This window comes from Triturus cristatus, chromosome 11 (genome assembly GCF_964204655.1).
Source record: "Triturus cristatus chromosome 11, aTriCri1.1, whole genome shotgun sequence".
Classification (NCBI taxonomy): domain Eukaryota; kingdom Metazoa; phylum Chordata; class Amphibia; order Caudata; family Salamandridae; genus Triturus; species Triturus cristatus.
In genome coordinates this window covers 492511568-492799925 of record NC_140594.1, presented here as the reverse complement: position 1 = coordinate 492799925, position 288358 = coordinate 492511568, and the positions used below count along the sequence as shown (strand labels likewise).

The 288358-nt window shown below is 46.1% G+C and overlaps 1 protein-coding gene and 1 pseudogene across 1 annotated transcript; both read right to left on the bottom strand.

Annotated features, from left to right (window-relative positions):
- Window positions 1-58093: 58093 nt before the first annotated feature.
- On the bottom strand, window positions 58094-249209 carry LOC146784464 (golgin subfamily A member 7). The gene is made up of 6 exons (XM_085633223.1): window positions 249061-249209; window positions 226559-226684; window positions 162922-163074; window positions 110504-110605; window positions 109373-109439; window positions 58094-59024 (listed from the first exon to the last, which is right to left on the bottom strand). Exons 2-5 carry the CDS (start codon window positions 226664-226666, stop codon window positions 109392-109394), a joined length of 411 nt encoding a protein of 136 aa, XP_085489349.1. The 5' UTR covers window positions 226667-226684; window positions 249061-249209; the 3' UTR covers window positions 58094-59024; window positions 109373-109391.
- Window positions 187015-192459, bottom strand: LOC146784465 (GATA-binding factor 6-B-like; annotated as a pseudogene).
- Window positions 249210-288358: the final 39149 nt, after the last annotated feature.

The following is a 288358-nucleotide window of genomic DNA, read 5'->3' as shown; positions in this document are numbered from 1 at the left end:
CCTCCCCAAAGTGGTCGAGCAGCATAAATTTTTAAAATTATAAGATCTTACAGCCGCCAATATCTCTGACTTCTGAGTCCTCACACAGCTTATGGCCGGGGTATCCCAAAGATGGGGCAAACCAACTTGGTACAGGGAAGTCTTTATATGGAGTAGCCATGGTATTTTCTTGTAATTTAGCTGTCTCCAAACTGCAATAAATTCCCCTCTAAAAGTTGCAAGTTCGGGGACGGACCATAGCCTTCTCCAGAAGAGTAATGGTCGTACAGCCGCCAGGTCACTAACGGATTCTAGATCCATATCCAAACGCAGTGGTGTTAGAGGGGTGCTCTGGGGAAGACCAACCACACCACGCATAAAAGCATGTTCTACCTTCTGCAAGTTGGATGGGTTTGTATGGCCCCACAGTTCAGCAGCATACAAGGCCGCTGACCTCACCTGTATTTTGTAAATTTCAAGTACAGGAGTAACTGGTTTAAATATGGAGATTCTATGTGATCTTCCAATTCCTCCCGCTATCTGCGAAAGCCTCAGGGAGGATTTAGCTACATGGGCATCCCACACAAAGTGCTCAGTCAGCGTGACTCCCAGATAAATAAAGGTCTTAACTCTTTCTAGGGGGACACCAGCTAGTGCAGGGTTCGGGCGGGTGTGCCTCGGGGGATTGAAGATCATAAACTTAGTTTTCCCCAGATTGATCTCTGTTGGACAGGCCACATAAAGGGCTTGCTCCCTCCCCGCATGACAGGGCCCGAGCCCCGGCCCTCCAGGTGTTACCCACAGAAGCAACCCGCACCCCGTCTCATACGGGACTCCTGCCCCCGGACATCTCTGTATCATGGGGCCGAACCACTACCGGCTCCCTCGCCCGGCCCGGCCGCCATCTTGGACACTGCACCACGAGGCCGCGTGGCCTCAGCTTGACCCTAACCCTGGGCCTGGCCAGGCCCCGACATCCCAGCACCACCATCCACCCAGGAGGTGAACGGACCACTTGGCAGGTCAATGGGAGAAAGAAGTGTCGATGGCTCTCCCCCGCCAGGTGCCGATCGCCCCCCAGCTCCCCCGGGCGCTGGCTCCACCCCCCTGCTGGGTGTCTGGACTCCCTCATCCCGGACCTCCCAAACTACAAGTGCGAGGGTCCGGACATCAAAGGGCGCCAGACCTATAACTGGGGCAGCTCCAGAGCAGGAAGGCAGTTGTATCCTGGAGTCGAGAGACACCGTGAAGAACTCATCCTTGACGGACTACTGGCGCTGCCGTAGCCCTGCCTTGCGAACTATCGTCCTGCCTGCTGGCGCTGCCGCATCCCTCTGCATCCTTCATCCTCGTCGGGACCTGCTGGCGCTGTCGCGGACCGTTGTAACTACCACCTTCACCGGGACCTGCTGGCGCCGCCGCGGACCGTCACTACCTACGATCATCTCGGGACCTGCCGGTGCTGCCGCGGCCCGTCCATCTAGAACGCCGAGCTCGAGGATTGTGAGCTATCCATCATATCATCGCATCTACCAGATTGGTAACATGACTGTCCCGCTACCCCCTTTCCCAACCAAGAGACTAGAATCGAGGGGACCCCTGAGTCCTGACCTCCTTGTACAATTCTATCGTACCGAAAGATTGCTTATAAAGAACGTTAAACCTTATCTTCGTGTGGTGTACATCTGTGGGGGGGAAGTTACTCGTCTGTACGATCGCTGGAGACGGCTCTCCCCGGAGACCTCTCCCCTTGTCCTCGGCCGACCCTCCCGTTCCGTCTAACATTGGTGGCCAGCGGCGCGATCCGAATCAACGCGTAATCGTACAGAGAGTAGCTCACCCCACGACGAAACCACAATGACAACCAAAGAGAGCGGATCCACCGAGAAATTCCAGATGGAGAAATTGGAAGAGTACAGCCATCGTGAGTTGAAACAATTCTGCATTGAACTAGGCATTGCTACCACCGGTCTGAGTACCAAAGACGATTTCAAGCACGCCATTGAGTCGTGGGCAGAAACCGGGGCCGCCAGACCCCCGGACCAAAACATTGCAGCATCAGAGAGGAACACCACGGCTCCCGAGGAGCGAAGAACGGGTCTCTCGCAGGAAGAGATCCAAGAGAGAGAAAAAAGCAGACTACATGAGTTAGAAATGGCACGGCTCAAAATGGACGGTGAACTAAAATTAGCCGAACAAAAACTGAACCTAGAACATCTGCGGCTCCGAGAAGAACGGGAAGAAAAACAGAGGCAGAGAGAGCTCGAAGAAAAGAGATTAGCGTACGAACACGAGCGCAAACTGGCAGAAATAGACCTACGGAAGCAGAACAAAGAACTGGGGGTGCCCGAGCAACTGCGCACCCCAGGAGCGACAGAAAAGAAAGTCCACATCCTCAAGGATGTCGTTCAAGAGTATTTCCGAGATGACGACATACAACAGTGGTTCAAGGCCTACGAGATCGCCATGACCTCCCACCGGATCGATCGAAGTGACTGGGGAGCCGGTCTATGGGGGAGGTTCGTCAATGAAGGCCGCGATGCCCTGTTACAGCTCCCAGACCATCTGATGACATCCTACGACCACATAAAGGCTGCCCTCCTCACCCGATATGGGCTCACACCCGAAATGTACCGCCAGAGGTTCCGAGACTGCACCCGGATCCCGGGTACAACTTGGGTGGAATATGTAAACTATTTCAGCCGAGCCTTCGAGGGTTGGATCAAGAGAAGCCACGTAACGACCTACGAGCAACTTTTTAATCTCATGGTGTGGGAGCACCTCTCTAACAACTGCTTCGTCGAGCTCCGGCAGCACCTCCTCGACAGTAAATTGACTGACCCACGGCAGCTCGCCGCCGAAGCTGACTGGTGGGAAAGCACCCGAGTAGGCCGGAGGGGGCCGCACGAACAGAACCGGAACAACCAAGGTCAGCACCGTCCCCGAGGAGGAGGAGGAGGCCAGGGACGAGGAAGAGACACCGTCCCGGCCGCCCCCGCTGCCAGCACCCTGCCCCCGGCCAGCCGGGGCAACCCCCCGATGCGCCCGGGGTTCCGAGCCAATGTCACGTGTCACCGATGCCAGCGAGTCGGCCACTACGCCAATGACCCGAACTGCCCACAGAACCAAACTCCGAGACCCTGCCAGGTAGCTGCCGCCGCCCTGGGGGGAGAACAAATCTCCGAAGAACAGGAAGAATGCGAACAAGAACAACAAGAGTGGGAACCGGCCGCCATAATTCTAGCGTGCCTAGGGGGAAGAGACATGGTCCCGCGGGCTCCCCTACCCGCCAACACCAGAAAATATAGTCAGTGGGTGAACATTAATGGACGCAGGGCCGAAGCACTACGTGACACGGGGGCCAGTGTGACGGCCGTCCGCTGTCACCTGGTGACCCCAGAACAGATCCTGCCGAACATTCTCTGCCCCGTCCGTTCAGCCGACAATTCGGAGAGTCTATGTCGGATGGCCTGCGTCCCCTTCGAATGGGGAGGAGTCTCCGGCATGTTGAAGGTGACGGTCCGAGATGATGCCCCCGTGGACTGTCTCCTGGGGAATGATCTTGAGAGTTCCCCGTGGGCCGCCGTAGAAAGAAGAGAGCACCTGGGGATGTTGGGCCTCCCGGACTGGGCGTGCGTAACCACCCGGTCCATGGCCGCCCGTGCCATCCCCCGACCAGAAGAACCAGAATGGCCAGCCCCTCCTCCCCCGATCGCTCCAGTAGAGGACACCGACCATACCGACCCCCCAGAGCAAACCCCGGAAGGGCTCGCTCAGCCCCAGGACCTTCCCGACCTGGTTCAGTGGCGTCAAGAAGGGGGGCCCACCCAGGAACAGTTCCGTCAAGAGCAGAAGACCTGTCCCTCCCTCGAGGGACTCCGCCAGCAAGCCCTTGCCCAGAGCGCAGGGGACACCACCGGAGCCCATTGGATCTATTGGGGCAACGACCTGTTGTACAGTGAACAGAGAATCGCGGAGTTGGGGGCCAGTCGAGTGCTGGTGGTGCCCCTCCGTTTTAGAGACTTCTTGTTAAATTTGGCCCACGATGTCCCTCTGGCTGGACACCTGGGCCAGGACAAAACCTACAGTCGCCTGGTGACCCACTTTTTCTGGCCAAAGATGAGAAACGACGTCCTCAACCACTGCCGGTCCTGCCCCACGTGCCAGGCCAGCGGGAAGAGCGGCCGCAAACTTAAAGCACCTCTGCAACCCTTCCCAGTTGTCACCACCCCGTTCGAGAGGGTGGGAATAGACATTGTGGGGCCCCTGGACCCCCGTACAGCACAAGGACATCGGTTCATCCTGGTACTGGTGGATCACGCCACCCGCTACCCCGAGGCTGTTCCCCTGCGAACTGTAACAGCCCCGGTGGTCGGCCGGGCCTTAATGGGGATCTTCTCCCGGGTGGGCTTCCCCCGAGAAGTCATCAGCGACAGAGGCACAAACTTTATTTCAAAATATATGAAGTCCCTCTGGCAACAGTGCGGGGTCACCTACCGATTCACGACCCCCTATCACCCTCAAGGAAACGGACTAGTCGAGCGGTTCAACCGCACACTCAAGGGAATGATTGGGGGGTTGGAAGAGCCCCTAAGTCGCCAGTGGGATGTGCTACTTCCGTGCCTCCTCTTCGCATATCGAGAAGTCCCCCAGAAGTCCCTCGGCTTCTGCTTTTTCGAACTCTTGTACGGACACCCGGTGCGAGGGCCCCTCAGCCTAGTCAAAGAAGGTTGGGAGATGGCCCCCCTAAAGACCCCTCCAGACATCTTCAAGTACCTCCTGACCCTACGCAATCAGACCAGGCGATTCAGAGAAATGGCGAAAGCGAACCTTGAGGCCAGTCAGGAGGACATGAAAAAATGGTACGATCAAAATGCCTCCTCCATCGAATTCGAACCTGGCCAACAAGTGTGGGTGATGTCCCCCACCGAACCATGTGCCTTGCAGGACAAGTGGACGGGGCCCTTCAAAGTGGTCGAGCGCAAGAGCCCCGTCACCTATCTCATCGATATGGAATCTCCACGGAACCCCCTCCGGGTCCTCCACGCCAACAGACTCAAACCCCACTTTGTGCGCTCGGAGCTCAGCCTCCTGATGGCTACAGACAGTGGAGCGGAAGAAGACTCCGAGCCTCTCCCTGATCTCCTAAAGACTCGTGAGAAAGATGGTTCCATGGACGGGGTCCGACTCTCAGATGCCCTCACCCCGGAACAGCGCCAAGGCTGCCGGGACCTCCTGCTGCAGTTTGCGACCCTGTTTTCCCTCACCCCAGGGGTCACCCCCTGGTGCTTGCACGACGTGGACACTGGGGACAGTCCCCCTATCAGACATCGGGCGTACCGCGTACCAGATCGGGTACGGGCCTGCATCCAAGAGGAGGTGTCAAAGATGCTCACGCTCGGGGTCATCGAGCCCTCGGACAGCCCCTGGGCCAGCCCGGTCGTGCTGGTCCCCAAAGCTGCTGCCCCCGGCATCACTCCTGAGCTCCGATTCTGCGTCTACTATCGGGGCTTGAATGCTGTCACCAGAACCGACGCTCATCCCATCCCCCGAGCGGATGAACTGATCGACCGCATGGGGGCTGCCCGCTACCTCAGCATCTTCGACCTGACAGCGGGCTACTGGCAGATCGGTCTCACACCCCGGGCTCAAGAACGATCCGCCTTTTCCACCCCCGATGGCCACTACCACTTCAAAGTCATGCCATTCGGCATGAAGAATACCCCAGCTACTTTTCAGCGACTGGTGAACCAGGTCTTGGCGGGACTCGAGGAGTTCAGCGCCGCCTACCTGGACGATATCGCTGTGTACAGCCGCCACTGGTCCGACCACCTCCACCACCTCCGAGAGGTCCTGCAGGCCCTCCAACGGGCCGGCCTCACAATCAAGGCCAGCAAGTGCCAAATTGGTCAGGGGTCCGTGACCTATCTCGGACACCAGGTGGGAAGTGGTCTGGTGACCCCTCTCCAACTCAAGATCGCTGCCATCCAGTCCTGGCAGCCTCCAGTCACGCAGACCGAGGTCCGAGCCTTCTTGGGGCTCACCGGCTACTACCGGCGGTTCGTGAGGGACTATGGCAGCATTGTGGGGCCCCTCACGGAACTCACATCCAAAAACCACCCGAAGAAGGTCAACTGGACCCCAGACTGTCAAGCGGCCTTCGAGAAGCTGAAGGCTGCCATGTGCACTGCCCCTGTGCTCCAGGCCCCCGACTACAGTCGGGAATTCATCGTACAAACAGATGCCTCCGACCATGGCATCGGGGCGGTCCTCTCCCAGTTGAACTCCGAGGGACTTGACCAACCAGTGGCCTTCATCAGCAGACGCCTCCTGGCCCGAGAACAGCGCTGGAGCACCATCGAGAGGGAGGCCTTCGCAGTGGTGTGGGCCCTCAAAAAGCTCTGGCCCTATCTCTTCGGTACCCGCTTCCGGGTGCAAACAGATCATCGGCCCCTGCAGTGGCTAATGCAGATGCGGGGGTAAAACCCCAAACTATTGCGTTGGTCCATCTCCCTGCAGGGGATGGACTTCACTGTGGAACATCGACCTGGCCAAAACCACGCCAACGCGGATGGCCTGTCACGCTTTTTCCGCCTCGACGAGGAGAGTCCCCAAGAGGATGGGTGACTCTCCCCGCCTTCAGCTGGGGGGGACGCATGTTGGACAGGCCACATAAAGGGCTTGCTCCCTCCCCGCATGACAGGGCCCGAGCCCCGGCCCTCCAGGTGTTACCCACAGAAGCAACCCGCACCCCGTCTCATACGGGACTCCTGCCCCTGGACATCTCTGTATCATGGGGCCGAACCACTACCGGCTCCCTCGCCCGGCCCGGCCGCCATCTTGGACACTGCACCACGAGGCCGCGTGGCCTCAGCTCGACCCTAACCCTGGGCCTGGCCAGGCCCCGACATCCCGGCACCACCATCCACCCAGGAGGTGAACGGACCACTTGGCAGGTCAATGGGAGAAAGAAGTGTCGATGGCTCTCCCCCGCCAGGTGCCGATCACCCCCCAGCTCCCCCGGGCGCTGGCTCCACCCAGAAAATATCATTCGGCCTATTAGGAAGATGTGAACACAAATAACGAGTTTATTTTGGATATTATCAATGCAAATGGATTTGGAAACATTGTTAAGCCTATTGGGAAGTTGTGAACAATTACTATTTGGATTATTATTATGTGTGCTATGTTTTATTGCATTTGCAAAATTGTGTTAGAAGGAACTAGTTTATATATTTGATCTTTATATTATATGCAATGTAAATAAGTGTATATTTTAGAAAATGTACTTCAGAAAAATAAATAATTTAATGTAGTGCAAGTATGTAATTTAGAAACTGTAGATAGGTAAACAGATAGTTGAATTTGTGTAAATATGTTCGATACATTGATTGTATTTTTCCCCCTGCTGTTATATGATGATCTACGTTGAAATCACTGTGTATGGTGAAATTCACTAGAATATGAAAACAGCAAAAGAGGGAACCTGAATATGTTATGTAATTATAAAATTATGTTAAAAACCATAACATTATATGTAATAAAAGGTTTCCTTCTTTTTTATGACAGAAAGTAATAGTAAGCCTTAAAAAGATTTTAAATTCAGTTTAAACAAAACAACTGTCAAATAGTTTCACTGAGTTTGGTATGTATTTGAATAAAGAAGGTAAGAAGAAATAATGTAGTAAACATACTAAGAGCATAGAAAACACGGATTTGCTCGGTATCAAAATCTCCTTCAAATCCTCCTGCCTCTTCCTAATGGTGGTCTATCGCCCCCCAGGGGCAACTCCGGGGTTTAGTGACCATTTTACTGAGATTATGTCGGATCTCAGTACACGGTATCAACGTCTCGTGGTGGTTGGAGATTTCAACCACCACTGGGAACTTACCCCTCGAGAACCACAGGCCAAACAGCTTGAAGTGGCCATGCTATGCATGGGACTTCATCAATTGGTGGATCGCCCAACCCACATCAAAGGTCATACCCTAGACCTGGTTTGGTCCTCTGACCCGCGGGATAGGCTTACGGATATCCAGCCCTGTGCTTGGTCGGACCATTCATTGATCTCGTGCTGGTTACCTATTGATAGTCTGCTACCACAGCTTCCTCTCAAATGGAGGAAGGTGCGGAGCTGGAAAAAAATTCAAGTAGAGAACTTGGTGAATGCTCTTCATGGGCTACCCTCCTCCAAGTTGGGGGAAGGTAATATTGATCTAGAAAGGGAATCTCTTACTAATACCTTACAGGCTGCTATGGACCAGATAGCTCCCGAACGCAAAGAAAGAATTAGATACAAAGCTAAGGGGGCTCCCTGGTATAATGAACAGCTGAGGGAAAGGAAGCAAAGCCTCCGGCAAGCGGAAACAAGGTGTCGGAAAGCTTATGATTCCACCGAGTTGGTAAAGTTTAAAGCTCTACTCATACTTTACAAAAAGGCTATCACATCAAGGAAAGCGGAGTATTATGCAGCGCGAATTAGGGAAGCGTCAAATATTCAAAAGGAGACTTTTACGATTTTAAAAGAACTTTGCAAAAAGTCGGATGCCAACTTTGAAGTAGCTCCTACTGACTGTAATGTCCTTCAGGCATTCTTCCTTCAGAAGGTAGCGGACATTCTCCTAGAGATCAAAAACACACATCTGCCCTCAAGTGCTTTGGAACTGTCCACCCCTCTACCTCCTGTAGGGATCCTTCTCACCAGTTTCCCTCAGCTAGACTTAGAGGCTCTCACACTACTGGCCAACGGCGCCAAGTCAGGCTCCCCCGGCGATCCATGCCCGCCACAGATCTTCAGAATGGCTCTACCAACCCTGGAAAGCAAGATTCTCACTCTTCTGAATAATTCCTTGGCGACCGGCCGGGTCCCTGCTAATATGAAAGAGGCCAGAGTTACTCCTCTTTTGAAAAAACCAGGGGCAGATAGGACCGTATTAAAAAACTACAGACCGATTTCTCAGCTGCCCTTCCTGGCTAAGATCATGGAGAAGCACGTTTTGAAGACCATCTCCGCATTTTTGGAAAAACATGAGCTTCTCCATGCCCGCCAGGCAGGCTTCAGAGCCAATCATAGTACGGAGCTGGTCATGCTTTCAGTCTTGGATGATCTCAGACTGATGGCTGACAAGAAAGAATCAAGCGCCCCTATACTGTTAGATCTGTCAGCGGTGTTTGACACGGTCTGTCACCAAAAACTACTTACCCGGCTAGCGGACTTGGGCATTCAAGGGCAGGTCCATAAATGGTTAGAATCCTTCCTTTTTGGAAGAACTCAGAGGATCCAATTAGCGGAGCAGGTATCAGAAAAGGGTAACATTCTATGCGGGGTCCCTCAAAGCTCCGCACTATCTCCCCTTCTCTTTAATATATACCTACAGCCTCTGGTGACCATACTAGCAAAAATGGACTGCCGGGTCTACAACTATGCGGATGATACTCAATCAATCAATCAATCAAGGCATTTATAGAGCGCGCTACTCACCCGGAGGGTCTCAAGGCGCTTGGGGGGGGGGGGTAAGGTGCCGCTACTGCTCGAACAGCGAGGTCTTGAGTTTCTTCCTGAAGGAGAGGTGGTCTTGGGTCAGGCGAAGGTCGGTCGGGAGGGTGTTCCAGGTCTTGGCGGCCAGGTAGGAGAAGGACCTTCCTCCTGTTGTCAACTCATCCTAAGGATCGACAATACAGCCCACACCCAACAGTCAGCTCGGAGCATACTCAGATTCACAGTCAACTGGATGACAGCAAACTCTTTAAAAATCAATCCAGATAAGACGGAAGTCCTTGCTATATCCACCAAAAATAACCCCTGGAGCTATCAGTTCTGGCCCCGGAGCTAGGAGCCACCCCCATACCAGCACCGGTGGTGAAAAGTCTGGGTATCAAGATCGACTCAGAGCTTTCAATGACTAAACAAGTCAACTCGGTGGTGGGGACTTGTATAGGGCTTTTGAGACTGCTGAGAAAACTGGTCCCTCTACTTTTGATTTCAACGATGAAAGCGATAGTGGCAGCTACCATTGTCTCAAAACTTGATTATGGTAATGTGCTTTACGTGGGGCTTCCCCAGAAAATTACTAATAAACTGCAGATAGTATTGAATGATGCAGCTAGGCTCATTCTTAGACTGCCTAGAAGAACGCATGCCTCTCCCCTGCTGAACGAATTGCATTGGCTGCCCATTAAGCAGAGAGCGAAGTTTAAGGGGTTGTGTATTACTCACAAAGCTCTTTATGGACACGCCCCACGGTACATAAAAGAACGCCTTCTCAAATACGTGCCAGGCACGTGCTGCACTCGGCAGAAGCAAGTCGACTGACCTGCCCACGCTTTAACACCACAGCCAAAGGGGGGAGAGCTTTTTCGACCCTTCTGCCACAACTCTGGAATCAGTTGCCTATAAACCTTCGTAAAGAACCCAGACTCTTACCATTCCGAAAAAAACTAAAAACCCTTCTCTTCATAGAAGCGTTCAATGTAGTCCCGAGGCCCTCTACCATCTAAAGATCTGGTCTGCCTCTCTGTTCATGTTTCTCTCTCTTCCAGAGCGCTAAGAGACCTGTCGGTGTGTATGCGCTATACTAAGAGTAAATTATCATAACATTTATATTGCACTGATCCATTTCTTCAAATACTACCCATGCACTGATCTATATAATTAGACACTATTCTCATACTCCAACCATCATGCACACACTATCCAAGCATTTCTCCATTCACCTAGCCAGAATCTGTGTACTTCTAATATCACCCAGAGACTACATATGTACTCATCCAAACACTCAAGTCTTCCATGCAGTCTTCCAATCATCCACACACTACTCTGTCACTCTTGCAATCACCCAGGCACTACCCTTGCACTCCTCCAGTCATCCAGGCACTATCCATTCACTCCTCCAATCACCCAGGCACTACCTATGCACTTATAAAATCACCAAGGCACTACCTATACACTCATCTAATCACTCAGGCACTGCCCATGCACTCCTTTATTCACCCGGACATTACTCCTGCATTAATGCAATCACCCAGGTATTACCCATGCACTACTTCAATCACTTAGACACTGCCCATGCAGTCATATATGTGCTCGGGCAGTTCTGCAGCATTCATTGAATCAACCAAGTACTACCCTTGCAGTCTTCCCATCATACATGCACTACTCCTGCACTCATGCAATCACCCTGCTACTACTTATGCTCTCCTCCAATTACCCAGAAACTTCCCAGGCAGTCCTACATGCAGCCAGGCACTACAGATGCACTTTTCCATGCACCCAGGCATTACACATGCACTCCTTCAATCACCCAGACATTACTCATACAATCACACAGACATTAGCCATGCACTCCTTCAATCACTCAGGCACTACCCCTGCAGTCATGCAATTACCCAGGCACTAGTTACGTACTACCTCCTGCAGTCATGCAATCATGAAGGCACTTCTTATGCACTCATGCAATAACCGAGGCACTACCCCTGCACTCCTCCAGTCATCCAGGCAATATCCTTGAACTTCTCCAATCACCCAGGCACTACCTATGCACTTATAAAATCACCAAGGCACTACCTATATACTCATCTAATCACCCAGGTACTGCCCATGCACTCATTTATTCACCCAGACATTATCCCTGCATTCATGCAATCACCCAGGCATTACCCATGCACTACTTGAATCACTCAGGCACTGTTCATACAGTCATACATGTGCTCAGGCACTTCTACAGCACTCATGCAATCAACCAAGCACTACCCTTGCAGTCTTCCAATCATCCACACAGTACTCCTGCACTCATGAAATCACCCTGCTACTACTCATGCACTCCTCCAATCACCCAGGAACTGCCCAGGCAGTCCTACATGCAGCCAGGCACTGCCCATGCACTCTTCCATTCACCTAGACATTACCCATGCACTCCATCAATCACCCAGGCATTACTTCTGCACTCATACAATTACAAAGACATTAGCCTTGAACTCCTTCAATCACTCAGGCACTACCCCTGCAGTAACGTAATCACCCAGGCACTACTTATGCACTCATGGAATAACCCAGACACTACTTTTACACTTCTCTTGTCATCCAGGTACTATACGTTCACTCATGCAATGAGTCAAGCGCTACCTATACACACATGCAATCAGGCAGGGACTACTGCAGCACTCATTCATTCCCTCAAACATTATCAATGCACTCAGGCAATACTGCTGCACTAATTCATTAACTGAGACAGTACTTATTTACTCTTACAATGACTCAGATATTACCATAACAGTCATTCATAAAACACATACAAGTTTTTCTAATTTTTACCAATTAGGCGGCTCTGAAAAGAACCATTTTTTCTTCTTTTTTTTTTTTATATTTTTATGTATTTTTAAACCCTTTTTTGCTTTTTTTGGTGTTTTATTTAAAACAAAGAATAAATAAACAGAACCAACAGTGAACATGATGAAAAAATTATGCAGTTATAAACTCATTGCACAGAAAAAAAATAACAGTGGTGATTTCTTAAAGCAAGCAGGGCAGCGTCCATTTATTGCTCACCAAAGCAGAGAATTTCCTTGCATTTTATGCAACGCTGTTCCACTCGAGCGAACTCAGTGAAGATGTTTGGTGTGGTAGAAGATGTTGAAGCACTTGACGTGCTAGGTCCAGCAGCGTTGTCATCACTTATTTGCCTCTCTAGTTCCTGTCCTAGCTGTTCCTTAGGCTAGACTCCAAGGATGCTTTTGTTTGAATATGTTTCAACATGGACGACGTTCCACAGGAATATTTTTTTTCAGATCCTCATGAGAGGAAATTTTGGAAAATAGTGCATGTAACCTTATGGGCATTTACTTTTTTTTCTCCTGGAGGAATAGAGGAAAATGCCCATACAGCACTTTCATACCTCTTCTTTACAGGTTCCTCCAGGTCTTCTTCTTCAGGGAAAGCTGTAGAGGTGCACCACCAGCTGCCATTTTAACATAACATAACATGTGTATTTGTAGAGCGCATGTATCACCCGAGGGTCTCAAGACGCTGAATAACAGATGTATATTGTTACCCAACTCAATGGTACTCATTTTATGCATTAGTCCGCTGTGCCACCACGTCCCTGAAACCTATGTTTTTTTCAGTGAATTTCAAAGGTTTTTAAAATGCTAATTTCTAATGATAACGTACCTGAAACCTGTGTTTTTTTCAGTGAATATATATATATATATATATATATATATATATATATATATATATAGTTGCCTTATTTTGCTGGACAGAATTTTCTTTTAGCAGGGTCAAGATGATATTTTAATTTGAGAAAAATAGACAGATGCGATTCTGTTACTCAATTTAACAAAAGCTCTCTACTAATCATTTTTCTTTATTTCACATCACTTATTGCAAAAATTAAATCCTGACATGGAGCCCTTTCTTCAGGAAATCTACACTTTTAAAATCCCCTCTCTTTCTCAAGAGGCTGATATCGTAAAAAGGTAAATTAATGTGCCTGAATTTGACACAGATAATTGTCCATAGAAATAGAAATTTGGTATACAAGATAATCAAAGCTTTAAATATATACAAATACGTAATACTTTAATGGGTATCAGACCTCGGATCTCTCCAGGTGGTAGAATTAATATGCTTGACTATCTATTAGGCGGGGGGATAAAAATAAAATCGGTATATAATACCCTTTTATTAAGTCTACAAGATGATATAGAAAAAATTGAAGCCTCCTGGATGTTGAAACTAGGCGATCCTGATGTCGATGTGGATAAAGCATTGCAAATGGCAGGGAAAATTTTTCGATCCACAAATTTAAAGTCACAACACTATAAAATCCTATTTAATTTATATTATACACCGGCCAAATTATATGAGTGGAATAAGAGGGATGACGATAAATGCCCAAGGTGTCTGGAGGGGCCTGCTGATCTGATACATATGTTTTATCAATGCAATAAACTAAGTACAATTCATGAAGAAATTGAAAAGTTTTGGGAGGGGCTGCTAGGCAGAAAGGTCAACCTATCCCCTACCCTAATGATAATAGGTATTGATAGCAACTTGGGTATGAAGGTGGAGGAGGAAGCCTTTGTGTTTCTATGTCTGGCTGTTCTGCGTATAATGTTAGCAGGAAGCTGGAAAGATGCCCTGGCCCCCACGTTTCAGCTTTGGTTGTCTAGACTCCTGGGGATACATAATATAGAATCTGCTTTATATATGCGGAGAGGAAGGAAGATGAGGGAGCTGGGGCTGGAAGTATGGGCTCCCCTTAAGGCGTGGAGGAATTCCCAGCGGTAAGGCAGTGGTAAGGCAGAGCTGTATTTAGATTTTAAATATTTCAAATATTTATTAATTAAATGTTTCTTAAATCTGTGTATTCTTGTATTATGTATAGAACTGGAATAGGAAAAACCTGATTTTTGTACTGTGTATTATCTATGATTAATATTGTAAGAACCTATTTATGTTAGACTTTCTATTATATAATGTATTTATTGCTATTGTACCAGGTATTTAATAAAAAACTAAAAAGAAAAAAAAAGATAATTGTCCATAGAAGTGATAGATTTTAACGACACATGGTTTCACCCATATTCATTGGCAATTTAGACTTCTATTTACAGATATCCTAAATACTTCCATTGTATAATAAAGCCACATTTTAAGTAAAATTAAAAAATTTTTAGAAGAAAACAGTTAAACTAGTAAAACATTGTTACACTTGGGCAAGTCTCTGAGAATGATTGAAGTCAAATATTGTATAAATACATTTAGCTCAAAAAGATTGATTTCCTATAAGGAGAGTTAAAATTAGATTACTTTACCTTGTCTATGAAATCCCCCAGTTTAAATACACTTTACTGTGTATGAGTGAGTGCAGCCTAATTATTGGTGTACAAACTAATCTTTTGTCACATTCAGCATTCAGGTTCTTTAACTTCACCGTTTTGTAATAATTTGGTTTGCTGGGTCTTAAGCTGTTTTATCTCTGTTCGTCATCACCAATCAGTGCCTGAATTAAATGTAGCATCAATCACACAAAACACAATGGAAGCATACTTGCAAATAGTCTAACCACTGGCAATTGCAAAGGGTAGTATTTGAACCGATTGTTTTTCACTCACTATGCCACTCTGGACACAGGCTCACCTTATGCAAAGAAGTACTGACCTGGCTCCTCATGGGAACAGTCCATTCTGAATTGCCAGCTGAGGCCTGCTCCAGAAGGGAACACAAGCACCTCCTCACTGATTTCAGCCTTGTTAGGCCTTATATATAAAGTATAGCTGTCGGGTTCTCGGCGATTGCCGTTTCCCGACATCCCACGAAGCACGCACAACACTGCCGGGATCCTCACTTCCGGGTGGAAGCTGAGCCCCGGTCTAGTTCTTCTCCTGCCACAGGCGGGTCATGGAAGCACTTCCGGGGTAAACGCCTTATCACCGCGTTTCCCGCCGGCTCTGTGCTTTGAATTCTTGTTCCGAGGCTTCAGCGACGGAGGAGCGTTTCTGGCCGCTGCCGACACGAAGGTACCTGTGGTGTTGGGGGGTTGGCGCGCAGGAGCGCTCTCGTTCTGGTACCATTGCTGGAGTGCTACAGCTGTTGCATTTGATCTGTAAAGAAGCAGCGCAGAAGCGTTGTTGAACTGTGTTCTTTGGGTGAGCAGCGCAGGAGCGCTTTACTCACATTTATTTTGATTAAGCAGCGCAGGAGCGGTTACTGAGATTGTTTTGGGGAAAGGGCGCAGGAGCGCTTTACTTGTTTATTTGGAGAGTGGCGCAGGAGCGCATTACTTGCTGTTTTGGGAAACCGCGCAGGAGCGCATTACTTGTTTGTTTTGGGAAACCGCGCAGGAGCGCATACTTGTTTATTTTGGGGAGCCGCGCAGGAGCGCAGTACTTGTTTGTGTGGCGCAGAAGCGCATTACTTGTTATTTTGAGGAGCCACGCAGGAGCGCATTACTTGTTATTTTGGGGAGCCGCGCAGGAGCGCTATCCTTTGGTTGCAGTTAGGGCTTCTGCTGAATCACTGTGTTACCTTCTGCCCGTTTGTTCGCATGACATTGAGTAGGAGAGTCTCTCTAGATTCTTGAATATTCATTGGGACAACACGGATGGCTGAAGACACATTATACAGAAGCACTGGTGAGTCCCGGCAGGAGAACAGTTGTGTGTGTTTTAGGGATATTCTGGAATAGCCTGGGGGTAGTTTACCAATCCTGTTATTGTTTGTTTTCCAGCTGCCCCGGGATACCCTGCAAGCTCCATTCCACTCACCACCGCCCTACGTCCTTAATCGGCTCCCATCCTTGTGTCCATCTCATCCCTGTTGAGTTCTCTGTCCAAGGGGGGTCAGGTTGGTACAGGGACGGGCGCTCTTGTCGTCTCTGCGGAATTGCTTCACAAGCAAAGGTAAGTCTTGTGGGGCACCCGACAGAATTCAAAGCCAGGGTTACCAGTCCTTGGGGCACTACCCCTAGTTCCAGAGTCATACAAGAAGGGCTGTTGAGGCCGCCTACCTTCACCTTTGGGGGGGCCCCCGCAGCTCCTAATCAGAGCTCTGCCATTCAAGTCGTAACACCTCATCAGGTACAACTGGCACCGCCGGAACGCTTCTACGGCGATAGTACTAAGTATGGGATATTCATCCATCAATGTCACCTACATTTCATGGCCAGAAATACGGCTTTTCCTGATGATGCCTCCAAGGTCGCCTACATATTATCATACATGGGAGGTGACGCCGCTCAGTGGTCCATTTCATTTGTAGAAAACGACGATCCCATGCTCCACCACTTGCCGACGTTCAAAGAAGCCATGCGGCGGATGTTCGCTCGCCACACCTTTGTGCAGGCCGCAGATAACGAGTTGCTTAACTTAAAACAAGGCAGCCAAGATCTCCTGCATTACATCACCCGTTTCAGCCGGCTAGTCATCGAGGCCAATTGGCCAGAGGACAAGAAGGTGTCAGTCTTCTATCGAGGATTACGTGATGACCTGAAGGATCTCATCGCACAGTTACCCAACCCGCCTGAGGAAATAGGTCCTTTCATCGACTTGGTGGTGAAGATGAATTTCCGTCTACAGGAAAGAAAGACCGAGAAAGGGAAGGGCAGTGAAAACCGTTTCTTATCCTTTGGAGAAAAAAGCGTTGAGAAAACAAAGGATGAAGCTTCCCCCCAGGGTGAAGCGTCGGAACCCATGCAGATCGGGGGCATACGAGGGCCGTTGACCGCTCACGAGCGAGAAAAGAGAAGGAAGCAGAACCAATGTCTGTATTGTGGGAAAAGCGGACACTTCGTCAGGGAGTGTCCAGTGAAACCCTCTAAATCAAGGGGCAGACGGCCGTTTGCGTTGCCCATCACAAAAGGCGATCAGATGGGAAACGAGACAACCCAGTAGACAAGGGGATCCGTCCTCTGGGTTCTTCGTATCACACTTCAGCGATCCCCGCAGTATTCGATGGCAGTCATCATGTAGGCATCGAAGTATCCTTACAGAATCAGGCGGGCAGAACCTGGATGGTAACCGCCATGCTGGATTCCGGTGCGACAGGCAGCTTCATTGACACCGGTTATTCGAGTGCCTTGGGCATACAAACCGTGGCAAAAGAACAACCCGAAGCAGTCAAGGCTGTTGATGGAACGGACTTGACCTCTGGCCCAATCAGACATCAAACCGAAAAGATGTCCATGCTTCTTGCCAACCACCATGCTGAGTCCATCAGTTTTGATGTCATTGACGCTCCGCAATTCAAGGTTATATTGGGGTTGCCGTGGTTGGTGAAGCACAATCCCCGAATCGATTGGGCGGCCAGAATAATCCACCTGGATTCGGAATACTGCTGTGAAACCTGTTATACGAGGGACAATCGTCTGGGGGCTCGCTCGGTACAGGCGAGATCACTACCCGTTGATGGCATGGGGTTGGTTTCCCACACAACCATACCAGAGGAATATCAGGATCTGGCAGAGGTGTTCGATAAAAAAGGAGCCAACACCCTACCACCACACCGGTCGTTTGACTGCCGCATAGATTTGATCCCTGGCTCCACATTGCCATGCAGCAGAATTTATTCTCTCACAGAAAAGGAGAACATCCACCTTCGATCCTATTTGGATGAGTACCTGGACAACGGGTTTATTCGCCATTCCAGGTCTCCGGTTTCCTCTCCTCTTTTCTTCGTGTCGAAGAAGGAAGGCGATCTGAGGACCTGCATAGACTTTCGGGCGATGAACGCCATCACAGTGAAAAACCGGTACCCCCTGCTGTTGATCACCAATCTACTGGATCAAGTAAAAGACGCCTCAGTATACACCAAACTCGACCTGCGGGGTGCTTACCATCTAGTCAGAGTCCGGAAGGGGGACGAATGGAAGACCGCTTTCCGGACGAAGTTCGGTCTCTTCGAATACCAGGTCATGCCTTTCGGACTCTGTAACGCCCCCGCAGCTTTCCAGTACTTCATCGACGAGGTGTTGAGGGACTTTATAGATGTCTTCTGTATCGTCTATATAGACGATATCCTGATTTATTCCCGTAACATCGCTGAACACGTGCAGCATGTGCGTTCTGTCCTCCAACAGCTAGGAAGACATCGTTTGTACGTCAAACTGGAGAAGAGCGTCTTTCATGTCACCTCTGTGGAGTTCCTGGGGCACATCATAACACCTGAAGGTATCCACATGGACAACAAAAAGGTAGAAGCCATCTTGTCTTGGCCTTCTCCGGAATCCGTAAAAGGGGTTCAGCGGTTCCTAGGCTTTGCCAACTACTACCGCAGGTTCATCACCGGCTTCTCCGCACTGGTGGCTCCCATAACACGCTTGTTGCGAAAAGGTGTGCCATTCAGGTGGGAGCAGAACGCTGAGAGGGCCTTCCAAGAACTAAAAAGACGTTTCACCATAGCCCCCGTGCTGGTGCATCCTGATACTGAGCAGCCTTTCATCGTGGAAGCAGACGCCTCGAAGGACGCTATAGGGGGCGTGTTGTCCCAACGAAGCACCGACACAGGACAACTACATCCGGTGGCTTTTTATTCCAAAAAATTACAACCAGCGGAACGCAACTACACTGTGTCTGACCGGGAGCTGCTAGCCATCAAAACGGCATTCGAGGAATGGCGCCATTTCTTGAAGGACGCCAAACACATAGTGACCATCTACACCGACCATCGGAACCTCCAGTTCCTGCGTTCAGCCCGTGCCCTCACAGCCCGACAGTTGCGATGGACCTTATTCTTTAACGAATATAACTTCGTGATCACGTTCCGACCTGGAAAGGACAACACCAAGGCCGATGCCCTCTCACGGCTGGACGACCATGACGAGCCTGCCGAAAACCCCGAGCCGGTTCCCATAATATCTGAAAAACATTTCCAGGGCGTTATAGCGTCTACAGACTTCCTAACTCAAGTAAAGAGGGACGTGAAGCGGTCTGATCCGATAGGCCTGGCCGAAGACAGCGAAGAGGTGACTCGTGTGGACGGATTGCTGTTCAAAGGGGAACGGTTGTGCTTACCTGGGGTACCTAGTCAACAAAAAGCAGTCTGTATGTGCCATGATCATGTCCTCTCCGGTCATCCTGGCTATCACAAGACACTCGAACTAATACAAAGACAGTTTTGGTGGCCAACACTGGTGTCCAACACAAGAACGCATGTAACGAACTGTACCATCTGTCTGTTAGGCAAGAACAGCTCTGAGCCGCCGGTTGTTCTGCTGCGTCCCATTCCGGTGCCACCGTTTCCCTGGCACACCGTCTCCATGGACTTCGTGGTTGACCTTCCCATCACCAAGACTGGACACACCACGGTTCTCACCATAGTCGACCACCTCTCCAAAATGGCGCACTTCGTACCCTTGTTGAAAGTGCCCACGGCGAAGGACCTGGCCCTGGTTTTCATGCACGAGGTGGTTCGCCTCCATGGCATTCCATTGGTGGTCATAACGGACAGAGGTTCGCAATTCGTATCCCGTTTCTGGAAAGAAGTATGCAGACTCCTCGAGATGGACGTGCGTTTATCCTCAGCGTACCATCCCCAGACCGATGGTCAGGCCGAGAGAACAAACCACACTATGGAGCAGTATCTCCGATGTCTGTTGCTGATGGTGGAGAAGGAATTGTCTGCGGTACTATGGTTAGCAGAATATGCGTACAACAACAGCAAGTATTCGGCCATTGGCATGTCCCCCTTCTTTTGTCTCCATGGCCGTCACCCTCGCACTTCTGCTTGGGAAGTCCCCCGGGACAGCCAGTTGCCTACAGTGCGCGCCTATCATGAGACTCTACATAGACTCTGGCAGCAGGCGCGCTTTGAGTTGGCCAAGGCGAAGGACGCCTACAAGGCGCATGCGGACGCTCACAGACAGAAGGAGCCTGAATACAGAGTGGGCGACAGAGTGTGGCTTTCTATTCGGCACCTCAATGTGCATGGTCCCAAGAAACTGCTGCCCCGTTTTGTGGGTCCCTTTGCCATCGAGAAGGTGGTTAACCCTGTGGCCATGAGGCTCTCGCTCCCATCACACATGCGGATCCACCCTGTATTCCATGTTTCCCTTCTGCGGGCGGTCCGCTCTGACAACCCAATCCCCTCTCCTCCTTCTCCTGTGGTGGTGGCGGGCCATGTTGAATATGAGGTCAGGGCCATCTTGGGGTCTCGCCGGGTGCGAGGTAAGCTTTTCTATCTGGTGGACTGGAAGGGTTACGGTCCGGACGAGCGGTCTTGGGAGCCCTTGTCCCATGTGCGCCATGCTCCCGTTCTGGTCCGTGCCTTTCATCTCAGTCACCCCCTGAGCCCTCGCCCTGCTTGCCCCTTCTGAGGTCCGGGGGGTTCGGTGGGGGGATTTCTTTTGGAGGGGGTTCTGTCGGGTTCTCGGCGATTGCCGTTTCCCGACATCCCACGAAGCACGCACAACACTGCCGGGATCCTCACTTCCGGGTGGAAGCTGAGCCCCGGTCTAGTTCTTCTCCTGCCACAGGCGGGTCATGGAAGCACTTCCGGGGTAAACGCCTTATCACCGCGTTTCCCGCCGGCTCTGTGCTTTGAATTCTTGTTCCGAGGCTTCAGCGACGGAGGAGCGTTTCTGGCCGCTGCCGACACGAAGGTACCTGTGGTGTTGGGGGGATCGCGCGCAGGAGCGCTCTCGTTCTGGTACCATTGCTGGAGTGCTACAGCTGTTGCATTTGATCTGTAAAGAAGCAGCGCAGAAGCGTTGTTGAACTGTGTTCTTTGGGTGAGCAGCGCAGGAGCGCTTTACTCACATTTATTTTGATTAAGCAGCGCAGGAGCGCTTACTGAGATTGTTTTGGGGAAAGGGCGCAGGAGCGCTTTACTTGTTTATTTGGAGAGTGGCGCAGGAGCGCATTACTTGCTGTTTTGGGAAACCGCGCAGGAGCGCATTACTTGTTTGTTTTGGGAAACCGCGCAGGAGCGCATACTTGTTTATTTTGGGGAGCCGCGCAGGAGCGCAGTACTTGTTTGTGTGGCGCAGAAGCACATTACTTGTTATTTTGAGGAGCCGCGCAGGAGCGCATTACTTGTTATTTTGGGGAGCCGCGCAGGAGCGCTATCCTTTGGTTGCAGTTAGGGCTTCTGCTGAATCACTGTGTTACCTTCTGCCCGTTTGTTCGCATGACATTGAGTAGGAGAGTCTCTCTAGATTCTTGAATATTCATTGGGACAACACGGATGGCTGAAGACACATTATACAGAAGCACTGGTGAGTCCCGGCAGGAGAACAGTTGTGTGTGTTTTAGGGATATTCTGGAATAGCCTGGGGGTAGTTTACCAATCCTGTTATTGTTTGTTTTCCAGCTGCCCCGGGATACCCTGCAAGCTCCATTCCACTCACCACCGCCCTACGTCCTTAATCGGCTCCCATCCTTGTGTCCATCTCATCCCTGTTGAGTTCTCTGTCCAAGGGGGGTCAGGTTGGTACAGGGACGGGCGCTCTTGTCGTCTCTGCGGAATTGCTTCACAAGCAAAAGTAAGTCTTGTGGGGCACCCGACAATAGCTAGGATCCTACGGCACAGTGAGCAATGGACCCACCTCTGGGCATAAACTTGCCCACTTAGGGCATTACATCAATCACACAAAAGGTGATGAAAGCAATGTTTGCAGAAAGGCTAAGCACAGGCAATCACTCAAGAAGCATTCCAATCCATGGCTTTCTGCCCACTGTGCTACTCTAGACAAAGACCTACCTCATGCAAATCTGTAGTGACCCTGCTGAAACTGCCAGAAGAGGCGCCCTCCAGAAGGGAACACAGGAAAGCCCAGACCGGTTTCAGCCATGGTAGGCCCAGACAGTGAGGTATATCTTTGATACTATAGCACAATGAGCAACAAAACTATGTCTAGACAGAGAGGAGCACAAGAGCAACATTTGCATTCCCAACATGAATTCCAATTTAGCTGTACACTGGACAGAGCACAGGCATTCCATGGCACAACTTTGGTTTCAGATTATCAAGGTGCTCAAAAATGTTACTGGGAGAAACAATTCTAAGATCTTGTTACAAAGAGAAGTGCACTAGATAAGGAAGCTGGACACAATGAACCCAAGAGGGCTTAACTACAAAATGGACATGGGATGATTTATGTGATAACATTTTCAATGATCTCATCTCATCACAACTTCAATAGGGGATAGGATTTAGCCTCACACATTTTTTTACTCACCATAGGTATACTACAGGACATAGCCATAGGTATAGGTTATAGAGTATGAAGCATGTGTTATGATTATCTGCATCATTTGAAGCACACCACATCATGGGATTCCTTCAACAAGCACACATATTTAAGATCCCATGAGTCACCAGGAAATCTTCAATGGTCATCTTGTACGTTTATGTTATTCCACTAGGGGCACACAGGTTACATTGTCACTGCTTCTTACGGAGAACGCTGGTTTTATCTTGAACCACAGATACGGAGCGCTTTGGTGCAGTTTGGGAAAGAGGATGGCAGGTGCGAGGAGACCAACTTTGTGTGTGAAAAAGGCTGCTTTATTAAAACAGGTGCACATTACATTACCATGACTTGGCAACAGCCTTACAAAACTAAAACCTCACTATACATCTGATAACGGACCCTTGGCCCCCACCCCTAGGATCCCCTCAACATGCCCCCACCCTGCCATTACCATATTAACAACATTACAATGTATTGCAATTAAAACTATAAGCACTTGTATTAAACCAACATCTCAAACCTGCCATCCTGTAGCTGCAAATAACCAAATGTCTATACTAAACCTTAAACTACCTGCCTACCCTTCCCTTGTCCCTGTTCCCAACTTCCAACGTTAATCCAAAAACATCTGCCAAGCCTTGCCAACTTTACAAAACCCCGCCAGCACCTGTTCCAAGTGACAGTACATAAACCAGAAAAACCCTGTCCATCTGTCCTAAACAAAGCTTGCCCATAATATGCTAAAAGGTAAACCAACCCAAAGAATCTCATAAAATTGGGGGATGGGAGGCAGGGGAATATCTTCTCATTAACTAAGCACCCAGCCACTAGGTCACCAAACGTAAAATGGTGGCTGGGGAACCCACAAGCCAGGATTAATACCTTGGGCTGGAATTGGGCTACACGTTGTGCAGCCCAACATTAACACAATATGGCGCCCCCCTGGGCCTGCCCTCGCCCCTCCCAAACTTCCTAGGGGCAGACCTCCTTTGCTCAGCTGCCCCCAGAACCCCATTGGGAGAGAGGGGGGGCAGACACGAGGAAACCAATTGTGTGTGTGAAAAAGGCTGCTTTATTGAAACAGGTACACATTAGAATACCACGCCTTGGCAACAGCCTTACAAAACTAAGACCTCACTATATATCTGATAACTGACCCTTGGCCCCCATTCACGCCCCTAGGATCCCCTCAACATGACCCCACCCTGCCATTACCATATTAACAACATTACAATGTATTGCAAATAAAACTATAAGCACTTGTATTCAAGCAACATCTCAAACCTGACTTCCTGTAGCTGTAAATAACCAAATGTCTATACTAAACCTTAAACTACTTACCTACCCTTCCCCTGTCCCTTTTCCCAACTTCCAACACTAATCCAAAAACTTCTGCCACCCCTGGCTAACTTTCCAAAACCCCGCCACACAGAAAGAGGGGGGGGGGGGGAACATCCACTGATCCCTATTTCTGCCCCCCTTTTGCTGCTCAGTCCCGTGCTGAGTTGCCTCTATGCCTCCGTACATTCAAACTCCTTGATAAGGCCTCGCTAACCTCTAGTAGGTACAGGTCCATGCCAATCCTAAACAAATGTACACCATTCCCTCTGAAAAATTCAACTGCATCAAAGTGCAATTCCTTAAGGGAAATCCTGCCAAAACTCAAACCCCGATAAAACCTGGCCATCTCCGTGTTCACTTTCCACCTGGCTCTGTCCACAGCACCTGAGTTAATCAAACTCCGCCACACTCTCCGGGGCACAAACTCTGTCCAAACGACAAAACAACCTGCCCACTGTTCTTTGATCAATGCCAAATCCCTCTTCATGGCCCACATCAACACCAAACCTTTTTCCTTGAACACATCATTCTCACCCAAGTGGAAAACTACAACATCAGGGAACCTACCGCCCCTCATCATACCATTTAAACAAGGAATCAACTCCCTCCAGCACATACCCCTTTTCCTTTCCATACAATTTTAAAACAACGTTCATTGAATCCCAAGTTTTATCCAAAATAGCTCTGGAGCGCTTGAACCTGGGCCCACTTTCTACAAAAATGCCCTAATGACCCAAATAATAATTTCTTCTGCCAGAGGGCCGGACACAGAACCTGAAATGAGAAAAACAGCATAAGTATCAATCATTTTTATCCACCACGCACTCAGCCTCATCATCCTTTCTCAGATATTACCTGTAACATGCAGATGACAAGCGTCCCAGACGCATGATATCCTTTTGCCTCCAACCCCTGTTATCTGCCTCTGACGCTGCCCCAATCTGAAAATAGTGGGCCCCAAAAGCTGCACCATCTATGCCCAAATGCTTCAAGGCCTTCCTAAGTACCGATAATAGCTGGAATGCCGATATTCAATCCCCATTGGCATGTCTGAAAAACAGACCTACTGTCTGTCCTGAGATAACTGACCACCGTGACGCCCATCTACAAGGGCAAGTTAAAGCAGGCTCGGTTGCTTGTAGTGTTACCCATTTCCCTATCCCTGGAGTGGCTCAACCATATTTGTACTCCGGACCTGTGTGTAATCACGTCCTGTCATAGTAAGCCCCCTCCCTGTTTATTACCTATCACCTCTGAGATCCTGAAAGCCCCGAAAAACATCCATACCATCAACGCCAAAAACAAACAAGTCTCAAAATCATCTCTGCAAATTTCCGTCAGCACCAATATCGCCTGACACAGGGTGTGCCATAAAATATATGCCTACTCTTCAGACTCTTTTGCCCCTGTTCCCTTGCCCACCCTATTAACATTATCATTCCAATCTCACCTGCTAATGGTGGATACCCCCATAACAATTTGCCCATAATGGCAATCCCTGCCAATTTCCCAGTGATGTCCAGAATAAAGTGAACAACATAATTCGCCCATTGCCTTCCTTCAGGGCACTGCAGCGCACCAGACAACATAAATTCTCTCCAACCTAGAGCATAGGCTGCCCTGGTGGATTCCACGATTGACCCTACCACCAGTTGTAGCATCCTGTGTTGCCTAAGTACCACAAATGAGGAGGCATTGGCGTTGGGGTCCTTGGCTAGCCCACGGAATCTTCCCCACTGTGAACAAGACAAAGCGTCATTCTCCACCCCAGGAATATGCACTGCCTTGAAGGCTATATCGTGTCACAAACAGCCTAACACAAAAACTCTCAATAATTTCAAGACCTGTTCATCTCTTGCCAACTGGTGATTGACTACCTCAACTACCGCCATGTTATCAACCCTGAATACCACCTTCTGGTGTGCTAGTTGTGCCCCCCATAAGGTCATGGCTACTACTAATGGGAACAATTCCAGGAATGCTATACTCCTGCCCCCATCTCCCAAGTTTGCTGGCCATTGTTCTGTATACCACTTCCCTTGCCAGAACAAGCCACAACCTGTGCTGCCTGCTGCATCTGAAAATATCTGCACATCCCACGTGAGGTCTTCCTCTCTAAAGAGTGGAATGCCTTTGAAGGATTGCAAAAAGACTTTCCACATTCTCAAATCTTCCTTCAGTCAGGCGGAGAGCCGAACATGATGATGAGGAAGCCGTTGCCCTGAAAGTGCCCGCCCCAACCTCCTATAAAAGGTCCTCCCTGCCCTCACTACTCTGCAGGTGAAGTTGAGGTGACCCAACAGTGTCTGTATTTCTTTCACTTTCACCTTGTCCCGTGTCAGCATGTTCCCTACCAAATCCAACATTTTTTCTTTCTTGTCATCTGGCAAATGTGCCTGCATTGCTTTAGAATCTATTTCAATGCCTAAATAAAAAAAGACAGTGCAGTGCTTGAGCCCATTGTCTTCTCCGAGTCACCAATTGGTGACCCGTGCGCTGTGAAAACAGCTACTGTAAAAATGTGCTAAGGCACTCAAATAGTGTGCATGATATAGAGCAGCCCATCGGCAATGCTTTGTCCACGTACCATTTTTCTTCTATATGGATACCCAGAAGTTCCCAATCATCTGGATGGACTGGCAGCAAGCAAATAGCTGATTTTACATCCCACTTTGCAATTGGTGCAGCTGCGCCCGCGGTCACTACTAGTGACATGGCCACATCAACTGATGAATACGACACCGTGGCCACTTCCTCTTCGATAAAATTGTTAACCGAAAACCCTTTAGGCCATGACAAATGCTGTATAAGTCTGTACTGCCCTACTTCCTTCTTCGGCACTACCCCAGTTGGGGAAACGATGAACTGTTTGCAGGGCCAGTCCTGGAATGGCCCCGCCATCCTCCCTTCCCTCGTGTCTTTGTCCATTTTCTCCTGAACTATCTGTTTGTGTTCTGCTGCAGATAGTAAATTGTCCGCCCATCTCCTGCATCTAGGACCTGTGTAACCTAAACGAAAAATCCCGTCTGAAACCATTCCTCAAAACGTATGCTGCTCCCTTGTCACATTCTCGCAGCCCTGCCTCCAGTATCTCCAACTTAACCGGAGTATGAGCCTTTTGCCCCAGGCCCTTGTGCTGCCTTGCCTCTCCGTGCTCCTGAGAAGAGTTGCTGCTGAACCTCTGTGCTTGCCCTCCACTGTTGTCCTCCCTGATGAAAAGTGCACCCAGCCCCATGAAAACTGCCCCGCCCTAAAGCAGTTCACCAGTGTGTGCCACCCCTCGCACTTTGAACATACGTGCGGGAATTTACCAAATTCCCATGTGCACAGCCCTTTGTTAAAATCCCCACAGGTCCCCCCCCCCTCCTCCTGGCTGACCTCTTCCTGTGCCAACCCCCCCCTCCCCGGGTGGGTTTCCCCTGAAAGGGCCGATAAACTATGGGCAGCCCACTTGCTGTAAATATCGTTTTTGCTCCTTTTGCTGCCCCCATGGTATGCTGTCACAGATCTGTATCCATCTCCCCCCATTTTGCTTCGGGGTCCCATGCCATATGCGCTCTGAATTCCTCATCGTATTGGGCCCATGCAAAACCCCCACTTGTAATTTGAGCCTTCCTGATCACATCCATATATTTAAAAAGTGCTAAGCAGCGCTCTGGGTGCTTTTCACAGTAGACGCCTGCATATATCAGAAAAGCAGCCGTCCAGTTTTCTATGGTCAGGGGAACTCTTGGCCGTTTTGCCAATTCATATTCATCTTCTTTCAATCCCTCTTTTGCCCTCACTTCCCTATGCATTAATTTGAGCATTTCAACATACTCTCCTCTCCATATGCGCTCCTTCGTTGCGAGCATTGAGTGCGCCCACAGAGGTTTTGTCACCCCCATATAAGGCAGCTTTTTAATCTTCAGCTCTTTGCCCTCTGACTTTTCTTTCTTGTCCTCTGCTGGCTCCCTGTCTCCGTACCTTTCAACTGCCTTCGAAAACTTTTCAGGTTTCCCTCCCCCTACGCCCTCTACGTCGTCTGTCCCTACCCCTACGTCTGCCACATATGTGCCTTTCCATAGCCTACCTCCACCCTCTTCCTGCCCCAACCTCCCTCCTATGCCCACTGATATCATCACTGACTTTACTTTTTGCCCAATGGCCTTACTTAGCTCCTCTGTTGCAGTCCTCCTCCCCAGTGGCCCCGTGCTCATGGATGTCCGAGGTGGCCTCCTTGTAGGCCCTGACGCCTTCTGCGCCCTTTCCGTTGATGCCTGAAACACACTAGCTGAAACATTCCTGTGACCCCCCCCCTACTAGATCGTCCTCCTCCCTTAACTCGCCTTCTTCAAGGCTTTCTTCATCAAAATATAGCACCTCTTGGCCCAGCTCCAGAGGCCATTCCTTATGCAATTCCACTTTCGAGTCCCTACTGGACCATCGTCTCCCCTCAACTGGTAGGGTCGACTGCACCCTCCGTTGCTTTTCTGGCCTCCCAACACTTTGAAAATGTCCTTCTTAGCACCAGGGATCGCCGACGGCATCAATAGCGCCATTCTGGGCTCCACCCTCCCTTCACCTCGGCACCAGCAAGCTGCTTTAAGCTCAACCGAGTCCGCTATGCTGCGCTGCTCCTTGCCCTGAAAAATAAACATCTGGCCTGGTGTGCTGGCTCCCTGTAACCTCCCTACCTGATCTAACCTGCATTTCCTGCCCTGAGGCACCATGTTTTCTGCCCCACCCTCTACCTCTCTACAATCCATGTCGCTGTCACCCCTTCCTCATTCCCACTCCATTCCAGCATAGCAGCAATGCATGCTGATGTCGAGCCCTGCACGATCCCCCCTGTGACCTGCCTTGCGGCCTCCCCTCTCCCATAGACAACTGACCTCCCTCTTACCTGGCCTGTAGCCCATCTACCCGACTGAAGAAAACCTCCCCTGGACATATATGCATCTAACTGCCCCACCCTGTCTAAACCCCTTACTTCCTCATTCCTAGAGGTAAATAGGTCCAGGTCGTCCGAAGCCCGGGGCCCCAAGCATGTTCCATTTCTATGGGGATCTCATCATCTTCCCCCTCATCAGAGCCCAGTAAATAAAAAAAAAAACTGCCCCTGACCCAAGTGCTCTGTCATTGCCCCTGCCAATTCGCCTGGGCTTGGAAATGTCCCTGCGGTGCACCCCGGGGACTATTGCCCTTGCTGGCTCCTGCCTGGTGCCTCAACACCTGAACCCCCTGCAGCACCATTTGCCTACCTCCCCTCCCGCACCAATTCCTCAACATGCTCCACAGCGCGAGCAGTAACCTGGTCTCCGCGCATTGAGGAACTCCCTGGGCCCTGCCCCTTCCCTCCCACTTTTTTACTCATTGCTGGTGCCTCTGAGCACTTCCTAAGTGCACCCATGGCCCCAGCACTGCTCTTGTCTTTCCCTGCTGCTGCCTTTTGAAGCAGCCGGGGCTTAACACTCCTCTCCCACCTCCCAGATGTCAGGCCCGGAGGATGCCCCACCCCCGCTATTCGCACCGATACCCCATGCGCTCCTCCCGCTCCTGCCTGCCTGGACACACTTGGGGCAGCTCTCCTGGTATACGAGCGGCAGCTTTTACTCACCCCGTGGTCTTTCGCCTTCTTCGGCATAGTACACGCCACGATCACAGCGGCCACTCCTGTCGATGCCAGTCTTATCGGGCACAACTAGGTTGAGGCCTTAGGGACCGCTAGGTCCAGCCGCACTGCCTCGTTCAGAAGCTGCAGTGCTTCCAAAACTAGATAGTCCTCCATTCCAAGATAGGAATAACTCTCTGCTCAATAGCCTCCTAACTTCAGCTAAATTAACACCACGAAAATCTTTTCACTAACTACGCACCCAGCCACCAGGTCACCAAGCCTAAAATGGTGGCTGGGGAACCCACAAGCCAAGATCTATGCCTTGGGCTAGAATTGGGCTACACATTGTGTAGCCCAAAATTAACACAAAAAGGCCTGCCCTCCCCCCTCCCAAACTGCCTGGGGGGTCAGAACTCCCTTTGCTCGGCTGCCCCAAACCCCCATTGTGGAGCCGAATCATTTATGTCTTAGACATCGGATAGATGATATCGAGAGCTCGCTACAGGATGTTATGTTATAACAGGACCCAGCATAGTTTGCGTGCCGCCTAGCGTATGGGGTATTAATTCAGATTTTCTGTATATTCAAATATGGTGCGTCTTGTAGGTCAGAGACCACCACAGATATATTGGTTTTGGTGCGTCGTCAGGCTCATTTATTCAGGGTCACTTCCGCTTTATGCACAGTAAAGACTGGACACGCAGGACTGAAGCTAGGCTGATGACAGCACACGGGATGACGTGTTAAGTTGGTTCATTGACTGATAGGTAAGCGCTACAAACTGTAGTTGGAATTTCCTGATGTAGCTTCGAGTGGATGCTGACATTGTGCCTGTATTACAGTTATCGTCGCAGCGGGATCGCAGCATCAAGGAAAAGGTTGGAAACTGCTGTGACAGAAGTCTGGAAAGGACGCATGGTGTGATAGTCATGCCGTGGGACGTGTTAGCATTTGGAGGTCTGCACATTAACTCAGACATGTAATTGCTTTGTCACATGTTTTCATGACTCTGAACTGATGTTTAGTTCATTTCTTATAGAATTTTGCAGATTGAGCCATTCGTTTTCTTTGCCATTGTTTTTCTTTTACATCAATTGACAGTAGTAAGTACCTTGCCAGTGTGTTTGTTGCGGGATTGGTTGCAGGCTTGGGAGTCACTTTGGCAAACCTTTCGCCATTAACATGTTTCAGACGCACGGGTGGAATTTTCCACACGTTACTGACAGTGAGCACATTCAATGCAAAGCTAGGGGTAATCTAGAGTTCTTGGGAACACCATGCCGGACTAGAGTATCTTCCATAATGTTTGGTTTGGAAACATAACAGTGTTTTTGTTCAGAAGCAGTATGTTTATTATTTGCCAGGTATCCCTGTACAATTGTGTTTTTCTTATACAGATTGGCCCCTGACGAAGAGACGTCATGTCCTGACATGCATTGGGCATAAGTCACAGTTGTAGATCAATCAAAGATCTCAAGAACGTTTTGGTTCAAAAGCATTTTTGTTTAAATGATTGCACTAATCTATTGTGTGATAGGAGTAATTGTTTTGTATTAGCATCATTTGTTGATTAATCATTAGCAAGGAATAAATATGTTATGTTTGAAATCCTTCATGAACTTGATCAAAGGTTGTTAAACAGCCAAGGTATATTATTTCAGTAATGCATACCTTGTCCAAACTGCCTTTGGGGGTTGATCTTGTTCTTGGACATAGAATTGACCACTTATAACGTTACATCAATCACACAAATGGGGCCCAAGTGATTGCCAGTGGCAGAGATTAATTTAAGCTTTCCATCCAGCACCCTGTGGGTTTTGCAGTTGACGCCCCAACTCTCAAGGGTATGCCCAAACATGCGACCTATACTTCCCGTGCTATAGAACTCAAGCTACAACCTACTGATGAGTCTCAAGTGGGGCAACACCAGTCTGGGGATGCTTGTGGTCCATGACGATCCGGGTTGGTAATGATTTGTATAAGTGGGCACTTTGCTGACAGTGGCATGGTGGGCGAAATTACTGGACTGAAATGTGCCCGAGTGATTGCCATTGGCTGACACAAATCCAAGCATTCCATCCACCACCTTCCTGCTGTTGAAGTGAATGAGGATTATTAAGTAAGAAACAGAGTTTGTAACTACTTCATGTAAAAAGATAGGAAAGGCTACGGGGATAGGAAATTAGATGGGGTGCCGTTAAAGAGTATAATCAAAGCGAATATTTAAAAAAATTCAAGTATCTTCTCTGGTCCTCCCTTCAAACCATGCCATGTTAATGGTTTCTGATTACTTTCAGTTATTCTAAGTCCTAATTTGACTGCTTTTTTATGGCTTTCACTGAAAATGGACATGGTTTAAAAAAAGGCAATGCGGACCTAGACTTGCTATCTATTGTCCTATATCCCTGCTACCGTTTCACGCCTAAATTCTGGAAAGTATTTTCAACTCTCAGAAGATACATTTATTGAATTAAACAATGTCTTGGATCCAGATCAATTAGACTTTCATGCCTCACACAGCACTGCAATTGTTTTATTTACAGTGGCTAATGACATTAAATAGACCTTATATAAAAATGGAACTGCTCCAGCAGTAGTATTAAACTAGTCTCCATGTTTTGACACTGTCTCCCATTCTGTGCTCGTAGAGCGACTCAAGGACATCCGAGTAGGATCACACCCTAAACTAGTTCATTCTGTTTCTACCTGAACGCTATCATGCAGTGTCACAAACACACTGCAATTCAGATTTTGAAAAGATTGCCTGTGGCGTCCCATATGGTTTAGCACTGAGTTCGACCTCAATCAACCTCCATGTAGCACCTTTAATTAACTCATTTCAATTCTGCTTTAAACACTGCTTTAATTCACGTATTTGAAAGTAATTTCTATTCATATGCAGATAACACAAAACTGACAGTGCAGTTAAATGTTGTTAGTAACTATGAATGCAGTAGTCCGATATTGTCTTCGTACCATTGTGCCCTGGCTGAGTAAGAATCCCTTTGGTTTTTTTTGTTGTTTAAATCTGTTTGATTGATTTTTACATTCTTGTGAAAGGTAACAATTGATTGTTTACTACAGTAAAAGTTCGGGCTATGATACATGCATAACCATTTGCAAAATTTGTTTTATATCAATTACATAATCTGTGACGTGCAAGTGGTGTGTATCCAACATCTAATACTTTGAGTAGACAGTGACAACATCTGTACACCAATCACCATCACACATTGTGCAGAGTTACAGCAAGTACAATGGAGTGCGAATGAGGCAAGTGGGCCGTTTCGCAAATTTCCTTCCAGTTAATTCACCTTGGGGTTTGTACAGATGAGATAACGAATAATGAATAACGAAAACAAAAACAGTGACCTGCCCATATAATCATATCCCCTTGTCCCTGCAAATGCCTACATCACATTTCCTTGTAATTCCAGCACCCACAATCTCCCATCTGTGGTGTTCACGCCTGCGCAGACACTTAAGTGATCCATATGTGTTCATGGAGTACCGCGGCGCATCGCTTAAGGGTATGTGCGGTTCACGTTGTCTGCTCGACCTCCACACGGTCTATTAGTTCCCCAGATCCTCCCTCCTCAACTCACTGCAGCGGGTTGTGGAAGGCATCCCAACAAGCTGCTATGGGCTCTTTACGCAGCCCCAATGTTTCTTCGCGCTTGATGGCGATGCTTTCTGTTTGGCTCATGCTAGTAATGAATGGTGCCACGCACGTGCATGGGGCGGATCCTCAGCTTTCCACCGTTTAGTTAGAAGCCGCTTAGCGACTACTATCCCCAAGTCTAGGAACCTGGACACTACCTTAGTGGCAGGGGTCCACTTAAAGTGATGCAGTAGATATACTGTCCATTCAAAGGGCAGTTCGCGGCCAGTGCAAGTGTGTAACAGCCTACTTACTGTGTGCCAGTATACATGTATTCGGGAGTAGTTCCATAGCATGTGCACCTGCTCAGCCCCTGGTTCAGCACATCTCGGGCACGTCGCATCTGTGCGGTTAAAGTAGCGATTGATCATGGCGAGTGTAAGGTAGGCTCTGTATTTGCCTAAACCTCATGTTTCTAGGTATGCGTTCCGGGCTTTTTAGTATCCGTGTCCATTCTTTCTTTTCTAGCTGTCGCCCCAGGTCTAGTTCCCATTTACGATGGAGCGGGTCGAGGCTTAATGCCGCATGGGTCCTGAGGGATGTTGCCAACCAGCGTATGAGATGTCTTCCACGTCCCATGACATGCAGATACTGTATGGTGAGATGGGGGGCTCGGTTCAGTGGCCATGTCTCACCATCTAGCTGTTAATGTGGTTATCAGCGAGCGATGTGTGAGGAATTGTCCCGGAGGGAACCCCTCGTCATCCACTAGAGACGGTTACAGTATGAGCGCTCCATCGTGGTATAGGTCCCCTAGTGTCTGGAGACCTCCCTCTAGCCAATCCGCAATTGATTGCGACGTGAGCACTGTGGGCCCGCAAGGGGACCCCTCCAGTGGTATTGCCGGCGCATAGGAAGTGACGCCTCTGGTGATGTATAGACATCTGCGGTAGCATTTGTATGCCACTGCTAGTAGCAATGGTGTTGGTGTTTTAGCCTGAGTAGCAGGGTGAAAAAGTCGGACTATTTGTTCCAACGAGTGAGGTGGATGCGAGCCAGCCGGCTATCCACTGCAGTTGAGCAGCCTGATAGTAGTGTTCAAAGCAAGGCGCAGCAAGGCCTCCTTGGGCCGTAGTTAAATATAGTTTCGGCAATGCCATTCTGTGTCGTGCATTCCCCCACAGGAAGTCCCTAACTAGTTTAGCTAGTGTGGTAAAGGATGCAGAGATATATAAAGGCAAATTGGCAAAATAATATAGGAGTCGGGGAAGGATTACCATCTTGGACAGCGCCACTCTACCTGTTACCGCCAGTGGAAGCGTGCCGCAAAAGCGCATTTGCGACCGGATTGCTGTTAAGGCTCTCCCCTGATTCTTGTTAAACAGGTCCTTCGGCTGGCGATAGATCCCGATCCCCAGGTAGAGAAATGTGCCTTCTCTCCACTGCAGTCTTTTACCAATAATAGTATAACCCGGATCTCGACCCCCCTCATGGAACGCATATATGCATGACATATCAACGTTCACTCGCAACCCAGAGATTGTGGCAAAATTCTGTAAGAGGTGTGCCAATTGATTGGGAACCCTCTCTAGATCTTTAACATAAACTAGGAGATTGTCCGCGTAGAGTTATACTTGGTGTATTGCATCACCCAGAGGTATGCCGTCTCCCAGGGTGGTGTGCATCGCCTCCGCTAGGAGCTCTATTGCGATCTCGAAAAGGGGGGGGGGACAATGAGTATCCCTGCTTGGTGCCCCTGCACACCGGTATAGCATCCGATATGTACGGCCCCATTTGCACAAGAACTGCAGCGTTTGTGTACAGTAAGTTAACCATTTGGAGATAACCTAGGTCCAGATCATACTTTAATATTGTTGCAGACAGGTAGCCCCATTCTAAAGAATCGAATGCCTTTTCCAGATCTAATATTAGGCACCCCGCCCTGGGCCATTCCTGTGTAGCATCTGTCGCCTCTTTAAAAAAACGCCTCAGGTTTAGGGAGGTGCTCCGTGCAGGCACAAAGACATTCTGGTCGGCATGAACCAGCTTGGGAACTACTGGCGTCAGTCTGTCCGCTAACCCCTTGGCAAGTATTTTATAGTCCGTATTAAGTAAGGCCAAGGGTCCATAGGAACCCAGGGCAGTGGGATCTCTATCCGGTTTTAATAGGGACACCAGATACGCCTCACGCATCGAGGGAGGAAGTTCTCACTCTTATAGAGATGCTGTGACTAGAGTGTGAAGGCTTTGCGTGAGAGACTCACGATATACCTTATAGTACTCTGTTGGCAGGCCATCCGGCCCTGGCGTTTTCCCGGATGCCATGGATCCGATTGCATCTCCAATCTCTTACAATGTGAGCGGACCATTGAGTATCTCCTGGTGTTCCCCCGAGACTGTAGGCAGTTGCACGGAGCTCAGAAACCCTTCCAATTCATAGTCCGGACAGCACCCTCTAGATTGGTATAACTGGGCGTAGTGGTCCGTCAGGGTCTTTTGTATCTTGTGCTGTGTATATAGCAGTGTCCCTTCCAGTATACGTATGGCCCCTATAGGAGCACAGTTGTTTTCCTGTCGTATCAGCCAGGCAAGCAGTCGGACAACTCGATCGGCTGATGCATGGTTGCAAGCTGTATGTGCTGTGTAATTATGGCATCTTAATCGCTCCAGTAGGTCTGCATGCAAATCCTTACCTTTCCCCTCCCCCTCGCACCCCAGTAGCTGGGTTTCTAATTTTGTGAGTGAAGTCGTCAGCTGCTTATTTATGCTCCACATGGCCCCCAGGCAGTGGCCTATGACCTCCACTTTAAAAGCCTCCCACTATGAGTGCATTGCTTGCTGTACCCTCATTTAGTTCAAAATATGTGAGGATGGCCATCCCTAGTGATGAGTGGAATTCTGGATCTTCTAACACAGACGTTTGGAGACGCCATGTGGGTATGGGGGGACTCCCAGCTGAGTTGCATCCACAGGGGATTATGATCGGAATGTGTTCGACCAAGGTATTCTATGTTCATAATTAAAGGGAGTAGTAATTGGGAACTCACTAGTCTATCAAGACTTACATGTAGGTCATGTACTGCCGAGTAATAGGAGTAGACACGTTCTGTAGGGTTAAGAGTACGCCATATTTCCAATAGCGCCCAGTTTGCGAGCCAGTCCGTAAGTGCCTGGGAATTAGACATGGCAGAAGTTTTATGGAGAGGGGGGAATGACCTATCCAGATCAATGTTGAGCACCAAATTGAAGTCTCCTCCCACCAACCAGGGGATCCCAGCATAGGGGGTCAATGTTTGTGACAGATGCGTAAGAAAGGAGGGTTGGTCCACATTTGGGGTGTATATAGAGCCTAGTAATACTGTTTGACCATTTAGCCTTCATCGTACTCGGGTGTATCTGCCCTCGGTATCGATTACAGCTTCCTCATGTGTAAATGGGACTCCTGCTCTCACCCAGATTAGTGTGCCTCTCGCATGTGCTGAGTACACAGTGCCGAATATATGTCCTCTCCAACGACTGCATAGCCTTTCCAGTTCTATTTGTGACATGTGCGTTTCCTGTAACAGGGCGATGACGACCAAATGTCTCTGGAGGTAGGAGAATATTGAGTATCATCACGTGGGTGTATACATGCCGCGTATATTCCATGTTAGTATATTAACTCGTGTCATTACAAACATGCGTAACCAGCAAGGGGATCAGGCGCAAACACTGTTATCAAACATGTGCCATATGCAAGTAACTTCGGGCTGGTCTTACGTAACCAAAACATCGATTCAACTGTTAACATCCTAACGACTGGGGCGAACTCTGCGACGATGTCCATCCAAACTGTGTGTCTAACAATGACAGGAAAGTAAGTATTCCAGTACAGTGCCTGGTGGGGATGTGCATGTAACGTGTGCTCAACTACAGCATTTTCACTCCCTTCATGTTCAATAGGTTTACCATCCGGTTGCCAGCCAGGTCGGTTCATGGGTTCGTATAAGTACAGGATATATGGGTAATGATTCATGGCAGCAGGCATGTGAGGTGTCTGTAGTTGTGCTGCATGTCTCTGGAAAGTGATTGGACAGCACGCCGTATGTACTCAGGCAGACGTCACAGCAGCACCTCCGGTGTAATGGCGCCTCACTGACTCTTAACCTGTTTAGTGGCGATCCCTTCCGATTTCCAAACTGACTAATATGTAATATGGCTGCGCTCATCTACAGGGGCGCAGACGCCGCTTGTCTCTCACTTTGGTGATTAGTTTAGGCTCTAGGGGAGACGCCGCACAGTTTGCCGTGTCAGGCCATCGTTATTCATTCACCCATTCTACGCAGCAGTGTATGCACTACGTCGAACTCTTATTGCAAGTAGTTGTGTGGATTCCGTGTGGGATACCTTCCATATTTACTAACTCATATGTGTTACCCACGCCAACAGTCCACAGTTATACACACAAACTTCATGAATAAGTCTCTACTTGCGCGAATGGTCTCTGGGATTGTTCATACTGATGGCGTTCCTTCATATGATATTATCAGCAGTCTGCAGAGTCACCACCGCGGGCCTCACTTCGTCATGATCTTCAGGCCCCGGGGACGATGAGCCACTAGCCGCAGTTGAGTCAGACGAGCACCCGTCCCTGTGTTCCCGATACTGTGCTGTTCAGAGTGCCGCAACTGTTTCTAAAACGTCCTGTCACTCCATCCTGATTCTCTCCGGCCTCGGCGCAGTCTTCACCGGTGCTGTATTTCCCTGTTTCTTGCGCCTCCCCCGCCTGCGCGTTCTCTTGCCAGTCGCCTTGACGGTGTCTGTGTCAGAAGGACGCGTTCCCTCCCACAGTCCAGACTCCTCCAGCCAGTCCCATGCCTCCGCAGGGGAGTCGAAGAAGCAAACTCCTCCTTTCGTCACCACTCTCAGCCTAGCGGGGAATAGGGCAGTTGTAGCTCTCGGAGCTGGCGCTTCACCACCGTGTAGTTGCTTCTGCATCTCTGCACCAGCGCCGTATAATCTGGGATCATAACCTGGTTTTCACCCACCTTGAGTTCCGCAAGTTTCCGAGCTTCGCGCAACACTGCGTCCCTGTAGTTCTGAAGAGAAACGGGAGCAGCCAGGGTCCTGGTGGAGGTCTTTGTGCGGGTACTCAATGCTCCCTCTCAACTGCAAACTGCACCGATAGCGTTTTTTGGGGCAGTATGTTTCGGAGCCAGTGCTCAACGTAAAGTTCCGGATTTCATCCCTCCTCTCCCTCCGGAAGGCCAACCACGCAGATATTATTGCGGCGGGAACGACCCTCCACATCTTCGACTCTATCCTCCAGCATGTGCATGCGATCAAGGATGTCCTGTAGGGCAGCGGTGTGACTCTGGGTGATAAACTTTAGTTCCGTAAGTGACTGGTTGTGCAGGTTGACTTTCTCAGCTAATTTACGGTGGCAGCGTGTAGTAAAGTAAAGTCTGAGGTGACCTTGTCTATCCTGAATTCCAGGGAAGCTCTAGTTTGCTCCAGTGCGTTACCGATCTTTTCTACTGCTGCCAGTACGGAGTCTATTTTGGCTACCAACACTGTGTTCGGCGAATCTGCTTATGCCTCTCCCCCGGTGTGCAGTGCCTATGAGCTACTCGCGCGTGCATATTGGCACGTGTGCGTCCCATCACTAGTTGTTGTGCAGTAGGCATTCACGTCCAACGGGTGCCTGTTTCACTCTACTTCACCGGACAGCGCCACGCGGCTCAAAGCATTGGTGTTTTGGTATGTTGCTGGTGGGTAACCCAGTCGTCAGGGCTTCTCCGTAAGTCCTCAGGTTATAGTGGGGGCAAAACCATGGCTCGCGCCCTAGCACGGCGCGTAAGGACCAGCACTGTTGTCACGGGCGCCTCACGCCATGTGCACCACCAACTGGGAAAATGTTCTCCTTTTTCGCTGCGCCAGGGCCACCCTTGCGGTGGTGAATTGGGCTCATGGAGGGGGGGGGGAAAATCGGTGGTTTACTGTCTCTATGCCTCCTGTAACGTCACCTGCGGCAGCCCGTATAATGGCGCTGGGGTCCCTCTCGCAAGTAGGGTGAGTGTGTGGGGGTCGGAGGGGGACATCTCCCCCACCACCAAGTGTGTGATCCTGTGTTCCTCTGTAATCTTAGCTAGTGATTCCCTTGCTGAATCCTGCTACAGGTCGGGCACAGGTAATCTTCTGCTCACACCCGTTGGTGTGCCACCCCAGGTTTTGAAGGGTGCTTACAGGAGGGCTCCCCTGGAACCGTCACTGGCCGTCCTGCAAGGGCACCCCAGGTGGCGAGGAGTGTGTATGGGGTCAAGACGCTCCTCAACGCTTGTCACTGGATGTTAGACGGTCAGCCTTGCATCGTGCACTAGGCGCAAGTCCCCCGTTATGGCCTCAGGGCTATCTTTAGGTGCTTATACAACCAGTAGCATTGGGCCTGGTCTCTCCGTTGCCCTGAATGTCTTGTTGGGGGGGGTTGGAGTTTGTGGGCTGGAATGGGTTTGTGACCACCTGTTGGAGCATCTTTAGGCCTCTTCCGTCTGCGCTGCCCACAGAGCTAATTGCCACTGAAGTCAGCTTTTCAAAGTCTCTCTGCAGGAGGGCCTCCAGCAGGGAGCATCTTGCACAGGCCACAAATACAGAGCACTCACACCGCCCTACCTGTACGTTTGCTCCAATGTCCAGTCAGGGTCGCTGTTACTCCCCGGGTTACAGCAGTGATCTGCAGCAATTGGTGACCCTTTGTAAGGCCCCAGCCTCCTCGCAGGCCGCAGCTGGGTTTTCAGGCCTGCAGGGCTACGGGCTTGTTGTGACTTTTTGGCTTCACTATAGTCTTCCCCCATTGGCACTGGCATGCAGTGCTGATCGGCGGTATGCGGAGGCGCTGCTAGAGGCCCTGGTCTCCTCCCAGGCCACAGCCGGGCTCTCCTCGTAGATGGCACCGCAGTGTGAGGGCGGCTATGCACCGCCTGAAGGGTGTCTTGTGAGGGCGGACGTATACCTCAGTGTTTCCGCCGTACTCGCCACTGCCAGGTAGTCGATGGAGAGTACTGGATCCAGCCAGGGTCCCCATTGGCAGCAGTAGGCAGTATGGAGCAGTGGTGTGCAAAGGTGCTGCCAGTGGCCCCAATCTACTTGCATGCTGCGACCGGGCTCTCCACGCAGATGGTGCCGCGGTATGAGGCAGCGACACCGGGTGCAAGGTAGGCTACGTTCTGTCTGAGGGCAGACGTATACCTTGGCATTTCCGCCGTGCTCGTCGCTGCCAGGTGGACAAGGGGGAGTACTCGGTCAATGCAGGGTCACCCCACTCCAGCTTTCGGGGAGCGATCGGTATCCCCAGATGGTCGCCAGTGTGCTGCCCCCGTTCACAAGGGCTCCGTTGTAGTGGACAGCTGTACGTTCCCATCAATGCGCACCTCTCCCAAGCGGCGGCAGCTGAGATCGGCCTGAGCAGTTACTGCCCTCGTTGCGCTGTTCCTCCACATTGCGGCTGGATGTGTAGGCCGCAGATCTCGCTGCGGCAATGATGTGTTCTGTAATCTGCTGTCAGACGGGTACAACGTCGTTTCAGGAGCCGCAACTCACTGCTCACCAGATTCCACACTTTCCAGGTATGGATGACACAGATAAAGGAGGATTTTCAGGATATTGAAGGGATTACGGCTGGAGCGTTATCAGCTCGCGTCCGCCATGTTGGCCCGCTAGCCACGCCCCCGAGTAAGAATCCCTTTGTTACTCAATATTGACAAAACATGAAGGATCCTCTTCCAAAACAAATCTTACTGGTGCATAAATTGGTAGGCAGAAGAATTGGGGCTTCCCTTGTACCACCTACATCTCCTAGGAATTTAGGTTTTATACTTCATAACAACCTTTTATTTAAAACACATTAAAAAGCCTTAACAACTTGTTTTGTATCATGAGTAGGTTGAGAAGAACAAGTTACTTATCTTCACATATGCCTTATCTGGTAGAGAAAATATCTAGCCACAGACCTTACCTTTGAATTTTCCCAGGTGTCAGACTGGATCCGGAAGCATTTTCCATGAGCAGTGTCCCTGGTGCTCTGGCAGGTGACGTCGGTCAGCTTCGCGTGGCATTGTTCGCACCTGAAGTGATGTCTGTATCCCCTATATAGGTGCCTCCTCTGCATGCTGCCATAAGTTACTGTTACAACTTTCCATGGCAGAAGTGCGGAGCTGTGAAGTGCACCAACACTGGTGTGTCCAAAACTAAGGCCCTGAAAGGTAACAGCTCTGACTCTAGTAATAGATCAGTAAGGAATCTGCGGCTAGATAGTCTCTACCAGATAAGGCGTTGTAGAAGGTAAATAACTTCTTCATCTGATAGAGACATCTAGCCGCAGATTCCTCACCTTAGAATAGATACCCAAGCAATACCATCCCTGGAAGTGGTCTGAAGGCAAATTTAAGCTAAGCAGTCCTGCAAGACTGAATAGGGGAAGTGCCTGTCCCAACGAACCCAACTGTCCAGGCAGTAATGCTTTATAGATGTGTGCAGGGATGCCCACGTTGCTGTCTGACTGACATCCAGAAATGCAACTCCACGGGCCAGCAAAGTGGTTGCAGCATTAGCTCTGGTGGAAGGAGTCAGGAGCCTGCTACTTCACTAGTCAGTAGCAGATCTTGATGCAGAGAACCACCCATTGAGAGTTGGTCTATTTCCACACCGTCTGACCTTTCTTCGCACTAACATAGATCACGAAGAGTTGGTCATCTACCTAGAACTCTCTTATGTGGTCATGGTAAAATTACAACATTCTTTTTAGGACCAGACAGAGGAGTTGCTCCTCTTTTTTAGAGGGATATGGAGCAGCGTAGAAAGTGGGCAAGGTGACAGACTGGCCCACATGAAATGGAGTTACCACTTTTGCCAGGAAAGAGGCCCTAGTGCAAAGCACCAGTTTGTCAGTCAAAACTGTTAGGAAGGGAGGCTTGGATGATCAATACTGCAGCTCACTCACCCTCCTGGCAGATGTATTTGCTACAACAAAATGCTGCTTTGATGATGAGCAGCCTGAGAGGACAATTGTGTAAAGGCTCAAAGGGAGCACACGGCATAAATGTGAGAACCAAATTAAGGTCCCACTGAGGCATAATGAAAGGGGAAGGTGGAAACAAATGTACAAAACCTTCTAGAAATCTATTTACAATGGGAGATTTAAATGATTTAAATAAGGAGGGTTAGTCAGACAGCCGCAAGAAGGGAGAAAGGGCAGAAAGATACCCTTTTAGAGTGTCAGAGCAGAGCCTTGCTGGACAAGGGTCTAAATGAAAAGCAAAATATCCAAAAGAGAGGCAGAAAGAGGACCAATAGACTTTGATGTACAATATAATACAAACTTTTTTCCATCGCTAAGAGCATACCGTCTTGGTGGAGTGATGCCTGGCTACCAGAATAACATTGCAGACTTCAGGAGGAAGGGCGAAAGCTACCAACTGCTGCCGCTCAATATCCACACAGGAAGGCGAAGAGTTGACAGGTTCGGGTGGAGGACTCTCCCCTGCTGCTGTGATAGAAGATCCTCCTGAAAGGGCAGCCTGATTGGAGGACTGATGCTCATGTTCAGAAGCTTGGGATACCAGATGTCGTGCCTGCTGTGGTCTGTAACCAGCTGCAGCGGGGAGTATAAAACTCTCGACCCCACATTAGAATGCTTTGCGTTCTAGTGTTTCAGCCCGATTCCTGCACTTCTGGCTGCTCACCTTTGCTTCCGGTTGAAGCGACAGCATCTGGTTCACCTGCTCTGCTTCGGCGTCATTGGCCTCTCTTCACCAGGGATTTTGGGTTTCCACTGTGTTGCACCATACCGTCCTTGTGTTCAGCTTCGGCTTGTTTTCCTTGGCTCCTCCTGTGTAACAAGCATTCTCCCGCTGTTCTCCAATTGCGGGAGCATCCTAGTCTGGCCTCTCCCTGTTTGGAGGAACTTGGATTGCGGGGAGGGCTTATTGGCCCATGGGACCAGTTTACCTAAAAACATAAAAAGAAAAGAAACCATACAGTTAGTGATTTATCTGTATGAAATTGGCCATGATATATGTCAACGTAGAAAATATACTTATCTTTCCATGCTCCTCCGTCTTTGAGGACCTGCCTTGTTCTTTTTGGTTGAAGCTCCAAGAAATATAAATTGCACTTATGTTAGTTGTCCTGAAGAAAGGAACCACAAGGCCAACCCAAGGCGACATAGATAGTCTGATTTCTTTTTTGAATGGCTGTTCCTAGATTAGGTAAGTGATTTATGTCCTTTTCTTTTCATATGCAAAAAAAACAGTTGATGGACAGAATGCAGACAATGTCATACATTCACCCAAGTACAGAGATCTGGGCCTAAATCCATCGTTTTTTTGCTCACCATGCCATTCCAGTTTGAACCCAGCCATATACAAATCAATCTTGACCCTGTGCCTCATGGGTACAGTCCAGCCCGAACTGCCAAGCCAGGTCCTCCCTGCACTGCAAACAAGCATCCTATCCCGGTTTCGGGGTTTCAACCCTCTTCAGCCAGGATAGCTTGATTCCAGTGGCATGGAGAGCACAGGACCCACGTCTGGGCATACCCCTACCACTCGGGGAGACAAATGTAAAAACAACAGTTGATGGACAGAATGCAGAACAATGTCATACATTCACCCCAGTACAGAGATCTGGGCCTAAATTCATCGTTTTTTTGCTCACCATTCCATTCCAGTTTGAACCCAGCCATATGCAAATCAGTCTTGACCCTGTGCCTCATGGGTACAGTTCAGCCCGAACTGCCAAGCCAGGTCCTCCCTGGACTGGAAACAAGCATCCAAGGACCGGTTTCGGGGGTTCACCCCTCTTCAGCCAGGATAGCTTGATTCCAGTGGCATGGAGAGCACGGGACCCACGTCTGGGCATACCCTTCCAACTCGGGGTGACAAATGCAAAAACAACAGTTGATGGACAGAATGCAGAACAATGTCATACATTCACCTCAGTACAGAGATCTGGGCCTAAATCCATCGTTTTTTTGCTCACCATGCCATTCCAGTTTGAACCCAGCCATATGCAAATAGGTATCGCTTTTTTTTCATTGTCATAAGAATTATTCTTTGACCATTTAAGTCAACAATAAAGTTTCTTTATACAGACATGAACCTTATATAGTACCTGGACTAGTTTTTAAAAGACGGAAGAGGGGAAAACGTTCAGGTACCTATATTACAGCTTTTGCCTTTTGTAAAATCCATTAGAAGATAAGACCCAAAACTCATTTTCTTTCTTGTTGCCTCATATAGGTATTTTCCTGTGTGCTTCACCGGATATCCAACCAGGGATCATCGTGGGACATTGTTTCTCTTTCTCTTCCCTTCCCCTCTACCCCTACTTACCTTTAGGCTTTGACGTTGTTGGGCCACATTAGTGAGTGGGAGACGGTGGGATTTATTAATCTTGCATGTTGTTCCTGCAGAAATCTAAGTAAGAGCTTGACACCAGACTCTTCGTACCTAGTCCGGAGCCACAAGGATATCTTGGGCCGGTCATTTGTGATCTTCTTGAGAACTCAGGTCAGGAGCGGTATGGGTGGAAAGGCGTAAAGGAGGTTTGAGCTCCACTTGAGACAAAAAGCGTTTGAGCGAGAGCCGCCTTGGAAACTCCTGCGTGCAAAATTGCTGATATTGCGCATTCTTGTTAGAGGCGAACATATCTAACCAAGGCTCTCCCCATTGCTGAAAGAGACCTTGTGCCACCTCCGGATAGAGATGTCATTCATCAACGACCAGGCATTGACGGCTGAGTTAGTCTGCCCTGGCATTCAGGGAACCTGCCAGATGTCGAACCATCAGGGATAGGCTCTGCTATTCAAGCCATGTCGAGAAAGGCAGGGCCCCCACCACCCTGTTTGTTGCAGTACCACATGGCAGTGGTGTTGTCCGGGAACAACTGCACTAGCCTTCCTGTGATGGAGGGTAGAAAGGTTTTCAATGCCAGAAGGGTCGTGCGGTGCTCCAGCATGTTGAAGTGGAGTCCAGATGCCGCTGTAGACCACAGTCATCTGATCTCTAGCTCTTCCAGATGGCCGCCCCATCCCAGAATGTATACAAAGGGCTGTGGGCATCATATAGTAGGTGGGAATCACACCGGTAATCAGTGAATACTGCATTCAATGCAATGACTAATTTAGTATATAGAACGTTTTTGAATTCAAACAGAAAAGGTCTGAGAAGGGTGTCGTTGATATGTATTCTCCAAATTCTCTATAATCATCAGTGTACTGTATATACGAAGTGCATGATAAGACACAGTGCTCTAGTGAGTGACAGTATATAAAACATAAATACCAGGCACTGTTTAACCAAGGCTCATCAAGCAATTTCAAAGCTTTCCATATAACACTGACTTTGATATTGGTCCTTAAATGAACATCACAAGCAGTGATTGTCACAATTTCATGATATATGCTAATATTATGTAATTAATTGTGCAAATGACATTCCATTGGAAAACCCACCCAGAACTCCAGACATTACATTAGTTAGGTTTACAGATTTAATGTTTGCTCATTTGATGACAGCAAACATTACTTTAACAAATCTGTTAAAAAATCTAACTATTTCAGTAGTTTTCATTCCGGCTGAAAGAATGTATTGATGAGGAGTTTGCACCAATACAGAGCCCTGTATGTGCCCAAAAAATATATTTAGTTTTAGTGGGTGCAAAAAGACACCAAAGAGGTGCATATATTTAAAGAACTTAATGCTGATGTTTGCGAAAAAAATTCTGGGCCAGATGTGTGCTAAATGAATTAGCTAATGCGGGTGACACTGACATTTATTTTATAATTATATAGGGTTATAATTAAAGTCCCTTTAACACAGGTAACATTGAAACTATGTTATTTTATATTTTGGGGGGGTTTGAATCTCTTTTTATTGGTAACAAGAAAATTGACAAAGTGGGGGAAAATGAAGGAGGAAACAGAGCATAACAGTAGCATACTTCCATCACAAAGCACTCACAGTAAAACAATTGAGTACCAACAATGCATTTTCCATAACTTACTTTCAGTAATCTACAATTATGAAAACCACTGTGGCTCATGAGACCCCTGGGGAAAGGGGTCGCCTACAAAGGTAGTCAAAACACCTCTTTCAGAGAATCTCGCTAACTCTCCACTTCCGCAGATGGCCCTCTGCTGCTAAGAGGGCTATCTTCTTCAGAGTAAGAGACGTAGGAACTTCAGATGTACCACAAAGTGGAAACCTTCATAAAGCAGGTCCTCACCAGTCAAATCCTTCAAAACAGAAGCAGCGGGCACTTCCTGCTTGATCCTGGAGTGCTTGACAACCTCAATAAGTTTGAGTCTTACAGCAAAGTGAATTGGGGACTGCAATCCCAAATAATCATTCAGCTTTTTCGTAATTAACACATCTTCCTTGCTTTCTAGTGTATCTGGACTTAGGGGGGTGATTATGATGGCGGAACGTGGATTCACTGCCCGTCAGATTAGGATGGTGGGTGGATCCAGGGCGCAAGCGTGGCGGGCGCAAAGACCGCCCGCCACAGGCAATTGTTCCGATTGCCTGGCGGAGCTGTCTGCATCCCTGAATTGGTGGCGGTGCCTAGCAGGCACAGTCAGCCAAATGAGGATGCAAACTTCAGCTCGAAGCCGCCATGGAAAGGCTGGCGGGGATTGGTTTCGGGGGCCCGTTGCGGGCCCCCCTTGTGTTGGGGGAGGAGTTGGTGCACTGGGGGGTACCCATGGTACCCCCCTACATTTCACTGCACTAAGTGGCAGGCACCGTGTGGTGCCTGCCACGTAGTGCAGTGAAATACTCCATATGCTTTTTTAACATCACAGCAGGTGCTGCAGTCAGCAGCGCCCGCTGCAATGTTAAGTTGCAAGATTCGACTGCCATGGTGACGGTCGCATCCTAATTTGGGGTGCAGGACAGCCGCATGCATGGCGGGCTGTCCCGATACCCACTACGATGCCGCCATCATAATGACCCCCTTCATCTGGCAATAGAAGAATATCACCTCACCTTAGACATCACACGCTGTTGCTTGAGAGACATTTCTTACCATTGGGTGGCTTTATCATCACTTATTTCCTTGCTCTTCTTTGGTCAACGCATGCCAGCTTCACTTCCTCTTTGTGCATTTGTCCCTCCCCTGGAACATGGCCTACGTACTACTGTCCTTCTACTGCTAGCGTGTTCGGAGCTACTTATTTTGTCTCGCTGAAGAACTCTATAGGAGTGCATGGGTTTGCAGGCTACTCCCTCATGTGCATCTAACCCCCTCCCACTCCCCCTTTCCTCCCAGCATGCTACTGGCCAAACCCAGTGCCCAGTCAGTGGCAACTTTCTTTTGTGGTTGCGGGTTCCCCACAGGTTAAGTAGTTCCTCTTTTTCCACTTTGCCTCAGTACCGTCCATACTCCACCACTGCTCCCCTAATTGAGGCATCACAAGAAGAGATGGCCAGAAAAGGCTCTTTGGGCACTCGAATAATGCAGGAAATGCCTCCATAAAGTTTTCACTTGGGGCCTGTGTGCTCATAATGGTCCTAAGGGCAGGCCAGGCAAGGGAGCCATTAGTTACAGCCGAAAAGAAATGCTGTAATCTTAGGCCACACAGCTAGCTCTGCTCCCACTAACATATTAATTTCAACAATGTGTACCAACTAGTATTTCAATGACCGCTGGGCTAATATTTCTTCTATAGCAAAATATTATAGGAAAGTAGATAAATAAAACACTTACATAACCTTTATATAGTAAAACAGTACAAGTGAAGTGCAATGGATGGAGTGTGGTCAAAGACATCAGGTAGTGGTAAAATGTTTATCAGACTGGAAACAAAAGGAATATTAAAAACCAAGGCCATCTTTACTTACCTCATTGAAAGCATTTTTTTGTAGTCAGCAACAGGAATGTCATTTCCAATTCAATATGGAATCTCACAAAAGTGGCAGGTAAGAGGAACAAAATCCTTGCATACACGATGTCTGATGGCAAGTGTAAACACAAAACTATTAAAATCTCCTTGCCCACAGCACTGATGCTCTCTGCTCTCCTTTGTTAGAGCCTCTATACAACTATGTTCTCCCTGTTCTCTTTAATTATCCCCAATCCCTACCAGCATCCTAACATTCTCCCACTCACTCATCTGATCCACATTTTGGTTGCAATGAGTGATGTTCTTCCACTCCCTCATACATTGCCCCTAGCGGTGAGGAGGGTTCTTACTGTTGTCTTCTTCCTCTAAAGCTGCCCCTTTACTGGCTGTAATACAGTTGCTTCTGGGTCAGTGGCGGTTTTGCACAAGAGAACTGTAGCAAAGAACAGACCTGCAATTTCCTATATTGATGATGCAATGGTCTGGCCAGTTAAAGACCACAACTGTACATGCGGTTTTCCTACTCTACTTAAATTTTACACAGAGTCTGGTTGCCTCGCTCCACCAAATGGTATATCCATGAGTAAAGCCTGAACATCTCCCCCAAAGATCCTGTAAAATGCACTCAGATAGGCACAATTACGATTGCAGCGTTCCCAGACAAAGCAATGTAGTCTGCCTTACAAGACCTTTTGGCAGAATAAAGTTAGATGTTTCATGACCATCTTTCACTTGATGATCCTTGCTTCCTCAGATCGGGCCCGTTAAATTGTTTGACACCAGCACTGCCACGTATTTAAAATTTTCGTTCTCAGATTGCATAAACGTGTGTTAAGGCACATTTCATGCACAACAGGTTCCACCATCATACGCATGCTGAATAAAGATCAAACATGGGCATCTGCATCTTACATTTTGAGCAAGGTTAAAGCATGGATGTTTTTGTAGAGACGTCCACCAAGCACAGAGTTTGGACATAAAGAGAAAAATACTCAGAACAACCATGAAAAACTCAAGTAACATCCTTGAATCTGTATCAAAAGTATAAAGGAAAGAATATCAGATACCAGTGCAGTTAGAGCTAGTACTTAGGTCAATAAAAAGCAACAACAAATTAACAAAAGAAGCAGAAGCCCAAAGTAGGTCTTAGGACTCTGCCACCGGTGCTGCAGAATACTGTTTGCCAAAAATCAGCCTACATCTTGATACAACCTCATTCCTCTTCCATCCTACACTTCCTGCCTCTGTTTCCCATTCTTGGTGGTTAATTTTCATCCCTACTTCATATCCATTCTCACTGTTTCCCTATATTTCTCTTCGCCCCTCTTTATCAGATTTATATTTTTTCTCTCAATCGTAGTCCATGACTGGTGATGCAAAAATAAGCTCTGAACTCAAAATATAAGTACTGATTCTCACCACCTGCTACCACCAACACAAACTAACCACTGGGTGTGTCCCTCATGGCGCTGCAAACATAACATCTGGTGGACTTAACCCTTGTGGAAGCTTGAGCTGCACCTGTACCAGCTTCCGCTTAAAGAGAATCATTGCTATCAAATATTTTCAGGAGTCAGTTTCACACATAAGGAAGATTCAAAGATGAGATCTGCACATTGAATAAGCCATCTTTGGCATTTAAAAAGGTGAAAAGAATCAACTGGTGAACGAATTACAGAAGAGAATTGGTTCTTCAATTTGAGGCAAAATTATGGTGAATGGAATCCAATCTACAATATATTTTTTTTAGTCACATACAGTTTCCCTTGAAGCCTTACCTTATACCCAACAACAAAGTGGAAGTACTTATTTGGATGATCTTGGAAAAGTCGCCCATGCCCTATCACAAAGCTCTCAGCCACTAGTGACAAGCAAATACAACATGGCAAAATGTGTAACTCTTGTATATACAGGAAAATGCAATATCTTGATAAGGAGAGACACAAGGGAAAAAACCATTAGCCTATCTAATAAAACTTTGCTACAAATACACATACTGTAACTTGTAATTAATAAATATTATTTTGTGGCTACGGCAGGTTGCCATTTTGTCATATTCATTTCATTTATGCATCTTAACACGTCCATAGGAGAAGCACAGTGTATGACTTTTAGTTATGATGTTTTAATGTCTTAGGGGGTATGTATTTTAGCTGATGCTCCTAATAGACATTATAGTAAATACAGAAATTATATAAAAGGACATACAATGAAATATGTAACATTTGAAGGAACGTGTTTAAATTTAAAGAATCATTGGCAAATGACATGAAAGAGTTAAAGTAGTACTTGGGACACATCAAACTATACATTTTTTTTAAGGCAATTTGAATAATGTTGCTTCCATATTAGAGTTCAGCAGTACAAAAGGGGGTGGTGTGGACGGAGCATCAGAACCAATCAAACACTCACACCCAGTCAACAGATCTGGGTTTGATCCATCACCGTTCTTTAGCCCACTCTGCCACCCCAGCTCAGACATGGCCATATGCAAATCAGTCTGACCCTGTGCCTCATGTGAACAGTCCAGCCAGAACTGCCAAGCCATGCCTTCCCTGGACCGGAAACAAGCTTCCTAGGACCGGTTTCTGGCATTTCAGCCGTCTTCAGCCAGGCTTGCTTGAATCCAGTGGCAAAGTGAGCAAGGGACTCAACGTCTGAGCATAGCCTGCCAACTTATGGCGAACAAAGCAGTACAAAAGGGGGTTGTCACCCGAGTGGGACGGGTATGCTCAGACGTGAGTCTCGTGCTCTCCATGCCGCTGGAATCAAGCTATCCTGGCTGAAGAGGGGTGAAACCCTGAAACCGGTCCTAGGATGCTTGGTTCCTGTCCAGGGAGGACCTGGCTTGGCAGTTCGGGCTGGACTGTTCCCATGAGGCACAGGGTCAAGACTGATTTGCATATGGCTGGGTTCAAAATGGAATGGCATGGTGAGCAAAAAAACGATGGATTTAGGCCCAGATCTCTGTACTGGGGTGAATGTATGACATTGTTCTGCATTCTGTCCATCAACTGTTGTTTTTGCCTTTGTCACCCCGAGTGGGACGGGTATGCTCAGACATGAGTCCCGTGCTCTCCATGCCACTGGAATCAAGCTATCCTGGCTGAAGAGGGGTGAAACCCCGAAACCGGTCCTAGGATGCTTGGTTCCTGTCCAGGGAGGACCTGGCTTGGCAGTTCGGGCTGGACTGTTCCCATGAGGCACAGGGTCAAGACTGATTTGCATATGCTGGGTTCAAACTGGAATGGCGAGCAAAAAAACGATGGATTTAGGCCCAGATCTCTGTACTGGGGTGCATGTATGACATAGTTCTGCATTCTGTCCATCAACTGTTGTTTTTGCCTCCATATTGGAGTTCAGCACGTGGAAGTGCTAGGTGAACCAAAGAGTGTGGTCAAGTGCATATTTTACATTGCATTTCATGGGCAACGAGAGTTGTAACTGAGACGTCCTAGTGATTATGCCATCTTCAAAAGTGAGCCTGCATCCACCCTCCTTTTCTCAGAACAAGTCAAAGATGGCTGGATGGAAAAACAACCATTTTGACGCAATGACAAAGAAGTGCAACTAGTGTGTTTTCATTTTACTTACAAGAAAACATTTAACTGCGATTGGAAATATCCATGGCTGAAACCTCCAAAAAAAAAAAATTGGGGGATATTCATGAGGAGTAAGGGTGTAATAAATAGTGAGTGAATGTTGTCCGCAGAGTGCAACCCATATTTGTTAAACGCACACTGCTATGAAATGGAATACTGGTCTATCACAGGGTAAGTGGTGTGTGAGCCAATCCTCTATTTAACAGAAATCAAAAGGAACATGCTTGTCTGAATTGTGTTTTCTTTACCTGAAAATATGCCACAACTTCTTGGTGGACTCCTCTGCCTTTTTCTTCTCAACATTGTTATATAGTACAGAACCTATTGTTAATTTATGCACACAGACATCATGACATTCTGTGTCGAAATTAGAATGTGGAATGCGCGTTGCATTGAAGTGGAGTTGCAACTGTGCTGAAGCAGTAGCAGGAGGTTGCGCTTTATCGCTCTCCAGTCTGCCATTTGTATACAAATCTAAATGTTATTTTAATAACATTTACTTCGCATTTGGTTTATTTCCGATTCTACAATTAGCAACAAGCGATTCCTGAGGTGTCCGCCCACTGCGGAGCTTCAAGCGGTGTTCCTACCTGGTGACATTACATTATTGAGGTTACGGTGTAACATTTGAAGTTATGGAGTTTACACTCTTAAGGTACTGTAAATTTCAAATATTACCTTGAAGATTGTGTTAGACTGTTTGCTCTGTTTGAAGATCAGCTGCGCGAGTGAACGGATGCAAGAATGAGGATTTCAAACTTGACATCAGTGGTATAATCCCTGATAAAAATTCACACGCATTTTCAGGTCTAATTCCTGACGAAAATTGACATACAGCACATTGTGGCAGCCATTTTGGTAAAGGTTTACTGTGAAGTTTGACACATATAGGGAATTCTTCCATGTTTACATGTTTTACCAGTGATGCACACACTTGTCTCACCTTATTTCTTTCGCTGTTACATGTGGGTGCTGCTTCATCAGAGGTACGCACACTTGAAGACATACTTTTGCCAAACATACACAAGAAGTTTAAACCTTCTATACTTTTGAAAGTACCCGGTAAACTTGCCCTGATTTGGAAAAAATGGTTTAAAACATTTGAAAACTATTTGGTTGCTATAGATGGTAAAGCATGCTTAGCAGAAAAAAACTTGGCGCTATTAGTTTCTTAGGGAATGCGGCCATTGAAAGTTTTGAAAATCTGCAATTTTAACACCTGAAGCGGTCTCTGCTAAATAGAACTATTCAAAGAGGCAATATGCAGGCTTGAAAAGCAATTTACAGAGGAACCAGATGTGATGATTGATCATCATAGTTTCTTTAAGAGAAAACGATTTGGGGAAAAATCTGTGGAGAAATATGTTGCTGCTTTAAGGGTGCTAGCTGCAAAATAGGAGTTTGGTCAAAATGTTGATACATATCTGCGACCAATTTGGTGTTTAATTGTCAATCTATGAAAAGTAAAAAAAAATAATGGCTTGTCGTAATCCTAATCTTTCAGAGGTGATGGATATTGCCAAGATCATTGAGAGGTCAATATTGTCATCTAACGCATTAATAGTAGATGAAGTTACCACTAATTTACTGATGTATACTGTTCAAATGAAGAGAAAACCCAAAGGAAGAGGTGGGAATAGACAGTCTCAGTTGTTTTAAGAGTGGTTGTAAATCACATATGAATAATAATCCAGGATGCCCAGGGATTTAAAAAAACAAATGCAGTAAGTGCAATAAAATGGGAAATGTTCAAAGTGTCTGCAGAAGTACAAAACTCAACAGTAGTGTTAATGTTAACACAGTTTAAGATGTGGGTGAGTTTCTTGTTAATTTAGTGCTCACATTAAACGATTCTGATTTTAACATTTATGCTACAAATTCTGGATTTAAAGCACCATTGGGATTGGTGACTATTGACATAATGGCAGATTTGGGTTCTCCCATTACCATCCTGTCCAAGGTTAGTTTTAAAGACAAATGGAATAGTGTTCAATTGAAAAAGACCGATATGAATCCAAAAGCATTTGTCAATTTTTTATATCAAGATGTTGGGATATTTTGAGGATAATCTATAGTTTCAGGGTTGCGTCATATAAATCAAGATATATGTGGCCACTAATGAAAAATATATAGTTGGAAGATATGACTGGGGGAGACTTGGTGTGATGTTATGTCCTGGAACTAATTGTCTAATTGTCTTGCAAGACATATCACTGAATCATGTTAAGGTTCAACAAACCAGTGTTGAGAAGGTGATTGAGAAGTATGGTGCGGTGTTTAATGATAAAGTTGATCAAGTGAATGGGTTCTCAAACAGGATAAAATAAAAAATGGGGCAGTTCCTGTTCAAGAGAAAGTTTGCATGTTTCCACTAGGTGTATGTTGTCATCAGCGCAAACAACATCTTGATGCATTATGTGTGGAGGGTATTATTGAGCTGGCGATTAGTTTGGAGTGGATATCTGCTGTTGTCCTAGCGTTAAAGAAGAATGGAGATTACAGCTCTGTGCTGATTTGAGTCACACATTACCAAGGATACAAGAGTTACTTGCGCCTTTTAATGGAGCCAAATATGTTTTTTGGTTCTTGATCTCAAATCAGCGTACCAACAGGGTTGTTTTGGAGGAAGGATCAAGAGACCTGACCGTATTTCTTACTCCATTTGCAGTCTATAGATTTTTTAAGTTCCTATTAGGTCTGGCATCCGCGGCCAGTGGATTTCAGAAATTAATGGATAGTTTGTTCCAGGGCTTGAGTGGCAGATAAGACTTTCAAGAAGACATCCTGATTTTTGCAAAAACACGTGAGGAGCATGATCAATTGTTGGACCAAGTTCTACAGATTATTAAAAATCGAGGAATGACAGTAAGTAAAAGTAAATTTCTTGGGAAGAAAATTGACTATTTGGGACACAGGATTACTAGTCAGGACATTCTTCCAAAAAGAGATCTGGTCAATGCCATAATAAATGGGATTAAATCATACGAGAAAAAATCATTGCGATCCTTCTTTGGTTTAGGAGAATATTACGTGAAATTCATGCAAGCCTATGAAATATTTATGGAACCTTTGTGTAAACTTTTGAGGAGAGGCAAACAATTTGTTTGGACAGAAGTATATGATGGTGCTTTTAAAAATGTGAAAACATTGATAGTTCAAGCTCCTACACTTAAAACATTTGATCCAAATGGTAAATCCTATGGAACTGTAGACGCCAGCTCAATGGGCACGGGTGCAGTTTTTATTCAAGTAGTTAATGGTAAAGAAAGCACTGCCTCTCATTTCCAGAGCTCTCACGGGTGAGAAATTACACTATAGAACTACTGCTTTTGGGCAGTGGAAAAATTGAAAGAAATCCTGTGGGGTAAACCATTTTTTCTTTTGACTGATCATACAGTCTTGGTTTATATGATGGATGGAATCAGATCTGGAAAAGCTTCTTCAAGGCAGTTTAGGCTGCCTTCTCGATTACAAGATTTTAATTTTGAAATTCAACATATTGCTAGAAGCAGAAGTGTGACAGCTGAATGTTTATCTAGATTGCCTCAAAGGAATGATGAGAGTGAGGTAGTTTTTGATCAACATGAGTGTGTAGTTGCAAATGTGGATGCAATGGATAACCGTGGAGGTACTATATCTGAATAGGAATGGTTTAAAATCTGTGAAGAGGACAAACAATTGGTGTGTGTTAAACAGTATCTTGAGAAGGGGTAGCCACCTAGTAGAAATTTAGAACCTGGTTTGCAAAGTTTTGCCCACGTAGCTAGTGAACTGAGTGTGAAGAATGGTATGTTGTTAAGACATGATCTGTTTGTGCCACCGTTGGGATTCAGACATAAATTCATTGATTTAGTTCGCCGTGGACAGCCAGATGTTACTAGTACTAAAAATTGCTCAAATAACTTTATTGGTGGCTAGGAATGGATTCGGCTGTTGATAGATTCATTAATGTCTGACAAGTCTGTGTGAATTCAGATAAACATTGGAAGGTATTTTGTGAACCCTCGAATTCACTAGAAATACCAAGTAAACCATGGGATAAAGTTCCTAATAATTTTTCTGGTCCATTTAATATATTGGGACAAACCAAGAAATTCTTGATTATGCTTACTGATTTCAAAGTAGATCTATCACATTTTTGTGTGTAGACCCACTACTGAAGAAGTAATTATATTTTGGGATTTTTTTTTTCAAATTGAAGGCATACCCAAATATTGTTGTCTGACAATGGAGTGCAATCGGTTTCCTCAAAAATATCACATTTTCTAGAAATGCGTGGTATCAAGGCTGAGAGAGGGAGGTTGTATTGTCCTAAAGCTAATGGTCAAGTTGAGAGGGCCAAAACATTTTTGAAAGAAGGTATGCAAGCTGCTTTAGCTAATAACAAGTGTTCCAGATTTCCTTAAAGAAAAACTTGGGAGTTTTCATAATAGTCAACATTCGGGTGTGTGTGTTTCTCTGTATTACTGGATGAGAGGGAGAGAAAAATCATACCTTTATAACACCTGTTGTTTGCAAGTCTACCACCATGAAAGAGGAGTTTGGTGAGGTTGTAAAAAGGGCCAGGAATAATTTGAGTGACAGGCAAGTCAGTGGTAAAGAGTATCTTGACAGAGTGAATAGAACTAAATATTAAATTGTTAAAAAAGGAGATTAGGTGAGTATTTCAAAAACCGAGTGTGGCTAACAAAGGAGTAGCTATATTTACTAAACCTGCTCAAGTTGTTTAAGTCTCAGGAAGTGCGGTTTTACTACACAAGAAGGGGTGGTGGAATAAGAGCTCTATTGCTGTTCTGAAACCAAGCCAGGACATTTTTTACAGAGAATGTGATAAAAATTCTGAGGAGTTCTTTTCAACAATGCAATTTACCTGATGGTAAAAGTTCATATACTACTGTTGGTAATGGTACTGTGTACAAGGAAACATATTTAGTTCAATCACAATGTACATAGTTGACCGTGACACATGAAGAGGTCTCCGCAGATGTTCTGAGTGAAAGTAAGGTAGAACGCCATTCAAATACAAATGTCAAGTTGCCAGAGAGGCTCAATGACTATGAGGCTGATTACGATGGCGGTGAACCTGCCACGACAGGCTGTTGGTGGCGGGTTCACCACCATCGTAAGGCCATTTTCCGCCTGCCATATTATTATGGTGGACGGTACCATGGCAGTCGTAAACTCCGACCGCCACGCATCCGACGGGCGCCTTGAGTCCCCCGGTGCGGCAGAGGGTATCCTTGACCCTGGAATGTCAGCAGTGTCTACCAGGCACCGCCCTAGTGATTACCATGGTCCATCCCCGCCAGCCTTTTCATAGCGTTTTTTATGGCAGGGAAGGACTTTGGGGACCAGTAGCGGGCCCCCCTTTCCCCCAGGCACTTTGGTTTTGGGGAACACCTATGGTGCCCCCCAACATTTCCCTGCACCATGTGGCAGGCACCGCATGGTGCCTGCTACGTAGTGCAGGGAAATGTGAAATGTGCCATTATTACATTGCCGCAATGTAAAATATGGGGAGTGCAACCACCGTAGTGGCGGTCGCATTGTAATCAGTCTTGTGGAACTGGCATCTTGTAGAGGGCGGTCCCACTTCCCGATGCGATGGCGGACAGACTGAAGACCATCCGCCATCATAATAGCCCCCTGTAATTTGAAGTACGGAGCAACTGAAGTTTTGAATAGGTATTAAATGGAGCTTTTTGTTTGCATAGGCAATTAATACTTTAACTTCATTATTGAGTTTTATTCATTTTATTTCCGCTGTAGTTTTATTTCAAATTTTTTAAAAAGGGGGGCATGTTGTATAGTAGGGAACATCCTGTTAATTTATGTGTACACAAGTCAAGACATTCTGTGTCGGAATTGGAATGTGGAATGCCATTTATATTGAAGCGGAGGTGTAACGGAGCTGAAGCAGTAGCGGGAGGTTGCGCTTTATTGCTCTCCACCAATGGGCCTTTTGGATACCAACATAAATGTTATTTTAATAACATTTACTTCGCATTTGCTTTATTTCAGTTTCTACAATTATTGTTCTCGTGAATATTTTAATTATATATTACAACACCTATACAGACAATAGAAATTCTTAGTTCTGTTAAAATGCGAAACCATTAAATAGAGACAGACAAAATCATCTTAAAGCATATGCAAAAATGAAGGTTTGTTCGGAATTGCCCAGTAATTCCAAATATGCTTCAGATTAATCTGTAAACCATCATTTCCTATGGCTCAATCTGGAGTTGCAGCAAGAAGTACCTTCCCCCGCTGCAAACATTTTCTTTGTGAGTGCTGTGATACAGCATTATGTTTTGAGCTACCAGAACATTTTAACTAAATAACGTTTAAGCAATAAATCTACAGATCCAGGCATTAAGTTTAAAATGACAGCTCTAAAATCACGCTTCAGTTTCCTATAAATTATATTTATTTATAATAAAACCAAAAAGAAAAGCGAACAGCGCATTACAGTCACATATCTTACATACAGGGGTAGGATAGACTGGGGTATTAAAATCTAACAGCTCAGCATCCATTTCGATGTGCTTTTAGTGCTTAATTGGAAAAGTAACATCCTGGAAATTCTGCAAATTATAATTTCGAAATATAAAAGTTTCAAAACAGTAAATGATTTCAGAAAACACATGCGGACTGGAAATATTGTTCAATAGATACAGTTATAATGTGTAGACGAAAAAACAGAAAACGTAATTTACATTAACACATTTCTGGTAAAAAGATACATCACAAGAAAATGCAATGTGCCATAATTTATAGTCGTGCTGCCAGATCAAATTCTGCTTCTCCTACAGACCATCAGATGCCCGGCAGACAAAAATAGGACTCTCATAGTTCAAAGGCATTGTTTGATTCTTAGAAAAATAAAGCCCCTCAAAGCGTTTAATACCAAATTCTTGAATTTCTGCTGTTTGTGGCATGTATGATTTGACAAAACCCATGGCAATGGAAAGAAGCATGCGGATGGGTAGCCTAGAGAGTACTTGCCACTGGACTGGATTTTATGCTTATTTTAGACATTCTGAAATGCACCACGAGTCCTTTAAATCACAAAGATCACATAACGTACTATATCAACTACATGATTAGCTACAGTTTCACGATCTTTGATAAGAAAAATAAATAAAATGGATGCTGGCAACGTAGATTTACTCCCCTGGCTGGAGTACAGATTTAGAAAAGTGGATTGTGTAGTACATGGCACCATGAATTTCCGCAGCAGACATAAAGGAATGATCCTATATAGGTAGGCGACCTTCTTGTGGTTAACTGCCAACCATTCATTGTTTTTGGGTCTGCCACTTATATATTTTGATTCTGCAAAAAATAGAAAAATGACAGTTTGTTACAAAAGTAAGCAGATGTGTTCCAGAGGTATCTTGCAATCTACGAAGAGAAACAGGAGAATGTGGGTAATGCTCAACCACAAGAAAATCCACGGACTTAACTGAAGCCTCATTTTGTATATCCCACTAGCCAACGTTGTCATTTGTGCTTATAATTAGTAAGTGATATCAACAGTGGTAAGGAGCTACTATATTTACTGATATTTAAACTGGAAAACTCAACTTAGTTCAGTGAGCACGAATACATTTATTGACCATACAAAATGTTTAGTGATGTTACCAATTCTTCCATGATACCAACATTTGTCACGAAAAAAGATTTATTCTGTACCTACTTCATCTCACAAACATACTTTGTTCAACGTCTTAAACAACCCTGTTCTGATTTGGTGTGCCCTAAATGAGCGATCCAACATGATTAAATAGAATGGGGCAGTTTGTATGCTTTTACTCCAAAATATTGAGATATAAAAATCTAAATTAAACATTTGTTGATTGTCCCATGCATTCACTGTAAAAACTCAGTTAATTAAGAGTTATGTTTGTGTACTTGGAAGAGAAAACGTTTGTTAAAAAATACTGCTAAAAACTTCACTTAGAAAGACATTCTATTTAATTTAATAATAATGCTTGACAAATGTCATCTTGTCTGACACCAGAAACAAGAGACCCATCCTGCATAGGATGGTGAGTAGGACAGGAGAAAATATCCTTATATGAGCACTGTTTTGATATGTACCAAGAAATCAGTATCTTTATTTTTGTGTTGTCTCAGCTTCTTCAACACATATGGAAACATAGGTACAGTCAATGCATTAAACTATAAACTTGACTATTCCATCAAAAGGGCATACACACTGGATTTGTGCTCTGTGCATCTGGATGACAAACCTTCATTTCGTAGTAGCAAATAACAATTTATTTACCTTTGCTAACACACTTTCTGGTGATAAGCTCTTCTGGTCGATACTCTAACTGCAGATTCCTCACTTTTACTCCAGCATTAGACTGGATCCATAGAGTTTTTCAGGAATGCTGCTGCGCACCTCTGTGACTCTACTGCCACGGAAGTGACGGAGCAGAGCCGCTTATAAGTGGGCCTCAGGTGTAGAGCACTCAAACAAATTGCAAGCAACAGTGAGTAAAAGTGCTAATGTAGAAGCTGACTGTAACAGTCAGGTGTCCACTTCACAGAATGGGGAGGTGGGAATGCAGTGAGAAATCCGCTGTTAGATTGAGTATCAAACATTAAACACACAAAAAGTGATGGGAGAAATGCTTGCAAATAGTCTAACCGGTGGCAATTGCTCCAGAGAGCATTTTTTATCGCAACATTCACACAAGAATTGATGGGAGGAAGCCTTGAAAACTCTCTAAGCATTGGAATGCTACCATGAGCGACTGCCAGTAGTTAAGATTTTTTGTAAGCATTCCTCCCATCAGTTGCCACACGATCTGCTTTTGATGCTGCTGATTAATTGGGATGTGAGAATTAGCATATTTTAAGTCCACAGTCCTTATGAGATTTTTCCCTCAAACATACGAATAATGTCCTGTAATGTATTTTCTAATTATATAGTCTTTCTATAATACATATTCAGGGGTTTTAAGTCCAGTATAGAGGGGTCCGTCCTTCCTGCCTCTTGATTTTATCTTATAGAAGCCCCTTCCTTATGCTTCCCTTTTGAAGAAGCAACTGAACCTCCTCTTTTAATTATGGTAGGGGCCCTGTTTGCAAAACAAAAAGATGATGGAGGGAATGCTGAACATTGTCAAACATTCATCCGCAGTCACTGATCTAGGCCTAAATCCATTGTTTTTTGCTCCACACGAAATTCCAGTTTGGATCCAGCTATATGCAAATCAATCTTGACCCTGCTCCCCATGGGATCAGTCCAGCCCTAACTGCCAGGCAAGGTCCTCTCTGGACTGGAAAACAAGCATCCTGGGACCGGTTTCACCCCTCCTCGGCCAGACTAGCTAGAATCTGGTCACCTTTTTGTGTTGCTATAGGGGACCCTCTTTCACATACTTATCGAAGTGAATGTTAAGTGATTTTTGGGGTGAAATTGTATGTAATAATCCTGCCCTCTACCTGTCAAAGGTGGGTACTCAAATTGTTGATCTTATTACTGACCATGACCTAAGAATAGCAAATGGCAACACTAAATCTGATTGTCCCCCTCGTTTACCTTTATTAGAGGCCATAGTAAATCAAGAATTGATCATATATTAGTTGATAATGACCTCTGGCCAGAATTGCAGGATATGCAAGTTATCCCCAGACCAGACAGTGACCACCAGGCATTAGGTGCATCCTTTTTTAACGACCAGATTCAGAGACACAAAACTAGAGGTGGTCCATTAACTACGCTAATCACAATTTCCAATAACATGAGAAATGTCAAAGTGGGCAGAATTGGTGGTAGGCGTAAACAAACTCTTTAATTTATGATCTGTTTGTGTCCAAACTCTCCCAGATTGACCCAACTAACATCCATATTATCAATTTCATCCCCATACACTATAAATAATTTAAAAAATGTAAATACATGCATATCCAAACAGAAAAATGTGAACCAGACTGACCTGGCCCCACCGTGCACTGGGGGCAATGAACAGCTGTACACGAGAGAACACAGGCCCAGTGATTGGTGATCATAAAGGACGTAATCAGGAAGTTAAAAGTAGTGAGCAAATAAAAGCTGCGCTAGCTATTTTCTTTGAAATATTATTTCATAAAGATAAATAATCACGACTGCTTGCCTTAGGGATGGGTGACTCGAACCGGTGAGGCGTGTGACAAGGCTGACCTGGTGGTCATGTTCTTTTCATCATACATTTCGGATGGCTGTGGCAGCTGAACTGCCCGGGCCCTCTTCGCGGCGTATGTCGTGAGCAGAGTTTCTGTGAAGTTACACCCCCACCCTGCTCATGTGGAGCTCTGAGCACGGAGATGTGTCGAGCAACCATGGCTCACGCATTGCATCATCAGCTCGTGAGGCACCGGTCCTCTGTGTGCTCCCTATGGCGGCCGAGGACGGTGCCACACCCACCTTTAATGAGTGCTCGAAGGGGTGTTCAGCGTTTGTTCTGCGAGCCGTGGTGCGGCGACAGGGCCCTGCCGTTTCTCTTTAAGATGACCCTACTATCTCCAGCTCTTCCGGCGTTATGCGAGTGTTTTACATCACAGATGTTTGTTTTGTGTATGTTTGTTTTCATTGCATTGCACTGTAATACTCAGATTTTTTTTAATGTTTTTCTGCCTTGCCGTGAGGCTAACAGAGGGAATATATTTATATTGCCCGGGAATTTGGAGAGCATTAACTTCAAAATGTTTGACGGTGTAACTTATCGCAAATAATTAAGTTGGGATAAAAATGCACTTAAAAGTTATTTGATGCCTCAATTTATTATCAGTTACTTTGCAAATGTACATTTCCTTTAGATAGATAAATGTTTCGATAACTTTTATTCCCATGTGCTGACCCTTTCCTCCACTGTCCCAACAGTGACAACACCTGCCCTTCCCCGCCTCACTTCAGAAACCTCATGGCCTACACGCCGTCTCTAGAGAGGGCTTCCGCTACAGTGTTGCACCCTCCCTCCAGGTCGGCTGCAAAGTATCTCTTTGACCCAACCAAAGGCCAGGGCCACCAATGCTTAATTTGTGCTGGTATTTTCCGGAGCTCAGAACCTTGTTCTTATTTATGGCAGACCACCACGTGCTGGTGGGGTCTGTTTTTGAGCACAGAACATCAGCAGAAAGCTTAACAATACTATTTAAATTGAAACAATATTGACACCAGCGCCTCCATGCTGTTCCTATAGCTTTGGGTGAGATTAATAGCCCAGTCCTCACATTTGTAGGAATGTGGTAGTTAGCAATGGCCCTGAGTTTTTTAGACAAAGTTTCCAGTGGTACACTCCCTCCAGATATCTTTGGTCTGCGTCAGACTATAGTGGAAGCTTCATGGTTGGGACAACCAGACAATGGAATTTCCTCTCTCTGGAACTGAAAAGAGACTGAAAAGGGAAAACTATCTGTTGACCTTCAGGAAAGCACTTAAAACGTGTTTTTTTCTCATTAACTGGCTTTTCTCTGCCTCGTAAGCATTTACCTCTGAGAGACTAGCGCCTAGACACTTCTGGGTATTGAGTGTGCTCTATAAATCTTATTTTCATCTCATTTCAATTCAGTGGTGCTGCCATTTCAGGGGGGCAATGGATTAAGAAAGCTACAGTGACCTTTTGAGAAATACCTCACGCCCCTGCACTTAGATTATTATTATTTTTTTTTTATTACAATCTAAGCACGGAGTGCAACCTCCACCGGCACTCATAATCTTACTTTGGAGTATACCATTTACCGCTGAAAGCCAATATTTCTCTCCATGTCTTCCCATACCTGGCGTGTCGCGCAGTTTGGTGCTTACTTTCCCTCCATGTTAAAGAACAGTAGATGTTTCAGCATTCAGGCTAATGTGCTGCCTAGCTAAATACATATAAGGTCCCAGAAGGTGAGACGGATTGCATTGCAAATGCTTGTTTTCTTTTCCCTTCCTGCCCTCTTTCTAGGCTTGAAGCCAAAGGCAGACTGACTGGATATTCCCAAACAAGAAAATGTTGCAAAAACCATGACTAAATAAAATATGAATTGCCAGAAGGCTGGTGGCTAAACCCAGACCTATTGGCTTTGCCAATGCCTGTTATTCTTTCCAGTGTGTCATCCTTTTATTTGAGCTAAGGGATGCTCGCCATCAAAAGGTATGTTGAGTATGTGACACTGAACTTCTGGTGGGAGTACAGAAAACCTTAGACTTGTATGTTGCCTAATGACAATTCTTGTGTTTGGCTATCAACTGACTGTCTGTTTTCTAGAGAAGATTTTAAACAAGTGTCGGAAATTATCTAACCCTTTTCGACTACTGTCATTCCTGTACCAGTTCTGTAAACTCTACAGCCCAGCCATCATATTCTGTGAAAAAATCCAAACACTGGGAGGTCAGTTTGGAAACCTTTGCCCGTAGCGCAGATGCCATGGCACAACCAGGCCAATGATTTTTGTGCTTAAAAATAGCACATACCCTGCTGTGACAATGGTGATGCGCTGGGAAAGATAATTGCACACCCTGTCCACACACGTCTGTCAACGGAGACACTGACCATCAACGAAAAACCATGAAAACTTCCAGAATTTATTTTATCTTTCTAGAGTCACTATAGTCCTCGTGTGGTTGAAATCTGTATCAGTTCCCCTAAAATAAAAAGTTGTGGCGTTGCGCTTTTTAGCTTCTCTATAACTCTGATATCTAGTGTATTGACCCGGGGTTTCCACTCAGCAAACCCTCTGACAATTTGGTCTCGTTTTTAGGTCTCGCCTGCGTAGGCTGCGCGCATGCTCAGTCTCGCTGGTGAGATTTAATGACATGAAGAATTTTCTGCAAGGGGCATTAAGCCCCGCCCCTCTTTTCCATTGGCTGGCGTCACCGTTTATGCTAAACGGTGGCCAGCCATTGGAAAAGAGCTCCTTGTGACGTATTCATTCTGCTTTTTCGGCCGTCCCATTTGGACGGCCCCACCTGCTTTGCGTTCGTCGCAAAAGGTTTCTTATCTTTATGGGGCCAAACACATGGCCCCATAAAGACAAGAAACCTTTTAGCAGGCGAGAAAGCCGAGCAAATACGTCATGGCAAGCGCTTGTTGTGTAGTGCTTCCTGTCAGATACTTAAGGATTTGTAGCACTGCAAATGGGATAATGTGGCGAGCTTTGGAAGGGTTAGATGCCGAGTCAGCACAGAGATTAAACGTGGGACCTGTATCTGGCACAACGGTTAATGCAGCAGGTGCACCAACTCACTCAGCTAACTGGACTGCCTCGTGAACGGATCCGGGGCATTACAATGTCGAACGTGCAGACTGCAACCCTATAACGTCACAGATTTGAGACCCTAACCCACACCCGTCTCCGGCAGTTACTTGTCTTGGAGGGGTGTCCAGTCCTCTCTCTCCCTGTCAGTTTGGAGGCTTGAGGTGCGTGTGGGGGGCGGGGGCCTCGGTTACTTTGTTGGACACGTGGGAGTACTCTGGTCTGGCACGTCCAGGGCGGGTGGGATCCGGCGCCCCGAGGTGTGCACAGGTGTGAGGCTGCCGCTCTCTGCCTGCCTCAGTGCCTCCTTCCAGGTCACCTACAGCCTCTGGGCAGAGGGCGGCGACACCTGTGCTGACCCCCCCCCCCTCCTCCTCTTCAAGAGGTGCCCGGTGCGCCCAAGATGGAAGCATCTCTCATCACATACGGCGACTACTGGTCCGGCCCCCAACCACAAACACCACCAAACACAGCGCTCCTTCGTGATTCTGGACAGCAAGGGGTTAAACCGACGCAGGAGGCTGAACTTTCAGGAGCAGAGTACTGGTACTTCTAGCTGAGAACCAGCACCTTCGACAGCAGAGTATCGGCACTTTTAATAGCAGAGTATTGGCGCTTCTAACAGAGTACCTGCACGTTCAGCAGAGAACCAGCACTTTCAATAGCAGAGTATCTGCACCTTCGATAGCAGAGTATCTGCACTTTTAATTGCTTAGTTTTGGCACTTCTAACAGAGTACATGCACGTTCGCTAGCAGGGTACCTGCACTTTTAATAGCAGAGTATTGGAACTTCTAACAGAGTGCCCGCACTTCCAGCATAGAACCAACACATTCAATAGCAGAGTATTTGCACTTTCGATAGAGTACTGGAACTTCTCACGGAATACCTGCACGTTCGATAGCAGGGTACTCACACTTTTAATAGCAGAGTGCTGGCACTTCTGAGTATCTGCACTTCTAGCAGAGTACCGGCTCTTCTAGCAGAGTGCCTACACTTCTAAGAGACCTGTTGTAATTTTAACAGCACAGTTCCTGCATTTCTAAGAGACATGTAGCAATGTAGTAACAATTCTCCAAGAGCTACTGTACTTCCAGTAGGAAAGGACCCGCACTTTCAATAGCAGAGTACCCACACTTCTCACACAGCTGCTGTACTTCCAGTAGGAAAGTACCCGCACTTTCAATAGCAGACTACATACACTTCTCACACAGCTGCTGTACTTTCAGTAGGAGTACCTGCACTTTCAATAGCAGAGTACCTGTACTTCTCAGACAGCTGCTGTACTTTCATGGACATTGTTTATTATTATATGGCAACCGGTCAACAACTTATCTTCCATCTACACCATGACCTCCAGGTGAAGTTGTATTATCTCCGGCTGCGGTAACCCGCTCTGATGACCATTAAAACCTTGGAGAAAATGTAAAGAAATAATAAAAACATTTAGCGCACTACCTGTCCAGGATAGACTCGTGGCACCTTGATGAGGTGTTATTACTATACAGCTTGAAGGCAACAGAGGGCTTGCGGGAACTAGGGGCCAAGAAGTCGCCACCAGTCGGAGTAAAACAATGATAATTTGGCTTCCTTTAGCACCTATGAATCTTTCCCGCAATAGTTGAACAGTTTAACAAACCAAATACATAAATAAGCAACTGAAAGATGACCAGTTAACCTTGAGGATGGTCTTCCAAAGCGCTCCAACACATACGCTAGAAACATTTTATTTGTTAAAATTTGCAGATTATGCAGCAGATAGTGGATTATGTGGCAAATGCAGCAAATCCCTAATTATGCAAACAAAAAGAAGCCATGGCTGCAGAATTGCATAGTTTGAGTGGTCCTGCCAATAGTTAAGTGTTAGATTTAGTTTTTCTAGAGCGATTAGCAGCTACTTCGAAGTGCTTCTGTGTAAGAAAGCGCAGCACAAAAAGGATAGTCTTGCAGGACAGGACTTTTTGTTAAAAATGAATGTGTCGGTCTGTAACACAACTGGTGCTCATGTAAAGCGCTCTGATACCTTTGGGTCTAGTTTGCGCTATATAAAAAACAAAAACAACAAGCATTAAAAATGCAATAGGTCTCGCCTTTCATTAAGTTAAAGCCACTTGCTTTGCTATACAATACCATTAGCAAAGCAAATGGCTTTAACTTAATAAAAGGCGAGACCTATTGCATTTTCAATGCTGGTTTTTAATCTTGTGCATGCTTTTAAACCAAACGGTAGAATGCAGAATCTGAAGCTGGCATTGTGGTCTTGCGTCGAAGCTTTGAAAATCCAGTTTGACGCCTCTCCGTCGCAATCACCAGCTAGCAATAGAAACCAGACAACTAAGTATTAAGAATAATTCTGGGATGTGCACTTCGGGAGCAGGATTCACACAGCACTCAAATTGAACACATAAATTGGGATTAAAGAAAGTAGGGATTTTCAAATAAATTTGCTCCCACCGAGACGACTTTTCCAGAAATGCACGATACCCAAACTTCACCGCAGTTGGTATATTTCCACATATTACAATTTATTACTGCATCTGTTTAAGGAGAAATGGCTAGAATGGACTGACCTTTTTTAAGACTGCATCGCAAAAGTAATACCAATACAATGGATTGTTCAGTATTTTTTGTAAAGTGCATGGGTACTAAGATGCAGAGAGGAAATATTAACTTATGAAACAAAGAAATACATTTTCAGCTTTTTGCAGAATGAAAATAGTGGCTGGTGGGGCTTTCTGCTAAATGGAGATTATTATAAAGAGGGGCAGTTTAATTTTAGAAACAAACACATTCATATTTTGACTCCCGAATTGATGATAGAATAAAAAACACTCAAAAACTATTCAACTTCAGTCAATTTCTTCACTTAAAAAAAAATAGTTCACCTCATAATCATGTGGAAGGGCAAGCAAGATCCGAAAAATGAGTGGTGAACAGCTTTGAACCTCAAAACTTAATAGCGAGTTTGTATTCAGAAGGAGGAATGGTGTAAAAAAAAAAAAAAAAAAAACGAAAATGAGAATATGTACTTTTTTTTATAAGGAACTTCATAAACTGCAAGTGGCCAATGGAAAACGCCACTCTTGGCACTGAAATGCACTATGCAACTAACACCTAGGAAAGTCTCCCGGAAATTAGCATTAGTAAAGGCCTCCAAGTTTCTCCTTTTCCATATTCCTTGCAGTGGAAGATTCCACGGCTTGCGGACTGAGTATGGATACTGCCTGAAACATTTGTAGGGCTAAAAACTTCAAGCCATGCATGTAGATCAGACAATAGTAGATGGTATCCCTGTATATGTAAATGGATACAGGATTTAAAAAAAGCTTTACTGTAAAACCAAACATGAAGAAAAGTTACATTTATTAAGAAAAAACAATAATAATTCAATTTATTTCCAATTACAAGGCCAAAGAACAATATGCAGTTCTAAAAAACACAGGCAGCATTTGGCGGCTATAGCAAGAAATATTATATTCGCCTTTCTTCAGGGCTAGAAGGCATTTGTAGCCCCTGACCCTCCTTCTTTCAGACTGATAGCATACCCTGGCTGCAGGAGATACAGCACCCTTGTGGGCTGGCCCCATCTCCGAAAAGTTGGAATAAACTAACCAAAACTTGTACTGGGTATACACGAGTCTGCTGAACTCAATCACTTGAGAATGACTTAGTACAAATAACCTGCTGAGAAGTACTGCAGTTTGAAGGCATGCCTTTCCACCAGAAAAAAACTATATGAATGCAGGCCATCCTGCCCTGGTACTTCTGAGAAAATCCAAACTATTTGCCTCATGTGAGGCGGAGGACCAACAAGATGATCTTCAGTATTCAAGTTGAATAGGCGATCAGTAGGAATTTAAATGTCATGCACAATGCTGTAGAAGCCAGTAGTGATGCACATCTGAAGATGGAAGGAAAGATGGGTGTATATACTTTCGGTTGTTATATTCTGCTTTAGGTGTCCGTATATAGGTTTTCCCGATACATGTCCTTATATAGGCACAATTCGCATTGCCCTTATATAGGCATAGGATTCCAGTCCTTATTTAGGCATTAGCCATGCTATCCAAATACAGGCATGGTCACCTACATCCGTCCACCCCAACGTCACAACGAGTGCTTAGAAAACAGACCCTTAAGCTGTTGGGAGTTTCCCTAGCCCAGGATTAATTATTTCTCCAAGAACTCATTTATTATGCATGAACTGCTATACCCTAAGGGTTCATTCATGAAGTCTTCCTCTGCCCGACTTTACATCAATGCTAACATTCCTAAGCACCTTTCAGGTATAAATATACCTCCCCTTACCATGGCAAGCCACGGCTCGGCTGCAAGACTTGATACTGCTCGCCACGGCGGCAAGCAAGGAGGAGACCTCGACTTAGAGGAGCCCGTGTCCCGGCCTGACGCACTGACAAGACGCTGTCATCCCTGCTCGCAGAGAATCCAGCTTTCAGTGTTCTGACTCCCTTCGCGGGGTGTTAGAGTTTGAGAACCGGATAGAGATGCCAACCTCTCTCATTCTTAAGGTATGGAGCGGACTAGAACCTAGAGGGACTCTTGGCATACAAACTTGGCATACAAACTATAGCATACCATACTATAGAATACAGCACCTACTTCTTACCTTGTCCTACAATTAGGTACACTGGGGTAGAACTAGTTAGAGAACGTATCGTATGAGTACTCGCATTTTTAGCCTATGTTTTTTGTGTATATGAATATATGTGTCATAGCTAAAAGAAAATGCTAGCACAGTATTATGTCTTTCTACTGTTTACGCTGTACATAATATATCTTGCATACTGTCTTATGATTGTAACAGCACATATCTCTTACACGAGAAATAAGACTGTTCAATAAATCCTTTCATTGAGACGCCCGTCTACTCTTTCTGTGTAAGCTCTGCAGAAACTAAGCATGCATGATTAGCTGAGTGAAACGGTTATCTATTGTTTCCACGATTCTGAGAGTGTTCCGATTCTAAAGGGAAACAAAGTTGTCATGTTTATGCGGTTGCCAGAAACTACTCCCTTCTTGTTTCACAAGGAGTTTCTAGTGGCCTCTGAGTTAGCTGGCACACAAAGTAATTAAGTTTAATATACTCGATAGGAGCATACTGACCTCAGTCCTATGCCAAAACTATAGAGTATATTATTGCAATGCGCACAGCCTATTAGGGAAATAGGAACTACACAACATGGCGCCCAACGGTTTGGTAAGGCAGTAATTTAACGCTAGATACTGAGGTAACTCAGTCGTGCTTTTCTCAGAGATCCCTACTCACATACTCCAAAGACGTTTGGAGTGGGTAAGGTTAAGTATCCACCAAAACTGAATAGGACAAAAATCCTATAGTAGATGTTTGGGTTGTTCAACGTTGAAGGATACAGTGTTCCAAATTCTTGTGCACCTTATCTTTGTTTCCTTGAAACTTGTTCTACATTTTCTTTTAAAAACAATGTCCAATTTTGGGGATAATGCTGAGACTGTTCCAGCCGATGACACATTACATATCATTGTAAATTCTACCGGTTTTAATGAAACCGATGAGGATGCGATTCCTATCCATCCGAATATAAGAAGAGCCATCACTCTAAAAACTTATACAACATGGCCTAACACCAAGAGGTGGTAGAGCAGTTTTCGTGATAGAGGCACACAAATCTTTTCAGCAGAGGTACTCTATTCATGGATAGTATTCCCAAAATCAAATCCAATAACAAAAGTGTTTCACTTCTTTAAAGAAGATGATCCACCTGAGGAATAGATTCCCTTCGAGGATATTGACATTCCACTCACATACCAGGAGCATGATCTCTGGTTTAAAGGTGCCCCAAAACATCACAAAAACATTACCAGGCTCGGTCCACTAGGTAGACCAGGAGCAACATGGTCGATTTTAGCCGGCTACACTCCTCATCCTGACATCGAAGAGATGTCAGACGAGGAATTACTTAATCAATTACAAGAATTAATAGAATTACACAGTTAAGCCAAAAACTGTCTGAAGGTCCTGAGAGGGACTCTATTAAACATGGTCCTACATCTTCTAAAAAGAGGTGGGAAACTAATAAACAAAATTCAAAAGAGACACGGTCTCAATTCCGAGGAAGGTCTCCTCAAAAGGAGCCCTCTGAAAGGAGGTATAACCTCAGGAACAGGGATAATTTGAGAAAACCTGACAGGTATCAGGATACTGATACACGTTCCTCTCGTACCTTTCAGATATCGTCACAGACATCCGAAAGAGGATGGTCAGATCACAAAGAAGAACACGTGAAGTCCAAAGACGATCAACACGTTCATAAAAATAAATCAAAACCTCAATTCACCAAGAAAAACGCTGCAGTTCTGAATATCAGACATGCCGAGAATACTGAGAACACAACTCAAGAACGGAGAATGGGCTCAGACAATGCTGGACAGTACAGCAGAAGTAACAATAGCTCGCCAGAACCTGAAGGAACTTCTGGAGATAGTGGACTTGAATGAGTACATAACAGTAGAGACTGTAGACACCAGGGTTAGTACTCCACAAATGTTATATGGAAATAACACTCCAGATGGAGGGAGACATACCAAGAAAAGTGAAAGCACTCTTTTGGGAGAAACTTTCAAGGGGTTAGGATATACTTCTAGCAGAACAGGACTGGCCACCAGAATTTGTCAGGGAGTACCCACATGGCGAGGACATCATTATGCCAGCCTTCTCTAACCATATTCCAATTCACTTAAAATACACTTATGCCAGGAAATGGGCAGTTGCCCAGGCCCCAGCATTATACAAAAAGGCAGCACCCAATAAAGCAAGAAGCTAAAAAACAGGTCAGGGAGATCTCAGATCAACTTGAATACCAAGGGGTGATTAAAACATGCACCTCTTCAATGAACAATCCATTGTTTCCTGTATCCATACCAGACAATACGTATCGTCTAGTTTTGGATTATAGACACTTGAACACTTGTTCTAAAACATGTGCAGTGCAAAATGCATATAGTCCAGCATTAATGAATAACCTTGTGCGTAAAAAATATAAAACCACATTAGACATTTCAAATGGTTTCTTTTGTCAAAACATAGCACCTGAAAGCAGGTACTTAACAGCTTTCTCAATAATGGGAACCCAGAGTCACTTTTGTCGACTCCCACAAGGGTTTAAGAACAGCCCGGGGTTATTCTCAGCAAGAGTAACAGAGTTATAACAAATTTATGATGATGAGGCATTGTCATATGTCGACGATATATATCTGACAGACGATGACCTAGATAGGCACTTGAACAGGGTGAGTACCATTATACTGGGCTTATAAATTCAACTTTAAAAAATCTAGAATTGCCCATCTCGATGTCCTTTTCCTAGGAGATGAGCTTTCAAGTGAAGGCAAAAGCCTAGCAGCTAACTTTTTAGAAAAGTGTGCGCTGCTCCAACCTCCAAAAACACTGACAAATTTACAGTCTATTCTAGGTTTCCTAAATTTTGGAAGAACATACATTCTAAATTACGCAGAAAGGATTAAACCCCTCTACAAATTAATCAAACCTGATTTTTCAATCAAAGATTAGACACAGGAACACACAAAAATATTGCGTTCACTCCAAGCTAACATGTTAGCAACAAATCACTTACAAACACGCGTAAATACACGCAATTTAGTGATCCGAATAATTTCGGGTCAATGCGGATTCACTTATTTAACATAAAATGAGGGTGAAAAAGTACCTTTTGCATACAAATCACATTTGTACACACAAGCAGAAATGCGCTTCACTTCAACAGAAAGCAAGCATTGGCACAGCCAATAGGTCTCGCCTTAGGGACCTTATAAGTGTTTAGCCATGCAACAGTTGCATAACTAAACACTTATAAGGTCCCAAAAGCGAGACATATTGGCCATGCCAATGCTTGTTTTAACTGCTGCAATCTATTGAAGCCTCACGAGAACATCAAAGCGGCTCTGCGGCCGTGAAGGTAAAGGTAATCACGGTAAAGCGCGACGCGCGCCCCCGCGCACGTGCACTGTAGCTCTAGGCTGGCCTGGTAGCACTTTTTGGAGCCCTCACAAAATGTCTCGCCAGACCAGCGCATGCACTGGGTCAGGCGAGACCTAAACATCTGACAGCAGTGCAAACCGTTGTAGCAAAAGAAAGAGCTCTAGCTCAGGGGAAATGCATTATTGTCGTGACTCCAGTACCAGCCTTCGAGGCGGTTACAAAAGCGAGCATTCCAAATGCAAAAGCTTTACATCCAAGATGGATACAATGGGTTAATTCTCTTGCGGCAACAGATGTTGAATATGTTTTTGATCCTGTCTTAAAAACACAAGCATTCCTACAATATGAACATGAATGTCCTCTGCCCACTGAGATTCTTCCTCTTGATCAGTACGAATGTATAATTTATACTGACGGATCAGCACAACCCACTACAAGGAGTAAGCAAGCTTACAGTGCAGCATGCGCAATCGCTAAAGGTCGCATGCGAGATGGTATCTTCAGACCTAAGGTCACTAAAACTCAATCATTAGGATATTGTACAGCTCAGCGAGCTGAACTACAAGCATTCAAACTGGCACTCGAAAATACGGATCGCGAATTCCCCATGCTTATAGTGTGCGATTCCTTTTACAGTGTTCAGTCATATAATGAATATTTACAGAATTGGCTTCAAAACTGATTCAAAGGTGCAAAAGGTGGCACAATAAAGCATAAAACGCTTTGGGAACAAGTAGTTCAGTTGCGAAACGGACTACAAAATACTCATGTGATACACACGCTGAGTCATCAACGTGATGGTGGTCACGCTGCAGGGAATTCATTGGCTGATGAAGCCGCGAAGGGGGCTGTGCAAACGGCTTCCGTAGCTGCGATCACTCGTTCAAAAATGAAAATAGACAGTGAGATATTGTTGGATGTCAATGCTTCAAGCAAAGGCAGTGGTGCAGCGTTACCAAAAAAACTTCCACTCAAGTACTCTTATGTAATTGATGCGAACAACGTTCCCTTTACTTGAATCCCTGGAGTGGGGGATAGGGTAATTCCAAACAAGGAACGTAGAGCAGCTTTGATATGAAGCACATCTTGGGCAGGGTCTGTCACATCAGGGGATCTCTAAAACAATATTAGCATTAAAAGAGATGTACTGGTAGCCTGGAATGAATACACTTATTCACATCTTCATCAATAACTGCATAGGCTGCAATAGACAGCGTTATGCAGAATGCCACCAGACTACGAAGTAGCCTGCCCAGTACAGACACCATTGTTAGACAGCATTAGACTATCTACGTACAGGCGTTCTTTTGGACAAATGCAATCCCATAAACACAAAGTCAAGGTTACTATGGATGTGGCTTTAGCGCTCGGCTGACGCTCAAACTGTTATAAAAGATTTGCGAGTCTTTATCGGCACATATGCAATTGGCACACTACATTCTGACCAGGGCCCTGCGTTTAGCTCTCGGGCTTACAAAGAAGCCATGGCCAGTTTGGGCGTAGCATTGCGGTACTCCTCTCCGTTTCATCCTGAGGGAAATTCTGTTGTGGAAAGGAAAAACCAGGACATAAAGCAGTCTATGACAGCTAGAGCATTCGGTTCGGGTGATGGGTGGGTCAAACATCTTTATGGGGTCCAAGGCTCATTAAAAAATTTGCCAAGAAGTTCTCTAGGGGGGCGGGGGGGGGGGGGGGGGGGTCACTCCATATGAGGTCCTATTTGGGACAAGAATGTGGGTTCCTGATCTCGAATGTAAAGGCACAGTGGTGGAAAATAAGCCCTTTGAAATCAAAGATCGTTTGGCTTTTTTACAGGGTCTAAATGAACCAAGATCGAAACAAAGCAACGTGTTCCTGAAGCCAACCACCACTGGGGAAAAACCAGCCGTCCCAGCAAGTCCTGTCTGGATCCTACAGCTTGGGGATCTAGTCAGAGAGAAGATTGCGGACAAGAAGGAATATGGGCCTTCTTACAGACAACCAGTACCTGTCCTAGCTATCCACGGAACAAGAACAGTACTTCTGCTGCCCCTTGCTGGAAGAAAGGAGAAAAGATTTGTGTCAATCGACCTCATCATTCCACACTATGTGGCCAATACTAAACAGTAGGCCTCGTGGACTCCAACCTAGTAGCAAACGTACTCCTCTCGCTACTATCCAAGAGGTTCAGACTGAAAGGCTCATCACCATCGAGAATTTAGCAGTAACAGATGAAGGACTGTGCAACCATGCTATGGAACTCATACCTCTTGAAACTCAAATAACAGTTAGTCCAGACACACCTGTCTACACCAATGTAACACGTGATCAACAGGTTCCAGCGATTTCAACGAATCCTGATGCAATTCCAACAATTGACCGAACTGCTTCTGGCTACTTCATTAACTTTGATCCGTTTTCCGAGGATCCAAGTGAGCCCGAAACGACGCCACCCCAAAAAACTTCCAAAGAACAAGTACAAGACTTTTTTCATTTTCTGAAAGAGACATATCTGGTTTCACCATGGATTGAACTATGGATTATTTCTGTAATATTTTCCTTTCTGCTTTGGCTAGCTTTAGTAATGACTATTAGCGTGCTTGTGCATGGCAGATATATTAATTTGGACACTGAAAGTAAACTTGAACTTACTTTTAAAGCCACACAAATCATCCCATCGTGAATCAAGAGACTTGTCAGCAGTGAACATCACAGCCGTTCCTATACAAGATGGTATTGTTTGGGACAAAACCGATTATGATATATTCGGCCCGTCTGAACTTTTGAAGATTCCATACTTATTTAAAATTGACTTTATTACCTCTAGTACCTAGTCTGATGATTGGGACATTGAGACTGTTAATAACATGATGTCTGATCTAGAAAGGTCTGCTGCATTTCCTAACAATGAAAACTTAGAGGGTTCATCAGACTACGAACAGCTTTTTTGTTATAACCACTATGGTCATCATTTCTTGCATAAATCTGCAACACCTAGAAATGTGTTTATGTTTAACCAATGGGAACATTGTCCTACACCACCAAAGGGTAGTTCAAAAACATTTGCAGATAAGTTTCCATATTTTTCAGGATACAATACATCTGATCCAGTAACATTTTTCTATAGAAATGTAAACAAAACAGGACAGAAAATGATGTTAACAAATACTAAACAGATTTATTCTGCAGCCTTTATTGCCCAACTGTCTAGACAAGGGTTTGACTTTTGGAAAGACTCAATTGACACAAAATCTGTCCGGGGTTCTAAAGATTGGCAAATGCAGGGGATGGAAGCTTTGTTTAGAGCCTTTATCATCCCACAGCAAATAATGTTTTTGAATGACTGTGCAACAAACTTCTTGCCTTGGATTAGCCAAGATCAAGGACATGAACACACCTTCTGTGCCAACACCTGCGAGTAATAGCACTTCACAGGAAGCGGTCACAGTAGACACCATACTACAACACAACAGATCAGATCCTGAATGGGAAAAATGGTTGCTCTGGCCCACAGACACAAACATCTGTCAAGAAAGATTTCTGAATAGAATACAGGGTTTTACTATCAATAGGCCAGACCCATGTTATGTTCAAAGACAGCATCCAGGGGTAGTAACAACATATAGTGTAGGTAAATTGTGCCTTGAATGGTTACAAAAATCTACACTCGAGGATGTGAAACAACACTTATCTTTACTTAAAGAAGGCGCAGACCTTAGGGCTTTCTTGCTAGGACCAAGAAAACAGCGTCAAAAAAGTTTCATATATGCCGGCATCTATGCTGCTTATAATGAAATATGGAAGGTTACACAAGCAGCAGCCGCAGAAAGAATACAAGAAATTGATCGTGTTCATTTAGAGAAATCTCTCGCTGTGGTCGACAATGGGTTAACGACTGTCATCCAGGATATATTCACTGGGCAACATTGTATCCTCTGCTATTGACATATTGAAACAAGATTTAGCCATGCTGCAACAAGGCCAATCTCAATTACGTTCTATTATGTTATTAGGCTGGACGCTACACAACTTGCGTGCAGGCTATGTGCCTTGGCGTTTCATCAACACGTCATCTCTGTTTACAGAATACAATCTCACTGATAAACAGATCGACCTGGCACAAAGGGGAGCAAAGTATACAGTGCTGAGCATTGAAAAACTGGAAAAATTGCCGTTTACGGTAGCAGAAAAACCAGCTACAGAATGGATCATTCATGGCAAAATAACTCTGCCTGTTACAACTTTCCATTTTCAGTATTGCCTCAAACAAATGCAAGCAGGAAAATATGAAAGTTTGGGTAAAGAATACATTAAGACATCCTGGGATTTACCTTACACACACACAGATGTTGGAGTGGGGGTCGTGAAGTGTTTATTAGCGGTACACACTGTGAAAATGCACTGAGCGGGTCACTCATTTGTCGGGATATTAGTTTACACGGGGCTTGTAACGGTTCTGTGGCAAACCTGTCCTGCCACCTGCAGGGTACACCAGCTGCTGTGATTAATCCAACGTTTGGCCAACTTTCGAATGGGAGTTACCTCATCTTGAATGATCAGAGTTGCTGTGGCATGTTGCCAGGAATCCCATATCTGGTAATGGTTAGTGCCAGGGTCACTTGCTGTATACAAGTATTGTTCGCCCAAATAGACACAGTCAGGGAGTCACCTTTATGGCCTTCATTGAATGTTTCTTCTGTACGATTTGATACTTTGAGCAGAATGAAAGCCATGCTTTTACAACAAAAGGTACCTTTGACCTCGGCCAAAGAAAACTATGATCTACAAATTGCAAGGACTTCGGCTGAGATACAGGCTTTAATAAGTACAAACTGCCCTATACATTTCGTAGAAATGATGGAACGTATCTTCAATATGTCTGATATGAGCGGCATTGTACATGTATTTAAGAACATATGTTCAGGACTGTTAGCACCTTTTCAGGCAGTCCTCAGAATCATTCCAAACTTCGTGCACTTGGTGTTTGGGGGTCTGCCACTAATTCTAGCACGCGTTGCAGGAATCCTATTTTTATTCCTACTACTACGCTATGGCAAGCCAATCCACCGGCATCACTCCCAGCAACTTGGAGAAAGCTCTCCTAGAACGGAAGTGTCGTGAGCGCATAGTAAAACTTTTGGGTTTACCTCGCCTACAAGAATTAAATACAACATGGTTTCTGTCATTTAGACCAATCTGACAAGATTACATCTTACCTGTTCTACGCTGCCTGCTTTGCGGTGAAGAATGTGTGCTAGACATCTGTCTAACACTCTCAGTCATGCCAACGGATATCGATATTCTGCTGGACCCGATAACGGCCCATGCTCTGTGTTGTCCCTAGAGGCTACCAATCCTGATGACAGCATTCGTTGAGATCTCAAAGACGCAACATGCTACTGCTACGAGATAGATCAACAGGCACACACGTAACATCAGAATCGAACATTGCTACTGGCGATGCTTCACATCTATGTGCAGTTAATCTTCTAAACTAGGTATTCCAACTATCACCGACATCGGTAGACGATCTTTTGTCTACAGGAGTAGAGGATTTCATGTTTTCACCAGACCCTTGCACTGACTTGATTCGGCTCACAGTGTACCAGGGATGCTATGAATTTGGCCTCCATATTTTCACAACAGGACATAAAAACTTGGAACGTGTCCTAGAATTGACTTTTCTAAAATTTAATAAAAATGGCAATTAGATTCAATCTGCTTACAGTAGAACTATTCATAGAGAACAGACTTCTTTGAACACTTCCAGGGACACATTGTCACCTTTATTCACCACAGTTTCATTTATGTACCATGACATGAAATGGCGTTTGAAATGTTCTTATATAATGTGACCCGTTTCATCTTATGTATATATTCATGATTCATTCATTTAACATCTTTTGTAAACATATGCTTGGAATGAACAACTGCTTTAATATGTACAGCACATTTGCACTTCATGTCTAGCTAAAGTTTTTTTATAACAAAGACTTATTTTAGTATGCTTTTACAAATGTTTTTAGCATCGTGTGGTACTCAATTTTAATGTTTAGCATTTTATTGTTTAGTACAATCGTTCATTCGAAAATGGAGTGGGTGTTGTATTCCGCTTTAGGTGTCCGTATATAGGTTTTCCTGATACATGTCCTTATATAGGCACAATTCGCGTTGCCCGTATATAGGCATAGGATCCCAGTCCTTATTTAGGCATTAGTCATGCTATCCAAATACAGGCATGGTCACCTACATTCGTCCACCCCAATGTCACAATGAGTTCTTAGAACACAGACACTTAAGCTGTTGGGAGTTTCCCTAGCTCAGGATTATGGATTTCTCCAAGAACTCATTAATTATGCATGAACCGCTATACCCTAAGGGTTCATTCATGACGTCTTCCTCTGCCTGACTTTAAGTCAATGCAAACATTCCTAAGCACCTTCCAGTATAAATATACCTTCCCTTACCATGGCAAGCCACGGCTCGGCTGCAAGACTTGATACTGCTCGCCACGGCGGCAAGCAAGGAGGAAACCTCGACTTAGAGGAGCCCGTGTCCTGGCCTGACCGCACTGACAAGACGCTGTCATACCTGCTGGCAGAGAATCCAGCTTTCAGTGTTCTGACTTCCTTCGAGGGGTGTTTGAGTTCGAGAACCAGATAGAGATTCCAACATCTCTCATTCTTAAGGTATGGAGCGGACTAGAACCTAGAGGGACTCTTGGCATACAAACTTGGCATACAAACTATACCATACCATACTATAGAATACAGCACCTACTTCTTACCTTATCCTACACTTAGGTACACTGGGGTAGAACTAGTTAGAGAATGCATCATATGAGTACTCGCATTTTTAGCTTATGTTATTTGTGTATATGAATATATGTGTCATAGCTAAAAGATAATGCTAGCACAGTATTATGTCTTTCTACTGTTTACGCTGTACATAATATATCTTGCATACTGTCTTATGATTGTAACAGCACATATCTCTTACACGAGAAATAAGACTGTTCAATAAATCCTTTTATTGAAACGCCAGTCTACTCTTTCTGTGTAAGCTCTGCAGAAACTAAGCATGCACGATTAGCTGAGTGAAACTTATCTACTGTTTCCACGATTCTGAGTGTTCCGATTCTAAAGGGAAACAAAGTTGTCATGTTTGTGCGGTTGCCAGAAACTACTCCCTTCTCAAGGAGATTCTAGTGGCCTCTGAGTTAGCTGGCACACAAAGTAATTAAGTTTAATATACTCAATAGGGGCATACTGACCTCAGTCCTATGCCAAAACTATAGTGTATATTATTCCAATGCGCAGAGTCAATTAGGGAAATAGGAACTACACTACATAGTGATGAGTTCCAGTGGTCTTTGAAGGGACAAATGGGTGAGCAAACTCTGGTGTTTGTGGTCTATGAAAGGGAACTGTTCTGAGGAGACTAGTCAAATTTCGCAGTGATTGCTACGCTTTGAGAGAAAAATAGCTTCTGAACTAGAAGCACAGACTACAAATCTTTCTGAGATAAAAAGAACTAGTTTTCTTCTAGTGAAGGACACAAAATCAGTTTTGAAAATAGGATTTTAAACTTTTCAATGCCGATTGCAGTTCCTCAGGAAACCATATACTTGAACTCATTATGTTTTTTTAACGAATATGCAAAGGGTTTTTACACGGAAGAGCCACGTTTTCTAAGATGTATATTATTTCAGGGAGAGCGTTCATCTTTATTACATTAAACCACTTTTGGAATGAACAAGGGTCACGTTCGAAGCACCACTTTGTCCGGATGCACAGAGAAGAAAGGGGGCTTGGAAGGAAGAGCTTGAAGCTCACTCACCCTGTGAGCAGAGGTGATGGCAACAAGGAAGGCAGTCTTTAATGTGAGGAGCCTGAAGACAGTTGTGAAGAGGCTCCAAGGCAGCGAACATAAAATAAGTTAAGACAAGGTTCAAGTCCCACTGGGGCATTATGAAAGGAGATGGTGGAAATAGAGGAGTAATGCCTTAAAGAATCTATTTACAATAGGGGACTAGAACAAAGATGGCTGATCTGGTAGCTGAAGGAAAGCAGAGATGGCTGCACGATAGCCTTTATAAGTGCCCAGTATGTACAAAAGGACCTCTGAAAGAGGGGCAGAAAGGGGATCCACAGCCTTTGCTGTGCACCATGCCACAAACGTATTCCATTGACAGACGTATACTGTATTAGTGGAGGGACACCTGGCAGTCAAGATGACATTACAGACTTCGGGTGGAAGGTCAAAAGCGGTCAACTGTCACTGCTCAATCTCCACGTAAGGAGGTGGAGGTTGGACATGTTTGGGTGAAGAACCGTACCCTGCTGCTGCGACAGAAGATCCTCTCAAAGAAGAAGCCTGAGTGGAGGATCGATGGCCATGCTCAGGAGCTCTGTGTACCAGACTCTTCGGTCGCAGTCCGGAGCCACAAGAATAACTTGGGCCCGGTCGAGCTTGATCTTCTTCAACAATCTAGGCAGAAGTGGTACAGGTGAAAAGGCGTACAGAAGGCCGCAATTCCACTCGTGACAAAAAGCGTCGCCGAGCAAGTGCACCCTTGGAAACTCCAACGAGCAGAATTAGTGACATTGCGCGTTCTCTTCGGTGGGGAACAGATCTAACCAAAGCTCTCCCTACCGCTGAAAGAGACCTTGCACCACCTCAGAGTTGACGCCATTCGTGATCTACCAGGAACCTGCCAGGTGTTAAACCACCAAGGTCATGCCCTGATGTCCCAGCCATGTCCAGAGATGAAGAGCCTCCTGACAAAGGGTCCACGACCCTACCCCGCCCTGTTTGTTGCAGTACCACATGGCGGTGGTGTTGTCCGTGAACACCTGCACCACCTTACCCTTGAGAGAGGGAAGGAATGGTTTCCGTGCCAGGCGAATCGCCCAGAGCTCCAGCAGGTTGATATGGAGCTCGGACTGCGCCGGAGCCCAGACGAATCTGATCTCCACCTCTCCCAGTTGGCTGCCCCATCCCCGGAGTGACACATCTTTCACCACTGTAAGATCTAAATGATAAAGGGAGAAGGATCTGCCTCTGACCCAAGCTTGGTTTGTTAACCACCACTGCAGTGTTGCGCAGTGCCGTCTGAGATCTGGACGTAGTCAGAAAGATTCCCCTGATGCTGTGCCCACTAGAACTTGAGGTCCCACTGCAGAGCCCGCATATGCCATCTGGCATGATCCACCAGCACAGGAAGCCATGAGACCCAGCAGCCTCAGGGTCATTCTCACCGAAATCCGGGGTAGAGGCTGAAACATCGGTATCATAGACCGAATACCCCAGACTCGCTGCTCAGGAGGATAGGCCTGAAACTGCACTGTATCCAGAACTGCCCCGATGAAAGGGAAGGAGTTAGGTGTGACTTCAGCAAGTTGACAGTGAACCCTAGCGAATGCAGGAGGTCTGCCGTGTTCTGGTGGTGGGAGACGACAGCCTGGGGTGAGCCTGCCTTCAATAGCCAGTCGTCGAGATAGGGGAAGACTGGAACCCCTGATCTGCGTAGGTGAGCTGCGACCACCGCCATCACTTTCGTGAACACCCGAGGAACACAGGTAAGGCCAAAGGGGAGCAGGGTGAACTGAAAATGCTTGTGGCCTAAGGTGAACCGCATGAAGCGTCTGTGAGCTGGCAGGACGGGAATGTAAAAATAGGCGTCCTTCAAGTCCAGCGTTACCATCCCGTCTCCAGGGTTGAGGGAAGACAGGACCCGAGCCAAGGTTAGCATCTTGAACTTCTTCCAGAGCAAGCGGTTGAGGGCCCGGAGGTCTAGAATATAGACGCAGACCTTTGTCCTTCTTGGTCATCAGAAAGTAGCGGGAGTAGCAACCACAACCTACTTCTGGTGTAGGAACCCTCTTGATAACTCTCGTCGCCAGGAGAGCTTTGACTTCCTAGTAGGGAAGTGCCAAATGATCCTCTGACATGCGATTGAAAGACGGTGGCATGGAGGGAAGGGTAGTCTCGAAGGGGAGGGAGTAGTCCCTTCGGACTATTTACAAAACCTACCAGTCCGACATGATGGTTTGCCAGTGGGGGAAGTGATGGCGGATCCTGCTGACAACTGGCGGCCCTGAAAGGTCAGACTAGGGCGGTTTGGAGACCGCTGCCAGGGGGGGGGGGGGGGGGGGGGGAGGGGAATGTAATGGTCCGCTGAAGCTGGGCAGCTTGCATGAACCGGTGGCTGGGCTGGGTCGGACGTGGTTGGAAGCCCCGTCCGTAGTCACGAAAGGGGAGAAAAGCTGACTGAGGTGGACGGAAGGATGCAGTGAGGCCCAAGGATCTGGCCACAGCTCGAGAATCCTAAAAGCGCTCCAGTGCAGAGTCTGCTTTGTGATCGAAAAGGCAACACCCATCAAGGGCATATCCAGCAAAGTTGACTGTACATCCCCTGAAAAGCCAGACGTCCTCAACCAGGTGTAGCGCCTAAGAGCTACCGACGTGGCAATTGTTCTTCCCAGTGAGTCGGGGGTATACAGTCTACAGCGAATCGTGAATTTTGCTGCGTCCCTCCCATCTGCCACTGCTTGGGAGAGAACGGCCTGGCCTCCTCCGGGCACTGAGGCAGCACTTGCACAACCGTATACCAGATGGTATGGGAGCATCGGCCCAAGAGGCGCGCGGTCTTCATGGACCACAGTGCCAAGCTGGTGGAAGAGAACATGCGCTTCCCAAGATGATCCGGCTTCTTGGATTCCCTGCCTGGGGGAGCAGAAGGGAATGAGCCCTTGGAAGACGAGGCTTGGACCACAAAGTTCTCAGGGGGAAGGGTGTTGGGTGAGGAAAACTGGGTCGCCCGGAGCCGGGCAGTGGGCAATCGTCCATTCCACCGGAGCCCCTGTGCTGGGCTTGGGCCAGGTGCCCGGAAGGATGTCAGTGAGGGCTTTGTTCAACGGCAAAAGGGGTTTGGAGGAGGTTGTCGCCGGTTGAAGCACCTCTGTCAGGAGGTTAGTCCTAACCGCCACTGAAGGGAGGTCCAGGGCCAGTACCACGGCTGCCCTTAGCACCACCACAGTGTAAGACACTTCCTCCTCCATAGCGACGGTAGGGGGAGAAAGCATGCCATGGTCTGGAGAAGTGTCCAGACATCGTACACCACCCAGGTCCTCTCTCCATTCTGGCTCTTCAAGCTGGTCTGCTAAAGGGTCCAGCGATCCCTCCCAATCCTCATCACCATCTTCTGGGCGATAGGGAACACCCGGGATGGACAGGAGAATAAAAGTACCCTCCAGCTTCAGCTTCGGCCCGGCTCTAGGTCCATCTCGGGGGTGAGGTTGGGGATGGCGTCGGTCAGGGCCATGATCAACAGCGTCGGTCAGGGGCATGATCGGCACGGAGTCATCCCAGAAGGCAGTCGGAGCACAGCTTCAGGTCGTGGTCGCGCTCCAGGCACCAGAGGCACACGAGGTGCGGGTCCGTCAGACATCAGTTTGTGACCCGCCTCGCAGGGCTTGAAGCTGGTCCGAAGATGGGACATCCCTGGAAAACCAGGGGTCGAACACTAAAAAAAAAAGTCAACAGTAAAAAAAAAAAAAGCATAGTCAATAAATGACTAAAGGGTAGCTCTCTCCAGATCTGCGCTAGGTTGGCGCGGAAAAAGAACTGCCGTCAGCGTGCAGGGGATGCGTCTAAGTAGGCACCGTGACGTTAACCCCGGTGAACACGGCGCTGGACACAGTCAACTGAACCACCAACCGACACACAGGGCTACTGCTAAAACTTTTTTTATCTGGATTCAGTCTGACGCCTGAGGGTACTTCTAAGGTAAGGAATCAATAACTAACTGACTCTTTCAGATCCAGACTTTCACTTCATTTGTGACTTTTGATAGAAGAAAACCTTTGCCTCTAGATGAGAAGGCAAATTACAATCTATTGAAACAATGTCTTACAATATTTTTACATAATATGACAGACCTAATTATCAAAAAGTGAATTATATCAAATTGGGTTTCTATTAACCTAGTCACAAACCCTCTGCTCAATTGCCACGATTTACGAAATCAAAGCAAATGAAAAGCTTCAACTACTAGTGAAACACAGACAAGATTGGGATAAAGTAACAAAAAAATAGAATTCCTTAAACTGTTTGAAACAATTTCTGTTTGCATTCTCACAGGAATTTTAACGAGGTCCTATTGGACACCAAGCAAACTATTCAAAGTAGGTGTTACTGAAAAAGATAACTGCTGGAGAGGCAACTACCCTTATACTAATCTTGAATCCGGGCTGTAATGTACACATAATAGCCTCTGGTGAAGGTGTGTGGTGTTGATCAAGCAGCAACGTTAAATACGTCTGCTAATGGTATATTACTTAAGCCACTGTAACTTCTTTCTTTCTAGTTTTTCGTCCTCATCTTTCTCTTGGCACAAAACGCAAAGCTTGTTTTGCTTTGCATAGTATATGTTTGCCCATCCACCTTTCCAAACCGGACTTTGAAATGGGATTTCCCAAGTGAGGTTTAGCAAAAGCAGCAAGGAGTTGCTTAGTTTTAAGGATGTGTACTTGAAAGGCTGCTTCTACTGTTAGCACTTGCAACTCACTAACTCTTCTTAAAGAGATTGCTAGAGAAAATGCCACCTTCCATGGAAGGTATTGCATAGCGCAAGAATGAGACAGTTCAAGGGGAGGCCTGCAAGTACTGATAAAGTTTCATTTGGGAACTGCCGGTGTTTATGAAGAAATTATTCTCAAGTCCCTCCATGAATATTTTGATAACAGAGAAGTGTGTTGTCTGTTTTGCATTTAAGCAGCCTCTGATGCTAAAATTGACTGAATTGATTTGCATGTCAATCCTACCTTTTGAAGGTGCAGAGAATAAAAAATAATGTCTTGCAACAATGATTTTAGAGTAGGGGTGGGCAACAAATTCCGATCCGCAGGTAGAGTTTTGACTGCGTGTTAAGCTTGTAACACGGAGTGCAGGCAAACCTCTTCCAAAGTTGTGTGGTGAGGTTTTTATCACGTGCGGCTCACCAACGTTAAGTTGGCGAGCACAAATTAGCATCCCCTAGCATGATTTTTGGGCCCTAGGACGGCACCCGGTGAGATTTTCCCAACATGGGAGGTCGTGAGCAATCGCAGTGAGAAAGCTGCCGTTCGTAGTGAGAAAGTTGCTGCTCAAGTACAAAATTTACTCGGGCTGCCGCAAAGAAGCAGTTCCCTCTGGCGTGCCACATGGTGCCACTAGCGGAACACGCTCCGGGTGCAAAAAATCAGCGCAACGTGGAGATTCCACCCTTCTCACGGAACTCTGTGGAATCTCACATACTTTTTATGTAACTCCGCAGAATTCCACAGAGTGAAACTCTGCAGGTTCCACCCACCCCTACTTTAGAGGCTCTGTTAGCTTATGCAATAATGTGCAAAGTTACTTTACTTTTCCTGCATATCAGGCTGTGTGTGTTTCCATCAGGATTACACACACCCCTCAGGTAATTTGAGGTACTCAAACTTTTTGACCAAATCGCTAGGTTCATTTCCTTGGGGTTTGGATGTCTCAGATGCCCTTGAAGCTGTGTTAGAAGACCCTACTCTAATGGGCAGTTTCCTGCCCCTTGATACCATTGCCTGGCCAAACATTCATGGATCAGGCAAAGGTGAAGGCAAGTGTATGGCATTATAGCTATGCAGAAGGCTTTCATACCAAACAATTTCTTTGTCTTCCAGCTACAGCATGTGATGTGTCTGTAAAAGAGTAATCTGTGTTTGAAATGCCATCACCCTTTCTTGATTTTGATAGGCTTTTGCCTGCTAGAGTTTAGTATTGCTCCCACAAATGACTGAATCTGTTTAAGTGCGAGATAGAATTTTTGGGGATTTACTAGAATCCTACCCTGTGTTGGCGTGCCACTACAACTTGAGTGTGTGTTAGGCATTGCTGATGGCTGCTGCTCTTAATCAACCATGCGTCCCGATATGGAAACGCACGATATAGCACAGCAATGAAAATATGCTGCATCCACCAGCTGAAACTTAGTAAATACCCATAGGGCTGTCTCAAACATGAAGAGTAGAACCTTGAAATAGTACTGCTGTCTACTTACCACAGATCTGATGTAGAGTTGTGTGCAGGATGAATGCGGTTGTGGAAGCAGGCGTCCTTTAGGTCGAGGGTTGCCATGTGGTCTACTGTGCAGAGCGGAGGGATTGAATTGCTCCGACAATACGTATCAATTCAGTGGCCTTCGGACCATAATAGGCTCTGGTACCTTCCTTTTTTAGAATAAGTTCAATGAGTACACTACCCAACCCTGCTGGTGTGGGGGCACAGGTATGATGTCACCCTTGCTGAGGGGTGCTTGTACTTCCTCTTTGTGCAGATATTGATGCTCCTGACTGTGTGATATTGCAGTGATATATTTGGCGGTGTGGACTACAAGTAGTTCCCTGCTGTACCACAGAAAGGACCCACTTATCAGAGGCTATTTCCTCCCATCGTAGAAGGAATAACCTGATCTTCCCATGTAAGGTGTTATCATAGGAGAATGTTGACCAGCAAGTGTTTTAAGGTGCCCTTACAAGAAACGCCTCTACTTCTTCTATGATCATTGTCCCAAAAACCTTCCATTGGAAAGGACTTTTTGGTTTGCCCCTCTTGGTAGGACTTGTGCTGCTGATAGCATGACTGTTGCAGCCAAATGGGTGCCTTTGCAGTCTTGTGAATCTGTTAATTCCGAACACCAGACCTGGCAGGTTGTGTTTTGAGTGGCCCCAAGATTGTTGCTATCTTTTGGGATTTTCTTCTAGCACTGTGTCCACCTGAGGCCAGAAGAGGTGTTCCTTATCAAAGGGTACACTAATTAAATTTTGCTGGACCTCAGGAAGGAACCCCCAATACTCTCAGCCAGGTATACCTCTGAAGGAGGATGCTGGTATTTTCTCATGCAGCACCGTCAGCTGAATTCAATAAACATCTAACGCTGGTAGCGACAGCTTTACCCTCCTGCTCTACCACCCTCCCCCTTTTATGTATGTTTCCTGAACATGTTTGATGAGTTGTTTTATCTTATCCCAAGGATACGTGTTGCACCAAGAGAAGAGACGTAATGAAATGGCAATACGCCACTTTTTGGCTACCTAAACTGCAACACATTTCCCGACTTCATCCACCTTCTGGCTTTCTTTATCAGGAGATGAGCATTTACAGTCCCTTGTGCAAAACCTTGTGTGCAAGCTGGGTGTAACACCAGCAAATCTGGAGGAACATAACCCCTAATGCAAACTGGGTCCTCTGTAGCAGCCCTATATTTGTTCTCCATCTTGAGGGCAGCTATCATGGTCGTCACCAGCCTCTTAAGTTCTCTGACACACATTTGCCATACTGCGAAGCATAGGAAGGAACTGTACTGATCTTTAAGTCTTCATCAATGTCTCCATTAAAAAGTCCCCCCTCTTTCTCCATCACATGCAGATTGAACTTCTAGTTGCTGCTACCTTTGAATAACAGTACGTATGCTATTTTACCATTGGGGGAGGCCTAACAGGATACGGTTCCAGAATGGAACCATCTGAGGATTCGTGTTCTAATCTTCCCACGGATCATCCGCATCTTATGGTGAAAATGGCTCATAATATAGATCCTGAATGTCACACAGGAGCTCATAATAAAGGTCCTGAATGTCACATAGTTATCGCACGTCTGAAGTCTGTATGTGTGTACACCAATTTCTGTGGGGATGGTGATGTATGTGGTGATTGTGGTGGTGGTAGAATCTGACATGGAGGTGGGGTCTGTGGTATAGTACCAGGCTGTGTCTGATTCCTCTTCTTGAGAATAGGATATTCCTATAGTTCCAGAAATGACCTAATCATAGTTCAATCTACTATTTCTCAGGGGCGTGGGGTATGTTTCATGTGCTAGAAGGGAACGCAGCAAGATTTTCATCAATGTTCGATGTATATAGAGCTTCCATTATCTAACATTCACCACCTCTTGGAGCTCTACTGGTGGTATGGATTCACTAGACACACAAGCTGGAATTAAGGCTTTTCTGGTTGTCAGTGACTCCTCATCAGTTGCTATGCTGTCGAGTGAGAATGTTCAGGATCTAATCTATTTTCAGAGATCAGACACATGAGAAAAGTGGTCTTGAATTCAAGCTAAACGGAGTTTTAATGTAGGAGGTTAAATCGATAATCTCTGATCTCTAAGGTTAGAATGTGTGGATTGTTTCCTACCCCCATATGTGAAGAATCAATTGTTCAGCCATGAGGAGCTATCCGCAAACATGTTTAGAAATATGACTGCCATTTGGAAAATGATCATGGATAGCAAAATTGATCACATTAGGAACAGGGAATCTACATTTCGTTTTAGCAATCAACTACGGTTGATGCAAGAAAACTGGGAATGAAACACTGTGCATTGCATTGGGTCTGTTTCAACAGCTGATAGCCTGCTTTTGCCCTTCCTACAGATGACCAGTGCTAATTGCGTACTAGTTTAAACTGCAAGAATGTCAATGTCTCTAATATCTTCTTGATGGGATCATACTCAAAATTCTCCTCTTCTTCTCAGAAGGGGACAACCGACTATTTAATACCAATGCAAAACAAGGCCTACATAAATTAAGCTAGAGAAATCATGCTTTCTTGATAAATTTAAACTGGGCCACAAAATTCGCCCCATCTATTAAAGTGTGATGCAACTGGTATGCTTTTCCAGCCGGCCTCAATATTGTACAATGCTATTATATGGATATTATGCAGTTGTTTATAACCGCAATTCCAGGAGTGTGTGTGACAAAACACATCACTCAACTTTTCAAAAAGAATACATTTGTCCTCACTAAATATCATCACCATAGAAGCAAATCCCTTTATCCAACTAGTTTATCCATTTAAAAATGTTTTTCTGTATGCAAATTCTGCAAAAGTTTTAAAGTACGGGAATGGGACATGGTAGGTGAAAGTAACTCCAGACCATTGGCTGGGTGTCCCAAGGCAGCTTGGTATTAGTCCATTTTGTTATCCTTGTTGATTTAAGATACAAGAAAATCACATTACATAAAGAATGACCAGAAGCATATTCAAATCTGGGCAAAATGAACCAACTTACCCCATGTTGGCTGCTCAAAAGAATTATATGGTAATGGTATCTTGAAAGATATTCTTTATTTCCATCATTATTGTCCACATAAAATACTTGTCCACTGGAAGGGAAGACCAAGAAACTCAAGATGGTTTTATCTTGGGTTTACAGATATTTCAAATGCCGGTTACTTCTCCAACTTATAGTGTAGTCCAGGTTAACGGGTCAGAGAATGTTCCCCCTATGTTAGATTCTCTTTTGTTGCGAGTTCCAATTCTGCATTTTCTGTTCTAGCTAAAGAATTAAACAATCTTCAGGTGTTCTAAACACCTGTTTTGATTTTCGACTCCTCAAAGCTTCAACATATTGCCAGTCGGCAAACTGTCAGACTAGGCTGATATCAATGATACGGCATGGTCAGGGTTTCCATCTCTCCTTCATACCAATATGATTTTCAGGGTCTAGACACCTCCACTGAAAATCAATTCTAAATACACTTAGGACAGGCTACCAGATGCAGGCAGATAATTATGTGTTTTGTCTCAAGCTGTAAAATGTGTTTTGTAACCTAGGTAACATTTCACATTGCTTGTCCCTAGGTATTACTAAATGCAGAAACACTGTCTCTGCTTGAATGATAAAAAAATTGAAAGTCTGCTATGGACCATGTCAACCTAGCTGAACCGTAAATATCCTGCCGTATCACTAGAACAGGCATCAGTAGAAAGTTCGTATCCTGGGAGTTATAAGCATTCGTAATTTTGACTTTGTCTCCCACACTAATGCAGTTAAGTCAGTATTCTATTAATTATGCCTGCTTTGAGATTTTTTACCTAGCTCAGAAGATTGCCCCATGCTTGAAGTTGTCTCATTGAGATTTCAGCAAAAGATTTTAGATGACCACTCAAAATAAATCACTTGCAAAAGTAAGTGGAAAACCAGGCTGCTTGTATCCAGTTTGGCTGATGCACCATAACCACATTATGCTGGCTTTAAAATCCCTCAGCTGGATCCCGGTTGAGGAAATATCAAGCCGTAAAACCCACTGCTTCATGCATAATATTCTATATAGCCATGCCCGAAGTATCATTGTAAACTATTAACATTACCTCTACATCAGAAGCCCAAAGTCCGCAACTGCATTGTCATTGCACAGACAAGCTATAGGAGATTTTGCGGAACATTTATAGAACTATTTCCTGTACAATGTTCTACAGATCAATGTTGGGCCTGAAAATGACTCTGAAATTCATAAAGCCCTAAGATGCCGCTATTCAACCTCGTGTGCGAGTAGATTTGTCTTCTGTGATTACTTAAACACCCTCTGCCACTGATCAAGTTGACCACCAACACCACCACCTCACTTTGATCTGCAAATAGGGAGGTGTTGTTTCTTCTGCCTCTTCTGCTTCAGAGATGTGAATTATTGTGGATTCTTCATGGTGGTGAATATAAACATGTATTACTGAAGATACCATCCTTCTCTATAATAAAAGTTTCCAACAATCACTGAACCAAGAGGCCTTGTAACTGAGCCAATAATATCTCTAGGTCTTCTAGCAACGAGAAAATCTAAATAGTAAACGTACTCTGAACGAGGACCAATTGAACTAACAAACAGGCTTTGTGTGGTGTTGATGTACTTTCAGCCCTAGGTATAGAAGCTCCACGGAGGCAAAGCAAAAAGAAAGCCACAGTCTTGAGTTCAAACAACAATAACAGAGTAAATATTAAAAGTCATAAAGTAAATCCCAGTCCAGCAGAGTTTACTTTAAGTAAGCAAATGCACCCTGATTTTATTCTCTATGAAAAGGGAAGGCAAGGAGGGAAGAATGTCCCTAGAACTCCTGACTACTCGTGTGTTACTTGCACAGAACCAGTCAACATTCCCATTAACCGGTAAAAGAAACAACATCAGATGGGCTGTTTAAACAGAGAAAGAACACTCAACAAGGGATAACCTGAGGAATATTTCACTGCTGGTTATCTTGGGGTTCGAGCCACCTTGTCTGAGACATGCACCACCGACACAATCATGGGCGGCCTCCACCCAGGTTAAACTAGGTAAAGATTTATATTTTATCTAGTCTCAATTAGAAACACATTGAGGAATAAAAGCCCAAAAAGAAGCTCCTTTTTAATGCTCATTGTTGCCTTTTAAGAAGACTCTCTCGCCTCCATTCAAGAAGCACAAGTTCTGCGACCTAAAAAAAGATGGGCATTTTAGCTGCTGCAATACAGATGAGCTCATTGTGCTTCGCATTGGCCGGTTAAGTCAAACTAATCCCTTGTATTCTTGTAGTAGTGTTTTTTCTGGATTTATATTTTCGTAGAAAAGTAAAAATGGCTAGTAATTTTTTATGTGAGATCTAATATGCACCTGCTGAATTAATATAAACAAGCTGAAACAAGTTTGATACAACATATAGAAGTGCGTCTATTAACAGTATCTAGTTGTACAATGTTTTTACATGAAACTCCATTTTGGATAAAATGGATGCTGTTCTGAAGCTGCTTTCCCTTCTGTATTCATCCCCTATTATCTGCTCCTACTGTGAAACTTCTCTCCCCACAGCTCTGCAGTACAAAGACAAGTTAATGTAATTTCCCTATTCTGCTCTGAATTAACTTTCCAGTGTTCCTAACTGTACCATTTTCCCAAGGCCCTTCAGCTGTAGATCCGTTGCGAAGTCAAGTTTTATTAATCAGTGTAAAGGCTCATTGTCTGAATGTTTCATATTAGTTTGAAGATCTCCAGATAGCAATAACATGGAAAACACTGGATGCTTAGTTAAAACTGTGATAGTGCTTATGAACACTATTCTGATTTGCAGAGAGATTTGTTACTTGCAATTGTGTCACGATGAGTTTGCTGTCTTACTAATTTGTTATATAACAGTTGTGTATAACAACCCTTGATTTTGGGGACTAGCCACATTATTTTAGACTTTCCCTTACTACTAGAGATGCTCACTTGGGACTTAAATTATTTTTAATTTTGACTTCTATGTGTAACTCTGCATTTGAACCTTTATGGCATTTATTCTGTATCACTTGATTTTGAGAACTTTGTAAAAAAAAAAAAAAAAAACTTTCAATTTTGTCTAATCTAGAACTCAATTATTGAGTGGATTCCTAAGATTTATTTTGCTACTCTGCAAAGTTGATGTTGGGGAGGGTGCCTTTTTACGAATATCAACTTGGAGTAGAATCGCCTAAGGTACATTTTAGGGTGTCCTAAATATTGGGGAACGGGTTTCTGCTTACACATTTTCAGCAGTGCCATTCAACTCCGATGCAGGAACATATAGGATCTTAAACCAACATGGAATTGGTTCTTATCCTTAATGTTTGTTATTTTACAGGAATAGAGATACACAATTTTGAATTTTTTGGTCAGAATCAATTCACATCACAACTATATACTCAGCGGTTCTTCTTACAGTACAAATCTCAATAGTCAACAGGAGAGTACAGGATACCAATGGTGGCTGGTCTGTTTTCTCGGCTAGGCAATGGTCAAGTAAAAGATACATGTGAAAAACACGGGCTGTGAGATGTTGACAGCATATCACCATTATGTAGTGTTAAGAACATTAATGCGCAGGACAGATTTCAAGCATTATTTCTGCACAGCTAGCAGACAGCCACATGGAAATTACAGCCCTCCATGGTTTGCATACCAACCTCTGTGTGTGACTGAGGAGCAGACAACTCCTAAATCATAATTATGCTTACTGGAAATATTTTTAAAAGATGAAGCTATCCAGAAGTTCATAATGTAAATCTTTCCCATTTTTCTGAAACTTCACACATCTGTTTGAACAGTTTGACAGATTAGGCCCTGCTGGTTGAATGCTTAAAATCTCCACCACCAAGGAAACATGCTTTTTAGGAATAGCAGCTCTGGAATGAGTCATGACAACTCTATTGCACCAAGTAATTGCAGCTGCACATAATATACCAAAAAAAAAAAGAAAAAAAATAAGCGGGTAAGGGATTTCCAGAATAACACATGCATCAAGTTTTTGATAGCACATTTTTTCAAATTACATTCCGATTCACCACAAGCTGTAAGATGTGAATGAGTTTCATCAGCAAGCCACCATTTCGTCCACATGAAATCTAACATTGTGAGCTGCAGATAGAAATCGGGCAGCATAAGGAATGGGAGCAATAGGGATCCACATAATATCATGGGCCAACCGCGTGACTTACAGATCTGTGCTCGAAATGATGTTCACAATGAGGGTGCACATTCAATCATGGAATGCCATTATAGTAAACATCCAATGAACACCTGTGTCTGATACGTGACTGAACTGTAATATTGCAATATTTTCTTCAGAAACCCGCTTCAGATCATTGCACAGTTACTTTTGTTAGGGGGATACCCGCAGTTTCTTAAAGGGATAATGGCTAAAATTTCACAGAAAACTGCTTTTAAAGTCTTCAAAATATTTGGAACTGAGGCGTTAAAAGTATAGATGGGGAAAGAATTAATGGAATACCAGAAGGAAGGGCCTGCTACTACATGTGGGGATGTGCATCACCAGACCTGGTGGGAGGAGTTCGACAGGCAAATCTGTGACTTGAACCGTTTATCTTGATACTGCTTGCTCATTTTGTTTTTTGGTTGATAGTGCACTATCCTTGATGTAGTTGAGGTATTTGTGACTTTTGTACATCCCTGGCACAACAGTACAGTAGACATAATGGGCATTCCTTCCAACATCACGGTTACACCGGCATAACAGGAGATCACACTTCACATGTCAGAATCCTTCGTAAACATCCGACTATTCCTGACATAATAATTGCAAATACTCAAAACCTGACACGTTGTAAGCATCCCTAACTAGATTCTGATGTACCAAGTACAACAGTGACTGTTATTTACAAAATTCTGTCCATTCGAGGAATAAGCACCCTCCTAGCATATTGTGTGTGCTTGAAGTAAATTGGGTAGTCATTGCATAATGTTGGCTCTTGACAAATGGTGCCCATCCATGATCTAATGAGACTATTTAGCATGTTCAAAAACAACCATTTCCTTGTAAACACGAAGGCCTCTGATGAGGAGAGGACTTGAAGATCACTTATTTGTCTTATTGAAGTTAAGACCAAAAAGGCAGCAGTTATGCACAAATTACATTTTAGGTGGCAGGATGCCAACGACTCAAAAGGGATGAGTCTCTGCCTAGCAAGAATCAATTTAACGTTCCCAGAGGTGGATGGATTCTATACCAGAAAAAGCTAGTGCAGATTTCTTAGAAGCCTAATCTGACAGGCTGGACTCCCTGAACTGTTTCTGTAGGCCCCTACAGCCACAAGGCAAAGCATTCACCTCCTAACTACTTGGCATGGAAAAGTGATATCTTGATCAACTCCGACCGCTATCACTTATTTGTATATTGGGTTGTTGCAGTATTTCCTGGCAGTCACTAAAACCTCCATGTTTGCTACTGAAAGTCATAGATGTTGACATGTCCACTTTCAAGGAACCAAGGGTTCAACCTGAACGATAGTATGGAGCAGCACAACACACGCTAGCCCTCCAATGACAGAGAGATCTTTCATCTGGGAGAGGCACATATGGTCTCTCTCTGTAGAAGGTGGTATAGATACCAGCTGTAAACCTAGAGCGGCCACTCCACAGCTAGCAGTATCACTGCACACCCCGACTCTCTGATAATCTGGAGAACCCTCTGGATACGAGGGTTCAGGGTGAACAGTGGAAAAAAGGCCCCACAAGGTCTAAAGTCAGATTGCCTCTCAAGAAAAGGGTCCATTGCCAATCCAAAAGTTGATGTTCTGCTGCAGGCTGCAAATGCCTATGAGAAGGCGACATTCAAGATGGGGTCATTTTGGAGGATCTGCCAATGATGTGATAAGTAGACATGTATGATTAGTCTGTACACATTGTTGCTGTTGATATCAGTGCAGTGGTAGATTTGCAGGAACACGACTAGCTGCAGTGCCAATTTCCTCAAAGCTGCAAACAGCCAGACAGAAAAGCCACAAAAGCTACAGAAAGTGGGTGCCCTCTTGCTTGCTGATGTAAAAGAGAACCGTGGTGTTGTATGTGATGACCATCACCACCTGGGACCCCAGCACCAGCAGGAAGACCTTCCATACAAAGAAGAGTGCCTTCAGCTCCCAACAAGGCACTGGCAGAAGTCTTCACAGTGTGCTCCACCCATACTCCCACAAGTTGATGGGGACTACAAGTAGTGGGCATTTAGCAGAACCACGAGTTGGGAGTTTGCACCACTCCAAAGTTGGAACCAAGGGTGGATGGAGTGAAATAGGCTTTTATTGGTCTAGTGCATGCGGTACCCAGTAGTCCCAGGAACTAGCAGACAGCTCTAGAGAGTCAAAAATAAAAACAATACAAATCACTGAATGTTTTGCAGGGGGCTTTTACCCTCTCCAGAAGCAAGAAAGGCTTTGTCATGCTGGTGTATGAAAATCACCAGTATGAGCTGAAACCCTCTGGATCAGAGCAGACAGGATTTTGTGTAGTTCACACAGTATCCAAGCCTGTATAGGGTTAACAATATTAAGAACAATCTTAAGTGCACACCATCCTGGTATACTAAAAGAATAAGAAAGATATTTAGTATTAGGCAGTGGTGATTTTTCTGCTGATGCCGGAAGACGACTACCAGGGACTTTGTACAAACCAACGAGAGGGTACTTCGACCAAGTGGCAATATTCTGTTCTGATGATATACGTTTTCCACCATGACCTGGAGGTCCTTCCTCTGCTTCTTCAGAGCAGGCACATGAAAGTAGCTAATGGTCAACTGAGCAAATGCTATTGCCAGCACCTTGAATTTTTTTCTTTAAATAGCTTTTTTTTCCAAGTATTCGTAGTAACATCCAATATACAGTACAGGTTTGTAGCAACTGTTGGCCACGTGTGTACAATGTACCATGGATAATTAAATGTGTAGTACATTTATAACAAGCAGGAGCCATACGAAATCATAAGAGTGCAACTGTACAGAAAAAAACAACTTTAACCCTTCTACACCTTACTGTTATCCTTGAAATCGACCACATATTGTTGTCTCTCTGTTGTAGTGAGAGTCCTCTCGGTTCTATATGCATCTTTGCCCATGATCTGTGGTGACCCCTTGACATTGCCTATAGTGGATTTTGGTTCGCCTATATCTTTGTTGTGACGAGTTAGGTTGGCATAAGGATTCATCCTGTTGGAGGGTGTTACAGCTTGTATTGTCTAAGGGCTTTAGGAGTGGACATCTCTCCCGGTCATGCGGGCAAATCATCTGATCTAGCCTGTAATGTCAGTAGTGTGTCCCAGCTTATAGTTGCAGATTCCATCCCTGTTTGAAGATGTGTGTGTTAACACTTCAATCTCTGCTTTATTTGCAAAGTTTTATATGGCGCTGGCTAGACCCGGAGGTATTAGAGCGCTTTACATGAGGATCAGAGAGTTACAGGTCACATAATTACATAGCCAAGTATATACATAGGACATGAGATTAAAAAATAATGTGAGTTATTAGCACGTATACATGTCTTATGGGGAGTGAAAGGTAGAGAGGGAATGGTAAACCGGGGTAAGGAATGCAGGTAGGAAACACAACGGAGAGGCGAGGAAAAACAATGTCCGATGTCCGGCTGGGTGGGTGACGGCCGAGGGGTGAACCAGAGCCAAACTCCTCGATAGCTGCATAGGACAGCTCCACCGGGCACCGGCTAAGGTTGCTCGGGCATCGCTGTAGGTACAGACAGTTAAGGTTTTGGCCCAGGGGGCATAGTCCTATTTCCATCGACAGCACCGGACACGGTGTTGCTGGGAAGCGCCGGCCACCTCATCCTCCAGTTCACCCCAAGGTCAAGAGTGGTGAGAGGAGAGGTGGAAGGGACAGTTCCAAAGTCCGCAGATCTTACCCCATTCCCAGCAGCAATAGTGAGTGTTTGGCATTTGAGCAGGATGACAGTGGTAGGGGGACCCTGGGTGCCTCAGGGTCAAATAATGATGCCGCTACCCGGAGAGGGGTAGGCCGCCGTTATAGCCTCCTTGCCTCCACCAGGAACCAGAGGTATAAGAGTATAAGTGGATTGCCTCCCCTGCTCCAGTACCTCCAAGGCGGTGTCCTTCCCACGTGTCGATCATTCCTGCCTCCTCACCTTGCAGCCACAACATTATTCAGCTGACGCCATCTTGGGGTCAGTCATTCTTCAATGAGATCAGGGATCTAGTTCAGACCTACTCAGCACCGCAGCTCATGCAGGCGCTCTCCTCCGGGGGGGGGTGGGGGGGGTTGGGGGCGGGGTGTCTCAGCGATTCCTCTCTCCCCACCGTTCACTTCAGGTCTCCCCACTCAGCAAGCAGCCCCTTGTCCGGTATTCTGGCCGTGTCTCCTGGGAGGCGGGCGTCTTCGCCTTGCAAGCACACCTTAGTTCGGGCTCCTGTCCCGCCGCTGCCCCCACCTACTCATTGGGCAAGCGCTGAGATTCTTCAGGGTGGTCACGGCCTCTACCGGCACTCCTCCTCAGGTCTGCGATGATCTGCGCCATTAGCTGCTTACGCTCAGACCGAAGGGCTTTGCTCCACTGAATGAGTTCTTGTAGCCAGTGTCATCGATGGGGGGGGGGTGCCGTGACTCTCCAATGCATGGAATTGCCCTTTTGCCTACAGGTAGAGCCAGGTCTATAAATTTTGAAACGTCTGGCGTTTTTTGGGCGACTAAACCATCCTAGCAAGCATGCTTCAACTGAACAATGCAGTAGCCTGTCGGTCATGTCTGTCAAAAGTTGGAGAACCGTATTCCAGTAAGTCACGATATGTGGGCATCCTCACACTATATGGATAAAATCTGCCTGCTCGGTCTGGCATTAGGGAGATGACGATGGGTGTCCCAGGTATATGCTAGCTTCGTGCTGGAGTTAATTAAGTACAAAGTAGATAATTAAGTTGTGTAAAATTGAAACCAGGATTTCTGTTTAATTTTTTTAGTGTATTCTAAAATTTTCACCCAATTTTTATCCTATATAAAATACTCAAAGCTTCATGGGGCCCATGGAAAACTGGAAAGCGGGGGCCCAGTGCGCAATGCATAGTAGTCATTGCTTTGCATTGCATCCTGTGAGATAATAATATGGTCAGTGCTGTGGACCAAGGCTGCTCCGCAATGTTCCCTCCCCACATTTCTTAGAACGCTCTATGCAGTGCTTCAAAGGGTAGGAATTGTCCCCTATGGAGTCCGACATCCTCCACGAGTCCTTCAAATGCGAATAATTTTCAGTCCATATACAAGTCCTGCATAGTGTTGATACCGACCTGCTGCCATGTCTGTGTGGCTTGGTTCTCCGCTACTCCTGCTTACTTCACAATGGGAGGTCAGAGGAATATGGGGTGTCAATTCCCAGTCTCTTAGTATACTTATCCCAACAGGATGTAACCACCCTGATTGCCCTCGGATATGTGTGTTTCAGTGTGGTGTTGTCATATAACACTTTCAGAAAATTCTTGTCTCGCAGTAAGTGCTGTAAGTCTTGTCCCAATGGGTCATTCTCTACTGATAGCCACTGACTTAATAGGGTTGATGAGATGGCTATCTAGCATACCTCTAGGTTAGGGACTCCCATTCCGCCACTGTCCAAGGGACACCTGGCTTTGTGACTGGAGAGACGCTGGCATTGTGATGCCTATATCATTTCTGAGGATAGGGATCAGATTTCCCAGAAGAGGGTCTTCAGTAAACTGAGGCAGGGCAGTAAAGAAGTACATTAGAAGGGGCAGCACCATCATTTTTGTAATGGCTACTCATCCCATTGGGAAAAGAGGTAATCTGTGCCAGAATGGTATAGTGGACGCACATTGGTAACGCACATGAATTCACGTTGCCGCCCCACAGGGCTGGTAGATCTGTATCTCCTAATACTTAAAGGTCGTAGAATCCCATTTCAGCACTTCTCAGATGTAGTGTAACCTGCTTTGGTCCGGGTGTATCAGATGTGGTAAATACTGCATAAGATAATTCACAATAATCTTTCCTAACAGTTTGTAATCCGTAGCTAAGAGCAAGAGCAGGCGGGATGAGGGGACATCCAAGTGGTTTAGGTAAGACCACAATGACTGCTTCTTCCTGTGGATTCTGGCAGTTGTCCAGCGTTCAATGCCTCTCTATATATACACGTGATATAGTTTAAGGGCTATACTGTGCAACAGCAAGTCATTGCGTTTGGATCTGGGATAGGAATGGGGGGGATGTGGGTGGATTGTGGGATGACAGTGGATGTAGTAGTCCACAAAAGCATTGTTGATATTTGTTTGTGTTGTGGACATTTGCCCCGTGTGTAGGTGGATGGCTCCTGTGGGAGCTGTGAGGCGTCCTATCTTACTAACAAGGCCAGCAGGCAACATGCGGGATCCCTTTCCCCATGTTGCTTTGTAAGTCATTCTTTATAATGTAGGTACCTGAGCTGCTCCATGAGGAGTTGGGGCAATTTCATCAGCTCCAATAATTGTGACCAGTGTGTTACGTTATCTGCCTGAAGGATTTCTAATTCTTGCTGTCTGTATTCACCTACAAGACCTCTCTCACCAGTGTTGCTCTCACCCCATAAGATGTCTGAATGCATGTACCTCTGATAACTACCTTGAAGTTGCCCCACTCCATGTTTGGGTGAGAGGTACTGCCCTCATTCTCTTTAAAATGATTGTCAATTGCCTCGCCATTCGTTTTGTGGAACGGGGGATCCAGCAGGGCGTCTGGTTGCAGTCACCACGTGGGTATGGGTGTCCCCATCCACCTCAATGTCAAAGCCACTCGTAAGGGGTTGTGGTCCAAGTCAGTACAGGACAGAAATTCAGCAGTGTAGACTCGCAGTATAAAAAAGGGGATCCCACAATCATGTCTAGGCATGCTTGCAAGCTGTGTAAGCCCGAGCAGTAAGAATATTCACATGTGATAGGGTGCAACTCCCTACACGAGTCCAAGAGTTCCCACCTAGTGATCCACTCTTAAAAAAAACCCTTGCTTGTGATAGCACTAGGCTCGGTGGGAGAGTTGGTAGTGAGTGGTCCAGTACACAGTCTAGTACAAGGTTGTAGTCCCTCCCCCACCCCGTTCCCCATATACGGGGATGTCAATATTTCAGGTTAGGTGGGGTCCAAAGAGTCCAGAAAATGTAGTTGGCCGGTATTTGGGATGCAAAGACTGGCGTTCGAAAATGCCATATCGCCCAGCAACATGAATCTACCTTCAGGGTCAACAATAGTGCACTGTGCTTGAAAGGGGTCTATGGGTGCTACCCAAAGGAGTGTGCGTCTAGCATATTCGGAATATGCTGTCCCATATATCTGCCCTCACCAACGGTTTCTGAGTTTCCCAAGTTCTACAGATGATGTGTTATTCCTGTATACAGGCTATCTGAATTTTCTGGCATCTAAGGAAGAAATGTATCCTATATTGTTTTGCCAAAGATCCTATCCCTCTCACATTCCATGTGACAAAGTTATATTTGGAAGCCATTGTTCCGTAACCTAAGAAGAGACAGTTTATAGTAAGTGTTGCAGTCCACTGAGTCTGGCAAACAAGGGGGGGGGGGGAGAGGGGGGTACAGGATGTCGCGAGGGGGCTCTGTTGCGAGGTGAAAGTATTATGTGGTCTGGCAGGTAATACTCGCACAATACACAAATATGGACCCCTGGGACTCTCTCAGTACACCTTCTCTAAGTCCTGGTAGATTGGCAAAGAGCAGACAAGCTACTTAGAGGAACATGTGTTAAGCATTTCACATCGCCAACATGGACGATAAGCAATGAACACAACTCAAGAGAAATACAACACCAATTTATAAAAATAGCTCAGATTTTTGTCATATATTTTAGACACCAAAATGTAATTAATACATACGGTATAACCAGAGTGATCAATTTTCAAGCAATAAATAAATCCATACTTTGCAATGTGAAAAACATTAACGTTACAGTCAATGGGAAAAACACATATATCCAATCGATACTTTAGAGGGTAAGTTCAGTGGAACGCACTTAGAGTAAAGGTCTTGGGAGTCCTTAGATCAGTTAGAAACAGCTAGCACGATTTTACCTGGCTCAGGGGAGCGGGGTGCAGAGGTGCTCTTTCAGTCGTGAAACTGAGCTGTCAATCAGACTTGCGGTGTTGAAATGGTTACCTTATCAAAAAGGTACTTGCTGGAGATGAGCAAAACCCTTTGGAAGCACAATAAGCCTCAGGGGACTCCGGTGCAGAGGTGCTCTTGGCTGTCCGTGGTGCTGAACTGGACCCGTGACCAGAGGAGCTGGCAGGCGTGCCAAGAGAGGACAAAAACAAATTCAAGATCTTTACAATGGAGCCACAGTAGTGTTTGGTTGTTCGAGCAGATGAATCTTTTCTCTTTAAGCGTCGAATAAAGGAGGTAGCAGTCGGACTGACCACCAACAAGCCTCGATACCTGCTAGCATTCCGGTTGGGGAAATCTTTATGTAGAAGAGCAGGGGAATATTGAAGAAAGCTGAGCCTCGCTGAGAGTCAGGACTACAGTTCCCAGGACTCTGAGAAGCCACGCATGGCAGCCCGGTGCAAGGCTTGAAGGTCATTGACTTTGCGGTTGGTGCCGGCTGACTGCAGGGGAATAGTTCTTCTAGGCCAAGGGAGTTATTGTGAGGTCTGGAGTTTGCAGAGGGGTTCGCCTTTCTTCTGGAACCAGTCTCTTGCCTTGGTTGAGTTCCAATCCAGAGGGTGCATGGTGGCTGCCTTGGGTGCAAAGCTTAGCTCCTATCTTCATGGAGTCTTGCCTTGTCATAGACACAGGTCTCTTCTTGATATGTCGAATTTAAAGTCCTGGTGTCTGGGGTGCCCCTTAGATCTTGGGTGTGAAGACTAGTAGCCAGTGGGCATCCAGTCCTGAGGCTAATCCACCCCAGTAGTGACAACATCCCATGGGGTGTATGTCACTTAACCAGTCAGAACTTGATTTCGAACCTAAAATCAAGATGGCCGAAGCCATCTTCGGTCGTGCACCTCAGCTGCCAGCCTCTAGAGGTGTGGTCACCCTTTTGGAGGTGGACGCATTCCTGCATAGCTAGTTTCCCAACCGCCCACGTAAAATAGTGCCCGGGGTCGGGGGGGGGGCTTCATTTTTGAGTGGGGGACAGTTCCTTTGTCCAGTGGCACCAGGAAGCCTTTGAGGATCACACCTACACCGGTGTAATTCACTAGCCATCCTGTGTGGGCGGAGGTGTAACCTCCTGCTCACACAGGTCCTTTGTCTCTGACCTCTGGGAGCAGTGCACACTCACCAGCATGGGGTCAGACTTCTGTCTTGGTGGCAAAGCTTTGAAAAAGCTCACCAAGGCACAGAACACTGGTTAAACTAGGTGTGCACTATCTAAAGTGCCACCTAAGTACATGTTGATTAAAACTCAACATTACCAATGTGTTGGGATTAAAAAGCATGGTGTCTTACACCAAACACAAAAGAAATTGGCTAGGCCATCATACAGTGAGCCATATAGGTAATGTCCTAATGCTAGCCCATAGTATCTTATGGACAGCTACCACCGGTTAGTATATGCTTGCACATATACTTCCACACAGATAATATAATGCACCCTGCCTCCTGGGCTTGGAGGTATATCTTAGCGGTGACTGACATATTAGCGGTGACTGACATATTAACTGCAGTGAGGGGACCTAGTCACAAATGGTGGCTGAAGGGTCGAACTCAAACAGGCAAGCTGCTTGTGCAGGGCTGACATGGCAGACCTGCAGACTGCGATTTTACTTGGGTCACTCAGGGTGGTACAATAAGTGCTGGAGCCCTGGTATGCCTTTTACATCCCTGCCCTGGGTACCATATACTGGGGCCTTACAGGGGTGTAACAGTACTTGCCAATTGGGTGTACCAATTCACATTTACAGTTTCAGAGAAAGAGCGATGGTGCTGTACCTGGTTAGCAGGACCTAGCACACTTTTAGATCAATTAGCACAATATCCAACAGCAAAAAGTGTGTGGGGGGGACCATCCAAAATGGGCACTTTAAAACAGGATGGCAGTCTTAGCACAGTGTGTGGGTTTATACGTGCATCATATGTGTAGGTGTAGCCCAGTACCCTAGTCCAAGATAAACATGCTTCGACCACACAACACAACAAGCTACAAAATATACACAATAAACTCTGAAACTTAAGATATACATGATTGCTTCTCGACATCCAGTTGTGGGGGTGAGTTTGCAGGTAGTGGTGTGTAATTCCACCTTCATAAGAACTATGCATCCACTAGTCTTCCAGTTCTGTGCTTATATCCATGTCACATGCTCAATCATCTGTTGTTCCTGGGGTGACGGATGGTCCAGCTGATATGTCGCTATGGCTATCTATTAGTGGGGCCTCCGTGTCCCCCGCGGTGTCGCTATGTGCTGTAGGGGTACTTGCTGCTTTCCTGGTACAGAGGTCTGCTTTCAGCGATCCTTTTCCTGCACTGCTCGCTCTTTCGTGGAGGATCCAGTTGATAATCACCGGTGGTGGCATTTGGGGTGTTGTAGCTTGGAGCCGTTGTGGACTTCAGTTTCTAGCCACATACACGTCTCATCCGGCATGGAGAAGAAATGCAAATGGTTATTCGGTGTGACCCTGGAGCCTCGCAGCGTAAAGTAATCCATAAGTTATCCAAAAGGTTCTTCGGGATCATTTGGCTGCCGTGTCGCTTTGTCATTTCTTCTACACCATCAATCAGAAAAAATGTGGACTTCTGCCCAGGGCAGTCCCATGGGCTCAGGCTTGCTGGAGTAGGTCATCTCTGTCTCTGTAGTTCAATAATCTGACAACCATTAGTCTCCGTAGAGTCCCTAGCGGGGGAGGTTTAGCCGATACTCTGTGCACCCTTACAACTGTGAAGTATTTGGACTGAGTATTTTTCAGCACTGTGCGGAGCAGCCATTTCTCCAAGAACACTTCAGTTTAGGGACCTTCTGTTTTCTGCGGGAGGCCTACAATTAACGTTGTTGCGCTAGGACCTCCCATCCATGGATTTGTCTCTCTCCTGTAGTATGTGCATAACCTGATGCCTTTCCCTGATTTGTTGTTGCAGTGCCGCCACCGTTGGTCTCAGAGCAGCATGGTTGGATTCTGCGGTCGCCACCTTTCCATGATCAGCTCTCAACAGGCCAACATCAATGGCTATTGCGTCCATCTTTTGTTCAATGGCAGTTTGGTAATCCTTGATGGCCTGCGGGATTGCATCAATGCAGTCACCCGATCCAGTATCTCTGTACCCATGATCTTGCCAGTGTGGTGAGCACTGCATTCTCCTTGGTCGTGCAATCATTTGTGGGGCTATTTAGCATCCCCTCCATGAGGGCAGTCCTTTACCTGGACCCGTCCATAGTGGGAGCTGTCCGGATATGGTTGGGAGTGTGTAGACACTCACTTGCACCGATAATCTCTTTGGGGCAGCTGGTATCAGCATTGCTCTCTGTTGGTCAGGGCGGGGGTAAATCCCCAGGGTCACAGTTCGCCCATGGGGCCTATCTGTATCAACAGCGCAGGACCCCCTCAAACTCCCATACCAAACAACAGCACCTGGGTCTGGTCTTCTTCCCTTGGCAGTCACTCTACATGGCCCCAAGTAGTTCCACTTTCAGAAGGGAAAGCTTACGCTTTTCACGTAGGTTGAAGATAGAGTGCATCCTACAGGCTGCTGCGTAGCAGGACCCCCTCATTGTCCGTGGCCCACCCCAATAGCAGCGCCTGCCCGAGTCCCCCATCCATAGCAAGTCAAATAATGTCCACGTCAGTTCCGGGTGGGTGGGGTGCATTGAGCAGAGGGGGTTTGCCGGGGGAGGGGGTCCCAATGGGCTGGAAGCACACTAACCAGGGTATCCTCACCACGCGGTCTATCTGAGACGTCAGGTTGGGCGTCTACCCTGCCTTTCAGGGTGTCGCAGCCTCCCAGTCTGGGTCTGTAAAGTCTGGCAGGGCCCTGTCCCCCTGCTTAGTGCACTGTGTGGGTAATATCTGTGGTGGGGTTCACTCTTCTTGTAGGTCTGTGGTTTGAGACCTGCCCGCTCGTGGACTGGGGGGAATATTTTATGCTGCGCTGGGCCTCACTGCATAGGTTTTCCTCTGTGCACTGCCTTTTTTGAGCCGCTCGAGTTGTGGTGTGTCATTAGGTCCCCAGCCTCCCTCACCTTACCCCATTAGAGGTTAGAGGCGGGTCTCCGCGCCCTGGGGTCCTCTGCCAACTCCACTACTTTTCCTGTCAGTGGGCACCACTGCCTCCATTCTCCATCTGTGGGGCCGCCGGGTCTCCCTGAGCCACCTCCACAGAACCACTGCTCACCAGTATCACGTGGCCGCCATTCGAGTCAGGGGCAGCCAAGGGCCAGAGAAAGCCCAAGTGGACAGCAGTGGGTGCTCTATGGGAAACGTGAGAAATGCTGGTAGAGCGCTAGCATCGTGCTCATGCACCTGCCATCTTGCTTTGGCAAAACTCACCAGCATCTTGAACTTAAATAAGAAGTTAATCCTCTACTTCCTGCAAAAGTTCTTAATGAGGCAGCTGGGTTGTAAGAGGGAGACTGTGGCAGCTGTAGAGCACAGCCATTTTTCACCACTAACAGACTCCACGTGTCTTTGGCTATGTTGGTCCAGTGGTGGCAGTACACTGAAAGCTTTGGCTATGTAGGTCCAGCAGTGGTAGTAGACTGAAACCTTTCCCTCATTGTGTAAAAAGGGCCTCTATTAAAGATGACAATGAAGGCAGCAGGGATATAACAGACTTCTCTGCTTCAGATGAGACTGGATGAAGTACTCGTTATTCCTTACCAGGAGGAGAAGCTAGTGACTACTTTGGGTCAGCAGAACTCTCAAGACTAAAAAAATTGTAGGGAATTAACTTGTCAGTTGAAAAAGAGGTCTGATTAGCACATATTGGCCGACACCATGCCAATTTTAAGATCTCATTAATTATGGAAACATAGGTTTTCTGATGGCAGGGGAGATCAATGATTTTGTCAAGGGTCTCTGGCTTCAAATCCAGTTAGCTGCACCACAATGACTTCCAATACTGATGAAGGTCAGCAATGCCTTCAGGTGCTCAAGATAGAATATAGTTCCTCAAGGCTGGAACTTTTGTGATAATTGTGGCTAAACTGAGGGATCCATGACAGAATAGTCAACACCTGAAGTGTGAGAAGTAGTAGATGAATGGAGGAGGTAGGAGTTCAAACAAGATTAAGGGCAGAGGAGCTTATAGGGCCTTTCCGACTTTCAAATTCACACTCCAGTACAGAGTATCCAGCAACAAGACTGAAAGAAATCAGAAGGACAGCATGGAGGACACCTGCTCCAAAGAATCTGGTGTGTTTGATCTTTCTGTCAAGGAGTTCATAACCTGCAGAGGAAGGGACTGTCAGGGGAGGATTTGTTTGGGATTGTATCTTCAAGAAAGAGACCACAAAAACAGTGAGCTTCTGAAAGCCCAATTGCCCTGGAAAACCAGTGCCAAGCCCTCCTATTGAAAGAAGTGGTCCGAGAGAACAGGCTGTGGGTTGGGTTATCAACTAAATGGGGCTGGAGACAGTTCACTTCTGGGGGGGACGGCGAGCTTAAGGGGGAGGGCGAAGGGACCTCTGAGCACTTTCGAGTGGTTTCGCTTCTTTTTTTGCCAACTGTGATTCACAATAAAGCCTAGGTCTGTCTAAGCACTAGGAAGGTCTGCCTACGGCACTTGTTTCAGTACAGTGACACCATGCTCACTAACCAGATTGCGCCTCACTTCTCAGCAGCCAACTGCATGGCATAATAGTCAGATCCAACTGCAGTGATGGTCATGGAGTGAAGGGTGGGGCCTCCCTTGCTAGCCTATCTATTCCATTTGGCCCTTTGCAACAAAAAGGCTACCTTATTTTCCACAATTACCATATCCAGTTTCCCACGCTGCTCAATGTTTTGCTTTGTCACCTTTATCATACCCTGACCTCTTCCACTTTGTTTCTCACAAAATCTTTTGGTTCAACGAATACTATATTTAGTCCCTATACACTCCCAAACATTCTTACGGTCTGTCTTTTCCATTGCTCATTCCGGGACCTCATACCATAAAGGTCTGCACTTGAATCAAGAATAGCTGCATGCTGAAAAAAGTACATATTCATTGACCAGTTTCTTGCCTTAAAACACTGCTTCATAGTGTAGTCTAAATAGCTCAGCTCTGTATTTTCAACACTACAATTACTATGATCTTATTGACTGCCCTGAAGTGACCGGTACCTTAAATTGAGCCAACTACTTTTCCTGTTCTTTTTTAGTTTTTTTTACTTTTCTACTCCCATATAGCCACAGAGTGTCCTACATACTTCCAGTGCTGGTGCGAGACAGACTGCAGTCACCCAGTCTATGCATAAAGCAAGTATTATACCCTATTATTTACGATCTACCTTTACTAGGGCTCTTTAGATTGCTTTGATCGTAGAAATTACCTTCATGGGAAGTTTTCTGCATTCTTACTATCACTATGTTAACACCATCTTGCATGGTATAGGCAATGCCATTACCTTCACAAGCATGTTTCTCATTTACTACTTCTATGTTTGGGGCTGTACATTTAATTATTTTGCTAAAAAACATTTCCTTTCTTTCCACTCAAGTTCATCCTCACTGCTGCCCTCTATCTCCATAAAATACCCATTTTCAAAATATTACAAAGTTCAGAAGAAGTCAAATAAAACCAAGCGTCCAAGCAGCAGGCATATATATACACCTTTGCATAGTGTCAATGCTTGTCTAATTGTTTTAGAATCAAATGAGTGTTGGGGAACTGTGGTGCCCAGTCTGAACAACCCAGAGAGAAGGTGCTCAGTGACAGTGCGCAGGCATCCAGCGATTCAAACCACCCCCCCCAGCCACTGACATACAGAATTTGAACTAAAGAGTAGTGCACAGCAGTTAATATTGGACCACTATTTTTGTATTACTGTTTCAAGCAGTGGTTTTTGTCCTTTTATCCGGTGTAATCAGTTTCTGTGTGTAAGTTAGAGCAGTCTCAACTGCTGTTGATCAACCTTCATCAGCATATGCATTTAACATGCACTTGCTTATCAAAAGGAGAGCTGTGTTCAGTCACAGTACTGTATATACATATCACTTAAAAACATGGACTCAATCAATGTGAGAAAACAGTGTCATCTGCTATGCATTACCCGACAGCTGCTGATTCTCAGAGGGGGATAGCAAAATCCTCTGCTGCAATTCTTCAATGTTCCCCAGGTATACAATAATGTAAAAAGCTCTGTGAGTTCACGCAATAGTTGGATAAACAGCCAAGCGTACCACGGCAGAGAAAAAAGTCATCAGCCTACAGGAGCATGGTGTGGAGTGGCCTATTTGAAAAGAAAGTTAATATTTACCTTGGTCACAGCAGATGATCTATCTTCCACCGCTCATACCTCTGTCTTCATAAATGGTGATTTCAATCTGTGTAGCACAGTTGTTAGGGAAAACACTGCATGCAATGTGGAATTAAAAAGGAAACAAAAACAAGACATGTACTATCGTGTGGAAACATGGAAAGGAGGATGGCAGTCCACGCCATATTATGAGTTAAAACATAATTTTGTAAGCTTTTGATACTAGGTGACCCAACCATTATCCTTAACGAAGGGGTCTTCTTAAATCATCAATAACCTACCCACACTAATCTACCCAAGATCTCAGAAAAGGAAGGATCTTTTTTCGGATTATGCATGAACTATAATCTATGAGGACAAAACGTGTGGTGTCATAAGTACCAAAAAAAAAAAAAAACATTAAAAGGCTAATCACCCTTCGTAGTGAGGAGCGTAGAATCGCCCAAAATAATCAGGTCAAAAACAGGGAGAAGAAAGAAACCGGCAGAGGTGAGACGGTCATGTTCGGTTAGAAAGAGCAACAATTTGAACCGCTGTACAATCAATATGACATGGCGTTCCAAAACAGATGGTTTACAAAGAGTGGAATGGCGTTAAACAATAAAAGACATGTCAAGCCGGTATGAATAAGAAAAGGTATACTTAGAAGTAAAACAGAATCTGCGGGTGCTTCTTATCAAACAAAAAGGAAACATCGTACTTTGTCTGAACTGTAAACTCCATAAAGGCGTACATGTGTGTCCTGAATACAAGGTCAGAGATCTGATATTATGCTATGTAAAACATTATTGGAGAAGGTGCTGAACAATGAGAGTTGAAAGGACTGACTCGGAAGTGACTCACTGAAATATTCATTTGCAAAACAAGGTATGGGTAAATTTTAGTTAAAAAAGCACAAAATTGAAACATGGGGAAAAGGCAGACGTTGGTAAACCGGTTATTGTTGGCTCACAATACTTTATAGTTGCCTATATGTTCAGAGTTGAGAAAAATATCAAATATGAATGTTTCACAGGCGTCATGGTACTGGGACAGTGCATCCATATTCAATGAACAAAGGACAAGCTTACTTAAGTACAAGTTTATTCAGAAGGTTGTAAGCTTTCAAATCGGGCTTCACCGAAAGGATACAACTCTTAATCCTCTTTCAATTGGGTCTGTTATAAGCAGGCCTTGAGGGGCGTAGATCTTTTCATTTTGTTCTTGGATATATTTAATGATCTTCTTCAGAACCTACATAACATCAAGAAACGAAAATAAACAAATTGAGCTAGTGAACCATTATAACTCCATTAAAATCTTTATTAGCGCAATTCATTCAGGTCATTGACTTCCAGTGTGACATTTACCGAATTGGTATTCATGGTATCCATAAAACCACAGATTCAATGGCGCGTGGCATATCTGGCAATGTACAATACAGGTAACAGCAATAAAATCAAATTCTATATAGCATTGAACAAATTATTATACCATACATCAGGCGAAAAATGTAAAGTAATTTTTTTAGGTCTTCAAGAATATAAGCCAGTTCTTATATGTGCACGCTTACCCACTACCCTCTAATGCCGTTGGATATTCAGTGTGAGCCCAAACTACATAACTTCAAGACATCTCCAAGCACCAACTCTACCAAACCCTGGACTGGACAAAAAGGCTAAGGCAATAACCCAATTGCAATATGGTCAAATGTACCATGATTTGTCAACTGCCCCCTCACTGTCAATATTTGCAGTATCTCATGAAAGCATGTCTGGTGTAAAGGATAAATATACACACAAATAAATAAAATATAAAGCATTATCAAGTGGTATTCTAGCCAAAGTTTGCATGTATTTAGTTGGGGTAACAATGTCAATTGGATCAATTATCCCATTATAGCTCCATGAGGCCAGATATTTCTAAAATCATGAACATTTGAAATGAAATGAAATGACGTAGATTTATAAAGAACACAAATACCAAATGGCGTAAATGCGCTAAAGAGGGGAGAACTACAAAGAGAAAGACCAAGAAAAGAACTACTATCCCTCGGAAAATCACTGGCCAGGAATCAAAGAGTAAGAAGTCAGGACTTCAATGCTTTCCGAAACTGTTGTGTTCCTGAAGGTCACGGATATCGCATGGAAGAGAAATGCAACGTTTTGCTGCGGCCACGGAAAAAGCCCTGCCAACTCACCTGGTCTTCCTAACTATTAAAGTTGTAGCTAGCTTAGCGAAGATGACTAGTGGGGGTGTATCTCTGAAACATCTTCGTCAGTCCTCTAGGACTGATATTTTGCATCTACCTGTGAACAATGCATAACGCCTTAAAGGTAATGTGCTTGTTAACCAGTAGCCAATGTAATTTGGAGATCTCCACTGAGACTGATGGATATTTAGGAATTTCAAGTATCAGTTTCGCAGTTGCTGATTTATTGATCTCCAGCCAAATAGAGGGCATTGCAGTAGTCTAGCTTAGAGGAGATCAAGGTGAGAACCATCTGCTTGCGGGATTCAGGAGAGAAAAGAGGGAACACCTTCCTCAGGGTCATGATAATCCAGAAACAAGTGGATACCGTATGGTTAACCTGAAGTTCAAACGATAACTTGCTATTCACTAATACTCCAAGATGTTTGGTGGAGTCTGCCGGGGTTAACAAAACCGCTAATGTTTCTGGCCACCAGGAATTATTCCAGATGGAGGGTTGGTTGCCAAAAATCATGACCGGAGTCTTGTCACTGTTCAGTCTGAGATAGTTGTTACTCATCCAAGTTGCTACTGCCTGCATACATTTCTTAAAGTTGGCAGCCGTGGTCTTGATCTCATTGGTGATAGACACAATAATTTGTGTGCCATCCGCATAAGATGGGGCCTCACGTCCTAAGAACCATATCAACTTAGCCAGCGGGGAGACAAAGATTAAAAAGAGTCAGACTCAGGGAAGAACCCTGAGCACCCCACATGGCATAAGGATGGGATCAGAACTAAATGGATTCATATGACTAGAATCTTCTGCCTAAAATGGCACTTAGATGCTGTCACAAACAGCACATTAGTTATATCCTGCCCTGCAATGTGGGATTTGGTGCATAAACGGACATGAAACCTGCATTTTGGTCACTATCAAGCCTATCAGGAGGAGTTTTTAAGAGATGAAGGTGTATTTTGCAAATGATAATTCACCTATAGTATTAATAAATTCACACCAAACCCTCACCACAGCCCGATCCAACCACACTAAGTTTAGAATGTCAGTTTTAACTCAGGAAGGTGGAATCAAAGCAAACTTACAGGTATGAAATTGAAAGCATTTAACAATTTTCCGGGATTACATTTTGGGGGGGCGACAGGAATGGATGGATATGCTAGCTGTTTCCTAATCTTCCGTATCACTATGTTGAAATTAACCGCACAGTACAGCCATAACACAACAGAACACAAACATCCATCTCAACTTAGATATGCCTTAAAAGGCAGCCAAGACCCAAACAGCATTTAACAATCACACTCCCTCTTATTCAACACAAACATATGCAACACAAACACACCAATATAGCAAGGTGTCAAAGTGCTCCCAATGCAACTTTCGGGTAAATAAGACAAACTTCCAACATACCAGACAACATACAACACTGCACAGATATACCACTTGCGCAGATAGCAGCATACAGACAACATAACGCAAACATACTATCAACATTCACCACCCTACAATAATAAACATCTAAATACTTCTCTTAAATCCCAACCAATGCAATCCAGTACACTGATGTCAGAACTCTGCAATATCAGTGAAATTCACCCACAAACAGACTAGGCAACACTTAAACCAAATACCCCGGTTTACAAGGAGGCTTCTAGGCTAGTTATCTGGCCACACACAACTAACCGATGACACAACTAGCAATAACAAAAAATAAAAACTCCTCATACTGCTTGTTATGTACCACAACCCACTAACCCTACCGGACAGCAGTCTACAATGGGATGTTTGCTACCCGGGCCTGGTGGTACTGAACACGAACTGCGATGTCAGGCAATGTAACTGGCACGATGCACACACTATTAAAACGTAAACAAACATGCACTGCAACAAGATGTTCTCAAAGAAGAATAGAAGATTTGAGAGAGATTTTTTCATCATATAGTTTTGTCCCTTGTCCCAGAGAACCCTCTGTAACCTGTGATCATTTTCAGCCAATAGAAATTATTTCAGGAAAAGGAGGGACTCTGCATTCCTGTTGAACCACCTTAGGCAAGGACTTTATGCCCCTAACCAGGACTACTTTCTCAGAGCTATGGACATCCACAACAGGAGTATCAGGCAAGTGATTATTATAAGTATAAGTACATATTATTCACTGTCCCACACAGGCTCTTCATATGACATCTAGTCACATGCAGCTTCTTTTCTAGAGGACCAATTCTCTACCTGCCACTGTTAAGTGTAATTTTCTTTCCTGTAGAGTCCTCAGCCTGTAAACTCCACAGAGCGTGGACGTGCGGCAGATATTGCCAAGACCTAGAAAGGAGGTGGGAAGCCAAATACTTAAACAGAGGCAGACCTAGAAGGAGTGATCTTTGCTGCAGGTTTCTGAGATCATGGAATTGCCGATCAATATTCAGAATTCTTTTGAAGCATCCCAATATCTATAAAAAATTTGGTCACAACAGCTCTTGGGGTCCGGATAACAAAATTTCACAGTACAATAACCCAAGGATACTACCATTACTTGGCGGTCAAGCAGCAGGTCTTTCAGCAGGGTAAAGTAAATATAGGCCAGTCCAGTGCTGCAAAGACCTAAATCCAGTCTGCCAACCCAAAATATTATGCACGCTATTAATTCCCTTGGGAATGCACATAAAACCAACAGTATGCTGCTTCAGTGCAGAGAGCTGCTTCCATATGCTGCTATACTGTCACCTAGTTTTCAATCTTAGCAGAGACTATGTCTCCTGTGAAGTCTTTATGTTGAGTCTTCTAGTAGGCGTAAAGCCACCGTACTAAACTAGTCAGTGAAAGCTCGGTTTAGGCTGTGTTTACACCAAAGGTAGGTTACAGTCATTTGTAATAATATTCTCCTGAAATTTTTTTTTATCTTTATTCATCTATTTTGAAAAGCAGTGGAATAACCCATCAACATTTGGCTTTGTACAAACATAATACATACAGTGGGACAGGACTCATAAGACACATATGCATGTACAAGCCACTGAGTGTGCCAGTCAATCTAACTTATTAAGCTGGAATTACATATTTTCTTCAGCAGGTCCCATTTTATCTTGAAGGAGGTATGATGAAAAATCCGACAATATATTTTCAGATTTAGCTGCTTTGACATACAATTAGCGTGGAATAAGGGTCTTCCACCTCATTCAAATATATCATGTTTTTGAGTTAAATAGAATAATTTCCAATCGGGCCCGGAGCCATACCAAAGGCAATGGTCTCTTCCCTATTCTAGCGGTGTAGCAGCGGAACCCTTTTCTGATTGAAAGGTGAGTCTCAAACAGTTCTAGCAGCCACGTTTCAGGTGATAATACAAAGGACTCCTCCACCATTTCAGTTCCCATCTTTCTAACATCTTTCCAAAACCCAATGATTGCCGGACAAGTCAGGCCAGGCGGAGAAAGTAAGCCCCAACAATATTGCACCTAGGACATACATCAGGTGGTGCAGGTTAAGCCAAATGGGGGGTGAGGCAAGCCAGCATTGGCAAAGCCAATAGGTCTCACCTATGCTTTGGCAATGTGTTCTAGCCAGACTGTACAACAGTGTGGCTGCTGTTGGCTGCTGTTCAGTGTCAGGTTCTGTGAGATGGAAGGTCGAGGGCCACTCACCTCATAAGCCGGATACAGCGGGAGCGATGCTAAGAACCCTCCCCTCCTGTGTGGTGTTGCCGCCAACCCCTTAGTAGGACGTCGAGCGGGGGACACCACCCACAGGGGGAGAGGGAACGGAAGGAATCCCAGGATAGGGGTATGGGAAGAACTCTCGAAGGGGGGTAGCACGTCTGAAGGTAACCTCACTCCTGTGTGCCTCCTTCGCGACCCTGTAAAGAGACAGCAGAGTGAGAAAACCGGGGTCCTGCAGAAGAGTCCCCTCCCCTCGCCCACCGAAGGATAACACAAGGTCCTAGGTCGTGGAGCAGTACTCACGGGTTCAGCGCGGTAGCACAGGGCGAGGTCTAGGGTCTATGCCGCTCTCCGAGCCTTTCAAACGGCTCCAAGCGCATAGGGAGTGCTGTCCGGGACGCTCTCCGAGCCTTTCATGCGGCTCCAAGCGGGAAAGAGGAGGATTCCTTAAGGCAGGTGCAGTGTGAAGGAGCAGCCTGAAAACAAACGGGCTGCCCTACGGGGATAAACACAAGGAGACAACAAAAGGGGGTGTTGGAAGTCGTTCCCCACCTCCTGCAGGCTAACGCGGCGTCCGGAGAAGGCGTCCCTGCGTTCTAGCCTGAGCAGGTAGGGGTGCGTAGGCAAAGCAACAAGGCCTCCGGGCTTCTGGAGTGTCACGGGTCGTCCGTTGGCGTGACGGGAATCGGGAATCGGTGGGTCGTAGGAGCCGATTCTTCCCCCTGACTGGGCTCGGCCGCCGGTGCAGACGATGAAGCGGGAGGTTCCAGTTGGAACGAGGTAGCTGGTGGTTCGCTGGGTTAAGAGGAACGCGAGCAGCGTTCCAGGCTCGTTTGGATTTCAAACTAAGGTTGACAAGCGCCGGAGCGAGGGAAGGCGGGGCCTATATAGGTCCCGTGGTTGCGCTTGCCCTTCGGCATGCTGGGAGATGTAGTTTTACTCCCTGCGCGCGCTTCACTCGCACCGCGCGGGCGTTCCGGATCGTGACAGAACCCCCTCCCTGCGCCCGGCGTCTCGACGGGCCCCCAGGTTTGGAAGGATGGGTTGCGTGAAAGCGTCTTAGCAAAACATGGCAGTGTAGGTTAGCCATGGGTTCCCATGACCTCTCCTCTGGTCCGTACCCTTTCCAGTCGATTAAGTAAAGGAGCCTCCCCTTCACCCGTTTTACGTCGAGAATTGTCTTGACCTCGTATTCTTCTCCATCCTCTACCAGTACAGGCGGGGGTTTTGAGAGGATCCTGGTATGTGGGAGGCATGGTTTCAACAACGATACATGGAACACTGGGTGGATGCGCCAAGAAGTGGGGAGGTCTAGCTTCATTGCTACCGGATTTATTACTTTGGTTATGGCATAGGGCCCTACATATCGGGGCTGTAGACGGGTGTTGCCCTTGAATTTCAGGTGTCGAGTGCTAAGCCATACCTTGTCCCCTACTTTGTATGCGGGTTCAGGTGCCCTTCGTTTATCTGCGTATTTTTTGACGTGCCTCTGCGCCGCAGCTAACTGTACCTTAGATGCCTGGAGTATGGAACGGAGGTGTGAGTGGTGTTCCTGTATGGTGGGATGTTGTGTTAGTACTGGCCATTCGAAGGGTAGCATGTTTGGGTGGTGACCTAACAGACAATAGAAAGGTGAGCACCCCAGAGAGGAATGGTCGGCGTTGTTGTAGGTGAACTCGGCTAGCCACAACAGCCGGCTCCACTCCTCCTCATGTGACAAGGTGAAGCAGCGGAGGTACTGTTCCAAGGATTGATTCAACCTCTCCGTCTTCCCGTCGGTCTGTGGATGGTAGCTCGTGGAAAGGCGGGCATCAATCTTCATTACCTCACACAACGCCTTCCAAAAACGAGATGTAAATTGCGTCCCTCGGTCCGTGATGAGAACAGCCGGTATGCCGTGCAAGCGCACTTTCTGTTGTAGGAAGATGAGGGCAAGAGAAGCGGACGAAGGCAGTTTGTCGAGGGCTACAAAATGACCCATTTTAGTAAGGTGGTCCACTACCACCAAGATGGTGTTCTGGCCCAGACTAGGGGGCATGTCCACGATGAAGTCCATGGACACCGTGTGCCAGGGAGATGGAGGAATAGGGATAGACTGCAGCGTTCCGCAGGGCTTCTGATGCAGCGCTTTTCCTTGCACGCAGACCGCACACCCTGACACGTAACGAGTAGTATCTGATCTCAAGGTTGCCCACCAGAAGTAACGCTGCAGAGCTTGAGTGGTCTTGAGGGCTCCCAAATGCCCCCCTAGGGGTGTGTCATGTACCCAGTAGAGGGCGTGTTGTCTTAATTCTTCCGAAGGCAGAAACAATTTGTTCTCATGGTACAAGAGACGTTGGGAGGTGGAGCGACGGGTGGGGTGTTCTGCCACCCATGCAGGTGAGTCTACCGTGTCAGTCTGCTTGCGCACGTCCTCTAAGAAGTCGTCTACGCTGGTTGCGGCTAGGAGTTCCTCTGGAAAGGAGGCCTTTTGCAGAATGACGGGGGGTTCCTCGGGGGACTGGTCACCGGATTCAGGAGGGTGCTGAAGTCTTGATAAGGCATCTGCCTTTCCATTCTGCGGCCCTGGCCGGTATCGAATCACAAAGTCATAGTCGGAAAAAAATAACGACCAGCGGAGTTGTCTGGGAGTAAGAGCCCTGGCTGTCTTTAAGAACAGGAGATTTCGGTGGTCCGTGTATATCTCCACTGTATGTCGAGCTCCCAGTAGGTGGTGCCGCCACTCCTCACATCCTTTCTTAATCGCCAGCAGCTCTTTATCTGTAATGCTGTAATTGGTTTCACAAGGGGAAAGTTTTTTGGAAAAGAAGGCAATGGGGTGTAGTTGGCCCGTGTCCGGATGCCGTTGTGATAGGATTCCTCCCACTGCAAACTGCGATGCATCAGTCTCCAGTACAAAGGGCTGCTCCGCGTCTGGATGTCGCAACACAGGTGCCGTGGTGAAACAACGCTTCAGGGCCTGGTACGCTCGTTCTGATGCTTCCGACCACTCAAACTTCGCTCCTTTTCGCAGTAACTTGGTAAGAGGCTGGATTATATGAGAGAAGCCTTGGATGAATCGCCGGTAGAAATTTGCAAAGCCGAGGAAACTTTGCAAGGTCTTCACTGTGGTGGGTGTTTTCCACTCGATGATGGCTCTCGTCTTTTTGTCATCCATGCATACTCCACCAGGGCCGATGACATACCCTAGGAATTCTACCTCCGGGACGTGAAACAGGCATTTTTCCAATTTAGCGTAAAGGGAGTGTTGTTTCAGGCGTTCCAGTACCGCTGAAACATGCCGCAGGTGCTCATCCATTGAGGCAGAATAGACTAGGATGTCGTCTATGTAGACGATACATGAGACGTTCAAAAGCCCTCTCAGCACTTCGTCCATAAAGAACTGAAAGGCGGCGGGGGCGTTACAGAGACCGAACGGCATGACTCGGTATTCGTACAGCCCGAACTTTGTTCTGAACGCCGTTTTCCACTCGTCCCCCCGCCTCACCCGTACCAGATGATACGCACCCCTGAGGTCCAGCTTGGTAAAGACCTGGGCTGTCTTCAACTGGTCCAACAGTACTGGAATCAGAGGTAGTGGGTACCGATTCTTCACTGTCACTCTGTTGATGGCACGGTAGTCAATACATGCCCTCAATCCCCCTTCCTTCTTCGGTATAAAGAAGATAGGCGAGGACGCGGGAGAGGAAGAGGTGCGTATAAATCCGGAGGCCAACATGTCTGCTAGGTATTGCTGCAGGTAAGTTGTTTCGGCTTCGGTGAGGGCATAGATCCGGCTACAGGGAATGCTGGCCCCCGCTTCCAGTTCGATGACACAATCGTACTCCCGATGGGGAGGCAGCTGGCTTGCTTCTTTTTTGTCGAACACTGCCTTGTATTCGTCATATACTTCAGGTAGTGTTGATAGACAGCACACCGCTGAATCCGAGCCTGCGCTAGCGAGCATTGCGGCTGGACTCGCTGTTGGTAGGGTGCACTTCTCGGCCTTCATGGTACAGTGGTCCCGACAAAAAGGAGAGTTCAGAGTCACCGTGCGAGCGGCCCATCTCACCAGAGGGTCATGTAGCGTTAACCACGGCATTCCTAGGATTAGTTTAAACTGGGGAGCGTCGATCAGATCAAAGCTTATGCGTTCCACATGGTTTTCTCCGATCTGCATCCGGACCGGATGTGTATGAAACCGCACAGGACCCGACGTCAGTGCCGATCCATCCACGGCCTTCACCCTCTCAGGCGCCTCCTTTTGATCACAAGGCAGGCGAAGTTCTTTGGCGTACTTTTGATCTATAAAGTTGCCAGTAGCCCCCGAGTCTAATAAGGCGTGGACAACCACGGATATCTCTGAGGGCAAGTCCAGCACGGCACAAACGTTCATGTGGGCTACGGATGACTGCAGGGTGTTGGCTACTGCGGGTGAGACCTTGGTGACCGTAGGCCTCAAACAGGGGGTCTCCACCTTGTTTGAGGACGTCAGTTTTCCGAATACTCGGCTGCTGTGTTCACCACCGACAGGGTCTTGTCCCCGGTTCTTCCTGGGCTCACGGTTTTCATCCGGCTCTTACATTCTTTGATGAAGTGCCCTGGTTTCCCGCAGTATAAGCACAATTTCTGGCTTCTCCTTTTCTCTCTTTCGGCTGGACTGAGGGGGCCTCTAATTCCCCCGATCTGCATGGGCTCCGACCCATCACTTGGGGTACTTCGTTCTTCGGGCATGATACGGAGCCTCGAAGGGACGAACCTCGGTTCCGCTATCAGCTTGTCTCCCTTCCGCTCCTGAAGACGGTGGTCTAGCTGAACTGTCAGGTCAATTAGTTCCTCACACGTGGCGGGTAGCTGAACCACTTGGGCCAGCACGTCCTTCAACTCCCCTCTCAATCCTTGATAAAACAGCGACGTCCGTTTTTCCTCGGGCCACTCCGTTTCCACGATCAGCCGGTTGAAAGTGGTGATGTAAGTAAGCAAGTCCTGTGTACCTTGCTTCAGGGACAGGAGTTCTTTATCCAAGGACAACTGATGACCTTTCCGGTCGAATAGCCGTCGCATCTCCACACAGAAGTTCGGGAAATTGTATAACACTGGGTCGTCGCGTTCTATCAGGGGAAAGGACCAGTTCGCTGCATTACCTCCGAGGTAGGACAGCACAAAGGCAGTTTTTGCTTGATCCGTCGGAAAGACAGCGGGTTTGCATAGAAAATGCAGTCGACACTGTCCCATGAACACCCCAAATTTCTTTGGGTCTCCAAAGAATCTTTCTGGAGGGGCGAGGGGCAGGTGCATGGGTTGGATGACATGTATAGGTGACGAACCCGGTTGTGGCACGGAAGAGAAGGAGGTATGCGGGAAGACCCCTGTGCCCTGTCCCCCTACGGAAGCGGTCGCTCCCCCATCCGTAGCTGGCGTTTGCGAAGTGAAAGGGGGTGGCAGAGTCCAGCCTCTGATATATGAGCTTCCTACAGCCCCAGTTCCCTTTTGGCGGGAGAGGCCTGCCACCTCTCTTCTCATGGTGCCCATCTCTTGCTTAAGCGCGGAGTTTTCGGCCCGGAAGGCATCTACCTCCCCGCGCAGGGCAGTTAAGGTCTCTAATATTGCGGCTAGGGTGGTATCCACATCCATCGCTCAGGCTGTAGGTATCCGTGGGCTTGTCAACCTGTCAGGTTCTGTGAGATGGAAGGTCGAGGGCCACTCACCTCATAAGCCGGATACAGCGGGAGCGATGCTAAGAACCCTCCCCTCCTGTGTGGTGTTGCCGCCAACCCCTTAGTAGGACGTCGAGCGGGGGACACCACCCACAGGGGGAGAGGGAACGGAAGGAATCCCAGGATAGGGGTATGGGAAGAACTCTCGAAGGGGGGTAGCACGTCTGAAGGTAACCTCACTCCTGCGTGCCTCCTTCGCGACCCTGTAAAGAGACAGCAGAGTGAGAAAACCGGGGTCCCGCAGAAGAGTCCCCTCCCCTCGCCCACCGAAGGATAACACAGGGTCCTAGGTCGTGGAGCAGTACTCACGGGTTCAGCGCGGTAGCACAGGGCGAGGTCTAGGGTCTATGCCGCTCTCCGAGCCTTTCAAACGGCTCCAAGCGCATAGGGAGTGCTGTCCGGGACGCTCTCCGAGCCTTTCATGCGGCTCCAAGCGGGAAAGAGGAGGATTCCTTAAGGCAGGTGCAGTGTGAAGGAGCAGCCTGAAAACAAACGGGCTGCCCTACGGGGATAAACACAAGGAGACAACAAAAGGGGGTGTTGGAAGTCGTTCCCCACCTCCTGCAGGCTAACGCGGCGTCCGGAGAAGGCGTCCCTGCGTTCTAGCCTGAGCAGGTAGGGGTGCGTAGGCAAAGCAACAAGGCCTCCGGGCTTCTGGAGTGTCACGGGTCGTCCGTTGGCGTGACGGGAATCGGTGGGTCGTAGGAGCCGATTCTTCCCCCTGACTGGGCTCGGCCGCCGGTGCAGACGATGAAGCGGGAGGTTCCAGTTGGAACGAGGTAGCTGGTGGTTCGCTGGGTTAAGAGGAACGCGAGCAGCGTTCCGGGCTCGTTTGGATTTCAAACTAAGGTTGACAAGCGCCGGAGCGAGGGAAGGCGGGGCCTATATAGGTCCCGTGGTTGCGCTTGCCCTTCGGCATGCTGGGAGATGTAGTTTTACTCCCTGCGCGCGCTTCACTCGCACCGCGCGGGCGTTCCGGATCGTGACATTCAGTCAGTTAGTGGGGTGGGGTTCATTGGGGTAGAATGGACTGGGGTATATTGTAGTGGGGTAGACTGTAGTGGAGTAAAGAGTAGATTGGAATAGAGTGGGAAAAATGAGAGTGGAGTAGATTGGTGTTGCGTGGGGTGGAGTGTTGGCGTGAGGTAGAGTGGGATAGATTAGAGTGGAGTAGAGTGGGGTAGATTAGTGTTGCGTGGGGTGGAGTGTTGGAGTGAGGTGGAGTGGGGAAGATTAGAGTAGAGTGGGGTAGATTGTGGTACAGTGGGTGAGGTAGATTAGAATGGAGCAGGAAGATTAGAGCGGGGTAGTCTGCAGTAAAATGGGGTAGATTGGAGTAGAGTAGATTGGGTGGATTGGAGTGGAGTGGGCTAGACAGGAGTGGGATAGATTGGAGTAGGGTAGATTGGAGCGGGGTAGAGTGGAGCGGGGTAGAGTGGAGCGGGGTAGAGTGGAGCGGGGTAGAGTGGAGCGGGGTAGAGTAGGGTGGAATATAATGCAGTGGGCTAGATTGGGTGGAGTGAGGTGTGGTAGATTGGTGGACTGGAGTGGAGGAGAGTGGGCTAGATTGGTGTAGAGTGGAGTAGATTGGCGTGGAGTAGATTAGGGTGGAGTGGGGTAAAAGGTGGAGTGAGGTAGATTTGGGTGGGTTAGATTGAAGAGGGGTCGATTTGAGTAGGGTATGTTGGATTGGAGTAGGGTAGATTGGAGTGTAGTGGGGTAGATTCAATTGGATTGGAGTACACTGGAGTGAAGTGGGGTAGATTGGGGTAGACTGGAGCAGGTTATAGTGGGGTGGGGTATACTGGAGTGGGGTAGATTAGACTGGGGTAGATTGGAGTGGGGTGGGGTGGGTTAGATTGTAGTGGAGTGGGGAATATTGTAGTGAAGTGGGGTAGATTGTGGTAGAGTGGGGTGGACTGAGTGAAGTGGGGTGGACTGGAGTGGATTAGATTAGATTGGGGTAGACTGTAGTGACGTGGATTGGGGTAGATTGGAGTAGAGTGGGTGGGGTGGATTGGAATGGGTGGAGTGGGGTAGACTGGAAAAGATATAGGTATATTGGAGTAATGTAGATTGAGGTGGATTGGAGTGGAGTGGGTAGAGTGGGGTGGAGAGGGGCAGAGTGGGGTAGATTGTGGTGGGGTGTACTGGAGTACAGTGGAGTGGGGTAGATTGTGGTGGGTTAGAGGGGGATGGGTTAGAGTGAAGTGGGATAGATTTGGATGAGTAGATTGGAGTAGGTAGTTTGGGGTGGAGTGAGATAGACTGGAGTGATTAGGTTAGATTGCAGTGGAGTGGGGATAGAATGGAGTGGAGTGGGAAGGGGTGGATTGGGATAGATTGAAGTGGAGTGGGGTAGATTTGAGGGCAGCAGATTGAGATCGATTAAGTGGAGTTCTGTAGATTGCGTGGAGGGGGGTAAAGTGGAGTGGGGTAGATAGAATGGAGCCGGGTAGATGGAGTGGAGTGGAGTGGATAAGATTAGGGTAAGTGGAGTAAGAGGCATGGGGTGGAGGGGCATAGAGTGGCGTAAAATAGGGTGTCTGAGCGGAACGTGGAGTGGCATGTTGTAGAGCAGAGAGGCATGTAGCGACATGGAATGCCGTGGCATGTTGTGGAGTGGCATGGTATAGAGTGGAGGAGCGTAGGGTGGAGTAGAGAGGGGTGGAGTAGAGAGTTGTAGAGTGGAGAGTGAAGTGTTGTAGAGTGGAGTGGAGTAGCGTAGTGTGGAGCATGCAAGGTGCGCGCACTGCCATTACAGACAACACATTTTCAATTTAGATGACCATTACATTTGCAGACATAGTTTTACAGCGCATAAACAATGATGTGAGATCGTATTCACACTTCAGAATTACAAAAAAAATGGTTCATTTGTACTTTTGAAATTCTGCTTTATTATGAATGATCAGCACTGTTCAATTTTGTTGTGTGCTAGAAAAAATAACATCCTCTCCTCTCAGATGGGTGCCAAGCATGATTTTCACATAAATTCTCTCACTTTGAAGTCAAAAAAATAAAAGTAAACACCAAGCTCTATCAGAAGACAGAACCTAGCATTTGACCCCTGTTTCTGAATGCACAGCAAATGTGACAAGATAAGAACAAGATTACAAAAAGGCCTGTTTACAGAAAGCAAGTATTCGGAAGGATAGAGAAACAGGCGATGCTCCATGAAAGGGGTGAACTCAAGCTACACAGCCTAAAACAAATAAAGTCAAGAAATAAGAAGCAAGCAACTAGGAGTTTCAAACCACAAAGCCAATGGTAAGCAATGGGAGGAATGCATTCCCATGAAAGCTTTCAGAATGCCCACAAGAAGTTGTTAGCAAACCAGACAGCTGCACTGTTTGGTAGCCTTTGACCTAATAAAGCAGCATGCTTTTATAATTTAGACACCCCCTCTTGCTCTACAAATATTGGTGATCCAAGAGTGCCTATCCTAAATCCATTACTTAGCTTGAGGAAAACTCAAACGACTGATCCCTAAAGCCTCACATTAATTAATTAAGTGATTTTCAGAAGTTACCTTGAGTCCTTGGAAGGGTGTGAAGATGGGAGAGAAGAGGGTGATTTCTCCCTTGTATTCCATCAGTCTCCACCTTGTCATTAATGTTATGGAAATAGGCTGAATCTCTTGGGAGGTTGGATGCTCAATGAGCAGCTGCTTATTCAACAGGAGGGGTGGCCACCACCCTCTCTATAAACTAACATGGGGGTGGATCAAAATCTGAAGGACTCCAAAAGTATGCACATTGTGCCTGCAGTATCAAGTAGTACCACTCAGGAACTGCAAGTCCCCATCCCTCTCATAAGACGAAAGTAGCCCATATCAATCTTGTCAATACAGAGTGCAGACGCTGAAAGAATCGAACGGGCAATAATGAGGACATCTGGTATATAGAAAGTAATTTAGCCATGTTGATGAAAGAGAAATTATATTATAGAGAGAGGGTGTTGTATCCAGTTACTGATTTTTAACTCTATATATCTGTTAGTTCATCTTAAATAAGACCTTTGATTCACAGAAAACAACCACTTCAAAGTAGCGTATTAAATTTGAGGTCCATCGGAACAGAGTCGTCTATGATATGCTGTGTAGTGTGGGTAAGTGAGAAAAGCTCAGATTTTCTCCTATTAATATGTAACCCTCAGTATGTTTCAAAGTTAGTTACATTCGCCAATAAAGGGGCCAGTTTAATCTGTGTATTCTTTAGATAAAGAAGGATGTCATCACCATATAGGCTAATGACCTGTTTTTGTGCATATATCCTGATACCCCAATCGGCATGTACGCAGTGTATAAGGCAGGCCATTGGCTCTACCGCAAGGGTAAAAAGAATGCCTGATAACAGACATACCTGCCTAGTGCACCGACTCAGGCAAAAACTATTTGAGAGGATCCCATTAACATGAACCTTGGCTGCCAGTTCGACATACAGCATACTAATTAGAGAAAATAGCTCCTACTTCCGAGCTTACACAAAAACACGTATTTATTCAGTGTGAACTGAACATACAAGCTTAGCCATCTCCAGGCATGACCTGAAAGTACTACCTGCAAACCCTGACCGCGCTTGTGCCTGCCGCAGAAACGCCAGTATGTCACGACGCCCTTCAGCTTCATCGAACCTCATTGGAGCAGGGAAGTTGAACCTCGGATCTCGGGCCAGGGATCCATATTCTGTTGCATGATCTTCTTCCAACAAATGCATTATTTGATGGACAAGCTGCAACCAAACCAGTGAAGCACAAACTCATAAAAGAGCGTGAGAAAATCTTTAATCTGAAGAATTTCACTTCAAAAAAGTGTCCCCATTTAAAACTGCTGTTGTAGACTATATGTCACAATTGCAAATGGTCTAGATTTCATCAAGGGAAAACTTCAGAGAGGTCGTTCAGAACCTTCTACAGATATCAAAGTCAGTGTGCACCTTGTAAGAACTGCACATTGTCTTTGACAGTTATCTTGAACTATCTGTCAAAGATAGTGAGAGAACCAGAAGAATGTCTACAAGTGGAACAACTGACCTTACATGCATCAAACATTTGACACCTATACCAGTGCAATTTGATAAATTCTGATCATCAGCATTGAACAAGACGAACTTGGAGATGTTAACTCGCCAAAACGTTGCTGATGCTTCAGTGAACACTGAATTTCCATTTACTGCAAGTGGAATGATTACCAATGACGAGTTGGTGCCTGCAGAGATATATTCAAAAGGTACTGGCCATATTGTTCAAGAACTCAACAGCAAATTGGAGAAAACTGACTGTATTGTGCCACATGTTGAGTTGGCTGTTCAAATGGTTTCAATCGTGTGATTGAACTGTTAGATGACACAGATATTATTATATATTACAGAATGGTTGAAACATTTAACTATGCTGAGGACCTGCAGCTGGCGTTTGCTATCAATTCTTCCACTTCTTCAGAGTCCAATTTCCAGTCTACCATGACTGGATGAATGACAATCAACTGAAATTAGATCCTGATAAATCGGAGCTCATTTTGACAGGTGGACCAGCTAACCCGAGGAACTCTAGTTTTTGGACTCCATTTCTGGGTAGTTCCCCACTTCCATCTGGCTCTGTCAAGAGCTTGGGGATTGTGATTAGTAGCGATCTGTCCATGAAAGCCCAGATTGGGTCTGTGGTCTCTGCCTGCTTTTTCCACCTGCGCAGAATCCGGAAGATCAGTAGATTCTTGACCACTGAGGCTTTGACTTTGGTTGTCCTAGCCTTGGTAATCTTGCGTATTGATTACGCCAACTCATTATATGTTGGTATTACAGCATATCAATTACACAGTGTGCAGTTGGTGCAAAACCACGCGGCCAGGTTAATCACCAGTCAGCCCAGCCGACATCATGTCAAGCCTCTGATGAAGAGCCTACATTGGCTTCCAGTGGCCAAACGCTGTGCCTTTAAGCTGGGATGTACCATCTTTAAAGCCCTTGCCGGGAATGCGGTAGAAGAACAATGGTTCTGGAGTGGCCAAAAAGGTCCAATTATAAAGTGAACCCAGGGAGAGCAGTACGAAGTGATCCCAGGGAGAGCACTATGATTACAAAAAAGCAAAATAAATTTCCTTAAGGGAACGCAAACATTGTACATAGGGACATGAGGCAGTTCATGTGAAACCTTTATTTCCACAATAGTAGTATTCAGGTGCTCACACAATAAGTGAAAAAAGCGTGACGTGCAGAGTGATAGTGAGGTTTGAAATTACAGCTTCGCATTGACAACAATTATAGAAAACTCTTCATAAAACTTTTTATACAATAGGAAGAGTTTATTTTGTAGGGGGTCAACGGCGTTTCGATCTCAATTGTTCGAGATCATCATCAGGACATATATGGTGAGCAAGCTGAATCTAAAAATGAGGAAAAACTGGCAATTCAGTAAACTAAATTTTGGATCCCTACATGTTGTACATTTAAAATGATAATCATAAATTACTCTTAAGCTCCAAATTTAACAATAAACAGAAGGACAAATATGAATAATAGTCCTGACCCTATTGTTGGGTGTACAAATGTGTAGTTACATACTCAAGGTGAACATATCCAAAAAGTGCCAAAAGGTCAAGTATCACATGAATTAAGAGAAGTTTAGAACGTAACTTACCAGTGATGCACAGAAGAAAGTCATAAATCTAGACTAAGAGTGGGGAGATTATTTAAAAGGAGACACATATGATGCAAGCGATTGCGCAGCCACAGGCTAAATTATAGAGAATTGGTATCTAAGTGCGATCAGTTTAAACAGAAAAAGCTAACAGGCACAGCGCTTGAAAAACAGCCACTAGGTGGAGGACTTACTGGTAATTAATCTGTGAAGCGAAAAGCTGGTATAGGAATTCAATTAACAGCTGAGGGTGGATTCACCAGAGTTAGAGCGTAAACGAATAGCTAATTAGGGCTTGCCATGTACTATCTGTAAAACGATAGATCACTAATTAGCGGCTGAATGGGTGTCGGATATACAGCGTTTTAGAGACATTATTCGCCCCAGGTTCACATATCGGGGTACCCTTGTCTTTTCAAAACTTGCCGGGAATGGCCCCGCTTTTATTTCTTCAAGGATTCAGCGTTATATCCCTTCCCGAGAATTGTGTTCTTCCAATCTAAACCTATCGCCCACTCTGCCATTCAAACGCAAAAAGCATGGAGGGCTCAGATTTGCGGTCCTGGCCCGTCAATTTTGGAACTCGCTTCCCGTGGAAGTGAGGTTGGCGACCCCCTATGCTCAGCTCAGGAAAGAGCTTAAAACCTGGCTCCCTTCCCAAGCATATCAGTAAGGTAATTGACACGTCAATGCAGCATCCCATTTGCTCTTAAAACCATGAAACTGCTTGGTGTACGTGCACTCAAATACTTTTAACATAACATATATAACTTAGATTTGTTGCAATGTTCATAAGTCAAAGGATTGTCAGAGAAAAGACACTTAATCCCTCTTCATATTCTGTACAAGAAACTTGACCTAGAAATGCCCTGGGACATATTCTTATGTGTGATGACACTATGAGCAAAACTGGAACAAAGCTTGGAGCTTTAACTGCTGAACCTGTGACATTTGTAAAAGGATTTGCTGAGACAGACGGAGAATGTGACTTTAAAGACATAGAAAAATACCTTGTGTGTGTGTAAAATGAGTTCTGACTCTCACACGTTTGACGTTCATCGGTACAGTGAGTTCAAGAGGTCAGTCTTGCTAAGTGACCTTCCACCGATGTCATATTCTGTGCGTGGACACATTAAAAGAGTGTTCTATTTGATAAGAAGATGCGTAAAGATTTTGGATCATGCATATGTAGAGAAAGATCCGTGTAAATTCGGTTGGGAAGATATTGATGGGGTGCTAAAACTCAACATTTCTAAAGCCTCTACCCACAGAACTTACAAGTACATGTACTTGCAAAACCTGTGCTACAAAAAGATGTCCCTGTAGATATGCTCTTCTCAAATGGTCAACATTCTACAAATGTACCACGATCAATTGCTGAAACAAAGTGAACAATGAAAATGTGTCTAAAACAGGAGTGATAAACGTTATTTATTTTTTCCAAATTCAGATCATAAACTTTATTTGGTGTATACACAATAGGGTTAAAAACCATTATTATTCGTTTCATTTCTATATATGTCTCCTCTTCTTCTATATAGCGGTCAATTTGGAAAATGGCGGAAGGGTTGCACTGGGGAGTTATTTTCGGTCTCTAACACACTACTTGACCCCCCAAAACCTATGTTTTCACACCAAAATGAAGTATATACGTCTCATGGTTCCTGAAATTTGACATCACTGCAACACATCCACCATTTTTAAAAATGTTGTCCAGAAAAATTTGGACCGGATCAGCAATGTCTACCCAAGCTAAATTACTTCTCTAATAATTCATAAACTCACTCAAAAATGACAATCTTTTAATGACAATTTTTTTATGAAAGTGTATCAGCTCTTTCTGAAAGGCTTTAAAGGCTAGGAACACAGTTTTTAGCTCCAGGTAGTTTATGTGTCTGACCGCATCTTGCTGCGACTCTAGACCCCTCACCTTGAGCTTGTTCATGTGTGCGCCCCACCCCAGCTGGGAGGCATCCGTTGTGATGGTCACTGTTTGAGTTGGTTGTGTGAATGGCTTCCCCTGTGATATGTTTCCCTCTTTCCACCACGCTATTTCCTGACTCACTGCGTGTGTGACAACCACAAGATCTTCCCAACTCCCTGAGGCCTGTGACCATTTCTGCTGGATCCATTCCTGGAATGGTCTCATGTGTAGTCGGATATTTGGGACTAGGTGGATGCATGACGCCATCATTCCCATCAGCTTGCGCGTCGTCCTCACTGTCAGAACTTGCCCCTTGCGGTAATGACGTGTTTCCTTCAGTATCGCCAATGTTCTCTTCCTGCTGGGGAACACTTAGGTTGTATGGTGGCGATCTATGCCCCTAAGAATATCTTGATTTGTTCTAGTTCTGTTGACAATTTTTCCGAATGGATCAAGAAACCCAGTCTTGTCAGTGTTAGAATGACCTGCTGGATGTGTAGTTTGCATTGGCTGTATGAACTTGCCTTTACGAGCCAGTCGTCGAGATAGGGGTATAAGTGTATTATTTGCCTTTGTAGGTGTGCTGAGACAGCTGCTAGGCATTTTGTAAACACCCTTGGTGCAAACTTCAGGCCAAATGCCAGTACTGTGAATTGGTAGTGGCTTTGGTTGATCACAAACCTTAGCAGGCGCTTGTGTTTGTGGTTGATGGGGATGCGCAAGTATGAGTCCTTTAAATCTATAGTAGCCATGAAGTCCCCTTGTTGTATTTGTGGTATTACCTCTTGTAGGGAAGTCATCTTGAACCTTTGAGTTCTTATGAATTTATTCAGGAACCTTAGACCTAGGATAGGTCTTAGTGTTTCGTCCACCTTTGGCACCAGGAAGTAAGTTGAGTAAACCCCTTTGTTCCTTTGGTTTTTTGGTACCACCTCTATTGCCTCCTTGCTGAGCAGTTCCTGCGCCTCTAGCTGCAAGAGCGAGAACTCCTTTGCTGAGTGTGCCTTGCTTCTTAGTTTTCTGCTCGGAGGCTGTTTTTCTAACTCTATACAATATCCGTATTGTATGATGTTTAGTATCCATTTATCCGATGTGACCTTCCTGCATTCCTGGATGAAGTCTTATTCTTCTCCCTACCGGTGTTGAATGTTCGAGGTACTGCTTGTCGTGGAACGTTCGGCTGCAATTCTTCCTATGTCTTTCCGCCCACCCCGAGGTGTTGCTAGGCTGGGGGCCTGTTCCATGGTGGAGTAACTTGGTGGAGGGCTGCTGGCCTCCTTTTCGTGTTTGTCCTCTTCCGTTCCCGCGCCCTCGAAAGAACTGTACCCGGGGCTAGAACTGCCAGTTCTGCTGCTGCTGTCCCTGCTGCTGCTGGCCTTGGTTGTTATCTTGGTAGTCTTGCTGGGACGTTTCGTGCGATATGCTAGGTACGTTGCCTCCTCTACCACACGGCCTTCTCGTGGGTGTGCCTCTTATCCCTCTGAACTGCAATGCTCCCATGGACCTTGCTGTTTCGTTGTCCTTCTTGAGCTGCGTCAAGTTGTCGTCCACTGGTGTGCCGACCAGTTGCTCTCCATTAAAGGGTGTATTTAAGATGTTACTTTGTACTTCTGGCTTGAATCCCAAAATTCTCAGCCATTCGTGTCTTCTCTCAGTCACTCCTATCATCATTAGCCTGCTCGATGTTTCTGCAGCATCCAATGCCGATTTCAGGCATGTGTTCGCCATGTTCTTTTCTTCTTCTACCAGGTGAGCTGCCCTTTGTTGGTACTGGTCTGGTATATGCTTTAAGAGCTGCCCCACTTCATCCCAGTGTTGGTATGTGTGCCTGTTGATCAGGGCATTGGAATTTGCGATGCAACAATTAATTGCCGCATTCCTCTCCACCTTTCTCCATGTGAGATCCATCCTCCTACTCTCCTTGTCTGGAGGTGGTCTGGCATTTGTGGGAACATTTGCCCTCTTCCTAGCCGTTGCTGCAATTATGGAGTCGGCTGGTACTGACCCTTGGATGTATGCAGGGTCCTTTGAAGAATGTTTGTACTTCTTCTCCGTTCTAGGTGTCACAGCTTTACATACTGCTGGCTCCTTAAAGGCCTCTCTTCCCTGGTCCAGCACACTAGGGAGCACGGGCAGGAGTTGGCTTCTAGTCTGTTGAGGCAGTAGAGTTTCCAGGAGGAAACATGCCTTGGGCTTCTCCTCCTCCATTTTCACTCCATAAGTCTGTGCAGCCTTCTGTACGACCATGTCGTCTGGCGGCGAGGGCCTCGAAGGGTAAGTGTCTACGCCTTCTTCCGGCAATTCGGCGTCGAGATCTTGCCATTCCACGTCTTGTGCCTCCGAAGACGTCAGGATTGCAGATCTTCACCGCCTTCTCCCTCGAAATAGTAGTCGCCTTCTCCCAGTTTCTCGACTGGTTCGGGCATTTTCAGCGGTTTCGCATCTTCGTCGTCCCTTTCGACTTAGACCACGGGTTTCGGCGGGATGGTGTATTGGCTCATCTTCTCGAAGTCATTTTTTCACTGTAGGATGCTTGCCATTTCGGCCTTGAGCCTCCTCTACTTCCTCTCCATCTCGGCGGCATGTTCGGCGTCGAGGGTTGGAGCGCTTCTCTTCGAGGCCGTCGATGTCGGCCATTCTTTCCTCGGCGCCGAGGTGTTCTTCTCGAGGGCAACCTTCCACGTCTTTGAGGGTTTTCGCCAATTGGGAGTCTTTTTCGAAGGATCCGCTTTGGTTGACTGTCCCGGGAGGCTGCTGCTTTCGTCGAGTGTTTAGGCGGCAGAGCTCCTTTTGAGGACTTAGCTTCACCTCTGCGAGTGTTGCTCGGGGCTTTTGCTTCACTCTTTCGAGTGTCGCTGGGATGTTTAGGGGTCGACCCCCCCCTTGCCTCCTTTCACGTCTTCTAATGGACCTCGACGACCGTGCAGTCGGTCCTTCGGCGAGGTTGTCCTCTTCTCCACTGGAGAGGCCCAAGTCTTGTAGCGTTGTAGGTGGCCCCTGCATGTTGTGGTTCACCCTTCTCTGCCTCTCCCTCACTTTAAGGATCTTGGGTGTAAACGTCGAGCAGGCGAGGGCCAGGCAGAGGTTGCAGACTGGATGCGGATCCTTCTGGGCGTACTTGTGGTGGCAATTGGTGCAAAATTTGAATGGTGCTTTGTCCATCCCCGCGCTCAGGGAGCCCCCTGCGAGGGATTTCTCCATCGAATGTCGAGGTTTTGTTAGTTAAAACTTCTCCCTCGTCGCTCCGGGTACCTGACCTGTAGTCCGGTGTAGTTGAAAACTTGATTCTTCGTCGATTTTCTTCGATTTTGCTTGATTCCTCTTCCAAAACTCTGGATCTCTTCGGCAATGATCCAGACCCAACGGCGGAAAAAAGAATCTGAAGATGGAGACCAAAGGTGGGGGCTTCTGCAGGAAGCGCGCCGACGTCACGAAGGACACCAAATGGTGGGACGTCGCCGCCCACCTGGGCCAAGAAAAAAAAAAAAAAGGAGAAAATACTATGATTCCGGACCCAACCACAATATGGCGGAATAATGCACAGCATAGTGAATCCAGAAAGATTCACACTGCAAAACTTCATTGCGCATGAGTCTACTGCAGCTACGTAGTATGACGCCTTCTATGCTTGGGGGGAAACTTTGCAGCTGCGCAATAGCTTTAATATGGCCGCTTCAAACTCACATGATAATGCACATGCTATTGCTTAAACTAAACCTTATAAGTTCTACTAAAAACTAATGCGAAAATTTAAATAAGTAAATGGGGATAGAGTAGAGATAAGTGGTATACAGTGAAATCATTTATTTTCGCATTCTAACATGTCTTTTTCTGACTTTATTATTAGTTCATATTTGGGCCTCGGAGGGGGACTGAAATCCCTACCCACCTGTCCAGCGCGCAGGTGCACAGAAACTTGCCGGAAACCATGATGGCACAACTTGAAACACAGCCAAGGCCACACTGGACAGTGACGCCTGAGAACTCAACCTAGTGACCCGGACAAGGGACAAAATTATGAAAAATGTTTCAAAATGTATTGATCATAACGTAAAAAGCGGGTGGGAATAAAGCTTTGGGAAAGTAAATTAAGCGGTGGAAATATAGAACAATGGTCCAAAGAGAAAATATTACTTTTAGTATGGTGTGATGAACTCACCTCCTTGCCCTGTCCAATCAGAAAAGGGGACAAAACAAGTATTGAAGCTTTTGGGGGTGGTACACAAACACAGAATAGTATAATTGAGGTAAAGTTAGTTAGTTAGTTAACTGTCAGATTCTGACCCGTCAGAGTCCGAGCGAGATCCTGTCTGTAAGACTCAGACCCGACACGTACGCTGCCACAGACGCTGTCTCAGACCCTGCAGATGCCAGATACCCTGCTCGAGAGACCGAGATACTGATCGATAATCCAATCATCTAGAAAGGGGATTTCGGAAGAGAAATGCGAGGAGAGTAGCACCAGAGAGGGGTGAGACGCTGGCGTTGCACTTCGAAGAGGTCACCTTCCCAGACCTGAACCTGTCCTGATCCTCAGACTGCCACCTGTCCCGGTGGTCTCCATCTGGCCCATCTTCAAGGAGTTGGGTTCATCTATCACCTTAGGTAAATATAATTCTGTGAAACCTGTCTTTGTACCTGCTCTCTTTTCCTCCCTTTTACAGGTACTGTCATCATTGATCTTTTTATTGTGACTAGTTTTATTTGAATTTTAAATTCTTCTTGAAGGAAGAAGGTATTGACTGTAATTGATTATGACTCACAAAATTATTGATTTCAAAAAAGTTTGTGGTCAATTCGAAAGGAAAGTAAATGGCATGTCTACCTTAAACTAACTCACCAACCTGATTCATTGAGTAGAGGAAATTTATTGACAGGAAGTTAGAGTTGGTAAGATTTGGTAAAGGTGAATATCAAATTACAGGTAAAATCTCAAAATTGATGACAGCGTGTTTTTTCTAGCTTATCTGTTTGAATGTTATGGGCCCAGGTGAGTATTTGGTATGTGTGTGTAACCCGAGCTGGTAACCCGCTCCATCAAAGGTTATTTCAATGTTCCTTTATGTTTTAAAGGAAGATGTGCACAGATAAAATTATATATTGCTGGAAAAAGAGTAAATATGTAAGGCTGACGTGACCAGTGGAAATTGGCCATCATATTAAATCAATGGTCCATTGAACCAGTGTAGTTATGTGAAGAAAAGGGTACAGAAAAAATTGCAATTATAGGAAATGGGGGAAAAGAAGTACAGTTGGTTAATGGTTACAAAAATGTATTCTGTGTCAAGTTGGGTAAACAAACATTTCTCCCACAAAATTGTATTAAAAGATAATGCATGTCCTGTCAAACAGAAATTGAGGGGTGTACCAATCAAAATACAAGATGAATTAAAGGACATGCTCAAGGAATTATCTAGCGAAGGTATCATTGAGGCAATAGAGTCATCCGAATGGGTTTCTCCCATTGTTTTAGTACGCAAGCCAGACCAAAAATTGAGTGTATGTGTTGACTTAAGAGCATTAAATGCTAATATAGTCGTAAATTGTCACCTTTTACCCAATATAAATGAGGTTGTGTCAATGCGGGAAGGAGCTAAAAAAAAATTCAACATTAGATTTAAGATCTGCGTACCACCAGATAGAACTTACGAAGGATTCAAAAATATGTACGCCATTCATTACGCCTCAAGGTCTCTACCAATACACTAGAGTGCCTTTTGGGTTGGCGTCAGCCTCGTCGGTTTTTCAAAGGGTGAGGTTACAGATATTCAGAGCTATAGATAATTACGTCAAGTGTTTTCAAGATGATATCTTAATTTTCTCTAAGAATGAAACTGAAAACGAAAGCTATTTAAATGAAGTTTGTAAGAGGTCGGAAAAACATGGTCTCACTCTTAAGGCACATAAATTTAAATTGTTCAAAATGTGTTTAATATCTAGGTTACACACTGTCTGGTGATGGAGTTATTCCCAAAAAATCTAATGTGGATGCCATACTCAATGCCCCATCTCCAAACAATATGTAACAATTGTTATCTTTTGCAGGCATGTGAGAGTATTACAGCAAATTTGTCGATAATTTTGCAAAAAAGATGGAACCTCTAAGGAAACTATGAAGACAAAATGTTCCTTATGAATGGTTATGTCGCGTTTTAGGAAAGAGATGAAAACCAGACTGTTTCCCAGAGATTAGTTTCTTGTCTATCTTGGTTGGTACACGCAATCACTGACTGGTAATCTAAGCGCCAGGATACCCTTGGGGTGACAGTGCGCTATACAAGTATGCCTACATTACAGAAAGCATTTGATATCAAAGTAGAGATTGTTAGTGCACCAACTTCAAAACCATTTTGCATTATTACTGTTGATGCCAGTTTGTATGGCATAGGAGGTGTGTTGTCGCAGAAGAATGGTAAAGAGGAATGGAATGTTGCGTTTGCATCAAGAACACTTAATGAAACGGAACGCAAGTATGCGGTGATTGAAAGGGAGTTACTTGCGTGTGTATGGGCTATTGAACATTTTCACATCTATGTGTAGGGCAGTAAATTTACGTTGAGGACAGATCACAAGCCGTTAGGTAATATTCTGTCTTCTGGTGGAGGTTGGCACTCAACAGCAAGAATTGCCAGATTAGCATCAAAGCTTCAAGAATACAATTTCAGAACCGAATATGTACTTGGAAAAAAAAATGTCACTGCAGATTTTCTATCACGCCTTACATGTGCCCAAAATGAGGTGGCTATAGTCAAGGAGTGTGATTTAGTTGTTAAGATCAATTATGTGGAACCAGTGCAGTTCAATGAAATCACTCAACTAATGTGGGAAGAATATGAACGCAAAGAGGATAATTGGGAAGACATAAAAAAAATTGTGAAGAAGGATGGCCAAGGAAGAATGACATAAGGCCTGAATTATTACCACCATTCAATGTATCAGATGAACTGGAAATAGAAGGAAGTTTACTATTTAAAGCTAGTAAGTGTGTTCCTCCAAAAGGTATGCAAGAAGTGATACTTAAAAATGCTCACATAACTCATCCAGGGATTTCTGCCATGAAACAGTTGATTCGAAATTATTTCTGGTGGCCTGGAATGGATAGATTTATTAATCGCACAGTCCGAGAGTGTGCAGTGTGTGTATCCAGTGAGAAAAAGTTAAAGGTAAATATTCCTCCATTAAAAATGGTAAAATGGCCTGAGGAACCTTGGCAAAAAGTTGCTTTTTGACATCTCAGGGCCTTTTACTATTTTGCCAGAAAAATCTCGCTTTGCACTGGTTTTAGTTGACTATCAACTCCAAATGGCCAGAGGTGAAGTTTGTTTCACAAGCAACCACTTGTGCAGTCATTAATGTTTTTAAGGAAGTGTTTGCACATGAAGGATGTCCTTCCATTTTGGTCACGGATAATGGTGTGCAATTGACGTCATCGGAGATGGAAATATTTTTAAACAATTGTGGTATTAAACATTTTTTTACGTCATTGTACGAACCACATAAAAATAAACAGGTTGAGCGCTTCAATTGGGTGTAGAAACGTTGTGTGATAGAAGCCATTAAGCCGGGTAGTGGTTGGTTGAGAGCGTTGAGATAAAGGTTATGGCTATATCGCATTACTCCGCATACTACATCTGAAATCAGTCCAGTTGAATTGTTGAAAGGAAGAGACCCGGCTTCCAGTATTTGTCCGTGGTGGTGCAAAGAAAAGTGCAAGAAGAATTGTGTTGAAAAAGAGTGCATCCATGACACTGCTAGAAGGGTAGAAAATTAAAAAAAAAAAAAGTAAGATATGGTATGATAACAAATGGAAGACGAAGATGCATGCATTTAAAGTTGGAGATTGGGTCAGGATTCTGAAACCTGGTTTCGTTAATAAACGTACAAGTAAGTTTGGCAGAGCTATACAAATTAAGAAAGTTTTTAACAATAGTGTTATCACTCAAGATGGGAAAGTGTGGAATATTAGAAGGGTAGCTAAATGTCCTAATAATTATTTTGCAAGAATGTATGAGTTTTATAATGAAGCAGAGAGCTGTAATAACGATCACCATGGTGTGCAATCAGATAATTCTCACAGTGAGTGTGAAGATAATACGGTGGCTTCAAGAGTAAAAGTTTCTAGTCGCATAAGACAATTTCCCCAAAAATATAATGATTTTGTTTAGTATTATATATTCAATTAATAGTTGCTGAGTTCTATCCTGCTATGTAATTTTGTTCTCTTTTGTTGCTCTTGGTTTTCATTTTATGTAATAAGGGGAATGTGTTACATTCTGCATTTTCATATATTCTGTCACTTGAATAACATTTATCACACAGTCCGCCTTGCTTGGCATGCGCTGTGTGTACCTTCATACTGGGTTCTATGTTCTTAGTAGATAGGTTGTTGTTGGATTCTATCCTGGGGCTTCAGTTGCATCTGGAGCCCCTAATGGCTAGACGTATTTGCTGTGCTGTTAATAAATAACCTTTTTACAAAGAATTGCTGTCAAGATTTCAATATAATAGGCATTGGAATTTTCACTTCCAATAATGAAAGCCAAAATCCAGCTTGAGCAAGAGTGGAATAAAGAAAGCACATTCAAGTACAGCACGATGAAAGAAAATGATTATTCTGCCCAGTGACCTGGACAGGAGTTAGAACGAAGTACATTCAGGCATGAATAGGTTTGTGTGACCTCTACTGCCTTTCGACCAGGTGCTTCGAAAATCTACTAATCTGATGCTAGTCCAGAATAACGAACAACTGGTTTGAAACTGGGCGGCAGACGCCGACCCAACCTTAATTTTAAAATATATTGAAACGAAATAAGTGAAGCTGGGTATCAGGAAACCCATTTATTAAAAGGCCCAAGACTAATACACCTGTAAAACGTTTCCTTCCAAAATGGTTGATGGAAATAATCTGTAAGAGTGTGCGCCTTCAATTTTGTGAACTGAAAGAATATTTTTTCTCTGTTCATTTCAGTTTTATACAGAATTTGACATCAACTATAAACATTTTGCTATCACTAATATACTAAATAGATCAGTATCAATATATTAAGTGACGATCGTCTCCATGTATTTCTCTTTTAGTTCAATTACATTTTTATTACCGATTTAAGCACTGATCCTTGTTTAATTCCTGTGCCCTCTGTAAAGTTGAATGTCCGCTAGTCTTCACCAGAGAATGCGTTATGTCTGGTATCATTGAAATGGTGACTGCCAATCAACTCCAGACAAATAACAAGAGGGGAAGAAACGGAGCCAGAAAGTTCGCCCTTTACAATGCAACTCTTAGGCCTGATGGAAAGGAAACTGGATAATGTGAAACCCTCTTCCAAATTCATTATTTCTAAATGACTGCATGACTGATTCCAAAGAAGGGTTTCTTTCAGCTGACAGTCTTCTTCCAGATGGATTAATGCCAGCTAAACAACACTGCCCTTTATTAGAATTAAGTCGAACTTGGTAGTGGGTTATTTCGGTATTTAGAACTAGCTTAGTTTTAAACTCCGACATTACTTTTGTGATGGAGATATTAGAGAGGCAGGAAGTACATGAAATTAGTTTCTGATAGGGGGAAACCAAAACGTATTTTAAAGATTAAGACTAAGTGAGGGTTTTTTTGGGGGGTTTTTTACCGGCCATCTCTCAATTAACCATAAACAATTATGTTAACTAGGTCTAATAAAAATTACATTTCCGATATAATCTCACGTAATTTCTGGCATTTCGTGGTACGCTTCTAAAGCAAAATGCCTCAGATTATACCTCGTCGCATAATTGAGACTTTGTTTGGGTAAAAATCTTTTTGCAGGAGTCAGCAAACAATACAAATGAAGAGAAGGTGAGCAGCTGCCGTTCGTGTCGCAAATGAGTTTTTTTTTTTTTTTAAATAGCAAAATAGTTCCTCACGCCATTTTGCACTACAAAATGGTGCCAAATGCTAGACCAATAGTTTGCGTAATTTCACATAATTTTGGGGATATTTTAAATAATTTCGGCTAAGGAAATTATGCAAAATTCACCTGGACCCGGTTTCAACTTTGCTAAGTTTATGGGAAATGATAAGCAGCAAGAAGGATTTCCTAAGCAACAATGCCTCCTGAAAAATACAACAATAAAGTGATCGATAACAGGTGCTGTATGAAAGTTGTTTATTAGAAGTAGGCAAGAATCCTTCTACATATTTACTATGAGAAATATATTTGAAGAATGCTGCAATACTATGGCCCCCTCTTGCTGGCACACTTCTGTGTGTCTCGCTCTAAAGAGGTAATACTACGTGTTAACACATAAAACTCAACCCTATTGGCTTTGCCAGTGCTTGTACCACTTTCACACATTTGAGAAAAACCCAATGACCTCAAGAATGGAAACATGAGATGTCTCCCAATAAATGCTAATGAAAGAGTAGCTGTCTAGCAGCTGCAGACTTATTTGTATTGATTTATCATTTTACTCCCTTCTTAATATGGGCCTTGGGCCACCTAAACATTCCATTTTAAAACAGGTGGAAAAGGCACATTAACTTTAAAACGGGAACATCGCATTTCCTTTGTTAAAGTCAGTAGCATACTGGCACCAATGGCAACAAGCATTGACAATGCCAATAGGTCTCGTTTTGTTGCCCTATTGGTTTGGTGGGAAAAAGAAGAGAACAGGTCCTGCTGGCAACTACACAAGCACCATTTTTTTTATTTACCCATCGAAGATGGCAGCTACCATTTGAATCAGAAAATAATACAGGAAAAAATTAATTTTACTAGTGCAACAGCGCTTTCTACAGTGTGAAGCAGCTTAGCTGCCAACAGCCAACTGCAAAAACTCCTTTTAAAAAAACACAAGCATTGTCAAAGCCAATAGGTCTCGCCCATGCAAGAGCTATTGGTCTTCCCAATACATTTTAGACATGTTGTACACCAGCATGGCTGCTTTTCAGCTTGGCTAAAAGTTACTGGGGAAAAGGAGAGTGGAATGTCATAAAGGGAGTTTCGTAGAGTGGCGTGAAGTGACATAGAGTGGAGTGGCATAGTGTTGTGGAGTGGTGTATAACAGAGCGGAGTGGAGTAGAGGGGTGTTGTTTAAAGTGGAGTAGAGTGTCAGAGTGGGGTAGACTGTTCTGGAGTGGAGTGGCAGAGTGGAGCTGTGTAGGAGAGTAGAATGGCAAAGTGGATTAGAGTGTTGTAGTTGAAGGGCAAAGAGTAGAGCGATAAACAGTGTCAGAGTGGAGTGGCATGGAGTGGAGCAGTGGGGGCTGTGTGTCGTAGAATCGAGGAGTTAAGCGGCGTGGTGTAGAGTGAGTTGAGTAGCTTGTCACTCTTATTTTCCTCCCTTACCGCATTAGGTATTTGGGATCTTTTGATCTTATGATATTACTTTTTGTTCATGGTATTGGGCATTTCTTTTGGCTCATGCTCTGCATTGCCCACCCTGGGCATGGTAATACATGTCTACTTGGAGTTGTTTTCCACTAATGACAAGGGTAGATTTCAGAATAATATAATTGACACCTGAAAACTTTGTATGGTGTTACATTGGCCTGCGTTTTGTTTGTGTTTATGCAGCCTTGAGAAAGTCGTGGGACGATTTCCCTTTGTAAGCGACGAAACACGTGCTGGCTGTCTGAAGCAAGACCAAAATAATAAAGAAAGAAAATAAGAATTGAAATAACTTGTATATAATTTGTGCTTACATCGTGAACTTAACAAATTGTTGATACACCTATGATGTGTGCTGAGGATTTCTTTGTATGCAAAGAAAGGAAGCAAAGAACCTTGGGTGGTTATCAAGTTTTCGGTGGGAGAACAGCTCCTTCATATATCACACTCTACCGCACTACTGACACGCTAAAAAGGGGTTACCTCAAATGTCTTTTCTAAGCAGAGTTTTTACGCATACCAGATTAGCACAGCGTCATCCACGGCAAACTAGAAAAACGGCAAAGCCTTTTATATTTTTTACAGGAAAGTCTTCAAACATTGCATTAGCAAGTGCCATCCACGCGGATGTGAATAATAGCAAAAGACTTTTACCATTCCAGGCACAGTATTACAGCTTTGGATGGTAAAATCCCAATCCCAACGCTACGTAGGTCTAGAGAGGTTACGGACAAGCACCACTCCCTTGCCTGATCCAAGACCTGGTGAGTGGAAAGTATTTGAGAAGCTCTTCATTTTCATTCCACATAAGTTCCCAGGCCTTGCCCAAGACTCGGGCATAAACCCAATGGTTGAGGTTTCATGCATGAACCCTGCAAGCTCCACAGTGTGGCTCAAAGTCGGGAAACTGGAAACCTTCAGGAGGAACAGTCATCTCTCCACGCAATTTATCAGCAGTGTGTTCTTGACCAAGGACTCAAGATGAGAAAAGATTTTGCACAAGCAATCCACTCTCTTGGCCCTAGGTGACTGAGGATCATCTCTGTGAAGGAGGCTGTCCAGCCCTCATACACCTTGCTTATCTTAAGGGCTGAATAGTAAAAACAATTGCCCCACTGCTTTTTCTGCCAGGCTGACAAATGTTCTTATCTCCTGTAGGCAATAAGAAAACAAGTTACTTACTTGGAACTGTAGTTCTCCAGTATTGCAGCTTTCATAGATTCACATGCCTGAATCATTCCCCGTCGTCGAGACGGGAGTCTCCGATACATAAAAAAGCATTGCTTAGTAGTATAGCAAACTGAAAAAAGGCCTAGGACCATTTTCCTTTTGCAACCCATAACCATCGTTATGTAAAAAAGGACTAAACTTGTCTCTAACCCAATCAGAGCCTCTCACCCTCTAGAACACTCCTGAGAGAACCTTTTGCCCCTCAGATTTTCGTGCACTTGTGCCATAACAGCTTTTGTGCTAAATCAGATGTGAGCCTCTCAGGGGAGGAGGGTGGGTTGCATGTGAATCTATGAAAGCTCCAATACTGGAGAACTACAGTTACAGCTAAGTAACTTGTTTTCTTACTCCACTATTGGAGCTTTCATAGATTCACATGCCTGAATCAGAATAGCGAGCAGCAAATCATTGCACATTTTTTGTTACCCAAGACTTGGAACAAGGGAACATATGTAGTGTGATAAAAGCGGTCTTCCTATACCAATACACATAAAAATACTCTGCAAATTGCATCTAATACAATAAACAACAATAAAATGTGCAAATGTAACCAATAAAGGAAGGAGGGATGGTAAAGAGGGCTCACCGTTACTGGATAAGGTTCCTCAGCACCGCTTCTCTCACCGCCACATCTCTTCCTGTGGCTGCATCCAAGCAGTAATGCCTGGTGAAGGTGTGCGTACTTGTCCAGGTCGCTGCCCTGCAGATATCCTGGATCAGCACTCCCGCAAACAAAGCAGTAGAGGTGGACACTGCTCTTGTCGAATGGGCACGGACTCGTGCATTCAGAGGTCGCCCAGTTGCCTGATGACAACACTCAATCGCACTGGAAATCCATCTGGCAATTCCCCTTTTTGACAAAGGGAAACCCTTCCTGGGTACGCTGAAGGCGACAAAAAGTTGTGAAGACTAGCGGAAAGGTTTAGTTTTTTGCAAATAGAACTTTAGACAGCGTTGGACATCCAGCGAGTGGAGAGCTCTTTCCGCTGCTGTTGTTGGTTGAGGAAAGAATAGTTTGAGAATTAGTAGCTCATTTAAATGAAAATCAGTTGGTACTTTTGGAATGAATTATGGATTAGTCCGCCTTGAATTGTAAGAAAGGGTCTTGGACCGTGAGAGCCTGTATTTCCCCCACTCTCCTGGCTGAAGTGAGCGCGATGAGAAGTGCAACTTTCCACAACAGGAATTTAAGATCTGCCCTGTGTATTGGCACAAAGGGCTGTTTCATTAACTGGGAAAGAACAATGTTCAATTGCCAGAGAGGTGGTGGAGGCTTTACTGGAGGAAAAACCCAGAACAATCCCTTCATGAATTGTTTGATGACTCTTGTGGACCAGAGAGATGGTCCAGAGGAAGTCCTTCTGTAGTGTGATATTGCGGCTAGGTGTATCTTTATAGATGCATGAGCCAAACCAGACTTTGCCAAAAGCAAAATGTATGGAATAATCACGTGTGCTGCCAAGTTCAGAGGATGAATGTTACATCTTTTGCACTATAAACAGAATCTCTTCCACTTCATCCTGTACGTTTTGTTCGTACTATCCGCTCTGGCTCTAGATAGTATCTCTCTGCACTCTGTTGGGATGTTTAGATGCTGAAATTCGCAGTATTCAGGAGCCAGGCCGCTAAGTGCAGTGATTTCGGATCCGGATGAAGTACTTCTCCCCGGAACATCGTCAGGAGTGATGGTATTGGCTGGAGGCGAATCGGGCGTTCCTCCGACAGTAGTAGAAGCTCCGTGAACCAGTGTTGCCTGGGCCACCATGGTGCTATCAGGATTATCTTGCACGGTTCTTTTTTGATATTCATAAGAACACACGGCAGGAGGGGAATTGGAGGAAAGGCGTAGGCAAAGATGCCCGACCGTGCCATCAAAAATGCATTCCCCCAAGATCCCCGTTAGAGAAGCCAGCTTGTGAAGAACTGGCATTTTTTGTTCTACACTGTTGAAGAGGTCTAATGTCGGTTTTCCCCATCTTTGGAAGATGCTGTTTAGACTCCCTTGGTCGATCTCCCATTCATGGCAGGTGGATTTGAGCTTGCTGAGAGTATCCGCCTTGACGTTCTGGTACCCTGGGAGATGTTCCGCTGTTATGGATATCCTGTGTTGCAGCGCCCATTCCCATATCTTTTGGGCTTCTTGAGACAGGGAGAGTGATCTTGTACCTCCCTGTTTGTTTAAATAGTGCACTGCTGTTGTGTTGTCTGTTCTTATTAACAGAGCTGATCCCTGTATCCTTGGTAGGAACGCTAACAATGCTAGGCGGACGGCTCTGAGTTCCAAGAGGTTGATGTGCATTTGCTGTTCGTGCAACTTCCAGTGACCGCTGACTTGGAGGTCCAGAAGGAACGTTCCCCAGCCTTCTAAGGACGCGTCTGTCATAATCACCAGTGGGGCTGGTTGAGTAAGGAATGGAAGACCCTGCAAGATGTTCCGTTTTTGGGTCCACCATGTTGCCACGTGGACCATGGTTGGCGTTACCCTGAGTATATCGTCGAAGGATCCTTCCGCCTGATGCTATTGTAGATCCAGTTGCTCTTGCAACGGACGCATCCTTAAACTGCAGAAAGGTACGAAGGGAATGCAAGATGACATCGTTCCCAGCAATGATTTGTACTTGCGTACTGAAAGACACTTTAATCTTATAAAACTCTGGGATCGAGATATTATTCCCAGCTGTCTTTCCTTGGAGGGGAACGCTGTGCTTACCTCCGTGTCTAGTATCGCTCCCAAGAAGGTGATGTTTCGTGTCGACTGAAGAGATGATTTTTCTATATTTAAAGTCAGACCTAACATAGCAAACAGTTCCACGCAAGCCGTTGTTGACGACCGGGCCCATGCTGCTGATGGCGCTTTGACTAACCAGTTGTCGAGGTAAGGAAATACTTGGTGTTTGTTTCCTTAGAACCGCTGTCACTGGGGCCAGGCATTTCGTAAAAATTATCGGGGCTGACTTCAGGCCGAAAGGCAGTACCTTGAATTGGTAGTGCTCTCCGGCCACCATGAACCAAAGGTACTGCCTGTGGGAAGGATGGATGGGGATGTGCAAGTACGCATCCTATAGGTCCAATTTGGTCATATGATCTCCTGGGTTTAATAGCAGCAGAATATCTTGGAGGGAAACCATTATGAAAGATTGCTTCTTGAGATAGGTGTTTAGGGACCTGAGGTCCAAAATAGGACGCCATTGGATAACGTTATTCTGGACTAGAAAAAACCAGGAATAAAATCCCCTTCCTCTCTGGGAGTTCGGTACCAGTTCTATTGCTCTCTTTCGGAGTATTGTCCGAATCTCCCGACGCATCTGATGTAAGTATTTGACCTCTTGATGTTTTACTTTCTTCTTTTGGTGGGGTTCTAATGCACTTGCTTCACAGTAGCAGCTACCACTGGTTGATGTATGGTTCAAGAGGGAGTAATCTAGCAAATGACAAAACCCAATCCACTTTACTTGAAAAGAGAAGAACACAAAGGGATAGTGGTCTGAAAGGTGTCCCCATATAATTGAAAATTATTTTTGGAACACCATGCATGTGACATGCATGTGACATGCAAGCATGTGACAATAGGTCAAACAATGCATCTCTATGGACCTCAACTTCCAAGTAACAGAAAAATAACCCCAACAGACTTCTACTGGGCAAAACTTAAAGCCATGAATGGTCAATTTCTTTATTTCAGTTTGAGATTTTACCGGATTTTACCAGTAAGGGGGATCAGCAATATCAGAAGCAGCCCTACGAAAGTGAAACACAAAACCTGCCTGGAACGCCAGCTCGGTGCACAGCAAGAACAATACTACTATAATATACTCACAATTTATGAATAAGACATTTCCTGGCCAGGAGGAGTGTTAATCTTTGTCAGCGAAGAAAAACATACCTTAAAATGCACATTTCTCTGCACAGTTTCTTAGTAGAAGTAGGACACCCATCTACAAACTGTTTAACAAAATAGTTCCTAGTCTTCAAAATTTGGCAATCACGTTACGTTCAACACCACTAAATATTTACTGAACGATTCATATTTTTGCAATTTAAATTGGACACCGAACTGCTATTGACCAGTATTTAAAACACCTGAAAGTTAAAGTCTGAACACACTCACTTTCACATTACAGAAGTGAACCCAATGATGGCTGAATAAATAATAAGACATTGCTTAGTTAAAGTTGGCATAATTTATCATCGGCTTCAGACACAATCGTGAAAGAGAACTATTCATGTATTTTTTGAAAGTGCCAAAAAATCCAGGAGTAGTCATGACAAATACATTTTGTAAGGTCCATGTTTTGAGGCAGTCATGAAGAAATTATGGAAGTTTGAATAGCACTGTACATATGGCCATTAAGAATCTGTAAATGCCCTCAGTGTCCTTCGAACTGAAAGGGTGTTTTTGCAACTTTAGGTCCACAGTGTACAATTAATAATAACTGAAAGAAGTGGCAGACACACAAATTACTAGACTTCATGAGCATTGAATTATGAAAAATATCCAGTCCATGGCGGTAAAAACATATTTGACTTTTTTTCCAACGAAGACTATTTTAGGAGTTTCAGTAGGTAAACTGCATATATAGTACACTCTCACAGGCAATAGGAATACATGCATACATTGTGCCAAAATGACTGGACAGGTATGTAATCTTTACCTTGCAGGTCCTTTTAGGTACCTTGCAATGGATAACTTTATGATATATATATATATATATATATATATATATATATATATATATTCACTTAAAAAACCATAGGTTTCACACATGTTCTAGTTAGGTGGACATTTCACTCGTAAAAAACCAATGAAATTCCCCCGTTATAGTTAGTTCAGATAACTATAACTCGCGCGCCCGCAATCCACTGCTCATGACGTCACATATTACATCACTCATGACATCACTGATGACATCACTCATGACATCACTGATGACATCACTCATGACATCACTGATGACATCATCCTTTTGATAGAGTGGCGGTCGCGCGAGTTATAGTTATCTGAACTAACTATAACTGGGGAATTTCATTGTTTTTTTACGAGTGAAATGTCCACCTAACTATAACGTGTGTGAAACCTATGGTTTTTTAAGTGAATTTGCAAGGTTTTTTAAATGCTAATTCCTAACTATAACGTGTGTGAAACCTATGGATTTTTCTGTGAATTTGTACGTTTTTTTAAATGCTAAGTTATGTATTTATTATTATATTTTTTATATATTTATTTTACAATAAACTACGTATGAATTTTTTTTTTCTTTCTATGGTTTTTCACCTTGCGAGCACGGAGCGCCAACCCCGCGATTTTTTAAAAAAAATTTAAAAAAACATTTTTGCCTTCGGGGTCCTTCAGGGACCCCCTGACAAAGGCTAGGGGGTCAGGAACTCTCTACCCTGCCCCCTTTTCACGTTCGCCACCTTCCTTTCTCACTCTCGCAATCATAACAAACAAAATGGCAGCCGACAATTCCCGATTTCGACCGATTCGAACGTTGACTGACATGTAACCACCAATCAGAATTACGCTCGCGCAAGTTAGGGTGCGCGGCTATAGATATTTATGTACTTTAACTGCAATTTTCTCAGGAACTACTGAACAGATTGACTCCATATATGCAAAAGGCACATCCCTGACCGGAGGACTACCTCTTTGCCAAAGTTCAAGTAATTCTGTTCAGCCGTTCGGGATGTACCTTCGACTAAAGGTCCTATGGGAAAATGCATGGGGAAAACGCGTTTTGGGACCCCCCCCTTTTTTCCTCGGCCCCCGCTTGACGAATCCCCCCTGAGACTTTCAGGTTAGGAGCTGAGCGGAGCGCCCCATTAGTTTTGAAAATTTCACGAGGATTCGTCAACCGCCGCCAAAGTTATTCAAAATAGAATTTTGAGATTTCCTATGGAAACACGGTCCTAACTATATCTATCTACTGGCGACCACCAGTAGATAATATATATACACACACACACACACACACACACACACACATATATATATATACACACACATATTTTCTCAAAAACACAAAGGTCATAGGGACATTATACAGAAGTATGAGTTTTTAACACACAAAGCCATGTAAATTCAGCAGTTCTAGTTAGTTAACTTAATTATCACTGGTATTGTTTGGGTATTCAAGAAATAAGAGTATTCTTCAAAAATGTGTCAAACCATTTTATTTCTATTGGACCAGCTATGGATTGTTCTCTTGTTTTACAGCGTTGGAATAAAAGATCTACCCACTGTGGAACACAGGTATACTAAAATATTTCAGATAAGATTGTTTGAATATTTATAAGCTTTGAGAAACAACAGTATAACTACATTTTATGCAATTTGGAAAGTTTTTGATTTGCTTGTAGGGCAACTGCACTAAATGATTTTAGAAAGCAAGTCAGTCTTTTTCTATGTGGTTTTATTATGTATGGTTGATTTTATGGCGACTCATTTAATTGTTGTAATTGCACTTTATTAGGCACTTAATTCGTCATATTTTGACTATATTTAATTGTTATAATGCTCCTTACCTTTGCACTTTTAGCACTGTTTTGTATTTTTATATTCAGCCTGCTGATGATTGTGATGAATGAAATGTTGTTCTTTTTTAAATTGAAACAGTTGATAATCTTTTTACTGCTGAATAAAAATATTTATTAAAAAAACCTGTCACCAGAGAAGTGCTCTCATTGTGAAGGGTAGTAAGCACATATTTGATAGTGAGCAGTTCACAGCACTTCCCTGGCCGTTTTGCAGCTTCTTACAAACAAGAGCTTGAAGAAATCTTTTATGGCGCTTGCTAATTGTGTAGCACATCACAGTGTCAGCTTTCTACAGTTCACTAAAGAGCTGGACTCCTGTATAACCTTTGTGAAGGAGCGCTTGAGCATGCTCCCATATAATCTTCTCATCAACTCCTCGAACTGCTAATTATTACCTAGCAGAAGGGAGAGAGCAAAATCTAGACTTAGCTTCCACGGACTTTAGGCAGGGCAAAAGTAACTTTTTACAAGTCATCTGTCTAAAATATTTATTACAAATTCAAATTCACCAGTGAATTGGGCTTGTAAAAATATTTCAAAGAGTCCATACAGAAACTGGTAGTTGTTTCCTAAACAGAGAACACTGAGGTGATCGGCACTGAAAGGGCATGATAAGGGAAGAGGGACTGCCTAAAACTGGATTCTATGGTTAGATGTGGGAAGATACTAGGTGCTGGGATAGAAAAGTCTTCTGAATGGTAGCCAACATGAGTGCCCAACAAGTACTGATGTCTGGGTACCTAATCCTGAATTTTGTTGTCATAGGCAAACAAGGATCAGGTGTGTGCGACATAACATTGGCCCGTCTGAAAGATTGTGCTGTCCCCATAGAGGCTGAAGACTACTGCCTTCAACAACAGTTAAGCAGCACAAGTGTGATGATGGCAGCATACCGTGTAGTGATAAGGAGTGAGCAGGTCCTTTTTAACCCGTGTCACTGGAGTGTGGCCTACAGGCTCAATAACTTTTAAAGTTTCACTGCTGAGTGCTTAAGTCACCCTGGGCCTACATCAGATTGGTGTGAAGAGCTGCCTCTCTGTTGGGTGTATGTGTGCCAGAGAAGGGTACAATACAGGGATAGTGAAGTACTGAGCAATGTGTGCATGGTGAATGCAGGTGCTTGATGTACATGTTTCTATGAGTGATACAGTACCAGAAGGATGTAATGCTGTGACGTGTGTGCAGGGCAAATGCATCTGTTGGGTTTATGTGTACCTGGGAGTGGTACAATACAGGAAGGGTGCAGTGAGGGCATTTTAAATGTGTATGCTGGATGTATGTGTGACTATGAGTGGTACAGTACATGGAGGGTACAGTACTGTGCAGTGTGTGTATACTATATATATGCACTGAGTGTATGTGTGCCTGTGGATGGTACAATACATGGAGGGCCATGTGTGCAATTTTCATGGTAGCCAGGCCTGCATGGTGAAGCATGGAAAGGAAGTACAGAAATCCCCCCAGACAAACTTGCGTATTGCTGCATTCCTGTAAGCTGGGTGGGACACACACGGATGGGAGTGCCAGGCTTTCACTGTATCCTTCAAAGGGCGCTCTGTGATTAAGTGACAGGTCAGATGGAAAAGGCCTGGGCACATAGCAGGAAGGAGATGGGGCTGAAAAGGGAATCAAAGAATAGCTCTAGGGGCCCTGGGCTAACCCATTAAGGTACATATCACTGTGGCAGACATCCAGATGTCAACTCTAGTCACTCCCATGGCCTGTGTTGTGGGACTGTCCGTTTTGGAGACACGCCTGCTGTGACAGGCTGCTTTTCAAGAGGGAGAAGAGGGGTGGACACTTCAAAAGAAGCAGAACCCTAACATAAAAATGTTAAGAATCCGCCTCTAAATCTCATTTGGTGTCTGGAAATGGACTATAAGAAGTTGAGTTTGAGACCCCCAAAATTGTCATCTGCCAAGCAGCTATACAGGTTGTGTGAGGAGGGTAAGTTATGCAAGACTTCTGCCTGTGACCAGGACTGGGGGCCAAGGCCTGCTGGACTCTGATGGGTAAGGGGACATCACCCAGGGAATACAAGACCACATGTCCTGGAGACAGGAGCACCAGCTCCTGGCTGCTTGACAAGACCAGGGTGCACTGTGAGGAAGAGGAGAGTGATGGAGAGAGCGAGGTCCAGCTGGAAGCCTTGTTGAGTGGAGTGCCTGTGCGAGATGTCAGAAAATAGATGCTGCACTGACTAAGAGCAGGACAGAATCGGCAACCCCTGTACGCCAGGACAATTCTGGCTGTGAAATCAGGTATGTATTGTGCTGCTCAGAACGGACGGAATATGTGCGAAGTAATGAGCCCGTGACCTCAAATGCTAGGAGGGGTCGCAGTGAGGTAAGGGCCTAAGCCTTGTGCAGTAGCGTGGCGACAACTCTGTACGCTAGGAGGGGCTGCTGGGGAGAATATCACTGTGCTGATCAGGCTGGAGCCCGTGGACTGTAAGATATGGGGACTCTGTATGCCAGTTCACTGGGCGCACCAAGGACTGTGACTTGTTCTGCCCCATCGGGAGAAGTGGAAGTGTGGTGGGAGCACCTCTGCACCACCACCCAGTAGAGAGACCCCAAAAAGGATCGCCCTGGCCACCCACTATTGGAAGCCCAACCAAACCCTTTCCACGCAGGAGGAGCTGCAGAAAGCCTCCAGTTGCTTCAGGAGCCCGACTGCTAGTGAGAGATTCTGCTCACGCTGAATGCTGCTGCCGGTGCAGCTAATGGCTGACTCACCTGAACTCCGCTGCAGCGAGCGCCCACAGACGGGACACACTCAGGAACTGAGAACGCTTTCCACCTGCCCTTGCGATTAGGAATGGTTTCAAGCCTGTCGGCCCAGGGGAATTTGCTGCTAGTATTAGCATAATAATAATCCACATTTGTAAAGCACGAACAAACACCCGTAAGGGTCTCTAGGCACTGGGGGCCGTCGGGAAGAATAAGCAAGCTATTGCCCAGAATCACATGGTGCTGGGTTAATCTGCCGCCGGCACCGGGGATCGAACCGTGATCCCCAGATTCCAGCGTCAGTCACCCTGGCCGCGGCGCCACACTTCTTCCAGCATACTAGTGCTGAACCCTATTGACTAAGTTAGAGTCATAGTGGACTCTTGAGACTTTGACTGTTTGGGGGGTAAACCTTGGATGTTACAAATTGCACCTAGTTGCCGTGACTATTGGGTATCACTGACAATTTGTGTTTCTTGGCGGGATTTCTACATAAAACGTTTTAAAAAATCATTATCTCCGGTTCCCCTTTTTGGATTTTTTGTCTTGTTGGTGTAAATTTGTATATTAAATTTTACTCTATTTTTAAATGATGATCTTAGAGGGTAATATGGAGCTGTGTCCTACTGTGCTTCATAATTAAGTAGTGTTAGCATCCATATTCAAATCAGATATACACAGTGATAAAATTATTAACGTCAACTGTAATTCCATATCTGGTTAAACAAAAATGGTAGTGAAGGTTGAAATCTGGTAACGGTTAGATTCAAAGTCAGACAAAAATAACCAACATCCCAAAAAACTGATTTATGTTGGCGGAAAACCCGAAATCTAAATTACGTGCTTGTTTGCGGGCTGCCCTGAAAATCAGTCTACTGTAGACAGATATTGAAGACAATTTAACTGAGAAACTATTATCCTATATAACCTAAGTCAAGCAAAGTTAATAAGCCAAGGATTAGAGTTAATCAACTCAAATTTAGGAAAATGTAGCACATTCAAGTAACAAATTAAGGATTCAGTGTTATACAATAAATTACGATCACACCTAAAATAGCAATCCTCATCACAAGTAACATAGAATTTCAACTTTACGATAAAAGTGATAACTACTAATTGTACAATCTAAACCCAAGCCTCACAAACCATGCCATTATAGGTCCTTCACCACTGCTAATGAGTATGATAAAGAAGAGTTGTATTAATTATCAGCTGAAAATGCATAGCCCATATTACGGTTGTATTCCATCTCACAGTAACGCAAATGCACTTTAAAAGTTTTTCAACTTTGAGACTGTAATTACAATAAAAAAATACCTGTAATAATAATCATTTTCATAAGAGCCATGTTGCCGATTCCTTTAAGTTCAGGAAACAGAAGGCAAATGCTACTTACCAGTATGCATCTGTTCTTGGCATGTAGAGCTGCAGATCTACACACTGTGCATAGATCGCCATCTGGTGTTGGGCCCGGATGTTTACAGTTGTTTTTCCTCTTGGAAAGTCTTTGGAAGTCACGCGGTATGCGACTCCTCATTTGGATCGTATTGCGCATGGGCTTCGGCTCCATCCTCAGATTGTTTTTCGGCAGCAGGGAAATGATGGAACGCAGTAGTAAGCAGTGAAGATGCCCATGTGTGCTGTATCTAAATAAGATAAACTGGAACAGATAAAGGTAGCTGGGGAGGCGGGTGGGTGTGTGTAGATCTGCAGCTCAACATGCCAAGAACAGATGCATACTGGTAAGTAGCATTTGTCGTTCGAGGCATATGAGCTGCAGATTACACACTGTGCATAGATTATATATAAGGCTCCCTGTTTTCCGTTTTTACTGATTTTTACAGATAAATACAGACAGAAAACATTCATTTACTTGTCTGTATTTATTTTTAAATGTGGATAAAAACGGAAATTGGGTTGCTTTTTGAGTAATTCTAAATACTGTCTGCCCTGACTGCCAGGCCAATAGATGTGTGGATTGATAGACAAGGGGATTAAAAAAGAGGAATTTTAGTAAAGAGGCTTTAACAGCACTAGATATGCACATGGTCGATACTGAATTTTGCATTTTTTGATATAAGTGCACTGATTTATCTTCTGCGGGTGCTCACAGCACTGAAACGTGGCAGACATTCAAGCATGAGTGTATATTTATCAGTTAAATAAATGTGGAAATGTGCTAATTTCAGCTTAATTTTTCCACAAAACCCAAAATAAATATGGATAAATACAGATAAAATTTGCAAAAAATAAATATGGATAAATACAGACTGAAATGGCAAATAAATATATACCATAAAACAGGGAGCCCTAATTATATAGCAGTACTCGCTTCTATCGGCGACCACCAGTATCGGTTGCAGTGGTTTGAAACAATGTTTTGAGTACAGCCTGGCTCACACTAGCTTGTTGCTTAGTTTGCACATCTACACAATAGTGTTTAGTGAAAGTGTGCGGTGTAGACCATGTAGCTGCTCTGCAGATGTCATCTAAGGGAATGTTTCCTAAAAATGCCATGGAAGCCCCTATCTTCCGTGTAGAGTGGGCTTTAGGGGGAACAGATAGCGTTCGTTTTGCTTTGTTGTAGCAAATCTGTATGCATTTAACAATCCACCTAGCTATCCCAGATTTGGAGATGGGGGTTGCCTTTGTGTGGTGGTGAGAAAGATACGAACAGTTGTTTGGTGTTACGAAAGGGTTGTGTTCTCTCGATGTAGTAGAGTAAGGCTCGTTTGACATCTAGTGTGTGGCGAGCTCTTTCTGCAATGGTCTGTGGTTGCGAGAAGAATACGGGCAGTTCCACAGATTGGTTTAGATGAAAGGAAGAAATGACTTTAGGGAGGAATTTTGGATTAGTGCAGAGAACAACTTTGTTATGATGCATTTGCAGAAAAGGTTCTTGAATGGTGAGTGCTTGTATCTCACTGACCCTTCTGAGGGAAGTAATGGCTACCAGTAAAGCAGTTTTCCACGTTAGGAATTGAAGTTCACATTTGTGTAGAGGTTCAAAGGGAGGCCCCATTAGTCTGGTGAGAACGATGTTTAGGTTCCACACCGGTGAGGGTGGCAGTCTTGGGGGAATTATTCTTTTGAGGCCTTCCATGAAGGCTTTTATGGCAGGTACTCTAAAGAGAGATAGATGTTGCCTGTTTTGTAGATAAGCTGCTATGGCTGCAAGGTGCAGTCTAATAGACGCGTAGGCTAGATTGCATCTTTGTAGGTGTAGTAAATAGCCTATGATGTGTTGAATGGACACATCTAGGGGATTGAAGTTATTGTTGTGACAATAGATCATAAAACGTTTCCACTTGGCTGCGTAGCAAGCTCTAGTGGTAGGTCGTCTAGCTTCTTACATGACGTTCATACAGTCAGGGGGAAGATTTAGGTAACCGGATTCTAAGATTTCAGGAGCCAGATCGCAAGGTTGAGCTGAGCTGGGTCCGGGTGCCTGATCTCTCCATGGTTCTGGGTTAAGAGGAGTGGAGAGAGGTGTAATTTTTGGTGCGGTACTACAGATAGTTCCAGCAGTGTGGTGTACCACGGTTGTCTGGCCCAAGTTGGAGCTACTAGGATGAGAGTGAGGGAGTGTTGTTGTAGTTTGCACACCACTAATGGAATGAGTGGGAGAGGCGGAAAAGCGTACGCAAATCTGCCTGACCAGTTCATCCATATTGCATTGCCTTTGGACAATGGGTGTGGATATCTCGCGGCGAAGCTTGGGCATTTGGCGTTTTCGTGGGTGGGGAAGAGGTCTATCTGTGGATGCCCCCACATTTGAAAGTACAGGTGAAGAACTTATAGATGGAGTTCCCACTCGTGGATCTGTTGTGTTTGTCCGCTCAGCAGATCCGCCATAGTGTTTTGGACTCCTGGGACATGTTGGGCTAGGAGAAAGATTTTTGGGGAATGGCCCATCTCCATATGCTCTGTGCTAGGTGAGAGAGCTGCGAAGAGTGTGTGCCGCCTTGTTTTTGTATATAGTACATGGCTGTCATGTTGTCGGTGCGGACTAAGACGGCCTTGCCTGAGACATGCGTTTGAAAGGCCTTTAGGACTAAGAATATGGCTAGTAACTCTAGATGGTTGATGTGGAGCAACTTTTGTTGAGGCGTCCACCTGCCCTGCATGGTGTGATGTAGTAGGTGAGCTCCCCAGCCGGAGAGCGATGCGTCCACTGTCAGTACTATCTGAGGAACCAGTTCCAGGAACGGTCGCCCTTTTGAAAGGTTTGTGGTGGTCCACCACTGCAGAGAGCGATGGGCACGACCGTCTACCAACACCAGATCTGTCAAATGACCCTGGGCCTGGTTCCATTGGCGCGCTAAGCACTCTTGGAGAGGACGCATCTGGAGTCTTGTGTGAGGTACTATGAATATGCAAGAGGCCATCATTCCTATAAGTTGCATGAACACTCGAGCTGGAAGAGGGTGTTCCGGTTGAAATTTGGCGCGGAGAGCCTGAATGCTTGCTATCCTGGCAGGACTGGGATAGGCTAGCGCTTTTGAGGTGTCTATAGTGGCACCGAGGTATTGTTTTACGTGGGACGGTTGTAGATGGGACTTCATGTGATTTACTGTGAAGCCCAGTTCGTGAAGTAGTTGGATAGTGGCGTGAGTGTGTTGTACACACTGGTTGTATGAGTTGGCTTTTATGAGCCAGTCGTCTAGGTATGGGAAGACATGGATGTGTTGTCTTCGCAGGTGTGCTGCCACTACCGCTAGGCACTGGGTAAACACCCGTGGTGCTGTGGTGACTCCGAAGGGGAGCACTTTGAATTGATAGACTTCGCCGTATCTGTGTCTTTTTTCATTTTTTCCAGGGCATCATCAACTTTTGGGCCGAGGAGATGTTCCTGGTCAAAGGGGTAGTTCAGGATGGAAGCCTGCACCTCTGGCTTGAAACCTGAAATTCGTAGCCAGGCATGCCGATGGTGGAAGACGCTGGTATTAATTGACCTAGAGGCGGTGTCAGCTGCATTTAGGGCACAGTGAATGGAGGTGTTGGTGATGGTTTTACCCTCCAAGATTAGCTCATTGGCTCTATTTTTGTATTTGTCAGGGAGGTGTTGCATTATGGCTTCCAGTTCATCATAATGTGCCCTGTCATATCTTGCCAAAAGCGCTTGTGTGTTTGCGATGCGCAATATGTTGGCAGCCTGTGATGCGGTGCGCTTGAAGGGTAAAGATCGTCCTGCGGGATGTTAGGGATGTCTGGAGTGTTATAGTCGTCCCATGGGTCTGGGGAGCCTGTAGGAGTGGGGTCCCCTGTGGGTTGGTCATGGGGCTCGTTCCCTGTGTCCTCATAGACATCATCATCATCCTCATCCGGAGAGGTTGTGGGGGAATGATGAGGTGGGGGGAGGAGAAGGAGGAGGGGGAGGAGAAGGAGGTGGTGGTGGTGGTGGAGGAGGGGGGGGGTGAAGGTATTCTCAAAGGGGAGGTAGCAAAGTCTTTCCTCCTTGGAAGTGGAGCTGGGGCAGGCTTGTCCAGCGGTCTCTTTTTGATGCTGAGCATCAAATGTCCAGTTTTAGGGTCCTTGATAAGTGTTTTTTGTAGTGGATCAGGTCAAAATAGTTCTTCAGTGAGTGGCCGATCCGTCGGCGCCGAAAGCGTCGGGCCGTAGGTTTTTTTAGTGTTGGAGTCGGCACCAATTTGTTGTTTTGAACTGTGCGGCTTCGAGATGGCTGGTTGTTTACTTGGTTCTGAGATTACTTTCGGTTTCGAGGCGTGGGTGTCGATGGCCTTGGGTTTTTTGCTCGGCGGTGTCGGTACAGAGGAGCTGGTGCTTGTCTTCGGCGCCGAGTGCTTCGGTGTGGAGCTCGGTGTGGAGGAGGAGGACAATTTCGTTTTCGGCACCGGTGCGGAGGAGTGTTTCTCGGCACCGACGGTAGGCTGGCTCGAGTCCGAGCCGCCAGAAGGCTGGATAGGCTTCTTAACCGAGCCCGAAGGCGAGGTGTGGGAAGCAATGTCTTTGGTCGTGCCTAGGCCCGAGGGCGAAAGCGTGACCGAAGCCTTTTTCAATGCCGTCGAGGGTGTGGGGTGGGGGTGGATGTTCGTACTCACGCCCCTCTGTGCCGGAGTGATTTCCTCCACGTCTGAGTCGTCGGCCTCCGAGGCGCTGACTAGGCCCTCTTCAGTGTGCTGTTCTTCCGGAGCATCGACGCCTTCTCCGAAGATGTCGTCTGGGATCGCTGTCGACGAGTGTGCCATAGCTCTCCTCGCCCTTCGGTCCCGAATGGTCTTCTTGGACCGGAAGGATTTGCACGCCGGATCGTCTCGAGCCTCGTGTTCAGGGGAGAGGCAGAGGTTGCACACCTCATGGAGATCAGTGTGGGGAAATTTGGACCCACATCGAGGACACTTCTTGAATGGAGTCCTTTCCATCAGCCAGGACCGGAGCCTGGGTAGGCCCGAAGACTTCCAACGATGAGTCGCATCGAGTGTGGAGATCGCAATCGAAAACAATACCGCGAAAGGGGGAGGATTGAGCGCCGTTCAGAATAACCGGAAACTGTTCGGAACCGGAGCGCAAAGATCACATCCGAGCCCGATGGCGGAAAAAAACTATCTGAGGATGGAGCCGAAGCCCATGCGCAATACGATCCAAAGGAGGACTTGCAAAGGCTTTCCAAGAGGAACAAGCATTTGCAATGCAATAGGTCTCGCATTTACGCGAGTTTAAACTATTGGCATTGTAAATGACGATGCCTTTTATTTAGGTTTTAAAAACGAAAACACAAATAAAAGGCATTGTTATTTGCAATGTGAATAGCACAAACTCGCGTAAATGCGAGACCTATTGCATTGCAAATGCTTGTTGCCGATTCAGTTCAGCAATAACAAAAAGATAAAAGATGCAATGACACGAGTGCACGCATGCATCATAACACTTCCTGATTACTTTTTTACTTTTCCATTTGAAGATGGAGGACACTAATTTTGGCACAGTAAAATTAAAAAGAAAATGGTTCATTGTAAACAAACTGCAACTGTCGGGCCCTCCAAAAACTTTTTAAAGAGCAACGTGGGGGAGGTGGGGGTAAAAAAGAATGGTTTGGGAAGGGGACATGTGGGAGAAGCAATCGAGAGTCAAGTTATGGTAGGACAATATAGGAGCTTGAGGAAAGGAGGGAGAAAATAACAGAAAAGGATGGTGGGGTGGAGGAAGCAGTGCACAAGCTGGAGACGAGGGAGCAACAAAAACCATGGGGCGGATACTTGAGGAACAAAGGTGCAAATGAGGAAAATAGCAACAAAACACATGCAGCTACCCTAAGTGCTGAATGAAAAATAAAGTATCTCCCTGAATGTGATCAGTGATAGGATACAATTCATCTCAATTCAAAAAGGATAGCATGAAAGATATGGTGCAGGCGAAAATAAACAAAAGAAGAGTATGAAAAGCCATTAACAAAGCAAGCAAATGAGATTAACAAGAAAGCCAATCAATGATACGCAGTGGGCTGGCTCAAAGCTCATTGTAACTATTGGTATTGTGCGTAGTAGGTTTATGGTGAGAACAAAACATCCAGCCACGGAAATGGACTACATGAGTGGATGACCTTCTAATGGGTATCTCGCCATTTGGTATATTTTCCTTAATAAAGAAACTGGCCTAGATATGGATCACAGCAGGATGAAGCAAGGAACCTGTTTAACTGATAAACACCATATTTGGCCAGACATTGCAACCAGAGGGAAAGCTGTCTGGACTCTGTCATGGGAAATTGCTGCTTGCAGTTTGCAGGTGTATCCTCACAGTCTGGGCCTTCAAAGCTATCCTGAATGAGTTCTTAGGGACTCGTATCGGTGGGTCCAATGTTCTACTAGAATTGAGGAAGGATTCATCAGATTGTTGCCTTCTGTGTCTAGAAAACGTAAAGTTTAATAAACAAAAATATTTAGACAAGAAATTAACTGACATTTGCTTAATTTTTACCCCAGTACCCACCCAATTTAATATTTATTTCTAGTGAAGTACGGTGAACCATTTGCTGTTTTTAGGCAACAGATACCGCTTACCACCTGCTGTGGCTCAGGGTGATGGTTTGAGTGAGCTGGAAGATGGTACTGAAAACAGTGACAAATAGTGGACTACTTGTCATTTCCAGCTTTTAATGTATGACGTTTGTTAAGACTTTTTGATTTCTACTAAAAGTATAGACATAATATACTTACTAACTCATCGGCCCTCTCCATCCATTGATGTGTTTTTGTGTTATTCACAATGTTTATACAGCATTGGAAGAGGGCATCCCTCTTCATATATTTTTTTTTTTTTGATTTTCCAAAAACCTTTGACACCGTTCAAAATTGACACAGCAAGGTGCCTACATCCCAGCGGGCCGGCATTGCAATCCCTCTTCATTCATTAGCCAATTTCACTGAGTGACAGCACCCTGCTCTTTCATAAGGAGCACTCCCACACAGTCTTTCCTGTCAGTATCAGGGGCTGCTGTTGCAATGAGTTCTTTTTGAGGCCCCAAAAATATTTTGGTTTTAGATATTTTTGTTTTATATCACCAAAAGCCTCGTTTTTTTAGATAATTATGATAAAATGACCAAACATTAACAACGCTAAATGCCTGACAGCCAACTTCAGACCTGTTGGGTTTGCGAGTGCTTTAGAGCATGTTAAGGTAAAGTATTGTAGTGGAAATCAGTGGGCAGTGACCCTGCTGAAGACTACATGATCGCTTTTCTATGTTCTTGCCGAATCTTGAGGCAACCTTTTCATTAAACAAAAGTGAAAGTGTTGGCATTGCCATTGCTTGTCTTACAGCTAATGTTTGGCGTATGTTCTGCAGCTTTGGCCCATGTAAGTCGTCCATGCAGACTAGATCCATACCTTATTTCAGGTACCCCTATCAAATAACTCTATTTACATTGTCTAAATGAAAGTGAATGGCATATTGATGCTGATTAACTGGCATGACCAAGAACTTTCTTGGATCTATGTCGGGGACCCTTGTTTTGAAGGCACGGTGTGTTAGAATAATAGCCAAGCTCTCGTTGTGGAGCCATGGTTTAAAACCTTCTAGACTCCTCTCCTGTCATCTGGTTTTCATGCAGATTGCGCACTGCTTCTGCACTCCCAAATATACACTTACGTGCAGAATTTGGAGTGCTTAAAATAAATCTGCCCTTGTGTAATTTAATCTGGTACTCATGTAAAGTTCTCCAATCCTTTTTAAGACTGCGCTATGTAAAACAGCACATAGATAAATTCATGTGATCTGGATTGCTTCCATCAGACCTCTTTGAGCATGATGCCTTCCTTCCTTCAGACAAGGACACATTTTTCTTCTCTTTTCTAAATCTCTCTGCTGATAAATAATTGAAGCCCCCTGCTTGTGTGTGAAACCTAGATTATTTTTTTGGCAGCAACTTTTAGCTTGCTGGGGCTTATTAATTAATATTGTACAGAGGAAGCAAAACTGCAGGCTCAGAATCCAAAGAGTTGTAGGTCCAAAAACAAAGACTGGTAGAAGCTGGTCATTCAGAGATCGTGAGAGGATGTAACCCAAAAAAAAGCAATGTGTCATTGAGTAATATAACTGGTGCTCGTGTTAAGCTCTCCAATACCTTCAGGTCGAGTTTGCGCTATATATACAACTACAACAACAACAAAAATCATGGTACCTTTTTGTGACCACGGATCTTTGTCTAGTAGTTGTGTGGTTGCATCCCCCACCCATCATGTCCCTCCCTTTCTTCGTTCAAGGCGTTTACTGTCTGCGTCACTAGTTACACCTCAGGGAGTGTCCTCATTGGTTGCTCTCACAGATAACTCAGTTCGTTGAGAGTGAGTAGAGGCACGCGTCCCACCTTGATAGCGATTGTTAACATGGAGGGGGGATACACGGTGCAGAAGAGGGTCTGGGAACGTCTCACAGGAAGGTTGGAGCTGAGCAGTAGGTTTAAGGGGTGAGAGGGTGGAATATAAAAGTGCAGAAGGAGAACGCAGTGAAGTGAATAAATGTCCTTGCATAGTGCACAATACATAATGATTTGCCTCTGGGCGTCACAGTTATTTAAAGAATGGAACCTAGATACAGGGAGATCATGTGGTTTTTCAAGCATCACAGTTTGCTTCAGTGCGAAATTAAAGATTCAATCCCAGGTTTCCTAGTTACAAAGTCTGCAGCTTAGTTGGTTGGACACGGCCAGTACACAGAACAAAGTGTGGGCGGGAGGGGAGGGGGGGGGAACACATGTTCATTAAGGTGAGAATATAAACCAAAGGCACACAGAGAGAAAGCATGCCAAAATGTGACATACATGCAAGCACATAAGGGAGCTCCCTCGCCCAGGAAGCAAGGCCACGTGTCAATAGGAGGAGGCGAAAGTGAAGGCAAGAGGGGTAGCAACAGCATAGGTAGGTAGTGGGCAGAAAGTGCAGGAGGATTCAGAGCAAAGGGGCAACAGAGTGTGAGGAGGGCAAATGGATGCTGAAAATAGGTGGGGTGGAGAGACGCTTCAAGGCATGGGCAAAGTGGGCAATTGCCCAGTCCCCCACCTTAAAGGGGGCCCTTGGGAAAATAAACGTATCTTCTTCACCTACGACATATATAATCAATATAGTTAACTAACATAGGACTGAATTAGCAAAACCCTCGAGATGACGCTGGCCGGGGGAGAGGGGGCTATGCGTGAAGGAGGAGGGGGCACAGTGACTGCTGGAGAAGGAGGGTAGAAGTTGGAGGGGGTACGGGGAAGGTGGGTGAAAGACGTCACAGAATGTAGATAGGGGCTAGTAGCAGGGATGGGTTCACAAAAACGTGTATTATCAATGGAAATTGGTTACGAGCTGCACCAAACTGCGCTGTAATAAAAACAGCCCTTCTAGAAACAGGATCGGACCAGTCTCCATTCTCACACGCCATGGAAGGAAATCCAACCCCTGCGTGGGAGCTGCAAGGGCGGAATCAACGTAAAAGCAGGCAGCCCTGTGCCATCAAACTCAGGAAGCAATAAACGACATGCATTCAGCAAAGAACAAACAGCTGCAGGGATAACACGAATATTCATTAAAACCGCTTCCATATACAGAACTACAGTTAATGGACAAGACAAGCCCGGCGGAGCGTGGCGCGCGCGCACTTGGCGGGGGCGGGGGAGCGCATTCCACGCGGGGGAGCGGACCCTTTGAAGTGCGATGCCAAACGGATTGCATGGCGGCACGATGCGCGTGATTGTGCGCGTGCTCGCCATGCAATCCGCTTTCGGAGCACTTTTGGGAGCCCCTTACAATAGTCTCGCTTTGCGATTGCTTACGCGATAGCAAGGCGAGACCTATAAACAACTGCAAACATCCGGGCTCAACACCAGATGGTGATCTATGCACAGTGTGTAATCTGCAGCTCATATGCCTCGAACCAGTTAAGTTTGATTGGGGCAAAATACTAAACAGAAAAAAAGTAATTTTACCCGGAGACTTTCAGATCATAAACTTTCTTTGCGTTGAGAGAAAATAAACTCCCTTGTAAAAAGAATTAATAATTTAAAAAAAATGTATTTGAAAGAAGTAATTTTTTTTATTTTTTTCCATTCTGATAAGGAATACATCAATTAAACAACAAAAGCTACTCACTTTCTCATAATGCGTCTCTATGCACAAGAAGACTGTGTAGGCTGTCAAACAAGCCAAACAGCCTTCAAGGTATGATTGTCCCCCTATTTTCTCAGCTTCTGCATAGAGGTTATTCAGCGTTCTAATGGTCTCTTCAAACTGCTGTCTGTCAATCTGTGAAAGAGATCAAAGTGGACAGAAATGTTCAGAACCAATGCCACATTTCTTTAACTCATTGAAAGTTTGCACAGTCTAGATAACCCTTGGAATGGGTGAAAAACATGCTCTGGGTCATTGGCCAAGAACTAGTGCATGGGAAAAATAAAGCTGGGGCAAATGATGTGTGTAAAGGTCAGCCAGTATGCCAAAGGAGCACTGCAAATGCCAGCTGCAATCAGAAAAATCCAGGTTTCTTACAGCTTACTTACTTTTTTTTAAAATTGTTGATATGTTTTAAACAGCAAATGTTAAAATTGATTTAAAATGAACCACAGAGTTATCTATCTAGAAAAGCTTGCAGATTATTACAGCAGTATCCAAATGAACATGCAATGTGCATATTACAACCCTTTAAATATAATATAAAAAGTAGAAGGCCTTTTCAGAAATCTTTTATTTCTGGTCTGATTAAGAATGATATTTCATAATATTGCTTGAAATTCTTAATTTTCAGGCTCTGTAGAAAAAAATGAATTTCCTCAAAAACACAATGCAATTGTACACTTCCTTTATCGGCCAGCATGTGGGATGGCTTCGATAGTTTGGTCTTCACACTCCATACTCCCAAAATGGAAGCAACGGCAAAGGTTCATGACAGAAGCCTGACATCCAAGCAGTTCTCTCTAAAGCTCCAGGTGACAGGTTAAGTAAATGTTTTACTTGTAAGGTTGTACATAAGCAGCTAGAAAATGTATAGGATAAGGAAAACAAAAAGAAAAAATTAAGCCGATTTCTCTGGTATTTTCCCACATTCTGTCATTACACTTCTCCATCTTAGGTCTGCTCTTTACGTATGCTATACATTTTAACAGATGGGCAGCATCCCGAAACAATCAGCATGAGAGACACACTCCCTTTCTATTACATTAATGTGATTAACTACACATTCTATTCCCTCTTTTTAACAGACGATACCCACAATTACACACTAATAAATCCACCTTACATTAATTCTTGTGACAAAATAAAAAATAAAATGATGAAAAGAACTAGGCAGACAGGCAGATAAAGACAAACAAAACTGTATTTTTCTTTAAGAAAGCCAATGAGCTCAGCAGCTCAAGATTTGCTGGACACCAGCATAATGAAGTGCTTTAAATTAAAAAGAATTGAGTCCAGATCCTTCCACCACAATCATCCTGTGTCCTTAACTGTCTTTCCGTTCCAACTCAGAGTGACCTCTAATCTTAACGAAATTAAACAAATGCTTTAGCTTTAGGGGCGTGGTCTCACCGGCGGCAAGATGGCTGCACCTTGAGTGAGCTCTGCCGACCGAACGAGAATTATCCACCATTATCCTGGACTTAGGCCTGCCAAAACGGCCTGAAACACCTGCCTGTGGTGAGGGTAACACCGCAGCCTGATCCAATTCATTTCCAGAAGCGGAGCAGGCGGTAAAGTAAACTAGCGGCGTCCACTGCAGGGCTCGCCGGATCCGATGGGCCAGGTGGACGAGGAGGCTGGCCGAGTGGAGCTGACCGCGGCTTCGTCCCTGCTGGTTGGTGCCTGACCTGCCTGTGCCAACCCCCATGGGCGCAGAGAGACAGGGTGGCCCTGGGGAGGGATCGACTGTGGTGGCTTTGGAATCCTGGATGCGGCCTCCTAATACTGGATCCTGCTTGGCTGAGGCTGATCTGACCGGCGCTGGGTGAGCGCGGCTACGAGCTGAACAGCAGCCCCATGTAGTTCCAAAGCTGCAACCAGAGCACCTTTGTTGTTACCAGGGTGTCCCTTCCTGACGGAGAGCTGCCAGGATGCCTGCATAGCTTTAGACGCGGCCTGCCTGTCCGTAGTGACTCTGCTGCCTGCCTTAAGACGCAGTGTGCCCTGGAGAAGAGATTCCCGGCCCACCTTGGAACGGCGACGGGCTGACCTCTGGGGAGATCCCAGTCTGCTACACGGGGGACAACAACGACCTGCCAGCGGCTGGCGACTTTGCCCCCCCGACTGGCGCTGCATGGCCTTGAGGTGAGCGGCCCAGCCTGCCTGGATTTTCCTGCTGGCAGTGTGCTGAGGAGGTGCTCGGCTGCAAGAAAGTGGACATTTGAGGTCTGCGTGTGCGGTTTGGCTCTGCTGCTTCCCCCCTCAATTGACGTGACCCTGCCTGCGGGCGTGCGCATTGGCCCTCTTAAATTTTGCTCAAGGTTGACTGCTGGGGTTTGCTGTGGAGTGCCTTGGGGGCACCACGATGTGATGTATTTTTATATGTTGTACTTTGATGATTCAACCGTCGAATAAAGTTATGATGATGATGATGATGTAGGAGCGCTTCAGACGCCCTGATAGGGGAGTTCCAATACATGCTCTGAACGCTTGAATAGTATAGCAGGCGAGTATTTGTGACTACACGTGTGGCTGCACGCTGGGGGACGTAACGATTTGACGAAAAGTCGCACCCCATGAGAAAGATCGCCTTTTATCATAGCAACTACTGGCTACCCTGCAACCTTTAGCCACGGTGGTGTGCTTGATGGCAGCTGCACCTGATAGCACCCCTCAGCGTTACAACCGCTGGTTGAATGAAGCTTTGTGTGGGATCCACCCCCTTTGGGCCTCTTCCTGGGGCTTCAGCGCTGCTCTTCTTTTTGCGAGGTGCGCTGCCTGAACCACCCCGGGTCAGTGCCTCCATCCCTTGGTCAAGATGGGGAAAATTGAACAGAGGCAGCCTAAATTGAAATTTGAAGGTAAACGCGCGGGCGGTGGAGGCAAGGCCAGCAGGATGCCGGCGATCAGGCCACACAAATAGAGGCTCCCGGTGTACAGGACAAGGACATTAAAACCTTACTCCTGGAAGTCAAAACCAGTCTAAAGACATTTGACTCTAAAATTGATCATCTGGCACTGTGCCTAGATCAGGTCAAACAATGCATGGACTTCCACAATAACCCAATCACGCTCTTGGAGGGGCGTGTGTCAGATGCTGATTATTCCATTGCCGAGACACAGCAGAAACGGCTTAAAATGGACAAGATTTTGGACCTTATATGTGCCAAGAACGAGGACCTTGAAGCGCGTCCCCATAGGAAAAAAATGGGCATTACGGGCATTCCTGAGACCACAGCGATGGGCAAAGTGGAGAATTACCTAGAAACGCTGTTGCACGAACTCTTTGGCTCGATGTTATCAGACTGTTTCATAGTGGAGCGAGCTCACCGTTCTCTGGGGCCTCAGCCTCCTCCGGGGGCTGCGGTGAGGCTGATCATCGCCCGCATCCCAAACTATCATGACTGCGACGCCATCCTGAGGAAAGCGAAAGACCTGAAAGAAGTACGACATCAGGGCAACACTCTCGCTTTCTACCCGGTCTTTACTCTAAATGTCCAAAATGCCAGAAGGGACTTTTTGCCGGCGAAGCAGCTACCTGAGCAACTTAACATCATATATGCCCTTTTGTATCCGGCCAAGTTGGGAATTGACGCAGAGGGCAAACCATGCTATTTCACAGACCCCAATGCGGCCATGGCCTTTGTGAAGCAACTGAACAAGGACCGTTCCCACGCCTTGCCACTTGAGGGTGAAAATAGCCACCTAAATGAGAATGATTAGCTTTTTTTTTTGCTTTTACTAGCCTTGCTTATCACCAGGGGGTATATATCCTGCTGTTATTCTCTGATGTTGCTTGTTTCCCTCTATATCGTATCCCTCTGCATTTTAAAGGCAAACAATGTTGAGTTTATTGGGCCCTATGCTTTTATTGTACACTCTCGCTTGGTCACCCCGCCTTCGGATGGGGGATGGTCCGGCTGAGCCCTCGCTCCCAATTGGGATGAATCCCACTTGTTGCTTTCTCCTTATAGTTTTGCTGTTTGGGGGGGGGGGGGGGGGGAATAGGGAGAATGTATCTCAACCTGTTTGGGGGGCTGGAGTGGGAAGAGGGAGGGAGGGATAGGGTAGTGTAGTCAGAGGCCCGGGATTCGCTCCTCTGCTATGGGTTTGTGTTCCTTCTAACAGTTTGTTATGTTCAGCACGCGGCATAGTTTGTCACAATCGACAACAACACATAATAAGACGGAGACCCCCACTAGAACGGCGGACATCACAACACCAGCAATACACCTACACTTGTCACAGGCCACTGGCATGGCTAAGGTAATGTTCATCACCTGGAATATAAGAGGCATCGATGATCACCGTAAATCCAGGCTCATGCAAGCCTACTTAGCCAGACATAACACCGACAAATGTTTCCTACAGGAAAGCCATCCTGCTTCCACTAACACTGTCAGGCTCAAGGTCCGCCACTGGGGCGACTCCTACTCGGCGGCATACTCCCACTATGCCAGGAGGGGGAGGGGTCACTATCCTGATCAAACGAGGCTTACCATTGCGCAATGACCAAGCATACACCGATACTGCGGGCAGATATGTCATACTAATGGGCACACACAACTCCAAACCTCTTATACTTGCTGCCATTTACGGCCCCAACCTGGACGACCCTGCCTTTTCTTGAATCTGGAGACAGCTCTCCTGGCTTGGCTCATATCCAGTCATATGTGTCAGCGACTTCAACATAGCACCGCTCACCACTCTCGACAGATCTGATGAGCAAAAACATCATCCTCTTGCCACCGCTACCCTACACACACTGATGCAGGAGGAAGCCCTGGTGGAACTCTGGCGCCATACGCACCCTACCAAAACCTAGGGTACTTCTATTTCCACTACGCATGGCTCTTGGTCACGTATTGATTTATAGCTCACTACCCAAGATGTGGCCAGCCGGACAACCTCAGTTGAACATATGTCCCGCACGTTATTTAACCACGCCCCTGCACGCCTTACTCTAAAACACCACATGCCTTGCGAGACACTGTATTTAAAGAAGCATTGCGCAGCACCATCACAGACTTCTTTGAATTCAATAAGGATTCGGTTGTATCTCCCTCAACTCTCTGGGAATTGTTTAAGGTGATGATAAAAGGGGTATGCATCACCAAACTGGCCGGACCATACAGGACACTGTGAGGAGCCTGGAGACTGACCTCCGAGTGCTAGAACAAGCTTACTCCACTAGACCCAACCCAGACACACTGGCAAACATTAGGGTTAAACTTACCACACTCAGAAGCTAAACGCAAGATTTTCTGCATTGACTGTGAGGCGACTGCTCGCAGATACGGTGAAGGCGAGCGCCCAGGCAAAACCTTGGCTAATCTGTTGCTGCAACCCCATGCTTCCACTTATTTTACCGAGCTATGTACCGACTCTGTTGCTGCAACCCCATGCTTCCACTTATTTTACCGAGCTATGTACCGACTCAGGCAATAGAATAACTGCGCCAGATGATATCATAAAAACAATCACTAACTTTTATTCTCAACTCTACACAGCGGGATCTGAGCAGGACTCAGACTCCCTACAACAATATTTCGACTCGATTGAGCTCCTATGGATTAGTCCGGATCACCGTGAAATCTTGACACTCCATTCACAAATGAGGAAATTACCCAAGACTCCCAGCGGACAATTCACACAAGACAAATCACACTGAAAGGAATAGCGGGTGACTGAGAAAGTATGAGGACTTTTTGCAAGGTAGAGTGTTTGGATTTTGCGATAAGCGAGCTGGGAGTATGCAGGGACAGGGGTGAGGAAGGGATATATTTGGGTTAGAAAGACGGAGGACATGGTTGGATCAGGTGAGATGTTGGGTTTGAGCAGGAAGGGTTTTATCTGGATATGCTGATGTTTAAACTAGTGATACATGATACTCAAGACAATGTTGTGAGTATTTTGCAGGTTCCGTTTTTTAGGTCTCGGGACCATCCGGTCTGCCGAAGGCAGAACCGGAAGTCGAGAGATTTAATGACTTGGAGAAGAGGGGCTTGAACCCGCCCCTCTTCTCCCCTGTTCTCCATTGGCTGGCCTCTTGAATGCTGGCCAGCCATTGGAGAAGAGGTCAGTCATTCCGATTAGGCCCCGTCCTTTTCGGATCGGGGGGTGTGTTTTTTGCAAGAAGTCTCATTCTCTCCTCCAGCCAATGGCTGGAGGAGAGAAAAGACAAACACGCCCCCGAATCCGAAAAGGACACTGCATTTCTCCGAGGCATTTCTTCTTGACCTCGGAGAAAGGCAGTGGTGTGCCTTTTGCTCTGCCTTGTTTCAAAATTGACTTGCATCTTAGATTCTCGCGACACCGCTTCACTGAGCCACTTGGAGGCACTTCTGTCCTGCCAGAAACTGAACATTAAAGCAGCAAACAGCACAGAGGAGCAGCTCCGTGGTAGGGACCCGCTGGAGTCACAGCACTCGGCCGGTGGCCTTCTGTCCCGAGGAAAGCTGCGAAAACGCGCATAGATTCCTGATTTATTGCCTTGTTCTTTTACCCTCTTATCCCTTTACCCCCACACCCTCAGCCCCTCCAGATTTGCTTTCACTCACCCTCCCAAGTATTTCCCCGTCTCCACCCCCCCCCCACACATGCCTTATGGCCACGCCCCGCCCTCCCCTCGCGCTCACCCACCTGCCGCGGGCTGAGCTCTTTCTGCAGCTCCAGGGGTCGGTTCCTCCAGACCAGGTGATGCAGCGGGAACCTGCTGCTGTCCGGAGCCTTCCCGGAGCCCAGCATCATCCCTGGAACATGCCGGGCCCGCCTCCTCCAGCCCCGGAGACAATCATCCGGCTGACGGGGAGGGCGGGGGAGTGGGGGGTGGGGGGGGGGCGCTGCGGGGAGGAGGAGACTGGAGACCGGCGACAGAGACTGCAGGGTACGGGAGGGGAGAATGAAGGCAGAGAGAGGAGAGAGGTCGGAGAGCTGGGAGTGAGTGGTACGCTGCACGTTGGAGAGGAATGGGTAGATCTGAGAGACACTGCTGGGTACGGGAGGGCAGAGGGAGGGGGGAAGACTGATGGAGGCGAGCTGGAAGTGAGAGTGCAGGGAGGTGGAAGGTTACAGGGCAGAGGTGCGCGAAGAACGAGAACCGCCAAGAGGGAGACTGCCGGAGGAAGGAGCTATGGACTAGGAGGTAGGGTGAGAGTGAAAGGGAGTAGGGGAGGTGGAAGTCTGCAGGGGCTGAGAGGGAAACTAAGGTGGAAGGAAGAGGCGACCTCACAGGGGACGGGTGGGTGCAGGCTGCACGAAGGACGGGGTTGACCTGAGAGGAAGATGGAGAGAGGTGACAGACTAGAGCAGGGGGGCTGCAGGAAGGAGAGACCGGGAGGAGAGCTGGGAAGAGACCACAGTGGGGAACGGAGGGAGGTGGCAAGCTCCAGGGGAGGCACGGGCTGCTGTTTGTGTGCAAGGATAGTTTCAGAACAGGGGCGTAGCTTCCAACAGAGCAGCAGGCGTAGTGGCACCAAGCCCCAGGTATGTTAGCGGCCCACCTCACCCCCAGTTACTAGCTGCGTTTTTACTACCAAAACAGGGCGTGGAGTCCAATCTGATTGCTTGCATTAGGGACCAAGGCACCCGTGCTACGTCACGGATGTAGACTTCACGAGGAAGTGAGAGACAGTGGAGAGAGTGGAGAGAGTGGAGAGAGACTGTATAACAGGGGGAGGGGTGTACTGCAGGGGTACATTATTCTACTGAGTGTGGGTGGCATTTTACCGTTCGCGAGAAAGTGTCACTCATAATCGCTGAATGTCATTCATAATTACAATGAAATGAAAAGGTCACACATAAGCAATTTGAAACCTTGGCAGCTATGGTACAAGTGAACACGGGGTGGAGAGATGCCAGAATAGAGGGCCAACCCAAGGGGAGGAGACCTCTGAGGGGGACTTCAAAGGGCAGCGGCACAAGGGAGGGGCGTGGGGAGCCGCGTGAGAATAGAGAGGGAGCCCTCAGGTAAAGAAAGAAGAAAGGCAGGAGAGGAGTAAACTGGAGACAGCAGGGTAAAGAACAAGACAGGAAGGGGGCTGCAGATGAAGGAGGGGGCGAGGAGGAGGAGTGCATAACAGAATGAAGATGAGAGCCTGTAGGGGAGAAGATCAGAGAGGGAGAGGAGCGGGCGCTGGGGCTATGGTACCTCAAGTGAGTTGAGACTGGCATGGAAGAGGAGTGTTGGAGGTAACAGGAGGAGCAGGGGGACTACCGGGACGGAGCAGGTGAAGGTATACCCCAGTGTAGGGTGACCACCTGGCAAGAAGGCAAATCTGGACAGTTTATGAGGAGGGGAAGGGGTGAGACGAGGGGTCTTCCTCCTTATTTGCAAGTACATAAACAAGCATTTACAATGCAACGGTCTCGGCATTGTTAGAGCTATTGGCATTGCTCATGACAATGACGTTTCTTTAAATGTTTTAAAAACAAAAACATAAACAAAAATAATGTCATGAGCAATGCCAATAGCTCTAACTTTACCAATGCCGAGACCATTGCATTGTAAATGCTTGTTTTTGATCTGTATGGATTTTTTCATGTATGACTATGGACAATGTATTAATGGTGCATGTTTCATTGTTTATTTGTAGTTACCCCTGAAGAAGGGCTCAAGAAGCCCGAAATGCATTGGGTTTTTAATGAATACTGCTTTGGACAAATCATGCTTCTGTTCGAGCTTTCAATAGAGGCCCAGATGGGCACATCTGAGCATGAGAGACTTTGGAAACAGCGCGATACCCCACGTATGGATGTAACTGGATAAAAAGTGACTAAGTGGATGAAAGCTTTTTTGAGTACATGGATTACAATTATCGTAAGGAGTGGTATACTTACCTGCCAGCTGTGCAATTGGGCCTGGGGTGAAATGACACCCCAGCACATTTGAATAGAATAACCACGCCAGATGATATCATAAAAACAATCACTAACTTGTATTCTCAACTCTGCACCACGGGATGTGAGCAGGACTCAGACTGCTTACAACAATATTTAGGCTCGATTGAGCTCCTATGGCTCAGTCCGGATCACTGTGAATATCTTGACGCTCCATTCACAAATGAGGAAATTACCCAAGTAATTACGGGACTCCCAACGGACAAAGCGCCCGGCACGTATGGCCTTACTATGGCGTTTTACAAAGAATACACCCCAATTTTAATACCACACTTAGAGGAAATGTATGACAAATCCATTGAAGGCGGATGCCTTCCCCCGTACGCGAGGCACTCATCACCCTAATACTGAAGCCAGATAAGCCGCCAACATCTTGCGACTCCTATCGCCCTCTCTCGCTCATTAACACAGACCTTCTCTCATGCCGCTAATAATATGTCCAAGCCAATGTGGCTTCATTCCAGGCCGTGCCACCTCACGTAACCGCAGAACAATTTTTTCAGTAATGCATCAAATTAACCCCACCCCTCTCGCAGTGGTGGCGCTCCTTGGTGCCACTAAGGTGTTTGACTCTTTTGAGTGGTCCTTTCTGTTCTCTCTTTTGACCCGCCTCGGTCTTAGTTTGGGCTTTATCCGCAACATTAAACTGCTATATACACTCCCTACTGCATGCATAAAACTGAACGGACAGATTTCTGAACCCATTGTGATCAATAGAGGCACAAGGCAGGGATGCCCAATTTCACAAAACACAAAGAATACTCTGGTCTAAAATGCTGGAACAAGAGGGACAACAGCAGAGATATCTTGTTGCTAGTGGGGGGGGGGGAGGGGGGGAAGGGATTCTCCTCTTGGCGGAGACGCCTAGCTCCGCCAAGGACTACAACCCCCTCACTGTTGAGGAGCTTTAGATTGTGAGGTAAGTGATATTAAAACTAGCTACTAGGAGTGAAAAAAACGTTATTGGTACATTCCTAGTGTCAGGATTAAAAACAGTGGAATTGCAGTATGAAAATGATAGTTACTGCATGTGACAGATGAACCAGGTCAACATGTTTCGGCCTATTTGACCCATGAAGGTGTCACAGCCTTCCTCAGGACCTACAAACAATGTGCTACTGCATTGGGTTACGTGAAAAGTGGAAAGTAATACAAGTAAAAGGTAATAAAAAAAAAGATACAAAACCAGTAATCCCACTTTTGGTGAACACGATTTACTGGTTTTACCCGTTGGTTACGGATAAGAGGCCTCACCTCAGCCTGGCAACAGCTCAGGGGGGAGGCACCGCTCGCCATTGCCAAAATGATAATTCTACCAAAATTTCTTTACTTGTTTTTAAACATACCGCTCCCTCTCACAATGCAATTTTTCAATACATTACGATCCACGTTAATCCCTCTGACTTGGGCTGGACACCAGTCGTGAATTGCCTAGGATATCCTGATGTTCCCTTTTGCACGTGGGTGACTTGGTGCCCCCAATCTAAAACTATACGCCTACTGCGCTCAGGCATGCTTGTGGCTTTAGCCGACACCATTCCAGCCGCACACAGCGGTACAGGCTGATCGGACCTCTCCCGGGCCACTGAGCATGGCACTGTTTCTGCCCTATAAAAACCTCAGAAAAGAAATCAATACAGCCAAATGCCTGCGATGAGCATGGAAGGGTCTACATATACACATTGGCACAGACACCTTAAAGGCCCCTTCCATGCAACTCGTAGAGAATCCCACTTTCCCTCCATTACAAAATAAAGGCATGACGCGCCGCGCGAAGGCACTAGGAAGTTGCATAAATGTGGACCTATATCCAGAAGGTCATTTCTCCCCCCCAAGTGCACTGACACATCAACACCAACATTTCTAGATAGTCTGCTGTACCACCAGATACGCGCGACGTGTAAGAAAGTGAACAGCACAATCCCGGTGCCACCCCCGCCAACGCGGCGCTAGAATACATACACACAACTACCTCACATCGAAATTGTATCACTAGATTATATTCATGCTCTATGACAGCTGCATCTATTGATACTGAACCTGCGCGTGGTGGGTGGACCTGCTGGACTGCCCCACACTCGAGCGTTGGCAATACTGCTGCAACCAGATAGCAAGACTCTCCCCCAATTATAGGTCGAGGCCGATTCACTTAAAATTTCTTCACAGACTTTATCGTACCCCCTTGGCACTGCACAAAATGGGCCTTAGTGCGGACACGCGATGCACTCACTGCTTGATGCTACCTTCACACACTTGGACTGGTCTTGTCCTAAAGGGGCTTCCTACTGTCTGGAAGTTTGCGAGACTATCAGCGCCATTACCTCAACTACCATAACACCTGATCCCCTTCTCTGCCTACTTGGGTTGGGTATGTTCAAGAGGTCCCTGATGCATACCGGTGCCTGGTGGCGATGCTCCTGGTTTGGGCCAGGCGGAGAGTGGCAATACACTGGGGGCGGAAACCGGCGCCAATGCCCAAATCCTGGCTCGCGGACGCAGCATACTGTCAGACACAACTGACAGAATTCTAGAATCTCATGCTAACAGCGAGCAGGCTGCATGATATTTGGGGTCTGCTGGTTACTTAACTCCATGGCTTGACTGATGCCACCTCAGACCACTACACTCCTGCAAATAGTACTCCACATGTACCAGTACACTTGACAGATGCACGCGCTGAGGAGCCCATACCTCTATAGATCACGACTGATGCTGTAAGCTAACATGCATCTGTATGATTCCTTCTTTTTTAGAATTATTGTCTGATGGGAGGTTAGATGATGTCGACTATTGCTGGTTACCCTGCTCATTTGTAGATGAATCAATATCTCATTGTGTCTTGATGACGTTACTGCTGAACTGTTTGTACTAACATCTTCGTATTGAAAAAGCTCAATAAAAAAAAAAGCGAATGTTTTAGCTATACCTATCTATCAAGAAAAGAAAAACAGGAGTAAATCATGTCCCCGTCACAAACAGACACAAGATATTTGTGAACTTATGATAAATAATGTGAGCCTACATGTAATACTATCTAATGTTCATATTACTGTCTTAGTGATCTTGTTTCTCTTCTCAAAACACTCTTCCCATCCCATCCCATTCTTAAAGTAACCATCTCAATTTGAAAAGTTTTTGCTGAGCACAGCACTTCTGTTTGTAGGGATACAAATGCCCCAATAAATATTAAACACATCTCAAATACCATAACTGTGCAGTGTGGTAGGGAGATTCCTAATTTCTGTTCAATGATTGTATTAATATTCTACGTTTTCAGGTTGTTTTTTTTTTAACTGGAAGAAGACACGCATGATGGAGATGTAGGATTTCGGGTAGGCACCATTTTCTTCTCCTTCATGGAATCTTCTTGGCTAGTCCATATTCATGAACACAAAGCACAATAACATAAGCTTTGCCACATAGGCAGTATTACTGCAATTACAGTAATTTAAAAAGTATCAAAAAAAGCAGTAAAATGTGGCTGGATGTGTTCTAATTAATGGGCACAATAATGGTCAACAAGCAGAATCATATTTGTTCCCATATTCAGCTTGCCACCCTGGAAAGATGTGGCCGACGACCCCTCGACATCAAGGAGGATAACCATTTGGGTGTCTGTGGCATATGCCTAAAAGTTAAATCCACAGGAGTGGAGGAGTTAAGCCAAAGACCCAACATACATGCTGAACAAGCACGGAGGTAAAGCTGATCCCGGAGGAACTCTTTAATCAAGATAGTGCAGATCATAGATAAATGAAGAAATTGGGTACATATAAGGAAACAAGAACCAAGGGCTTTTTACATCCTCAAAGGGCTTTTGATATGTAAGAAACCCAAATTGCAATTCAGTAATGGGTTACCGAATCAAAAGTTGGGTTTGTAAGTACATACCAAAGCAGTATTTGGAAGGGGCAAATTAGAATGGCATGTATTGTACTGATGTTTTGCGACTGAAATCTGCTCAAAAAACAAATGCTTTACTGGCAACCGATAGAGGTAAAGTGTCCGAGAACACAATGGGGCCCCTAAAGACCCAGTTCTCTTTGTCAATGATGAGAAAAACAATTTTTAAGAGTAGGCAGTGGGCTCATGGACCATAGCCTAGTCTTAAAAAATGGTAGTTAAACTTTTTATATTTTATTTAAATAGATGGAACCCTGCTCTTCTTTAAGGAAGGGGAGGACTACGAGCCCCAGCAGAGACCGCGTCAGAAAGCCGCCCGGGTTGTTACCGCGCCAGAAGGACCAGCCTTTAATCCAGCAGATCTCCAGCAGTGCGGGAGCCGTTACAGCAAGAGGAGGGGGCAGACTACGAGCTCCAGTAGAGACCATGGCAGGACACCCATGGATCCTTCCTTTTGCGATACTATATGCAAAAGACTCAGTACTATCTTGGATGCCAAACTAAAACCTATTAGAAAGACTAACAGCACTTGAGAGGAAATGTGATACCACAAACTGCCCTGTTCAACCGAGTTATCGCCGTCAAAAGTACTGACTGTCATTCTAGTTCAACACCCCATCTCCATCGAGTGGCACAGTACCGCACAGACCCTCCTACGCAGCCCAATGTGATCCCATACCAACCAACCATCGGGGATATATTTCACTGCAAGGCTTACATGCACAAAATCCTCTAAGTGACAGTGGGCCACCCATTATCAATCCTCCCAGGAAGGACCTTGCAACCAACCCGAATTGCACCATCCACAGGTCATATCATACTTTTTTCCCCAGGTATTAATAGCATGTCTTGTGTGACAACTCGAGCGGCTAGAAGCTCCACAGACATTTTGGACCTCCCCCCGGCAGCACGCCCCTATGTAGTAGTTCTGGCCGGATTACTACCACTGAGGGCTAATCAAAGAGAATCCTGGGAGGATCTGAGAAATAAAAGTGCAGATTGGTTAATCAAGCACCAACGCCTTGGGTCTACCGATATCAACAACCTATTAATGGTTCAGAGGGTGGGCTGGATAGGATCATCTGAGAAAAGTATTGAGGGGGACTGTATAGTGATTAGCCTAAGTAAACCAGTAACTGCTTGTAAGCTATTAAGACATCAGGAAGACAGCCAGGTTCTTGCCACTAACATCTGTTGCCTTCCTCTTGGTTTATTTTACAAGCCTATGATGACGAGGCCCCCCCCCCCCATATCCTTTTCCTGTCTCCCACTGGAAAATAGATTTGCTACACTAGATGGTCTAGATAGTTTGGATTGACTGGAACCTGCCCCTCCTGATAGGTTTGATCTGGTCCCAGAATCCACACCTCAGAACACAACAGGCCCTTTTGCAAATGAAAGCCCTAAAGACAATATTTGAAAGATATTGAGTTGGAACATAGCAGTAATACACTCCAAATCTACATGCCCCGAGTGGCTCTCTCTCATCACTCAGTACAATATCCTGATGTTTCAGGAGATCTGGGCAGTAAATGAAGTGCATATTAATGGCTTTGCTTGCTTCCACAACCCAGCAACTCCTTCAAGCTCCGGTCGTGCGATATGGGGTTTGGCGACCTGGGTTAACATCAAGACAGGAGGCAGCGTAAAGGCCTTAAAGGTTGATAAGGCTAACTTTCTAACAATTGACCACAGGAAGCTGCTCCTAGAGTGATGTGACCTTACTACAGTTGTGAATAGATTGTGAGTGTGGACATCTCACAAAAAGTGACGGACTGGCCTCACACACCACCTGGTGTCATGCTTCATCATCGGCCAGTCCTCGCCCTCCAAAACCTTCGTTTGATGGAGGGCGGGCATACACCTGGAGACAGGGATGCACTTCTAAACTAAAGAGTGGGGGCCCATGGGGTAGAACGTGAAGTTAAAAATCATTATAGTTACCACAAATATTTTTAATGTGATCAGTAACTATATGATGCTAAAAACAAAATAGCGGCAGGTGGGGTATTAGGTGTCCCCTAGCCGTCTAGTGAAAGGTCAACATGTTTCTGCCTTCTTGGCCCGAGCGGGTCCAGGGCATTCATCAGGACCTAGAGTTATAGAGAGAGGGCTCCGTTCTTACCAACTGGTAGCAAGAGAATACCACTGCGCGGGTGTGGCGTAGGCCACACTCCACTACCTAGATGGCTTCCAACTGTCAAGCCTATAGGAAAGATCAAACAAACAAATGTATATATATACAACTATAGAAGAAAAGGTCAAAAGTGAGAACAAAAATAACATTCATATCAGGATATACACATGCGTAATTACCTTAAGGTGAGTGACTAATCACGTGACATGTGCCACTCTACGTGAGTACACAAACATGTTGAGAGTCAAAAGTGCTCTCGTGAGGCTTACCCTAGTTAGACAAACTACTTGCCACACTTCTGTCCAGTCTGAAGGAAGAGAAAAAGAATAATGTGATAGTCAACGGACTGAAAGTACCAAGAACGTGGACCCTTGTAAGCCTGTAATCAAACTCAGATGAATGGGAAGCCCTTTCTTCTAAGAAAAAAGAACAAATACGCACTGCACTGCATGGGGCGTTTATGACGGAGTACCTCCGGAAAAACACGGCCCCGAGAGGTCTCATCGTCACCAACGAACCACGACTGTTCCTCAACAATAGGGAGTTCAGAATCAACTGGTCGAGCATTGCCTGGAAGTGCACAAAGGACTGGCTCATCCTCATTATAAACACCGCCAGACAGCTGGCAGATGCACTCCTTGTTGAGATCCAACAAAGTGAGGGTAAACTCAAGGCAACGGTACAGCTTTCAGCCTTCAAAAAGAAACTTGAGGAGATCAACAAAGATCACTCTGATTACAAAGAGTACCTCACACAGTCGAAACTTACTAAACTCCGTAAAGATGTACAGAAATTTAGTAAGGAAACTGTCTACCCATATGTCACAGACGAACACTATGACAAACCAGCCCCTCAACCAACAGGGAGGAAACAACGGTTCAGACCAACACCCCAGAACTGGACGTTCAGTTCTGGAGAAGAAAGAAGTGACAGTAGCGGCGATGAGGGCCAAGGACCACAAATCCGGAAACATATGGGCTATCACCATCCGATGATGCAGGGTCCACAACCACAACCCCCACCCTTCGGGTTCTGGCCACAACCATTCTACCAACCAGGATTCGGTTTCCCACATGGCCAACCGCCTTTTTTATTCCAGGGCCGTGGCAGAGGGAGAGGACGCCAAAAACGAAGGAATATGAGGGTCCAGTGGGAAGATCAACCACAGCCACAACACGGAGTAGTAACCAGGAGCAGAGGGAGAGGGGAGATGCCCTCGACGAGCAGGGAGTAACCAACATAGTGAACATCAGCAAATACACACTCTCACAAGACGAAACAACCGTCCTTTCAAAAGGGCTGGGGGATTCGTTCCCACACCCCGAAATGACCCCTTTGCTCTTCACACGGAATTGGCCCAATTCTTCAGAAAAATCAAACTCCGCGACTATTTCGGAGACACAGAAGATAACACAGAAGAGAGTGGGAAAAAGTCTACAGGGTTAAAGAAAAAATCCACCTTCCAACCCCCGAATCAGAACATTTCGTGCAACATACTTGCTTTCGAACAGGCCGTACTAAAAGATATTGAGAAGATTGACTTCCAGAACACTCGTGGGTTTGACAACCCTACGGGAAAAGAGCGCACGGCCCTTGCAAAACTGAGCAGTAATACAAACTTAACTATAAAACCAGCAGACAAAGGGGGCACCATTGTGATCATGGACAGTGATATGTACAGAGAGGAATGTTTGAGACTGCTCTCTGACTCAAACAGCTACACCATACACAGGACTGACCCTACTGGTCCTTTGATGGCCAAGATCAAGATCATGGTCACAGAAGCACTCAGCAACGACTGGATAACCAAACAAGAGGCAGACTTCCTCGTGAATGAAGAACCAAGAATGCCTAAATTTTACTCACTCCCGAAAATCCACAAAAACCGGACGCCTCCTCCTGGGAGACCAATAGTGTCCGGGATAGGGTCTGCATTAGAACCATTGTCACAATTCTGTGACTGGTTCCTTCGCCCTATCGTCCAAAAATCTACATCCTACCTCAGGGATACGAAGGACGTCCTGTGTCTCCTTAGAGACCTCACGGTGGACACGACCAACGATTGGCTAATAACCATGGATATAGAAGCTCTATACACGAGCATACCACAGAGGCGTACATTGGAAGTGGTGGAAAACATCATCCTGAATAGAGAGTGGGACTTCTTAACCCCACAGCAGTTCGTGATGGAATGTGCAGTTCGTGATGGAATGTGCGGAACTCGCATTAATGGAGAATTTTTTTGAATTCGAGAAAGTCATCTACCACCAGATCTCTGGCACTTCAATGGGGAGCACTTTTGCCCCTAGTATGGCTTGTCTGTACGTACAACAGTTTGAGGACGACTTCATATACAACCCACAAAATCCATTCCTACAGAATCTCAGACTTTGGAAGCGCTACATAGATGATGTGCTGATAATATGGAATGGGTCAGAGGAAGAAGCGATGAGTTTCGTCCAGTGGGTGAACACCAAAGATGTACACCTAAGATTCACCCACACTATCAGCAAGAACCACGCTATCTTCCTCGATCTAGACATCACTATGGGCAGCGGTGGTTTTTCTACAAAAGTGCACAACAAGCCCACGGATAGGAATAGCCTTCTATTGTACGAGAGCTACCACCCCAAGGCCCTCCGACAGAACCTCCCAGTTGGACAGTTCCTTCGAGTAAGGAGGAACTGTTCTGATACCTCCACCTTTGAGGAACAAGCATCCCACCTTGAAGAAAAACTTGCTGCTCGCCACTACCCCAAAAACATGATACGCAAGGCTAGGAAACGAGCAAGGAACAACCCAAGGGAAGCACTACTAGAGGACATAACAAAAGAGAACACCAAAAGAACAGTATGTGTTACAACATTCACCCCTGCCTCTAATGCCGTACAAAAAATAATCAAGAAAAGATGGAATATTCTAAACAGCGCAGGGAAGCAGTGGGACCCCCCACTTTTTGCCTTCAAACGGAACAAAAATCTGCGTGATCAACTTGTTCACGCCACTATGCCAAACACAGAGGGCACGGAACAACAGAGGCTGTGGGATCAACCACGAGTGGTGGGACACTTCACGTGCGGTGGGTGCGTCTCCTGCAAACTCACCTCCAACACCAAAGAAGTAGACATTGGCACAGATAGACCATGGCAACTCCGCAAGTTTAGCAATTGTAACACTGAGAATGTGGTTTACCTATTAACATGCCCCTGCCCACTCCAGTACGTTGGCATGACAACCAGAAAGGTCAGGGTACGCATCAACGAACATTGCAGCACCATAAGATGCAAAAAAACAAACACCAAGCTCACACGCCATTTCTTGGAGCAACACCACAAAGACACTGATCTTCGATGGACAGTCCTTGAGGTAATGAACAAAAGCAGAGCTGATCTCTCTAGAGCTCTTCATATCAGGGAACAACGTTGGGTGTTCCGCCTGCGGTCCCATGAAAAGGGACTTAATGACGATATCCCATGGCTCCATCTACATAGATGACTCCTCAACCGATAATAAACACCTGGATAGCCCTTCTACCCTGTACCATTTGCCCCAATACACCGAACACCCCCTGTCGTGTAACCTACCTACTCTGTGGGTCTTGAAATTATCATCTTAGGGATCTCCAGCACATGATCCTAGTTACAGGGGTGTCCCGGCAGCACATTGCACTCCACGCAGGTTTTTGAGACCCCTTGACCCATCCTTGAGCCACCTTATTGTCTTTGTACCCTGGGATACAAGCCATTCCAGCCCAGAGTGATATAGAGGGCATGTTGTTGACCTTCACTGTTGCCGTCAGCAACCGTCACACCCCCTCACGAACTGTCTGAACCAACGCACCCCACGGACGTTGCATGCAAGGCCTCGCACCCTCTTCCAGGGTCTCAGCAGCACGCGGCTGTAATATCCTCCTTTTCGTACCCCTTACAACTTGGGACGCGCACACATGACTTTGAACTTTCACAACACCCCCCCGGGGCACCATAGCACGTGTTGTTATTATCCACTGTCACGTTCCCCTAACAACCTTAGACGCGCATGCCACACGTGACCTTTACCTTGGGCCACTCCTCCCCTTGCTGGGCCCAGTACGTAGTTTGTACACCGAATGCGTGCCCTCGCGTTCCCCTGACAACCATGGATGCGCACGCCCACACGGGACCGCAACCCTTGGGCGGGTCCCCTGACTTGTTTTCCTTACTTGGGCACAGGACTCAGCCTGGACGCTCTGATTGGCCCGCTCCATCGGCCATTGCACAACCAGGCACTGCACTGCATGCGTCGCCGCCACGTTCGCTCCGGACCCCGGATGCATCGCACCAGGAACTGCCGCACAGCCGTAATCACCCCAGGCTGATTCCAATTTTATCATTAAGCACGCTATTTAAACCCGCCTTTGCGATCTCACTCGCACTTTCGGGCGGACGAGGAGCAACACCTTAGGCTGAACACGGGACACTCTGCCTCAGACAGTAAGAGTATGAATGGTGGTTTCGCGTTGGTTTAAAAAAAACCCTATGGCGTTTTAAGTGTGGAATGATTGTGGTTCCATCCTGATTACAGGCTGATTACAGGCTTACAAGGGTCCACGTTCTTGGTACTTTCAGTCCGTTGACTATCACATTATTCTTTTTCTCTTCCTTCAGACTGGACAGAAGTGTCTCCTCCCTTCCCCCATGTGGCAAGTAGTTTGTCTAACTAGGGTAAGCCTCACGAGAGCACTTTTGACTCTCAACATGTTTGTGTACTCACGTAGAGTGGCACATGTCACGTGATTAGTCACTCACCTTAAGGTAATTACGCATGTGTATATCCTGATATGAATGTTATTTTTGTTCTCACTTTTGACCTTTTCTTCTACAGTTGTATATATATACATTTGTTTGTTTGATCTTTCCTATAGGCTTGACAGTTGGAAGCCATCTAGGTAGTGGAGTGTGGCCGCGCAGAAACATGTCGACCTTTCACTAGACGGCTAGGGGACACCTAATACCCCACCTGCCGCTATTTTGTTTTTAGCATCATATAGTTACTGATCACATTAAAAATATTTGTGGTAACTATAATGATTTTTAACTTCACGTTCTACCCCACGGGCCCCCACTCTTTAGTTTAGAAGTGCATCCCTGTCTCCAGGTGTATGCCCGCCCTCCATCAAACGAAGGTTTTGGAGGGCGAGGACTGGCCGATGATGAAGCATGACACCAGGTGGTGTGTGAGGCCAGTCCATCACTTTTTGTGAGATGTCCACACTCACAATCTATTCACAACTGTAGTAAGGTCACATCACTCTAGGAGCAGCTTCCTGTGGTCAATAGTAGTATTGGAGGCCGCTAGCTCCTAGCACCCCGTGCCTCCCGTTCCCCCCTCCACACTTTGTGGAGTTCTTCTTGTGATTGCTAACTTTCTAACAATAACATATAAAAGAGGCTGGAAAATATATCTAACTAATTGTTACAACAATTACATCACAAGCGTGCCTAATACTAACTTTATTTCCTTTTTTGAGCATATTTCTTCCCTCCTGAACGCTACTGTAGACAATGGTCAACAGGCGGGATTATGTATAAGGGAAGATTTTAATGCAAGAGTCTGCCCGGCACCTTCTCATAACCCCCATATAAGAAACCTCCCCTTTAATACTATAGAGGGTATCATTGCCATCAACAACCTTAATGCAAGGGAACGTGAGCTGACCTCCTTGCCTGCCGCTCATGATTTAGTTAATGTCATGGATATTGCATATAATGGAACTGATATCGCCCTTACTTTTAAAGGGTGAGGCCAGAACTCTACTATCGATTATATATTCATATCCTCTGACCTTACAGATTCCCTGCTATACGACAATGTGCTCTCCTCTAGTTATAGCAATCATAATCCCATTGAAAAAAAAAATTGTGATAGCCCCTGAGTCAAAGTTTAACAAGGAGGTTGGGGCATGTTATCTTGACCCCTCTTCAGACAGATAAAGGCTCAAATGGACATCTGTAGCACCCAAGCGCCTATTTCAGAAAGTTATCACAGAAAACCTTGCCCCCGGTACAGGTCTGTCTTACTGAGGATTATACTATTAATCCTGCAGCTATTGCCTTTGTCCACTTATGTGGCAGGATTAAAAAAAGAGCTCTTGATGCCAGCCCACGAATCCCCAAGTAGACCACAATGGTTCAATCGGGATTGCTCTCTCACTAACCGTCGTTTACAACGTACCCTCAGGGCTGTCCCAAAGAATTCTCAAGCAGTGATTGAAGCCAGCAAGCAATATAAGCAGACAATAAATCTCAGGAAAGCAGAACTACTGACTCGACAATGGGAATCGATCACCCTAGCTGCAAACAGTAAGAACAGCAAACTCTTCTGGGCTACAGTTAAAAAGATGAAGAAACCCAACTACACAGAGCCAAAGATTGACTGTAATGCCTCCAGTCGGGATTGGGAGACCCATTTTTCAAAAAATCTATGCCCATGCCACTCCCATTAATGCTACCCTGCCGAACCCCAATTTGAGTGCATTGCAAGTGACCTTGGAAGAGGTAGAGGAGGCACTGCAGCAGTGTTGGGGGTAATGCACCTGGCCCCAATGGGGTACCTATCGACCTTTTGAAGCACAACCCGAACTTTTGGGTGCCGTCAAAGCTGAACGTTTTTAATAGTCTTGCCATTGCCCCCATGCCTGCATCATGGTGGACATCCATCATTGTGCCTATTTTTAACAAGCATTTACAATGCAATGGTCTCGGCATTGTTAAAGTTAGAGCTATTGGCATTGCTCATGACATTATTTTTGTTTTTGTTTTTAAAACATTTAAAGAAACGTCATTGTTATTTACAATGTCAATAGCTTTGGATCAACACTAGGGTAGATGGTTTGGGGATGCTTGCTGGGTCGTGAGAGAGATATTGGGGAATGCAAGGAAAAGGCTGAATGGAAAAAGAAAGGACGAGGTGGAAGCGTATGGCGGGGTTTTATTATTGTAATGTTCACAAGTCTGGAGTTTAAGGGAGGGGGAATTACAGGAATGTAATGTATTAGTGAGGTTTCGTTGATGATGTTTACTGCAATGTTATGAAGTCAGGTAGTCATAGGCTCCAATAACCAAGTAGGCATGCGGTTTCAGTATTTAGCAGAAGGATCTTTCCAGTTAAGAGAATATAAACTTGTTGCCACGGTAAAACTGGAAGACAGGTTGTAGCACTAAAGTGACAGTAGTTTGGTATTTGGGGGAGGAGGGGGGGGGGGGGGAGGGCGACACGGCACTGGCCTATTAGGCTCCCCACTACTGCGCGATGCGCTTGCACTAAGACGCTTCAGAGATTTTAATTCTCCCGTTTTGTCTTCTACTTTGTTTTTAGTTGTGCTCACTGCTTTACCTTGCCCTTATTCACCCCCCGCATTGCCGCACTATAATCGTGCCCCTCACCGCTATTTGGCGGGTCTGACCTCCGCGCTTTGTAATTACTGGGCGCCATCTTGGGTGGGTTTTAGGGAAGCTCTCTCCTCACTCTGCGCTCTAGCAGTCAGGTGGACTGGATAGAGGCAGTTCCTGGGCACTATCTTTATAAGCACGGCTTGAGGTAGGAACGACCCATTAGGCTCCCCACTACTGCGCGATGCGCTTGCACTAAGACGCTTCAGAGATTAATTCTCCCATTTTGTCTTCTACTTTGTTTTTAGTTGTGCTCACTGCTTTACCTTGCTCTTATTCACCCCCCGCATTGCCGCACTATAATCGTGCCCCTCACCGCTATTTGGCGGGTCTGACCTCCGCGCTTTGTAATTACTGGGCGCCATCTTGGGTGGGTTTAAGGGAAGCTCTCTCCTCACTCTGCGCTCTAGCAGTCAGGTGGACTGGATAGAGCCCTATTTTAACTGGAAATCATGGCGCGCAGAGTCTGCGCGCAGCGTGTGCGCCGCAGTGACGCCGGAGTCAAGCCAGAGTCCAGCCCGTCTGCGTCCGTCCGCGCTGAGGACGGGCTGGCCGTCTGGTCATCGCAGGGCGAATCCTATGTCCTTCAGATATTCTAAGCATGACCTTCTCAGGCTTAAACCATCAAGACTTTGGTGTTCCCACAAGATCTCCCCGGATGATCTCATACTTCCTTTAGGCTGCGGATGTTCATTGGTAGGCTCTGGGGGTCTGATTCTTCCTCCATCCCCCCCATTCGTTAGGACACAATATTGATATAGGAATCAGCTCGGCGAGAGAAGACTGTATTCTTATTAATGCCCGCTCGCTGATAAAGAATAATATTGCTTTTAAGGAGCTCATACTGGACAGGAAACCCTCGTGGGTCTTTGTCACGGAAACGTGGGCGAAGGACTCCTCTGGTCCAGAACTTGTTGAAGCGGTCCCTGTGGGCTACTGCCTGTCCCGGCAGGATAGAATGGGCCGTGTGGGAGGAGGGCTAGCAATTCTGTATAAAGATAGCTTTTATTGTTATACCCTACCTCTTTCAGACCCCAAGGACAACTTCCAAGCCTTGTACTTCTCTCTAAAAGGTGTTCATGAGACCCCTTTTAATGGGATCTTGATTTATCGTCCCCCCGGTTCTAGATTGGACTTTGGACAACAGCTGCTCCATATTTTAGAACCTTACTTTGGTTGCGAAAATTTAACTGTTCTGGGAGACTTAAATTATCACCTGGAGTTGTTGGAGGCCAATGATACTCTTTCCCTGCTGGATGTTACGTCAGCCTGTGGACTGACTCAACTGGTCAGAGGTGCTACCCATCGAGCGGGTCATACGCTTGACGGGATCTTCTCCAATGATGGGAGGTTGGTGGTAAAGGACCCCTTCTTCCTCTCATGGTCTGATCACCTGGCCGTACCGTTTGAGGTGTCCTGCCCGACCGTCGACAGGTACGAAAAAGTTCTGAGCAAAAGGGAACTACGTAGGGATTTTAAGAATATCACTAATAGTTCCTTTGCTCCATGGACTTCTAGCCTGTCCATCTTCCAGGAGGATAATGTCCAGGTGGCGGTCGCGCAATTCGAAAAGGCTGTCACTGAGGCACTGGATGAGTTGGCTCCTATCCGGGCGCGTTACTCAGCGAGAAAAAAGCCATCTGCCCCTTGGTTTTCGGAGCATTTAGGATTTCTTAGTCAGGAGACGGGAGCGGTTATGGCATACTAGCTGGGATCGGGGGGACAAGGAGGCCCACAAAACCCTGATGAGGAAATACAAGATGGAAGTGATAAGGGCTAAACAGGAACATTTTACGGCCCTTACCACCTCACTCTCCTCTCCGAAGGAGCTTTTCAGGATAGTGGACTCTCTTATGTCCCTTCAAACCCTGGACCCTGTGGAGAAGTGTGGCTCACTGGTTAGAGTAGGCAGACCTGGAAGCAGAGGTCAGCCTGGGACCAGGGTTCAATTCCCGGCTCGGCTGGGTCTTGAGTCCATAAATTGTCCATGGACTCGATAATTCTCGCTCCAGTGCATACTCGATTCATGGGTTCACACTCTGCGACTCTGGGCAATAGCTTGCTTAATCTCCACAATGGCCCCTCGCGGCGGGATGCCTGGCTTTCACCTTGCGGATGCCCTGCTGGGTTATCTCACAGGGGAATACCAGGACGGGTTCCCTAAGCAAGCGCTTAGAGACCGGTTGGTGATTTGCGCTATATAAATATCTGTACATTACATTTACATTTATTGCCTCGCAGCAGCTCTGTAACAGCTTAGCTGTCTTTTTCCAGACGAAGATCTCTGACATTTATTCCGCTTTAGAGCTGCAGAGGACTTTAACCATTGAGCCCCTTGTACCTGTGGATGCAGCTCCTGTTCTCACTGCTCTTACTGAGAAATCCTCTCTGGGACGTTTGGAATCCTTCCCTCCCCTCTCTTTGCAGGATTTAGAGAACCTCCTGAACAATACCAAGTCAGGCTCGCCATTGGATACCTGCCCTTAAGATCCTCAAGCAGTGCAGGGAAGCTCTCCTGCCCCCTCTCGTTGACATCATGAATAGGGCCATGAGGGATGGTATTTTTCCCCCTCAATGGAAAAGGGCGGTAGTGAAACCTTTACTCAAGAAACCATCTCTTGATCCTGGGGTTCTAAAGAACTTTCGCCCCATTTCACTGCTCCCTGCCCCTGCGAAGATGTTAGAAACTCATCTGAATAAACATCTTGCAGCTTTCGTGGAAAGTTCGGGTTGCCTCGATTACTCCCAGCATGGTTTCAGGAGGGAACATAGCACAGAGTCGGCCCTCACCATAGTGCTGGATAATATCCGCACACGTGCGGATGGGGGTCAGACCACCCTCCTGATCCTGCTAGACCTCACGGCAGCCTTTGACACCCTTTCTCCCTCAGTTTTAACATCGCGCCGGAGGGAGATCGGGGTTGAGGGAGCAGCCCTGCATCTATTGACCTCTTTCCTCGATCAAAGAGAGCAAAGAGTGAAGCTGGGGGAGTTCCTATCTCCATCCATGTCTGTGCAATGTGGGGTCCCTCAGGGGTCGGCATTAAGTCCGACCCTTTTTAACATATACGTGACCCCCCTTGCCAGACTAATTAGATCTTTTGGGATGGGATCTTTTGGGATGGAGGTAGTTTACTATGCAGATGACACGCAGATCTCGTCTCTCTCTCCCAGTCAGTTAGCTCGACTGCCTCCAATTTTAGATCTTGTATGGAGGCAGTCGGCCAATGGATGATTCATAATTCATTGAAACTGAATGGGGAGAAGACGGAGGTGATGGTGTTCGGAGGAAAGGAAGAGGTATGGTTATCGACTGGTGGCCGGACTCACTGGGAGCGTGTCCTGTCCCCGCCTCTTCGGCCAAGAACCTAGGAGTTTTGATCGACCCCACACTCAGCATGTGTCAACAAGTCAATAGAACTGTCACTACTTGTTGGGGCATTTATACACATACTGAGGAAGATCAGGCACTATCTCTCGCAGCAGGCAAGGAAACAAGTTGCTGTTGCTCTCATTGGCTCCCGGCTGGACTACTGCAATGCGCTATATGCGGGACTGAATAAAAGTCTGCTGCAGCGCTTGCAAATGGTCCAGAACGCAGCAGCTAGGTTTGTCCTGGATTTGCCCAGGCGTGCCTCGGCTACCTCTGCCAGAAAACTGTTACACTGGCTTCCTATAGAGGACCGGATACTTTAAGACCATGTGCATGACCTATAGGGCCCTAGCTAATGGTAGCTCTACTGGAATCGGATCTATTCTATCTTTCTACAGCCCCTCCAGGAACTTGCGCTCTTCTAATAGACTTCTTTTATTAGTCCCCCGTATCCGGAGAACTAAATGGGGGGGCAAAGCCTTTTCCATTCTGGCACCTAAGTGGTGGAATGCTCTTCCACTGGAACTTAGGTCCCTTCCCACTCTACAGCTATTTAGAAATGCTTTGAAAACCCGTCTTTTTGCGAGGTCATACCTGTAATTGTGTTCTGCCTTCTGTTTTTTAGGCGCCTTGATGCCTTCGGGTTTTAGTTGCGCAATATAAATTTGATTTCATTCATATTCACCCAGGGAGGGAAGGCTCAAGGAAGGGAAAGAGTAAGTTTGTGGCTTTGGAGCAAAATAGGGGGGGGTTTCACATGGGGGGGGGGATTGCAGGAGTGTGAGGGAGTCTAGGGAATGAAAGGAAAAGGCTGCAATGGAAGTTAAGAGAAAGAGGTAGAAGCATATGGCGGGGTTTTGCAATAGCAATGTTCATAAATTGGGATTAAGGAAACGGGAAATGACAGGAGTTTAATGTATAAGTGATATTTGGTGGATAATGTTTTCTGTAATGTTATGAGGTCATACTACAAACAGATCTTAATCAAGTGCCTTCTTCTGCTAACAAAGATTGGTGACATATGGGGTATTGCACGGTTCTTGTCAGCACGTCCAGTAACATCTGATAGCTCTGCTATAACATAAGTGACGTCCACATTCCATTACCAACGGGCATACTTTTGATGATGCAAACGTCTGCCAATGGCTTTGTAACTTTAAGCAGACCAGACAAGGTTGATGCAATACAAAACTTCACCCTAACCACATCCAGCATACACACTACGTACGGTTTCAAGGCAACATCATCGGCGCATTCACACATGTCTAGGGAGTGCAGTTATATACATAATTCATGCATAGTTTGGACGAGATGAATAATTATAGCGCATTTTAAATACCTTTAGGGAACTTTGCAATACAGACAAGTCTGCATATTGAGGCCTGGTGAAATCAAGACATTTGTCCGCGTTCCCCGTGCACACTACGAGCTAAAGTAAGATTGTCCCGTTGTTCTTCGGACACTGGTGAAAAGGTTTTTCACGCACGCTCGTCCCTTGTGACCGCAACACTAAAGACTGCTGGCAGCATCGGATCTTCCTGTGAAATAAAACTATATTTACAAACCCAGCCGCGAGGAGACCGTTGAAGAACAGCGAAGGGAGCGACGAAGAGAAACTGAAGAGGGACCCAGGTGAGAGGGAACCGTAAAGTGCCTGTGGCATTCGGGGTGCCATTTTAACACCAGCTGCACACGGGTGTGTGTTCAGATGCTGGCGCTATGCTGCTGGTGGCAATTGAATCATGCACTTTAGGCCCAGACTTATGCTTCTGAGGAATGTCTGCAGTGAGACTGCACGGGGTTCTCGACGCCCTGCACCCCGGATTACTACTGTTACTATCGGCGGGCACGCAGTGTGAGCTACGCGGCATGTCTGCAGACACCTCAGCAAAAGAGGGCATAGGAAAGGAACACGAGGGAGGAACACAACGAGGCCTGGGAAAGTCACGGGCGCCACTGAAACGGCTAGCCAACAAATGTCGGGTGTCTTCTAAAAAACCCAAAATGTAGGATAAATTATTAGTCAAACATTTTACCGGAAATAAACCCATATACTGTTGTGATCAAATGTTGTCTCCAAGAGCGTGTCACTGCTCGAAACCTTACAATACCCAGTGAATAGTTAATATATCTAATAATCTCAAACTAACCACACCAATGATTTTTAGGTCTCGCCTGACCCAGCGCATGCGCTGGTCTGGCGAGACTTATTGACAGGGCTCCAAAAAGTGCTACCAGGCCAGCCTAGAGCTACAGTGCATGTGCGCGGGCGCAGCGTTTTACCGTGATTACTTTCACTTTGGCGGCCGCACAGCCGCTTTGCATAGCCAATAGGTCTCGCTTTTGGAACCTTATAAGTATTTAGTTATGCAACTGTTGCATGGCTAAACACTTATAAGGTCCCAAATGCGAGACCTATTGGCTATGCCAATGCTTGTTCTCCATGCATGCCAGACAAAAAGGAAAGCCCAGATTGTGCTGGGGGTAGCAAGGCGGCACTGCTCACGCTTGAGAAATATTTCATGGGTCCATGTGGAATAAAGGATTCCTCATCATCATGTCAGCCCCTAAATCACTCTGCAGTTCTTTATCATTGTCAAGGCCACTAGGGTTATGTGGCCAGGTTATCCAAATTATGTGGCATGGTTATTCAAATTATGGAACGAAATGCCAAATTATGCAGCAAATTATTTGGCAGTATATTCATCCATTTGAGCTCGGAATTGTTTTTTGTGTGAAATCTGCAAATGATGTGGCAAATTATGCAGCAACTGTAACTCCATAAGTCTGCGCAGCACAAAGGCCAGTAACATTACAACATCACACAGTTCGACAGGTACATGCGTAAAATGTAAGCCTCTAGAGGGGATTACGGTTGCACAGTGGGTCACACACAGAACGACATGGCGCTTACCTCCGCTAGGCCCCCGCACGTGCATGGGTGCTCGGTTCTGCAGGCTCAGCATGGAGTTCTCAAAGTGCCCCGTGGGCCAGGCCACGCTGAGCTGCGGGCCCATGTAGGAGCCGTAGGGGCTGGCGTAGGAGCCATTGAGCGACCGTGCCATTGAGCTGTACTGGTCCCTGGGGTTCACGCCCAAGCTGCCGCCGTAGACCCCGTCCCTGGAGGTGCCATTGGCCAAGGGGGGGCTCGGAGAGTAATGGAAGCGGCCGGGGGCTGGCGCCGCTGCTGTAGGAAGGGCTGTCGAGGGTCTGGGCCCAGCCAGTGCCCGGGTGCCCGGATTGAGAGACCCCGCCGCCCTGGAGGTAGTTGATGCCGGAGATCATGGAGCCCATGCGGGTGGTGGGCACGTATACGGGGGAGCTGGCGGCGGAGCGCATGAAGCAGCCCCCGGAGCCGCCGTAGGCGGCGGGGCCCTGGCCCGTGGAGATGGCCAGCGTCTGGTACATGTCCTCGGGCTGCTTGGAGTAGGGGCCGGCCGGGGTCCCCGGCTCGACACAATCAACTTGTTGGTCTGGTCTAAATCCGTGAAGAAGAGGATGTCCTCGGACTTGAGGAAGCTGGAGGGGTGAGGCGCGCCAGGCCCGAAGTGGAGGTACGGGGTGGTCGGGGTCCGGGCCTCAGCCGCCGAAGGGCGGGACCCCTCGGTGTCCAACTGCGAGGTCCTGGAGGAGCCGGAGTCACCCTGGGAGCAGCAGGAGGACGAGGAGGGCGACGACGACGAGCGGTAAGGCTCCCTGCTGGGGGGCAGGTGGTTGTAGTACGGGATGGCGGGGATCCTCTTTACCACGGACCAGCTGGCTTCATTGAGGTCCATCCAGCTCGAGGGTGGGAGAAGCGTGACAGCGGGCTGCCCCCTCAGTCTTGGAAATAAAAACACACGGGAGAGAAGCGTTAGCAGTGCGCAGCCCAGAAAGTCTGACACCCTCTTGGGCAACTCTGGGAATCCAGTTTCCCAGCCTGAGAGGACGGGGGGGGAGGAGACCAGAGCAGCAGCCGAACACGGGAGCCGAGAGCAGGGGGAGAGGACGCCATTAACACCGCCGCCTTTCTCCGAGGTCAAGCACAAATGCCTCGGAGAAAGGCAGCGGCATTTTCAGATTCGGGGGGGGTGTTTTTCTATCTCTCCTCTTGCCATTGGCTGGAATGTTTACATTACAGAGGAGAGAAAGAATCGAAAAAACATGCCCCCGAATCCGAAAAAGACTGTGCTTGTTTGGAGAGACAATGCTCTTCTCCAATGGCTGACCAGTATTTCAGAGGCCAGCCAATGGAGAAGAGGTAAAAAAAAAAAAAGGGGCGGGTTAAAGCCCCACTCCTAAACATTAAATCTCAGAGCGAGACTGCGCAAGCGCAGCCTTCGAGCCGAGACCTAAAAAGGGGGACCGGTCCCAGCCCAACTGTTACAGACCTATCTCATTATTTGACACCACTATAAATGTTATGGGTCGGGTCCTCTACAACTGCATAAATTAATGGACTAAAGAGAAGTCAATACTTCACCCTAGTCAGTATGGCTTCAGACCTAAAGTGGGCACTATGGAGCAGTGTCTTAATTTCAAATTAATAATAGGGAAATTACACTATAGCTGTTAGAAGGCGACCTCAGAGGGGCCCGGAGGGGGCCCTGACTGCCCTGAGACCCACCCTCGAGGTATCGTAGCCGGGCACTGGCGGGAGACTCCTCAGGGGAGGAACCTCGTATCTAGGATCGCACACTCGGCACCGCACGACAGATAGACACCACACGAGGAGTTCTTAAGAGCAAATCTTTATGAGATCGGAGTGGTAAGATCTTTATGATCAGCAAGGCAAAATATATACAAGTAGAGCACGGGCTCACAAAGTCTTGGAGGGGGTTTAGGGGGTAGCGGGAAAGTCTTTTTGGGGGTATGGATCAAATGCAGGTGCGTATCCGGCGCACAGCTCACAATCCTCGAGCTGGGGGATACGCTTGTCGTCGTGGGGTCCGGCGGGACCAAGGGAGTCTGTGGGTGCTGCGAGATACTCAGCAGGCTCGGGTACAAGTTCGGAGGTCTTACGATCTTCGGGGAGCCGCGAGTCACTCAGCAGGGCTCAAGCACAAGTTCGGAGGTCTTACGATCTTCAGGGAGCCGCGAGTCACTCAGCAGGGCTCAAGCACAAGTTCGGAGGTCTTACGATCTTCAGGGAGCCGCGAGTCACTCAGCAGGGCTCCAGCACAAGTTCGGGGTTTGACGATCTTCAGGGAGCCGCGAGTCACTCAGCAGGGCTCATGTGTTTCAAAAGGCGAATCTGCCGGACAGTCCCAGAGCACCCCTTGTTATAGGGCGACTCCTCTTTGATGTCCGGAGTCGGTGCAGGCAGGGGTCTTGTCACCTGGGGGTCGCTTGTTGGGGGTTTCCTGCCATTGTCCTTTGATCCTTGAAGGGCCGGGTCGGGAGGAGCCCCAGACACCCAGCAGGCGTGGAGCAAGCCCTTGGGGAGGCCGGCGGGTCGATCGAAACCCACCTTCCCAGGGAAGCGCAGAGGTGTGAGGGAAACTGCTCCTCCCTTTCTCATCCCAAGGGGAGCGCGATGTCCTCCAGCCGGAGTGGCGCCTGTAGGCTAGGGTCGCGCTGGGGCCGGGCGGCCATCTTGGTGCATGAAGTGGGCACGCGGGCCCGGGGTGGCCGAAGGAGGAAGGCCACGGACGGGGGAAGTCCGGGTCGGGTGTGTGTGTTCTGGTGGGAAGGATCGGCTAGGCCCGGGTCTAACACGCGTCCCCCCCAGCTGAAAGCCGGAGAGAACTACCCATCTTCTTGGGTGTTCTCTTCGCTGAGGCGGAAGAATCGGGAGAGGCCATCGGCGTTGGCGTGGTCCGTACCAGGGCGATGTTCCACGGTGAAATCCATCCCCTGGAGGGAGATTGACCACCGCAGAAGCTTGGGGTTTTCTCCTCGCATCTGCATGAGCCATCGCAAGGGGCGATGGTCGGTCTGGACCCTGAAATGGGTGCCGAACAGGTAAGGGCGTAGTTTCTTGAGGGCCCAGACTACGGCGAACGCCTCGCGCTCGATGGTACTCCATCTCTGTTCCCTGGGCAACAGCCTTCGGCTGAGGAAGGCCACGGGCTGGTCTAGACCCTGGTCATTTACTTGGGAGAGGACGGCCCCGATGCCATGCTCGGAGGCATCAGTTTGTACCACAAACTCTTTGGAGTAGTCGGGGGCCTGGAGGACGGGGGCCGTACACATGGCCGTTTTCAGGGCATTGAACGCCTCTTGGCAGGCAGGGGACCACTGTACCTTCTTGGGCTGCTTCTTGGACGTGAGTCCCGTGAGGGGACCGACCAGGCTGCCGTAATTCCGGATGAATCTCCAATAGTAGCCCGTGAGGCCCAGAAAGGCTCGGACCTCTGTTTGGGTAGTGGGGGGTTCCCAGGCTAGGATGGCGTCGATTTTGGGCTGTAGAGGGGCGACCTGCCCGCTTCCGACCTGGTGCCCCAGGTAGGTTACCGAACCTTGCCCAATCTGGCATTTGCTGGCTTTCACGGTGAGGCCCGCCTGGCGTAGGGCGGTTAGCACCCTCCGGAGGTGCTCACTCCATTCGGAACTAAAAACTGCGATATCGTCGAGATATGCAGCGCTGAATTTTTCCAGCCCGGCCAGGACTTCATTTACCAGTCGCTGGAAGGTGGCCGGCATTTTTCATCCCGAAGGGCATTACGCGAAAGCGATAGTGCCCATCCGGGGTGGAGAAGGCGGACCGCTCCTTGGCTCCCTCTGTGAGCGCAATTTGCCAGTAGCCGCAGGGGAGATCGAAGGTGCTGAGGAACCGAGCAGCTCCGAGCCGGTCAATGAGCTCGTCGGCTCGGGGAATGGGGTGGGCATCGGCTCGGGTGACCTCATTGAGTCCCCGGTAGTCCACGCAAAAGCGGAGTTCCGGGGCGACCCCGGGGGCAGCTGCTTTTGGGACCAGGACCACGGGGCTGGCCCAGGGGCTGTCTGAGGGTTCGATCACGCCTAGGGTCAACATTTTTGAGACTTCGGCTTGGATACAGGACCGGACCCGATCAGGGACTCGGTAGGCTCGGTGTCTCACTGGCGGGCTGTCCCCGGTATCCACATCATGGACACACCAGTCGGTGACCTTGGGGACCAGGGAGAAGAGGTCCGGAAACTGCCCTAGGAGCTGGCGGCAATCCTCACGTTGCTGGGGAGTGAGAGACGGGGAGAGGTTCACTCCCTCTACGGAGCCGTCTTTCTCCTTGGTGCACAGAAGATCAGGGAGAGGATCTGACTCTTCTTCGGACCCGTCGTCAGTGGCCAGTAGGAGGATCAGCTCTGTCCGCACAAAGTGGGGCTTGAGGCGGTTCACGTGGAGGACCGGGAGGGGGTCCCGGGGTGACTGGACGTCTACCAAGTACGTGACCTGGCTCTTCCGCTCAACTACTTTGAAGGGCCCGGTCCATTTATCCTGGAGAGCGCAGGGTTTCACGGGGGCCATGACCCACACCAGCTGGCCCGGCTGAAACTAGACTAGCGCGGCGTTCTGGTCGTACCAGCGCTTCATCTCCTCCTGACTCGCCTCCAGATTGGCCTCTGCCATTTCCCGGAACCTCCTAGTCTGATTGCGGAGGGTCAGGACGTAAAGGAACACGTCTCGGGGGGTGCCTCGGGGCGCCGCCTCCCACTCTTCTTTGACCAGGCTGAGGGGCCCCCTGACGGGGTGCCCGTAGAGTAACTCGAAGGGGCTGAAACCCAAGGATTTCTGGGGAACTTCTCGGTATGCGAATAGGAGGCAGGGGAGCAGGAGGTCCCACTTACGCCGGAGGGGCTCTTCCAGGCCCGCGATCATCCCCTTCAGAGTCCGGTTAAACCGCTCTACCAGGCCGTTACCTTGGGGGTGGTGAATTTGTAGGACACCCCGCACTGTTGCCATAAGGACCTCATGTATCGGGAGATAAAGTTGGTACCGCGATCGCTCACGACCTCGCGGGGAAAACCCATGCGGGAGAAGATCCCCATCAGCGCCCGGCCCACCACGGGGGCCGTGACGGTGCGCAGGGGGATGGCCTCAGGGTAACGAGTGGCATGGTCCACCAGGACGAGGATGAACCGGTGCCCCTGGGAAGTTGGGGGGTCCAGAGGTCCTACAATGTCGATCCCGACCCGCTCAAAAGGGGTACTGACGACAGGGAAGGGCTGGAGGGGAGCCTTGCGCTTTCCTCCACTCTTCCCACTAGCCTGGCACGTGGGACAGGACTTGCAGTGGGCTTCTACATCCGCTTTCATTCGGGGCCAGTAGAAGTGAGTCACGAGGCGACTGTATGTTTTGTCCTGACCCAAGTGGCCTGCGAGGGGAACGTCGTGGGCCAAGCCCAGGAGGAGGTTTCGGAAGCGTAGGGGTACCACCAGCACCCGGCCGGACCCTAGCTCCACCGACTTCTGTTCGCTGTACAGAAGGTCATTCTCCCAATAGACCCGGTGCGTCCCCGTCTGGTCGCCTGCGGCCTGGGCCTCTGCCTGTTGCCGGGGCCCGACCAGGGAGGGACAGGTAGCCTGCTCTCGGCAGAACTCCTCTCGGGAGGGGCCCCCTTCGTGGCGCCACTGGGCTAATTCGGGCAGATCGCCTAACTCGGTGTCTGGGGTGGAGTCAGAAGGCGGCGGTTCGTCACTGGCGAGCGACTCTTCTGGTGGGGGGATGTGGGGGCCCTCGGCCGGGACCATCCCATCTTCGGGGGTCGGGGCGTCGTCGACGTCCCTCAGGGGGGTCAGTCGAGCCGCCATGGATCGAGTGGTGGCGCACACCCACTCAGGGAGGCCCATCATCCCTAGGTGGGTCTTGCGCTCAACTTGCCCCCAGGGGGAACTTTCCAGGTCGTTCCCCAGGAGACAGTCGACGGGCTGGGATGTTCTCACTGCGACCTTCAGTTTACCGACCACCCCTCCCCACTCGAAGGGCACCAGGGCTACCTTACATAGGCTTTGTGTTGTCGGCTGAAATGACAGGGCAAAATATGTTGGGGAGGACCTGGTCCTCGTGGACTAAATGGCTGAGGACACCGGTGATGCTGGCCCCGGTGTCACGGAGGGCTTCTACTTGGTGGCCATTGATCGTGACGAGCTGCCGATATTTCTTTGTGTTAAGGGGCAGGAGGCTCCCAGGGACCATCTCTCTCTCTCCTAAGGACACTAGGGCCATGGCAGCGGGTTCCCACTCCTCGGCCTCCTCAACCTCCTCCCCCAGGGCTACATTGGCTATCTGTCTAGCGGGGGGTGCTGCCTGGGTGGTGCGTGGGGCCATGGGGCATTCAGGGTCGTTGGCGTAATGCCCGGGCTTCTGGCAGCGGAAACAAGTGATGGTTACCCGGTGCCCCCGTCTCAGGGGGGGGCCGGATACAGCTGGTGGGGGTGCCGGGAAAGGCGGAGGTTGGGACTTCGGGGGACTAGCCTGGGGCTCTCTCTGCCCTCCCTGGTTTCCCCCCCCTCTCTGGCGGGGTGGTCCCTGACTGGCTCGGGGGTACTCCCCTACAGGGCCCCGGGAGACCCGGGTGTTGGTCCAGCGATCCGCCTCGACAGCCAGCTTTCTCGGGTCCGTGAGCTTGCTGTCGAGCAGGTGCTGGCGTAGTTCCACAAAGCAGTTGGCAGCCAGGTGTTCCCATAACATAAGGTCGGTTAGTTCTTCCAGGGTGGTTACCTTGCTGCCCTTGATCCACCCATCGAAGGCGCGGCTGAAGAAATTCACATATTCCACCCAGGTGGTACCCGGGATCTTCCTGCAGTCCCGGAACCGCTGGCGGTACATCTCCGGGGTGAGGCCGTCCCTTGTGAGGAGGGCCGCTTTCATGTGTTCATAGGAGGTCTGCATGGAGGTGGGTAGGTCGAGCAGGGTGTCTCTTCCTTCGCTCAGGAACCGTCCCCATAACCCAGCCCCCCAATCCTTCTGCGGGACCCGATGGGAGGTCATGGCGACCTCGTAGGCCCGAAACCACTGCTGAATGTCATCATTTTTGTAATATTCCTTGACCACATCCTTGGGGATGTGGACCTTCTGCTCCGTCGGGGCGGCCGCCTCCCGGTTCCCCGGGGGCCGCGCTTCTTCGCTTCTTGCTTTCAGTGTTATTTCCTTTAAGCTGCGTTCATGTTCTAGTTAAAGTCTCCTTCCCTCGTGTTCTCGTTGGAGTTTCTTCTCTTCTAGTTCTCCTTGTACTCGCAACTGTTCTACTGCTAGCTTCTTCTCCGCTAATTTCAACTCGCCCTCAATTTTGAGTTTGGCTAATTCGAGCTCGTGATGGCGACTTTTTTCTCTGTCTGCGAGTTCCTCCGGGGATAGGCCCCCGTCTGGTACGAAGCCTCGCACCTGGTTGCTGCTGCGTTCTCCTTGGGAGGGTCCAGCTTCGTCGTGGGGCTCCACCGCTCCTTCTGGGCGGAAGGCTCCAGAATCCACCCGAGCTTGCAGTGCCTTTTGCACATCTTCTTTGGTGTTGAGACCAGTGGTAGCGATTCCGAGTTCCTTACAGAATTGCTTTAGTTCTCTGTGAGTGTACTCTTCCAGCTGTTCCACCTGGAACTCGGTACTGGCATCGTCTTCTACGAGAACTACGGCGTTTCCTTCTGCCATCTTTGTCGGTAGTGCGTCAGCCGTTCACGGTACGATCTCTAGATTATAGGCCCGAATCCCGTCGCTTGCCACCAATGTTAGAAGGCGACCTCAGTGGGGCCCGGAGGGGGCCCTGACTGCCCTGAGACCCACCCTCGAGGTATCGTAGCCGGGCACTGGCGGGAGACTCCTCAGGGGAGGAACCTCGTATCTAGGATCGCACACTCGGCACCGCACGACAGATAGACACCACACGAGGAGTTCTTAAGAGCAAATCTTTATCAGATCGGAGTGGTAAGATCTTTATGATCAGCAAGGCAAAATATATACAAGTAGAGCACAGGCTCACAAAGTCTTGGAGGGGGTTTAGGGGGTAGCGGGACAGTCTTTTTGGGGGTATGGATCAAATGCAGGTGCGTATCCGGCGCACAGCTCACAATCCTCGAGCTGGGGGATACGCTTGTCGTCGTGGGGTCCGGCGGGACCAAGGGAGTCTGTGGGTGCTGCGAGATACTCAGCAGGCTCGGGTACAAGTTTGGAGGTCTTACGATCTTCGGGGAGCCGCGAGTCACTCAGCAGGGCTCAAGCACAAGTTCAGAGGTCTTACGATCTTCAGGGAGCCGCGAGTCACTCAGCAGGGCTCAAGCACAAGTTCAGAGGTCTTACGATCTTCAGGGAGCCGCGAGTCACTCAGCAGGGCTCAAGCACAAGTTCGGAGGTCTTACGATCTTCAGGGAGCCGCGAGTCACTCAGCAGGGCTCCAGCACAAGTTCGGGGTTTGACGATCTTCAGGGAGCCGCGAGTCACTCAGCAGGGCTCATGTGTTTCCAAGGCGAATCTGCCGGACAGTCCCAGAGCACCCCTTGTTATAGGGCGACTCCTCTTTGATGTCCGGAGTCGGTGCAGGCAGGGGTCTTGTCACCTGGGGGTCGCTTGTTGGGGGTTTCCTGCCATTGTCCTTTGATCCTTTCAGGGCCGGGTCGGGAGGAGCCCCAGACACCCAGCAGGCGTGGAGCCAGCCCTCGGGGAGGCCGACGGGTCGATCGAAACCCACCTTCCCAGGGAAGCGCAGAGGTGTGAGGGAAACTGCTCCTCCCTTTCTCATCCCAAGGGGAGCGCGATGTCCTCCAGCCGGAGTGGCGCCTGTAGGCTAGGGTCGCGCTGGGGCCGGGCGGCCATCTTGGTGCATGAAGTGGGCACGCGGGCCCGGGGTGGCCGAAGGAGGAAGGCCACGGACGGGGGAAGTCCGGGTCGGGTGTGTGTGTTCTGGTGGGAAGGATCGGCTAGGCCAGGGGCTCGGGGCTGGAGTGAGGTGCAGGGGTCAGGTCTGACTATGTTACGAGGGCCGGGTCTAACAATAGCCAAAACAAAAACTGTGAACCTGGCCCATACAGATCTATCAGCAGCGTTTGATAGTGTTAACCGCTCAAAGATGTGGTCCATTTTAATCTCCCTCGGTATGGAAGAATCACTTGTGCACTTTTTAGCTTACCTACATAGAGGCATGAGAGCAAGAATAAGAATAAATGCCAATTCCGATGTCTCAGAAGATATAAACATTAGAAGAGGTGTGAGACAAGGTTGTGTTTCAGCCCCACTTGTATTCATTCTATATATTAATGACCTTCACTCTTTTAACTACCATTACCTATGATGTCCCAAAATTCTGAGTTCTACCTTACCCGCATTGTTGTATGCTGATTATAGCCTAATCAGCACAAGCACTTTCTCCTATTTAGGAATGACCTTCAGTGATAGCAGTTTTTGGAAAGTGCACATGGCAAATAGTGGGAACAAGCTGGGAATTAGCTTACCTCGCCTTAGGAAAGGGAGTGCTTTAGTCCCCTTAATTCAGATCTATAGATCAAAGTGCCTTCCGACTAATACCTATGGGGCTGATGTTTGGGGACTAGAGAAATGTAACCAAATTCAAGTTGAAGAACATAGATTCTGCAGAAAGATCCTGGGGACCGCCGATCTCTAGCTCCAGCTTTATTTACCATAGAGAATTAAGCATCCCCTATGTGGAGGACTATATTAGAGTCTGCCAGTTGCTTTTCTGGTAGGCAATCTGAAAAACACAGAGGGAGCTCTCACAAAAGATATTATAAAAGATTGCCTTGCATGCGATAATGGTAGAAAATCCCCTGGTTAAAGCATATTGTATCCTGCTTGCACAAGATAGGTTGTATCCAGTTATTTGAAATTCCAGTCGGCCCTTTTACCACTAACAAAAAAAATTGCAGGTATGGTGGTTCGAGCTTTCGCAGGCAGAGAGATTGAGGATGAAATCCGAAAAATATAGAGTTACAGCCTACCTGAGTAGAAACCAGGAATGGAATGTTCTACCCCAAAGATATCTGACCAGCCCCATGAATGATTGGGAACGCAGCCTGCTGTTCTGCTTCAGGAAAGGTTCAATAAAATATCTGTTAAACTTCCCATTAGGCTTTCAAGGTATTCTAGATTTCTGCTTTAGCCCGTGGAAGTTTGGTCAATCCATGCTACACTTTATATTCTGTGATTTTTACTCACTATACAGCCAAAAGTATCCTGCTACCCTTAAATAAGAAGCTGCACATCAGCGACTTTAGAGAAGCATATAATGGACTATTTCAATTGAATAATGAGGATATCTTTAACGGTGTCAGGCTGTTTCTGAAAGTCGCAGTGCGAGCACGGAAGTCTATGTCTGTTTCAGAATTTTAGCATATCTATAGTTATTTTTAATGGTTACATTTTTAGCTGTTGATTCATATCTATGATGAACTATTCACTTCTATTTATTGCATTGCACACTGCGTTTTTATCATGTACTATCAACAGTACAAGTAAATGGAATGTTCGCTGCCACCTATAATTATATTTTGACAATTTTAACACTTGGACATTGCAACAACAAAAAGTTGGTTTATGTTATTTTATTTAAACCATTTTTGTACAGAACAGCTTAACATATGTGTAAATGGGAGGGTGCAATTCAATTAAGCAAAGTGCTGTCTATAACCAATCTCGACATGTATTTCAGAGTACAGAGAATATGTCAATTCATTTTTTATGAACCATATGTTTCCTCAATTGCATGCCATAGCCGATAACTTCTTCCAAGGCAATAGCTGCTCAGAGTTCATGCGACCAATTACAGGAGTTTGTCAAGAAGACCCTTTTGCAACTGTGTAGAATTAACAGACTTAAGGGCAGCTTTAACCCCTTCGCCGTGGCAGGAATTCCGCCGCGGCGCTGGGGGGGGTTTGGGGGCAGCGCGGTGGCGCTGTGCTCGTGACGGAACCGCTCCGTCACGAGCCACGGTTGAGCTGTGCTCATGACAGAGTGGTTCCGTCACGTCTCCGCCCACTGCGCTAATCGCCCACACAGGCGGGGAATTAGCGCCGCGTGGGCGGAGCGGCGGCCAACGGCCGCAGCATGATGGAACCACTCCGTCATGAGCACAGCGCAACCGTGGCTCATGACGGAGTGGTTCCGTCATGAGCAGGGAAGGGGTTAAGAGCTCAAAGCCCACATCTGTTTAACGTCACCATAATTAGCCACTCTCTACGAATCCACGGTGATAACGATCGGTTGAAATCCTCAATATTTAAACAGTTTTCGCTTTGATATTATATTTAAGCAACTTTCATCCTAAATGGGAAGCAAGTTTCTTCTTATTACGCAGACCAACCAACCGAGCTGTGATTTTGTGAATTAAATTTCATCTGCCTAGGATAAAGTATATTATTGTGGATGTTCAAAGCCTGCCATTTAGTCATGGATTGGCTGCACTTTTTCCAACCCTATGCGCGTCACTAACTAATTTCACCAAGGCCACTACAGACACCATTCAGTGGTTGTTGTCAGCTGAAGCCATGCTGGGTAAGGTATAAACATGTGAAATAGACAAAAAAAAAGTTTCAACCATCTGCTGGGCCACTATGATACTTTCATTATCCTAAAAGAAACCGGTCTTTTTTTCCTTTATCCCCAAATTATCTATTTCAACAGTCCTTTTCGTCATGTTCAAGGGCTGAAGAGGTGGGAAGCACAAAGTTAAGCGGGATAGAATATGTGTATAAGGCAATGTCAAGCTGAAGGGTTACTAGTTTTCTCAATATTAGGTAGAGAAAAAAAAAGGGAGCAGTTCCAGGCCCCTCTGAAATCCTGCTCTGTTCTGGGGCTCCAACTGCATGGATTTTGGCTGCCAAGCACATCAATGGCAATGAACAAGCCAGGTATCAGCAATGAGAAAGGGCATGGGAAACTATTATACAAGTGACGCAGGCTCCTAGCTTTGCTTTGCTGGCGACGTTATGCAGAAATAATTGTCGCTAAAACAAGAAAACTGAACGGCTACCCTGTTATCAACTCAAAAAACTACATTTCCATGAGCCAGCAAAGACAAAATGAAAATAGTTTTCAGAGAAGCTGGTTAAAAATACGTTTCACTAGAAATGAAGGACAAGGGGAGAAAGATGGTGTTCGTAGAGGCAGTTTTCTATTTTTTCTTAGCAGTGATTAACGGTGGGGGTGGCCATAACTTAAATAATTCCGTGTAGCATAATCACACGAATTAACCTAAAAACTCTGCAGAATAAGTCTGAATGTAGCCCTATTTCTTTAGCACAAAAATGCACCCTCAAGTCCTAAATGGTCACTATGATGCATTTTGAGCTAAGAAATAGTGCTAAATGCAACAGAACATGAATGGCAGAGTGAGCGTCTGCTCACACTCGCTAAATGTGGATCTGGGGTAGGACCTTCCCCCAACTTACTCCTGGTATTTAGCGTTACACAAAATACATCCTCTCTTACAAAAAAGTAAGAGATTATGCATTTTGTTCTACGAAAATAGAGCTAAATACAAAACAACACGAACAACAGCTAAATTCTTTGCTTCTCTTCCAATGTCCTCACAAATTTCTGTTAAATTAACAAGTGGCGGTGGCCGGGCAAGATGGCCGAACAGACGTAGCCTGTCTCGGCTGCCAGTCCGCGCACTGTCCTGGCGAGGGAAGAAGCGGCTGCGCCAGCGAAGAAACACCGCAAATGGCAGCTACGGAAGCATGAAGCTGTGAGGCATCGGCGATGACTGCCCATCTGCGCTGATCGCAGCGAGAACTGCCGTCTTGGATTCCGGCGCCTTGGTGGGGGACGGCTCTGCTGGTCAAGATGGCGGCGTAACTTCTGCGGCGACGGGAGTCCTTTCCATCTGTGCATCGGAGGGGAGGACGCTACAGCTCTCCTGCGGAGAGCGGAATGCTGTTTACTGTGGCGGATGGCCCGGGGGCACCAGCGGCGGAGTCATCAGTTCCCGCACCCGGCTCCGTATTGAATGTGCCCGACGTCAACATGGCGGCCGCTCCCCGATGAAAGGCGGCGCTTTTTCGCGCTCATAGCTTAACGCTCGGCGCTGCTTGGTGTATCCGCTCCAGAGGGCCCCCAAATGCTGCAGGCAGAGCCTCCCCAACCCTGGCTGACGTGAGACTGACATTTAAGCAAACACATGGTAGACGTGAGGGGCAGCTGCTCGCTGATGCCAGATATTGTCAGGCCTGCACATTTCCCCCTGGGTGAGGACTCTTCAGCGCCAGTTCTTCGTTTCCTGGGAGTTGCGCACTGGCAACCCTTCCTGCCGCAGGCCTGCATTTCGCTACCCTCATTGTAATGCCTCCATTCTGGCTGCATCTGGCTGCGGGAGCATTGTTTCGGGGCTCCCTTCCTTATCAGAGGTTTCACCACTTACTTGAGCATCATGCCTTCACGTAACGCCGGTGGTCTCCCTTGTGCACCGGGGAACTGACTGGCTGGGTCCCTGGGCGGCATCATCTGTGGGCTCCAAGGTGTGGGCTTTTACAACTCGGAGGTCCCTAATTCTGGCACTATTACATGACGCCTCACGGCTGGGATCTCACTTACTACATTCTGGAATCGCTTGCCCACCTCTGAAGGTTCCAGCCATATGCCGCCTAAGAAGACAGTGAGCAAGACACTGCATAAGGTCTCCGATTTCTTCTCGTCTGTGGAAAAACGATCTACGCTGCAGAGGGTCGCGAGCTCTGCGGCGATGGCATTTACGAAGGCGGACCTCTTAGCCATGTTCAAGGACTTCAAATCTGAATTGCGTAGTGACATCAGTCAGGACATCCAATCCTCCATGGCCCAACTGCGATCGGACTTGACGGAGCGTCTGTCCTCCTTACAAAAAGATGTGGACTCCGTAGGCATCAGAGTCCTTGATCTCGAGACACACCACCAGGTACAGGAGCAACTCTACACCGAACTTCAGGATGATGTGCGATTTCTTAAAGATCAGCTTCTTCAGTCGCAACTTAAGGCGGAGGACCTTGAGAACAGAGCTCGGAGGGAGAACATACGGATTAGGGACCTGGAGGAGGGCGCAGAGGGGCCTGATCTGGAGGCTTTCGTGGTAAGTCTCTTTTCAGAAATCCCAGCACCACAAACTCTTAAAATAAAATTGGACCGCGTCCATCGAGTGGGGGCCCTACAACTTGGAGAGAAATAACGGCCGCGTGACATCCTGGCCAAATTCCACTCTTATAAAGTCAAAGAGACAGTCCTCCAGGCAGCCAGGGCAAAAGACTCGTCGCATTTCAAGGTCACTCCTGCACCATTTATCAAGATGTCGCTCCGTATACTTTGGCACGGAGACAATTACTCCGACCCGTAACTTCTAAGTTGCGTGATGACAAGATCCGGTATAGGTAGACATATCCCTTTGGGCTCAGCTTCGAATTCCAGAACAAACGCAGCCACATCACCAACCTACAGGAAAGCTTGGATCTCCTGGGCATTTCCGCTGAGGAGGTTGCCCCCTCCCAAGGTAAAACTGGTGAATCTGCTCGGGGAGCTCCACTAATTTCAGCGTGGTCTGCTAGATCACGCAGAGGTCGGCGATGATTGCTATTTGGGTGCGCCAGGGGCCGGGGATTCCGGCTTCCTGATTGCACTAAGTTCTGGGTGCCACCTCTGGAAGCCTTCGATGATCCGCAGCGGGGGCTGGCATCTCCCGGAGTGCCGGGTGTGCTCCACTCCTGAGCCTTCGCTGCTGCCCACGTTCTGGCGGCACTGGACATTTTTTATAGAGAACAGCACACAAGCTTGGCAGACTTTATAAGTGAGCCTGATGTTGCTTCTTTTTGTTTAATAGCACGGTGGGCCTAACAGTCGAAGATTCTCCTGCTTTTCGATACAGGTTGTGATCCACATAGTTGCTAATTCTTGTATTCGCCATGGTAGATGTCTTCTATCTGTATTTCACTAGTCATGTGTTTTATTTTTCATGCACCGCACAAATATGCTTCTGGTTGAATTTCCTGTTGGGACAGGTGTGGACGGGGTCCTCGGACCTGCTGTCTCCCATGGTCTCCAGGGGGCCTTTTCGGTCCCGCCGGGGGACCAAACGAATGTTGGTATTGTATATTTGTTTCTATTTGTTCATATTTTTTTTTTTGGGGTGGGTCAGGGAGGGTTGTGGTGGCGGCTTTTTAACAATTGCCCTGGGGAGTCCTCTATTTTCTGGGATGCACGGCTGGCATGCTTTGAACTTGCACTATCACAAGGGGACAGACAGAGCGGTAGCACGCTGGGTTCCTCGGCGCTTGTTGAGAGACGTAGTCTTTTTTCTGTGACATAATGCCAATTACTATCGGAACTTGGAATGTGAAAGGTCTTAATTCCCCTCAAAAACACCACAAAGTCTGGAAATACATTACTGACCATCACCTCGACATAGTGGCTTTACAAGAGACGCATTTAGCCAAGACCGAAGACTCAGGTCTCCGCCACAAACATTTTCCACTAATTTACAGATCGGCCCATACGAAACAGGCTGGCTATTATGTTTCGCTCCTCCATACAATTTCAACCTCTGGAGGTTCAGAGTGACAAAGGAGGTCGTTGGGTTATGGTCCAGGGGCGCTTGAGAGGGAAGGTCTGCACTCTGGCGGCGCTATATGCTCCCAACACTGGACAGTCGGTTTTCCTACACACTTTCTTGGGGAAGTTAATAGACTTTGGTGAAAGTCCGTTGATCCTTATGGGCGATTTTAATATGATTTGGCAGACAGAATTGGACAGTACATCCACACAGCGTTCGGGTATGGGCTCCTTTTCGGCGGAGACACAACAGCGCATACATGACTTGGGCCTTTTAGACGCTTGGTATACTCTTTCCCCGCAGACCCGATATTATACTTTCTACTCGCATGTCCATCATACAGACTCCCGGATAGATTACGTTTTTATCAGTCGGTCTCTCCAAGGAGTTCTGCGGGACCCCAAGATCTTCCCCCTTTCGGTATCCGATCATAGTCTACTTTCGGTTTGTCTCAGTGGGTTCGGGAACGCTTCACCTACTCCCAGGTTGTGCTTTCCTCCGTCGCTTATTCGCGACAAGGAATCCTGTACTAAATTAAGAAAAACTATTGCTGAATTCCTCGCTACCAATAAGCCTGACGACACCTCGGAGTTTATCACCTCGGATGCGCTGAAGGCCGTTCTCCGGGGGGAATGTTTTGCCCTCAATGCGTCATTGAATAGACAACACGCTAGCGAGAGAGAGCTATTAGAAGCCAAATTGACCTCTCTTGAACGCAGTCATAAAGCGAACCTCACCAGGCAGATGCTACGCAGCATCACGGCGCTCCGAGGTAAACTCTGGGCCGTTTACAATAATAGGGCGGAGTTCACGCTTCTTAAACTACGACACCTTTCATACACCGAGAGCAATAAAATTGGCAAACATCTTGCCAGACAATTAAAAGATAAAAGAGAGAGAGAATACATAGGCGGTATTCAGGGTCCCTCGGGGGACCTTACACATAGGGACGAGGACAAAGCGGAGATCTTTGGCTCCTTTTATGGGAACCTATACACTGGGGAAACCTTAGATTCGAACGCCCAGCAGGAGTACCTTCGAGCACTGCCCCTGCCCCAGGTGTCCGCTGCTTGGAATGCATTGATAACTGCTCCTATTACAATGGAGGACGTCACCATGGCCATTAAAGGCCTGAAGTCTCAAAGCACCTGGGCCGGATGGCTACACCGCGCTTTTTTATAAGACGTTCGCCTCGGACATGATTCCCATCCTCACACGTTTCTTTAACAAAATGGTGGAGGAAGGTGCGACCTCCGGCACCATGTCCGAAGCCGTGATATCGGCGATACCCAAGCCGGGGAAAGATCCCCAGTGCTGCGCCTCTTATAGGCCGATTGCCCTATTGAATCTTGATGCTAAATTGTATTCTTCAATTATAGCCCAATGCCTAAACTATCTCATGCCAGTCCTTTTTCACCCGGACCAGTCGGGATTTATTAAAGGGCGTCAAACACATGACAATACACGCAGAATCATACATTTGATAGAAAAGGCCAACAGACGCAGAATCCCAGCGGTCTTGGTAGGCTTAGATGCCGAAAATGCCTTTGACCAGGTTGATTGCGTATTTTTATTCCACACACTCACAGCATTCGGATTTTCGCCTCAATTCCTATTCAATTCAAATATGATTAGAGCTAACTACTGTCATCCTAGCTCCAGGGTGGTGATCAATGGGATACAATCATCCTTTTTTCGCCACTCTAGGAGCACGCGTCAGGGGTGTCCACTTTCGCCTTTACTTTTTGCTCGCAGCATAGAACCACTAGCCCTAGCGATTAGAACTAACCCTGATTTTCAGGAATTACCATTCACGGGGGAATCCCATAAAATATCCTTATTCGCGGACGATGTACTTATGTCCTTGTCTGAGCCTTCCACGTCCCTCCCGCACTTACAGTCGGAGCGTGAACGTTATGAACTGGTGTCAGGGTTCAAAATAAATTTAGGCAAATCATATATACTCAATCTTACCCTTCCGCCTACCGAAGTCCTAAGACTCCAGTCTCTTACTCCACTTCCGTGGGCTACCTCTTCCATCCAACATCTGGGGGGGGGGGGGGGGGGGTCAACTAATATCGCGAATTGAGGGGCATTCAAGCAGAACTCACGAAATGGAAACCACTCTTCCTGTCATTCATGCCGTGAAAATGACCCCTCTTTCCCAAACTCCTCTATCTATTTCAGGCCTTACCTATAGAATTAAAGGGTGACTTCTTTCGGAGAGTGAAAACCATGATCTTACGCTTTATCTGGCGGGGGAGGGGGGGGTGCTCGCTTTGCGTACTCACTTCTGCGCAGCTCTCGCACAGATGGGGGTATTGGACTAACGGACAGTCTCTTATATTACAAAGCGGCACAGTTGAGAGTCTTGGTTGAATGGTCACAACAGGCCTCCGAGAAACATTGGCTACATATGGATTGGAGCGTGACAGGGAGGACTATCTGGGACTTGGTTTGGCGCCCGCGTAAGGACAGACCGCAGAATACCTATATTATCACTTCCACATGCACTACCCTCAGAGTGTGGGACTCAGTCGCAGGAGACGAAAGGTGGACTTCTTTCCCCTCCCCATTTACTCCGATCCACTTCAATCCAGCATTTCCCCCGGCCCTACATATAATAATAATATAATCCACATTTGTAAAGCGCGAACAATCACCCGTAAGGGTCTCTAGGCGCTGGGGGCCCGTAGGGAACATTAAGGAAGCTATTGCCCAGTCACATGGTGCTGGGCTAATTTGCCGCCGGGGATCGAGCCGTGATCTTCAGATTCCGAAGTCAATCGCCCTGTCAGAGGCGCCACACCTCTTCCTACATGAGGGCCCCTTTGATGCATGGCGACAAGGAGGTTGCTTAGCTCTGACACACTTATTCCATAACTTCGACCCTCTCACCTTTGATAACTGTAAACGGGACTATGGGCTGGAGGACACAGAAAGGTACCATTATACTCAATTGATGCATTGGGCCCTTATTCCCCATGTCAGAGAGGCAGCCACCTGACCTCTGACAAAATGTGAGAACTTCCTCACCAAGACTGCTTCTATGAAAGTGGTGATTTCTTTTTTGTATAGCTTTCTGCTTAAAACCGCCCTATCCCCACGTCCCCAATACATGTCCATGTGGGAAGACTTGATGCACCGTCCTATTTCTGACGAGGAATGGACGCACTTATGGACTGACATTGCGCGTTTCAACCACTCCACGGAACTCAGTGAAGCACACCTGAAGACCATGATGGATTGGTATCTGCATCCTACCAAGCTTCGGCAGATCTTCCCCGCCACCTCCGATAGATGTTGGAGAGGGTGCGGACTACTTGGGAACTTCCAACACATATGGTGGGATTGCCCAACTATCCGCCCCTTTTGGGAAGAAATTCTGGCGCACATAAAAGACATGCTGGGTTATCCCATCCCCACTACCATGGCGAGTGTTCTTTTGGGCTTGCGGGACTCCTCCCTAGAGCACCAGACTCGAGCTGATAAAGTGATCATGTGGCTTTGCATTAGAGCGGCTAAGATTACTCTGGCAGCTGCCTGGAAGGGGAGGGAGGCTCCGTCTATTTCCCTCTGGCACTCTCGCTTATGGAAACTGCTTTGCCTAGAACGTATGGCTGACATTTTTAGGGATAATTATAATAACTTTGAATATAAATGGGGACCCTTAGTCTCCTTCCTTTCAAGAGGCCTCCCATCGGCTGTGTGTCCTTCCACCTTAAGAGCCCTTCATCTCTTTCAATTTTGATTGGAGTCCCGGGGTCGTATGCCTCCTCTATGGTATGAGTGTTGCCGCCACCACAGGTAGGGTGGGAGGAGGGTTTTAGGGGGGGGGCTACTTTGTCCTTTTTTGTTATCTCACGTTTGGGATGAGTTGGTTCATGATCTAAGTTTCCTTTTTGTACCACATTCCACTTGGACGGCTTGGGTATGCTATCATCGCAGAAGGCAGTTGCGCTTTCTGCAGTACTGCCTGCTTGCGTCTTGCCCCAGAAGGGACTCATTTCATGCTCCATTATGTTTAGAAACTGTTTCCACCTCTTGTGACACTCGATAAGGAAGGGAGCTGGTTTATATTGAGCAAGGCACCCTGTACTGCTGTTATAGGCCTACTGAGGCTTTCTGTTCCCCTTTGAGGGACGACACAATGGTACTGCCTCAGATTGTAAGCTGTTTACAAAACTCAATAAACATATCTTTGAAAAAAATAAACAAACAAGTGGCCATAATAGAGTAATTATTGGGAACTCAGCGTCAAAGAGTAACGCGGAATTAGCGAAATTACTCCGGGTACTCAAGCTTAATTAATATTACTGCCAAGCCTAATTTACAATAGCAAAACTGATGTCAAAGAAGTCATAGGCCCAAAGGCTAGGTTGAGCCATTTATGATTGATGTTTTGAAAGTTTGCAATTTTGTAAATGGGAAACAGAGGGGACCCTGCCAGATCTCCATGTCTCATATACGGCTACTTGAGTAATAGGTATTAATTTTGCTTTCTTCTCATACTATGGAACATGTTATAACTCTTCAAAAAAAAACATCAGAGGTGCAGCAGGTCTGGGGGGGGGGGGGGGGGGATACAACTTCAAACATGTATCTTGGCCTAACCTATGTAATTGTGTATTTTAAACATGAGGATGCAGGTCCAGTTGGGCACAACTACCATCACTATTATCTGCATGCGACTGTCTCTCTCAGTAGTGGGCCCATTTCAAATATCCCATGACAACAACTTCTTCAAGTTTTCTTTTGCATATCTACTAGTAATATATTAAGTGGATGTTAAAATTACTTCATTACTGTCATTTCAAAAAGTTTACCTGCACTTAGAGGGCTGTTGAATGTTTTCTACAGTTTGTTGTTTATATTCTTATTTTCAAAGTAAGATGGATTCCTCTACGTTTTTCGTTATTCCTGTAGCTACACTTTGCCATGTATTTTCAGCATTCTATTTTAAGCATCTTTCAGGTGTTTGTATACATACCAACCGCTTAAGGTTTTTGGCTTCAACTGGCTTATTTTACATCATTATGACACATGCGTCGACTAAAGTATAAACGCTGGGACACTTGGCACTTACTCTTGTGCTACACGGCGTGCCGTTGATGTGCCGGAGGCTATGTTTGCCCGCGTGTTTATCAGTTGACCCCTATCCTGAACGTATCGATGAGAGGTCTCTTGGAAAGCTGAGTAGTGGTTTTATCAACTATAGTAATAATAATAATAAATAATAATCCATATTTGCAAAGAGCACACATATCACCCCATAAGGTTTCAAGGCGCTGGGGGCCGTCGGAGAGAATAAGTGAGCTATTGCCCTGAGTCATATGGTACTGAGTTGAGCTGCCGCCAGCGATCAAACGCGAGCCCCACGCTCCGAAGTCAGCTGCTCCGGCCACTGTGCCATGCTTCTCCCATCAACTGCCATTCTAAGTTTACATCGGCACAGAGCAAGTTGTATATCATCTTATTTGGCTGTTTTATCACTCCGCAGCGCGGGGAATTTTTACTAACCCTAGAATTCCAAAGACAGGCGCTCAGTTAAAATTATTGTTGCTCGGATGAGTCTATATTCTATTGCATATAATTTCTGTACCCCGTTCTTTGTCATTATCATCTAGTGGTTGTTGCATTTCAACACAGTGATTCAAAATATGAACTCTAAAAATATATATTTTTAAAGTTTTCTTACGAACAAAATGTAAACATTAACTACAGTTAAAAATATTTGCAATTCGTGTTAGTCTCGCATGAAAGCCAGGAACGCAAGTTTATGAACCTCGCTCTTTCCACCTTCTAGAGCAGAGGACTTCAAACTTTTTTGCTCTGAGCCCCTCCTAAGCAAAATGTTTTAATGTCAAGCCCCCTCCTCAAAAACTTTACGGCAAGGATTGGGTGAGTGGGAGGGAAAGGGCTGAGCGTAGGGGGCATGGATTATGAAATCATTTCATGAGTACTTTTTCGATAGCTCATGAACCACACTGAATATGAGCCTTCGAAAACAGCAAATGAATCAAACAAAAACAGTTATTGACACCAAAATACTGCCCCCTATAATTGAGGTGTTGTGAGCCCCTCACACTACTGGACCTCAAAGCAACTACACTTGCAGCACAAATGATGACTTCAGTCCTGAGTAGCAGGCTATCTCCTCTGCCTCTTATACCCCTTCGCCACTATGCCGGACCATCACTCTAATCGTAAAACAGGCCCTTTCAGAAAAAAAGAGCGCCCACATGTGGTCTTCCTTTATCTGCAATGGTGCCCTTGGTCCTAATGTTAAAAAATAAGCTCCCATGCACCATTTTTAAAGTAAAACAGTCATAATTGTGTTTTAGTGGGCCCCTCTGACCCCTGGTCCCCAGTGCGGCTGAACCTGCTTCACTAATGTTAGCTACCGCCTTGCAAAGAGGGCAGTCTCCTCTGCCGTTTGTAAAAAACATGGACTCCTATCTAGCCACACACCCTTCTCTGCTATCTCTCTGAGGCCAAACAAAGGTGTATCCACTGCATTAATTTTTCCCCTCCTGTGGGCAGTTGCACTGAGGCCCAAATCAACACTGACAAGTGTAGGGTGGGCATTAATGTTAGGAAGGAAGGATAGTAAACTGATAAATTAAGGTTCAGCTTCCTCCTCATACCTCTGGTTCCTGGTACCACTGTACCTGCAGTACCAATGATTCGATCAGCCCCTTTGTGTTAAAAAGCAGTAAAGGTAACCTGGGCTCTGATATTAACAAGGAAAATGGGTACTCATCCACGGTAAGACTCCCATAATTGACCAGCAGTGGCAAACTTACACACCTGACAGCATTACCTGCTGCACTAATAGATGGCTCTTTTTTATATATAAAAAAGGCTCCCTTTAGATAGTCGTCTTCCTTGGGGTATCTCTCTGAGGAAGTGGTCTCTGGCCATTTGTAACCATAAAAATGAAGCCCTCACACAGTGCTTTCTCTTCTGGGCCATCTTGTTAACTAGATTTATGAATCTCACTCTTTTCCTCTTTTTCCTGGACCATTACTCAGAGGTCCCAGGGGTCAAGAGGACCAGAGCTCTGTATCTGAATGGGACCCTGCTGATTTCCTCCCTGCTACCCCCTGGACTTACCTTTTAAAAAACAACTACCACTGAATGGTTAGTGCGGACTTTGAGGTACCTCTGCTTGAAAGCAAGGGTGGGGTGGTAGTGCAAACAGTTAAAGAAGAAACAAGGCTTTTTTTGCATTTTAAATAGTGCGTAATCGACCCGAAGGTATCCGAGCACTTTACATGAGCACCAGTTGCATTACAGAATCACAGGATGTTTGAGCCTTCTGTCAAGACTCAAACCTTGTTCCCCAGCTTTAAGGTCGGCCAGTATGGCCATTACACTACATCCTCTTACCAGCTGTTAATTGATTAGTCACTTAATTTCAGGGCCACTGGAATTGTACGTTTGAGACAGAAGCATTTTCTGCATTGTTATGGGTTTATCGCATTTGTTACATAACCCTTCTGTTGCATAATCTGCAGATTTTAACAAAAAAAAGTGATTCTAGTTCAAAGGGATCAAAAATTATGTAAAACGTGGCTGGTGATATGTCTTCCAGAGCAGTAGAATGCCCTTCATAAAGTTTGATTGGTCATCTTGCAGTTCCTTATTGATATATTTGGGTCTTAAATTGGTACTAATGACGTATATTTCACCTCAGTGTTACCATTACTAACAAGCATTGGCATAGCCAATAGGTCTCGCCTTTGGGACCTTATAAGTGTTTAGCCATGCAACGGTTGATGTTGTAGAACCAAAGATATTGTGCTGCATAACAAAATATTTATAAGGGCCCAAAGGCTAGACCTATTGACTATGTTTTTCAATAATGAAGGCAGTAATCATTGTTATTGGCAGGGTAAATGCGCACACTGAGCAGCATTTGCTGCTGCTTTTGGGCCAGTCCAGACCTGGTTGCATCTTTTTGCTATTATGGTGAGGAGAAGGGTTTACATTACTTATCAGGTGACATTTGTGTCAGAGGGTGGAGCTCTGTGTCACATGACACCAAGTACTATAATGTGACCTATCCGTAGCTGCTTCCTGTTGTGCGCTTCATGCGAACTGTAACACCATGAATCCTGACTTGTTAATCCTAAATACTTGAGCTGCTGTCGCCCTTCATTTCTTTCAACTTTCCCTTTAGATTTATTTATTTCTGAATGGTGAAAATGTCTATGACGTACAGATAAGCCAGAACGAACCACCACGGAGGCCGCAGTTACTAGCAGTACATTATAGCGATAGTTGGAAACAAAATCTATAGGGGCAGAAAAACGTATTTGGATATAATGACCCGCCACCCATGTATACTGTTTATTCTCGCTTTAGATTGGGGGTTCTGCCAATGGACCAGCACTTCAGGCTGTGACAAGGTGATGTTGCCACATCTGGTCAGTGCCAGATTGACACCAGAACAATAGAAATATCTGCCCATGAGGTATTTCTTACATCAGCTAATTAAACACTATAAAGCACTAGAGCACGGCCACTAGAATTAAGTGGCAGTGAAGAATAGGGTTGACATAATTATGCAGCAAGGAAAGTCGAATATGTAACATAATGAGGCACAATATGTAGCAGTAATATTTACATTTTTTGACAGTTTAATATCTACTAATAGCGTATGAGCAAAGTCGCACCTCATTAGTACCAGTTTAACACCTGAATGCAGCAATTGTCAACTGAAGGCTGACCAGTTAACCCTTGCAGAGGGTTTGCCACTTCGCCGAACCACATGTGACCCCTTTTGTTTAGAAAGTGTCTACACTTGTCTATGAATACCCTTGTCTACACTGTGTGCTACAAAGTGTGAAGGGTACAATGGGAGCGGTGCACAACACAGAAGGCGTACCTAATGAAGGTAAGAGCCATGGGTTAGAGGGAGCCACATCTTGCAAAACTTTAATGCAGTTTCGAGCTTAGCAACAGTTTCTGAAGGGAAGATTCTAGAGTCCTCACTGTGAGTAATGCCGAGCGCGGACTTCGGAGACACGATCAGTGTTTATTTATTCAACGGTAGATGCCTTTCATTCAAAAGACTGATCGTGACGGATTGTGCATAGTTTGTACATTACAGTACGTGTCAAGTGTGTGTGTGGTGTGTACACTACAGTACGTGTCAAGGATGTCCGTGGTGTGCACACTACAGAATGTGTCAACAGTGCGCCTATGACTACCGATGTTGTTGACACGTTGCAGTTGTGGAACAGCTGTAGGCTTGCATTTATAACAGAATCATTGTTTTTTTTTTGGTGGTTGGTGCCCCTCCTCACATGCCTGACATCCTCAGATTGCTATCGGTCACAGCTGTGAGGAAATGAGGCGACCTCCCTTGTTCACCTCACAGCACTGCGCCTGCTCCTGAAGCATACGACATAGCGCCAAGAGGAATAAAGAGGAGCTAGACATCCAGGGGAGTTTCAGTACGCTGAGAAAGCGTGTGTCCGGGGACAGAGGAGAGGTACACATAGGAATAGGTGTGTGGCTCGGGAGGTGTACAGAGTCGGAGGCTGCAAGTGAGTGTTTCAAAGATCGAAGGGTGTGCGTCGAAGCACTGCCCTCTGTTGGGTCTGCATGTGAAACAGCTGGAAGACACGATCAGTGTTTATTTATTCAATGGTAGCTGCTTTTCATTCAGAAGACTGAGCATGACGGATTGTGCATAGTTTGTACATCACAGTACGTGTGAAGTGTGCCTCTCGGGTTTAAACAAACATCGGCATACAAATAGAACATGGTGACCAGTATGGGGTTGTTTGCACTCCCCCACGCCCCAGTGACACACTCAGGAGTGACACCCTCAGTAATGACACCCAGTAGTGATACATCCAGGAGTGATAACCTCAGGAGAGACACACAGGACTGACACACTTAAGAGTGACACGCCCAGGAGTGACACACTCTGGAGTGTAAGTACAGGGGCCCCTGTCCATGCAGGCTGGACTCATTAAGATGTGGCCTAACGGTTAGAGCATATGACCTTGAAGCTGGGTAACCAGGTTCGAGTCTCAGCGGCTCAACCTCTTGTGATTCTGGGCAAATCACTTCATCTACCCACACCTGACAAAACATGGATGTGCCCGTCTGCAACAGCTGGTGCTCGTGTAAAGCGCCATGATACCTCCGGGTTGAGTTCGAGCTAAATAAAACTGCAAGACAAAAAACACAGCTCTGCGGATCTTACATGCCCTCACACGTGCACTCACTGTCACGTGCCTCAGAGGTACTCTCGTGCTCATGGGGGTATACACTCTCTCCCCTCCATAAGTGCCCCTCGCTCCCAGAAGATTCACGCACTTCCTGCTGGTTGGCGAAGAGTGAGACACAAGCTCTCACGTGACAAGGTTGGGGTATTGCGCCCACAAAGCGCCTCTTGGGTTTAAACAAGCATCGGCATAAAAACAGAACACGATGACCAGTACAGGGTTGTTTGCTCTCCCCCACGCCCCAGTGGCACACTCAGGAGTTACACCCTCATTAATGACACACCCAAGTAGTGATACATCCAGGAGTGATAACCTCAGGAGAGACACACAGGACTGACAAACTAATAGTGACACACCCAGGAATAACACAATCTGGAGTGTAAGCACAGAGAACCCTGTCCCTGCCGGCTGGATGCATTAAGATGTGGCCTAACTGTTAGAGCGAATGACCTCGAAGCTGGGTTACCAGGTTCGAGTCTCTGCGGCTCAACCTCTTGTGATTCTGGGAAAATCACTTCATCTCCCCACGCCTAACAAAACATGGATGTGCCCATCTAGAACAGCTGGTGCTCGTGTAAAGCGCCATGATACCTCCGGGTCGAGTTCGAGCTATATAAAACTGAAAGACAAAAAACACGGCTCTGCGGATCTTACACGCCCGGATATTGCTTGTACTGACTCCACGCAAGGAAGCTAGAGATGTTTAGCAACGACTGCTGTGGCACAAAATGCTTGAAGGTGCTTGTGTGTGGCATAGAAGGACTCCCTGCAGATAAATCACGGATTACAGTGACATAGCGCGTGACAGTAAGAAAATAACAAGCGCTCGCCATGATGTTTTTGTCGCCTTTTTCTGCCGTCCCACTTGGACGGCCTCGCTTGCTAAAAGGTTTCTTGTCTTTATGGGGCCATGTGTTTGGCCCCATAAAGAAGATAAGAAACCTTTTACGCCAGCAGGAAGTCAGACGAGCCAGTCCAACTGGGACGGCTCTAAAAGAGAAAAGTGTACGTCACTGGAAGCTCTTTTCCAATGGCTGGCCACCGTTTAGCATAAACGGTGACACCAGCCAATGGAAAAGAGGGGCGGGGCTTAAACCCCGCTAGTGAAAGCTACCCAAAAACATAAAATCTGCACAGCCTACGCTAGCCGAGACCTAAAAATGAAAAAAATTAAATAAAGCTAACCACAAAATGATTAATGCTGCATAATTTACCTTTTCTTCCTGCATAATTTAATCAACCGTGTTGCATCATTTAGTCCTCTCTTATCACATAATTCCAATGGCCTTTCTTAATGCGTCAAAGTGACAACGTTTTTTTTAGAGGTATTGTAAGGGTGTTATACTTCAGAAAATGCTTACATTAGGTACAGTCTGATCACTTATTATTAAAGGCTATATTTTGTAGGATTTTTTTTTTATTTCAAACACTGCATCATTTTGCAGCAGCCTATGTTAGACGGTGTGTAATGCAACTTGACTTTATTTTTCAGTGAGTCGGTTTGCTCTGTTAGTTCTTTTCCTTTAAGCAACTTATTGACACTGTGACCTCCCTTCAAATCACTCTGGGCTGCGTGTAAATGAAGACAGCCAGGAAATGCAGCAGATAAATAAGGCCGCAGTCCCAGGCTATCTTCATTTACATGTAATTGCAGAGGCATTCGCGCCGCCCTTGGAAACCATCCACGGACCCCCGGGCTTTTCAACTTATATATAGAGCCTCTGGCAAGGAAGATCAGAGATGATCTAGAAATTCAGCCTTTTAGGTGTGCTGGTTGGGAGAAAAAACTGGGGCTTTATGCAGATGATGTAGTGATCCTCTCTTCAAACATTAGGGAAACCTGGCCGCGTTTAATGGCCTTACAACGGATTTTGGGAAGGCCTCAGGTTATGAGGTTAATGAAGAAAAATCCGAAGTTATGACCTGGAATATAGAGGAGACACATGGGAAGGACGAGATAAGATATTTGGGAGTAATGATACCACAAGACATTGATAAGATAGTAAAGCTTAATTTTGACAAAGTTCGGAAGGAAATTGTTAAACTTTTAAAATCTTGGTCCCACCTTCAATTAACAATCTTCGGAAGATGTAACTTGATCAAAATGGTAATTCTCCCAAAGCTTACTTTTCTATTTGATGCAATACCTCTACCTTTTAAACCGCTTTGGCTCAAGAATCTACAAGGAGACTTAGGTTCTTTTATATGGGCAAGTAAAGGACCAAGAATAGCTTGGAAGAAGCTACGAAGAAGGCTGGAGAAAGGAGGAATTGCTTTACCAGATCTCCTCTTTTACTCTTGGGCTTTTCTCTTGAAGAATGGCAAGTATCTCTTTAACGTACCTAATCCCTTAATTGCAGGTGGTTTGTGGTATACCATAGCAAACCTAGAACCAGGTGGGAAGGAAGGTTTCATCTTTAAATATGCCGACCCCAAATTCTTTAAAAAGGTTAGGTTGAAGATCTTGAGAGGGCTTGCAGAGACTTGGTAGAACGTGAGAAGAACCTTGAAAATGCCTTACTACAGTCTTTTAGCCCCTATTTGGGACAGTCCCGGCTCCCCAGAGTGGACAAAAGATAGCTTGGCCAAGCCCCTATCACAAGGTGGTCTTAGACAATGGGACCAGCTAATAATGGATGGAAGACTTATCTCTTGGGAGAGTTGTAGTCAGATTACAAATTATAGTCTCTCCAGATTTAAATACATGCAAATTCAGAGTTGGTTCGCTGATCCACGAACAAAAATAGGGGACCAGAATGAGTTAGAGTTTCAACTTAAGCTGCAACTACGTCGAAAAAAGGAGGTGGCGTTGATCTACTGGTTATTGGTGGAAGCTGAAGATGGAGATTTTACGCTTCCAATGGAGTTGTGGGGAAAATACTTGCCGGAATCATCGCTGGAAAAATACTGGCAAGTATCTATGGCTATGCTTTTTAAATCAGTTAAGCCTGCGCACCGGAGAAGAAACCATCTCTTTTCCATCCATAGAGCATATTGGTCACCTTTGAAGTTGTCAAAGTTTGGGGGAAGAGGAGAAGTTCCTTGTCCAAAATGTGATAAAACGAAGGCAGATGACGTCCACATGTTTTTAGAAGGTGTAGAGCTGCAAACCTATTGGAATGAAGTGACTGAGATGTTATCCATAATGCTTAAGCTGCAAGTTAAGGTAAGCGTCTTATTTGTCATATTTGGGCAATTGGAGCCTGAAGTAAAATCTACTAAAGATCAGGCGAGACTTATTTTTTACATTGCACTGCTTGCCCGAAGAGAAATCTGTAAATTATGGGTGTCCCCTCTCTCCCCAAATATGGATAACCTGCTACAGTCTATTAAGTATATAGTTACTCTAGATGGAAAGAGCACAAGAAATGTACATTTTTGGCTCCCCTTTACTGAATGGTGTAATAACTTAAATAATAAGAGATAATTCTTTCAAATGGTCCTATGATTATGCCTACCAGCCTCGCTAAGCATTCGGGATTATGGTATATGTGTCTTTTTTTTTTGTTTTTGTTTTTTTACACATACATACCCGTTTTGCGTAATGCAAAAAGCATAAAAAGGGCAGAGGTGTCAGTTACCCATCGAAATGTGCAAAAGAGGAAGATCATTTGCTTTATCTTCCCAATAAAGAGGCTTATGAGGACTAAAAAAAAAAAAACACACTTATAAGGTCCCAAAGGCGAGATCTATTGGCTATGCCAATGCTTGTTGTATATTGTAGAAAGTATGTCATCACAATTTAAATATGAATGAACATCAGTGTTCATGTGACACCCTCTATTCATTATCTGTTTTGTGCCCTCTCTAGTGATTATTGGCTGATTTTTGGGGAACTTTAATCTATATAAATTACAGAGTGTTGTCAAAGGTGTCTATACACTTACTGAAAGTTTTAACATCGCCGGGAAAGGTACACGCCTCCCAATGCCAGGTTGCTGTCTGCATGAACGTTTGTTTTCCTATCTCAATTACAGATATGTCTTGAACAAATAAGAACAGATTATCTGATCACCCAATGGATCAGGAGTGGATTATCATCTGACATGTAAGTGAAGGAAATGGAGTGTGGCAACTAGTGTTTGTGAATCAGACCAGTAGACAGGATCGTAAATGAAGTCCCCTTTCTTCCATTTCAGAGGTTGCAACTTGAAAGCTATAGTTGTTTAAATACAGTGTGTACAGAAAGAAATTGCTTTCTATGCTACCACTGCCTCTCTATCTATGCCCTTTCTAACTCACACCTATGAAGTGCAAGTATCTATGCCCTGACGTTAAGGATAGATCACTAACTGGCACCAAAACAACAAGCATTGGCAAAGCTAATAGGCCTCATCTGTGGAACCAATTCACTTTGCCAACGGTTTTTTAGCTATGCGGTACAGCATTTCTGATGCGGTACAGCATTTCTGATGCTGTGCTGCACGGCTAAAGTATCAACTAAATAAAAAATAAAAAGGCTTTCAGTGCGGCTGGCTTACCTATTTTGTAAACCCGCATGCCTGCACCTACAAAATGAAAACGGCGTGTTGGATTGGAAACCAAAAAGAAAAAAACATGCAAAAGTGTTGTTTTTTTTAAGCGCGTGGGGTAAGCAACTCAGAGGGAGCAACACAGAAGCAGCATGGGGTGCAGGAGGGGGAAGCAATACAGGGGCCCAGGTGGGGGGGGAAGTAACACAGGATACAAGGGACAGAGGCAAGACAGGGATGCAGGTTTTCAAACGAGGTGGGGAAAGCAACATGGGACGGAAGCAACACGAGTGCGCGAATGTGGGGAGGAAGGAACACAGGACACAAGGAGTGGAAGCAACAGGGGGCATCAGTGGTGGGAATCGAACAAGCAGAAGACAGCAACGTGAGGCTAGCACAAAGACATGGAAGAGAAGGTAACGCAGGGGAGTGGAGAAAAAGTACACGGGAGAAAGAAAGCAACATGAAGCACAGTAAAGGAAGGGACAGAAGCACAAGAGGGAGACAATGGAAAAACACAGGCAGTCGTAGTATTCTTCAATAAAATGAAAAAAGCAGTACCTGAAAAAGTGAACAGTGGAAAGACATAGTAATGCGTCCATGCTCCAGGGCTCGGTAAACAAGAAGGGAAGGGAACGCCCACACAGCTAACGAATAAGAAGCAAGTAAAGAGAGTGACAGCGAAGCTAGTCAAAGCTAAGGAATGGGCAGGCTGTAAGCCTACTGTAAAATAACAGTATGCCTCACAACAGAGTGACCTAAAAATGTGGGTAGAACACACTATCTGTAACGCCGTGGACCGAGTCATGGCCTGCGACGTTTCATGCTTCACCGCAGCGGGCTGTGACTTGGTCCGCGATACCTACTTTTCAATCTCCGGCACGCTGCGACTCAGTGCGGCAGCCGGCTGTTTTCTTACAAGGTACGTCACATGGCACCCCTCTCCTCTTTTGGGGCAAGCTGCGAGTTTAAGCGGTGGCCCCATTCTGGGGCCAATGGTGCTTAAAGCAAAGAGGTTCCATTCTTGGAACCACACTTTCCGACAACACTGCCTGAGCTCCCACTCTGCTTACCTGATGCATGGATGGGCATTCCAGTCAGTTTGCCTGCAGCCATTTCTCTTGTCTTGGGGCCATTTTTTCCTTGCATCTTCTTCCCATAATTCCTCATTCTGGTTCCCAGAATGCTTTGGGGAAGGTTTTTCTTGCACCATTCTAAGATGGTGGTTTTCCGCATCCTTTCACCTTGTCTTCCCAGTCCAAGATGGTGGTTATCATTTCTTGTTGCTTTACTTCGTGACCGTGGGTATATAAGTGGGTGAATCTCTCATTTTCCTTGCGTTGCATCACTCTTCGCTCCTCTTGGTGTCTCTTCGCTCCTGTTGGTATTCCTTGTTCCCTGTGGGTTTCCTTCTTCTGCAGGACTCCTCTTTATTTCCCTGGTATAACGTCTCCCTGCTGAGTATTCTCCTTGCCATGTCCTGTTGCCTTGATTGCTGGAGTCTCCACCTCTACCAGAGTTTATTATCTTTAGGGTTTTTCCTGGCGGGGACTCTTTCGGGAAACCACTGTCTGCCCTGACGTTACATTGTCAACAGCTCCGTGGGTACCGGAAAGGGTCGCCCCAACCCAGGACAGACAAGAACCTTCAGGACCCAGAACCGGGAAACATACTCTACACATTAAGGTCAGAAGAAAGAGTTCCGAACTTGACATTATCAGTTTACAAGAACGGTGGGCGATGAGTGTAGTGTAGAACGTGTATTGTCCCTACAACTGTCGCAGCACAGAGCACACCCAGGTCCAGGTATAAGGTTTGATGATAGGAGACTACCACAAGGAGAGCCGATCAGGAGACTACCACAAGGAGAGCCGATCAGCAATCTAGTCAATGATGTTGTTCCCCCCCCCCCTTTTTTTTCCTCAGCACACAATACACCCAGACCCAGATATAGAGACAGCAGTCTTCACATCAAATAACTGCCACATCCCTCTTCTGATTTAGAGCAGTGGCAGATTTGATTTATTTGGAAAGTTTTGAATGTGTGCAAACATGGCCACAGGGGCATCAAAGGGCCTCAGGTTTAATGATTAATTTTACAGTATATACAAAAGGTGCAAAGAGGAAAACCGTATCACATATCGATAAACAGTGCAGCAGTACAAAAAAATGAGCATTTGTTGTCAACAGCATCAACCAAGCAAGAGCTAAAGGAGCAAACTCAGGGATGTGGAATTCCAATAGCCCAATGCCCGGGACATATTGTTTGGCGTCCAGGGCAACAAGTTTTCATGTGTATTTTGTCCTTGGGACAAGTAGGCCTAACCTTCTACAGCACAAACCCGTTGGCTGTCAGTTTGCAGTACCACATTATGGATCAGGGAAGGGCACTGTCAGCAGTTCAGGTAATATTTTTTTCCTTATGTTAATACTGTTCAAACTTGTATTTGTGTTTCATTAATGGAAAGCCTTTATTATTAGGGTGAGCGCTCCAAGTAAATGTTGTAAGCCCGAACGGCACTACTGACAGTGGTTCCAGTATAAAAATGTGTGCAAACGTTTTCAAAGTTTAGCAATATGAGGCTATGTATAATGCTACCAGAATGCTCTCTGATTTGATGCAAGTATTTTCAGAAGCTTGAAAGCAAGATTGATTATTCTTTGCTTTCAAAATAAAATGTTCATTAAAAAACTGAAAGCAGGAAAAAAACATTTCAGCATCATTTAGTAACGTGTTGATGCATGCTGTATTTCTCAAAAATATTCATAAACTAAAATAAGTAAACTGTTTCATAAGATGATGGAAAACAAAAATAAACAAGCATTGGCAAAGCCAGTAGGCGTGAAACTGGTGGTCAGTCTTTTAGTTTTGTCAATGTGTGAATTGTTTTGGCATGGCTTTTGTAAAATCTTATTGTTGTGGGAGCTGTTGGGCCCTCACCATTATAACAAGCATTGGCAAAAGCAAAAATTGTTTTGGGTTTCAAAAAGCATACACTTCCACAGTAGTTACTGGCACTGAACAAAACTACTTCGTGTGCCGATCTGTTCCTTATGAAAAAGCAGAATGCTGTCACTCACAGTGGAGCCAGGAGATACAGAGTGAGACAGGCAGAATTTTAAAAAAACGCAAAAGGTCATGGCCAACGCCAGACCAAATTAGGGGCCCAATTATTACAGAAAGTCTCAAAAGTGCACCCATGGTAAATGTCGTTGCATTAAGTGCAGCTATACGGCTTTCGTGAATTCCCAAGAATTTACAGAAGTAGGATAAGAAATAGTGCTCCTAGAAAATATTTGTGAACTGCATTTTAGCATGAGCACATATACATGTGTAGATTTCCTCATGTGAAATTCTGAGTGTTTGCAAGTTCACTTTCCATCCAACCATTTTTTCCCCAACTCTGGAAGAAGGTTTACGTCAGCCACTGTCAGGAGTAAATTTCCAACATTTCTCAGTATGGGAAAAGATTAGAGAAGAGTTGTTGAAAACCCTTAAAACATGCAAGTTAGTTGGTTTGCACAGACTCAAAGGGGCATTCTAACCCTGGAACTATTGCTAACCACTACCTTAAGCCCCAGTATGTATATCTGTGGAAACATGGTAACATAAGGGGATTGCAAGTATTCAAACTCTACTATGGTATGAGCCCATTTCAGAGCTCTTATATAAATAGATTGATGCCATAATTTGTCGCCGCACTACATGGCACCAACGGGACAAGTGGATTTTGTTATAGAACAAGTAGATTTATGAAGCAACCTGTCACAATAACAAGTAGATATTTTATTTAATTCCACACCTCTGAAACGGATACATTCAAACCTCAATGTAAAGTACAGAACAGTTGTAATGACATTTGCGTGTCTGGGATTCTTTACAGAAAGTGTCTTTCACTCTTCTAACTTTTGAGAGGCGGGATGGGTGATATGATCTTAACAATTACAAATGTTTCTCAATCACAGACGTTTTCATAAGTCTTAACCACGTCAAAGATAAGATGAAGAAAATGACAAAAAACACAAACGCTTCATGCTGGCTGTTTTCCACCCATTGTTAGAACACTGAAAAATCGACAAGCACGATCTCTAAGGTTTGAAGATTTGTCTACTAAACACCAGAAGCAATTCACAGTATTCAGAAGAGTCCCTTAATTAGCTGTGTGGAGAACCTATAGGTATAGTGAATATGCATTCCCCGGAAACAGCAACCAGTTAGGGAAGACGATATATATCAAGCATTTTTTTTATAACACTCAAATACAAAGGTAACACAGTTTTTTTTTAAAGGGGCAGAAGGGTAAGTTGAGCGATGTTTCTCATCTTTTATTATTCATATCACTGAAGTTGTATTGCACTAGTCATCTCTTCAGCTTTATCAATAACGCAAAAATGTATTAGATAAACAAATGACATCTTACAGTAGTTTTGTGATTTCCAGTGATAATAATAACATTTCCGTTGACCCAACTCACTGATACTCAAATTATTAACCTCAGAATGATGAAAGTCTGGTCGGACCCTGGCTTAAACATGTGAGCCCATATCTTAGTGAACTTTCTTAGTGTGGAATTTCGAAGTATATGAACTGTGTCAGACTGCTGAAGTGCAAAAAGTGAAATGCATCTGAGATTAATGAACATCTTTGGCAGAGATCAGACCTTGGCTGAATTAAAACGTTCAGATTAAAACATTGCTGCAAACTCATTGCAATGATAGATGTGAAAAGATGCTATTGCTTACCCTGTTCTCTAGCTCAGGAGGGAATTTTGTCTGGAACTGGCATAGTGTACCATTTGTGTAGTCCCTCTGGATAAAGACTTTGCCAGCCACAGCTGCCTGCTGCCTCATCGCGGCCAGCCTTCAGGTCTTTAAAAAAACAGAAGAAAAAAAACAGAAATGTAGTAGAAATAAAAAATAAACCGTCAATCCAAATGAACTCACATGTCCACTGCTGAAACGAATTTCATATCTCATATTAATTCACCATTAATCCTCTTTGGGTTTTGGAGCAGCGTGCTAATTAGCAAAACGGCGCTTCAATGCCTCATCGGGGGTAGTAAGCACTATATAAATGAAATTACAATATCCTAATCAGGGTTCACCCCACATCAGATGTAAGCTAAACTTTGTTGTCTTTCGAATTCAGTTAAAACAAGCATTGGCATAGCCAAGAGGTCTCACTTTTGGGACCTTATAAGTATTTAGTTATGCAGCCTTGGTGCAACAACATCAACTGTTGCATGGCTAAACACTTATAAGGTCCCAAAGGCGAGACCTATAGGCTATGCCAATGCTTGTTTACTCAGTTGAATCTGGCTTTGAATGTGCTCACAAGCATCACCCAGTACCCCATTCGCTGTGGAACATGACTAAAGAGTGAAAGCCTCTGTGCGCGAGTTCCATGTCTCTGCTGCTCTTCAATATTACTAGAAGACACGTGCACTCTGCAGGTGCAGGAAGTCTTGTTTGGGGAAGGGTGTGCAGCAGGTGAGAGGCGAACCTGGGGTCGGGGTTGCTGTTGCCCCCTGAAGCCTGACCCACCTACCCTGATAAGAAGCTGCTTGTAGAGTGACCAGTGGAGTTCTGCTGCTCCTAGTGTACATTTCACTCTGTTTCAAGCTTATCAGAGGAATCTAGTAGGGCCAGCTTGGAATGATTTCAACACTAATGCAGTTTGATGCTGCAGACTATGATCAGTCAGAGTCTGTGGTCCAAAGGAGCATCTTCCCCTTGTGTGGAGATGCTACCCCATAGGAAGCAAAGATGCGAACTCAAGAGCATACCATGTGTTGGTCCAGCTATAGCCCTGCACAGCAGCCACGTGCCAGTGATGTAGCGCACGAACGCTGACACACGCCATTATTGCACTGCAGCACTGTTAATAACGTCCCAGTACATTTAACATGTACTGCAACAACATGAAAGTACTGTGCTGAAAAGTGCCTTGCAGGCTGCAGAGATGTGCTTGATTCCTCAACTTGTAATAACATCCTCCTGTCCATACTGTTCTCTGAGAAAAAGTAGCTAAAGTTCCTAAAAGAATCTCTAAATCTCGTTATTTACTTACTAGTTCGGTACTCGAGCAGTAATATGCTTGATTCTGTGTAGAGCGCCAAGAGACTCGTCTAGAGTGTATGTGGCGCTCTAATAATTGTTAAGACTAAAAATACAATAAAGCATTTGTAATTGTGCAAAAGGTTAGCACTCTCCAGGAAAAAACACTGCCATGCTGAAGAAATGTGGTTATAATCGGCTTCCGTACTGCATAGGCCAGTTTGTGCAACCTCTATTATCCAAATGGCAAACCGAAGAGTTGTGTAGTACCGCTCTAGTAAACGTACTGTACTCTGACAGAGACCTGCTAGTACTGTGCCAGTCAGCATGCCGTACTATCAGAGAGATGAGATGCCGCTGCATTGCATATTCTAGTATTGTCGGTCAAGTACCATGGCAACCGAGACATATAAGTAGCCCTGTCCATGTACTCTATTGCAGGTCTGCTAAGGAGTGCAAGTCCTGTCTAAATAGGTACATCTGGTATCTTGCTGAAAGCATGAATTTCTGCCCGTATTAAAAATCTCTCTCTGAGGAAGACACTTTTGCTTTACAGTGTGCTCCGCACTGTGTAAATTACTATATACATGTTGTATACTCCAGAGGCAGCCTGCCTTGCTCTGCTAAACGAGTGGTGCGCGCGCGCCACAGCGAGACATCTTTTTTGCATTATCGCGCACGCATTTGTGCACGATAATGGAAAACATGTGTGGCCCGTGCGGGTAACCGCAAGCAATAGGCCGTGGGCGGGACATTCACCCGCCTTTGCCCAACTGCGTGCTGTCTTTCTTAGAAAGACGCACGCAAAGCCCAATAGCCTATGAAAAACAAAAACAACCGCACAATCGTGTGGTGAGCTTTCTGAAGCCCCTTACAAGAAGTCTCGCCAGAGCAACGCATGTGCACTGCTACAGGCTCGACTTAAAAAGGTATCTTACTCTTACGTCCCAGTTTTCCCTTTCTGAACTGGTCGGGAACCCTGCCACCAGTAGCTGCACCCAGAAGTGCCTCAACAACTGTCAATTCTGAGCTTTGAGCACATGTACCATGCATGCTTGCGTCATACATGTATGCACTCTCTCATCACTTGCCTTTTCTCCATCTGATGGTGTGGATTAGAACTTTTCTCTCTCTCAGTTAATTCCAAACACAGGGACCAGCCCCCAATACCTCTTGATCTCTCAGGTTTTTTTTTTGTGTAATCCATTTTTCCTCCATCTATTTCCTTCAGCGTGGGTGCCTATACCTCAATGCTTTGCATTTAAGTCATGCACGTTGAGTCACTGACATTTTTCTGCAGCTGGCCTAAATAACCACTGATGCTCCTGCTTAGGGAAAGGTCTGAGCTCTGTGTATACTATTAGAACTAGGTATAAGAAATGAGAGTAGAAATAAAATTCCGGTGGTGCAATCTAATATAGGAATTAATAGTATTAGGAAACTGAATTGTTATATTCAGATACACAATCATAAGCCCATGTGTTAGGATATGTCTAATTAATATGAATCATACCACTATACAATTTAATAAAAACATCATATTTTATTAAAAGCCGGTTAAAAACAAACAAAACAAAAGCAATTTATGATCCTGTCATAAATGCACCTATTGCCAAAACATACAAATATCATATGTACTTAAAGTAAATTCTACTAAATTCAAGAGCACAACTGGTACACCTTACTTAAGTACAGTTTTTCGGACCCAACAATACACAATAGCTACACCCAGCAATTAACAATTCCACAAGCTTAGAACAGAGAGACAGGAATAGACAGTACAATTTGTCATTAAATAACACATCCGTTAATAAATTTCAAAAAGGCTTTTCCTATACACAATATATGAATACAGTGTCTGCAAGAAAAGCTGTTCCCACAGATTGTGTTGTAATGCTGCGTCGACGCGTTTCGATGGTTTAGTCTAATTGTCCATCTTTTTCAAGACAAAAAATGTTTCATCATCTCTCTTATTATAGGCACTGTTTGGTTGCCGTTGTAATAAACTCCTTATAACATATCTTGATCTCCTCGGATTCGTGGATTATCTATTTGTTCTTTGTCATTTAGTCAAGAACATCTTGTTGAGCGATATTAGTTTGTTGTGTTTCAAGACCCTGTTCCTGCGTCTTCTCAGTACGGGGCAGATTATTCTTAATTGCAAACTCCTCCTCAATTTGTCTTTGGCGATTTTCACCGTATTCTATGAGGAAAACCGCTTTGCCTGTTATTTTAATGTTGCGGGGTGAGGCGAACACGTATCACCTCCTAGTTGCGATATTAGTGAATACAGGCTTAAATAGCCAGATGCGATACAGAGTGCTCTTCTGCCAGAGAAACAGAGGCATCCCAGTAGGAACCTTCACACACAGAAGTCAATGTATGGCTATGGAGGCCTACACAAGTGATACGAGTGGTCTCAAGGAAGGTGAAAATACCTAATTGTAAGACCGTTGTTTTACCACTCTACCACACAACTTGTTTCAGCAAGATCTAGGCATCACAGTTCAGGGAAAGAGCTTGAAGTGCCTTGGGAAAGAGGCCACTTTAAAACCTTTCCTTTTCCAGAAACTGTCTCGAATCAAAATCAGCTCCTTGTCTGAGAGCAGACCACCCATGCATCACAGGGGGCTAATCCACTCTTCTTGGTGCAGTGCTTGATGCCTGTAGCAAAATAGTCCCAGGAAGCAGAGCAACAGACCCACTATCAGTTCACTCCAGTGACAGTGGAGGTGCACCAGTGTGTAGAGCCCAGCTTCAATTGTGGGAGATCCGTTGCAGTGCCAGCCTAACCAGGCAGGCCTCTTACCACCCTCAAACTGGTCTCTATGAACATCCAACAGTAGAGGTCTAATTGGGAGGTTGGCCCTACACCAGAGGCACACCTCACCAAGGATTGGATGATCTGCCACTCTCCATGCTGGTCTAGATCTTCGAGAGGCAGGAGTTGGATAGCAATAGTGCCCTTGGGTCAAGCTGCAGTAGTCTTATGGGACCCTTGCATTTTAATCAATTATCTTAATAGCACTCAATTTCCTTGGACTAAGCCACAACTATCACTCCCACCTGCTTCCTTCTACCACCAGGGCAGTGAACACCATGGAATACACATCTGACTAACTGATCCATCATCCAGAAGTTATCAAAATTCTGCCAGCTCCCCTTTTATCAGAGTGCAATTGTTCCCTTATGATGAACTCACTCAAAGGCTAATAATTGGGTGGACAAATGTCAAATTAAGGACCAAACGGTCTGCTTTAATCCCTCCAGTGGCAGTGCAGTGCAGCTGTTGTCAACCTCGTGGCATATCCTACTAACCACACTGCAACTTCCGAAGATTAAGACAAGCCGGAAGGCACCAGTATTCCATCCCAACCAGGACTGCTACTTCTGGTCCAGCTGCCAGTCGCAATGCAGACAGCTCTAGGTTAGCCTCCAGGCATAGGTGAAGACGCTTGGATTCATCTCCCCACGCCTACTCCTTATAAGGAACTGATTTCAGGGAGACAGATGCCAACTGGGGAACGGCAACCCAGAGGCCAGTACTTTCAACTAAGGTGACAGTCTCTCAAACAGGCAATATCATGCTTAAAGGATCGCAATGATCCAGGAGTACTGTGGCCCAAGGTGTAGGCTGACTAGGCCTTTAAGCCACCAGTGATCAAGCCGCATCAGAGAGATGTTATGGACGCTTTTGTCTCAGCTTGCAATTTGAAGAACATTAGAAAACAAGTACTGAGCTCCTAACCACAGTCCAGTGTTTGTCTCTGGGATCCACCCTGATCAGTCGATTGTGGTGATGCCTGCTTCCCTGAAGGACGAGACAACGTCTTTGCTCTTGAACAATGAGGCAAAGTATCGGAGGCATATGACAAAAAAACCTACATTCTGAGCATCTCGCACTCTGTGACCAGCCAGAAAAAAGGTATACGTCATTGCTTAACCATGGTGATGCAGAGCAAAAACTGAGTGTCCTAGGATCTCACTTCCACTCAAAAGAACCATGAACTCCAGGCTGCTTGTGTGATGACAATTATTTCTCAAGTTGTCAGAACTTAAGACTGAGGCTCAGGTAAACTTCAACAGCCTCTTCATAAATGCAAAGAATACGTTTGATCCCTGGATGGATAAGGACATCCAGCTATAGAGGATAGGCATGGTCATAACCCAAAAGTATAGTCTCATCCAAGATATTTCACAACCAAAGCTATCTCCCTTCATTCAGCTGGCAAAGTCTTTTCAGTATTTCAAGGCTAGTGGGCTATTTTACTCAAAACCCCTCATCGAAGCCTCTTGATCCTGAGGAACCAATCAGTCAGAGATGTGCATGAGAATAAAGAAACAAGTCTGCTACTATGCTCTACCTGCTCTTCTATGTATCATATCAGGGGATCCATTCTGCTTTAGTGGGGGTGCATCATCAACAGCTATTCTTTACAGCTTCCACTGACAACCCATCCAGGTCATCTCTGTCCCAATCAGTATCCCAAGACCTTCTGCAGTAGGTTACAAGACTCCTCCTTCTAGGAGCTTCTAAGGCAATCCCACCAATGAAGAAGGGTGGGACATAAATATTATGTCCAGCATGCCCATGCAAGAAAAAGGGAGGAAGGCTCCACCCCATGGTAGAACTCAACGATCTAAACCTCAATGTTAGTCTCTTAGAAGCTCACTTTAGCTCAAGGTGTAACAGCTGGTCAAAACAATGACTGGTTATGTTCTCTGGCCTACAGGGCATCTATAACCATGCCGCTGCCCTCGATGGACACAGAAGTACCTCTTTTACAATGGGACATCAAAACTACCCCTATAGGACAATGCCATTCGATCTCAATGACAAACAACATGTCTTTACCAAGATGTTTGACTCTGAGGCAACCTTTCTGTGACAAAGTCCACTGCTACACATACTTGGAAGATTCTCTCACCCAAGGTAGGGAGTTGAATGTGGATTAAGCCAGACACCCATCACCATATACAATCTTAAGTTTTTAGGAAACTACCAAGAATCCTTCTCGGTACCTTCAGCTGTAAATTCCAGCTAGTAAAATCCTTCCCTCTTCCAGAAAGGGTAAAGAACATCAGCGAAATAGTAATTACTTCTTCACCAACCACACTGTGAATGCCTGGTGGTGACAGAGGCTTCTAAGTTTAAGTTTATTTATTTTGCGTAGTTATTGAAAGCCATTGCAATGTTCGGTTTAAAAAAAAAAAAAAAAAAAAAATGCAATAAAATTATAGTTATTCAATAATAAATACCATAAAACAGAGGCTAATATTATAGTTCATTAAAAACAGGTAGCTGTACAGACGATGTCAAAGTTCATTTGTTAGCAAAATAAAATGCAGTGCATTCGCTGTTTCTTGCTAGTACTGGGCGTGGGCGTTTTAAGGGCGTGTTGGGGTGCCATAGAGAGCGTTTTGTAGTTAATTACTGATCACCCTTTATTTAACAAAAGGGCTTGTGCTCTGTCCTTTGAGGAAAGCCAGTCCCGAACAGGGCCGGACTGGGAACCAAAACCGGCCCTGACAAAGTGCTCCGCCGGCCCCCACGGGGATGGCCGAGCACTTTGCCAGGGCCAGTTTTACGCCGATTTTGTTACAAGGCCGATTTTGCAGCTATGCTGCAAAAACCGTCCTGTAACAAAAACGGCCCCCAGGGGCCCAAAACCGGCCCCCACCCGTGCGGTGCTAAGGGGGATTGCTCGGTGCCCGCTGCGGCCAGTCCGGCCCTCGTCCCGAATTATGAGTTAGTTGCGCCATTGAAGGTTCTTACTTGTCTGTCTGTTATTTCGCTATTCCAATTTTAGGTGTTTTTTGTTCAGCCAACTTTAAGTATTTAACTTATCTGCAATTCAGCTGCGTGTTTCCCGGGTTAAAGCAAGCACTGCTTGCCTCCTGGTGAGGATGCCTAACTGCTTGAGGGAAGCTTTTAATGGCAGTAACCATTTGTGATGTAGATCCTTACAGGTGCAGATTAGGTGTAAGGTGTCTCCTTGCTTGATGTTACACAGCCTACACGTGCTTGGAGTTGTGGCCCTCAGACATGGTGGAAGATGCTAAGTGCACGGGAGGATGCCCAGTCTGTAACTTCTACGGTGCAAGTGATTTGTAAGAGTTCAAGGTCATTCAGGCATGGGCCCTGTCTGCAAAGGTTGCCTTGTCCTCTACCACCACAATTTGTTTTACACATTTCCATGCCAATTTTGTTAAAAGTTAAATGACCAAGTTGAGTGTTCCAAAGGTCAGTGAGCTTGGTACTTTCCAAAGATGTCTGAAGATATCTCCTCGCTTGGCAAATGTCCCTGTAATGGATTTCATTCCACAGCAGTTGGTTTAACGTATTTGGAGTGGCATTTCTGATCTTGTGCCAGCAGATGTCATAGGACCCATGTCTGGCCAGGGATTGATGAAGGAGGCCAAAACGCCAGCCTTATTTGCGCCGGTGACGTGTAAAGCGGGAGGCAGAACATGATCCTGTAAGTTTTGACCTACGTACTATCTAGTACTTTGGCGTCCCTCCCCCGTAATGCTTCACTGCCATAGGTGATCCTAGGGAGTAGTTTGGCCTGGGCAAGTTTTTTTATTGAAAGAGCTATTACCAGCCCTCTTCTTCTTTCCTCTTTTTGGCGTTTAAATGTTCCTTCCTTATCTATTATGACTCCTAGGTATTTATAATCCTGCGATGATTCTAGTTGATTGCCATTCAGAAACCAATTCCTCTGCTGATTTCTTTTGGTGTTTATCGACATTGACCGAGTCTAGCGAAGATTGATTTTTAAATTATTTTCTGTGGCATAGTTCTGCATTTCCGTCAGTAGGTGTTGGAGACCCACATGAGTGTGGCTGAGCAGAACGTAGTCTGCATACATAAGATCGGTCAATATTTTTCCATCTAGCTTCGGGGAGTGTGAATTGCAAGCACTGAGTGGGAGATCGGCCATGAATAGATTGAACAGGGTGGGAGCAAGCACACATCCCTGTTTCAGGCCTTTGCTTGTGGGGGCTTTAGAGGAGAGGTGGGTTCCGCCCCCTAGTTTCACCTGTACCCAGGTGTCTGTGTGGAGAGGAGACAAGATGTTTAAGATGGACTGCGGAATTCCCCAGCTCGCCAACTTCCCCCACAGTCTACACTTCTCCACATTATCGAATGCTGCGCTGAAATAGATGAAAGCATAGGTGTAAGGGAAGATTTGATGTTTTTGCTGCGTCTATCAATAGGGAGATTGCGAGAATATTAGTTTATGTACCCGCCATCTTGGGATAGCCTGTTTGATTTGGCAGTATTATCTCGTTTGCCTCTGCCCAAGTTGTAAGTTCCTCTAAAATCGTGCCTGCAAAGTATTTTGCTTCATTATCTATCAAAGCAACTAGCCGATAATTGCTTGGCTCACCCTGGTCTCCTTTTTTAAAGATTGGCACAATTGTCGACCCCTTCCATGATTCCGGTAATCTGTTCAGGAGCCTGACTTCCAGAAAAAGAGGTTGTAGGATGCCAGCCCAGTCCTCCGACTTGGCTTTAAACAATGCAGGAGGAATGCCGTTTGGTCCTGGTGCCCCTTCTCTCCTTTCCTTTGCAACCTGCTTTTTTATTAAGAGCAACAATGAGCCGCTAGCTGCGCAGGGAGGTGTAAATTCTGTCATTGACACGTTTGGTTCCCAGGTCCATGTATAGCGCTCTCCAAAGTGTTCTGTCGTTCTGACGTTTCCCTTTTGGTTATTGAAATGCTTGGAGATAAATTCCGCCCAGCTGTCTTCCGAAATGTGTGACGATATGCCTTCATGGTGGGGGGTGGATTATCCCGTCCACAGTATTTCAGAAGCAAACGCTGTCATTGTGATTTAGATCATGTCATATTTTTGCCCAAGTTGTATTTTCTTTGTCTTTGGTGATATTCCATTTCAATTTTTAAAGTGATAACCTTTGGTCCTTCAGGAGTGAGCATATACTTGAGTCTCCTGAAGATCTTCTCAATCTACGCATTGTGCGATTGAATTCTTTTTTGAGGGACTTGAGACGATCTCTTTGCCCTTTCGGAATACTGTATTTCTGACACATGGCCCGAGCATGGCTTTTTTTAATTGAGGTGGCGGCATAATGATCCAAGAGTGTGGCTGTAAATTGTCCCCATTGGGCTGTTTGATCCGTTGAGCCTGTCGCAAGAGATTTGAAAAGATCAATTGCAGCTTCTGCCTGAGGTTTGGTGTTATTTACAGTGCATTTGATCCTTCTCAAGTTAGAAATGTGTGTGGAGCCCAGGTTTAGGTCTTGAGTAATAATGCAGAGGTTATTAACTGCAGTTCTTGAGGGCGGTGGTCGCTCTCCCCCTTGTCCCCCATTCAGAACCCCTTAATATATGGAAACAGTGAGAGGCTTACAAACGTGTAATCCAGTACTGAGCTCGTTGTTGCAGAGTAATAAGAATCAACTGGAGGTGAATCATCAGGAAATCTGCCGTTAAGTGCTTGAAGGTGTAGATGTTCTAGGTCAGCCAGGAGGCAACTTTTCTTGATATTCTTCCGCCCGTGAGTTGGTGCGCATTGCGTGGGGATGTTGTGGATTTCAGTTTGTATGCGAACCTCCTCTCCCTCTGCGGTGCCAAAGAGGTAGTGGTTTAAGTCTCCGGACAGAACCATTGTTGCAAGTTTTCGTCTCTGTTGTGTACTTTGTCACTAAGGCCGTTAGTGTTTTTTTAAGCTTTCCCTTTTCGTTTGGGATGGATATACGTATTAATTAAGACCACCTCGGTTTCTTAACCTTGTCGGAATATAGTGATTCTAACTGCTAATGTTGTTGCTGAGGTGGAGTCCAGGAGTACCGCTGATGGTATGCTTTTGTCGTAGACACGCAAGTGGCAAGCCATCCAGACGGGTGACCAAATTTGCTGCCCCTTGTAGCTGGTGTAACAAAGCACATGAAACCCTGAATGTGCTGAGGGTCCGTGAGCCAGGTTTCTTGCAGCATGATAATGTCAAAGGCGTTGACATATCCCCAGTTTTCCGGATGCTCTATTTTTGTTGATAGCCCATTGATGTTACATGAGCATAATCGAAATTGCACATCCTTTGCTCTGCCGCTACCCTCCTCCTGGGATTAGTGTCAGTACTCCTCTGTGCGTATAGTTAGAATTTGGATAATTAGATCTTTATGTGCTGATTGCCTCTGCAAGGCTGAAGCTTCCTTTAGTCTTTCTTGCGAGTCCGTTGAGCCGCTGGCATTTTTTTGTGGGGGATCGCCCCAGTGCCCCTCTGAGCACAGAACTTGTATATGATTGATGCATTGTTGGTACCGTGCTGGAGTTTTGTGGTAATAAGGGAGATGGATACCCTATTTTTTTGAAAGGGGAGATATCAATGCCCCAGTCTTGAAAGGTTGCCTGTGCAGCTAAGATTTTCTCTGCTATTTTACCTGATCTCCACATTGCCTTTGTAGCCTCAGGCCTTAATGAGTTTGCTGTGTTAATAAACTCTACAGAGAGTAGGTCCGTTGAGCACAGTTCTGTGAGACTTGGAATTGCCTTCATTAATCTTATGTTGCCTCCATTTAGAGTGTCATGGTGACCCTTGGGGGTATACAAGGGGTGGAAAATGATAGCCTGATGTTCTTGCTGCAAGGCATTTGTTGTGGTGCTGGCCGGTAGACCTTATCAATTGTTATTGGAGCCCCCTCAAGATTAAGAGGTGATGTAGCTACTCGCTCCGACTCTAGATTTATTAGAGATCGGGGCTTAGTTTGAGATTTTTGCCCCTTCTGTTGTTGCAGCTGGCCCAACCGTGTCTAGTGTTTCATGGTCGGCCCGATGACCGTGTTAGAGTCAGATTGATTTCAGAGGTGGATGGCAGATCTGGTTGTTTAGGTCCTGCCATGCACGTTGAGCTGTTGCTATTACCTTCCTAATTAGATATTGCTCTGGTGCTTTCGGTTTGTTGATTGGTTGTCCAGTTTGCAGTGGCAGTATCGGGTTCGGAGGGGCCCTCGGAGGGTCCTATGCCGAGGCTAACCTCCTCCGATGACAAAGATGTTGTGCTTAAAGCTGGCCATTGCAGCTGTAACTGTAGCAGTAGTGATTGCAGGCCTTTGAGGGTGGCATTGCTTGAGTAGAGAACATTTCCTGCGTCCCTTAAGAAGCTGAATTTTGTATACATTTTGGGTTGGTGTGAGTCTATTGCGTGCATAGGCCCGGTCAATGCTAATGTATCTCTCTGGTCCGAGATGGTCGTTATGAGGTGTGATTCGGCACTTGTATAGTGTTTCTTCCCTTTTCTCCCCCGTTCTAGGGAGGGTGGGGGGGCGGGGGGGGGGGGGGCGGCGGTCCTGGTTCTTCCTGACCTCATCGGTTTATCTTAATAGTGCTTTAGTTACTTAAATTCACCTCTTTGTGCGCCTGCTGCGCTTCCTGTTGGTCAAAGTTTTCAGGGTCTCAGAATTTTGTGCCTCACAGTCTGACTGGAGCTATGTGAAGCTAGCGCTTTTATTTGGCTCTGTTGGGGACACTGGTGAGTTGGCAGATGTTTTGTAAGAGGTGGGAGCTGGAGATTTGCTGGTGTACTCCTCCATTTCCTCCGTTTCCTCTTTTTCCTCCAATTCCTCTGTTTTGCTTCACTGCAGCCAGTTCCTACCAGGTCCCGAATCCCGCCATTAAAGCATTACAGCAAAACAATGCCACAGAACAGCAGGACGGCAGGCTCCACACAACCCCCTTCTTGTCCCCCCCCCACACCCTCCCCCTGGTGCAGAGCGCAGCAGAGTTAGAAGCCCAGCGCTATGTGCACCAGTGAGTATACCAGGGGCGGGGACAGGTGGGCGCTGTGGGCTGCTGACTCACCGAACTGTAGCTGTAACTGCCGCTCCCTGTGTTGGCACGCCTCTACCGTCTGTAGCAAGCCTCGAGCCGGGTGCCGGTTGCAGTTACGTCTGCGTCCAGGCAGCGGGAAAGGCAGGGAGACAAGATGCCAAAAAAGGAGCCAAGAGGCCGCTATCAAAAGCCGCTTTCAGGTCAAATGTCGGTAAAAACCGGAGTCCGGGGTTCAGATGACTTTATCAGCCGTTTTATCAGCAGCCACTGCACTCTGCCACTTCGTCAGCTTGTACAGTACGGTACGGTACAGTGCAGTGCAGCCGCTTCCCTGGGGGTCCTGCTCGGATTTCAGTCTATAAGAGCACCACAGCGGCACCGCAGCAGTACCGATGGCTAAGTCTCCGCTCGTCTCTGTGGCGTTTCAGCGTTCCCAGAGGCTCCTAGGACTAGAAGCAATTTGCATATGGGTTGACTCATGCATTACTAAGGAAGGAGTGTGTTTCAATGACAGCATACCAGTCTGTGAGCACTAACAGCCATTGTTCTACACTCCACCTGCCATTATAGACGAGAGGGAGGAAGCAGAAGAGCCATCGGGCAAAGGTCTTTGTGGTCAGGCAGGGTTAGAAGAATGGCACACCTGTGCACGCAGATAGGCTTTTAAAGTTTCAAGCTCTGCTCCTAGCTGGACTTGGAGGCAGAAGGTGTGGGCCAGGTATGACAATTACCTTCTGGGCATTGAAGTCTTCTTTAGTTCCCTGTCGCAGTCCCTACTTGTAATGCACCCAAAGGAAACAAAACATGAGTGGAGAAGGAAAAGAAACAACAAAGCAAGCTCCTAAAGTTCAATTAGTGCAGGCGAAGTAAAATGATGGAATGTTTTGCTCACATTTGTCTGTATGTCAATGTCAAAGCTCTCAATAGTTGGGGTATTTCGGTTATAGTCTCAATTGCTTTCTTTGAAATAAACCACATTATTTCACTGCAGCTCAAACCCATCTTGCCTGCTAGACTCCTCTGCCCCAACCTAACACAACAAGTGGCCCTACTGAATGGAATGATTTGCATGACACAGATTGTAAGAAGAGAAAAAAAAAAAAAAAAGATTAACTAAAATAAGACTAGCAGAAAAGGTGGGTGTTCTATCTGGATCCAAAGGAACAACTTTGACTTTCCAATGAGAAAGCCAATTTATTACTTGAATATACCATCTGGTGCTGCAAGCTATAACTGGGCATAATGCATGATTTGGTATGTGCTCTTCATATAAAAGATTTAGTTTGGGTGTTACCCACATGTCGCATTGATGAAGAAAAGAATTCCTCATATAACCTTGTCTAGTGCTTGCATAAGGATAGCCCTTTGAAAACAATTACATATTTGTAATAGTTACCCATATATTGAACAGCAGTAAAATCAAGACTGTACTCAAGTCAGACGCATTGATGCACTCGAATCATGTTATTCTACCATTTGCTCTTGCTGTTTTTAGGTCTCGCCTGCGAACGCAGCGCGAAGCGCTGCTGTCCGCAGCGAGATCTATTGTTGCTGACTTGCTTCGGAAGTGGGACAGGAGATGGGCACGCGCAAGGCTTTTGGCGGATTTGAGCCTGTGTACGTGCACGTACAACAGACACGCGACGTGCACATCTCCAGTCCCCCTTCTGAGGCAAGTCAGCAACTTTGTGCCATCATACTCACTGTTGCCACTGATCCTTTGAACATTTGCGCTGCAGATCTGGACGATGCTGTTAAAATCCCGGGACGGGGAGCGCTGCGGGCCCAAGTGCCCGTACATAGCGGTAGTGCGTCTGCTTTTTCTCGCTGCTGTGAAGGCTTCCCAAGTGCTACCTCCTTCGATCCAATAGGGCGATCTGACGTGCCCCGGTACTGCTCCCAAGCCCTCTCCACTGCTCCGGCCTGCAACCTAGCGTTAGGTCCGCTATAGTCGGGTCTCTGAACCTGCCCCAGCTATCAGCAGCATACCCAAACACCCATAGCACGCATGCGCCACACGCTGAGCAAGGCACGCCTTACGCCGGGCGCACTCGATACTTACGAGCCACGTCACAAGGGCTTGTTGTATGCAGTGAGGGAATGCATCGCAGCCTACTGAATCGCCACGCAGCTATTCGCGCCTTTGGTCTGAGGATACGCCAGCGGTTCTGAGACTGACATTTTCCTCCTACAAGCCACCTGGGTAGATGTACTTTGGCCTGGGAGCCCCACTCTTGCTTTATAATCATGGTGCCTGGTAGGTGTAAATTTAAGCCGCATGGAAGCTGCACTTAGTGTTGTAGCACGGTGCCCACTTAATCTAATATACAGGGCACCGCGCGCGCTATATGTTCGACCATGGCATCGCTTATTTAATGTTCCTTTTGTCCTGTCACTGCTCGTCTTGCCATCCGCTTCTGTTGCTTTAATGCAGGTACTACTTCTCCTTGTTTCCGTTGCCGTGCTTCATTTTCTTAGCTGTGTGCGGCATGTCTGCTTCATGGTGTTTGCCTTTGATTTTATTTTCCCATAGTGGCGATGCCCTCCCCTCCCGTACTCCGTCCCCGCCTCTGCAGCACACACTATGCTGCGTCTCCTCTGGTTGCATTCAGTGCTCCTGCAACTGCCCCAGCCCCGCCTTCACCACTTTTACTCTAGCAGGGGAAAAGGTGTGTGTTTATTTAAATAGGGCTTGTGTTTTCAGCGGTCAAGGATCGGCTGAAAACAAAAGCACTTTTAGCTTGTGTTTTCAGCCGATCCTCGCCCCTACTCTAGCCCCTCTCTCCCAGTTTACTTTGTTTTAAGCAACCAAGCCGATCATAGTCCTTACTTTACTCCTGCCGCTATGTGGTAATTACAGAAAAAGTGGCAAAAGCATTCTGTTTCTATTTCGGCTGCAGTGCTTTTACAAACCAAAACAGGGTCGTTAGAACCCCATTGCTGATGGTACCTAAACGTTTTTTACCTTCAGTTCCTTGTTCTCCTTGAAAATAGAACTCCACACAAATATCGATAGTCGTTTCGATTTTTTTGTTGTTGTAAAAGTCGCATTAATCAATGATGGAGAAAGAGCCTATTTTCTGCACCGTCTGTTTTATACCTTTCAAATTTAAACATGGTGTAAAAACGAAACTAATAAACCTTAATTCCTATACCGTCCTTATCTCCGTTTAAACATACCAACCCTCACCCTCTGGCCTTACAGACCACACTCTCTTAGACTTCATGTAGACCTGAGTGACTTTTAAAAAAAAATCATTGGGAAGCAGAAGCAGGTCAATAAGCAAGTCTGCAAACATCTGCTTTTCAGATTTTGATTGCCATGGATAGAAAAAAGGGCACTGTTTATAGCTGCCAGCTTTATCACTCTCTCAGCGTCAATGCCATCCATGCTTTTCTCGTGCTTGCCCATTTGTTCTGTGTTTATCTCAGATCCCTCTTTACTCAATTGATCTTGAATTTGAAGAGCTGTGTTTGTGTGTTGATATCCTTCTGCATAACCTTAAAGGCTGAGCTGCCAGTGGAAACACTACACAATCACAACACCCATGTACCTTGACTACCTCTCCTTTCCCTGGGTGATCCGTCTGAGTGGTGCTGGGACAAACCATTTCTGTTCGTCCCTACAGCAGCACATCCTTCTCTGATCTATTTTGTCTAGCTGCAGACACTGACAAAGCACCAAAAACAACAAACAACCTTAACAACGTTTACCAAAACTGTTCACCTCCTTGTGTCACCAATTTGTCCCCCAAATATATGCTCTTTAGTTGGGATGTCACATATTTGTTTTTTTTGGCCAAAAGATGAGTGCGATGGCTTGCTGCATATTGAGCGGTCTGCAGTTTTTGGACCGGTTATATGGCAAGATTGCAAATGACGCTGGACGTAAGCAAAGCGGGAGCTAACTAGTGCTCCTGAAACTACTGCATCCTTCACTTAGGAAATGTAGGGTTAGGGCTCTTTTGTGCAGATTCAGTGGGCTTTTTTTAAGTGCGTATCTGATATATTTACCCTGCACACATCCACTTAATTCCAAAACACATAATTACACTCCACAAAAAAAATTCATCTTCACAACATGCTACATAATACCACTACAAATCATGCCACATAATTCCACACATTACACAATTCAATGCCACACAATTCTGCATAACACAACATAACACTCCACATAATAGCACTCAGCGCCACATTTTCACGCTACACATAATTACACTCTACTCAATACAACATAAATACACCCCACATAAATGCACTCTATGCCACATACAAGCAATCCACATAAATGCAGTCCACACCATAACACATAATTTCAATAAGCATATTTTCGCTCAATGCCACACAGTTCCACACCATACAATTCAAATAGACACACTTCCAATACACACCACATAATTACACACCAAACCACATATTTCAAATACACAGCACAATTCCAATACACACCACATACCTCCAATACACACCACAGATGTACACATAATACCACAACTAACAATTCCAATACAACTCACATAATTCCACTCCACACCACTTACATTCACTACACTCCAAACCAAAACACATAGGTAAAAGACATTATCATTTACAATGCCAATAGCTCTAACTCTCACAAATGCGAGACCTATTGCATTGCAAATGCTTGTTTTTTCTGTTGCCACTTGTTCCAAGACTTTCAATAACATAGTTGAAATTGGCCTGCTTTATATTGGTTCACTCCCACTCCCTGCATTTATTAGCCATTTGACTGCTGTAGATACATTGCATTTTATCCGTGAATTAAACTGTATTAGCGCCAAGTACAGAATAGGGAACTTAATATGCAATTTACGGAATTTAAAAGGTTTTAATATACTGTATTTAATGTCAGCTGTGGTTTTGTACATTAGAATGGACTCTCTGAAATCTGAAATAAACTATACTGACATACCCAAACAATCCGAGGTAGTGGCTAGACTGGAGATTCCGATGCACATACCAGTGAGCTTTCAAAATAAAAACATATTGCCTCAGACAACAATTGCAAATGTAAAGCATACGCACAATATAGCTCACTTACAAACCAAAAAAGTATCAACATTTTTGTAGAAAGGTAAATGTATTACTTTACATACAATATTGCTATTTTTTGTGACAATCTTTGTAACTTCTTCTCTTTGCACTCATGCTGTACATAGGCTTCTAATCTTCCACACACCTGGATTCATATATTCCCCCACAGACATGGTTGCCACTGCCCCCACCTTGCTTCTTCTGCTTCCATCATCCTGCTCATCCAACCGGACAGATTAGGTTACCCATCAAGTATGAACAGTCTTTTGCTCAAAATATTATTTGACTGCAGCTGGACAATTCTTAAAATTAGCTGTGTGGAATTTAGAACCACAGCATCTGGTCTTGTTGACAATGCTGAATGAAACAGTTTGCTTAGCCTGGTCTATCATAAAACTTGTGTCCTCATGCTTTCCCGCATAATACACAAACTTCACTATACATCTGTTTTGGGTCAGCTATCTCTTCGACTGAACGTATACATATTTCAACACTCTTGATGAAGTCAATATTCATTTTAGGACATGAAGTCTTTTCTCTTAAAGGCATTCCTTGACGTTCCTTATTAAAGCGGAACAAAACAATCTGATCTCTAATGTACAAATCAATGGCGCCAGCAATTCACATTGAGACGCAACTTTCTCATGGCCCCTACATATGACTCTATAGGTTCATTAGGAAGTTAGTGTCTAGTGTATAATTTGTGTCTTTGCATTACTATGTATACGTCAACTTTAGAGTTTTATATAGCGCGAACTAGACCCGAGGATATCATGTATCAGAGCGCTTTACATGAGCACCAGTTTCGTTACAGATGGACGCATTCATTTTTTGGGGGGCACAGGGAGATTAATGGATTTGCCCAGAATCACAGGATGTTGACCATTGTTGCTGAGACTCGAGCCCGGTTCCCCACCTTCGAGGTTGACTGCTTTAGCCGTAACGCTACATCCTCTCACATTTTCTTCACCATATCACATATCTGTTTGGAACACAAGTTAATATGAGAAAATGGCGTAGGCCAAGTCACTGTGGCAGGTCCGGTTTGATCAAATGTTTCTAAATGTTTTTTATCTATTATACATATTTGTTATGTGTGTTTGTCAACTGTATGTGGTATTGTGCTAACTTTTTTCTTTTAATATTCTTCTCTTTAGTTTCTGTCTATTTAAAAAAAATTCTAAACAATAGTTTAATGTTGATATATTAAAAAGAGCCCTTTTACATATTGTATTATATATATGTATATGTCATATGTTTATTTTATATTATTACAGCCCTGACGAAGTTCACGTTGTAAACGAAACGCGTAGGCTGTCCTGTGTTACCATAAAAAGAAAAATAAAGATTTGTAGAACTCATAATTGATTGGACGGATGTATATATTGGACTTTTGATATTGCGGTGCACTCCACGTGTGTAGGTTGGATAGTCCTGACCTTTGGGTTGCACCTTTGGAGCAGCAGGTGCAGTGGTTGTGCACGCTATAAGATACGTTTGAGAAAAAAATATTGGGACAAGGAAGGAGGTGTACGTCTACTTTGAAATCAAGTTTTAGTAAAGAAGTCACTGTAATCACCACTCAAAGGGCTCCTGGGAAGTTTTCATCTTGAAAGATATTTGAAGACATTTTGTGCCACTCTACCCAATAAATCCAAAAGTAAAGCTTTTTTCTTTCTACTTCAATTGTTTGGCTGTCAGTAGCATGTAAATAAATAAAACATTGTTTTCAATATCATACTTGCTTCTCTGGAGTCTCCAGAAACAGTGGTGGTTAGTGGTAGCTGAATGTTATAAAATTATATAAGGAGGTGGTGGTACATTTTGGTGGAGTTTAGAGTACTAGCAAAATAGTATAATGGTAATCAAGGTTAATATTGATTTGAGGCAGTAGTAAAACTCACTGAAGCTCTATAGTGACCCAAATAAATAAAAAAGGGGGAGACAGGAGAAAAGACATGGGGTACAATCTGCTTCCTTGGTTAACATAGAAAATAGCAAATCGAGTGAGTCCACACCATTCTCAAAGTTTAGAGCCTCTTCTTAAAATAGTCATGAGACCCTCAACTATTTTCCTTCAGTGGTATATATTCTCCACTAAAGTACTAGTGGTCAGTAGCGTAATCATATGGTCTCAGTATAGTGGAGGCATGACCATATGATGACACTCCTGACTACTAGTACTTTAGTGGAGAATATTTACCAGGGAAGGAAAATAGTAGTATGGTATGTTTTGGATGTATGAAACTCGGGATGGCAAAACTTATACTAGTGGCTATACAAGAGTCACATTGCTATGTTCCTTTTTGGCTTTGCCCGAAAATTACTCACAACATGGGTGCTGGATGGGAGATTAATTAAGGGGTACTTGTTGTCGGATATGAAGGGGGCTGATGTGCATGCGTTACATTCATATTCAAATGCGAAATAAGCTTTGACATCCGGGCCCTCCGTGGTATTTTCCACGGAGCAGCAGGTGCAGTGGTTGTGCATGCAAGAAGATACGTTTGAGAAAAAAATATTGGGACAAGGAAGGAGGTGCGGTTTTTGGTGCTTTGGCTCGCTGCTTCATTCTGTCTTTATACCTACTACACACTACCCTTGAACCAGCCAAAGTACTATTTGCGTTTAATGACTGTTCTTTATATGCACAAGTGTCATCACGTAGTCTCTCGCTCCTGACCACACACACCCACCTTCTAAGCTGTAAGAGCAGCAGAACTAAGTGCCTTACAGCAAACTAACCTTATTCCCCCTCTTTCCAACATCCTTGACATCTACTTAGCACTTTCTCCTCTCCTTCTACCCTATTTCCTCTAACTTTCCAGCCACCATTCCCATTACCACCTACCTCCCCATGACCTGTCTCTATATCACACCTGTGACATGATCAACACGCCTCGGTGATCAACCAGGACATGAAAATACTTCAAGCACTTTATAAATACTACAATAGGATACTTACACAGGGTATCTATCTCCTGCCCAGGCCTCATTTCTCTCTCATATGTCTCTGCTGTTCTGATCATATCTGCTGTTATTGCTCTGCTCGTCAACCCATTTTCCTCTTTAGTCCTCTTACTCTCCTGCCGCTGTGGATCCCCTCTCTCCGACCCATTGCTACCAACTACTCACGTATCACAACTCTGAGCCAGTTCCGTTTTCCAGTATGTTGCCAGTTATATGCAGTTGCCACCATTCCATTTTCTTTTTGGGGGTGAGGGGAAGCACAGTAGGTCAAACTCTCTTAAGAGTACTGCAACCAGATCTAAGAAGATGTTTGTATGCAATTCATACCATAGACCTGACAGCAGTTCCACCAAGGTAATTGACGATATACTTTGTTTTGTCACAAGCTCAAGTTACAGCAGTAAACATGGGGTTTAGCAGGAAGGCACCAACATTAAAAGTAATTTAATGGGTTTATGGTGGCTAACAAAAGCTTTAAAGAATTGGTTTAAGTAAAGGTGTAATTATAACTTTCATAGGATCCTCGCCTCATGGGATTGTTTCCAGACTAAAGCACCAACACAAGAGGCAAAAATAGGTTTGAGCTTTCTGAACCTGGCAATCAACAGCCACACTTAACAGAGATTAGGAAGAGAGATAATAGGGTGGCTTCAACTAAAGAGCCTTTCACACTCTGAAAAACCGAAGCTGCAGTTACACTCTTTACCCCCACCATATACTAAATGGTAGTGTTCAGGAAAACAAATCAGCAGCTCTTGGAAGCAAAAGGATCTAACTGAATTTTTAAAGAAAGTCCTATCTCCTCCTTCCCCACTTCAGAGCCTAGGGCTACTCACTCCAGCTTCAGGAATTTCAGCAATATAATTCTACTGTCTGGGCAAACAACCTCACTTCCATTTTGCTTGCATAAACAAGTCTGGGACTTCCAAAATTGAACCCAAGGGCCTCCATTTCTCTAGCTCACCCACATGCACGCCATGTACCACACAGGCCCCATAACATAACAAATACAACATTCAATTAGGATGTTCACACAAGGATCGCGATATGGCATAGAAGCAGAACTTTACATGAGTGGGCAAGTAGGCTTCCATTCCAGAAACACAGATTAAAAAAAAACTTGTTGCAGCTACTGATTTACAAAACACTTTGATGCATGATAAACAAATGGCAGGGCCTGTAGTCTATGGTTCACCAAATGGGAGGTTACTTTGGGCGCCCCATTCATGTCCAGGATGCACACATGTCAAAGGCAGGCTTAGGTCTTCACACATACACCCTAGATTTGCGTAGGGCTAGGGTCAAAATCGATATACCAAATACTCAGAGTTGGGCACTGAAGGCAGGGAACACAACTGTTTACAATGCAGGGGGCAGTCCCATTCAATCTCTACTATCCACTTAAATGGGTGCATTGGTGCCCCATATGGAGGAGTGAACACTTTACTGATGATGCAGTAAAACATGCTCTCTCAAATCCAAACAATGTTTCTTTCTACAATTGTAAATCCTCAAACTACCTGCTATCGCAGAAGGCCTACTCCAATTGATTTTCTATTCTTAATACCCTGAATAAAAAATTAGCCTTTACTTAAAGCTATTGTTCCTTCTCCTTTATTTTTACCCTTTACATCTCATTCTCTGCATGTATTACCCTCTCCGCGTGAGGGCCATGCTAAGCTGCATGCCAGTCTGTCTTACGATCTATTATTGTATTTCAGCAATTGACCACAACCTCTCTAACTATTAAACCATATCACTGCAACCCAACAATTATATATTTTCCTGTAACGTATCTACACATCGCACCAAATTATTTGCAACGACTCACTATTGAGCACACGGCAGTAAACTGACCATAAAGAATCTTGGAGTACGTAAGGGGATTGCTTTCCTTTACAGCACACAATACTAATAACGACGTAATCAGTCCACTAACCTTGGGGTACGGAGAAGCATGGTACTCGCTGTAGGGAGCTTCAATGCCTCGTCAGAGGGTAACAATGCATTGTAAATGCAGTTACAATACAAGGACGTGAAAATACATGACGCTCATAGACTACTACTTGTAGTTTAAAGTGAAACCTGTTTGTACAGGACCGCCCATCCATAAAGTGACATGCCGAGAGACATTACACTTATCGTCATTAATTCTTAACATTACCTTCTTACTTCTGCCCATGATTCCTCTTTTTGTCTCATTTATCCCTCCTTCTTCACATACCTCTCATAAACAGCCTTGCCCATTTCCAATATCCCTCCTTTCGCCCATACACCACTTATTTCTCGGCGACTCTTCCTCCTCAATGCATACAGACATCATCCAGCATTATAACAGGCATCAATTATGGTCACAGACCCCACCTTTGCTCCGCGAAAGCACCAGACCCGGAGAACGAAATGGTAAACAATCCTTGGGCTCTCCCCTGGTCACTCCACTAGCAACTGCTGTGATACTAGTATCGTTTTCGTCTTACGGCCGCCGTAAGGTATGATGCTAGACTGGAAAGAACGAACAGGAAGTGAGAAGCAGTCTAGTACGCAGCGCCACCAATCATCGAAATGAAGGAAGGACAAGACCGTCAACGTAAACAGCCAAAATATATCGGCGGCCTTTGAACTGCACTGAAGTCAATGCAGAAGAACAAGCAGTTTTTCCGGCACAATCTTAGAAACGAGGGATAATCGGGCGGCCATCTTTCATTGGCAGAACAATGCAAAAGCAATGTTTTCTAAGCCAAAAAAGTAAAAAAAACGATGCCTGAAATAGGTAAAATAGCCTATGCGGGAATGAATGCATAAAAAATGAGTTCCATGAATGTTGTGCTAAGTGAACGATAGTCTTTTTTTAACGCATCGAATATGCTTTATTTGAAACAATATTAAAGCTACACTTAATTCGTTAATATTCGATGGGCCTGCTATGCCGTATGAATAACTACAATAGCGATAACGTACAGCGCCCTTGGGTTCCTGAAGTAGGGTCACCAAACTTTCAAAGCTAAAAACTAAAGTCAGGTGTTTGAAATGGAAAAAGGTCTATAATTAAAAATTCAAAATTTGCGAACATACGTGACAAGAATTTTCAATTCTATTAAGGACACGGAGGCTGTTGTGTTGTGGGCCCTAGGCCCACATGCTGCAAAAGGATGGACGCGGACACAGGGATTATGAGTATTCAACTGGCCACGAGCACGTGCTCTCGGACCCTTTTATTAGCCGGGTCACGTCACTCGTGACACCGGTGGTAAATGGGTGTGGGGTGTGTGTGTGCCCACTCCCATGGGGGAGTGGCCACTAAACCAGAGCCTGTCGAGACACTAGAACGTGCTTCGCAGGACACAACATCCCTCCAAAATTTTAATAAAACAGAAAGCTCTCTAGTCCAACTTGTAGGGAGAAATAACAATGAAATATACACCACAGGGACCATCGGCTTCTCGGGTCAGGCCTCCAGAAGACAGCAGGCCAGGACTGGCGACTCCGACTGTAGCAGGACGATCTCGGCGGGCCCTCATCATCTAACCTGTATGATTCAGGACACGAACGCTTGCTGGGAGATGTCTGCTGCACTCTAGTAACATGCCGGTGGAAGCATGCACTTTTGTCCCAGGTGGCTTCTTTTCGCTGACCTTGAGGATGGTATGTGGTGATTAACAAGAGTTCATTAACTGGGTGCGTCAAGATCATGGTTGGAGTCCATGGTGAAAGTTCACTGGATTTTTTCTGAATTGCCTGAAGTCTCTATTAGGCTGTCTTGCTGTGTCTGGTGACCGGTCGGTGGGGCAATTTCTCTTCCAGCTCTCTCGCCTGGGGAAGCCCTTCGTCGAGCTTGCCACGGGACTGCTGATAGGCTGCGATTGGGGCTGTGTATGTGCCGGCTGGGGGCAGCTGCAAACCGCAGAGGAGCCAGTAGCCAGTCTCTCGCACAAACCTCAAGGGTGTATGGGTCTTGGTCAGGACATGTTCTCGCTGCCGCAGTTCAGGTGCAGACCAGGTTAGCAGACAACCTCTGAGTTTTCTTGCTGTCTAAGTTGGCGCTGGTGTAGGACTCCACTCCATGTGTATTCAAGATGGTTTTATGTGACGCACTTGATTGAAGACTGGCGGGATGGCATGGTCAGTCATGTGGTGAATCTGGACGATGGCTGATGATGACTTGCTTTTATGATTGCAGGCTCAGTCTGAAGTCAATCACCTGAGGCAGGGACTGCCGGCTTACCCTCGGCCTCCCGCTGTGCGGTTACCAGTTCCTTTTCAGGTTGTCCCCCTCTTCCCTTGTTGTCGCTGTGTCAGGACTTACTCCTGTTGTAGCTTGGGTTTTCTTCATCGTCCAGCCCTGCCAATCACGACTTCCCCTTCAGACCTCAATTGGTTGTCCGATTCTTGGTGTGGACCCTCTGGTCACACTCCCACGTGTCTTGCTGAGTGCGGTGTCATGCGCATGGCACTGATGACATAGCTGCCATTGGGCCTGACGACAGGTGGCGATGATTAACTAGGAGAGGAGGTTTCTGGGTGGACGCCGTGGCCACATGTTTGCCTCTTCTGGATCTTCTCTTGCACCTCTGGTATTTGCGGTCAGGAGCAGGGATGCCACTCTACTCCGAATGCCAACACTCAGGCTGCGCAGTTTGTGCATGCTGCGGCTTACGTGTGGTTCTCCCATGGTGCTGTCGCCAGGGCCGTCGGTCCGCCTTGGTGGCTGTCTGGTGTCTTTGGAGGTGTTCTTGGCTTGCGGTGCTACGAGTCCTCTTGCTTCTCCTCCCATTGTCTTTGACACACCTCCGTTTGTCCAGCTCTTCGGGGTGACACGATCTTCACTCTTCTTCTGCTTCTCCTCCGGGTGCAATGACATGCACCATGTTCTAACAAGGCCAACGGGCCTATTAACTTCAATGGTCTCTTGACCATCCAGGCGACACTTCAGTCGCTCTTCTCAGCTGCATGGCGAGCAGCCGCTCATCTTGGGTGCTCCTTCTTCCGGCAGCTTCTTGACGCCCCTACTCCGGGCGTTCCCTCTCCAGGGAATGACTTCCATGGGCAGGGGTGAGCTATGGCGTCTTGACGCTCCTACTCTGGGTGTTCCCTCTCCAGGGAATGGCTTCCGCGGGCAGTAGTGAGTTAGTGGTGGTGGCTGTCCACTTGTGGTGTACGGCTCTCCTCTTGTCAGCCTTGGGTCACTGACGACTCCTGTGTGAGGCAGTGTGAGGGAGGACACTGTTCTGCGTTTGGCCCCTTCAAGGCTTCGTTGAGGCGATGGAGATTCTTCTTGATGCCTTCAGCATTTCTTCTTCTCTTCGAGGAGGTCTTGTTCTCCTGGGCGACTGCCCATGCAGTCAAACTTCTGGGTGCCTTTGTCGCGCACCTCGGACTTGGCGCTCTTCTACCCTCTTCTGGGTATTCGTGCTTCTGTGCTTCTGCGCAACCACTGTTTGTGCTCTCTCTGGTTGCATCGCTTTGGCGAGATTCTGACTGCGCCCTTCGTTTGCTTCATTGCTGCTGTGGAGATGTATGAGATCTCCCTGCTGGTTACAGCAGTTCTTCTTTCTTCAGAGAGGTTTCTTCTCCTCCTGGGCGTTCACCTCTACTGACATTCTTCCGGGTGCGTGTGTCACGCCCCTTGGATGGCACACGCTGTGTCCGTCCTGGGTCGCCCTCTTCTGGCACCTGGCTTGTCTGCTTCCCCTCCTTGTGGTGGTGCTCGTTCACCGCAAGGGGCGTGTGGCGCTCTCTTCTTACTTGCAGTGGCGTTGGGCAGCTGATGGTGGTGCGCGATCTGCACAAGTCTGTTCTGTGCCTTTGGCGGGGAAAACTGCGTTGAGCCGATGCTCGATCGTCTATCCTTGCTGACGATGGGGATTTTTGGCGTTGCCGCTTGCGTTTAGCTCCAAGTCTCTAGCGACTTCCTGCGGGGTTTATCAGTCTCTTTCCGTACTGTGCAGAGGTGGCAGTCAGCACTGCCTTGTGCTTGTGTGTCCGTGACAACTTGACACTGATCTGGGCAGATGTAACTTTGCGCTCTATTGGTGCTCTTGCATTGTATCTGTACATTGCCCTTCTTTTTATTTTGTAAAGACACCCCTTGGTAGGCTGGTACCTCTCACTGGCATCTTGCATGCCTGTGCCTCTGCTCGCAGTAATGGACATTCGCTCGTGAGGGCATGTAGCTGTGTTCTCTTGATCGCGGTGTCGGCATATGGCCGCTGGGAGCCTGTGCGGCGTACGATGCTCTTTAGGCCTTTGGTATGTTTGTTGGCTGGTTGGCTTCTGTGGGTTTGGTTGTCCCTCGCTTCACTACCTTGGCTATAGTTTGCTTTTGGCTGTCCCCTTCACTGCAGTCAGAGCTTGCCTCTCCTGTTTTCTCACTCCTCCTCCAGCCGGGCTGCAATGCTGCTCGCCCTCACTTGGGGTACTGCAGGTACTTTCCTTTTGCCCACGCTGGGAGCTACGCCCGGGTGGATATGTCAGCGCAGGGCCGCTTTGCCGGTATTTCCTCGTTTTCTGCTGGTGCAGTAACCGCAAGCAGCCTCTAGATGGCACTGGGGCTGATTCTCTGTTCAGGCCCCGGGGGTTTTTCCGATGCTGGGGAACTCGCAAGGTGCGACGTCAGTGCAGGTATCGGGAGCAGATTAGGGCATGCCTCACTTCCCTACCTCTTCTTTGGGACTCTGCTCGCCACGCTTGGTGACCCTGCCTGTTCTGATGTGCGTCCTTCCTTCCCGCTAAGGTGTCGGTAGCTTTTCTTGTCAAGTACTCAGAGGGTCCTGGGTGTGGGGCGCTGCAAATATCGCTAGGTGGTGCTGCAGCTGCCACTCATCACCAGCCGCTGCTGCTTCAGTTTCTCCCCGATGTAGCGGAGGGCTACTGACAGGTAAGCTAGTTGTCGGAGCGATTCTTTTGATGCCACCGTCTCACTTGTTCACCACAGGTGCGGCGGAGCGTGGGGTGAGAGTGTTTTCGAAGGGGGTGAATAGGGGCTGACATGGCCACATCGTCACCTCAAGTGCCGGTCCTTGCAGAATCCCACCGCAGGCAGCCGCTGGATGATTATTCTCCCTGCCGTGCATTGTGTTCAGCAGGCTAGGTGAGGCATGGTGCAGAAGCGCTGAGGGGACTGCGGGTGCTCACTGGGGTTCGACACTCACCGCGGGGCAGCAGGCTTCACTTAGACTCTGCGGGAGTAAACTCTGGTTCATGTGTCACGTCGATGCGGTTCCCTGGACTGTCGCTAGGTGTCCCTGTGAGCCTCTCTCCCCCCCCCCCCCCCAGCCGTAGTAGACTTTCTTTCGACTGCGGTAGATGCCGGTATGGGCTGCCTGCCGCGCTGGTGCGGGGTGATACCAGGGATTCAGTTGGGGGCAGCGGGCACTTCACTTTCTATCGTGACAGCCTGAGCGCAGTAGCCGATTCATCACACTCACACCGAGGTTGGGTGGCGGCGTTCCCTCTCCTCTTCACCCGAGTCAGTGTGAAAGTCACATCCCGGGCTCATTCCCTACCCATGAGGGATGATGAAGTGCCGAGACGCAGGCACGCGGGGTCAGACCCATCCTCGTCGCCAAATGTTGTGTTGTGGGCCCTAGGCCCACATGCTGCAAAAGGATGGAATCGGACACAGGGATTATGAGTATTCAACTGGCCACGAGCACGTGCTCTTGCGCCCTTTTATTAGCCGGGTAACGTCACTCTGACACCGGTGGTGAATGGGTGTGGGGTGTGTGTGCCCACTCCCAGAGGGGAGTGGCTACTAAACCAGTGCCTGTCAAGACAGTAGAACGTGTCACGCAGGACACAACAGAGGCTCCGATTATGCTTCTCATTTTCTTAACTGAAAATCTCAGCAGCTAATCAGATAAAAGTAAAAACAAGTAAACACTACAATACCCATAAACACTAGCTGGGTATCACATGACAACCATAGAGTAGACCCCTATATAAGGAGTACAAGAGAATACCATATCCTCTTTCTTTGTGTGAAAATAAACAGTTAAGTCCATGAAACATAGTCCGAAATCTGTGAACCAACTTGAAAAGAAGAACCAAGTCCTCAGAACGAAAAACAGCAGTCCAGCAGGCCGTAGACAGTAGACTTGAAGCTTGCTCCAACAAAACATTTCCCTTATGCAGAGACCATGAAGACTTCTCCAAAAGGGAAAATCAGCGAACCTCATTTGAGATCTGAACCTGAAAGGTAAAGACGTAATCGTAATACCATTCGCACTCCAAGAGTGACTTAGATCATAAAGGGAAGGGTAAAAAAACGAAGAAATATACAGTGTAAGTAATATACACAATGCAACGCATAAAAACACAATACAGAATTATGGGTGGGATAATCCTCGCCTCCGTGTCCTTAATAGAATTGAAAATTCTTGTCACGTATGTTCGCAAATTTTGAATTCTATGTCAGGACCGGAGGCTCCGATTATGCTTGTTCAAAGCTGCGCCACCACAACAGATGCAATATTCACAATAGGTTTATAATAAAAAGACCTAAACGTAGAGTCAGAAGACCAGTCAGCTGCATTCATAATATCCAGTAAACTGACACCTACAGAAAAGGCTTTAGAGGCCATAGCCCCACAATCGGAATGTGCACCAAATTTTGAAACATCAATGCCTGCTTCGCCCATGAGCCAGCGCACTCATCTTGCTAAGGTAGCTGGGGTTACTGGGCGAAAGGGTTTCTGCAGAGCAATCAATAATTGACTTCCCATATCCTGCCGAAATTCTGCATTACTTACCTCATAATCTCGGATACATTGTACTACCCATAGTTTAGGATTATCAGGAAAAACAGGTTAAGTAATAGAAGAGGTGTTACATTTAGTGCGTCTGGTGACATCAAAAGTAACACCCTCTGGGGAAAACCAACGACTCGCTAGATCTAGCGCGCGGATATCCGAAACCCGCTTGCACGACACTAGACAAAGTAGCATAGCTAGTTTAGCAGAAAGTTGCTTACGGGAGAGAAATTTATTGGAAGGCCAGGCATCCAAGAATCGCAAGACAATGGAAACATCCCATAACTCAGAATGTTTAGAACAAGGTGGTTTTACCAACCGGATACCTCTGAACAATTTGCATATCAACAGATGTTCACCAGCCGGCTTGCCATCAATCGCCAAGTGACCCGCCGAGATGGCTGACCGCAAATTATTGACAGTGCGATAGGCAAGACCTGAAGAAGCGATGAATGCAAGAAAATTCACCAACAAGGAGACATCTGCTGTAGCAGGATCCACCTCCAGTTGAGAGCACCAACCACACCATCGTTTCCAGGCTGCAGAATAACGTTTGTGTGTGTTGGGCGACCAAGCCTCAATGATAAATCTGGTAGCGTCTCGAGAAAGGCCTGGGATTTTCCAGCGATCCCCGAAATCCGCCAAGCGACCAGCAAGAGTTGGCCTGAGGCTACCAACGGATGTGGTGATTTGAGAGGATCCAGCAACAGATTCCACTGCTGGGGTAGAAGAATCCCTAGAATCCGGGACCTTGTCCCGCCCAATCTGTTCACATAACGAACTGCCGACACGTTGTCCATGCAGAGAAGGATGCAACAATTCATCTGACGGGGCGAAAGGCAGTGAATCACAAAGGAACCCGCTAGAAGTTCCAGGCAATTGATGTGGAGATTCAATTCCTCTGGAGACCAACAGCTGCCTGTAGACACTGGACCGCAACGGGCTCCCCAACCCACACCGACTGGCGTCGGATTCTATCACCACCTCCGGAGTGAATCCGAATAGGGCTCGACCGTTCCAAGACTCCATGTGCTCTAGCCACCACAACATCTCCCACCTCGTCTCCTCTGTGAGAGGAATCTGATCGTAATACCTGAGGCCTTTCTGGAGATGACGGATCTTGAGTCGTTGGAGGGCACGGTAATGAAGGGGACCCAGGAAGATCACTTGGATGGATGAAGCTAACAAGCCGACGAACCGGGCTACAGATCTCAAGGACACAATCTGCTTGTGCAAAATCAATCTCAACTCTCTCTTGGTAGATCTGATCTTCTGAGTGGGCAAGAGGAGTTGACAAGAGAGAGAGTTGATCAGAAACCCCAGGAACTCGACTGACTGAGACGGAATCAATACAGACTTCTGAGGATTGACCAAGAAACCCAGAGTCTGTAACAGATCTATGGTCCCGGTTAGATGTTGCAGACAAGGACACTGATCCATGATGAGAATGTCGTCCAAGTAGATAATGAGACGAACGCCCCGGGCTCGAAGAAATTCTACGACAGGCCTCAGAATTTTCTTGAAGAACCCAGGTGCTGACGAGAGGCCGAAGAGAAGGACTTTGTACTCGTACCATACTCCCTGCCATTGGAATTGAAGAAAACGACAATGAGGTTTGTAAATGGGCACCGACAGATACGCATCTTTCAGATGTAGGCGGACCATCCAGTCCCCTTCCTGAAGAAGATCGCGAAGAAGATGGATCCCCTCCATCTTGAAGTGTTGATATACAACCCATCCATTGAACTCCTTGAGATTTAAAACTAGCTGGGATCCACCCCCCTTCTTCTGTACTAGGAAGATGTTGCTGACGAAACCTTGGGGATGACGAGACGTCCGAACAATGACCCCTTTTTGAAGAAGAGAGTCTATCTCGCTGGAAATAAAGGTCTGGTCTTGAAGGGAAAAAAGCATGGGTCGAGGAGGGAGAGTTTGAGAGGGAGAATGGAAAAACTCTATTTTGTAACCTTGCACCGTGTCCAGGATCCAAGCATCCTGCAAGATTTTTTGCCAATTCTGGAGAAAACATTTTATCCTGCCCCCCAATTGCACCTCCGAGAAGGAAATCAAGCTCACCTGAAGATGTGGCATCTTGGTGGCCTCCCTGGTTACCTCCATAACGGCCTTTCTTGAACCTGTTCCTAGATCCATGTGTTGGATAGAAGGAAGCGGAGGAGGTGGAGTTGGAATCTTGAAATCTACCACGTTGGGAGTGAGATCGCTGGGCGCCTTGCTGGAAACCACGGCCAAATGACCGCCCACGATATTGTCCGGCCCGGCCAAAAAAAGGACGAAAAGCCCTCCTGAGGGAACCCTGCGCCTTCTCGAGACCACTGAAGGTAGCCACAAACATAGTCAGCTCCTTCAGAAAAAGCTGACCAAAAAGGAGACCCTGAGCCAGGGCCAGATTCGGATGTAGAAAGCTCTGCCAATTTTGGGTCGAGTTTCAAAAGAATAGAGCGACGACGCTCGCAAGACATGGCACAGTTGGCATTGCCCAATTGACAAATGGCCCGTTGAGCCCATCTGATCAGATCATCAGGATTTATTATTTGACCTGATTACTTGGCCCTAAAACCCAAGTCCAATATTTTTGTAAGGGGACCTGTCAAATCAAGCAATTTATCTTGACAAGACCTCCATGCTCGATCGATACCTTTCTTTGGATCTTTAGTGTATTTTTTAAGGTAAGTGAGCATGGAGGGGTCCACCTTGTCAGCTAAATCCAGCCTAGGGCATTCCGAGCGCAAACGCACCCTCACATCTGTACCAAAGGCCTGGTGGATATGGGGCTGCACATAATCAGCAACCTCCTGAGAGGGAAGCCATGACGAGGAGTTAGGGTGAACAATCGCCGTAGGATCAAAAGTGAGTATAGTGGGATGAGATGGTGCATCAACATAACGCTCCTTACGCTGCTTTTTAGTAGGAGGAGGAGAAGCCTCTGAATCAGATGCCGCATCAGAAGAGGTAGAACCATCATCTCTTTGAGGGGAACTAGAATGAGCGTCCTTGGATGAAGAACCATATGTATGGTCAGACGACAAAGTTTTTGCCAATTTGGCAAAATCAGAAGAATGGGAATTCTTGGAATCCTTCCCGCTAGAGGAAGAACGGGACGCAGACCCCGGAAGCCATCCCTGCTGCAGGGTGTAATTACACAAGTGGCGTTTCAAAGGTTCAAAAGATCTGACCATGGCTTTATTAACGGAGTGCTGAACTCCCACATCAAGAGCCTCGACCAGCTCATGCTCCAGGGACCCAGAGGGGCCCTCATCAAAATAATCCTCATCATAAAAATAATCAGACATATTGCCACTAAAAAGTGACAGGTACACCCACTAGAGGATAAATTGGAGCCAATACGCACCGTCAGCGCTGTAGACAACAGTGAGCATAAATAGCAATGAAGCGCACAAATCACATAAGCTACAGCGCGCAAGTAACCATAAGCGAGCAATAAGACAATAAGACAATAGAATACACATAAGGCAAAGCACTTAACTGGCTGCGGAGCAGCAAAAGAAAGAGGATATGGTATTCTCTTGAACTTCTTATATAGGGGTCTACTCTATGGTTGTCATGTGATACCCAGCTAGTGTTTATGGGTATTGTAGTGTTTACTTGTTTTTACTTTTATCTGATTGGCTGTTGAGAATTTTCAGTAAAGAAAATGAGAGCATAATCAGAGCCTCCGGTCCTGACATAGAATTTGCGAACAGGTCATGACAAGAATTTTCAGTTCTATTAAGGACACAGAGGCGAGGATTATGCTTCTAATTTCTTTGCATTTATTACACAGCAGCCAATAAAAACACTTTTTTATTGATAAACTACAAATCCCATTAGCACTAGGTGCCCCATAACCATAGGGAGTACTCTATAAGGTCTCACAGAGGTAAACACTTCCTCTTTCTTTGCGTGATTTGTGAACCATTAAGACCAATTTCCTTAAGACAACAACTTCAACTCAAACAGTGTCCGTGATGAGACAACTGCTGGTATCAGTGCTCCAAAGATCTCACCTATAATTTCTGACCAACATTCACTCCTTCTACGTGTTAGCTGTCTACCTATTTCGTGCAAACCGTCATCTCCCCTTTCCACATGAAATATTTTTGGAAAGACCAGGCCTAGGTAACATGTCCCATACCAGTGGTCCGGTAACCTATAATAAGCTTGGTTCCCACAGATGTAATATATTCCAGGGAATACTGGATCGTTTCCTCCTTTAAATCCCCATCCTTCTATTATTCTGTATAAATCATGGCATTCACTTGCACCTACAAAATAATTATCATATACAGTATTATCTCTACTTATGCATAACTTCCCTTTCTGGGGCCAATCTAAAGCCATTGCTGGATTTGTTTCTCCATTTAAATGATTTTCCTTCCCAACATCCCAAAATGTTGTTTCCATATTTTCCCCAGACACTTTCTTTTGCATTTTAACTCTCCTCTCCTCTACCACGTTCTTCTTTTCTCAAACTAAAAGTAAGGTTATTCTTAAACACTTCTTCTAGAGTTAATTCTCTTTTTTCTAGGAAAAATTTGCCAAGAGTTTTAACAGGCTTTACCCTATGTAATTCAGGAACTACAGGAATTTGTGAGAAAATATTATCTATATCCGTGTAATAGTATTCTAAGTTCCCTGTCTTATAGAACAGACTAGCTAAAACACTACAATTTATCCTAAATGTCAAAGGAAGGTGATGATAAGTAGCACCTTCTGATACAAATACAGGTAACTGCATGCAAACATAACCGTCTCTAATCTCCATTGTTTTCACATATTCGTACAATAATTTTGAAAAAACACTATTAGAAAAAATGTTTATGGACTTATCTTTGTGAAGTTCTGTTCTATCTACCAGTTTTGTAACATGACTTTCATCAGCCTTTTCATTATTAGTTCTGTTTACTGTATAGTCATCTATATTTTCAAATGTTACTCTAAATGAAATCGTTATTGCTAGTATGATCCAAACAAGCATTAGTAATCTTGTACAACAAAAACACATTTTACACCATCTTCGGAGAAACCCACATGTTGGATTTCTATTTTCATTGTTTGCCATTTCGGTAATGTTCAGTGTCTTTTGACTTAGCCTCTTTTCTTCAACAATTTACCTTTGTCTAAACCTAAGGCTTTAGCTGCCTACTTGGTTCTTTTCGGTTCACGTGTCTTGTCTGGGTTATCATTCCTTGTGATTTTCCTTTGCCACACAACCCAGGTATGAATCATCTTTATATTTAGGTTCACTGTCTTTGTTCAGAATTTCCTGATCATCCGTTTCTTCTCTGGTGTCAGACAAGATAACTCTCAGAATTTCCGAATCTTCTTCTCCTTCATCCACTTTCTGCACGGTCACTCTTAGACTTTCTTGGCTATCAGCTTCCTCTTGGATATCAGGAAGTACCACATACGTCCATTCCGGTGACTTTTACTTCTGGTTTGGTTTCTTTATCCTCTTTGCAAGTGTTTTGGATCATTGTCCTCTTGTTTTTCTTGACTAGACACTTCATTCACTTGTTCAGCATTAGCAGATTTTATTCTGGTTACTCGGTATCTCAATCTTTTGATTTTGTTAGGCCAAATATCTTCTTTCAAAGGCCTTTTTAATTTAAATCCATTCCCTTCTCGCTCGGTTTTCCAAGCTCTTTTTCTCAAAGTTCTTCCACCTTTGCTTTCTTCTTCACTGTCTTCAGATTCTGTATTTGTCTGGATTTTACTTTCTTTGGATTTTATCCTCAAGACTTCAGGTTCACTGTCTGTATCTATCCCTCCTCGTGTTTCTTCCACACAATGTTCCTGCTGACTATCTGTCCCTTTTTCTACCTGTGTGTGTTGCGTCCATACACCTCCTCGGGGGTCTTCCTCAATTACCTCACCCTCACACTCTGTATCTAATTCCTCACCTTCTATCTCTCTGATTTCGGGTGGAATTTCTCTGGTGCTTGTGCTCAGGATTTCCTTTCCAAAGATTACTTGTTCAGTTTTTCCAGTGTCCTCATTTATTCTTTCTATTCCCACTGGTTCTGTCTCAGATTCAGAACTGGTATCAGAAATTTCAAGGCGTCTTCTCAGTAGTATGTTTTCTTGCCCAACAGTTTGACTCAAACCCGTTTCTCCTGCTTCTGGGTTTTGTCTTGTTCTCGTTTCTTCTGATTCTGATTTGGAACTGGTATCTGATACTTCTCTTTGTTCCTCTTCAGATTGATCTTCCGGATTTGGGACTCGAAGAGTGTGACTGGCATGATTCCAGTTCTTCACTCCTGCACACTTCACAGCAGTCGTTGTTGTCAGGATCACTTGTCGTGATCTTCCTCAGTGTGGAACCAGACAATTTCTTCTTCTGTGTACTTTTGTGCGTATCCAATCTCCAGGACTCAAGTCATGAGCTGGCTTCTTTTCAAGAGTGGTCGCATCTGGTCCAACCTGATGAAACACAGAATGTACCATATCAGCCAATCCTTTGCAATAATCCAAGACAAAGTCATCCGTTATAGGCAGAAGTTTGTTGACGGGAATAAAAACATGTCTCATCGTTCTACCCATGATAGTTTCATGAGGGCTCAGACCAGTCTTACTATCAGGAATTTATCTAATTGTTATGAGAACTAGAGACAAGACATCTGGCCATTTTTAGACCTGTGGTCAAACACATTTTTCCCAATCGGTTCTTTATGGTGCCATTTATTTGCTCCAGAAGCCTCTGGTCGGTAGGCAGAATGCAGTTTTTGTTGTACATTCAATGCTTCACAAATCAATTTTATAATCTCATTCTGGAAATGTGTTCCTCTATCTGTTTCAATCGTTACTGGGAAAACAAACCTAGAAATGAACTCTCTCAGTAGGAGTTTTGCTACAGTAAATCCATCCTTCCTTCGGGTCGGGTAAGCCTCCACCTAACGTGAAAACAGACAGACAATCACCAGTACATTTCTCAGCCGGTTACATGAGGGCATTTCAATGAAATCAAGCTGCATTCAAGTGAAACGACCTCCCTCCTGTCCTATGGTTCACATGCTCACCACAGTTTTCCTTCCTGGATTAAATTGCTGGCATATGAGACATCTCTGACAAAGGGTCTCAGCTATTAGCCGAAACCTTGCATTAAACCAGGTCTGTTTAAAAAGTCTAATCATGGCATCCCTACCTATGTGAGCCTGCCCATGGTACATCCGTGCCATGTTAGAGATCATGCTATTAGGCATTACTGGTCTTCCATCACGGTAAACCCAAATTCTGTCTACTTCTCGTGGTGTACATCCTGACTTTATCTACTGTTTCTTTTCCTCTTCCCCTTCCTCTTCCTGTAACTGTCTCACTTCATCTCATGTACTTACGGCGTTAGTGAAAAGCAAGGGACATAAATCCATTTCCTTCTCCCTGTTACGATTTAATGAAGTTTGGTTTCGTGCACAATACTGTGCCAGATCATTGGCAAACTCATTGCCTGCTGACACATAGTCAGTTCCTTTTCTGTGAGCGCTACATTTTATAACAGTAATCTGTTTAGGCAGCTGTATCTCCTCAAGTAATTTTCCAACTATTTCTGTCAGTAAATACAGTGACTCGCAAATTCTTTCCCAACTTGCATGCTCTAATTAGTGCAAACAACTCAGCAACTTGAGCAGTCGTACTCCTCTCAAACAAGATGCTTCCAACACAGTTGCTACAGTACATACAGCATAGGCAGCACTCAAAATCCCTTCTCAAGTTCTTAGGCAAGACCCATCCACAAACATCACATAGTCACTCTCTTTCAGAGGCACAATCAAGCACTTCCAAACAATCATGATCAACATCATCCTTCACTTCCGCATTCACAGCATCAGGTAGTAATGTCGATGGGTTCACATTTGTGCATCTTACAAGACTGACATTTGTAGCACCCAAAATCACCTTTTCATATTTTGTTGCAGGGATTCTGCAGGGATTCTGCTCATGCACAGAACTATGCGCAGGAAACCAGGTCTTCAGTGAATTGTGGTGTACCAAAAACTCACCTCAATACCGAGAACCCCTATCTGACTAGCATCAGTGTCTCATTCGTTCTCCATATCATCTTGAAGCTACCAATGATTAGACAACCCATAACAAGTGACTTAGAGTACTCTCCTGAATGCTGGGAATCAGAAACACCTTTTCGTTATTATTCTCATATCAGTCCACAACAAGAGTAATCAGAGACACGGTAAAGTTTAAAATGTTTATTTTTAACTACGTGCTCTAAGGTGCAGTGCTTTGGCTAACATAAGCAGACAAATGATTAAAATCAAAACCAACAGCATTGTTACAATACCATAGAAAATGAAGGGAGAAAGCATATTACAAATGATAGTGGAAAACAGCCACCCTCCCTTTGCTAGTAAACTAGTTTTATGAAACTAATAGAAGGTCTCTAGGCTTGAATGGGGAAACCCATACCGTAAATATCAGCTTAGGTGAATCACATCACCGGATCAGCTCTGCTCTGTGTCTGGAAAAGGTTTTCTCCAAGTGTCTGAGTCATGCATGCAAATGCAATATTAAAGGCACCCGAGTTTCTGATATTTGCAGCTGTGTGCGTGTTATGGCTAGAGTGTGGGCCAATCAACCTGAATTCAAAAGCATACATTGTTATTTGACCTTGACGGCTTCTGCACACTGTGTTCAGACTAAGGTCGCGGTGCACGTCTAGGGATGTGAACAACAGACCATTCTCATGTGAAGAATAAGCAAGCAAGCAGTTTTTCTTGCAATACCAGCTACCTGCACTGTCGTGTGCAAAAAGCAGCAAAGTGGCAACAAGGCGCTTATGCTAACATAGCGATGTGTGTACATGGAACTCCGTCTCCACTACACCCTCCCTTTGATCGGACCACGAACAGAATAGGGAAGCAATGTAGGAACACAGAGTTCAAGTTCGAGTGAGACAGAACCAAGTCCATATATTGCCAATCCATATAATTGGTAGTGAAAGTTCGAAAAATTTGTTGGGAAAAGTAAAAAATTAAAACATCTCTCAGGGTTGGTATACAGCCCAATGAGGAGTAAAAAACTAAAAATGTAAAAAATCTAGATTAGGACGTGCGGAAGATGGACAACTGCCAATTTAATCCATCAACGTGTAGGCACAATATGTTGCAACTGCCTCCAAGAGGAAGTCATTATAATGTTCAGTAAAAGAGTCCGCCATCCAGTCAAGCAAAGTAAAGGAACATACATGTTCTTCGATAACCGGAGCCTCTAGCACAATCAGAAGACAACTTGCATGTTCTTCAAGATAACTTCTTGCCAAGAATTCATATGCTGCCGCATATATAGCCCACTTCCCTAGGACTCCATGTGCCGCTCCACAGGCCATAATCCCGATGCCAGAACAGTCCAACTCATGAGCCACCAAGGGATTCATTAGTCGATCGTAATCCGGGGCAGGAGACACCGTGTTCGAGAGGCACAAATCCAGAGCCCATTCGAATGGACAATCTAGGCAAAGGAAAACAGGTTGTGTTGTAGTTTCCCCTTTAAGTCCTGACTCTAATTAGAATGGATGACATCATGGAATGTACGGGAGCGGGGAGACGGTTAGTTTTCCATGGAGCAAGCGAGAGATGATGTACAGCTGGTGGGTGTATTAATAAACCTACTTGAAATTATGATGTCTACGAGTTGTAATAGGTTGCACGCAAGTAAAGTAAGAAAACCGGAAGGATAATCCATAGGTCACGCTTAAGGTGGCCAGCGGTAATGTTGCATAGTATTCAAGCATCCGGTTGCGCAGCTGGAACAGCCGCGGCGGGTTGCCATGTGATACAGATCGTGCAGCCATTGCGGAGCAAACAAACCAACAGGAGCACACCATCAGTCAGGGCGAGAATCAATGGCAACCCGCCGAAGACGCTGGAAAAAATAGAATGAAAAAATGCCGGTATCACACCAAATATTGTTTGAAAGGAGGTCACGAGCCCGGAGCCCACAACTTTGAAAAAATGCACCAAGCCAGTTGTTGACGAGGCATTGAATATAGTATGAATCAGAGCACCGAAATGAAGGGGGAGAACAGTATTTAAAAGCGCATGCACCTCGGTGCGGGTGTTTGCCACATGAAGGACGAATGTTTCCCAGGAGGAAGTCAGAGCGACTTCTTTTTGAGACAATAGAGCCCGTATTCTGCTCATCTTGTTGAACTCTGCTTTCAAGGTTGGGATGGAAGGTCAGATGGATACATCCAGTCTCCCATGCGGGGGCGGGAAAAGGAAATTTTTACAGCAGACTACGCGTTGTGAGACAGTTACAATGTACGGAATCCCCACTAGCATCCCGCAGCATGCCTCGTTTTTTAAAAGCAAATAGCTACCGTTAGCTAGCAATGTAAAAGTCGGTGTAATTGCTGGCACAGGATTTCCCTTCAAAATGGCAAGCTAAATTCAGTGCCTGAACATTGCAGGCGCCATGCAATTGGATGTTCCTACAGACTACTGAGTGATCGGTGTGGAAGTGCATTCCTCTCCTTTTAAATAAACTTCTTGACCCTCTCTCATGCACCTGTATGTAAATGGGAGCGACCAAACTTCATGAAGGAAAGCAGTACCCAATGGTTCATACCTGCCTAGGGCATAATGCTTCATACATGAACTGAACTTAAACAATGCAAACGGTAAGGTGATTAAACCGTGGATAAGCCACACTGCTGAGTTCAATTCGGCCACAGAGAAAGGTAAAGGTCCAACTTTTCAATATGCAATAATGAGTATGTCGCATCTTTCATGGACATGAACTGTTGTTTTGCAGTCAGATTAAATGGCAGGAATAAAGATGATGTATTCATGTAGTCCCAGGGAACATTCCCAGCCTTCAATGTTTGTAAAGTCCATGCAAACTGCATTATAGAACGCAATTGATTTTGACCATGGTATAAAACAGACATATCATCCTGTACTATATCCACAACAGATGAAACAATATTATCTAATGTGTAAATTCTGGAAAAAAGGGTGTTAATGCTATTATCGATGACAGCTAGCACTTTTTCCAAATTTGCTTGATCAATAACCCTTAATCTAGATGCAGCTTCAATTTGAGATAATTTCCAAACTTCGTTATAAACAGCATACACCCATCTTTTAGATCTGCCACCCACAGGACCCTTAATAAAATCATTTAAATCCACTTTGTTGTTCAATTTTGATAAATGAAGTTTAACAGATGTCAAGGTGGAATGTTGCAGCCAGTTCTGACATAACATCCCGACAGTATAGGTAGTAAGAGAATGGGAAGATTCAATCGGGGGTCCACTCTAACCTGTGTATAGCCAGGGTATAGACCCAGAAAACGATGTTGACAGGCGTCTGAGCTCTTCTGCCATATTAACCACCCTTCAGGGTCTAGGTTGGAAATGTTGAAGGATGTATTAGTAATAAATGACTGCAAAGCATCAAGGGACAGATCTGTGTGATTATCCCATTTTGGATAAGTGCCCGGATCAGGAATAGAGGGGGAATTCATCTTTTTAGAAGTAGCTAATCCAAAGCAGGTGGAATTCAAAAACAATATGTGGTTTGAGATAAGACATGCACGATGTAGTGCCTCATTGCCTTGTACCTGCCAAGCTTTAGAACCCCAAACAGATTTAAGATCAATGGTATTTTTCCACAGCTCATAGCCCCCTATAGCTAAGTTATCCACAAAGGATTTCGAGTACAATCATTTAGTGTGGGTCAGTCTGACTTTGGAAGCTGACTCAGCAGCCAATTTAAAATAAAAGGCTTCAGGTTTAGATACACTGAAGTCAGTAAAATATGTAAATTTGTTCACTAGAGTTTTAGAGCTGCCTTCAATGGGCGCTGGGCAATGTTCCCATTGCGTATAATTAACAACATTTCTAAATGTATTTGCTTTATGCAGGAAATGATTGCCATAGTGTTGGTAGCAAAACAACTCTCCGTAGTTTGCTGTGTCTAAATATAAATCTTCAGCATCAAAAGCAGCATAATATTTCAAATCAGAAAAAAGAGTCTCTACGGCTTGGACATCCCAATCATCAGAGCAAATGTTTTGTTTCGCAACATTCCCCATAGAAACACGAAGTACATTGGGGACATTAATCACCTCTGTGGGACCATAAATTTGAAATTTAACAGCATCCATACAATCCCATCTAACACCGGCCAGGCATTAATATTCACAAAAGTCTGGTTCCTCTTCACAATGTATGATGAGGAGTGGGGAGCCAAAGTTCCATGAATTAATCTAATTGTAGATCTTTCTGTCAGATAATGTCCATTTACTAGACGTAAAAATACGACCACAAATCCAATTGACATAAACAAAAAAATAGTTATGAGCACTGGCCAAATGTAAGTCCAAGGGGGAATTAAAAAATGTCTTTTAAACCAAGCAGCAAAAATAGAAATTTTCGATGGGGCATTGGAGGTCACAGAATTAGTGTCAAATGAAAAACGTGACTGGTCAACTGCACTTGAATGTAAACCAGGCAACGACACATCTGTGGGATAAGTATACTCAGTATCTTCAAGTGGACCACCAGCCGGCGGAGGCAATAAAGGATTAGTAACAGTATGCATCTCGATGGCAATGTCAGGCCTGTTGGTAGTTGCCGGAGCCAAAACAGAATTTCTCAGCATTGCTGGACAAGAGACCGCGGGAGTCATACTAAGAAGAATCGGCCACTCGCTGTAGTTTGACATAGTCAATGGAGATGTGCCTGTTATCCTTGCGACCAGGAAGTGGAGGTAAAATGACTGTTCTTGTACCCTGCACGCCAAGCACTGGAACTGGAGCACGATAAGAGGGGCCAAACTCCTTCTTGTTCTCTACCTTCTCACGGACCAGGTCACCAACTCGAGGAAGCCAGCCAACTACCTGAATCTGAAGCGCAGCGTCAGTTGTGGAGGGCAAGTGTTCCTTTGCAAGACAGTCTCTGGTCTCTTGTAGATTCTGCAATACAGCACAGTGATCATCTACATCAAAGGGTGCGGCTGACGCCGCCATGTCTAGACCATCAAGGTCCGGGACAAACATTTTTATGCCAAAGAGCAATTCGTATGGGGTCCGCCCACCCAGAGACCTTCTAGGGAGATTATTAAGTGCACGTTGAACGCTATACAGATGGGCCAACCAGTTTCTGCCAGTACCTAAAACCCTAGATGTCAGGGATTGCTTTAAGTCACGGTTCATTCGTTTCACAACACTATTGCCCTCAGGCCGGCATAGAGACGAAAATTTGACTTGGACCCCCAAAGATCTCATGGCTTCTTTGTACGACTTAGAGGCGAACGCAGGACAAGAATGAAGGGTACCACATGCAAAAATTCCCACAAAGACATGCAAATCCCTGATGACAGTTCGAGCATCAGCATTCCATTGTGGCCAGACCCAAAGAAAACATGTGCATGAATCCGCTGCAATTAAGATATACTTACACTCAGTATCAGAGGAGAAAGGACCACAGTGATCTAAATAAACACACCCAAGTGGTTTATTAGATATGTACAACTAGGTTTGAGGTGGGCGGGCAGCAGTTGAAGGTTTTATCTGCTGGCAGATGTCACAATTAAGAACATAAGCACAAGTCTGTTTATACAATCCGCGCCACCAGTAACATTGTTGTAAGAGAGTAACAGTCACCGAAACGCCGGCATGGCCTGAAGCCATACCTTCGTGAGCTGTTGTTATCAAGGAAAGTCTGCAGTCCACGTTGGGAATCAATCTGTCACCAACATTGTTAATTCTCACATAGGGAACTTTATCAGGACTTAAATGATAAGAGTATTTAGAAGGGAAACCCAGAGGGTAATTACCACCCTTCTCTGTCGCAGCAATAGCTGCCAAGATGTCATCATCAATCTTACTTTCGGATCTTGTAACTGCTGCTACTAGATATGTTGCCACTGCTTTTTTCGTTGCTTCGTCAGCTAAACTGTTTCCAACAGCATGGACACCTACTCGCTGGTGCCCAAGAGTATGAATCACATTCACGAGCAGCAGATGTTGTTTGAGGTCTGCGACTCGAACCCAAAACATTTTATGCTTGATTGTGCTACCTTTGGAATCACGATACTCATTTTGAGACCAAAAGAATAAGTTGTTGTTGAAAGACTGAACACAGTAAAAAGAGTCACTCACTATAAGAGTAGTCACTCGAGGATCAGCAAACTCCAGTGCAAGCACTAGAGCACGTAGCTCTGCCAACTGGGCAGTACAATCACCCAATGTCTGCGTATGCACGACATCAGATTTTAATTCACCATTCACGAAAGTACCAGCCACTATTGCGCTGGCCGCTGAATAAGCATGCTTAGATTCCATCGCCGGTTACGCCGAACCGTCAGTGTAAATGACACAATGGTAATTCTCAAGCAGGCTCAAGGACAAAGGAGCTCGATGAACAAATTCATACTGCAAGTACTCCTGAGTCTGCAATGAGGCATCAAAGATGTAAGTGACATCCGGCGATGTCAAAGAGGTGTCCCATTGTATCCAACGTGGATGTAAAGCTTTAGAATTAGGTACACTGGCTTTCGTTACTGCCTCTAGGGCAGGATACGGTGTGACAACCAACATGCGTTTCCCTTGCGACAGCGCTCTCTCCTTCAGAATCGCCATCTGCACTGCATTCAAAACTTTTTCGACAGTGGAAGAACGCATTTCAGCCGATGTGTACAAGTGCTATTTGGAAGCAATGGGGACTGTGTCGCCCTCATTGAACCTTAAGCACGTGAAACCCACCGGGCCAGGCACAATTCTTATTACCAGGTTAGTGTGGTTATCACGCGTCAGTAAGTATTTCGAAGCAAGAGGATCAGCCTGTAAAGACTGCAGGATAGCTGAATGTTCTGGCAGCCAGCTCAATTTGGAAAATGTAGGTTGTGGCAAGGCGTATAGCGACTTGATACACTGGGCATAATCGGGAATGTAAGCAAGCCCGAAATTAAAAAAAAACAGCAAAGATTGTAGTTTTTTCAGTGTTGTTGGCGCACGCAAACATGCACACTTCTCCAGGAAGTGAGGTGCTAAACCTCACCCTTCGTTGTTGAGTTCTTAGCCCAAAAACAACACTGTATACTCTGCAATGTGTGACTTTGCAAAGTTGAATTTGTAACCGAAGTCCGCAAACATGACAATGATACGGTCAACGTGACACAGATGCGGCCATAATTAGTTGTCTGTGAGATAGATATTATCAACATACGAGTACGCATCAAGGTCGATTCTCTCTAACAGAGAGACAACATGAGCGGCAAAGATGCATGGACTGTTGTTGTAGCCCATGGTTAATCTTTTAAACTGTTTTTGCTTGCCGCCAGAATTAAAGGCTGTCCATTGACTACTAATCGAGGACAGATTATGGCTATGAAAGCCATTAGAGATGTCAAGTGTGGTCTTAAACCTTTTTCTCACAAGACTATCAACGAGGGCAGAACTGTGGGTATTCTGTACGGCACAGGTCCGACAATGAGAGTTCAAATGCCGGTAATCCAAAACTAGGCGGTACGACCCATCAGCTTTAGTTACAGTGAATAGAGGATTATTCATGGGTGACACACATGTTTCAATAAAGCCTTGATACTCCAATTGTTCAAGGATTTCTGCGGCGTGAGATCTAGCTTCGCGGCGCATGGGATATCGGGGTTGCGGCTGGGGCATAGACCATAATGGAATCTCATGGCTTGGCGACAACTTATCCCAACCAACCTGAGTACGGTACAACGCCGGAGCAAGTACCTGGGCCCACTCTTCTGCAAAGTTCTGAGCCTGATCCTTCGGCACAGTGTGCGCGAAAGATGGGAGGATTACCTTCTCACCTCTGGGAGCGGCCAAAACGAAAGCCGGGGGCCAGTCTGCCTCTGCTAAGGGAATGTCATATGTAGAGGTCAGATTTTCCCAAAAAATCCCTTTTATGGTACGTTGTATGTCACCTTCTATTAAAAGGACTATGTCATATAGTCTGTCAGGGGGAGCCACACTAGTATCAGCAGTTTCTACAGTAATGAATGTGTCAGTTGCTGTCACCTTCAGATATGAACGCAAAACGGGGTGACCAGAAGACGTTCTGTTTGCTGACGCCTGGCATGTGCCAGGACCCTGGGTATCATTACAAATGGCGGGAAGGCATAGCAAAGGCCGGGAGGCCAGACTTGCAGAAACACGTTCGAGGCGATCGCTTCGGGGTCCGGACGCCAACTGTAAAATTGCGGGAGTTGTTTGTTCAGACGTGACACGAACAAATCTAATCAACACGGACCCCACGTTTGATTCAGGAAACAGAACACTCGGGGATAAAGCCAACAAACGCTGTAATCCCGTAAGTAACGAGAGTGCCAATCCGCCACCTCGTTGGCACGTCCCGGTAGATACTCTGCCACGACTGATATTCTGTGGTGCAGACAATAATGCCAAAAGTCTTTGGCGATCTCTGCAAGAATTCGGGACCTCGTTCCCACCAGCATGTTCACGTATCGGACTGCCGATACGGTGTCCATCGGCAAGAGGATACAGCAATCCGTCTTCTGGGGGGAAAGACTGCGAATTGTGAACGAGCCTGCCAGCAGCTCTAGGCAATTGATGTGAAGGGAGAGCTCCTCCGGGGACCACCGACACCCCATCGAAATCGGACCGCAGCGGGCTCCCCAGCCCCAACGGCTGGCATCCGATTCGATCTCTATCTCGGGACTGGATCCGAATATGGCTCTGCCATTCCACAACTTCATGTGGTCCAACCACCACAACATTTCCCACCTCGCTTACTCGGAGAGAGGAATCCATTCTGCATATCCGAGGCCGTTGCGGAGATGTTGAATTTTCAAAATGTTGGAGTGCACAATAGTGCAGAGGTCCCGGAAAGATAGCTTGGATCAATGAAGCTAGAAGGCCCACCACTCGGGCTATCGGCCTCAAGGATACAATCCGCCTGTTCACAATCAACCTCAATTCCTTCTTGATTGCCCTGATCTTTTGCGTGGGAAGGAGCAGCTGGCAACTCCGCGAGTCGACCTGAAAACCCAGATGTTCTATTGAATGAGTGGGGGACAGGAGGGACTTCTGAGGATTCACCACGAAACCCAGGCTTTGAAGTAAATCGATGGCCCACTCCAGGTTCAAGATCACCAGTCGAGGACAATGGGCCATGATGATAATGTCGTCTAGATAGATGATCAAGCGAACTCCTCACGCTCTTAACGAATCCATGACTGGGCGAAGGAGTTTCGTGAAGCACCAAGGTGCTGATGAAAGTCCGAAGGGAAGGACCTTGTACTCGTAGCATACACCCTGCCAGAGAAACTGAAGAAACTGTCGATGGGAAGCGTAGATGGGCACGGAAAGATACGCGTCTTTCAGGTCCAGCCGGACCATCCAATCCCCTTCCTTCAGAAGGTCCGGTAACAAATGGATGCCCTCCATTTTGAAATGCAAAAACAACGGTTGATGGACAGAATGCAGAACAATGTCATACATTCACCCCAGTACAGAGATCTGGGCCTAAATCCATTGTTTTTTGCTCACCATGCCTTTCCAGTTTGAACCCAGCCATATGCAAATCAGTCTTGACCCTGTGCCTCATGGGAACAGTCCAGCCCGAAATGCCAAGCCAGGTACTCCCTGGACTGGAAACAAGCATCCTAGGACCGGTTTCGGGGTTTCACCCCTCTTCAGCCAGGATAGCTTGATTCCAGTGGCATGGAGAGCACGAGACCCACGTCTGGGCATACCTGTCCCACTCGGGGTGACAAATGCAGAAACAACAGTTGATGGACAGAATGCAGAACAATGTCATACATTCACCCCAGTACAGAGATCTGGGCCTAAATCCATCGTTTTTTGCTCACCATGCCTTTCCAGTTTGAACCCAGCCATATGGAAATCAGTCTTGACCCTGTACCTCATGGCAACAGTCCAGCCCAAACTGCCAAGCCAGGTCCTCCCTGGACTGGAAACAAGCATCCTAGGACCGGTTTCGGGGTTTCACCTCTCTTCAAGCAGGGTAGCTTGATTCCAGTGGCATGGAGAGCACGGGACCCACGTCTGGGCATACCCGTCCCACTCGGGGTGACAAATGCATTTTGAAATGGCGGTAAATAATCCACCCGTTGAACTCTTTCAGATTCAGAACTAGTCTGGACTCGCCCCCTTTCTTCTGAACTAGGAAAACCATGCTGACGAAACCTCGAGGGTAGGGCTGAGCGGCAATGATTACACCCTTCTTGAGGAGGGATTGGATCTCGTCCGTCCGGAATGAAACTCTGCTTGTGATGGGAAACATGTATGGGAGAAGGAAGGGAACCCTGAGTGGGAGTATTGTACAGTTCCAGTTTGTACCCCTGGACCGTCTCCAAGACCCACGCATCTTGCGAGATCGCTTGCCATCCATCCCCCAAGAACCCCTTCTGAACACAAGATGAGTCTCACCTGCATTTCCGGTGTCTTGGTGGTTGCCCTGGTTGCCACTGAATCTGCCTTTTCGGCAACGGTTCCTCCCTCGTTGAGAGGGATAGAAGGAGGAATTTCCGGAGCTGTGTTCCTGATAACCTCCTCTTTGGTGTTGCTGGTTACGTGGGGCGCCTTGATTGTATCCTCAGCCGAACGACCGCCCTCGATTTCGTCTGGCCCTGGTGAAAACCGGGCAGAAGGCACGCTTAAGGGACTCCTGCGCCTTATCATGGCCACTGAAGGAGGCCACAAACTTGGTCAATTCCTTCAAGAATGGCTGACTGAAAAGAAGACCCTGGGCCACGGGTCCCGCCTCTGAGGAGATAGCTCCGCCAATTTTGGATCCAACTTGAGGAGGATAGACCGCCTCCTCTCACTCGACATGGTGCAGTTAGCGTTGCCCAGCTGGCCCACTGCACGTTGTGCCCATTCGATTAGGTCATCTGGGTTTACCGGAGAACCGGACTCTTTGGCCTGAAACCCCATTTTCATAATTTTGGTGAGCGGTCCTGACAGATCTAATAGCTTATCCTGGCATGACCACCAGGCGCGGTCTATGCCTTTCTTGGGGTCCTTTGCGTATTTCTTTAAGTAGGTGATCATCGTAGGATCCACCTCTGGGGTCTCCGCAACTCGAGCTGCTAAATCCGGTCGCGGGCATTCCGACCATAGTCGTGCCCGGACGTCCTTGTCCAAAGGGCGTCGGAGGTGCGACTGAATGTAATCCGCCACCGCTTGCGATGGGAGCCATGCGGTGCAATTAGGGTGGACAATGTCCGCCGGCTCGAACGTGAGAAGCTTAGGCTGAGCAGGGACCTCAAGATGATGCTCCTTTCTAGCTTTCTTCGCCGGTCAGGGCGCTTCTTCCTCGTCTGAATCCTTGTTCGATGAGGAATCTCCCTCATCCCCCTGGGTGGATTCGGTAGACTTTTTTGGCGCATTATAAGCGTGGTCAATAACCAAAGCTCTAGCGAGCCAATCAAAATCCTCTGAGTGAGGATTGGAAACTTTTTTGCCACTGGCTACTTGTCGAGCGTTTGTTGCAGGGATCCATCCCTGCTGCAGCACGTAGTTATTCAAGTGGCGCTTGAGGGGTGCAATCGCCCTGATTAGGGCTGTGTTCACCGAGTGTTGCACCCCTGGATCTAGGGACTCTACGAGGTTGTGCTCCAGGGAGCCGGACGGTTTCTCGTCCAAATAGTCGTCCTCAAAAAAGAATTCGGCCATTATGCTTGATCTGCAGATATAGGCCACTATCTTAATACCCAACTAAGCGTGCTTTACGAATATGGAGGAAATCAGGGGGGGAGGAAAAACCCCAGGCAAGCCAGGCACTCAAAAGATTGTTTTTGTGGTGGAGGGATGGCTTGCCAAAAGCCTCTCTAGGCAAAGCCTATGATAATTATGCTGCCCTCTGCGATTATAAGCTTCGGGCATCAAAGGGGCTATCGACAGGTCAATATTTCATTTTTAAACTTGAAGCGTCTTCCCGCTCTTCATAATTCTAGTAACTTCGATCGGAGAATTCCCAAAATGGCTGCCACGCATGCGCGGTAACGTCCGCCTGTCAGAAATCGGTGCGATCGAGCGACGCGCGATCATCGCCCCCACACTCCTGCTCCACCTGAAAACTGCCGTGGGCACAAAGCGCCCGGCAGGAGAGGTGAAAGCGCTCCAGACCGACCGATCCGCGAGAAAATAAATAAATAAACTAAGCACAAGGCATGCAAGCGTCTAAGCACGCTAAAGAAACACCCGGCATTAAAGCCAATAGAAACAAGTGTTAAGAAGACAGTGCAACACCACAACAAGGATAACCAATCTACATGCACAATCTACGAAGCATTAAGCATCAATAATCCAACTTTTAAGATCTAACCCATACACTACAGAATCAAGGAGTAGTAAGGGAAAGATACTTAACTGGCTGCGGAGCAGCAAAGAAAGAGGAAGTGCTTACCTATGTGAGACCTTATATAGGGTGCTCTCTATGGTTATGGGGCACCTAGTGCTCATGGGATTTTTAGTTTATGAATAAAAAAGTGTTTTAATTGGCTGCTGTGTAATAAATGCAAAGAAATGAGAAGCATAATCGGAGCCTCCGGTCCTGACATAGAATTGTTGCCTATCACATATTGTGGCCAACTCTTAGCTGAGTACCGAGTTTCCACCCCCAGTCTGGAGCCGTGTTTTTTAGGAGGACCTTGCCAGTCTGATTGCAAAGGCCTATTGTCAGCATACTCACACTTTACAGTGGGTTTAAATCCCATATTACTCACCATTGGCTTTATTTTCACCCTCATCTGCTTGCTTGTTTTTCGATAGCCTGCCTTGTGCATCTTGCTAAGCATGTCAACTAACCCGTCCCAATTCAGGAGACTCACGATTTTTAAAGCCAAAAATTGCTTTATTTTAGATGTCTCCTGCCTAAAATTTCCCCAGTTTCATTGTTAGTCAATGGAGCAAAAAAAAGTTTCCCAATGTCTTTCACTAACTCCCTCTTTCCTGTTTTGAAATGTTGTCATGTATGAATCCTAGCTTCCAAATTTTCACTTTATTTGTGTGACATTTTCATGCTTTCAGTGTGCTATGTGTGACATTGTAAGGCTTAGGTGTGACATTAAGAATGATATGTTGAGTACACTGTATCAGCTATGTTCCAGTAATTAGAAAAGAAAAAAAAACTTTTGGGCAATGTAAATACCTAGAAACTACCTTAAAACAGCTACAAAGTACATGTAGCAGCAAGAGTGCTTAGTTTGCTTCTGGTGGTGGGCATTCATAAGTCCTGATTTAGAAGGGTATGGTAATCGGAAAACATCATATTTCTGTAGGAAGTGCTAATTGTCACATCCTGTCCAGCACTGGAGCTCATAAATGACAACGCCACACGCGTAATCTGTAACATATGTCTTTATTCAGCAGTAGGCACCCGTTAACTGAAAGCATTACGTTATAAACTTTACTGACCACACCCAGCCCTGCCAAGCACCATGCATTAGAGGTTAGACTAACGCATTTTAGTGCTGGTGTCCGCATCACGGCACTAAAATGCATCAGTTAAGCAAATATAGCGCCCCAGGGACCTCTATGAGGTGCCCTGTAAGAGGAGAGGCTCAGGCTGGAATGCATTTAATCAGCAAGCGCAATGTCCTGCTTAGCTGCATGTCCTTTTTCCTTGCAACATTAGCTGTGTCAAACTTTATTTTCACCCTGAGAAAATTAAGTACATTGCACCACGCCGTGCCCAGGATATCACCCAGTTACTGAAACGGTTCTATGATGCGAGCCACCCTGCCCAGCTAGAGAGTATCCCGTGTGATCTCTCATGAATACAGACAATCCGGCACTGCTAGCAGGGACAGTGCTTTGGTCCCTCACATGGATCCAGGGTGGTACCTTGCTTGAAGTTATTCCACCAATGCAGCAAGGCGCCTGCCTCAATGTGAACACACTACGGTATAGGCCAAGAGCAGAGACTGAGGAGGGGGCGGTAGATTTGTTTTTCTTGCCATACCCAATGGCAACTCACCCATGCACTATCCAGGAGGGTGGCAACCCAAGAGGGTAGCAGTCACAGGGGGCACTGATCCATGACTGAAGCCAGCCAGCCCATGCTGCGCCTGGCTGTCGCATATTCAACACTGCAGCACTCCAGAGCACCACATGACCTCCCTCAGCTTTGTCGTCCACATGAAAACACCCTGGCCCAGCCTGGCAGTGAGTCACTAGGCCGGCATTTGTGACTCTGGCGAGTTAAACAGGGCAGTGAATGGGGTTAAAGTAAGATTGGGCATCACCAGTATTGTTGCCACCTTTCCTATAAAATAATACTATATTTGTTCTTATTTTAAGATTCATCAAAGGAATGAGCATAGAAAAATTGTCCCTGTTCATTATTAAAACTGTTTTTCTGATGTTGTATACATTAATTGACAGTCACTGACCATTTAGGCAGCTCCTGAAGACATTTTAAAGACCTATGTTCTTATTTTTTGCCATTTTAAATACGTACTGATAAGAGGGGAAAAAATGGTGACAAGATGGTTTTCTTTTTTGTGCGGGCCAGGACATTAAAATACTGATCAGGCCATGTGGCAGCCCTATTTGAGGATGGTTCTGGTTGATGTACATGGGGTAGAATGGTTGGAACTGGCTGGGTTGGATGGCTGGGCAGGGCAAGGCTGGTTCGAATGGTTGTTAATGGGGCTATGATAGATTGATATGGCCACACTGGTTCTGGTCGACGGGAATAGGACTTGAATGGCTTTAAAATGACTGGGTTGATTGAATTAAATGGGGTTAGAGCACATGGATTGAGGGTAGATCTGCTGGATGTGTATAAGGTGTGAACATACTGCATGGGCTGGCGGTTTCTGATACTGTTAATGGAGTTAGGATTAACTTGATTCGGGTCATGCTACTTCTTGGTTAATGATGATTGAATGGACCATGTAGTCAGGCTAGTGCATCTCATTGCTGTAAAGGTGATAATGTATGATATTTAGCACTTTATATTGACTTTATTGCTTGGTTTTGCTCGTGAGAAAGTGTCACACATTAGGTATTAGAATGTCACTCATAACAACACAGAGACTATGGAAATGTCACACATAGGCAACCTAAATACTTGACAGCTATGTGGACAGACTCTTGATGTGTCAGGTCGGTTAGTATTCCATTTCTGGCGATTTGTAGCAGTTTTGGGATCTTCTTAGAGTTTCTCATTGCTCAAGTGGTTGTAAGTTCTGGTATTTATATGTTTCCCATGTCTTCATTGCTTGATTTTTGCTCACAAGAAAGTGCACTCATAGACTTTGAATGTCAATCATAATTACACTGAAATTATGAAAATGTCACACATAAGCTATCTAAAACCTCTGCAGCTATGCACATCCAGATACCTCCTAACTGATTACTTAACTTTGTAAGGAGTCCAGCAAGGACTACAAGGGTCCAGCTGGACATGATCAACAACACTACAAAGCACAAACAACATATATGCTTTAGAGTTTCTAAATGAGTTGTTGAGGTGCTTGCACCAATCCTCCTGATTGAGTAATAGGAGGTGAAGGAGTTTTAGTCTCATTTGGCATCGTAGACTCAGATGCTTGACTTGGGCACTCCGGTTGACTTATCTCACTCGTGATGTCTGAAGCCGACGAACATCAAGGCAGATGCTTGCAATGCGACAAGCCTATCATAATATACTTTCCAGAAAGCTGAGCGGTCACCATATGTCCTTTACTTGTCACAACTTTTGTTTTTCTAGTACCCGGTTTCCTTCTTCGAAAACCGTGTCCTGAGCGCATTTGCACGTATCTGCATTGGCCTTCATCTTGCATTTTGCGAAAGTGTCCATGGCTCGAATCACATCAGTGTCCATTACTTGGCACGTGGTCCATTGTGGTAACTTTGTCCCAGTGTCTCTTCCAAACAGCGAGGTGGCAGGGCTTTCACCTTTTTGTAGAATGGGGAGTTGACCAATAGGCACAAAGGGCCAGACATAAAGCTGACCTGAGATTGATTCCTTCAAGTGCTGCACACAGAACCACTTTCTTCAGGGTGCCCATAAATCTTTCAACAGCGCCATTTGCCTGTGGCCAGAGAGGTGTACATTTCTGATGCTTGACGTTCAAGTGACTAAGAAAGTCCTTAAACTCTCTGCTATTGAAGGGTGGACCGTTGGCAGATTTGAGAATGGAGGGAACACCCTTCACTGCGAAAATATAATCCAGCTTCTTGATGACTTTGCCATGGGTGGTCGATGATAAATCTTCTACTAAGGGAAAACGTGAGCACTCATTAATAACTACCATGAGGCGGTGTCCATTGGTTAGGGGTCCCAAAGTAATCAACTGCTATTTACTCCCATGCTTGTTTTGGAAGGTCAGACATATATAGCGGATGCTGTGCTGTCTTGGGAGATGACATGCTTTCAGTTCCTTCACGACTCTTTCATCAATGCGAGGATGGCACACTTGGTCTCTGAGGGCTCTCTTGGTGGCTACAATGCCAAAATGTCCTTCATGTGTCATTTCAATGACTTGTTGTCTCAAGCTCTCAGGTCTGACAATTCTCAAACCTCTTAGTATAATACCTTATTGACTGACTGAAATACATTTTTGATTTTTTGACATTCACCGTCATCTGTGAGAGGTCGAATATGCTTTTTCCATGACTGTGAGTATGTCTCTGTCTCTAGCAGCAATGATCTGCTCAATGGATATAGTTGCAGGGATGCTGAACTTTACTATGAAATGTATATCTTCTTAAGCTACTTTAGAGGTTGCACTGTGACACTGTAACAGCTCTCGTGAGAAGTAATCTGGGGGTTTTGTCCTTCTCCAGGCTATGCACAATAGTGTAATCATACCCTTGCAATTGCAACCCCCCCATCCCTCAATGCGAGGGGACATCTTGGCTTTTGTATTTTTGAAAATGGTGAAAAACACGTGGTGGTCGGTGACAAGAGTGAAATGCTTTCTATAAAGAAACACATGAAAATTTTCACAAATCCACATTACAGCCATGCACTCTATTTCTGGCTGAGAATAGGCACATTCAGTCTGAGCTAGGCTTGTGCTGGTATAGGCCACAATGTGGCTCTGAGCATGTGGATGTCCATTGTGTTGAGCAAGCATCTACTATGATGTCAGTATGTAACTTTGGATCAAAATAAGCCATTTCAGTTGCATTTTCAATTGCAGATTTGATTTTCTTGAAGCTTTGGTTACATTCAGAGGACCACTGGAAGGGAATATTCTTTTTTGTCAGCTCTCTTAACGGGGCACTTGCCATGGCAAAGTCACAAAGTTATCTGGAGCAATAGCTGGTCATGCCTAAGAAGGATTGAAGCATGGTTACATCTTGCGGGGGACAAGTGGATGACAATGCTTATACATTTTCAGGGTCAGGAGACATTTGCCCAAATAAATTGAGTTTGGGTTTGTGAAACTCACACTTTTCTGCATTAAAAGTCAGACATGCAGCAGCAAGCAGACAGACAAACGAGAATCCGCATCAGAAATACATTTTCTTTTTCTGAGGAGATCGTCTGATGGGCCTCCACTTTGTGTTTCTGCTTACTTTTTATGATCAACACTGATTCATTCTGGGTTGTTCCTGCTTCCACATAAGCAGCCTTTCAATCTGTACATTCCTCAGCTCTCACAGTCATGAGTACTTTTTCTAGACTGAGTGTCTCTTTCAGCTTGCGTCATCTGAACGAATTGTAAAGGCAACCATCGATGACTTTGAGATGCATGGCTCCGTCATTGAATTCACTGAACTTGCAGTGCTTGATGAGGGTATCAAGTCTTTCAACAAACTCATCCATTGTTTAAAAAAACGAAATAGGTTGCACACTGCTCGTCATACCAGCAAATAGCCCCATAGAACCTTGGTTCCGCACCTGCGCGCCGTGAGAGGTATTTTAACCTTTAATATTTTGGCAGTCTACTTGGCACCCCACATACCTACCTGCTCCCTGCTGACGAGAGGCAATTACCTCGAAACACGTGTCCAGGGATGGCATTATATTGATATACTCGTGGCATAGGCATACTCACCGTTGCTACTACATTATCCAGCGTTCTATGGGGCTATTTGCTGGTATGACGAGCAGTGTGCGACCTACTTTGTTTATGTATTTAAGCTCCCTCGAGCGATTTGGGCTGACGAGCCTTGGTTCCGCACCTGCGCGCCGTGAGAGGTATTTTAACCTTTAATATTTTGGCAGTCTACTTGGCACCCCACATACCTACCTGCTCCCTGCTGACGAGAGGCAATTACCTCGAAACACGTGTCCAGGGATGGCATTATATTGATATACTCGTGGCATAGGCGTACTCACCATTGCTACTACATTATCCAGAGTTCTATGGGGCTATTTGCTAGTATGACGAGCAGTGTGCGACCTACTTTGTTTATGTATTTAAGCTCCCTCGAGCGATTTGGGCTGACGAGCCTTGGTTCCGCACCTGCGCGCCGTGAGAGGTATTTTAACCTTTAATATTTTGGCAGTCTACTTGGCACCCCACATACCTACCTGCACCTGCTGACGAGAGGCAATTACCTCGAAACACGTGTCCAGGGATGGCATTATATTGATATACTCTTGGCATAGGCCTACTCACCGTTGCTACTACATTATCCAGAGTTCTATGGGGCTATTTGCTGGTATGACGAGCAGTGTGCGACCTACTTTGTTTATGTATTTAAGCTCCCTCGAGCGATTTGGGCTGACGAGCCTTGGTTCCGCACCTGCGTGCCGTGAGAGGTATTTTAACCTTTAATATTTTGGCAGTCTACTTGGCACCCCACATACCTACCTGCTCCCTGCTGACGAGAGGCAATTACCTCGAAACACGTGTCCAGGGATGGCATTATATTGATATACTCGTGGCATAGGCGTACTCACCGTTGCTACTACATTATCCAGAGTTCTATGGGGCTATTTGCTGGTATGACGAGCAGTGTGCGACCTACTTTGTTTATGTATTTAAGCTCCCTCAAGCGATTTGGGCTGACGAGCCTTGGTTCCGTACCTGCGCGCCGTGAGAGGTATTTTAACCTTTAATATTTTGGCAGTCTACTTGGCACCCCACATACCTACCTGCTCCCTGCTGACGAGAGGCAATTACCTCGAAACACGTGTCCAGGGATGGCATTATATTGATATACTCGTGGCATAGGCGTACTCACCGTTGCTACTACATTATCCAGAGTTCTATGGGGCTTTTTGCTGGTATGACGAGCAGTGTGCGACCTACTTTGTTTATGTATTTAAGCTCCCTCGAGCGATTTGGGCTGACGAGCCTTGGTTCCGCACCTGCGCGCCGTGAGAGGTATTTTAACCTTTAATATTTTGGCAGTCTACTTGGCACCCCACATACCTACCTGCTCCCTGCTGACAAGAGGCAATTACCTCGAAACACGTGTCCAGGGATGGCATTATATTGATATACTCGTGGCATAGGCGTCCTCACCGTTGCTACTACATTATCCAGAGTTCTATGGGGCTATTTGCTGGTATGACGAGCAGTGTGCGACCTACTTTGTTTATGTATTTAAGCTCCCTCGAGCGATTTGGGCTGACAAGCCTTGGTTCCGCACCTGCGCGCCGTGAGAGGTATTTTAACCTTTAATATTTTGGCAGTCTACTTGGCACCCCACATACCTACCTGCTCCCTGCTGACGAGAGGCAATTACCTCGAAACACGTGTCCAGGGATGGCATTATATTGATATACTCGTGGCATAGGCGTACTCACCGTTGCTACTACATTATCCAGAGTTCTATGGGGCTATTTGCTGGTATGACGAGCAGTGTGCGACCTACTTTGTTTATGTATTTAAGCTCCCTCGAGCGATTTGGAATGACGAGCCTTGGTTCCGCACCTGCGCGCCGTGAGAGGTATTTTAACCTTTAATATTTTGGCAGTCTACTTGGCACCCCACATACCTACCTGCTCCCTGCTGACGAGAGGCAATTACCTCGAAACACGTGTCCAGGGATGGCATTATATTGATATACTCGTGGCATAGGCGTACTCACCGTTGCTACTACATTATCCAGAGTTCTATGGGGCTATTTGCTGGTATGACGAGCAGTGTGCGACCTACATTGTTTATGTATTTAAGCTCCCTCGAGCGATTTGGGCTGACGAGCCTTGGTTCCGCACCTGCGCGCCGTGAGAGGTATTTTAACCTTTAATATTTTGGCAGTCTACTTGGCACCCCACATACCTACCTGCTCCCTGCTGACGAGAGGCAATTACCTCGAAACACGTGTCCAGGGATGGCATTATATTGATATACTCGTGGCATAGGCGTTCTCACCGTTGCTACTACATTATCCAGAGTTCTATGGGGCTATTTGCTGGTATGACGAGCAGTGTGGGACCTACTTTGTTTATGTATTTAAGCTCCCTCGAGCGATTTGGGCTGACGAGCCTTGGTTCCGCACCTGCGCGCCGTGAGAGGTATTTTAACCTTTAATATTTTGGCAGTCTACTTGGCACCCCACATACCTACCTGCTCCCTGCTGACGAGAGGCAATTACCTCGACACACGTGTCCAGGGATGGCATTATATTGATATACTCGTGGCATAGGCGTACTCACCGTTGCTACTACATTATCCAGAGTTCTATGGGGCTATTTGCTGGTATGACGGGCAGTGTGCGGCCTACTTTGTTTATGCATCCATTGTTTCACCAGTTTGCTGTGTTGCCTGGTTGAAAATGTACCTTTCATAGTCAAAATTCGTCATTGGATTGAGCTTGGCTTTAAACGGTTCTTTGATTTGATGGTACGACCCTTCAACAGCTTGTGATATTTTCTTTATCACTTCTTTCATTCCATGTCCTGCAAGGTTATTTGGCTTTTTAATTATCTTTTTGTCCTCTACTCCTTCTAGAGCAACTATGAAGTCATGTAACGCTTCGATCCATGCAGTCCATCTGCCGCCAATATTCTGCTTTTTGGCGGTGTCAAATGGCAGTGGTGGTTTCAGAAACATGGCTGTGCCATATTTGCACTGCTTTCTGCAGCCATTGGAGAACTTCAATTTCTTGAAGACCTTTTTATTTGTGCTGAATGCCAACAACTGCATCTTTGGTAATTTCTGCAGGGATCAAAAGCTTTGTAAACACAACTCCGGTATTTGCGCTCAAGTCGCATCGCTGCGTTTTGAGGTTGTAAGTCACTCTGTCTGTTTTTTGCCGGTAAGTAGACTATCATACCTTATTGTCGCTACCTTCAGTGTTTCTTTGCGCCTGGTGGTCTCAGTCTTTTGCACTTTCTAGCACCTGGCTTTCACTGCCTTTAACACTTCTGCTTCGTATCGATGAAGGCTCTGTGTTACGCTGTGGTTTAATATCTCTTATTTCGGACTTGCCAGTAGGCTTATGGCGGGATTTCAGACTACGCTCCTCTGTAGGGCCTTCGCCTACTTCGAGGGCCTTGTATAAGCTAGAGCAGCACCTTGACTCCACATACGCCAACCGTAGACTGCTTCTTGGGGTACACATGGCATGCACAGGCAGTTTCCTGGACATCGGCAAAGTCTCAGGGAGAGCAGTCTTGTTTCTACAGGGCAGGAATCCCCTACTCGTCGCCAGATGTCATGTCCTTCCCTGCCCCAGAGCACGCAAATAACCATGCGACACAGAGAGCTCTGTAACACGTCTTTATTATTTGGCATGCAACTGTTAACTGAACACACTACATCATAAACTTTATTGACCACACCCAGATACCACCTAATTGATTACATAACTTTGTAAGGAGTCTGGCAAGGACCACAATAGTCCTACTGTATATGATCACACAACACTACAATAATCATGAAGGAGAATCCAACTCAGGAATTTCCTTTACCATACTATTCCTATGTTGTAGGAAAGTTTATTCTGTGACTTTTGTGCCCTTCTTCCATAAATTGAAGGGTCTCAATAGGCATCCACTTCTAAATAAGACCCCTAGACTGGTATTACTTTAACCCCTGATGCGTGGTACTTGGCAGGGCTGATGACCTTGTGTTTATCCTGCCCTGAAGCATAAACTCTTTATTTCATACCTGCCAGCAGACCCGATTCAGACAGGAAACAAGTGATTCTTAAAGCCAGAAATACGTTTTTTAGCTGTCTACCACCTAAAATTGCTTCTGTTTCAATATTAGCCAGAAATACCTTTTTTTTTAAGCTGTCTGCCACCTAACATTTCCCCAACTTCTTTACACTTTCTCTCTATTTCCTATTTTAAAATGTTGCTGTGTATGTTACTGTTTCCTTCCACTTTTCACTTTTAAGGAACTACATTTTCTTTCTGCTTAAGCACTCCGTGGGAGTGCGTGTCTTTTCCAGCTGAATCCCTCCCTCATGTGTTTCTCTTCCCCCGCACTCCATGTTGCTATCTCTTCGTATGTGCTTCTCTCATCTCTTGTCCATGTTTCCCTCCCTTGTTCGTGTGCTTCTCTCGCCACCACACTCTATTTAGCTCTCGCTTGTGTGCTTCTCCCTCACTTCTCTGTTGCTATCTATTATGTGCTGCTTCCTCCTACCCTTTTCCACGCTCTAACTCCTCCATTGCCCAAACTTAACTTTTTATTGTTATTGTTTTTGGAGGGCCCGGCAGCTGGTATTTGCTGTCAAGGTGTTTCACAATGCAAAAAGCGTGTTCATGTTAACCAGTTTTGATATTTTTTATTTTTATTTGCATTCCAATTGGCTCTCACCACAAAAAAAGTGAGCATTTTACCATCGTCATTAAAATGGCATGCAGATGAGCCATGCAGTGATGCAACAATTTCTTATTCACTCCTGCTGAACCTGTGGTGTAGGATCAACAAGAGCCTCCTAAACTGTCAAAGTGGGTGGTGGTGTCTTTTTTTTAGGGCAGTGATCGAGCACCTCTTTAACCATAGTTGATTATGGTCAGGTACAGTTGTGCAATGACCGCTCAGCTGAAAGGGCTTTAGCACCTCCCCACTACCTATCAGGTGCCGTGGAATGGGTTGGGGCTGCCGGTCAGTAATCTAGTCCCATTTTCTGTATTGCATAGCCTTACTAAAGCCAGTGGCGGAGCAACACAATCCTCTACCTTCGCCAAAGTTGTTTTTCTTTCTTTTTCCAGCACAGGAGCTGCTTCCCTTTGTGTGCCCCTCCAAGCCTAATCACTGCATTTACAGGATAACAGCGAATGACCTGGGTACTGGGTCCATGAGTGTGAAATGAGCCCTGCCCATAGAGCAATATATAGCAGGAAATGCTGCAGCCTCCAGGAATGAGTTCCCATGACATCTGGTAAGGAATTTGGTTGGGGACAAGACAAGTTGAACACCAAAGGAAGGGAGAGAGATAAATATAAAGATGTGAGGTGACAGGTGAAGTTAGGGTTGCCGTTTTGTAATATGTGGGGTAAGTAGCAGTACATTGCGAGGGAGCGTGTTATAGTTACCTTAGTGAAGAAAATGAGTTTTTACTAGGTTCTATTAATTTTCTTACATTCCTTCATTCCTTGCCATCTTGTGACAAAACCCTGCCTACAGCCTCCATTTCTGCTGATGCTCAAAACTATTGCATACCCAAGTCCCCCTGTTCTTTGCAGTTAGCCAATTCATCAACAGAGAGCCATGAGACACCTACACCCTGTGTAAACAAGCTTGTTTTTCATCTTCTGCTTCCTGCTTGGTAAACATCCTTGACACCTTGATCAGGTTATCTGGACAATGGTCTGACACACCGAGCCTTGATCAAGCTGATTGAACAATGATCTGAATGCTGAGCCTTAATCAAGCTGATTGAACAATGGTCTGAATGCCGAGCCTTGATCAAGTCATCAACTACAAACACCGCCTTGATCAGGTCATCAACTACAAACACCGCCTTGATCAGGTCATCAACTACAAACATCGCCTTGATCAGGTTATCAACTGCAAACACCGCCCTGATTGAACAATGGACTGAATGCCAAAAGAGTGGAGTAAAAATGTATATAAGGCTTGTTCGCTGTGGAGTAAAGCAGCAGCCTCCTGGGTTTTGTCTCTGACTAGCTTGGGACTCTGTTCCATAGCCCGGGATATTGTAATAAAGGTGGTTCTCTCTGCAGACGAAGGTTTCCGGGTCCACTTTATTATATAAGGAGGGTAAGAGTAGACTTGGGTGATTCCTGCACCGCCAAGCCCCCACTGCTCCTTGAGGTGGGCTTTTCTTGGTTCTACATCAGGGCGCAGGTTATAGTTACCTTAGGGCATGAGTTCTAGTTTCTTGAGATAAGTATAACTATATTGTTGAATTTCGATATTTTTGTGCATATAAACTCTGAACCTAAATATATTGTCCCTCTAACCTTTGTTTTTTTAGTGAATTCCTAGGGTTTAATTTAATTATATTAACTTACCATAACATCTCTGCAACCTTTGATTTTTTTCAGTGAATTTCTAGTTTTTTGTAACATTACAATATTTAATTACCATATGTTAATCCAACCTTGTCTACGCTTCAGGGGTTGGCCAAAGGGGGTGGTCTTGCGGCCAGGCCATGCGTACAACCCCCCCGTAGACACCCAACCCCATGCCAATCACAGCCTTTCGCCTTGTGTTGCGGGGGTTGGCCGCAGGGCCTGCAGCCAACCCCCTGTAACAAAGGGGATGATGGACGGAGCGTTTGAGAAAATCAAACACTCACCCCCAGTCAACTGATCTGGGTTTAATCCATCCTCATTCTTTAGTTCACTCCACCACCCCAGTTCAGACATGGCCATATGCAAATCAGTCTGACCCTGTGCCTCATGGGAACAGTCCAGCCCGAACTGCCAAGCCATGTCTTCCCTGGACCGGACACAAGCATCCTAGGACCGGTTTCGGGTTCATAACCCTCATCAGCTAGGCTATCTTGAATCCAGTGGCAAAGTGAGCAAGGGACCCACGTCTGGGCATACCCTGCCAACTTAGGACGACCAAAGTGATACCAAA

Coding starts and splice junctions, on each gene's coding strand:
- LOC146784464 (XM_085633223.1), bottom strand. CDS start 226,666: ATGAGGCAGCAGGCAGCTGTGGCTGGCAAAGTCTTTATCCAGAGGGAC. Junction 110,606..162,921: donor TAGAGACGCATTATGAGAAA/GTGAGTAGCTTT, acceptor GATGTTATGTAG/GTTCTGAAGAAGATCATTAA. Junction 109,440..110,503: donor TTGAAAGAGGATTAAGAGTT/GTATCCTTTCGG, acceptor TGTGCTACACAG/ATTGAAATCACCATTTATGA.